This window comes from Candoia aspera, chromosome 11, assembly GCF_035149785.1.
Source record: "Candoia aspera isolate rCanAsp1 chromosome 11, rCanAsp1.hap2, whole genome shotgun sequence".
Lineage (NCBI taxonomy): Eukaryota > Metazoa > Chordata > Lepidosauria > Squamata > Boidae > Candoia > Candoia aspera.
Window position 1 is genome coordinate 4,319,564 of NC_086163.1, and position 224,487 is coordinate 4,544,050.

At 44.9% G+C, this 224,487-nt stretch overlaps 5 protein-coding genes across 6 annotated transcripts; 2 read left to right on the top strand and 3 right to left on the bottom strand.

Annotated features, from left to right (window-relative positions):
- Positions 1–9,067: 9,067 nt before the first annotated feature.
- On the top strand, positions 9,068–26,879 carry PLLP (plasmolipin). Its single transcript, XM_063312955.1, has 4 exons — positions 9,068–9,236; positions 21,668–21,841; positions 25,492–25,614; positions 26,590–26,879. Exons 1-4 carry the CDS (start codon positions 9,108–9,110, stop codon positions 26,707–26,709), a joined length of 546 nt encoding a protein of 181 aa, XP_063169025.1. The 5' UTR covers positions 9,068–9,107; the 3' UTR covers positions 26,710–26,879.
- A 1,695-nt stretch (positions 26,880–28,574) lies between these two features.
- Positions 28,575–43,321, bottom strand: ARL2BP (ADP ribosylation factor like GTPase 2 binding protein). Its single transcript, XM_063312736.1, has 8 exons — positions 43,248–43,321; positions 41,996–42,141; positions 40,412–40,463; positions 39,115–39,176; positions 37,715–37,821; positions 34,684–34,769; positions 33,112–33,208; positions 28,575–30,608 (listed from the first exon to the last, which is right to left on the bottom strand). The coding sequence occupies exons 2-8, from the start codon at positions 42,012–42,014 to the stop codon at positions 30,510–30,512; spliced, it is 522 nt and encodes a 173-aa protein (XP_063168806.1). The 5' UTR covers positions 42,015–42,141; positions 43,248–43,321; the 3' UTR covers positions 28,575–30,509.
- A 4,012-nt stretch (positions 43,322–47,333) lies between these two features.
- On the bottom strand, positions 47,334–86,011 carry RSPRY1 (ring finger and SPRY domain containing 1). The gene is made up of 15 exons (XM_063312763.1): positions 85,901–86,011; positions 77,126–77,620; positions 72,283–72,335; positions 70,313–70,425; positions 68,812–68,938; positions 68,067–68,125; positions 66,519–66,585; positions 64,658–64,789; positions 60,107–60,222; positions 57,319–57,462; positions 53,278–53,389; positions 51,435–51,537; positions 49,775–49,927; positions 49,492–49,596; positions 47,334–48,483 (listed from the first exon to the last, which is right to left on the bottom strand). Exons 2-15 carry the CDS (start codon positions 77,470–77,472, stop codon positions 48,387–48,389), a joined length of 1,728 nt encoding a protein of 575 aa, XP_063168833.1. The 5' UTR covers positions 77,473–77,620; positions 85,901–86,011; the 3' UTR covers positions 47,334–48,386.
- A 422-nt stretch (positions 86,012–86,433) lies between these two features.
- PSME3IP1 (proteasome activator subunit 3 interacting protein 1) lies at positions 86,434–102,596 on the top strand. 2 transcript variants are annotated; one of them, XM_063312756.1, is made up of 7 exons: positions 86,434–86,548; positions 89,810–89,950; positions 90,814–90,912; positions 92,682–92,808; positions 96,770–96,895; positions 98,220–98,287; positions 100,197–102,596. In XM_063312756.1, exons 2-7 carry the CDS (start codon positions 89,821–89,823, stop codon positions 100,415–100,417), a joined length of 771 nt encoding a protein of 256 aa, XP_063168826.1. In that variant the 5' UTR covers positions 86,434–86,548; positions 89,810–89,820; the 3' UTR covers positions 100,418–102,596. The 2 variants fall into 2 exon arrangements, with proteins under 2 accessions (XP_063168826.1, XP_063168827.1); XM_063312757.1 differs by having other exon boundaries at positions 86,502–86,597.
- Positions 102,597–104,761: 2,165 nt separating this feature from the next.
- Positions 104,762–222,522, bottom strand: CPNE2 (copine 2). The gene is made up of 16 exons (XM_063312712.1): positions 222,430–222,522; positions 192,235–192,431; positions 169,175–169,354; positions 163,746–163,820; positions 145,067–145,138; positions 142,761–142,844; positions 137,757–137,846; positions 135,775–135,867; positions 131,198–131,284; positions 128,453–128,512; positions 122,631–122,764; positions 121,413–121,467; positions 112,291–112,342; positions 110,032–110,165; positions 106,664–106,900; positions 104,762–105,340 (listed from the first exon to the last, which is right to left on the bottom strand). The coding sequence occupies exons 2-16, from the start codon at positions 192,400–192,402 to the stop codon at positions 105,233–105,235; spliced, it is 1,629 nt and encodes a 542-aa protein (XP_063168782.1). The 5' UTR covers positions 192,403–192,431; positions 222,430–222,522; the 3' UTR covers positions 104,762–105,232.
- Between the last annotated feature and the right edge of the window lie 1,965 nt (positions 222,523–224,487).

Genomic DNA, 224,487 nt, shown 5'->3' on the forward strand with positions numbered 1-224,487 from the left:
CTTTATAATAAAGGACATTTGGTCACTGTAACATAGATGAGAGAGAGAGAGAGATGACAGAGGCAGGAAGGCAGGAAGGCAGGTTGTTGTTTATTCGTTTAGTCGCTTCCGACTCTTCGTGACTTCATGGACCGGCCCACGCCAGAGCTTCCTGTTGGTCATCAACACCCCCAGCTCCCCCAGGGACGAGTCCGTCACCTCTAGAATATCATCCATCCACCTTGCCCTTGGTCGGCCCCTCTTCCTTTTGCCCTCCACTCTCCCTAGCATCAGCATCTTCTCCAGGGTGTCCTGTCTTCTCATTATCTGCCCAAGTATTTCAGTTTTGCCTTTAATATCATTCCCTCAAGTGAGCAGTCTGGCTTTATTTCCTGGAGGATGGACTGGTTTGATCTTCTTGCAGTCCAAGGAACTCTCAGAATTTTCCTCCAACACCACAGTTCAAAAGCATCGATCTTCCTTCGCTCAGCCTTCCTTATGGTCCAGCTCTCGCAGCCATATGTTACTACGGGGAACACCATTGCTTTAACTATGCAGGCCTTTGTTGTCAGTGTGATGTCTCTGCTCTTAACTATTTTATCGAGATTTGTCATTGCTCTTCTCCCAAGGATGAAGCGTCTTCTGATTTCCTGACTGCAGTCAGCATCTGCAGTAATCTTCGCACCTAGAAATACAAAGTCTTTCACTGCTTCTACATTTTCTCCCTCTATTTGCCAGTTATCAATCAAGCTGGTTGCCATAATCTTGGTTTTTTTGAGGTTTAGCTGCAAGCCAGCTTTTGCACTTTCTTCTTTCACCTTCATCATAAGGCTCCTCAGTTCCTCTTCGCTTTCAGCCATCAAAGTGGTATCATCTGTATATCTGAGACTGTTAATGTTTCTTCCAGAGATTTTAACTCCAGCCTTGGATTCCTCAAGGCCAGCTTGTCGCATGATGTGTTCTGCATACAAGTTGAATAGGTAGGGTGAGAGTATACAGCCCTGCCGTACTCCTTTCCCAATCTTAAACCAGTCCGTTGTTCCGTGGTCTGTTCTTACTGTTGCTACTTGGTCGTTATACAGATTCTTCAGGAGACATACAAGATGACTTGGTATCCCCATACCGCTAAGAACTTGCCACAATTTGTTATGGTCCACACAGTCAAAGGCTTTAGAATAGTCAATAAAACAGAAATAGATGTTTTTCTGAAACTCCCTGGCTTTTTCCATTATCCAGCGGATATTGGCAATTTGGTCCCTAGTTCCTCTGCCTTTTCTAAACCCAGTTTGTGCATCTGGCAATTCTCGCTCCATGAACTGCTGAAGTCTACCTTGCAGGATCTTGAGCATTACCTTAGTGGCATGTGAAATGAGCACCACTGTTTGATAGTTTGAACATTCTTTAGTGTTCCCCTTTTTTGGTATGGGGATATAAGTTGATTTTTTCCAATCTGATGGCCATTCTTGTGTTTTTCAAATTGATGGCATATAGCATGCATTACCCTGACAGCATAATTTTGCAAGATTTTGAACAGTTCAGCTGGGATGCCATCATCTCCTGCTGCCTTCTTATTAGCAATGCTTCTTCAGGCCCATTCAACCTCACTCTTCAGGATGTCTGGCTCTAGTTCACTGACCACACCGTCAAAGCTATCCCCGATATTGTTATCCTTCCTATACAGGTCTTCCGTATATTCTTGCCACCTTTTCTTGATCTCTTCTTCTTCTGTTAGGTCCTTGCCATCTTTGTTTTTGATCGTACCCATTTTTGCCAGGAATTTACCTCCAATGTTTCTAATTTTCTGGAAGAGGTCTCTTGTCCTTCCTATTCTATTGTCTTCTTCCACTTCCGCGCATTGCTTGTTTAAAAATAATTCCTTATCTCTTCTGGCTAACCTCTGGAATTTTGCATTTAATTGGGCATATCTCCCCCTATCACTATTCTCTTTTGCTTTCCTTCTTTCTTGGGCTACTTCTAGTGTCTCAGCAGACAGCCATTTTGCCTTCTTGGTTTTCTCTTTCTTTGGGATGTATTTTGTTGCCGCCTCCTGAACAATGCTGCCAACTTCTGTCCAGAGTTCTTCCGGGACCCTATCTACTAAGTCCAGTCCCTTAAATCTATTCTTCAGCTCCACTGCATATTCCTTAGGAATATTAGTGAGCTCATATCTAGCTGATCTGTGGGTCTTCCCTAATCTCTTTAGTCTGATCCTAAATTGTGCAAGAAGAAGTTCATGATCTGAACTACCGTCAGCTCCAGGCCTTGTTTTTACCGACTGTATAGATGTCCGCCACCTTTGGCTGCAAAGGATGTAATCAATCTGATTTCGGTGTTGTCCATCTGGTGAAGTCCATGTATAAAGCCGTCTCTTAGGTTGTTGGAAGGGAGTGTTTGTTATGCAGAGTGAGTTGTCTTGGCAAAATTCTATCAGCCTATGTCCTGCTTCGTTTTGTTCTCCCAGGCCATACTTACCTGTAATTCGAGGTGTCATTTGACTGCCCACCTTAGCATTCCAGTCTCCCATGATGAAAATAACGTCTCTTTTAGGCGTGTTGTCCAGTAGGTGCTGCAGATCCTCATAGAACTGCTCTACTTCAGCTTCTTCAGCATTTGTGGTTGGGGCGTATATTTGGATCACTGTGATGTTAGATGGCTTGCCCTGAATTCGAATTGAGATCATTCTATTGTTTTTTGAGTTGTATCCAAGCACTGCTTTAGCCACTTTACTATTAATTATGAAGGCTACTCCATTTCTTCTGTGGTCCTCTTGTCCACAGTAGTAGATCTGGTGGTCATTTGATGTGAAGTGGCCCATTCCAGTCCATTTCAGTTCACTGACGCCCAGAATGTCTATCTTTAATCTTGACATCTCACCAATAACCACATCCAATTTGCCCTGGCTCATAGATCTTACATTCCAGGTTCCAATGGTGTGTTGATCCTTAGAACATCAGATTCGCCGTTCACCACCAGCACCGTCGGCCACTAGCCGTCCTTTCGGCTTTGAGCTAGCTGCGTCATCACGTCTGGGGCTAGTTGAACTCATCCTCTGTTCCTCCCCAGTAGCATTTTGACCATCTTCCGACCTGGGGGTCTCATCTTCTGATGGTATACCGATATATCTCTGGTTGTAAGGAAGGTAGGTAGCAGGCTATATTCTGAGAATTAAGGATCTAACTCTTCAGCAAAGGATCGTTACCTTGTCGTGGTGCTGGAGCTTGAGCACTGCAATGATGCCATGAACTAAACCATGAAGGGCCACCCAAGACGGGAAGGTCATGACAGAGAGGTCAGACTAAATGTGATCCCTGGGGAAGGTAATGGCAACCCACCCCAGTATTCTTGCCGTGAAAACTAAATGGATCAGTACAACCAGAGATATGTCGGTATACCATCGGAAGATGAGACCCCCAGGTCAGAAGATGGTCAAAATGCTACTGGGGAGGAACAGAGGATGAGCTCAACTAGCCACAGATGTGATGACGCAGCTAGCTCAAAGCCGAAAGGACGGCTAGCGGCCAACAGTGCTGGTGAACGGCAAATCTGATGTTCTAAGGATCAACACACCATTGGAACCTGGAATGTAAGATCTATGAGCCAGGGCAAATTGGATGTGGTTATTGGTGAGATGTCAAGATTAAAGATAGACATTTTGGGCGTCAGTGAACTCAAATGGACTGGAATGGGCCACTTCACATCAAATGACCACCAGATCTACTACTGTGGACAAGAGGACCACAGAAGAAATGGAGTAGCCTTCATAATTAATAGTAAAGTGGCTAAAGCAGTGCTTGGATACAATCCAAAAAACAACAGAATGATCTGAATTTGAATTCAGGGCAAGCCATCTAACATCACAATGACCCAAATATACACCCCAACCACAGATGCTGAAGAAGCTGAGGTAGAGCAGTTCTATGAGGATCTGCAGCACCTACTGGACAACACGCCTAAAAGAGATGTTATTTTCATCACGGGAGACTGGAATGCTAAGGTGGGCAGTCAAATGACACCTCGAATTACAGGTAAGCATGGCCTGGGAGAAAAAAACAAAGCAGGACATAGGCTGATAGAATTTTGCCAAGACAACTCACTCTGCATAACAAACACTCTCTTCCAACAACCTAAGAGACGGCTTTATACGTGGACTTCACCAGATGGACAACACCAAAATCAGATTGATTACATCCTTTGCAGCCAAAGGTGGCGGTCATCTATACAGTTGGTAAAAACAAGACCTGGAGTTGACTGTAGTTCAGATCACGAACTTCTTATTGCACAATTTAGGACCAGACTAAAGAGATTAGGGAAGACCCACAGCTCAGCTAGATATGAGCTCACTAATATTCCTAAGGAATATGCAGTGGAGGTGAAGAATAGATTTAAGGGACTGGACTTAGTAGATAGGGTCCCGGAAGAACTATGGACAGAAGTTCACAACATTGTTCAGAAGGCAGCAACAAAATACATCCCAAAGAAAGAGAACACCAAGAAGGCAAAATGGCTGTCTGCTGAGACACTAGAAGTAGCCCAAGAAAGAAGGAAAGCAAAAGGCAACAGCGATAGGGGGAGATATGCCCAATTAAATGCAAAATTCCAGAGGTTAGCCAGAAGAGACAAGGAATTATTTTTAAACAAGCAATGCGCGGAAGTGGAAGAAGACAATAGAATAGGAAGGACAAGAGACCTCTTCCAGAAAATTAGAAACATTGGAGGTCAATTCCAGGCAAAAATGCGTATGATCAAAAACAAAGATGGCAAGGACCTAACAGAAGAAGAAGAGATCAAGAAAAGGTGGCAAGAATATACGGAAGACCTGTATAGGAAGGATAACAATATCGGGGATAGCTTTGACGGTGTGGTCAGTGAACTAGAGCCAGACATCCTGAAGAGTGAGGTTGAGTGGGCCTGAAGAAGCATTGCTAATAAGAAGGCAGCAGGAGACGACGGCATCCCAGCTGAACTGTTCAAAATCTTGCAAGATGATGCTGTCAAGGTAATGCACGCTATATGCCAGCAAATTTGAAAAACACCAGAATGGCCATCAGACTGGAAAAAATCAACTTATATCCCCATACCAAAAAAGGGAAACACTAAAGAATGTTCAAACTATTGAACAGTGGCACTCATTTCACATGCCAGTAAGGCAATGCTCAAGATCCTGCAAGGTAGACTTCAGCAATTCATGGAGCAAGAATTGCCAGATGTACAAGCTGGGTTTAGAAAAGGCAGAGTGTAATGGTTGCCTGTCCTAATAGACTCAGACTCACAAGCAGGTACTTAATGATATCTGATTTATTAAAAGAATAGTATGCAAATACAGAGAAAGCTGAGAATGAGTAAAAGCGCGCCAAATACAAACTAAAAACCCTCGCTCAAAACGTAATCCCGGCCCTCGCCCTGCCGTTGCAAACTCCCCCCCCCCCCAGGTGCTGGTAACCGTTTCTGCTGCTGTCCTGGGAAAGGAACCTTGAACACACGAGATAACCCAAACACATTCCAATCCAGCAGCCAACAGATAACAACTCCCCGAGATGGAATCCTCTGCCCTTCCCAGATGAAACACGTATCAGTGAAATGACATGTGAAACCTTACGATGTACCAGCAACATTGGAATGGTGAACATGACAGAGGAACTAGGGACCAAATTGCCAATATCCGCTGGATAATGGAAAAAGCCAGGAGTTTCAGAAAAACATCTATTTGTATTTATTGACTATTCTAAAGCCTTTGACTGTGTGGACCATAACAAATTGTGGCAAGTTCTTAGCGGTATGGGGATACCAAGTCATCTTGTCTGCCTCCTGAGGAATCTGTATAATGACCAAGTAGCAATGGCAAGAACAGACCACGGAACAACGGACTGGTTTAAGATTGGGAAAGGAGTACGGCAGGGCTGTATCCTCTCACCCTACCTATTCAACTTGTATGCAGAACACATCATGTGACATGCTGGGCTTGAGGAATCCAAGGCTGGAGTTAAAATCTCTGGAAGAAACATTAACAGTCTCAGATATGCAGATGATACCACTTTGATGGCTGAAAGTGAAGAGGAACTGAGGAGCCTTATGATGAAGGTGAAAGAAGAAAGTGCAAGAGCTGGCTTGCAGCTAAACCTCAAAAAAAGCAAGATTATGGCAACCAGCTTGATTGATAACTGGCAAATAGAGGGAGAAAATGTAGAAGCAGTGAAAGACTTTGTGTTTCTAGGTGCAAAGATTACTGCAGATGCTGACTGCAGTCAGGAAATCAGATGTTTAATCCTTGGGAGAAGAGCAATGACAAATCTCGATAAAATAGTTAAGAGCAGAGACATCACACTGACAACAAAGGCCTGCATAGTTAAAGCAATGGTGTTCCCTGTAGTAACATATGGCTGCGAGAGCTGGACCATAAGGAAGGCTGAGAGAAGGAAGATCGATGCTTTTGAACTGTGGTGTTGGAGGAAAATTCTGAGAGTGCCTTGGACTGCAGGAAGATCAAACCAGTCCATCCTCCTGAAATAAAGCCAGACTGCTCACTTGAGGGAACGATATTAAAGGCAAAACTGAAATACTTTGGCCACATAATGAGAAGACAGGACACCCTGGAGAAGATGCTGATGCTAGGGAGAGTGGAGGGCAAAAGGAAGAGGGGCCGACCAAGGGCAAGGTGGATGGATGATATTCTAGAGGTGACGGACTCGTCCCTGGGGGAGCTGGGGGTGTTGACGACCGACAGGAAGCTCTGGCGTGGGCTGGTCCATGAAGTCACGAAGAGTTGGAAGCAACTGAACAAATAAACAACAACAAGGATCTAACTGAGCCCCAGAATTTGTTTTCATATAAAAACTGAGCTTAAGGCTCCTTTCAGCACCCAGTTGCTGAAATACAGAAAGGTGACTTTGGGGTCTCTGTTGAACTGGGACATTCCAGGGGGAGGGTGAAGCATTTGAGACTCTCCCCCAACAGAAATTGGGGAGGAGGAGCAGGGAATTGGAGGGTCAGTAGTGTTAGGGTCAGGGTGGGGTGGGGAGACTGGCTCAACCTGGTGCAGGGAAGGGCCCTCAGAGTTTGGTTCAGGTTTGAAAAGGGTCCTGGACCCCAGCTGCTCATTCCAGGGAGTCACCCTCCTGAGGCAGAGGCAAATCCAAGAGATTTTATTTGTTTTATTTGTTTAATTTATTTATTTGTTTAATTTATATCACCACCCATCCCGCCCAATGGGGGACTCTGTGCGGTTTACAATAAAAGATAATAAAAATGTATAAACCTAAAATTACAATCTAGGAATATAAATAGAATAAATTCTCTCCTTATTCCAAGGACCTGCTTCCTGCCTTTGCCTTGGAAGAGGAAAAAAACGGAGCTGCTTTCAGTGCCCGGAAACGCTGCTCTAATCTTAGGAGAAGGTGGACCAGAGTCCCTTTTAATCTTCTCGAGATCGCCCAACTGGGTGGTGTTGAAATCTTTCTTGCCTTTGCCACATCAGTGTAACTTGATCGTCTGAATGAGCTCCATCCATGGAGATCCCCTTGCCTGGGGAAGTCTCGATCGCAAATTCGTGGGCATCGAGACCCTTTCAAAAGTGGACCTCAACAGCTGGGCAATTTTACCCTCCAGGTTTCAGGGTTTTACAATCCCTGCCAGTCTCAGGGCCGGCCCACCCAGGCTGGCTTCGCACGACCTCCTGGACCCAATCGCTTAAAGAGACGTCCGTTTTAATCGTAGATAGGTTTTTCATCTTTGCTTAGCGTGCTGAGCGGCTCCACCCGAATCGTGTGTTGGTTCGACGGGTGGTAACCAAGGTTAGCGCCTCGTACAAACACAACCATTTTGTGCCAAGTCACATCGGTGGCTTACGCTACAGTCGGGGGAGTTCACTATCCCAGGAAGGTTTAAATTGTGGTTTAAGAAACACAATGGTTGGAAACACGCAGGAGGAGATGCCAAAATTGAACCCAAGCACCCATTTCTAGCAAAAGGCGCTGCGTGAACTCGCCTGGGTCTACCCGGGCAGGCTTCGCTCGGACCTGTCGCGTTTGAGCCTGTCTTTCAGAGGGGGGGTGGGGGGGCTGCCTGCCTCACATCTTGGGTTAGTTAAGGGTTTGGTCGGTTGGGAGAACCCGAAAGAGCAGGAAGTTCAGCCCCGGCGCTCACCCAGCCAGCGCCCTTCCTGGACGCGGAAGAGGTCGTGTGATCGCGGCCGGGGAGCGGGCCAGAAGGGGCAAACCGGGGTCGGAGGGCAGGGAAGCGGGGGCCCAGGGTTTTGCGCCTCCCGCCAGTGTCCCCGCCCGGCGCCCGAGCCAGGCGCTGTCATGATCACCGTTGCGAGGCTTGTGACATCACAACGGCTCGCATGACAATACAAGGAAATGGGTCCCTGGCGGATTAGGCAAAGGCAACTAAGCAACACAAAGAACCAGCAACAGGTGCGAGGAAACTAAGTAACGACCGAGACGGCAGACCCGGAAACAAAAGATACAAAGTAGCCAACGGGTAATTGACTAACAACAGGAGAGGCGCGCCCGGCTTTCGAAGAATTAAGAGCCTGATCGCCCGGCAATGGATCATCACCGCACAGGAAGGCGATCGAGGCGATGCCCGGGGCGCAGGGGGCTGGACGACCTCTCACCTGGCAGGGACGAACTGCTGGGACTCGTGGGGCGCACCTGGGATGATGTGGGGTGGAGCGCTGACCGGCGCGGGCTATTTAAATCCCGCTCCGGCGCGCTCCCCTCACTCTCAGCTTGCTAAGGGCATGCATTCTATCCCCAAATAAAACCGGAACCTAAGCCTACTCTAGCGTGTGTTTTTATTGGGTCTCAGGCAGAGCCTGACAGGCGCTGCCTCGCCGCCGGGCGGGGTTAAGCGAAGGGCGGCGCGGCTCTGCGGGGGACGCAGCGCCTCCGCCCGGTGCGGTTCTTGGCCCGCCTCCGCCTCTCGGCGCCGCCAACGAGCAGCCGGAGCACCCCCACCCCGGCCGCGCCCCCAGCCGCAGCCGCAGCCCGGCCCCGGCGGCGGCGCTCCAGCTCGCCCGGCTGCGCTCCGGAGCGGCGGCACCGTGCGCTCCCGCCCGCCTCGCCCGCCCGCCCGCTGCCCGCTCCCGGGTCCCGCGCGTCCCCCTCCGGGCCGGGGGCGCCGGCGGGATGGCGGAATTCCCGGCCAAAGTCAGCACCCGCACCAGCACCTCCGCCGGGGCGCCGGCCTCGTCCGGCCCCGCCTTGGACCTGGCGTTCCTCCGGTCCCCCTTCGGGATCCTGATGATCGTGGAGATCGTGAGTAGCGGACCTCGGGTCTCGGAGCGCGTGCAGAGCGCCCCGCGCCCGGAAAAGCAGCGCCCGTCCGCCCCCCCCCCCCGCTTCTGCTGCTGTCCGGCGTGGCGGGGGTTTGCTGGCCGGGTGGCGGGCTGGTCTTGCTGCGCCCGAGAGCGGTTCCTTCGCGCGTGTCAGCTCCTTCCCAGGTCTAAAGGGCAGAGATCTCCTTCCAACACAGGGCTAACTCTGAATCCCGGACTGTGAACCTCATTCCACCTGTTAACCTAGATCCAAAGAAAGCAGCCGGGGTCTTACGGATTTGATTTCTATCCTAATTGCGTCCAGGAGTAAAGGATGGGGGAGGGGGGGTTACAAGGCGTTTCCTTCTCCTGCAACCACCACCTTGCTAGGTAGGCTGGTCTGAGAGAGGGGGTCCCCCAGGGAACTTCCCTGGTCCGAGGAAGACTTGAATCTGGGTCTCCCTCCAAGCCCTGGTCAAGCCCCTTCCCCTCTGCCCTCCGGGTTGGCCCGAGGAACTTGATACGGGCTTTCTCCTTTCTGATCAGCTAAGAACAGTCCTCCCACGCTGGATCTAGACAAGTTTTCCATAACAGCAATGGATGTGTGCAAACAATTAGCCTCAGGCTTAAATTAGTCATTGTCCTTTTACTGTCTTTTACAGTACTGTAGTCATTCTTTTCAGTCCTTTATGATTAATCCCCCAGATTTTTAAATTTTATGGGATGATTTCTGTTTATATGGTTATCGTATTTCCCTATAAATTTGCTTCCTCTTTAGGAATTTATATAAATTCTCAGACTTTTAGTTCTAATAGCGTGCACCGTTGTATCACTTATTTTATCCTGTTTATTCACATCATATTGGTACACTTGATCTTATGATGCCTTTTCTTTTTCTTCCTTTGCTTTGTTTTAAAGCTGGCCTTTAGTCAAATTAATAAAAATCTAACCTCCTCACTGCACTGGGCTGAGTTGCTGAGATGTGTGAACTCAGCCTGTACTACTCAAAAGGGTAGTTTTTTCCAGCCAGGGGGCCATCGTGCCATAACTGCATTCAGTAGAAAGATTTAGTGGGTTGAAAGAAATCTCCCTCCCCACCCAGGATCCCCAGAGATTGGAATGGGCAACTGGAAACAGACCCCAGGCAGTTGACCCAGAGTAGCCACCTCTGGTTGGGTTGAGTGGTCCAGAGCCAGCAACAGCCCTTGGTCATGCTGAGGATGTGCGTCTTTGATCTCTGGGAAAGGGCAAAAAGATGGGGGTGGTGGGAGCCATCTTGGGCAGAGTTTGGAAGAGACAGGGAGAGAAGAAGAAGCAGTGGCCAAGTCTTCCCAGCGTGGAGAAGACAGCAACCAGGATGGTCCTCAGCTGTTCAGAAGGAACCTCTAGGGGAGAAGAAGTGGGGTTGGTGTGTTGGGAGGGAAAATGAATCCCCTGTCCCAGCAGAATATGCCCAGGAGCCCCACCTTCCCTTTTGTTAAGAAAAGCTGTAAGCTCTGCCTCTCTTCGTGGTCAAATCACAAGATATTGAAACATGGCAGCAGGCGAAGGGTCCGCCACACCTGCAAGGTGCCAAGAGATCTAATGTGGGGGGTTGGGGTTGGGGACTATCTCATGCCTCCCCCAGAACTGGAAGTGGAGCACCATATTTTCCACATCACTTCACTGGAGCGGAAGGATCTAGGACTCCTTGCTTTAAATAACTGGACAGTGTAAAATGGTGAGGCTTCTAGATATGGACGGAGTGGCTTTCAGTGGCACAGGGAGGCAAACACACTTTTGAATGCCTGTGGTAGAAACATATAAACAAGCAGGCCTCCCTGCAAGCAGAATCATAAGGAGTACAGCATTTCCAATAAGATACTAGTTTTCTACTGAGAATGCTGTTTCCGCTCTTTTGTAATGCCAGGGAGTAGGTTAGGGAGTAGGTTATTTTCTAAGGGGCCAGAGATGGCCATATAGAGAGAGGAGGCCAGCTGGGTCACCCTGGAGCATGAGCGTTATCGCCCCACCCACTGGCTTGGGGGAGGCAGAATGAGATCCTTTCTCAAAGGCTGAGAGGTTTGATGCGCAAGGATGCAGGTCTGCAAAGAACAGGAACAGACCACGTTCCCTCCCTGGCGCCTTAGGCTGCAAAGCTCATGGGACACAGGCTTTGTAATGGGGGGTGGGGGGTTGCTTCACCAGTGGCAAGCATCAACTCCTGCCTTTCCCAAAACCCCAGAAGATGATCATCCAGAGCAGAGGTGTATCCATCGTTTCAAAGGGGAAGGGAGTGGATAATGCCAGGAAATTCCATGCTATTTCCCTCCCCGCCAATTCTTGTCTTGACCCCTCCTCTGAAAAGTGTATAGAATTTGGCTCCTGCTTTGAAAGTGCCAAAACGCCCTCCTACGTGTCCCGGAGAGTACAAACAGTGCACCACGAAAAAGGTCAGGGAGGCAGAACCCAGGGGTTGTCTTCAGCAAATGGAGTGCTGATTATGGCCACACAGACTGCCGGTCTTCCCACGAACTTGAGTTGCAATACACCAATTTATTTATTTGCTCAATTTATATAATAATTTATCATTTATAATCCAGTTGAGGAAATGCGTAGTGGTTGCATTCGCTCTGCAGGCTCCCCTCGGTCAGTTTTTGCAGCAGGCGAGCTGTGTTAGGTTATGGCAGCCAAAAATCTCACGAAAGCACATGGCTTTTCGTCAAACGTATTAATTGGAAAATGCACTCCCAGACTCCTTCTGATTTGGAGTTAGTTTCTGGATAGTTTTATGTGTTGTTTCAATCCGTCTCCTTTGGTGAATTGATGGCACAGGCTGCAGACCTAGGAAATGTTTTCATCCTGTTATTTTTAATCCATTCAATTGTGTCCAATTCTGCCTGAACAAGTCCCTGCAGTTTTCTTGGCAAGGTTTTTCAGAAGTGGCTTGCTGTTGCTTCCTTCTAAGGGCTGAGAGAAAGTGGCTGGCCCAAGGTCACCCAGCTGGCTTTGTGCCCAAGGTGGGACTAGAACTCATGGTCTGCCAGTTTCTGGCCTGATGCCTTAACCACTAGACCAAACTGGCTCTCTTTTATCCCATAACCGAGTCTTATATGAACTTAAACTGAGCAGTGATCCACTTTCAGGGAGCAGTTACCTCCCCAGGGTCTTGATCAGAGGGTGGGGGGCTCAAAGATCCCACCTGCCTTGACATCCTATCCTCTGCTAAGCATTTTGAGCAGGTTGCCTTTTGCTGTGTTTCACAATGAGAATTCTTTCAAAGCAATACAGGGCCAAGCATCCTCTGAAATTCTTTTCTGCTCTGAAAAAAAGTTGGGATGCTCCTTCACTTTCATCCAACTGATGGAAGACTGGTAGGAAGAAGCAGGCTGGAAAGTTTTTCAGCACTGCAAAGTCCAAGTGGCAGATTCCATGTCTCACGCTGCAGTGCCACCACAAACCCTTTTCTCGTGTTATAGCTGGCTTGCTGGATTAGGAGATAGGACATGTGAAGTTCCCTTAGCAAGGAAGCCAGCTAGATGCCTTTGAGCCAGTCAGTCTCTCTTAACCCAAGAGCCAAAGTGGAGCAAGGATGAAGGTGCTGGACTAGGAATGGGGAGATTCAGGTTTAGTTCCCATTCAGCCATGGAAGGTCCCTGGGACACTTTGGGCCAACCCCCCAGCCCAAGAGCCAGTGTGGAGAAGAGGTAAAGATGCTGGACCAGGAGTAGAAAGGTCCTAGTCCTTCTCTCAGCCCAAGAGCCAAGATGGTGCAATGGGGAAGGGCCTGGTTGCACTGAGGAGTGGAAGACCCAGGTTCTACTCCCCACACGACCACAGAAAGTCCCTGGGGGACTCCTGGCCCCCTCTCTCAGCCTTAGGAAGAAGGCAATGGCCAAATCACTTCTTAAAATGGTGCCCCCCAAACTGCCATGGACTTGTTTTTGCCGTCCCTAGGAGTCAAGGCTGACTTGACCATAACATCAGCAACAGGGCTCTTCCTCCCTGAAACATTTCTTTATTGGTTACTTATCTCTGCCTTAGTCAGTTCCAAACTACACTGATTAAGGGCGGAGTGATCGTTTTTCTAAGGTCTTAACAGCATCTATACCCCTTTCTTTGAAGCTTCCTCCTGTTTGTGGGGAGGACAAAGGAGACTGGTTTTTGCTTTCTCCTCGCCGCCACCAAAGGAGAAGAATATTGGTCAGTGTTGTGTTCTGAGCTTGGCCAGCAGAACCACTACAAACATGCAGGGAGGGGAGCAATGGCGAAACAGTTTTCAGGTTTGGTGTGAGTGCCCATGGAAAGAGTGGATGTTCAGCAAAGCTGGAAAGTGATGAAAAACAAGTCATCCTTCCTATCTCAGGAGAGGGAAAAAATGCAACTTTGGGGGCTTTTTAACTTAGGCCAGTGTTTCTCAACCTTGGCAACTTTCAGAGGTGTGGACTTCAACTCCCAGAATTCCCCAGCCAGCTATGTGAAGTCCACACCTCTGAAAGTTGCCAAGGTTGAGAAACACTGACTTAGCCTAAGAAAGGCAAGTCTGGAATGTGGTGTGATAGTGACCGTATAACATGATGGCATTGCAGTTTCCAAATCACAGGAAGTGACCATCTCACTCTATCCCGAACAGGCCAAACCACATTCAAAGAGGATTCAGAGATATCGGAACCCCCTTGACAAAGGGGGTGATCAGGGCTTGGAAATGAAGCCATACCAAGAGAGTTGTGGGCAAGATTTGGCTTGAAAACGGAGTGTGTGTGTGTGTGTGTGTACGTACACAGGGCTAGGGTAACCCTCTTCAAACATCTAAAAACACCGGCATAAATCTGCCCAGGGGTGTCCACAAGCTGTGGACTTTTGCAGCCACCATCTTGACTTTTTGGACCACTCCTTGTGAACGTCCCTGGATTTGTTCATTTTCCAGTGGTTGGGGATGGGCTGCAGTCAGGCTGTAGGTGTCCTTCAAAGCTCTTCAAATAGAAGGTGAAAAGACTAAGGTTAGAAGGGGAGTTTGAATACTGGCATGGACATTTGGGAGAGATGGCTTGGGAATGAAGCTGTGGGTGTCCCCACTCAGGGCTGCAACTCGGGTCTGTGTCACCTGGGGCAAACCTGGATTCTGTGCCCATTTTGGCACCCCCCCAGCACTCATTTTGGTGCCCCCCCAGCACGGCGCCCGGGGCACATGCCCTGGTTGCCCCCCCCCCCCAGTTGTGGCCCTGTCTCCACTACACAGATTGTGGTTTTGTTGAATTGCTGCTTGTGGGGGTCTGTGAGTAGCCTGGCAGCCCAGCCCAGGATGTGCCCAGTTTCCCACCACCACCACCACCTACATCCAGGTCTGGTAGGAGGTCACCCAGAAGGAGTCCCAATATATTTTTCATCATCATCAGAGGGTAGGATGTAGAATTGTGGATCTGAGTTTTTGCAAGGCAAATTATGTTTCATGGAGAAACAGCAACATCTACTTGCACACTTAGGAAAGATTCCAGGAAACTGGAACAGGCTCCAAGAAGGGCATGAGGATGGAGAGGAACCTGCACGTGGGATCTATGCAGGAAGCGAGGGTTTACCTGGGAAGAGAGAGGCTGTTCTAGAGGGCGGCGGGTCAGTGCTTCTCAAGTGTCCATGGGGTGGAGGAGGAGGGCAATGGAGGAAAGTCAGGATCTCCCTTATCCCAGAAGACAGGACCCAAAATAGTGGACTTCAGTTATAGGAAGGCAGATGCCACCTGACTTTTATTTTATTTATTTATCAAATTTTATCCCACAAGGAGGGACTCTGGGTGGTTTTAGGAATATAGTTCATGAGAAAGAATTATTAGGAGAAGTTTGAGAATGGAACCAGTGTCCCAGGGAGGGAGGGAGCTCTCCTTCACGGGATGCATTCAAGCAGAGGTTGGACAGCCCATCCTTCTGGGATGGTTTTATGAGGATTCTGGCCCTGAGCAGAGGGTTCGACTTAATGGCCCTCAGGTCCTTTGCTTTCCGGAGAAAGAAAGTAGAGACAGAAATGGCTTTCCCCCCCCTCTCATAATACTAGAAGAACAGGGATCCGATGAAGCTGAGTGGGGAAGGACTCAGGCAGGTGGGGGAAGTCCTCCTATGTCAGCCCTAGGAAGAAGGAGGCAAAGCTGGTTCTGCAAAAGTTGCCAAAAACTGCATGGAAGGGTGACTCAAAGGCGTGCACCATAAATTGCAATCAATATCTTCCAGGACAGTGGACTTGCCATGAACCAGACCAATGGTGATGTGTGCCTTTCACATGATGAGGTGATGCAGATGACATAATCCACATAATGACATGGTTATGTGAGTGACCCAGATGATCAGTTGGTGCCATCTGCATCAGTTGGTGCCATCCGCATGATGACGTCATGACACAACTGGTGCTCTGGTTGTGTAATGACGTCATCATGGAAATGAGTCATTTGCCTCATTTACATTGCGGTGATGACATCCTTTTCCGTTCACCAGACTGTTGGGCATAACTGACACCTCCTTCCCTCTATTAATCCATTACGATGGGGGTTTACTGCACAGCAAAAGTGACCATGAACCCAGATGGCTATAAACGGATATGAGATCGATCAAAAGGGGGTGAAGGCTGTCCTTGTCTACCAGTCCTGACCTTACTTTGGTCATGGAAGAACTGTGCTGCTGAACTTTCTTGGGGCAATTTAATAACCTAAGGTACTGAAATGAGAGCTGCAGTTTTAAAAGACAGAGCGTATAGAGGGTGATGGCCAGGTGGTCTTTCAGTGTCCCTCTCAAAAATTCTTTTCCCATGACAGTCTTAGTCAGTCTCAGAACTGTAGGCTAGATCAGAAGTCAACAACTACTCTGGAAGAAGGTGATGGTAACCCATTTTCAGGCTTCAGCCCAAGAAAATTACCTAGACTTGTCCATGAAGTCCCTAACATGTCCATGGAGTGAGGCTTGAGGAGTCTTTGCTGGGCCCAGCTCAGGGAGTGGCATCTGGCTGATCTTGCCCATCTTGAAAGAGCTGGGGAGACCCCTATTTAAACCCTATTTAGAGCTTAGACTGGAGACTCTCAGGAGATTCCAGGGCTAGAGTGGGAATGACATCATGGAAGAAGGCAATGGGAAATCACTTCTGTATCGTTGCCAGGAATACAACATGGATGTGCATCTAAAATCTTCAAGTGGTAAGCATGACCCAAGGGGACTTACTCTCTATTTCTCTTGTCCCCTGAAGGATGGCCTTCACAATATCCAGTGGCTGCCAAGTGTAGGTAGGAGCAGAATTGTAAAATTATAGAGTTGGAAGGGAACACAAGGATAACTTGAGCTCCTGGAGAGCAAGTGGACATCTTCAGAAGTGCTTGAGAGGGACAGTCTTCTGCTCTTACTTCTGCCAGTTTTCTTTCCATAGGATGAAAGAGATTTCACCTTTGATATTTCTTTCCAAGGAGAAGAGAATTTTGGAGAAATTCCCATGTGCAGAGTGTGATATTCTTGCGTTCATTTAGTGGAAAAGTGGCCAGGCTGGGTGTCAGGCTCTTTGGCAGATGCCTAAATCCCAAAGTGATTCCTTTGCAAGCAAGATTCTCACTGAGTTTTCTTTAGCAAGATTTGTTGAGATGAAAGGGATGGCGTTCCAAGAATTCCAGCAACTGAACTATTTTCCAAGTAGATCCAATACATCCTTGTGTACGTTAGGGGGGAGACTTTCTGATTTTCCTTCTATCTGCTGTCTTCTGATCTCCGGCAAAGAGAGGGATCTTTTCACTGATAGCTGAGAAGCCCCCCCCCGCCCCCCAAGGCAGAACAGTAGGAGAAACTGCTTCTGAGAGGCTGTTGCACTAAAGCTGCCCCAAGGCACCAAGGTCCTGCTCTTGGAAACTATTTGGAGAATGTCTTCCTCTCCTCCTGGAGAAATTTGGAAAAACTGCCCCCCCCCAGTTTCTCCGCTCACAAATGGGATGGAGAACTTCAGAAGGCCAGTTACGCCAGCTCCTAGCACAGTATATTTATTTCCTTATATTCTGAAACTTCTTTCTGTGTGCTACTTGATCCATGCTCGCCCAGTGTGTACACACCTTTATTTCCTGCAGAAGTGCAACTTGGCTCTCATGTCCCATAATGTCTCATAATCCATGGAGGAAACAGCAAGACAAAGGAAGAGGAAAGACAAAGAAGCAAGCATGAATGCAAGCAGACCAGGAGGACAGCTTTCAAGGAAAGGATTACTGATTAGATTAAATGAGGCATGAATGAGAAAGGCAGTTTCTCTCCAGTTGTTCTCTCCAAAACCTGAGGAACTGAAAGTTTGCTAACTTGAGGAAAGTCCCCTAAACATGAATAGCTCTAGCTGTCTTTCTAGACCTCCACCGCTTGTTCTACCCCCAGCCTGGCGTGGGCCCTGCTGAATGCAGAATGTCTTGGGAAACCACCACCTTGTCTTTCAGTGGCCGTTTGAGTGCTGGTGGGCTCAGCTAGCCTGCCTAAGAATAATCAAGGGAGATGGCGTGGCTGGGCATGTCTAGAGAACCTCCCTGCCATGCAGATTTTCCTTCTGCTTTGAGTGGCTGTAATCCTTTCTCAATCCTGAAAAATGGTGGAAATGAAGCAGGAGGAAACGGAAAAGGTGGGATTCAGAAAACCAGGGGTGGGGTGGAAGTGGTCAACTGATTCAGAAGATGCCTTCTGTTCAGGCAACCTTCTCCAGGTGGGCAGCCGGCCTTTCACGTTGGAATTTCTAGCTAGCTTGGCATGAAGCAGGACCCTGCTCTGATTTGTTCTTTTGATGGATCTCAAAAAGGAATGCGTCCTGCTGACTTTGGGAAAATACCATTCAGGTTATATTTGCTGGTGTTTACATATTTTGAGGGTGGACGCCCTGCCCTTTGGGTAGCTTTCCCCAGCCTGCTGTTGGGGGCTACAGGACCAATCATCCCCAGTCAGCTCGTAGCTGCATTTGTGGGCATCAGGTCAAGGGTCTTTCTTTCCAGGAGCAATTACTCCTTCTTGGCCACACTTCAGACCATCTGGAATTATTTTTTGAGTGTCGCCCCTTGTTCTGGTTCTAACAAAAATGGGGGGCTGGGGGGAGGAACTGCTGCAAATGTTCTCAAACAGATTTCCTTTTTTCTTCCCCCTTCTGGGAAGATAAAATGATCCCCAACCGTTTTCCCTGAACGAAATCCCTGATCTGCAGCTACTCCACTGTGGGAATCTTTGCTCAAGCCAAGAGCTGTTCTCCGTGTTGTACTTTTCATCTCCTGAACAAATGATCTTTTTAAGAAAAAAAACATTCTTGTACTTCATCTGTTGTGGGAGCTGCCGGAGGGGGAAAAAAGGATGCCATTGTCCAGGCCGAAGGAATCAGAGGGAGTCAGAGCATTTGTGCTTGAGTCAAACAATGTCCCTTTGGCAGCGCCGCGGCTGGTTCGGGCTGCGAGCGAGCAAGACCTTTGTGGAGACCCAGTGAGTTGGGGCGATTGCTTGAGTGACCCCCATCAGTGAGGCTTAAAGAGTCGTTGCTCCTCAGGCCTTGGAGTTAGACCGAGCCTAGGGCTGGGTCGGGAATGCCACGCCTGGATATAGACCGTTTCTCTCTCAGGAGGGCATCGGGTGATCTTTGGTCACCTGGGGCAGTGACAGATACCTATCCTGGGCTCCCTCCCTGTGTTGGGGTGGCGGGGATAGCAAGCCTCATTTCAATTTCCCACAGTGCCCTGATGTGACCCGGATGAGCATTCAGAGGCATTGTGGGAAATCTAAAGTGGCAGCACTAGCGTATTGCTGCCATTGGTGGGCTAATTTAAGGGACTTTGCTGATGTGAGACGAATGCTCCCAGATTTGGAACTGGATTTTGCAGGCGGTTAACTAGTTACTGGAATCGAGCTCACACAGACTTCCTATCCGTTCTTTAAAAAAATGAAAGATAGTTTACTGTGGATGTGAGAAGGAAGAAACGTATGGCCTTCTTTCCCCTAGAGAAGGGCAGCCTCTTCACGAAAGCATTTGATATTTGCCATTTTTAAATGTACTTATAACGAAAAGAATTAAAAAATATCACCCAATAAGAAAAAAAATCTAGATATGGATTATTTTTGCCCTGCCTTGGGTTTGACTTCGTATGTTACACCAACACACGGCCTGTTTGTTTAGCGTTATGGTTTGGCTTCCTGGTGAAATCAAAAAACAGGTTAATTCCATGACTGTATTGTGCATTGTGAAAGAGGGTTGACTGTCTGGCGCTTTTTTAAAAAAAATCTGTTCAATCATGTCCATTTCTTGGGGACTGCCTGAAGAAGTCTGCAGTTTTCTTGGCAAGGTTTTTCAGAAGTGGTTTGCCCTTGCCTCCTTCCCAGGGCTGAGAGAAAGTGACTGGCCCAAGGTCACCCAGCTGGCTTCATGCCTAAGGCGGGACTAGAACTCACGGCCTCCCAGTTTCTAGCCTGGTGTCTTTAACCACTACACCACACTGGCTCTCGTCTGGTGCTTGGAAGAGTGCAACAGGACTTGCGCATGTGTATGACCAAGGGCCCGAGGCCACCCCCAAGAACTACCCTGGGGGACAGGCTCCTTCAGCCAGGCAACTCAATGGCCTCCACGCCTCGTGGTGGTGGTGGTGGGAGGTGATACTTCTTTGAGTAAGTGATAAGAAGCCAACGCATCCAGCCGAGGGGTAACCAGCAAAAGGTCCTTTGCAGGCTCCTAAAGCAGAACTTCAGCTGCTGGAGTGAAGAGCAGGGACAGATGTTCACCTGTGTCTGGCTGCAATGGAGTTAGTATTGATAGTAAAGGACCGTTCACACTTGGTCTTTTACAAATGCATCTTCCCCTGCATTGCTGGGATGTGCTTTTCCCACCAGGAGGCATACCTTGGGCTGGATTGCACCGAGTAGAAATGCAACAGCTGGAAAAGGTGCTAACAAGGGCTACCTGCGAGTAGCTCTGGGGGAAGGCATTCAGCAGGTCCTGGTTTGTGTGTGTGGAACTTCTGAGTTGAAGGTGTCAGGTGTGCAAATAACCGTCACGTTCACCCAAGTCAATGGTGGTGGGAATGACTACGAGCGTGGGGACAGGAATTGTATCACTCCCTGTTGGGTGGAAATGCATCAAGCGTTGGTTGGTCTTTCAGGTCAACTTTGGGCTGGACTGGGAGGGTTCAGGCCGTCGTGCAACAGATACAGCTTTCCCACTTTATAGAAGGGCATCTGGTGGCATTTCAAATTCTCTTGAGATTCTGCCTGCAGAATTATTTTATGAGATCAAAAGTTCTGGACATACGGGTGCCTCAGAGAGAATATTATGAGGTGCGCCTCTGGCTTTGGCCTCAGGCCTGGGGTTGATGTGTTGGTGGGGCCCCTGTTTTGGTTTGATTTGTTCCTGTGATGGTGATTTTAGTCTGGGCTGCCTGTGGGCTTGTATGTTTTCAACTGCTTTTGTTGAATTGTATTTGCAAGCCACCTAGAATCTATGGGAGCGGGCAGCTGTAATAAATTTATTTATTTATTTAATGGATTTATATGGCCACCCACCTCCCACATGGAACTCTGGGCACCTTGCAGTATTAAAAACATTAAAAACATATACAAAAATATACAAAGATATAAAATCCATAGCAGCGGGGAAAAAAATCACAAAGCCAAACTCCAAATTCAACATAGCCAGGGAGGGAATGGGCTCCATCTCACTCTCAGGGCCCCAGGCTTGGATGATGCTGATAATGATAATGATAATGATAATGATAATGATAATGATAATGATAATGATAATGATAATGATAATGATAATGATAATGATAATGATAATGATAATGATGATAATGATTGCTGCTTAGATGCATCTCTTCCCAGCTCCAAGCTGACTTGCAAGACAAACCCAGATCATGGGTGCAAGAACTTTGACTGATAAACCTATAGCCACCTATGAGTCCCAGCAAGGCCATTATAGCGCATGAAACTGTGCAAGGAATACGTTGCTTATTTTCCAATTTCCTGCTAGTGGAAATTGGGACCATCTTATTTTCTTACCTTAAACCAATGGGGTTTAATAGTTAATTTTATTATTTCTACATGAAAAAATGAGACTTCTGGGTTGCCAACAAATGCTTATCTTGATATTAAATATCATGCACATTTAATATCTTCTAACTCGCCTCCACAAAGGGATTTGATCATTGACATGTGATCTCTGGTACATGAAGGCTGATGTTGCACAGCGGATCATGGCAGGTTTCGCACAAGATAGCTCTTAAGAAGAAGCTCGCCCTTACACAGCTTTCGGTCCAAAGCCATTCTTCATCCAGTGCCCATGGGATGGGTTGGTGTGCAACCTTCATAAATCCCATAAGCACCAGCATGGCCATTTTTGGAGGATTATGGGATCTAGCGTCTAATGGGTATAGATTAAAGAAGATCGTGATCAGATCCCAGGATGAGTGTGACCTTCTTTTTCTTCTTTTGTTTTGCACAGGTGCTGGGTTGCTTGGTGTGGGCCCTTATTGCTGACACGTACTACCAACCCTACCCTTCCTACGGCTGGGTGATGTTTGTAGCTATCTTCTTCTGGATGGTGACCGTCATACTTTTTGGGATGTACCTGTTTCAGCTTCAGTTGAAACTCTACATGATCCCTTGGCCTATTGTGGTGAGTGTGGAAGGTTGGGCAAATACATAATTTTAGCTTCTCCCGGCTGGCTTTGACCAGTTCTGTTAGATCGGAGCGCCATTCACTGCCGACTAATAGCAACATGCTGGGTTGATGTGAGTTAGTTAACTCTGAGGTCCTTGTGTGATGTCAGATCTCCTGGTCCTTCCAAGATTACCTTGACTCCTCAGCTTGACCTGGCTAAAACTTCTCAGATGTGCTTGGTTAGCTTAAAGTCTGTTATTGCAGAGAATAAAGCTATGCTAAAAGTTGATTGCCCACTGCCTGTAAGAAAATGTAAATTACCTGTTTACCCTTGGGGATTTAAACTCAAGGTTTCTTCCAAATTACTGGATATTTGGTGACCTTCAAGTCTAAAGGACAGGTCTATCAGTGGCTTCTAGCTGCTGCCTCCAGGCGTAGGGGCAGCGCACCTCTACATATTGGGTGCACAGAGGAGCCTGAATGGGAGAGGAGGACAGCCTTGATCTCCTCTATGTGGACTTCTTAGATGCTTCTGGTTGGTCATCATGTGAGATGGAATTCTGGCCAGAAGGCTCAGGTCTGTTTTCATGTTCTCAAGCCAAGTAGTTATTTTATGTTTACATAAAAGCCATCTTGGCCTGGGAATCACTGCTCCCACCTGAAACCTTACATGTTCTAACTACAGGTAGCAATAGGCCTGAAGACTATCATTTTTTATAACTATAGCTCTGACTTTTAAATCTACAACAGTTCTTTAGAGTCATAATTTTTTAAAAAAAATGAAGCTAGCAGGGAAAGCGAGTACCGTCTTGCAACATCATCTTTTTTCCCAAAACCGCCTTTTGTAAAATCCCATGGACATTCCTAGAAAATAAAGGCTGGTGGGTGGCCTCACCTGGTCCTTCACTGAACATAGGCTCAGTCCCCCCAAAAGGAGAAAATCAAAGTAGGTGGTAAAGAAGAGGGGGAATATTTCACACCCCTAGTAGTAGAAAGTATCATCCTAGGGCTAAAGAAGGCTAAAGAGAATGGTGAGGAACAAGTCCACTCATTTGCCTTCTCTTAAATTACGTTTTATCACAGGCCATCTTGTGAGAGCATTCACAATAATTGCAAATGTCTCAACCATTCTCAAAATATCTTGTTCTCTTTTGTTGAAGCTCTTCTGAAAACTGAAATGCCCCTTCAGCTTTGAAGAAATGGCACTCCTTTGGCATCTTGAGGGTTTCAGACCAATCCCTTGATTTCTCTAGCTAAGGTGACTCACCCAGAAGGGTGAGATGCCGGTAGTCAAAGCCATTTTGCCCCAGGCAGGCAACTCAGCTACTGCGCTGATTCATCTTTTGCATTTACCTATCTACATATTGTGAACCATGACTTACCTGAATGGGCTTTGCCCAGTGCACTTGGCCAGAATAAAAGCTTCCTATTTGGTGCAAATACAACTGCCACTTAAGTAACTTGATGAAACAAGCTGGGTAAATACAGCCAGTACTGAGCTAGATGGAACCATTTTCTGACTTAATAAATGAATGATACATTCACTTAGGTCCCTCAAGTTCTGCTTTAAGTCATATGACCAAGGAAATGAGTTTTTATTGTGAACTTCTGAGATGGGTTACCCTAGTATTCCAACTAGGCAGAATAATTAATTTACTACCAAACATTCTTCTTGCTGTTATCATCCAAAAGGACAGGATTTACCAGTAGGGTAGAAATCGACAGTTCTTCTGTGGTTAATATTTCAAATGTGTGCGCCCTACACCCATCCAATGAAAGAAGAACTCAAGACTACGTCCACAAATCAAAATGCTTGTGAGAAACTTGGCTTTTAGGTTTTAGTGATAAGCACCCTTACTTGGAAGTTAACCTGCATGGACCAGAGCACATCTTATGTCCAAGTATGTCCATGTATGTATGTCCATGAGTTGTATTTTGGTTTTGATTGTGATTTATCGGGCAGGCTGCTCAAGGTGTCTTTTTTGGCTTGCGCTGAAGAAGCACCGAGCTTTCTCATACTGTAATCACACCACCCGTTCATTTGTTTTCTTCCAGCACAGAGAATTGTTCTAAACGAGTCTAGGAAGAATATTGGTCACACTTAACAGAAATGGGTCTCCATTACATCTCCATCAGGATCTCCCAACTTAGTATCCTCTCCCCCTTCTCATGGTTAAGAGTCCCTTCTCATCTGTCCTAGCACGATGAACAACCGCCTCTCCATTTCTGGTCGGATTGCCCCAGGCTCAGGAAAGGAACAGCGCTGCCTTTGTTATCCTTTCCAAAATCGAAAGGGCAGTGCTGACCGTGGGTTCAGGGCAAGTAGAGCAGCATGCTTGCTTCAGCCAGAGAGCATCCCACACCAGCGCCATTTGGCAGTTAGAAACAGAACTATGACCAGTCATCTCTGCATCGGTCAGTTATCTTGGCTTGTATGGTGTTTCTTTGAGCACTAGTGTGGCCCCAGGAATGACAAGAATTGGTCTTCCTGCTTCAATAACGGGAAGCCAATATGCTGCGAAAGAAGGCACCAGCTGGAGCATTAGGGCTGTGCAAGCTGTCAGATTTGAGCCAGCAAAGCTGACAGCTTGCACAGCCCTAATGCTCCAGGCTGGTGCCTTCTTTCGCAGGAATGCGCAGGAACGCAATGAAGCACCTGCCTGCAACTCATTAAAGCAGCCACACCTTTACAGGTTTGGGTGGCTGCAGAAATTTCCCCTGAACAGCTGGGTGACGGAGCTGTCTAAGTGAGCTGCAGGCAGGCGCTGCCCTTCCATTCTCAGTGCACTCCAAGCAATGCACAGCCCCTTCAGATGTCAATAGGCCCTTTTCAGTGCCTCCCAGTCTCGTGCCTTGGATAACAAAGAGATGGATAGCGGCATCTCAGTCCATCGCTCAGCTTCTGGTATATGGCTATGTTGTGGTCAGCCATACCCACCACAGAAACCGTTTTGTGACCATGCCTATGAAAGGCTTGGTTGTAATGATTCTTTGATGAAGATTCTGCAAGGGATTTCATCAGAATAGAAGCAACTAGGTTAGCTTGATGGCAGGACTGAAGGTTTCCACCTAAGTTCAAAGGGACATCCTGAATGGGGAAAACCTGGCCATTCGCCCAATGCTGCATTTGCTTTCCCTGTCAGTCAACACTAAAATATGACTAGCCTTACACAGCACATCTGAACCAGAAAGTTGACCGAATTGTTCTCTTCATCAGGATGAGCATTCCAGTTTTCTGCAGCCTAGACTCTTAAAAGCCACATTATGTTTTATGTACATACTCTGTAATTAAAATGTGTGGCAGAAGTGACCCAGAAGTGCCTTCTCTAATCTGAAAATCAATGTACCTCTTAATATCTCCCACAATACCTGTTTTTTCTCTCTTGTTGAGAAGGAAGATTTTCTATATGTTAAAGCAGACCCAACTGTGATGGTCTTTTGCCTTTTTCCAAAAGCAGCATGTTGGCTTGTTTAAGAATGTACATAACCTTGTTTGGATGGGAGGGAGATGAAAGACGAAGCCAATCTGTCAGTGCAACATATTTTAATCAAAAAGGAATGGGAGAGCAGGGCTAAGACTCAGGCCAAGTTCCTGCCAAGACACGGTCCAGAATATTAGAGAGGTCCACACATCTGGATCCCACGGGACTCTCTTCTTTTCCCAGCTTGTGGTGTTCAATGTCTCAGCAGCCATCTTGTACGCAACAGCCTTCGTAACCAGCGCTGCATCAGTTGAACCGTACTCCTGGCCGCATTCCCCAGACTACAACAGGAGGGCCTCGGCGTCGGTAGGTAACCGTTAAGCCATGTTATTTCTTTGGGCTGGGCCACAGGGCAGCTGCCAGCCCCATCTGGTTTCCTTTGGCCCCTGCCGGACGGGCTGGAGCACCTGCCCCGTTTCCCAATCGTAGCAATCGTATGAAAGGAAGTGATTTCTCCCATGGTTCTTTTTCTCTTAAGTCTCTCTTGCTTGCTCACTCACGGTCTGTAGCTTTTCTCCTAAAACGGGGCTGGCTTCTTCGGCCCCATGCCTTGTTATGCCAGCAATGAGCTAATCTTCATTCATTCATAAAGCAGCAGCTGAGAGCTATGTCATGCACCCAAGCGTCCTTTGCCTCCTCTCCCCCAGGACACCATTTTGTTCTCAGGGATCAGTCGCCAGCACAGAAGTGGGGGGCCTTCCTCAACCTGGCACCATCCAGGGGTCCTGGATGACACCTGCCACCCCAGGTGGTCCTTTGCCAGCTCATCTGAAGGGAGCCAGCTTGACAGAGCCAGCCCTTGGAGCAGGTGTGCTTCTTTGCCTCGGGTGAAATAAATGGGTATGCTTTCAGGCCCTTAGCATTGTTTGCCTCCTTTGGAGGTCCCCCACCTCCAAAAAGGACAATTTTGCTCAGATGGTGCGGGGCTTTTGAAGGTTTTGCCCAGTGTTTGCATAACAAAGATCAGAACTCAAGAGGGATTTTATTTGTATTTCAAACTGAATAGTGAATTGCGTGATTGTTTACCGTGAGCATCTAAAAGAAACACTGAATCTCTAGCATTGTCTCCTCCTTTAAGTGAAATCTTCCCACTCGGTCTTCAGCCAAACAGGCTGCCAGGGCAGTTCACGCAGTCGGAGGGAAGGATCCAAATCTCGGCCTTGCCGTGTAACCGAGGGTCCGGATTGCCTGGAAATGGACTTGAGATCCACGGGGGTCTACAGCCTCCTTTCCCGGGTGCTCGGATATATGGCTCTGATTTGTTGATCTCTGTCTTCACAGTTCTTCGCCTGCCTGGTGATGATAGGCTACGGGGTCAGTTCCTGCCTCAGCATCCGAGCCTGGAGGGGCTATGGAAGCAACACGGCCACCAGCCAAGTGACCGTCTCCAATCACGCCTAAAAAAACTGTGCGTCCTTCTGAATCAACAGGGGCCAAGCTGGCTGGCTTACAGGCGACGGCAGCGGCCGCTGCGGCTTTCCCCCCTTCCCTTCCAGACGTGGCACGGCCTGGAAGGGGTGCCCGTCCCAGCTTCAGTAGGGCTGATCTGATCGATCCCAGGGCTCCCCTCCCTTTCCCACATTCTAACCAGCATCCTCGACAGACTGGCTCCAGCCTGGATGAGATGGGACACCCTGTCAAGCCAGCAGGGGGCAGCCTCGTGCTGGTTTTCATGATTCCTGGTTTGATCCGCAAGTTCCTAACCCAAGCTAGACATTTCAGAGCACCTAATGCTACTTTCAACCTTATCCCTTTGGCGAAGAAGATGTGACCACTTCAGCTGAGCGTTAGGCTGGAGTGGAAGGGCACAAACCAGCCCCTAACGTCTCTTGGCTGAACAAGGGCAGTTACTAATACTGGTTTGGATAGTGTCAGAGCAATGCTGGAATTGCCACGTGTGCAAATCGTGCTGACCCTGGTTTAACTGGGCACTCCTCAGGCCTGCAATTGGTGTGCCTTGACTGGCATGCTTGGTCGCCTGCACAGAGCAGCTGTCTTAACTGAAGGCGAATTGGACGTCCCCCCCGTAATGTTTGCAGGGGAGGGCTCCCAAGGATGCCTACGGTAACCCAGAGGCTGCGGGCATCTAGGGATGGCCAAGCGTCCCTTGCCAGAACTAAAGCAAACTGAAGCCCTTAGGCTCGCCGCTTGCAGCTAGCGCATGTAAATAATGTTTAATTATTAATTCCATTTTGTTTTATAGTAGCACAGATGCTTCTGGCGTATGCACCCCACAAATATTTTATTTCTAAAAAAATGTTTTAAATACATTTTTAAAAGACCTTTGGCATTGCTCTCATTTGTAAAAGGAGGGTTCTTCAGTATAATCTGACAGGAGAAGATGCACACGGAGTCAGGGGGAAGTCTGTACCTGTACCTTCAGTTTTAAAGATTTAGATAGCACAAGCTACGGTCTAAGCTTTCGTGGTAGGAGTGCGTAAGTTGTACCCTGCACGACTTGCAAGGGGTGTGAAATGTAAGAGTCGAAGTTGTGCTTTCCTTCCATGGCTAGTCAGAAGACAACACCACCTTTTCAGCCCTTCAACCTGCAAAAATGAAAAGGGAGGGCAGCAAGGGCCCAGTAAAATTCCAGAAGGTAGAACAGAAGCTCAGTCACTAAGAGTTAATGAGTTTCAAGCAGACCAGGACATCTGTTAAAGTTATTTACTACGTTTTGTCATTCTCTCCTGATGGAAATCAAGAATCTTAGATCTGGGTGCCAAATGCTTTTTCCTCCAGGCACTGGCTGGACCAGGAGTGGTATCCTTTGGGTGGCTGGAGGGTGCTTTTAAAAAATTGGAGAGGCGAATTAGGATCCTGCACTCTTGCTGGGCTTCCGTTAGTTCCGCCTAATGGTCCGAGGGGAGCATCAGCAGCCGCCTCTACCATCTGCCGTGGAAGAGACAGACAAGATGGGGGTGAACAGGGTTGTGGCGCCTTTCGGAGCCCTGCTTTGCTCTTCCAGCAGCAAGGGAGACTTCTCTTTCTTCACTTGAGACAGTGGAAGCAGCTGGCAGGAGACGAGACTCAGAGCAGCTCCTTCGGAATCAAAGTGGTAGAGCAGAGTGAAAGGACAGACAGACAGACAGACAGATGCCGAATCTGCCAAGTCAGGAGTTTGGGGAAGGGCGAGTCAAATGGCAAAAGCCACTGAATGACTTACTTGGAAAGCTTCTTTAAACACACGCGCGCCATTTTCTATCCGCACATCCAGAGAGGACCATCTTTAACCCGGCGGAATAATTTATTTGCCACGTTCCACGGGATTTCTTTTATCAGGCAAGCAGATTTTATTGTTAGGGTGAAGCAAGCTGAAGCACAAGACAAGAGCTCCCATACCACTACGGGTGCTGCCGCGAGACTCGTGAAGGCAGGCGTTTGCTAGATGCCACATCCGTAACGTTTTCTACGCAGTGCTCCAAGGACTTCTCAAGCTTGTTCAAACACAGGGAGTATTTTCTAAAAACACACTTAGCCTATAGTGACATGAATCCAGCAAACTTAACTTGGCCTTTCTGACCTGGTGCCCCTGGCTATGTTGGCCTACAACTCATCCTTTTCCCAGCCCACAAGATGGTCATTTAACACATTTGAAAGGCACCTGGGTGTTAGGGGAAATAAATCCCCCCCCCCGTTCCACTTCTCAAAGCAGCTCTGCCCCCTCGGATGCTGAAATACAGTGCCTTCACAATTAAATTGGCAATTATGGCAAAATAGAAGAAAAAAAGGGGGGGGGGAGAAATTCTGGATATGATCCTGCACACCAATCCTTGTTATCTAAGTACTGATTGTACTGAAGGAGAGACTGGGCTTTTGAAAAAGCAAACAGTGCCAGGGTAAATACTGTTAATATTTCCAGCATGCTTCACTAGGCCTGTTTGATAATGCATTACTTGCGCAATTCAATCTCAGTAATGCCCAGAACCTTCACATTGTGAGCTTTCACAGGCAGGAACCCATAAGGATGAATACTGTTGGCTGAACAATTAGAATAAATATCCCTCACCAAGTAGAACATGCTTCTGGATAAAGATCTCGAAAATGCCACTGGTGACCAACTTCCGGTCTGAGAACGTTACAGCAAAGAAACTCACAAGAAAAACACTGCAGCAACTATGAATATTGTAACTGCTTATTTAGAAACACCAGGTTGTTCTCTTTACTCTCTCCAGTCTTTTAAAACATGGTCTTGCAAGGGGTTCCTGGTTCTGTACCAAACAAGGGGCACTCCGGAAATGCCTTCCGGGAGAACAGCCCCATCAAGGAGCAGCAGGTGGGTATCTTCACGTTCCTGCCCAGTGAGAGAGTAAAGAACAGCTGCCTATGGATTGTGGCTGGTCCTTCTGCATGGCACGACTCAACTGCTCCGCTCATCCCAGCAGGAGAAGCACAGACACATGCTGGGGTCACAGAGAACTCAGACAAGGAGCTGTGAGTGGGCAATTTGCATCACTGGCACTTGATCAGCCGATTTGGCTGAACAGGGAGGGAAGCAAGAGTTTGTGAATGAGAATTTCACTGAAGAAACTAGGAAGGGACTCCCAAAGACCTTGTGGGAGGTCCTAACAGCTAGATTCATTGTAGGGCAGGGCTGTATCCTTATATTACAAGCTACAGATAACAGTGTGGACACTGCATGGTATGTTTCCCAGAGGAGATGAAATGTAGATTTCAAAAATATCATGGCCTCTTTGATAATTCAGGTGAAAGCCCTCAAGTGAAGAGAAACAGTTAAAGTTTGTTGGCTGGAGAAGGGCCCGAGTTCACAATCAGTAGAGAACACTACCATTTTCATTATACTTGCATCAAACACAGATATAAGCACCCAAATTCGAAGTGTTTCATTCACAGCCACACAAAGACAATTTGCCACAAGTCCTGTGGTTCTGAAACTCGGGGGGGGGGTGTGTCGGTCTGTACAGTTGGACCCATCACACCCAACACTAGTCTTCCGTGACTGTTGTCCCACAGAGGAAAGAGGCCCGGATGTCCTCAAAGAAACAACTGCACTTATTGATCTCCACAATGTAAAATCCAGCGGGGCGGAAAGAGCAACAGTCCCAGTGCTCGGATGGATGGGTGGGTGTGGGAACAATTCATGCCGGAGCTGAAGAGAAGGTCAAGCCTGCCGAGGTGCCTCGTTCCTCTCCTCCATGTCTGGAACGTCCCAAGGGAAGACGGCCCTCTTCGGGAGCCTAAAACTAATGCCACAGGCTGTTCTGGGGGGGCGACCTGGAGGGCTTGCTTAAAGGCGTCACCACCAATCCAGCACTGAGGTCCAGGCCTCGTCCTTCTTTCTCCTAGACGGAGACACAAGAACATTTCAGTTCTGTGGCATTTCTAAAGAAGGGACTGGCAGATCAAAAAGGAAAGCTACTCACAACCCTGGGCTTTTATTTTCTGCAGAGCTCTGGCCAAGGCATTCCACTGCCACCTAACACCTCCTGTGAAACCTCAGAACATTTAACAAAAGAAGGATTTTAGTGGTGGGCCACTGCTGAGGAGAAAACTGAAGGGGATCAGAGAGGATCCTAAGGGATCACTGGGCAAGCCCTGGTCCCTTGCACAGTCACCTGCTCTTTTTCTGAGACAAATGTGTCGTATCTCACTGCTAATCTCTATGACCCATGTCCTTCCCTGCCACTCTAATGGCTGACAAACCCTGGGAAGATACATGGCAGATACATGCTTATGCATACCCCACAATGATGCTTTCCCTGCCTTTGGGACTGATGCCAAATCTTGTGCGTCCCCCAGAAAGAATTACACATTAGAGCTCCCAAGTCTATTTGGAAGTAAATCCCTTGAATTGAAGTCATTGTATTTCCCTGCAAAGACGTACCGAGCACCTGGCTGCCTGTAAACCTGACCCAGGCCAACGTAACTAGATGGAGAGGACAGGCAATCGCAGGTATTTTGAAAAACTTCCATGCTCACCAGCCAGGCTTCCACAGCCAACTGGGGGCATAATATTACCTTCTCGTTTTAAAAATCTCCCACTAGTCTTGGGGAAAGTAGAGTCAGGGCGGGGTGGGGGGGGGACTGTAGTATTGCTAGGCATGATCTTTCCTTGATTATTTCTGGATGCAGCGAATCAGCTTTCTGAAACTGAGGCCTCTTGGCCATTTCAGGTCTTCCTAATCCAGACAAAAAATTATGAAGTCCAGCCTTACAATCCTCATTCATTTTAAATCTGCGTGTGTCCATTTTATCAATGGGACTGTGAAATATATACACACACCGGATTTGCACTGTGCACTAAGTCATAACGAGGTTTTGTTTGTTCTGGCTTATTTGTTGGGTGAAGGCAGGATTTGCAATATGCTGTGCATATTCAGCCAATGGCAATTAATTCTACAAACCACGGTCAAGCCATCTTTATCTTAATTGGAAGCTCCGGCTTCCATTTCTCTGAATAAAAGTTGCCTGAGTAACGGGCCCGGATCTTAAAAGAATGATGCAGGTGCTGAAAATATTATCAGATCAAAAGCATTCACAGTCAACCTGAGTCCTGATGGCCTGAGAACATTTTCATTGTCTAGGGAGCTTTGCCAGACTTTTCATGCTGGACTAGCTAAAATGGGTTGGGGACTCTGAGCTTCAGTACGTTCTCAGAAACTAGCAAGTGCCGCAGCCTGCTGTCTGAGCCAAGCCACCCCATGTTTTATTTGTTGGGGCGTAGTCCAGGTTCTGTGCTGGATGAACCCGAACGCAGCGTTATTTCCATGGAGGAAAAGTATCATGCGTACACCAGCCTGTGTGTGGCAGTCAGTCCTCGTTGAGTGACCACAATTGGGACTGGCAGCTCTGCTGTTAACTGAAGCGTTCGCTAAGTGGAAAATCACATGACCACAACTGTGCTTTCCTTTGCCCCCACTCCCCCACCCTTTGGAATGCTCGCCCTGGGGCTAGGATAATTAGCAAGAGGGGAATTAATGTTTGTGTTTACATTCATTGGAGAGAAGGGATTATAAAAGAAGAAGCAGGCACACCATGGGGAAAACACATCGAAAGCGATGCAGTGGTGCCAGCAGCCCCAAGTGCGCTATACGAACAGCCCGGTGTATTCCCCATGGTGTGCCTGCTTACTCTCTTGCAATCCCTTCCTCTCCAAACTCTCTGTTCCGGGGGGTGGGGTGGGGGACCAAGCGATTTCTGTAGGCAATCTCCCTTGAGTCTGACATGTTTCCCCCCCACCCCCGCCTTGCCAGAGCAAGGCACACAATGAGGGATACGCATCAAAAGCAATGCACTGGCAGCCTCGAGCGTGCTACGCAAACAGCCTGGTGTATTCCCCATGGTGTGCCTGCTTACTCTCTTGCAATCCCTTCCTCTCCAATCTCTCTGCTCTTCAAGTGGGCGGGGGGAGAAAAACAACAGCTCATGCACAGAACAACGCATACAGACTGTAATGGCTATCACGTGACTGAGGAATGCTGCGGAGGTTGTAAACACGGGCACTGGTTGTAAAGTTATTTTTTCGGCACTGTTGTAACTTTCAATGGTCACTGACCTAGGCAGTCGGTAAGCAAAGACTACCTGTACTTCCCTTGACTCAGATTGGGGTCCCACTTCTCCCTCCCCAAATGCAAAACAAGGAAGGAACTCCATAGTACAGCATGTGACGTTCATACGCAGGAGGGTCTGGCTTGATCTCTGACATTTCCAGTAAAAAGGGCTGGCAAAAAGCCTCTTCCCACAATCCTGGAGAACCACAGTTAGTGGGAAAAAATGTCCCCAGCTCAGAGGGACTAGCAAACTGATGTTCAGTGCTCATCCCCAGCCCAGTTTTGAAATACTTACAGCTCTATAATCCAGGAACATCTCTTTAAATGCCAGAAAGTCAGTAAATGTGAGCAGCATATCGAAAATGTCTCCGGCTATTTCATCCTTGTGCTGCCTGCAAGTGAGGGATTCGGATCTGTCATTAACGTGGAAATGTATTTGAGATTTTGAAGGATGTGAAGGAGAGGGATTACAAAATCTGTCACGGAGAAGTGAAGAGAAAAAACTACAGGTAGTCCTTGCTTAACAACTACAATTGGAACTGGCAATTCTGTTGCTAAGTGCCACGGTTGTTAAGCGAGATAACCTTATGGCGACTTGTGATTTCACTGCTAGCTTCTCCACTGACTCTGCTTGTCAGAAAATGGCCGCAAAGCACGCAAATGGTAATCACGTGACCTGGGGACGTGGTGATTGTCGTAAGTACGAGGACTGGTTATAAAGTTACTTTTTCAGCACCACCGTAACTTTGAACAGTTGCTAAACAGGACAGTTGTTAAGCAACGACTACCTGTAATCCTGCACATAAAAGTGATTGTGCAGAAAACGACAGGGTTACTTAGAATATTTCCAACAGTCCCTGAAGAACTAGATAAATCGACACAATAAGAAAAAAGGCCACACCCACAAAAAAGAAAAATTAAGGCAGACAGAAGGAATTTCATAAATCAAAATTAAAATGCTGACATTAGCTTTGGTCTAATCTAAAAAGGAACAACAAACAACCATAAGCAAGAGGAATGGCTGCCAATTTTCTTTACATTTCTCTTTCTCCAAGGGAGGGCAGGAATCTTAATGTAATACCAAGTCCATAGGCAAATTGCCTAATTTGAAATCTCAACACAAAATGGAATTCCTGCTTACGGATTCTGGCACAAATTGTTCTATCGTTGCTGCATTCAGTGCCAAGTAATCCTGAGTTGTGAATAAGAAATTACTGCTTTTGTTGATCCCTTAATGCAGCTCTGCTCATGTGAGACTCTCTGACGCTCTGGCACGGAGATGGACTTACTTGTGCAGGCCAACCCTAAGTCCGTACGGTCACCAACCCCTTACTTAAAGGGAAGGATTGGGCAACTATCCTGCCGCCAGACGCCACCCTTTTAGGGTCTGGAGAGTGTCTTAAGAGATGAATTGCGTGCCTTTAGCCCCTGCAAATTCTCCCCACCCGCAGGCTCGCAGCTTCTTCTCTCCAAAAGCCTCTACCATTATTTTGCTATTAGATCTGGAAGGTAACTACAGTATGAAGTTCTAGGGGAAAAAAAGACAAGAGATTCTAATAATCCATTTGTCTGTCCATGTGTCTGTAATGGATGGCCAGAGCTTGCCCTGCTATTATTTTACTGGGCACCCACATGGGGGAAAAAATGTATACGTGGTGGTGCCCCTCAAAGACACTCCTGAGGCCATGTGCCATTAAGCCCAATGCCAGCAATCCCGCCGGTAGGAGATTCAAAAGGGGAGAGGAAGAGCTACACAGGAAGAAAGCTCTCCCAGCATCACAGCACCCCTCTCATGGTCTCAAGGCAACTTCGAACAGAGAAAAACAACCAGCCAGAAACACCAAGACCGGACAGAAACCCAACTTACTGTAAAGACAAGGTGAAGGCAGACATGCTGAAACCAGGAATCCTGTCCAGGAGTTTTTCTTCAATGTATTTTTCAACTAAGCAGATCTAAAATGAGAAATGCTGCATTTATTTATTTACTTCCTGTGTTTATGTGCTGTTCCAGCTGTGAGGGGCAGGCATACCTGACATCTGTCAACCAGGCTAGAAGAACAACAAGTAAAACAACAGACACTATAGAAACGGTGCCTACATTTGCACTCTGGTGAACATAAATGACGTTAAACAAGCAGCCACCACGAGGGGGGACGTGATGCCATCTCAGCCGCTAAACCCGCTGGGAGAGCTGTGTTTTTGTGGCTTTCCCAGTTCCATTGGGACTGGGGCCATCTGAATCTCGGGGGACGCTGCTCCTCAGAAGGGAGCACTGACCGAGACCGCTCACCTCTGTGATCCCTGTGGGTGGCATTCCCCGGCAGAAAGAACACAGGGATCCTACTGGGTGGGCAGATTCAACTGGGAATAGCTGGCCCCAAAGATACCAGATCCTTAGCCATACAGGACCTTACAATGACTATCAGCACCTTGAATCGCACTCAGAAGACAAACCCAGCTTGGTCTAGTGGTGAAGGCACCAGGCAAGAAACCAGGAGACTGAGTTCTAGTCCCACAAGCCGGCTGGGCGACCTTAGGCCAGCCCCTCTCTCTCAGCCCAGCCCACCTCACAAGGTTGTTGTGGGGAAAATAGGTGGAGAAAGTAGTATTATATTTTATTGTTGTAAGCCGCCCAGAGTCACTGGTTGAGATGGGTGGCTATAGAAATTGAACGAACGAACAAATAAATAAATAAATAAGGTATGTTTGCCGCCGTGAGTTATTTATAAAAATAATAAAGTCGGATGTAATATCTAAAACAAAACAAAATTGGGGGCCAGCAGCGCTCTCGAAGTAGTGATGTCATTTGGGCGACCAAGGTGCACCTGTGACTACCTGAGCTGCAGCGTTGCAACTGTTTCTATCCGAAAAAGACGGAAGGGAAATCCCACCTCTTGGGAGTCCCAGTGCTTGGGGTAAGGTGAGCGTATCTTAGGGTGGAGTGGGGAAGAGAGACATCACGAGCGCCGTGAAGCACAAGCAGCCAATTCTGTAATTTGCGTAATCTGTAGAAAAACAGCAGGACACTGCTGACATCGTCGGAGTTTCTATTGGGTATCTACGTATTATCGGCCTCCTTCAACTGCTGGGCCAGCTGGGAATTCTGAGATGAGTCCCAAATCATTCTGAGGATAACAAGCTGGGCCATCTCTACTGCATGAGGCTGATACACAGCAGGACGTTCCTGGCAATTCCTCAGTTTACCAACCAAAATATTTGCATCTGAGTTTCCACCTGACCCTAAGAAAGTGACCGGCCTGAAAGGTTTGAAACAGACTCTGTAAACACAACGAGGTGAGGAACCAGACTTCAGGACACAACTAAAGAAATGACGGGTTACCGTTCAGCAGCTGAAGATGACCCAGGGATAATTCAGACTGCCTGCTTCTGATTCAGCTGCACCTTTAATGGGTCTGTGGCAAAAACAAACCCTCTGCCTGCTTAATTTGCTATGAAAGGTACAGTTATCTGTGTTACCTGATTAGGCTGCAATGTTGGAGGTGCTTTCATTTTCAAGGACTCAGCAGTTAAGAAACATGCAATTTGTAAAAAGCATGAGTAGATGTACAAAGTGCCAAAGGAATGGAAAGTAGGTTATGCAACACAAAATTAAAGTTAAGTTCCTTCAAGTCCAGCTCAGCTCCTTGATACCTAACCACAATCTATGTTTTATTTTCATTTCATTTCATTTCATTTATTAAATTTACCCACCACCCAATCTCGTGCAATGACGACTCTGGGCAGTTTACAATAAATAAAAGAATAAAAATTCATTATACAATATAAATATGAATACATATAAAATGTAAAATATAAAATATGAAGTCCAAGATGGTCTTAATGGAATTTACCAGGGCCGCATCATGGCTGGTTGGGGAATTCTGGGAGCTGAAGTCCACCCATCTGAAAGCTGCCAAGATTGAGAAACACTGATACAGACTGTCCTCTTGGCAGTAGTCTGAAAGTCTGGTTTGCCACTGACTTTTCCCAGGATGTTGTTTCAATTTCCTGGGCAAGTCCACAGTCCTGGGATCTCCTGGCAGTCTCCCAAACAAGTACCACCCACGTGCAACCTTGCTTAGCTTTTCTGAGATAAGACCAGCTAGATGCTGCTGCCTCACCAGGCGTGTGAAATGAACAGTAAAGCGAATGTGTATCTGGCAGAAGATAAAAAGAATCTTACCTTGCTGTGCAGGGAGAAACATTTCTGCAGGTTAGAAACCCTAAGCATTTGGTCAATAGGATTTGAGATTGGCCACGCGTGACTTTTTCATAAAACGAACTATTCCTCCATATTTAGCATTGTAAATTACTTGTATCTCCTGCCTGGGAAGACGTTGCCAAAGCACCATGAACTGGAGATGAAATAAACGGCAAGACAGGTCGACCCGCCTTATTAGTTCATAGTGCTCTGACAACACTGTGGTGTGTTTTTAAAATTGTACTTGCAAAAGTGCATCTTACAATTCTTGGTGTGAATTTCGGAGCCCTTGAAGAAACGATGGCATATCTGAAATGCACTGGGCTAATTAAACAAGATGCAGAGGAGGTACTCAGAAGGAAGTTCCTTCACGCTGGCTTGCGTTGTTCACCGGCGTTCGGCTGCGCAATCTCTGGCGTTGGCGTTGGCGTTGCAAGCACTGGCCATGCTGGGTGAAGTGACCGGGCAGGTGATGTGGCCGCTCCTGCCTATCCACTGCGGAGCTGCCCGGATGCTCTACAAAGCCGTAAGTTCCTCTGCCTATGAGTGAAGCCAGAAGACCCTGCGCGTTCTTGCCCAGCTCAAACTTTTGGCATCGTTATAAACAAGCTAACTGGTAATTCGGCCTCTGCCTGTGCTAGAAAAGAAAACCTCACCTGCATGGACAAGGAAGACCGTCACCGAGACACACACTTACGTATTCATTAAAGATAGGCGTGTAGACTAGTTTATTCTCCTCCGTGTCATCAAACTCTTGGTAGTATTTATCCATGAAGTTCCTTTGTATTAGCTGGAAGTCATCATCTGAAATCACAAAACAGCTGCATTCAGTGTGGCTATTTAAATGCAAAACAGGAGCCCCATTCATGGGCCCGCTACGCTCAGCTTGAAATCCGGCGCGTTGTGCTCTGGGTCAGCCATGGCAACAGCACAGCTGCAGCTTGCAGGGGCACCATCTATGTAAATGTCACTTGCATTTCTTGCTAGCTAGAAAAGCCTCTTGCAGGGCCAGAAGTTCTTAGAAGCAAGGCTGCGTTTCCTAAAAGGCTTTTGGAAGTTTTATTGGAGAAACGGGATTGGATAAGGAAAGGGCACAACGGCTATTCCCCGGAGGGTAAGACAGGCGTACAACAGTGTTCCCTTCATCATGATGGCGGTTTATGCAGGAAAGGCAAATTTCTAGAGCAAATGGGCATTAAGCAGATTGTCTGATCATTCCAAATGCTCGCCCAAAAATCTATCACAGGACCCCATCAAGTTCTCATGGAACCCCAGAGTTCTATGGCACGTGGTTGGAAACCACTGTTCCAGATAATTTATGCAATTACAAGACAACACAGATCAAATCTGTCTAGCAGACATATTAAAAATAGCAACACTAAAGACATTCGATATAAAATCTTCAATGAACTTTGAAATAATAGGTTTAACTAGCAATAGTCATGGTTCTGCTTCAAGTGTCTTCCTCAGATGAAGATGAGGGCCAGAAGAAGACATCTCTGTGGGCATCCTCTCATCATTCTGGCAAAACTGATGGATTCAGAGGATGCCTCTGATCCCAGGGGCAGAAGTACTGTGGTACTTTTAGACCTTAGGTCCCATACCCCACCCAGCGGGCTATGGCCTAGACCCAGAAGCCTCCCTCCTCCTGTCCTCAAGAACACGCTTAGCTGAGGGTAGAAGATCCCAGAGAGGGGCACAGAAGTGCTCAGTTGCCCTCAGAAACTTGAACTGGACTACTCAAGAGCAAGCTTCTGAGAGAAGCCAGGTCTAATCAGAGCTGGTCATGCTCAGATGAGGGCAGGGTTTCTAAGTATGTAGGAAACAGCCTGGCTTGGCATATCCGCTGCAGCAACATCACTCAAGCATGATAATGCCTTGGTACAAAGAACTCACTGATGTTTGACTTGGCTACCTCCTCCTCCTCCTCCTCCTTGTTGTTCTCCTGGTGAACTGGACTTGGACCACATCCATGACTGTGAGATTAGGTGAATATATTTTTTATGACTATTAGTCAGATACAACCTGTTGCTTGCGAGGCTGGAGTACTGATGAAGGCCTTTTTGGGGCAGTATTAAACATTAAAGCAGAACTCACCCATTACAATATCTTCCAAATATCCTACAATAGCATCAAATTCAGCATCAGAAGGTGATGAGCTGAAATAAGAGATGGGCAATTTAGGTTTAAGTAACCAGGGAAAGTGAAATGCACATTGTGTAAAACTAGCCTAGACTGATTTTATTAAGTATTACATCAATTAATGCAGGGTTCTATTATCAGCAGCAGGATCAGCAAGAGAAAAAAAGGCACTATTCTGGCTTTTAATACTGAAATCAGCATTAATTTGAATCTAGATATTTCTCCCCCAAGGGGAGTATCAAAGTAACATAGGTAGTAAGAAATTAGTATTTATTCACTGATTATAACTGATGGGAACAGTTCCACCAGCAAAACCAGTAATATGGCATAAGCCTTTCAGATGTAGTGCACTTAGGATCTAGCCTACAAATGCCTTTGCCACAATGAATACGGTGGCTGTTAAGCCATCATGACTAACTTGCAGAACCACCACTTCAGATGTTGCTCTTATCTCGATTACACTTAAACTGGGCACAGAAGTATCACAAACCCATTGAATCCATCACATTTCATAGCTTTTGAATCACACTGCAGTTGGGACCCACAGATTCACGTATTCACCCCTGCCAAGGATGTGGAAAAGACGGGCTCTAACAGAAGGGTGCAAATAGTTTCATGAGCAAAACATTCTGACCTTGGAAGGCACCAGGTCGAAGTTGGAACTTTCCGATCATGAAATGCGCCCCTCCAGACTCTAATCCATAAACCCTCCTCCCACATTAAACCTTTCCTCTGCACCATGTTTATTGTTGCAAGAGTTAATGCCTTTCTGCATGCTTAAGGAATTAGAAGGAAGTTGCTTTTCACCAGTTAAGTCAAGGTGGCCAACCCCGAGCACCCCATTTGTGGCCCCTGGCCTCCTGAGTCACTGCCACTGAAATGCAACATGGCCCAGCAGCAGCATTTTTATGTTCTTCCTGAGATTCAGAGTAGGAACGGGAGCAGAGGCCTCTAGGCCCACCATTCTGAGGTCTTTAATTTTTTTTTAATTGGTGGGACCTGTTCCCATCTGTATCCCCAGCCCAGTGGCTTGAGATTGATCCCCCAAAGGGCAGTTTCGGGCTCCCGGAGGTGCCACCTTCCCTTTCACACCCTTAGCTACACAAAGAAAGAAACAGAATTTCCATCCCGCCCCCCTGGGGCTCTACAGAAGGTCACAAGGCCGAGTCACTACTCCCAACCCCTCGAATTTGTTGGCTTCCTTACATCTCCAGTGAAACTGCATGCCCTGTAGAAGTAGAGATAGACTTACATGGATACACCAAGGTTTTCTTCTTCTAAAGTCTCCATTGCTGCTTTGTTACCTGTGTTTATGAAGGAAACTTTTTAGTACGTTGACTGACTCTCACGTCCCGGCCACCCCCAAAATGAATGCCCTCCATACGAGGGGCCTTCAACTGCCAGGGTTTGGGTTTTCTGCAATAGCCGGTCGGGGATGCCCGTTCTGACAGAAAACAGCTTGCCATTCTCTCATCAGGAAGCTTTTCATCTTAACTGTTCATCATGGAGGATTCTTAATAGCCAATAGTGAGGGGAGCACACCATTCAAAGGCATTGATCAAAGAACGGCACGGAACTAAAAGAAATGCCTTTGATGATCCCAAGAAAATGTCTACGGTTGCCCCATCTTAAGTTATTAACTCTGGGCAGCTAACAATCAGTACAGAAGAGGAAAACAATTTGAGAAAACCCCTATAAACCAAACCAAAAAACACAATTAAAATATAGTCCTTCAGAAGAGGGAACAGGATTCAAGATTTATGCAGCAAGTTGCACCAAGCCCGTAGATCAGCCTTTCTCACCCTTTTGACCCTGGTGGAACCCTTGAAATATTTTTCAGGCCTCGGGGAACCCCTGCCCATCCAGGTTATAAAATTATCATATTCGTTTCATGGGTAGGCCTGTAGATATGCATTAACAGTGTTCTTAAACTAAAAATAAAGAATGGAACTTATCTCTTTAATGTGAAGTTGCCTGAATTTGAAATGATTTTTTAAACAAATCGTGATCTCCCAGGGAGCCCCTAGTGGCCTCTCGCGGAACCCGAGGGTGCCACGGGACCCTGGCGGAGAAACCCTGCTGTAGACCCTCAATGATTCCATACATACAAGACTTGGGTGTACATAACGTAGCTGTCATTATCACCTCCCATGAGTTCACAGAGTGAACCCCTGCTTACTGCACTCACTTAATAAAATGGAATCCAAACCTCACTAACTTTATTTAAGAGGGTGCAGCATGCAGGGTAGTAAGACATTTTCCTTCCAAAGAGATCTTCTAGAAACAGAACAGCGTTCAAGATTTAAATAAAACATTAGGAACAAAAAATAGTGCTGCTGCAAATATCCATAAAGCGCATCTATTTAGGACAGTACAAATAGGAGGCCAGTGGATAAAATAGAGGCTGATACAATGGTATGTGATTCTCCCTTACAGCCAACAGTTTAAAAGTGTTTGGCAGGAAATCCATGACAATCAAAACCCATCGTTTGTATAATTCACACTAGCGGTTGGCTGCTGTGTGAACCAAGGATACCGTTGTGCTATAGCAGTGTTTCTTAACCTTGGCAACTTGAAGATGTGTGGACTTCAACTCCCAGAATTCCCCAGCCAGCTTCGCTGATCTTACTTAATATATTTTCCCCCTTGTTATAAATCTTGATACATTATATCAGGGTTTCTTAACCTTAGCAACTTTAAGGCAAGTGGACTTCAACTCCCAGAATTCCCCAACCAGCATGGCTGGCTGGGGAATTCTGGGAGTTAGAAGTCCACACAACTTCAACTTGCCAAGGTTGAGAAACACTGTGCTAGAGAGTTACTTCATTGTACTTACCCGAAGGATCTCTTGCCATTTTCCTTTAAAATAGCTTCCCACAATCTGGAGCCCTCCGGGTGAGTTGGGATAGAACTGCCATGCCTGCCCCAGCCAGCACAGCCAATGGGGGTGGGGGAGCTGTGGGCCAATACATTCAGATGGCACTAGAGGAGGGAGGAAGCTGATATAAAATCAATGAGAAATTCACGGAAATCTAGCCACTGCTAGCCAGCAAAGCGGGACCTTAAGTAGGACGATGGCCAGACCTGGGTGACCAAACCCCAGATGACCCCTGCAAGGAAGTCCCCTGCTGCTGTCCAGCAATCGTCCCTATATACGCAGCTCAGATTGGGTCCTCTCACCTTAATCTTTCAGGATGTTCATTCTGCTCCTTTAGAAACCAGAGGTGAATGAGGGGGTGCCACTAGGCTGAGCGCCCCACAGGGCCGCTTCCCAGGGGAGCATGGGGAATTCTGGGAAATGAAGTCCACCCATTTGGAGGGCACCCAGAGTGACCAACAGGAGTCCTGTATCCCCATTTATGCTATTCGTGGGCCTTCTATCGGCAGAGGAGGAGAGGCATAAAACACATGTCAGAAAAGGCATTCACTGTAAAGCCCAACCCAGAGTCCTTCAGGCTTAGGGCAGTTTTGAAATGCTGCTAAATTAAATTAAGTTAAAGTTAGTTAAATCAGCCAGTCTTTTGGGCCTGGGGAGGCTTTGAAATGCTGCTAAATAAAAAAATAAAAATATACAAATTCAATAAGCAAGTTCTTCGGGCCTCGGGCAGCTTTGAAATGCTGCTAAGTAAATAAATTGAAATAACTCGAATAGGTTAGTGGTCCAGGCCTGGGGCAGCTTCGAAATGCCGCTACGTGATTAAATAAATATAAATTAAGCTAAATTAGTCCTTCGGGGCTGGGGCGGCTTCGAAATGCCGCTAAATAAACTGAAGTCAGCGGAACAAACGGAAGGGCAGCATTCAGGCCGCGCAGACACTTGAAACCGAATTCGCTGAAAAGCCAGGCTGCTCCCGGGGCAAAGGGGGGCGTTGGTGGAACAGGCATGCCGTCAATCGTCGCTGGGGGGCTCCAGCGGTTCTTCCATCGAAGGACGCCCCTCCTGAAGCGGGGGATGGAGCCTCCCGCTTCAAGCACAGTCCACCTTGGCCATGGTGGGCAGGACGGCCAGGGTTCCCCCCCCCTCCAGCCGCGACAGGCGGCCCAGGAGGCCCTCTCCCCGCTTCCCCGCGCCGCGCCGCGCCGCTCACCGGGCTCAAAGCAGAAGCGAAGGCCGCAGCTTCCCCATCGAGTCCGTTAAAAGGGCCGCTGCTTCCCCCTCCCGTTGCCCGGGAAACGGCCACTTCCGGTAACGCAGTCTTCAGCAGAGAGCCAATCGGGAGGATGGGAGGGGGCGGGGCTGCTCTGTTCTCCGCGCATGAACCAATCAGAGACGGGGAGGGCGGGGCTTCTCGCCAGGCAAACACGTGGCGGTTGGAGTGGGCCGGGCGCTGGTTGACTGCAAGGGGAAGGGTGTGTCGTATGTACGTACGTACGTACGTACGTGTGTGTGTACAAGGGGAAAGGCGTGTGCATATGTATATCTGCGACAGTGGTTTTTGTAAGACACGAGTTGGGCCGTTTGGTGCGCCCCAGATGGGTTGTAACTCCCTGAAGCCCCGGGTCAGTGAGAATGTCCTTTGTAAGTCAGCCCAGCCTCTGTAAGGCACAGGACTACAACTCCCCTAATCCCTAGCGGGCATCGCCAATTGTCAGGGATTAGGGAGAGTCCCAAGAGAAGAGCGCACCTGGAGCTCAGGGTTGAGCTGTGGAATGCTGGGCGCTCTCTGAGCTCGGTGGGCTTGCCGAGGCTTCGTTACCCAACTCGGGAACAGCATCCACAGCAGCGCGCTGATGATGTTCCCTACTTGGGTAATGGAACTTCTGCGAGTCACCAAGGCCAGAGAGCACCAAGAGCTATGGATGCTCTCTGAGAAGTATGTCATTTGCTTGGATGGAGGCAATCCCTGGCACTTTTTTATTTCCGTAGCACCAGAACATGAAGCATCTATTTTCAGAAATTTTAACTTTTAAATTCTACCAAGTTTTGGAGTGCCAGGTTCCATCAACACATGCCATGCTAGTAACAGGCAAGAGGCAAAAATCGGCTCTCTCTATAATCTTAAGTGAAATGTTTCCATGACCTTTTAATAAACCTTTAAAAGTATCATTCATACTTAGCATGATGTGTAAATATTTACACATTTACTTTGGGTCCACTGCATGCTAATGAAATGCATCAGCATCTTGGGATAGGCCATCCCATTATTACAGCCTGAATCCAACGTAAAGAAACAAATCAAGTTGTCTCCTGGGCGGCTACTGGCAGCACACTGCCTCCACTTTCGTCTGGTTTCTACCGCCCGTCTTCATGTCTTTAAACCTTGCTCTATTTTATTCAACATTTAAACTATACTGCAAAAGATTTATCATGAGAGCCGGCTTTGAAACTTGTGCTGATCTTTCTTACCTATGGCAAGCAGCTCTGAGTCCTACACTGAGTAGAAAGGCCTGAAACCAAACCAGAGTGAATCAATCAAAGATTCTGAAGGTAGTTGAGAGAAGTGGCACTGTAGCTAATCGTATCATTACTTGTCAAATCTTTACTTGGAGGACAAATGTGACTGCCCAGGGCAGAACTATGCCTGTGCAAATATTCTGTGGTGAGCAATCTTTCCGACAGAAAGCAATTGTTGTGGAGCTATTTTAGTTTGTACATTAACTAGCTTGCACTGTTCATTAACAGCTGGAAGTGATGTGCTGGTTTTTTTTTTTATACAGGTTTGCTCAGATCTTGTTTCAATTTCTGCTATCTGCAAAAGGCACGTTTATTTCTTGCATTCGTGAACTTGCTGCCCCACCTTTTAATCTGCCCATCTAGCACAGCACCCTGTAACACCACAGACCAAGCGGCCTCTGGCCCATCACATGTTTTTAACCCCAACAGAGATTAATCTGTTGCAGCAGACACAGGTCTCGGGCACTTGAAAGTTCATGAAGCGTAATGCGATATATTCCTTAACAATATCAAGGTTTTCTTTTTACCGTACGATCCTGCTGATTTTACAGGAGAACTGAGCATAATTTATTAGCAAACATTATACAACTTTCATGCCTATGCCTGAGACCAAACAGCGAATAAGATGGGCTTTTCTGGCACAGTCACTGTTAGTTTTTGAAGCAGTAAGACCTAAGTATTCCTTCACATTCTTGCCCTCTGTCTGTTTCATGGTGATCTGTCCCTCTTGGCTCTCTCCCCCCCCCGGACTCTTGTCCCTCCAGCCAGTCCTTCAGGGCCCTCTCTTGAACAAGATGAAATGGGCATGAAGTGGCTGGTGAGCAGAAAAAGGCCACATAAAGGTGAAATGTGCATCTGTCTTCCAGCATAGTGCAGTTGTAAATACAGACCAAAGCCACCACGCTGAACTTGAGCTACAGCACATGCTTACAATACCTAGAGCGGAGTTTCTCAACCTTGACCACTTTGAGATGTGTGGACTTCAACTCCCAGAATTCCCCAGCCAGCCATGCTGGGAGTTGAAGCCCACACATCTCAAAGTTGCCGAGGCTGAGAAACTCCGCTCTAGAGGTTCTTCTAAGTTCTTAAGATGACTCAAAAGAAGGAAAACTTAAAATCCAGCCAACGCTAAAAGTATACATAATCTCTAAGGAGAGAGTGGTAAAAAAAGTTTTAACATTAAGAACAGGGTTACCAGGTAGCTGCTAGATACAATCAATTCATCAGCATGCTGGCTTTGGCTTGGCAATTGCTGTTCTTGAATACCAGGGAGGTGCTCATTTTAACCTACACAGCCCTCCAGTAAGAGATTTCCAGTATCTTAGAAACTGTCTCCACGTGGCAAATAAAAATGGCAAAGGCGGGAATGGGACTGCTTCCTAACCATAATTCTCTTTGGGGTATGAAAGCTTAAAACATCTTTTAGTAGCTAGTATGTAATTGAAACTATGTGATGCATTAAAATGCTTTAAGGCAGTAATTATGTGCCATCGAGTTCTTTTCGACTCCTGGCGACCATATAGATAATTTTCTCCATGAAATGGCATTAATACAGCTTTTAAAAAATGCAAATGGATATGGTATGACAAGCTAAACCAGGCAAACCCAACGGACCCCCCCCCCTTCTTGAAGCAAAGAGATTTTCTCTTTTTCCCTTCCACTTCCCATCCTCAATGCCTTGAACACAATCTGCTTTTAACTTTGGATCTGGCACTTGTCAGTCTCAAAGACGACTGCAAGGCTGAAATCCACCTAGAAACACAGAACCACTTGCCAAGTGTTTAATATGCTGCCCAGGTAGCAGAAAACTGAAGACTTTTTTCAGGTCAGTAGATTTAAATTTGAAGCATTGTGTCACTAAAACTGGATGGCGTGGTATTCAAGGATGTGTGCCTTCTGACCCTCAAGGCAAGAACCTTGTGGCACTATAAAGACTAACACCTTTCCAATGTGAAAAATTTCAGCCTTGGTTCGTCTCCGTGACGGCCTTCACATTCTTCCAGTCTGTGCTGCACAGAAGCCTCTCCTCGCTATTAGAAACGGTTGCAGGTAAGCACAGAAGTAACGCGAAGCACCATGTGGCAGCTTCACTCTGAGTTAAAAGCAGGAGGCAACACTGCTTTTTAATGAATTTGGAAGGGTTGCTTCACTCAAAAGACTGAAACACCCCTTAGCGGCTTTGCAGAGCCCTGCTTAATATATTTCTGACCACAAAGGCTTATGGCTGTGTAGAAGGTGCTCCTCAGTCCCAATTCTATTGCCGATCAGCAACCAACTCCCAGATCGCCTCTTCCTCTTTACACGACATACGTGTGTACGCAAGAATTTCTTTCATAAAATGTTCCTGACATACCACTAATTTTAAACCTGGGAATCAATTTTGAGGCAGGGAGCTGCTAACAACTGCGTACGTGTTAAGTATTAACAGTTAAATAATTAAATGTGTGTTCAAATTTCACCCCCTATCCACTTTTGAGATCTGTTTATGGGTCTCAGCCTCTTTGTGGCGCAACTGCAAAGACAGGTGCAACTTCTATTCCAGTAAGAGTTGCATATCCCTGACCTTTGCAAAATAAACGTACCAGCATTAAGTGTGGCCGTGCTGTTTTCATGCCATAAACTAAAACAGGGTTATGCAATTTCTCCTGCTCAGTCTTCCCTGATTCGAACCACTTTTTGTAACGTTTTATTCTGTTCTTGTCTCAGAAGCTTATCTGTATTGTTATGCATCAGAAAGGAATTAATTAATTGTGGAGTCAAGATTTTCTCTCTCTCTCTCAAGGTCCAGCACAGCTTACTTCATCTCGGGATGAATATTTTGATACAGCTTTGCGTTATCTTGCAAGTTCTGCTACTTCAGAAATCCACGGGGAACTAGGAGCAAGACTGATGCAACTGTTCTACAGAAGTAGCGTGCAGCCAAAAACTTACCATAATATAAAAATTAGAGTCTGCTTAAACAGGAGTTGACCAAATCAAGCTATTTGCTATTCAAACATGTATTTCTTCAAACAATATTAACACATTTGCTCCACGTTCTTTCCAGATCTTAAGATCTATAGCTCAGTATTTTCAAAATGTACAGAACTTGCAAGAACAGATTTTTTTTAAAAAAAGCAATGATCAATGGTACCTTAAAAATACCTAGAATATCAAACTATCTCCAGTCTGTTGCTGCATTTATAAGAATTCCTCCTGAAAATTAGTTTTCTTTTCACAAAACTGCAGGTACTGAAACTGAAGGAATTAAGAAATACTATGAATGAAAATAACCAATTTTCATCAGAAATCAGTTTCTTCATGTAGATTTCAAGTCTCTAACATTTTCATGCTAACAGTCCAAAATATATATAGGGGTGTACTCTGACCAGCAGGAAGCTACAGTGACAAAATAATAAAAATAAAAATGCATAATGGCTGCCAAAACAAAGGCTTTGGGAAACGGATACGTCCCCATTTTAGGAGATTATGCATTGCATGTTTCCAGTGCAAAGTCTTCAGTGTGTAAGTGGAAGTGGTTAAGAAGGAAAGGCCAGAGAAATTAACCAGAGAAAGGAATCAAGAAGGCCTTTCCAACAGTCTTGGCTGGAGATAAATTAATGGGTAACTCAGCTTTCACCACCAACTTTCATTACCGCTAAAAGAAAGCATCCCGCAACTATGAGGCTGTGCAGCAATTTAACACGCTCCCCTCTGGGGTCATTATGGTGACAGGATGAGGCTGGGCTTCTGGCTGGGGTGGGGTGGGGTGGAGCTTGGTTTGAGCTGGCTTTCTTCTGGCACTGGATGGAATGGATCAGAGGCAAATCCGCGAGAGACAGTTCTCCCTGTGTCATGAAATGTGAGCAATCTGTCGGACGCGGGTCTGTATTTCTTGCCGACACAAAGGGCAGGTTTCTAATTGCAAGGCACACTCCATGCACAGATCACTGAAAAGGCAAGGACACAAGGTCGGTTACTAAGGCAGCTTCTTCCTGAGGAGCAACAAGCAAACTTTAAGTGTAAAACAGTGCAAAATACACCCATGGCTATTGTGGCTTTGGCACAGGAACATCTATACGGAAATACTTGGAATAGACCAGGGAACATACTGCATTCTGGGGCAAGAATTTACTACGTGGATGTGGGAATGCACAGATTTTAAGCAAGCAAAATCCATTTTCTCTTAGCAGAACTAGTCCAGAGATACTTGAGAATGATGGGATAGAGCAGGGTTTCTCCACAAGGGTTTCGTGGCACCCTAGGGTTCCATGAGAGGCCACTAGAGGTTCCCTGGGAGATCACGATTTATTTAAAAAATTGTTTCAAATTCGGGTAACTTCACGTTAAAGAGGTACATTTCGTCCTTTATTTTTAGTTTAAGAACTCTGTTAATGCATACGTACAGGTCCACACCTGAAACAAATAATTTTGTAAGTTCTGGCCTATATTTGAGCCTGAATGTGCAGGGGTTCCCCGAGGCCTGGAAAATATTTCAAGGGTTCCTCCAGGGTCAAAAGGTGGAGAAAGGCTGGGATAGAGCCCTGAGGGAAGAGAATGAATTGGGTCTCTTCAGACTGCAGGCAGGGAGTCACCCACACAATTTCCTCCAGAAAACCAGAACAGCACCCAAAAGGTCGGTCGACAGCTTCCAAGACTTTAACAGGGAAAGCAGTATACAAAAACCACCTTCCTCTCTTGCACCCTGAAGCGGCACATCAGCAAGATGGCAACTGGAGTGTTGTGATGCAAGACCCTGCCACTGATGCGCAGGAAAGAGGCGGGGTTTGCAACATGATGCTCTGTCTACCCCTTTGTTGGTTTGGACCCACACCGAATGTTGCCAGTGGCTGTGTATCTAGACCAGGCCTGCACTGCGTGTGTTCGCTGTACCAAGGCAATGGATATGGGGGAAATTACTAGAAATATCTACCAAAAGTCACTGTTTCTTGAAGTACCTGTGTCCACATGGCCTGAGTTCTGTGTCAGCTATTTCATCACAGCAAAGTGTACAGCAATTTTCCCGTATGCTCACTTGCTTTAACAAGGCCAGGCGTCTGTGTCTGAAGATTAAATAGGAGGAGGTGAAACATACACACATAACTGACAATATATCAAGGCATCACATTCACACCGATTTAAGCAACACATTAACTCCTCACCCAAGGAAAACAATCATTTAACGTCTGTAAAGATGCAGGGCACAAAAGTATATCCGAGCCTTTCAGATTCACACGTTACCTCGGTAAAATTATCTTCTCTTCTGCTGTCAGGAACGCATAATCATTAAAGGTGTTAAATTTTGCAGATGGGGGATATTTGAAAGGCTTTGCTCCGAAGTTGAACTCACACTGTTGATAGGACATGAAACTAGCTGCAGCAAAGAAGCCAGAGCTGTGCAATAAAGGAAGAAAAAAATCAGTGCAACAATACAAGCTGCCCAGTACCCTTAATTCTTCTGAGACTGGGAAATACCCGTGATTTTTAAAGTCAGCCACCGACTGTGGGTCTTTAGTGGCTCTCCAAAAACTGGACTACCACCTTTATCACCCCCAATACTCTCTTCAACCTGTGGGAAGTCACATCAGAGGAGTGGCATTCACAGCCTTGACCTGACCTTTGCTCCTGAAGGCAGCCGTGACATCTGTGGCTAGGAGTGATTGCTATCAGCGTGGGTCGACAGGCACTCACATGCTCTACATGGAGCTGCCTTTGGAAACTATGAAAATGCTGTGTGGCTTCGAAGCCACATCACTAACTGGGACAGAGCAGTAAGATTGCAGCTCTTCAGACTAAGCTGGTTGCATTTATTCCCAGCCCATTTCTACACAAAGTAAAAGCGGTGCTTTTAGAGTCCTTAGACTTAGAATCTAGGCAGCTAAAGGGCTTTCCCTACATGTTTATCTACTAAAATCTTCTGTAGGCATTCCTATCAGTGGGGGCAGACCAGGCAATGTTTGGGGAACGGGGGCCTTCTCAGTGGTGGCACTCTATTTATTAATCTATCTGGTACCTACGTTGCTTTCCTTTGAATAAGGGCAAAACTGTTTCTATATGCCTAGGCCTTTGACACTTAACTTTAGGTCCTGCTCATTATTTCAGTTTGATTCTTAGACATCTACCTTTCTCATTTTTCCTTCTATTAGTATTAATAGTATTTTGTATCTTTCTCAATGTTTCCTTCTGTATCAAACTGCTGAATTTTCACCTGAAGAACAGCATGCACACCTCTACAACAACGTACAAGACATTAACAGAGTCCCCGCCTTCAGTGAGCCTGGCACATCATTTGTGGGGCTTGGTGAAAATGTGGGTCACTTTGAGCAGCTGCGTCTCCCTTTCTTAGCTGCAGGGACCGGAAATTCAAAATTGCTACATCCTGTTAAGCTAGAAGCCTTGAGATGTGCTTTGAGAAAACTCAAGAGGAGCAGAAAAACAGACCCAGAAAACATAAAACAAGCATCTCTCAGGGAATACAGGCTGGCAGAGGAAGGGAAGGAAGAATATAGGACGTGGGTCAGCTGTACTTGAAAAGGGAGGGAAAGAACTATTTTAAAAGAAAGGGGACCAAGGCAAAGCCGTGCCAGTGCTCACATCTAACCCCATCCCAGGATTTTTAAAACCATGATTTATTGCACAAGCCACAGTGGCTTAACACTGTATTAAATCAAAATGGGTGGATCTACCCATCGTGCTTAGTAAAAACACAAGCCAACAAATCCTCATTATGGCTTAACATTTTGTATGAATCAGACCAATCTGTGTACACAGCTGAGCTCTCTCGGGTACATAAAATCTTCGTGCTTCTCAAGGCTGGTACAAGGTCAAGTCTTATTTCACTAAATATTTATTACTAATTCTGCAAAGACGGACGTCTATTGCAAAAGAAGAATGTACTTACACAGCAGACGAAAACACTTGCTTCTCAGCAGGAAGCTGGTTCCCATTTAAATAAAAAATCATTTTCTTCTCTTGCAGGTCCAGTAAAAATCCTATAGTGTCACCTTAGTTAACACAAGAAAAAAAGTTACTGAAACACAGACATCACCAAGATGTGTCTTGCGAAAGAGGAACTGGGAGCTCAATTTATTTGACAGCCGCTGAAAGGCCCCCAAATCCATTTCAGTTCAGCTATGTTTGCGCTGCCCTTAACACTCGGTCCACACTACACAATTGGTTTACAAAAATCGATGGTCTTGTTTCCATGCTACCCACTTCTGGGTTGTTTCTAACTCTATTTATTGCAAATCTTTTAATAAATATTCATATGCCTGGAGAACAGATAAACTGCTCTCTACATTTAAAAAAAAAATCCGTTCAATCATGTCCGATTCTTGGAGACTACCTGGACAAGTCCCTGCAGTTTTCTTGGCAAGGTTCTTCAGAAGTGGTTTGCCATTGCCTCCTTCCCAGGGCTGAGAGAGAGAGACTGGCCCATGGTCACCCAGCTGGCTTTGGGCCCAAGGCAGGACTAGAACTCACGGTCTCCCAGTTTCTAGCCTGATGCCTTTAACCACGACACCAAACTGGCTCTACAAATTATGCTTTTGCAAATCAAGAGCCAGTTGCAAACAGGGACACTGTCTTGGAATAAATCCTATCTTCTTCCTTTTAGCAGCTTTAACCATATTTATTCCATCTAATCAAAACCAAGCAAGATTACCAATACCAGGTGCTATCTCAACCAAGATCTGTAAGCTTGCTTCAAACCCTGGTTAAGATGCAAAGCCAAATTAGGACCAGAACTGACATCAGTTACTCTAAACTGTTGCTAAAGTGGCACAAGAGGGGGAGGGGTAAAATTCATATATGAGAGAGAAAAAGAAAGAACCCATTTCTGAGGCTGGCCCCTGATTTGCCAACCATGATTTACTAGCAGCATTAAATTGTCATCAGGAGCATTTGAGCACATTAAAAAAGGGATTTAGAAAGTTACAGAGTTTGACTCCAAGAACATTCTTTCTTTTTAAAGCCAAACTATTTGCAACGTGTAATATGGAGTGATGCTGCAAAAATTCCACCCAATATGGAACTTTGATTCAACATATTAATGGAAATATGGTTCTTGTAAATGTGATGTTCGTCAAATGCAGCAGTCATAAATGAATGTCTGAAAAATTCAGGCTTGCTGCAAAACCCACTGCTGTCTTTACCACATGCAGTCTATTGATTTTATTATTTATTTTGCCTACCAAACATTAGCTTACTAATTAGCTACAGCATCTGCAATTTGCTGTTTTCATGGAGGAAGGCTTCCTGAACTCTCAAGATCACTGTGGAAGCATTGAATCAATAATGCACACAGGAAACAAGTGCACAGCCATCCCCATAAAAAATTACCAGGGAGCAAGACTCCTCCAGCTGTAGGTATCTTGCTCCATTGTTCAAAAATCTATTTCAGCAATGACATTTTTCTTCCGTTTTTATGTCTGTCTGTTAGAATCACAAACAGGAAGTGGCTGCTGAGCCCAACTCCTTTGCTCAATGCAGCAATGCAAATTTAAGCATTCCTGAAAAATGGTTGTCCACCTTCTGCTGGAACACCTCGAGCAAAAGGGGGCCAGCTACTTGCAATTTTCTCCCATGGTTGACCTGTTCTCACTGGTAAGGAGGTTTTGCTAGCATTCAACAGGAATTAGATAATTATGCCATGCTCCACATTCTGGGATAACAGAAAATGAGTAATGGACGTCTGGGGTGTGACACAACTCCAGCAAAAGAAAGCAAGTGGGACAATATAATACCTTCCTTCCAGCATGGGTGGGAATGTGGTTTACTTCTGGCATTATACCAGATCAGCTGCCGGCAGCCGTCGTAAGCACAGGAGTATTCATCGTCCCCAATACCATAACCTTCCTTCAGGAAACACAGAATACAGCATTTCATTTTCTTGAAAACTCTGTTCTTTAAAGCAAATGTTAACAACTGTTCTGCATTACCGTAGGCCTCTAAGGAGCTTAATACATTCCTTTCTAGCACATGGGAGCCCCAGTTAGTGTCAAGCAGGGAGTTTCAAACTTTTGCAGGCTAAGGGACCTGTTCATTAAAAAAAAACAAAAAACCCTGGAACTTCTGATCAAGCGGTAAACCTCTAGGGATAGAAAACTGGCTGCATCTCAGTGAACTTTTTTCTCTAATCCTTACTCTCATTAAATTGCATCAAATTTTTGCAGACCCTAGGTTTCTGTGTAGAGGATTGCAGAGGTAACTGACAAAGAAACTGTTAGCAGAAGCATTAAGAGATAATGTATGTATTGGTATGTATGTATGTAATTTTTACCCCGCCTTTATTATTTTTATAAATAACTCAGGGTGGCGAACATACCTAATGCTCCTTCCTCCTCCTATTTTCCCCACAACAACCCTGTGAGGCGGGTTGTGCTGAGAGCACGCGACTGGCCCAAGGGCACCTGGCTGGCTTTCATACCTAAGGCAGGACTAGAACTCTCACACCACGCCTGATTGGCTCTTGGGCTGAGAGTGCGCAACTGGCCCAAGGTCACCCAGCGGGCTTTCGTGCCTAAGGCGGGACTAGAACTCCCCGTCTCCTGGTTCCTAGCCCAGCACCTTCACCACTAGACCAAACTGGCTCCTAATGAAGGAGAAACAAGAGTTCAGTCCTGGGAAAGGAGGAAGTGTGAGAAAGAGACTCAAAATGACCCCACCTTGATTCTCTTTGGTATAAGGTGGGGGGGCAGAGGCAAACTCTGGCAGGCTTTCAAGATTCTGTTACTACACCCAACAGCAGCAGAGTTCCAGCAATTCTCATGCTGTCTGTTTCCTGACCTGGCCTATCTTGAAGTGCTGAGAGTTTGACAAGAATTCGGATCTGAGTACCTGTTTGACCATGCTGGACATAGAGCGTTGAGAGTAACTTTATGAACCCTTTAGAACAGGGTTCCTCAACTGTGGCAACTTTAAGATGTGTGGACTTTAACTCCCAGAATTCCCCAGCCAGCCATGCTGGCTGGGGAATTCTGGGAGTTGAAGTCCACACATCTTAAAGTTGCCACGGTTGAAGAGCCCTGCTTGAGAACTCTGAGCAGTCCTGCATTCCGGTGCCCTACAATGTGATCAGAGCTTCATCTAGTCCTTCCAGTGAAAAGATTCCAGTTAGTCAGACAACATCTCAAACAACGCACTGCGTCATGCCTTTATGGAACACACAGAGCTGACACTCACTGTCTTTGCTAGAAAAAGTGCACCAATCAATAATCAGCTCTCTTGAGTCAGAGGTTCCAATCAATAAGACGACAATCAAAAGTAGTCCGAGAGGGCCCTCTCCTATGAAACACCCCCCCCCCCGGAGTCTGTTGTTTATAATTCAGGTTTGCAGAAGTGAATCATGTCCCAACCAAAAATGATGTTTGCAGACCTCAGGAGGAGGACTCTGGGTGCCCAATGAGGCTGGAAAGGGCTCCAAACGGCTGCCAGGAGATAGTGGATAGTGTACAAATGGAAAGAATGTGGCATCCCTGCCACTTGTTTCAAGAGCGGAACCTGCTGTCCTCCAGAAAGCACGCTGCACACTCAGATGGAATATTACTGGAATAACGCTCTGTAGAGGGATGAGTGGATTTTTCTGGCCCTAGTGGGAGACATGATTATTTGAAGAGGAAGGATCACGGCATTCCAGTATAAGCAGCTTATCCCAAGCGTGAAGCAGGGTGGTGGGAGCACCGCGGCTTGGGCTTCTTTGCCGCCTCAGGACCCAAATGGCTTGCCGTCATTGAAAGAAAAATGGATTCTGGCTTGTGCCACCCAATTCTACAGAAGAACGCCAGGGCATCCGCCTGTGGGCTGAAACGTAAACAAACGTGGCTCATGCAGCTTGAGAACCATCTTCAACGTACAGGTAATTCTACAAGAGAATGGTCGAAGGGGAAGAAACGTCACGTTTTCCAACATCTCCACCCCGGTTTAAATGCTGTGGCATGATTCGAAGCGAGCAGGTCCTGCAGGACAGCCCTAACACATCAGGGAGTCGAACCAGCTCTGTAATGAGGAAGGGGCCAAAGTTCCTCCAAGCCATTACATGGGGTTGATCCACAGGCACAGAAAAGTTTGCTTGACGTCAGTGCTGCTAAAAGAAGCGCCATGGGTTACTACACCTAGAACTTCACCTCCTTTCCCCAGTGAAGGACGGGGAATGGTGGTTCAGGTGCCTCAATAGTGACATGTCACGGCACACTATTTTACGTGTTGTTTATTTAACCCGAAGCTCTGTCTCTTAAGAGGACTAAGATGAAGCTCAGATCATGCTGTAGGTCATAGTCCTGCAGGTTTATGGATAGTTCTGAAAGGTCCACAGATTTTCTCCCCTCCCAGTGGACTTGCAATGACTTCCTGCTTTTACTGCACTGTACCGCAGATTCTCCTGGCTATTAGCCAAATGACTTAATTGTGTAGGCAGAGCATGGCATGCCCTTTACATTCTTAAGAAGAGGTGAAATTAGTTTAAATATTGTTGTTAAACAAAAAAGGATTGGAAAAACCCTTGAAGTGGATAAGCTGCCTGGATCAGATTCAGAGAATGATGGCACTGTAGTTTCTACCATTCTCTCATTGAGCGAGGCTCCCCTGTGGTGTGATCTGAGGCAACTTATGTACAAGGATGGAGTTCCATAACCAAAGATCAGGATTTCCACTTTTTGTTTGGTTCTTTGACCTCTTCCCTGAGTTTTATTTTCATTTCAGCCCAGCCTCTCTTGCTTTTTCATCTCTTAAATGTTTTATATTTTGAATTCCATTTAATTCCCTCAGTATAGATCCAAACAACACAATAAATAGAAGTAATTTCTGACCTGCATTAAAAACAAATATATCAGCAACATTAAGAAGAAAGGATCTCTTTTACTGAATATCATTCCTCTATGGCCTTTCATTGCTATCTATCCTGAATTTCAATACCCTCAGTGTCTATACTGTACAGTAATTCTTGCCATCATTCTCTGAATCTGATCCAGGCAGCTTATCCACTTCAAGGGTTTTTCCAATCCTTTTTTATTTAACAATATTTAAACTAATTGCACCTCTTCTTAAGAATTTAAAGGGCATGCCATGCTCTTTATAATTAAATTATTTGGCTAATAGTCAGGAGAATCTGCAGTACGACACAGACCTCAGTTTTCTGATCTAATTGAGTGAAATTTCCTCAAGGGTTTCCCTACTTATTCTAAGGGTCAAAGCATAAAAGGAGTGGTCTAGAAGTCATTAAGGTATTTGTCAGAAGGAGTTGTAAGAGAAAATATGGCTAAACAAAACCATTTCACTACAAAGCCTTATGTTCCCAGCCTTAACTATTATCACAATTCTGCATAATACAATCAAACTCTGTCCCTTCTCCAGGTTGCTGGGAGGATGCTCTCATGAATCTGTTTTCCAAGAGCAACCCTGTAAAGAAGTGATGGGCAACAAGTCCACTCACTCCACTGCCCATTAGTCACCACCAGCAGAGCTACAATAGGCAATTATTGGAGTACAACTAGAGTGAAAGAATCATGTCTTGATCACCCTTGCTGCAAAGTAAAGATTAAGTTGAGACAAACTGAAAAGGTCAAGGGTTAGGGTTAGGAAGATCACTTGGCTTCTACAAACACCCCAGTACAGCAAAATCCAGGGAAATACTGCTAGGGCAGAAGGCTCAGCAAACATGCCACAGAGAATACAATGTTCTATCCATCTCCCAGTTGCTTCGAAGTCAAACTTTTAGGGGTGGGGTGAAGAAGTGAGAGGGCAGGAAAAATTGTCTGGTGCCCGTTCAGTATGGTGAAACTAGCCCTTACATGATTGAGAAACTTGCTGTCTTTAGTAGCCCATCCTATCTGCATCACTCCAGAAGTAATGACTGTGACTTCATAATACCAAGCTCCAGAATCGACACAGAAGGTACATCGGACACTTTCAAAAGATGAAGCATCGCATCGGGCCTAGCAAACAAAAGAGTGAAAAATAAGCACGTGAGGTCCATGTGCAAACTTGGCACAACAGGGAGTACAGAAGGGTACATTAAAGTGCTCAGCTGCCCAACCTGTTAACCCCATATTTGTTTGGGAGTACAACTCTCATAATCCCCAACCAGCACAGTCAGCAGGCTGGCTAGGAATCCAGGGTGCTATACTTTTATGCACCTTGAGGCCTGGGGCTGGAAAGGGCAGCACTGAATTATGGCAGATCTCTAAACATCTGACACTGAAAACAGGAGGGATGAAGACGTGCAAGGAATATCCAGGAGACTTGTACAGTTAGTCCTCACTTAACGACTGCCCTGTTTAGTGACTGTGTGAAGTTACAATGGCACTGAAAAAGCAACTTTATGACTACTCCTCACATGACCTTCGCAGTGTCACCACTGTCACATGATTTGAGATTTGGGTGCTTCACAACCAGTGGGTGCTTATGACTGTCACAGCATTCCCCTGGCCACGTGATTGCTATTTGTATGTTTCACAGTTGGCTTCCAACAGAGTCAACGGAGAAGCAGGCAGTAAAACTGCGGCCACGTGACGTCTCACTTGACTGCTGCGGAAGGTCGTAAGTCCTTTGCAGCCTCATGTCTCACTTAGAGATGGAGTTGCCAGTCCCAAATGTGGTCGTTAAGTGAGAACTACCTGTATCTGAAAAACTGCCATGTTCAATTTTAACAGAAACAGCTGGCAATTTCTAGAGTGGACACTGGGTTTTAACGTGTCTGTGGGGTGTGTGTGCGCGCGCACGCTATTATCTACTGCTCCCTAGGAATCAGATGTCAGAGTCTACGAAATGCTGCGCAGGAGGGCTTAATTTCTCACATTTATATCCTACATATTTATCTGAAAATAAGAAAAGTGTGAGTACCAGGGGACATTGTGTGGTACAGAGAAAATGGACAGAACTCCTCCCTCTCATACTAGAACTTGGCCATAGGACTGTCAGTGGTTTGGATTGCTGCCACACAATTCCAGAAAAAGACACAGCTGCTTTCAAGAGCAGCAGGCAGGAGCTATGTTAGGGCCCCACATGCTCCAAACTGCTTTTCTGGAATCAAATCCAAAGCTTGGCACAGCCCTGCACGGGGTTGTCAAGTATAGCTGTATGATAGGAAATTCAGGATCCCACAAAAAAGGTTATCATTCATCACGTGCTACTCTAAGATGCGGCGGCCTGCTCAGACAGAATTAAGAGATTTAAATGAAAAAAAAAATCAAATTATGGGGCATAAAACTATCAATGTCAGCGAGGCATGATCTATACTTTGCCACAGTGGAGAACAGATGTAGGACAGAGTTGAATTGCTGGGTTCTTGTTGCTCTGAGATGTCGCGTCTCTTCCTGCAGACCTTTCATTACCAGTGCACTGATGATGTCACCTAGCCTGGCAATGAAAAGTCTGCGAGAAGAGAAGCACGCTGAGAGACAGCCCTGACTGGTCCCCAGGATCAGAGGAAATAAGCCTCTCACTGCTGTTTGCTGCCACACTTGTGGAGTTCACTTATCAGACGTTATTTATTTCCCCTGTTAAGGTGCGTATGCCACCTTTTCTCTAGGAGCTCAACGCAGGATACGTAACTTCCTCCTCCAGTTTTTCCTTATAACCATCACAGGTTGAGACTAGAGTTAGTGCTTGGCTGAGAGTGGATTTGGACTAGGATCAGGGAAACTTGGGTTCAGGACCATCAGCATTACACTACAGGTCATCCTTGAATTATAACCGTTTGTTTAATGTCATACTACACCCATCGTCATGTGACTGCAATCTGGGCGCTTGGCAACTGGCTCACATTTATGACTGGTTGCAGCATCCTGCGGCCATTTGATTGTGATTTGTGACCTTTTTCGCTGGTTTCCGGCAAAAAACGGCAAAAAAAGTCCACTGGGGAAACTGGACTCACTTAATGACCGTGGTGATTCCCTTAACGACTGTCATAAAAATGGTCGTAAAAGTGGGTCCGGTCATGTGGTGACTCAACTTATGACCACAACAATTCGCAACAGAAATTCCTGTCCCAATTGTGGCTGTAAGTCGAGGACTACCTGTATACTCTCTGACTTTTGGGGAAACAAACTCCCGAACAGGAGTTTGGTTTGACCCAGTGATCTATATGTTGTATTCGGAATGCAAGCCTTCAGTCAATTGTTAAACAATGAGAAGAAATCCTGACTTGTCTCATCTAAAACAACATGGTGGGTTTGATGGGACAGGACTTCACCGAAGTCTTTCATCACTATATGCATACTGTACATCTCCAAGCACTTATTAATAAGGAAGGCCCGTCTCTCTCAAGCTAAGATTCATGTGGCGAGACATTCGGGAAAGGATGATGTATTGTTTTGTGCCTCCATAGAGCTACAGATCTTACTACACGTGCCTTTATAGTTCACACTTTCCTCCATTAAAGAAATCTTATTTTTAAAAAAATGCTGTTTGAGTTAGAAGCAAAGTTATTAAAACATACACTATGAAAGCAGTATGTCTTTTAGTTCAAAGAAACTCACTCCCAGATAGATTTACAGCTAGACTTCCTTACTATTCAGGGGAAGAGAGAGTACATAACAGGATTTCATAATTAATACACACACACACACACAAAGCTACCTCCAACCCATGCGGCGAGATCTTCAGATATTCACTGACATCGTTACTATTCAGCATGGCCTTAATATTGGTCAAGTCAACTTTCTCATATGTAAACTGTCTACCTTCTTTCAAAACTGCAGAAAAAAAGAGAAAAGGTTATAAAGGCTGCTACAGCAATGTAGATATTTAGAAACGCTGAGCTAGCAAACCGAATTCAGCTGCCCAAATCTAGCCATTTAAGAATGAGTCAAATAGATATCGGGTTCTTTCTGGTCAGGAGCTGGAGTCAGCTCCTACCCCTCCAAACGACAGGCATTCAGAGACTGAATTCTTTAGAATTTGGGCTTAACAGGAACGAGCGCTTGCCTTCTCCTGCCAGTGAGAGCAATTGAGCAAGGCATAACTGTTCCGTTTGTGGTTGGTTTAGCATTATGTGCAAATGGGAATCCCTGGCTGGCTTTTCTTTTAACGAACTGGAGTCATTAGCTTGCCTTACAATTCTTGCATGTCAAAAGAAGAACCAACCAGGGACTGTGATTTCTGTGCGTCTCTAACCAAGCTGAGGGAGGATCCATTCTCACCCCCACCAGAAGGAGCCTGCAAGCAGCAGACAATAATATACATGCTTATCCCCCCAAATGCAACTATATATTGAATTTAAGAGTGACAGCTCTGGGTATAAACATTGGCCAGGGATGCTGTAGCTGATATTTCTCCAGGAGGCTTAGCATTCCTATTAAACTAGAGACAGGCTATAAAAAACCAGTGGATTTTTGCTCCTAGCAAGAAAGTATACACATTCAATTAATACTAGATACATTTAGGTGGTGGCAAGACATTGCTCTTAATTCACCAATTAAGAAATTCAATGTAAATGGATTCTTGTGAGTGAAGGACTTCATCTTCTGAATGTTGATACAGTATTTGCTTTAGAAATGAATTAGATTATCTAATACCATCTGCATTCTAAGCAGGGCAATTAACATTGATGTCATGTTGTATACTTTCCCCTCTTGAGCTGGGTCTCAAATTAGTTTGCCTTTTTTTGCTGACACCACTCAATCCACCAAAGAAAAGCCTAGAGGATCTAGCTCACAGGCTAAACAAAGAGTTTAGAATCTCCAGTTAAAACATCTCCAGTCGGAAAACTCAACTATTTACCAGTCAAAATGGACAAATCCATGGCTACATTTCATTCACACACTTGATTATCATAGTGTAAATTTTATCTTCCATTTCTCTTCGAATTACCATCAGCAGAGAGCTGAATCTACAGCTAAATGCCAGTACAGGTACTAAAATAAGACATTTGCATAAATGGGAGAAACGTACTAACTTACGTGCCCCCGCATAAGAAATGGATAATCCCGATAGGATATACTGTACAACAAAACAGTCTATCCTTTCCATTCATTCATCTTCCCAATTGATATCATGCCACAATAATCACCACCATCAATAGCATATCAGGTCTCTAACCAAGAGAATATCACACATTAAGTGCAGATGCTAAAAACAATATGGATTTAAAAGAATTTAAATTCACAGTAGCAGTACATCAATGGAACTTTTGGATGAGACAGAGGAAGTGGAAAAATGAAACTGAAGAGAATTAATTTAATTGACAGAAATATTTAATGGTTTGGCTAAATGTGCATGAAGGACCAAGGGCCACTCAATGACTGCAGAGCCAGGAAGGCTGATGAAGGAGGTGATGTACTTCAGGCCTGCACTCAGGCCACACAAGGCTTGAAAAAGGTTAAAGCGATGTTCCTCAACCTTGGCAACTTTTAGCTATGTGAACTTCAACTCCCAGAATCCTCCATGACTGGCTGGGGAATTCTGGGAATTGAAGTCCACACAGCCAAGGTTGAGGAACACTGGGATAAAGACTTCAGAAACATTCTGAAAGTCAATGCAGCTCCTTTTTTTAAGTATAGTGGTAGAAAGTATTATTAGGGGAATAATACGACAAATGTAATAATTTTGGCAGAGAGGGCTATTGATTATAGGGATGAGAGATACTATTTAGTTTAAATTTTTTTCTTGTTGAAAAACTGGGGTTTTTCTTTGTTTTTAATTGGAGGAAAAAAGTGATGTGTTAGTTAGGAATTGTGATTAAGTTGAAATAGACTATGAAAATAATATTTATTATGGTTAAAACTGGAGTAAGATATTGATGTATTTTTTTATGTATATCTTTGCCGTAGAGAGTCGGAAGTCACTCCCTTGGTATCTTTTTCTATTTATTTCTGCACTTTTTAACTTTTTCTTTAGTTTTCTTTCAATCTTTTTCTATCTTTTCATGTTTTTATCTATACTTTGAAAATATAATAAAGTTGTAATAAAAAAAAGAAAGTCAGTGCAGCTCTTTCAGTGCAGGATGTCATATGCCCTCATGACTCAACTTCCACCAGCAAGTGGGGCTACTGCAGCTGATCCAAGTGAGTCTTATCTTTATAGACATGAAGATTAAAAGGTAGCTTATTTTCAGATGTCCGTGAACTCTAGACCACAGAAAGGAACAATGAAAGAAGAAGTCAATGGTAAAAGAAACATACCGCCATAGGCTTGCTTCACAAGTTTGCCAGAACAACATGGTTCTGTGTTTGCCCCCTAACCACTCCTGGTAACATCTCCCACTTCCACTGGATGAGTGGGTTCGCACAACTAGGCATTCACGACAATTTGAGAAAGAGGCCAGCTTCCTGCTAATTTCCTAAAGGGAAGGCTAAATAAAGCCAATCTTTAAAAAATGTTCAAGTATAATGTTTCTACCAGTATGTTTCCTTACTTTTTGTCAACAGCAGCGCAAGGCAGAGGTCTGCTGGGGTCATAGTTTCTCTGTGTATGCCTTACTTATCTCCCTCTGTGAAAAGTGCCTCTGACCGTTTTGGACGGTCTTAAAGCCAACTTGTTTACAAAATAAACCTGAATGTTTCAGAAGAAAAGCCAGATTCAATTTTTTTAAATGAGCTGCTGGTTATACAGAGTTTTGGAAAATATGCCTCTGAGCTGTATCAGGTCCAGGTTCAGTGGTTTACCTTCACGGGCAGCAAGGCTCCTGCTGCTGCTACAGATCCTCATGCAAAAAGTACTGTTTTATCCTGGAAACAGTCACACACCGATTCTAAAAGTTTATTTATTTATCAAGGAAGCAGCCCAAACATGCTTTCTAGGTCCCTACCTGTACAATTTGTTCATGAAATGTTTATTTATTGGATTTGTATTGCACCTTCCGTTCAGAAGTGCAAAGTGTATACACAGCACTTCTTCCTGTTTTCCCACAAGAATCTTATATTTTTTGTATATAATTTTTATTAAAAATTTTTAACAAGATAAAAGCCATATGGATATTGAAAAGAAATTGAGTAAATAAAGAAAAACAGTGCATAGTGAGAAAATAAAATAAAATAATAGAAAAAGAAATAGAAAAAAAAAATTATAGCAGCTTCTGATCTCCTTCAAAGTGGTTACAAATGCGTTTGTATTTTACCGTCTCTCTCTAAGGCAGTGTTTCTCAACCTTAGCAACCTGAAGATGACATCTTCAAGTTGCTAAGGTTGAGAAACACTGCCCTAAGGTTACATCATAATTTCCTTCTTTCCATAAGCTGCCCTTTCTAATCGTCAAACCCATAAATCACAAGTTTTTTTTTCTCTTTTTTCAGCAAAAAGTCCACAAAGGGTCCCATCACAAGAATCCTGTGAGGTGAGTTAAGCCGATTGAAGCCCAGGGAGCTTCTGTGGCTGAAGGGGGATGAGGACCTGGACCTCCCTGCTCCTAATCCAGCACCTGCACCACTATATCACCCGGGCTCTGGACCGGAGAGGGGACGACTGGCCCAAAGTCACTCTGAGAGCTTCCATGGGTGAGGATGGATGAGAACATGGACCTCCCCCTCCCAAGACTAGCACCTTCACCCACTATACCACCCTGGCTCTCATTCCGTGGATTCTTCTCACCTGCCACCCATCCTCTTCCTTGCTTAAGTGTAAAACATGGACAACGTAGCACCTTAACACTGACCCGGTTGTTATGACAGCATTTTATCTGAGTCACAGCCCGGCTGCACCAGAGCTAAACTTCAAGACCGATGACCTTAAATCAGTGGCTGAGTGTTTTGGAAGGTTATTCCATCCAGGAGCGGTGCTCCCAAGCTGGCCCTTAAGGTGGCCATTCTTGCACGGAAGAACTACGAAGGCAGGTTCAACCAGAAACCCCAGAACTACACTTCATCAAAAGATTCAGTGCCATGGTTCTGTCTTCCACAAAGATAGGGCTGTATTACAGCATCTCAACACAGGAATATCTGTGTTTTGTGAATGTTTTGCATCTGCTGTTTTCCTCCCCTCCTGCCCCATCTAATGCACTTAAGTACATGTGCCGGACACATACACCACTCAGTAATTACACTTCAGGCATTCAATGAAATGAATACGAAAGTTTATTTTATAAATATAATGTGTTAGTTTTAAGGGTTATTTTTGCTGCAAACACTAGACATTCTAACAACCATGTTGTTTTTGAACACGGATCACTTTGCAGTAGAAAAATATTGTTACTTACATAGATTGTCTAAACTCCACTGGGCACAGAATCCAACTTGGCGCTTTAAGTAGTCTGGATTATTTGTCCATTTCTCTAACAAAACAAGCTGATCACTGATGCAGGTATCAGAAACTGTCATTTTATTCTCACCTAGAGTTGGAATGAGTTTGCAATTATGAAAAAAACGGGAATGAAAAAGGAAATGCTTAAACATTTCTCAGTAAACAGCTTTTAAACCTTGGATAGTTCTATCAGAGAGGAAACTCAGCAATACTAGAGGACTTAGTTGACCGTGAGATAAAGACCCAGCATCCCCAGGAAGAAAAAGGGGGTTGTGCTTTTCCCTTTTTTTTTCATATTCCCCCTTCTCATACGATACAAATCCCACCATAATCCATTAAAGCCTCAGCAGCAAGTAGCACCTGGCAGACAAACAGGGTCAAGGCATCCCAGAGGCCAAGAAAACCGCCCCAGCTGCAGACACTAGGAGTTGAGTTCAGCTCAGTGGCATCTTGATTTTACTATCCATTTCTCCTTTAGGATCTGCAAATGTCTGAAGGCAGGCAATGAAGGTAACACCAGAAGCACAACAGTTGCCCCTGCAGCTTTGCAATTTGGGGAAGACACCCTTAACTGACAGAAAATATACCATAAAGCTCCCAATGGATGACAGAATTTGTCATGATTCTTTGCCCCCTGAAGGTCACATGTAGCGGTGGCTGAGGAGTCAGAGCTCATACAGGTAGTCCTCCCTTAACAACTGTCCATTTAGAGACCATCTGGAGTTACAACACCACTGCAAAAACCTACTTACGACCATTCCTTGCATCTACAACTGTCACAGTGTCCCCATGGTCACATGAATGTGATTTGGGCACTTAGCAACCATTGCACATTTATGACGGTCACAGCATCCTGCAGTCATGTAATTACCATTTTCAACTTTCCTGGCAGGCATCCAGTAAGCAGAATCAATAGGGAACCGTGTGATTTGCCTAACAACTACATGGTTCGCTTAACAATCATGTGATTTGCTTAACGACCAATGTAAAATGGTCGTAAAATCAGGTCAATTTGCTTAATGACCATGTCACTTAACCTAAATTCTAGTCCCAATTGTGGTCATTAAGTGAGGACTACTTTTACTCTGGTTCAACAAACCTTCCTGCTTTCTCCAGTGGTGTGAAAGCAACAGCAGGAAGGGGATCTTGGCACCCACATAAATTGTAAGCTGCCCATACTTGCTTAGAACACTAATGATATCAACGTCTTAACCACAGCCAGGTAGGCTTTTAGAAAAAAGGGGTAAATCCAATTCCTGAAGAATTTCAGAAAGGCAGTTAAGACCTGGCTCTTTCCCTAGGTCTTTGGGTCAGAGTGAGCAGAGCCCCCAATTGGGTGAGCTTTTTTTTTTTTTTTTTGGTGCCTTCAGGTCAGTGTTGCCTCCTGGTAACTGCCTGGACTAGTCCCTGTAGGTTTTTTTGGAAAGATTTCAGAAGTGGTTTGCCATTGCCTCCTTCCTGGGGCTGAAAAAAAAAATAACTGGCCCAAGGTCACCCAGCTGGCTTCATGCCTAAAGTGGGACTAGAACTCAGTTTCCCATTTTCTAGCCTGATACCTTAATTACTACTCTAAACTGGCTCTCTGGATGAGCTATACTGTAATGTATTTTACTTCTGATTGCCACGTTATTGTTTTAGTTGCTTTTTAATGGTATGTGTTGCTTTCTTTTGTGTCTGTTTGATTATCTGTATGCTGCCCAAAGTCATGCTGTTTGATTTGGGCAGTGGTATAAATGCTCTAAATAATTAAAATATCCCACACAGACTCCTGGGACCTGTTTTGTTTTTAACTCTGCATTTCAAAAGAGCACACTCACTCGTTTGTGCAAACTTCTCCAGGGCTATTAGTGCAAAAAGCATGACGGTCGGATGGGACTGGAACTCCTAAAATAAAGAAGAGAATTATGGATTCAATGTTCCCAAAGCTGTCTTCAAAAACAAGCGCCGGCTGATTTTTCCAGCACAGGGAAAAAAAGCTTGTGTAGGTAAGAAAAACTACTCCTTAACACAGTAAAAATAGCCTGAAGACAAGGCTTGCTTTAGAGATCCAGGCATCAATACAAACTGTTTTCCTACACAGACGGAAAAAGACAACTATTCTGGTTTAGCAAGTAAGAAAGCCTGAAGGTCTAGCTACAGGAAACACCCCCCTCCCCAAACACACAAGGAAGGGGAAGACTGAAAGGGCAAGAATGGAGCTAGTACTGAAGCCAGTTCCTCACCTCCCAAACCATAGTTTCTGCAGAGGTAGGTGACAGGCAGTCCAACACCCCATTTGCAGTCTTCAGCACCTCTTCCAGAATGTCAGCACCCACTCAAACCTCCTTCACCCCAAATCAGATACACTCCTCCCTTTGGGGGAAGGATTAAAGGAGCAAATAGGGGCCTTAAGGTTTCGATTCCGGGCCCACCTGCTCTGGTGAAGTCATTAGCCATCTTCCTGCATCCTCCCGGCAAGGCTGAAGGAGAGGCCTTTACAGTTTTGATAGTCCCTTCTGAAGCTTAGGATGCCTCAGGACAACAATAAGGTTCCCATTCCCCATGTAAATTATACTGCTAAGATGAAGAAAAGTAGCTATGCACTTTTATATAAAATCACGGTGACTTCAGTCCTAATACTGAAAGTAAATTCCTTAATTTTAAGTGCACAATCCATATATTACCTTGCTGCACTTGACTCTGGGTACTTGATCTCATGGTTAAAGTAAAGAACGCAGTAGGTGTGCAAGTATTTTTAGTATTGCTAAAGTAATAATTTTACAGGGTACTTTCCCTTAAGTTTTTAAGCACATGTTGCTTGGCTGCCTTAAAAGATGAAAAAGTTGTTAAATTTAAATGTTGATGGTACTTGTATATTGCTCTGCAGCTGAAGCTAGAGTGGTTCACAAATTTTATTTATAATTACATACAAAAGGCAAATTCACAGAAAGCAAAAGTAAGATGGTGGGTCAAGCGAGCATGACTTCCATGTTTTTCTCAGGAAAATATATTGGTAGTTATGTGATCGTTTCACTTAATGATAACATTCAAAATGGCCTTATATAGCTGGACTGCTAGTCCATCTAGCTAGTGAAAGTATTATTAACTACATCCGCAGCAGCTTTTGAAAACTTTGGCAGTAACTTTTTACAGGCTGGCCTGGAGGGATGTCTGTGCCCAAAGCACACATGCTACTTGTCAGCTGTGGCTCTTCCTTCCTTCTTTATGAAACCTGTCAACCTTCACTGCGCCACTGAAAAATAATTGCAATGGCTGGACACTATGCTGTGGCCTCTTTTTTTTAATGAGACATAACTAAATGAGACGAGGGCATAGAAATCCTTCAGTATGCACACACAAGAATGCTGATTTATTTTGGTACTCACCAAGCTCTGCAGTAAGTACTCCAAGATTCCTTGGCTGAGTAAACCTACACTTGCAGGGCCTGCAAAAACACTAAAAATGAAACACGTGCATCGAAGTTGCTGTTTTACATTGTTTTAGAAGTCTCTTCAGACGAGCTTAGGATCCTGCACTGCCTTTCCAGTCATTTTGTTTTATAGAAGGAAGAAGCATGCAACAAAGGAGATTTAGCTGTGAAAATCTTTTTTTATTAAGTCTCAAATATATATCAAGAGGAAGTTACCACAGGAGAATATAGAGCAAGGCATAAAGTGATTTACACGCTCTCTCTCTAATCTTGTCTGTCAGTCTAAAAATGTTGGCTAAATTCAGTAGTGACATTCTGTTTCTAGACGTCCCACCTTCCTCCCCACAAAATAAATTCTAGACTTCCCTTCTGCACATATTGCCTTGTAAGGGGGATTCAAAGGAAAAACAGTAGAAAGATGACACGTATGTAAATATCTCACTCCTACAACCCCTAAACAGCTGTACTGCTGTCTGGCAAATGGCACCAGAGATTACAGATTAATTTAAAGAGATTAGAACACTGGTGTGCCACCTGAAGGATGCTCTATGAATAGATGTCTAATTACAGACAATACGTTTATTGCAGATTGGGAGAGTATGAAGCTGGAGAACCTAGAAACAACAGTGGCTTGCGGAGGAACCGTACAGAACTGAGTTATTATCCCCCAAAGAGATATAAAGGCATCCCAAATTTCTTACCTGCAAGCTTTTCTGCCAAACAGCCCAGGACTGCAGTGGTATTCCGATGCTTGGCAGGATGACAGGCATCCTGGAGAGCCACTGCTCCATTTAAATTTAATATTTCTGTCAACTTCTGCAATGCATCCTAAGCAGGAAAACGAACATGCTGCTGAATGTCGGAACAACAAAAGAAACATCCCATTCCGCTCATATCTCAACACTATATGAGACAACCTATCTACACTATACAGGGCATAAACTGAATTTGATCCAAGTGGTTAGAAACAGTAAGCACTGACATTACAAAATCAAGTTTTTCTTTTGGAGAGAGTGTGCTTAAGACTTTCCAGTACAGATGATAAGACACTGAACACTGATGGCTCATAACGTTTAACCGGAAGTCACCAAATTTAAGCAAGCTGAGAAATATTGTTAAACACATGAAAACTAGAAGCCATATTTTCCCCATTTATGCTTCAAGGAAACAAATCATCTGCACTGTAAAACAAATATGCTTGTTCTACCTCTGAAATTCACAACTAAGAAAACACCCAAGCCATTCTGGACGATGTCTGTTAATCTTATCACTACACTGAGTATCACTGTGGATTCAGATACCGAAACAAAAGATTAACCATGAGATATCCGCAGAGAACCGATAGACGCAACGTAACGTAATTAGCATTGCGCTATTAGCAACTAGCAAATGTAACTATTTTAAAGCTGCTTCAAACTTCTACTGTTTTTATTTTTATATATATCGACACACATAGACACAGAGTTTGTGAAATTACATGTTCAAGTATTAGGAATCACATACTGAATTCTGATTATCTGAGATTTCCAGTCAGTTTTTAAAATTGGTTTCCTATTTTTTCAGAGGAAGGATAAATTTTTATACCATTTTATAATTCAATTGTCAGCTTTTCAAAGTTAGAGAAACAATACAAATTTGAAAGCAAGATTTTTTAGATTCTTTTTAGATTATTCGACTGAGAACACTTTCTATTATTTAATATTATGAGAAAAAAAAACTGATGGATATAAGGCCTATAGCAAAAGGATACAAAAAGACTGAAAATTAACACCTTACAAAAGGTACAAATTACAGATTTTTTTTTCCTATTTGAACAAGTAACTAATGACTGCAGATGAATAAAAATGAACTAATACAGAACTTGAAATATTATTTTAATTATATAAACAATATTTGTATTTTTAGCATTATTATGACATATTATACTGAAAAGGTACATACTGATTAATTTTATATTGGTTTTGCCAGAATACATGGTTTGACTCACTGATTTTTGGTTTTTTTCTGAACTTTTATCCAAGGCATCCTTTTGATGTGCAACAGACAAACATCTACCATTCAAAAACACTGACTGAGATATTGTTATTCATTTCAGACCTGCATTTTTAAAAAGCAGACTCAGAAGTTGCTTTGGAACTGCTGCTGCTACATGCTATACATTTAATCAGTTATTTATTTGACCAATCTGCACATTTAACTCACTTTGGTTGGCAATGGGCACTCATCCAAGAGTAGAGTTATAACAGCTGGTCCCAAGGGGTCTTCTACTGGAATAACTCTTATTAACGACTGGACAACTTCCAGCCATCCTTCATCTGTCAACCACCAAAGAATAAAGGCAAATATCTCAACATAAAGAATTAAAGAGACATACCACTAATCAAAAGCACAATTTCATCAGCATCTGAGCAATTCAAGGGGACAAATCATCTTGGACATATGTTAAAAATGAAACTATCAGCTGTTGATCCAGACTGGAATGGCAGGACAAAATTAGTGCTTCCTGGAGACAAGACAGATATTCCTAATACCAGAATGAAATGCCAGGGCAAATTCTCACTTGTCCAGAATACAGCTAGGATACAAGCAAGGACACACGATTCTGCAACCCAAGATGCTTTTGGCAAATGGTGCTGGAGGCAGAACCTAACACCTTCCACATGGGAAACACACAATCAGTTGTGGAGCACAACATTCTTCACTGAAGATAATGCATCTTATTATATGCAAGACTCTCTCAGTGAGTTTCCACAACTCTTATAGGGTCAGATTTTGCTCTCTTAACTGTGTCTGGCGTGGAGGTGGGAATGTATATCTCCACCTTTTGAAGCCCACTTATATATTTGTTGTATTTAGAGCCTCCTGTTCGGGAACTCAAGGAGATTAAAATCATGCTCCCTCCTCTTATTTTTTGCCCACGACAATAATCCTGTAAGGTACGTTGGGCTGGGAGAGTGACCGGTCCAAAGTCACCCAGAAAGCTGACTGGACTGAAACCTACGTAAACGCTGCCCCTGGCAAGCAGAGACAAAATTCAAGCACACTGTCTCCCTCAACCTCCTTTTGAAAGCCAAAAATTCAGCATTATGTTTTAGCAGGAGTCAAAGATGAAAAAATGTATTGCTTCACCCTAAGTTGGAGGTAACAGTGGCAGGGGGGAGGGGAGTGTCCCCAATGGTCATGCCCAGACTCCAGCATTCTCTTTCTCCGGCCTGTCCTCAGCAAATCAGAGACAGCCAATCGTGTTTTCCATAATATATACAGGAAACTGAGTCACAATGAATTGCAAATCATAAAAGGGGAAATCTGAATTCTCTTATGTTTCTGTAAGGAATGGTCCAATCAATTTAGACAAGGATATTGTTTTAATTTGCCCCTTTCCCTTAGTTCCTTCCTAAGAAAAAAGGGAAGAAATGAGTGACAGATTTTGCAAAGCACACTGCAGATCAAGACTTAATGAAGACTACCCTGACTTAAGCTGCTCTTTGGTTTTCAACACAGTAAGAACAGCTTAAATTTAGAATGGTTACAGGCAATACAGGAAATCACAAAAGCACTGGGTAAAGAAGGCAGAGTATAAAGGTGTGTGTTTGTGTGTGTATAACGCTACGTCCTGTAAGATACACTACCAAACTGCAAAATTTTATGAGCAGCTTTCAGTTTCTCCCACCGAGCGTTTCCGAGCAGCATCAGAACAGAATAATTCAGACTTTTTGTAACTGCATCCAGCAATCAAATGCATAATATACACAAGAGCTTGGGGAAAATTGAGAGGCATCAGTACACCCCAGAGGTCTTCCCTGCTCCTGTCAGCCTCCTTAGTTTTTAATTACAACTTTCTTTTCCATTTGGATGAAAAGTACATAGCTATTTCTTTGGTGATTCTAAGGTCTAGTTACTAGATCACAGTAGAAGCAAAATAAAGTCAGCTGGCAGGCTGACTTTTGCAACAACATAATTCATAAATCTAGCTAGATTAAACAGGTACACCTATTAAAACAAGTAACAGTTTTACCAAGCTCACTGTCAAATAGAGGTATCATTTAAATAATTGCTATAATTGTCTCAACCTCACATGATAAACACACACTGCAACTTTGTACTTCTTTCCAGAGTGAAAAGTTTCTTTCAGCAGAGAGCAACTGAAGTGCCACCCAATGGCAAGGAAATACCTGTTTCTGCCATTTCATGCAAGGTCATCATCGAATAAGGAGGTTCCTGATCACTAAAAGGAAAAAAAAAAGTAATAAACCTTGTTAATTATTACCAGAGTTGGTACACTTCTATCTGCCCATATTAAATGAAAAAAAAAACAGTAATTCTAACTCATGGCAAAGTTCTGTATCTGATGTATAGCATGGTCATTATCTACTCCAGTGTTTCTCAACCTTGGCCACTTTCAGATGTGTGGACTTCAACTCCCAGAATTCCCCAACAGGTCTACTCTTTTCAACTATCCAATAGATGCTTCTCCCATCCTTTCTTCAAGGAGCTTAAACCAGCATGTGTATCTTCCCTCTTATCCTTATAACAACCCTGAGATGAAGGTTAGGCAGACAGCCAGTGAATTACTCATTATTCCCCAGGAAGCTTTCCAGATGGGCAGGAATTGTTCTCCTAATTTACAGTATGGGTGAAAAAGAACTTGAAGAAGTGACTAAATATAACTTGGAGAGCTAACTACAGTTAAACCTTGGTGAAATCTAGTACAGTGGCTAACGTGGACCAAGGGAGTTTTATACACTGTGAATTAAAGGAGCAACTTTGTGTGGCTCTGCAGGAGTATAAAATAAAAAAAGTACTCAACCTGAGATGAGAAACAATGCAAAAAAAAAAAAAAAAAGCAGCCAATTTGAGATGAGAAATGTCTTACTGCACTAGACAGGGATTCCCCATATGGTATTACTATCTAAACGAATCCTGGGTGAACCATGACCAACAACTTTCATCGTTCATTTAAGAGATGCTTAAGAGGTCTTCTAGATTTCTGACTTACTCATTTGCAAGGATCCTACCCTGCATATTCAGCAACTGAAATATAAAATCCAGTTTACCTCTCTACTCCCAAAACAACACTAATAACACTAATTAAGCAATAACAGTAATTAAGAACCCAGGGATGTGCCATTAGGGCTCACTTCTGAAATAAATACCTGCTGAAAGAAGAAAGCTGTGGCTGGCAGAAGCAATGGAGACAGCGGGTCAGACAGACATCCCAAAGCTGCAAAATTCCTACTCTATATTTAAGCCAATACAGAAAGCTTCTCTCGTCTCCTAGCAAGCTTGCCTGAGCACCTATTTGGTTTAGACAGTGGTCTCTTAGAGAGAAGAACCTGGTTTCGGACAGGATATTTGTTTAGATATCCTGGGCCCAAGCAACTTGGGTTTAAAAGCAAACTAATAACACACTGAACTAAGCTCGGAGAGAGGTAATACGCTCCCACAGATGAGCATCTAATAATTTTCAGCAGCTGAAAAATCATGGCAACAACTCCTGTTGAGGTTTTCCTATTAACGATTAAGACTGCTGTTGTACCTAATCATTTTGGCCAGGTGAAGAGGTTGTATTTGATTGACTCCTTTCACGTGCTTGATGCAAATTGCCTGGGGGGAGGATCCTGCCCGGACTTGTTTCTTACTTCTTTTTTTTTTCTCTGCCGATATGTAGCAAGCCAGGCTTGCTCTCAATGAGAGCTAAGTCCTTTAAATATGTTTTGCTTTTTGTAAATAAATTATTTTTATATAAATGCCTGGTGTGTGACTTTTCTGATCTCTCCTGGGCTAAAGGCCTTCCCAGCATTCTGCCAACAACTCCACTCTTTTAGGAAAATGAAACGATGCAACACCCCAATGAGGCATTTATATTACTTTTGCGCTGCCTAAAAATATACAACCATTTTTACAAAAGGACAGATGTCAAGCAGGCCAGGCTCGTAGCCTCACATTCCCAAAACAAGGAGAAGACCTCAATGGCCTTGCATTAGGGCTTAGGTACATAAACACTGATAGACCATGGCATCCATGGAGATGGATGGTGAGAAGGACTGGATGCTGAAGACCATAGAGGGAAGAAAGGCATAATGCCTGAAACCCTTTGCTTTCTGGAGGGTTGCAGGATAAATCACAGAATTATTTTGCATTTACCTCACATATTTATCACAATTTATCACATTTATCTCACAATTGATCACACGTTTATCTCACAGGTGGCATTTATGTGGCAGGCAATGTAAAGCTGAACATGTTCCATAACAAGTTCTACAAAGCACATGGTGTTTCCCACCAGCTATACGGAGGACTTTTACTACTAGCTTACAAAAGAACTTAAGTGCAGGACCTGAGCAGGGAGATCTGGTTTCAGAACTCTGCTCAGTGAGGAAATCCAGCAGACAACTCAATTCAATTGCCAGTCTCTAACACAGCTGACTTGATAGGATTGTTTGGGGGATAAAAATGGGGCAACCCCCTGGGCATTTGATTCCATGGAAGAAGAATCGGAGCCCAGTGAGATGAATTGTCATTCAAGCTATTGCTGGAGAAACCAGAATAGCTACTTGAGTAGTTTACCCAAGAATGTGCAAAAAGATGGCTCAATACGATTTCGTGAAAAGCAGGAGAGTAAAAAAGCACTTTTTTTCTGAACAAAGGGCTGATGAAAATAGCAGCAGAACTAATTAGCTCAATGAAGGGACTGTATGAAAAGCACCAGAGAAATTCAATGCAAGCAAATGTTCGGTATGACACTGATATTCTGCCTGTCTTTAATTATAGAACTCAAAGGAGAATACACAGGATTGCCTGGCTGTTTTGCATCCTTATTATACTAACGACAGCCAGCGCGATCATCTTAGCTTCAGTGAAGCTACAACATCATATGCCTTCAAAACATGCCCAGGGACCAAAAGGTGCTCTGTTCCTTGTCAGAAAAGGCACAAGAGATCCAGAATGGCTGATAAAGAATGATGCTCAGCAGCAAAGATATTCTAGATAATGAAACTGGAAAGAACTTGTCAACACTCTTGTTGAGATTAAGATACAAGAAAGATAATCAAAACTGGCAAAAGGAGCAATGTTTTTAACAAAAGAAACATTTGGATTTTAAGGAAAAAAGACCGTAAGCAGACATGACTTGCAAGGTAAAATTTCTTTGTTGAGCACAGTACGTAGAAGTAACTCATGCACAGTAATTATGCAGTTTGAAGGGGTGATCACATTGCTCATTCCACAAACATTTTGCTTGTCTGTGATTTGCCTCCCCTCTTCTGCCTGCTGTCCCAACCCCCTATGTGCTCACATTCATCCCTAGAAAGTAAACCATAATGAACTAGTAAGATTTATTTAAAAGGATCTGGGAATTTACAGATACACCTATGTGTTTCCAGACACTAAACATTAAGAAGCTTTAAAGACTCCCAACTGCAAGTGAGCTAACAGGTCAATAATTTAGCAGTGGTGCTGAGTCCAATTAAAACATGCTGAAGAAAACCTGACATAGTCCTACAATAAGGGTATTCTGTCCCAGCATGCATTCAGGATTTTTTTCTTCATATTGTAGTCATTCCATTAATCTAGAATACAATGGGGATCATCCACTCCTCTCCCTACAACAATCTTTCCCAACAGCTATATAAACTCATAACAATTGTTATTTAATGTACAGGTGGTCCTCGGTTAACAATGGTAATTTGGGCTGGGATTTCCATCACTAAGCGATGTGGTTGTAAAGTGTGACATCACATGACCACATTGCTTAGCAATGGCAATCCTGGCAGTCCCCGTTGACATAGTTAAGCAAGGACCACGCAAGTTGTTAAGCGAGGATCTCACATGACATGACATGGGAAGAGGTGGGAATCCAGAAGCACTTGCTTATGCCGCTGAAACCACGTCCCAGGAAAGCAGGCCAGTGAGCAACAGCTTCTTAACAGGCATTTCCCAATGTTATCTAGTGATTCACTCTCAACATCCTGAAAATGTGACTTATGGAAATCCTTCATCAGTCAATGATCCCAGGAGCATTTACAAGTATTAGTACTGTACATTCTTTCCTCTGCCAAAAATTGTGTGCGCTTTCAAAAACAGTGGAACCAGCTTTAGCCTCCTTCACTACATCTTATGTGTGTGGGTAATGCCTGTTAACAACTTTCATGTTATACTAATTCTTCACAGTCTGGTTATGCCACCCTTGACTGATAAAAGACTACACAGCAGAGCCAGGGTGCGTTGGGTTACAAGGCTAAAACAAAAGTTATTATTCAGGAAGTATTCAAAAATAAGGCTGAACCAAAAGAAACTTGCATAGCTTTCCCAAACCATCAGACTACAGTTCCTAAAATTCTCCAACCAGCATGACTGAAAGTGGCTGATCTAGCATCTAATTTGTTGAGGTTTTCCTACTAACGATTAAGACTGCTATTGTACCTAATCATTTTGGCCAGGTGAAGAGGTTGTATTTGATTGACTCCTTTCACATGCTTGATGCAAATCACCTGGGGGGAGGAACCTGCCCAGACTTGTTCTTACTTCTGTTTTTTTCTCTCTGCTGATATGTAGCAAGCCAGGCTTGCTCTCAATGAGAGCTAAGTCCTTTGAATATGTTTTGCTTTTGTTTTGCTTTTTGTAAATAAATTATTTTTATAGATATGCCTGGTGTGTGTGACTTTTCTGATCTCTCCTGGGCTAAAGGCTTTCCCAGCATTCTGCCAACATAATTCATGTAATTTTTCTTGAAAAGTTAGCAGAAACTTTCAAATGTGATAACCTCAAATACCAGAGACAGGGTTCAGATAAGTGTCTCTCCCCAAAACTATCTTCTTAACAGGTGTTTTCCAAAATTACCATCTAGTGATTCACTATCAACATTCTGAAAATGTGGCTTATGGAAGCCACAAATTCACCCATTTTTACCCCGGTTACAGCTGCAGCGCTCTGATGGAAAGTTAGAGTCTTCCCAGATAGCAACTGAGGAACCCGTAGGATTCATTCATTGCCTCACTGCTCTCCAGAGGTACTTACTTGTCTACTAGTGTCCGAATTACTGCCAGTGTGTCAAGTACTAACACATCGACATTATGTTTTTTCCTCCTGGGTTCATGTGGCCCCCGTCCCCGTCGGGGGGGCCGTACTGGGTCCCTCTGATGGCTCCTTGTTTCAGGTACAGGCATTCTGCTGTTCTCTGCCTGGTGATTCCTGGATTCTGTATTCTCTTCTGCACCACTGTCTTCTCGACAAATGCAGGAATTGCCCATGCTGCTAACTCCCAAGGTTTGTAGCAAACAGGGAATATGCCGTTCAAAGGTCAGCCGTAAACCTTGGAAAAGGTTTCTGCTTGCATAGAGCACAACCAAAGCAACAACAATCATCTAGACAGTTTTAAAAGCAATGTTTTTTGGATGTTGAGTTGTAGCCTTTGCATCATACAAGTTTGTAAAAACTGGGATGGGCAGGAAATGGTTGGTTTAATTTCTGACATCATCACTGGTGATACTCATTGGTTATCCAAAAGGAGGCCTGCAAAAGAAAAAGCACACCCCATCAATCTGGATTTAAATTGTAATGAAGCGAACAAGTCCCCCACACCTCCCTATTCAAATAATAGATTTTTAACAGTGGCATATCACTCTGTCTTAAACTCACCAGTTGCCTTTAGCAGAAAATGGAACATTTGCCATCCGCCCCACCTGCAAACCGTGTCTACTTTTCCCAAAATCTGCTAAGGTTACCAACATTCCATTTCTTAACACTGCCTATTCTAGAGTCAGATACTTTGTTATTCAGGGCTACATCAAGGACAATAAGCTATAATATACCACAATTTAATCCTACCCTGAAGCAACTCCCCGTACTAGAAAGCTCTGTGTTCTTTGCGAGAAATAAATTAGTGATCTGTTCTTCGCTGCCCATCAGAATAGATCAATTGGTACCAAGAAAAGACAGAGAGGGCACATGGCAGTTCAGCCGATGGCAGGAAGAACAACTGAGGCCACATAGCTGGAGTTTCTCTACCCATGACTATTTACTGAGGCTGTGCACACATACTGAAAATGATTCAGAAGAAGCGCACACAGCCTTTTATTTATCTATATCCAGAGAAAGTAGTTTGGAAGCCAATAATCTTAAATAATTCTTCAGTTAACTCCCGGACATGTTTTTTCAGACTTCTAGAGAGTAGCGTAACCATCAATTGCCCCAAGTCTTTCCAATATAAGACAACCTGTTAGATGGACTGTCTACCAAATTAGAAGATGCAAATGTAGCAGGCAGCACAACAAAACTTTATTTCAAGCAATTCGCTTATAAATCAAAAATAGCAAAGCAGTAATTTGTGGCAGCTTAAATGCCACACTATTTATTTATTCAATGTATATGTCCACCTGGCTCAAATTCATGACTATGGGTGGCTAATAATAATTAAAAACTATATAAAAGCACAGAATATACAAACAGCACAAATCCAATCAGCAGCTGAAGTAAAAAGAACCACCACATTAACACAACCATTATTATGCTGTAAGCTTTCATACCCATACTCTTACCCACTTGCCTTTCTTCTACAAATCCTTCAATAGCTGCTTTCGCTTCTCTTATGACAGAGTATGTATTTAATGGACCTAAGCAGCTACCTATATTTATATAAAGGTTAAGCCACAAATTGGCATTAGCATCCGATCTGCTGCTAGAAGCTGATGGGCCAGTTTTCTCTTTCCCAACTGTGTTCTTTCATTGCCATTCAGTGGCAGGGACAGACTTAGGATACATCTCAGGGAAACTTCCTATCCTGGAAGTACACGTACAGGAATGAGGACCATTTTCACAGAATTTTATGAGCATGCCAAGAAAACCAGCAGAAGTACCCTGGCCTACCTGGCAGACTTCACAAGATTTCCTAGAGATAATCACCATATATTCAACAGCAGTACTTGGAAGCTCCAATACTTATGAAATGAGACTTGCAAAGAACCACAAGGGCTTTAACTACCAAGTTGCTTTCAGCTGTTATCTCCTACTTGCTGTATGTATTTTTAGTAACATTTGCCAACCAATTGCATCAGACATAAATTCTTGGAGTAAGAGTTCTATTTTTTGAGGGCCCCAGAGACAAATCTGTTTCAGGACCTTTTGATAGTCAGTACTTTTCTTTATCAGAATAAAAGTTGCACACCATACTTCCTGTGAGCTAGCTTAATGAACACAAACGTGCAACTGCCATCCTTTATACTCTAAGTTTGGTTATTTAATTTGTTGGATAATGTACTCACAGAATACATATTTCCCCTTATAAATTGCTTTAAATCCCAAAATATATCTACAAGGCTGATTAGGACTCTTTCATAAGAAGTCAAATGACTGGAAAATGATAGAAATGGTACCAGTCCATTTGTTTCCATAACATGTAATGAAGGAATCACTATTTCAGAGGTTCTAAGATTTTTTACACCATGATAGTGTAGAAAAAAATTTCCTGCTCTAAATTCTTGCCAAGAAACCAAATTTGAATATGATTTCAGCCACCAAGCTTATTTCAGTTTCCTTGTTGTTAGTTGTGGTCGAGTCACTTACAACTCATGGTGACCCCATGTATAACAGAACAAAATGCTGTTCGGTCTTGCGCCATATGCCTGACTGTTCCAAAGTTTGCATCCCTTGTTGCGGTAATTGTGTCAATCCATTGCATTGAAGGCCTTCCTCTTTTCCACTGGCCCTCGACTTTGCCAAACATGATGTCCTTTTCAAGCAATCGGTCTTTCCGGACGATGTGCCCAAAGTATGAGTGTCTGAGCCTAGTTATCTTTCCTTACCGACAGTTTCCTTACCGACTGAAAATAGATTAAAACTCATAGCTTTCAGATAGCTAACCCACAACAGCTATTAGGAATTTTGTTGGCATCCCACAAAATAGAAACATTTTTATTGTCTGCCTCTCTTGGAAAGCATCCATGTGTGAGAACTTTCAATATGATGAATTAAGACATGCCTTATCTCACCCCATCAAGATTTTCCCTTATATTCTAATACTAAGTTTGTTTGAATAAGGAAGTGCTCAGTAAATTCTTATAAAAAATGTTAACGTTTTCTTATCACAAGTTTGCCCTTATTGTTTTTGTTAAATTCACTGGTCCCAAGTTGCAAAACATTCCAGAATCTCTATTTTAATCATGCATTTGCTTTAACTGCAAGAATACTGCAGTCTTTATAATCCAAAGTTTAGACAGTAGGATCAGACAGCAAATCTGCCATTTCTTTAAAACTCTTACGCAAATGATAATTTCTGGTAAGAACGATCTTTCCTTTCCCTTTCGCACGCTACTTGGGGAGGGGGAGATGATCAGAAAAAGACAAAAAAGAGGGGTATCAAAAAAGAAAAGACGTCCTCTCCCACTGCTTGCTCCAACCATTCACACCACATAGCCCTCAAAAATTACTCTTGAAGGAATGCTGCTTAAAATAGCTCAACAAAAGATTTGCTTCTCAAATGGGAAGAAGGCTATTAATAGTGAGCATTAATAAGTACCTATAAGTAATTAGATTTTCATATCTTATTGGCCATCTACAATCAAAGCTTAGGGTCTGGCAAAGTGCGAAATAAAGAAATATATCAACACACCCATTTCTGCTAACGGCCTGGTCATAATCGTACTCAGGAACGTGAGATGTACAAGAACAGGCTTTATCAAGCATTCCAATAGCAAGGGTCACAAGAGAATGAAGCCGTTTAGCACTTTCAAAGAACTATCGAGAAAGAAAACACAACTGACATATTCACATTCACTCCAGTTTCCATCATGACAAGTAAAGGGAAGAATAAGGGGCATACGGCACTCTTCAAGATAAGGTGGGAAAAAGGTTTTATGTGCTACTACTGTACTATTTTTAAGCATCTGCATGACCAGTTTTCTAGGCATGTCCGAACCACAACTAATATCAAAAGTCCAAAGTTTGCTTAACCATAGTTTATTGAACAAGCCACAACTGACTGTGTTCACACTGCAGAGCAAGCCAAACAAATGGCTTATGATTTAGTTAATTTGTAATCTCCTGTAATGCGACACCAGCAAAATGCTGGAAGGACCAGAGACCAGTCTCTTGAACAATAACCCATTCCACATTAGATTATGGATAAATTGCTCCAAACTGCCTATATTCTCCCATAAAAAGTTTTGGTTTTTTCCCCCTCTTGGACCCTTGTTTTTCAAGACACACATTTTGCTTTGCTGAACAGTTACATGCAAGAGCCATGGAGACAATTTTCACCATACTATACTGACTGGGATAAGATGATGCATTCCCACCCTTTTCCTTCTAGTAATTAAAAACAATGCAGCTCCACAGGCTATGAAATTGCATACACTATGAACTTGGTAAGATTATTTACATACTGAACCAAGACCAATGAGCCATCCTGATCCTATGGGAAAATGCGGTAGGTTTGTAACCATTTTACCTCTTTAAACTACTACTGGAAAGTCCTAGCTTTTTTTTCCAGTACAAATCCTAGCAAATATACTAAAAAATAGACACTGACTTTAGTCACATATGTATACATCGAATAGCAGCCCTGCTTTTCACATATAAGTTAAAACAAAGAAAATACCACCTGGAGATCTTAGCTATAAGGTTATTTGAGTCCATACCCCATGCATTTTCCCCACATTATTACTATCTTTTTCTTTTCTATAACTTCAGCTCCTGGTGAGACTATCCATGTATTTTTCTTGGTAGCATTTGGAAATGGGTTGCCCTGATGTTCTCCTGGGATGTTTTTCAATTTACCAATTTAGCTAACAGTCTGGGAATTTCTAGATACTTTTCCAATCCAAATAAAGCAGCTCAATTAATTTTCACTACAAAAGAGCAATCCAGGAAAATTCCACAATTGTTCCATGCTATCATTTAGTAAACTGTTGGGTGTTCTCTGCCCAGTTTCTTACGACAAAACGTGTGGGAAGGATGGCTGGAATGCTGCCAAGATTTCTGAGACAGGGAAATGTGTCTCAGTGCACTGAGCATAAAACGTCACATCACATTCAACTGAAAATAAGGCCCAGAACACTCGGTTTGAAGGGTAGAAGACAGTTTTGGCCCTCTTCACAGCAAGACTACCTATAACATTTCACTTTTCTCAAAGTAGCAAACAGCACCATCTGTAAAACTGGGGAAAAGCAAAGGTCCACACTCAAGAATAAGATTGACTAATTTGCTTCCAGTTGTCAGTCACTCAACTTCATAACCCAGTCTCTTTACTTGCCATTATGGAGGGAAATTCAGCATTTATGAGGTATTTCTGTCCTTGAATCCACAAATGTTCACCCTGATAGGTAAGGGAACCGGGAATCTACTGGACAGATGTGTCTGTTTTATTTACTTACTTAAAGGTATAGGACCAGTAAGTTTGCTGTTAGAATACAGAAAATAGTAATCCACAATAAAATGTTGGGTGACATCTGCAGCCTCAAACTGAAATATTTCCACTTAGAGCTTCATATAGGAGCCTTGTAACACTATTTGGATCTTGTATGTGCATTTTAGAACAGGGGAAGAATCATCACTTTTTCTTTGCCTCCCCATTCTACTGCAATAGTCCCTTGCTGTAGGACATAGTGCTGGCTAACCCCGAACCCAAATCCTTAATCCCAATAACTTAGTTTAAGTCAGACTAAGTCGTAATTTCTTTGGTTTCTGCTTAGCATATTGTGCGATCATAATCATCCGCGCCTTATTAAATCCATAATGGCTAAGCCAACTGTGTGAACCAGTTCCATGTGAGGAAAATACAAAAAGCCAGAAGAAAAAGCAGTCCCACTTAGAGGCGTGCAGCACATTTAATGGTTAAAATATTCTGATTTCAAAACAGCCTATTTCAAGGTACAGGTATTGGAAGTGGCATGACCGCAAAAGAAGTGTTCCAACCTCCATTCTGAGATTAATCTCAGTGTTTACCTTCTCAATTTTAATAGTTTTAACATTTGAAAAAATCCTTTTAATTTCTTAACCATTTTTTCTGCAAACATGGGAAGACCTGTAAATATGCAGAAACAACAATTTTATTTGCAGGTTATTTCATTTTTCTGCCCAGCTGATAAAGACAAAATTGCAAACAAGCTTTGAAGGACACTTCTGCTACCTTTCAGTAAACCAATAAAGCAGCCATCTAGGAATGTACAGCGCTTCATATCTGAAGTCAAAAAGGCGTTCCAAGTACGTGTAGGCAAGCTGTTGGTGTTTCCTTAACTCAAATGCTTATTTTCCTGGGAGCCCAGGGAAACACAGAGCTTCTTTAAGGAGGCACTGACAGATGTGTGCGCCAACATCTGTTCCATCTGGACTTAGGATCCAAAGTGCCTCATTTCCCTATAGTTCCCCCTAAAACAGAGCAACATAGTCAGAAGATAAATGATAAATCATTGTCTAAGAATCACTGTCTGTTCCCCCAGAGATTAGATTGGCCCCAACCTTGATGCTTTTCTGAAAGGCCCTAAGGATGTGGTTCTGTCAGCAGGCCTGTGGACCACAGACTGAGACAGAGCCAATCAAGTGGTTGATTTAATTGTGCTGTAGCCGCTGCGGGGGAGTGGGGGGTTGACGGGTTTTTATATTGTGAATTTTAATTTTGTAAGCTGCCTGGAGTCACTGTGTGTGAGTTGGGCAGCCATATAAATTTGTTCAATAAATAAATAATAAGCAAGTAAAAATAGAGCTTTTAAAAGGATCAGACAGCAAATCTACCATTTCTTTAAAACTCTTATGCAAATGATAATTTCTGGTAAGAACCATCTTTCCTTTCCCTTTAGCATGCTACTGGGGGGAGGGAAGATGATCAGAAAAAGACAAAAAAAAGGGGGTATCAAAAAAGAAAAGATGTCCTCACCCACTGCTTGCTCCAACCATTCACACCACATAGCCCTCAAAAATTACTCTTGAAGGAATGCTGCTTAAAATAGCTCAACAAAAGATTTGGAATATGAAATAACAACTTACATTACGTGGAACCTTCCCCTCCATTTTGAACAGAGGTAAATCCAGGGCAGGGACTCAAGAAAAGAAGCGACAGACCACCTCTTCAAAGAGAGAGAGAGATCATTTTGCTGCTTTGAAAGTGACTCAGTAATGCAAATACGGTCAGAAAGAATTATCTATATCCTGAGGAAACCTACAGTACTAGAAAAACACAAAGCTAACCACTGAAGCACACAGAGGTGGCAAGCAGGCAAGCAAGCAAGCAAGCATGCATTTCTCTGAGTTTGTACTTTGGGCTTTTAATAACCTCCCTTTCCTTATTCATCAGCAGCACATGTGATTTGTGCATTACTGGTCTAAAGGAGGAGGAAGTAGCTGCCAATCTCTGAGAAACTAGAGTTTGTGATAAAATAAAATACTGAGCAAAGTCTGACATCCTCAACCACTTCACTTCTGTCCATTTTTTTGGCATTAACAAAAATTATCTTCCCAACAGCATGTTATCTCCAGTGAAACTTTCTTTCCCTCTGGCCCTCCCTCCTGTACAGCATACCATTCTTCACATTGTTTCAGTCCTTCCTAGTTTCCAAACCTTTTAGTCACAGAAATGCATTTTCCTCCTTCATCCTTCCAAAGACCAGGAAGGGGCTCACGTTCAAGGTTGTACTGGGTACAGGTTCAAAGGCAACTTAGCCATGAGCTTCATGCTGAACAGTTATGCTTGTGTCTGCCAATGAAGCCATACTATGCATTAACTACAGACCAAAGGAATATCATATTGCCTCCTTCATATTTTCTCTTTAGTTCCACTTGTCAAAGGATGGAAGAAAATTAAGGCAAGGTAAGAATATTGTTCTAGAGAAGAATATAATTGAAGTGGGGAGACAATTGCATTCACTGAAGATTTAGTCATGCCTACAGACAGGCACCCACAGTACTGGGAGGGCAAAGCAGAACAAATCAATAGAGGAAAGACTAATGAAAAAAGAAAGATGCCCCGAACTGGTTCCCCAAGATGGAGAAGGAAAGATACATAAAATTTAAGCCAGTACAGTACACTTTAAAATCCCTGCTAGAGGTATTAATTTTGGCAAACCAGAGCACCAGATCCCAGAGTCTTGCATGTGAATGGATGCCTTGTACAAAATGACCATTTTTTCCCTCCCTTCTTTATAATCTGCATTATGTGAGTATGTATTTATTTAGTTAAAGCATTTAACTTAAGCCCACCTTAAAACAACTCAGGGCAGCTTACGACCAATATAAAACACATGTAAAACAGTACAAAACCAACAGCAATAAAGCTGAAAACAGAAAGCAAGAACATTAAGTGTGCATCAACCTTTCCATCGAGTCCGCTGGAGCTGGGCGGCCAACACCTTCAAAGAAACAGGTACATCTGAAGTCCATGCTGACGGCGTGTCTACCCGCGGATATATCCGCGTCTCCAGATGTGGGCACGTGCTCAGACCCACGGATAAAGCGCCCACACACACCCCTCCATACCCCTGCCTGCAAACATGCGGTTCGCCCCGCCTGCATCTGAGTGTCCGTTACGCGTTCTTCCACACACAGCCTGCACGTGTGCGTGGAAATGCCGTATCGGGGGCCCGCGGGAGCGAGCCTGCCGGGAGTCCTGCTCTGCGCAGAGGAGCAGCGCAAACGCGGCACTCCGGGGAGGGCGGCGAGCGCGACCAGGCTGCCGAGCGAGGGCCGGCGGAACAATGAGGCGCGCGCGGACACGGGTGTGCGCGAGCGTGTGAAGCGAAGGCAGCCCTCCTTCCCTCCCTTCCTCCCGGGGGGCGCGCGCTGGGTCGGCCCGGCGCGCCGCCTCACCTCCCCGGTGGCTCCGAGCGGTGCCCAGACGAAGACGCCCCGGGCGGGCTCCTCCCTTCTCTACGCGGCGGCCGTTCCCCCCTCGCTGGCCGCTCGGCCGGGATCCCCGCGGGCACGGCCCGTTGCCCAGGGTTGAAGACAGACACCGACTTCGCCTCAAGCCCGCAGCCCGGCGGCGGCGGCAGCCCTCCCGCCTCTTCGCGCCGTCGCTTCTCCTTAGCAGCGGCCCGGCGGAAAGGCCCCCAGCGCCCGCCTTCAGCGCGCGCCTGCGCACGAACGAGCTAGGGGCGCGCGCGGGGCGGGGAGAGGCGGCCCCGCCCCCTCCTCAGCGCCGCATCTCCGGGCAACCGAACCGCGCCCCTTCCTCCTCTCCGCCGGCCCGCCCCCTAGCCCGGAATGCGGCAGAACCAATCGCCTCTCCCTTTCATTGATTGACGGATTTTCTTTTGGCCCAACCCTTTCCCTGGCTCTTAGGGTTGACGGACCTAACCCCTCCCTCCCCCACCAATCCCTCTTTCTACTGGCCGGCCGGGCGCCAGGCTGGACTGGGATTCGTCGGCCGGCCTGAGAGCGGGCGGAAGAGGCGGAGCGGAAGTGCGGAGAGTCGGGAGGCGTGTCCTTGGGGAGGCCGGGCCTGTGGCCACAAAGGTGGGTTTGCGAGAAGGAGGCGGTCGCTTGAGGGGCCCATGGCGGCGAGGTGGGTGTTGCGGCCGGGCCTTGTGGCTGGGTTTCGGAGGAGAGGAGCGGGGAAGGGTCGCGTGAGGAGAGGCGGAGCAAGATGAACCGGTTCCGTTCATGAGGGACAAAACAGGATTCGAATTAACCTTTGCAAAGCGCTCCCAATTCAGTCTTTATCAGAGTCGTTGAGGGTCGGGCGGCCTACAAATGTAATTAATTATTGTTGTTGTTATTACGTTTACCTGCCAAATTACAAAACCTTGCAAAGGAGTCTTCCCAAGATGGTGCCCTCCGGATTCCCGCTCCCATCATCCCCAGCCGCCTCCAGATGGGCTCCTTGGAGGCGACTGGAGTGGTGTATCTCGAGGACCCAGTCCTCCCCTTGGTGGTTCTTTATAACGACCTTGAGCACGGCCAGGCCGGGTGTCAGTTGGATGGGAGACCACCAGGAAACCCTGAAGCCATCCCAGAAGATTTCACTGGCAAGCCATTGCTGTATTGTGGCTGAGAAAACAACATGGCCTCCTGTAACCTACTGAAGGGGGCAGGCTAAGCCTTCCAATCCCAGGTATTAACTGCTTAGCCTGATCTATTTTCCTCGCTCCACCTGCATTGCAATAGGCAGTACTGTTGGGTGCCATATTTTTGCACCGCGCCTCTGGACTTCTTTACTAGCCTGTTAAGCTGCTGCAGTCTTGTGACCCGCGGCTGTTTACAGAAATAAAATCATCCACAACACTGCATGGTTTGCGAAGTAGTGAAGCCCCTAAAAACATCGGTTTTTATTCATTCAGATCAAACAGTATCCCCATCACAGCTGACACTTTGGTGGTTCTAGGTCACTTAATTAAAAAGCTCCACAGAAGAGTTCAGATTAAAATGAACTCTGCTGATTTTCTGTATTGAGACCTGCTAAGGCTTAGTAGAGGGAAGAATTTGTTCTAGAGCTGAACAAGTAGTGTGTATTGCTCCCTCCCTCTTCGTTTTTAGTGTTAAATCTGTATCATCCCAAAGTTTATGAGTGGTAAGGGCGAAAATAATTGCACTCTTTGTGCTGCTGTCTTTTTCACTCAGATCATCTTGGACATAAAAGGTCTTTGGTTGAAATCATTTATAGTTTGTTGAGGATGCAAATGGATCCAACCTTCCCTTTGCCAGCAGGTCCAGTGCTTATTCCTGAAGGCCTTTATTCATCTTAAAATTTCTTGCTTTTCTAAATGAACGTCTGTTACATTTATCAATGGCAGAGGTGTTGATAAAACTGCGCAGTTGTGTAAGAAAGATGTGCTTTGAAAACCAGTTATATAAACTCTGCTGCTTTCCTCAGTGTGCATATTTTTATACAACTGCCATATTTGGATAAGTCAAAGTAATATTCTGTTCTTCCTCAGGGAAGTGAGCACTTGTCAGAGTTTTGTTTTGCCTCTATGCATAGGTGTCACATACATGTAAATCCACATGTGCATGACCTTGGCTTTGAACTCAGCACAATGGAACATGTGACACCTCAAAAGCTGAGGAACATAAAAGCTACATTCAAGGACCTTGAAGATGATTATTTCATTAAGAATTACTGAAATAAAATTGAATCAAAAAGACTATTCAAAAAATGAGAATGTTAAAAGTTAAGACCTTTCAAATAGGAATACGACAGTATTTGATGAATATTAGGTATGTGATTAAAAACATGGTAAGAAGGAGAAGTGATCACAGATTAAGCATTTTAACATCTCAGCAGGTACCAGCACCTGCTTAGTCTTGGCTTGGGAATTAACAGGGAATTTCAGTGCTATTGACTACACTGGGAAATTGGAAAAAAAAAAGTAGCAAGCTACTTCTGCTTTTTATTAAGAAAACTGCATTCCTGGATGCTATTTTACCTAAATTATAGTTAAACAGGAGGCATGGTGAAAGGGGTAGAAAGGCAGAAGAACTTCTGGCATTCTGAATTTCTAGGAGAGAAGCAAGATGGTAGAATAAGAAATATCTGGAGGTGTAACGATTGCCTATCCTAAAACACCATCAGACTCATGAACAAGTTCATAAAGATATCTGGTTTATTAAAGAATAGTGTGCAGGATCACAAAGAAAGCTGAGAATGGAAAAAGCACGCCAAAAGCAAACTAAAAACCCCTCGGTGCAAACGAGATCCCTCTCCCCGTAGAATCTTCCCAGGCTCACAATCGCAGGTGCTCCTAACGGCTTCTGATGGTCCGCGGGAAAAATCCTCGAGCCTTCACATTCCATTGAAACAAACACAGATACAGAGCTTGGCACAAGGTCTCCCAGCAGCTCCCTCCCAACAGAAACGCACGTCAGCACCATGGCATGTGAAACGTTATGATGTACAGTGCACATCGAAACAGTGAACATGACAGGAGGTGATAATTGTAGGAGGAGAGCCATGTTAGTCTATGGTGGCAAAAAATTGGGAGGAATCTGGTAGCACTTCTTCAACTAACAAGTTTTATTAAAAAGGAGATGGTTTCGTGAGCTGCCAGGACTTCTTCAGATGCAGAGAGTGGCTTGAATGATGTAGTATTTAGATGGGGGGAAGGAGGGGCAAGACACGTTGACTGCGTAGATGCAGGTTCCTTGAAGGACTCTTTTTCAACTACCATCATCTGTCAGAAGTCTTGGAACAGCTTGTGCGGGACTAAGACAAGAGGAGCAAAGTCGGTCCCTGGTAGATTCGTGCCCTTGTTACTACAGGGCATCGAGCTCAGCATAAATGTGTATTCGACGAAAATAGAAGTTAGTGGAAACAATACCTGGCATTGTTCAATGGTAGTCTCTAGTCAATTGAAAGAACCTTAAAAGTCAACCTTAGTCAGTTGAAAATCCCTTCAAATAGAAGAAAGGAGAACATTATTTTTTTCTTTTCTTACTTTGATTCTTTGGCACGGGTATTGGCAACCTTTCTGAGTCTGGCACATTTGGAATTTGAAAAGCATGGTATGGGTATTCCCATAAAATAGCTCCTGTGAGGGCCATAGCCAGCTGCAAAACATCCCTTTTACTTTGCCACCCCCTATAATTCGTCTGACAGATTCTCGGTCACCTCAGCTTCCCTTTGTCTGTTTTGTGGGCAAACGATCACAGTTCCAAATGGAACGCTAGGCCTGCGTGGTTAGGTCAAGGTACAAGGCAAAAACTGCATTATTGGCCATTCTAGGCCAGAAAGAGCAGCTTCTAGGTACTGCGTAGGCCCTAACCCTTTTCTCTGCCTAGGCTGCTCCAGAATGGAAGGTGGAGAAAGCAGTGCGGACCTCGTAATTAACAAAAGGTTTGTCTCGGAAGCTGAGTTGGAAGATCGCCGGAAGCGAAGACAGGAGGAATGGGAGAAGGTTCGGAAACCTGAGGACCCCAAAGGTATTTGAGGGATTATCTAAAGAGGGTTTAGGGGAGCTTTGAACCTAGTCACAATCCCAAGCAGGCTCAGTGTTGATCTAAAGCTCCTTCATCCAAGGTACTGGCCACGGACAAGGCTTGACTGGAAGGATAATTGAGCAAAGTTCTAAGTAATAACCAAGATGTAACTTGTAGACCAGTTCTTATATCATCCTGAAAGTATTCCTAGCTATTTATTTAAATGGAAGAAGAAACCAAGGAGGAAAGTTTATACAGTAATCTTGGGTTAGGAGGAGGGCAAAGGACAATTTACTACTCAGTGACTAGCTTTTAGCACTCATCGCGTTTCTTCGTACTTCTGTGGTTCTTTTTAAAAAAGGGAAATAAGTTATGACATGCCTTATCATGACTGAGTGAGGCTGATGGTTTTCCTGAAGCTCCTAGCAAATTATTGCAGACACAGGACTTGAGCTGGGGACTTTCTGATCTACCGCTCATTCTCTTGGCCACTGTGTCGCACTGTCTCCTCAAGATAATGTGTAATAACTCTGTATTAGCTGTACTTGAAGGTGCGGCAGAGTGTTGAATTACAACTTCCGGCATTTTAGAGCAGTAGCATCATCCGTCTATTTTGTAGGAAGCGTGCATTAACTTCACTGTGTCAGGGTTGTAAACCTGCCCAGTCGTGTGTGATATCAACAGATTGAGGTTTACAGGTACCAATTCTTTCTCTTCCTGTTGTAAAAAAAAATGACCAGAGGGATGTGCTTTGAGGCAGGAGGGCTTGTAATTTCCAGTGATTTATTAACACAGCTGCTGGAGCAACTTTTCTACTAGAGCAGTTTTTGAACGCTGACTGAGACATCTGTTTCTTCATCCCCTAGAATGTCCCGAAGAAGCATACGACCCCCGGTCCCTCTATGAAAGGCTTCAGGAACAAAAGGACAAGAAGCAGCAGGAGTTTGAAGAACAGTTCAAATTCAGTAAGTTCCAGTAAGCGCCTCTGAAATTCTGCCACACGGAGATGTGACCCATTATTTTTCCTCTCTTATCTCCCTGGAATTTTGCTCTTAAGAACAGAACGCTCTCTCCTGGAATGCTTCATAATGGAGAATGCCCCAGCAATCCTCTTGCAGGTGTGCCAAGGTTAGCAGAGCTGGCCTCTTGGCTACTGCTGGGTTCCAGAAACCAGTTTGTCCACTTCTGCAGAGGAAAGGAAAAAGTGTGAGGCTCGGCATAGCTGCCAGCTTTTCTTCTTGGCTTCAAAAGCTGCTGATTTAGTGGTGCAAGGGACGTATTCCACCTCTGTATGTGTGCTGGCAGTGGGGAAGTGGTCTCCAGGGGAAAACGGTGGTGTTTTATCTTTATCTTTCCATCTGCCAGTTCTTGCTGATAACTTCTTGATCTTCTTCGCTATTTCTTGTCTGCATGAAGCTGCTTTTTGTAGCAAGCAAGTTCAGACAGAACTATCTTGACTGTGGTCAGAGGTAGGCGGTTTTTTTGTAGTTGGGTGCAGCAGCATGATCTTGAAGGCTTCTGAGGCTTTAAAGGTGGGCATTACACCTCCACCCTTAAAGCCACGCACCAAATTAAGTGAAAATTACACAATCCGACAATGGCCCCTTGGCCACTGGACTTCAGTGGTGTGATCTTGGGAGTTGTAAGTGGGGTGCCCAACCCTGACTTACGTCCGTGTAATGAAAGTCTTCCAGCTACCAGAGCAGCCACTTGCTCCTCTCTCAGGATGAATCAGGAAGCTTCAGGTCAAGCATTTCTCCCTGGGAGCTTTTCAGCTAAAATTTGATCAAACTGAAAAGGCCTGTGTATTAAGGCCATGCAGTGATTTGAGTGCTGTCTCTGGCAGGTGCTTTAGAGCAGCGATTCCCAACCTTTTTGGCACCAGGGACCGGTTTTGTGGAAGACAATTTTGCCACGGACCGGGGTGTGTGTGTGTGATTCAAGCACTTCCTCTTTTTCCCACCTTTTATTCTTTTTCCTTCACGCCGTTTGGAGATAGCAGCCAATGGGCTTGCTTCCTCTGACAGGAGGTGGAGCTCAGGCGGTGATGCAAGCGATGGGGAGTGGCTGTAAATACTTAGCTGTAAATTTGCTCGCTTGCTCGCCCACCACTCACCTCCTACTGTGCGGCCTGGTTCCTAACAGGCCACGGACGGGTACCAGTCCACAGCCCAGGGGTTGGGGACCCCTGCTTTAGAGCATCATTGTGACACTTGTCTGCAACCCCTTAGTGTTTCTTAAACTTGGGAACTTTAAGATGTGGACTTCAACTCCCAGAAATCCCCAGCCAGTGTGTAAAAGCATAATGGGGCTGTTTTCAGGGCTACAGGTAGTCCTCGACTTACTACCATTCATTTAGCAACTGTTCAAAGTTACAACAGCACTGGAAAAAGTGACTTGTGACTGTCACAACTTCCCTGCAGTCTTGTGATCAAAATTCAGGTGCTTGGCAACCAGCGTGTATTTATGATGGTTGCAGCGTCCCAGGGTCACACGAGGAGTCACACCCATTGTCTGGAGTGCTTCAGAAACAGACCTTGTTCATTTGGGGTGAAGTCCAAACTAAAATTTTGTCCATTGCATCCGAACGGGGATCCATAGAACAGGCGGTGCCATATATTCCTAGCCGATGGAATTAAAAACGTGCTCAGACAAGCGGGGAAGAAATGAGATGGCCGAGATGCTGTAGCCAAGTTTGTGGGTTTATCACCATCTGTTGGCTTGTTGTCTACAGAAAATATGGTCAGGGGCCTGGATGAAGATGAATCCAAGTTCCTCGATGAAGTGTCCCGACAGCAAGCGCTGGTAGAAAAGCAGCGTCACGAAGAAGATCTCAAGGAGCTGAATGAATACCGGATATCCTTGGCCCTAAAATGGTGGTTACTCCTCTTTGGGAGGGTTTGAAAGCAGCCAGACAGCCTTGCTCTTGCTTTTGAACCGTTTGGAGCAGTGTTTCTCAACTGTGGTCCCTTTAAGATGGGTGGACTTCAACTCCCAGAGTTCCCCAGCCAGCAAGGATTCTGGAAGTTGAAGGCCATCCATCTTAAAGGGGCCACAGTTGAGAAACACTGGTTTGGAGTGTTAACGTATCCTAAGATGGGTACTAAGTTTGCATCATTTGTGTGCAAGCAATTCATTTAGCAGTACTTTAGTTAGGGGTGGATCTGTTCTACTGCTGTGCTATAATGTGTCACACTTTTTAATTAATTAATTAATTAATTTATCCCATTTCTGCACCACCCATCTCGCAGGCGACTCCAGGTGGTTTACAATTCAGTTAAAACAAAAATCATAAAAAGGAGTACTTCATGAAAATATAAGCAGAAAATATAGAAAATATTTAAAATTTATATAAAATATGTAATTGCTCTGCTGCTTTAAATCTTGCTTTGGTCTGAGACAGTAAATATAATTTGATTCAATGAGTAGACCATAATGATATCCATACATTTGTATTCTTAGCTATTGCCAATTACATTTTTAGTTTCTGTTGTTATATTTTATCAACTTTTTAAGATAGGACAACATTTTAATTTTTTAATCCAGTCCATGGGCTTTTTAATATATTAACAGCAATATTATGCTATAGTATATTATTAAGACTCTGTGTAATGTAATATTACTGTCAATCATTTATATCCATATTCCAGACTTCTTAGGGGTTTAGTGACTTCACAGCTTTGAGCCCATAATTCTAATCTACCTACTTTTTCCATAGCTTTTAGGTCAGACTGTTCAGTAGTAATTATTTATTAAACTTGTATGCCACCTCACTCTCAATGACTTTGGGTGGCTCACAAGTCAAACAAAGAAATTAAGAACAATAAAAGATAAAGATTAAAGGTGACAAGTGCAATGCAGCGGGGCTCTCAGTCTCCCTCGCCAAAGGCCTGATAGTTTCTCTGGTCGTTCTGGTCAATGGTCGTTCTGGTCAGTGACTGTAATAAAACTTTTGATCTGGACATTAGTGAAGGAGGAGGGTCTTCAGAGAAGTGGCCACAGTTGTGTGGCTTTTCAGGGTGCCGACAATGTTTGGTAGCCAGTCAATATTTGAAGCCACCACTTTGAAGCGCGTTTTCTGCCATTAACCGCATGGGGAATGTGTTGGCTTGCGTGCACGTCAGTGGCCAGATTTGTGAAGTTGGGACAAGTGTTTTCTAGTTCTATGTGCATAGAGCTGGTCAGTTGAGTGAATACGTTTGAATGTGCCTACTTTGCTGGGGAAGTAATCTGCTTCTGTCCTAAACATTTGTATTTGCTATTTCATGCTTTGCCTCTCCCAGAGAAACCAAGTTATCCAGAAACACTCAACTGCGAGAAACCAACAATTTGATGACTCTAGCAGAACTTTTGCCAATAGAATGTCTTGAAATTAGATGCTATGATCTTCTCAGAGGCATTGAATCATCTACTGTGGGAACAAATGCTGGGTTTGGTTGCATGCAGAAGGGATCTTGCAGGCCACTGAGTTGATCACCAGGACGGTTGTTTTTAGTTGTGCTTTGTGGCGTTTCAGTTTTGAAACAGATAATAAGCGCAGGGAAGGAGACTCTATAAACACCCACTGCTATCTTGTAGAAATATGTTTTGTGGATCAATATATTCCCAGATTATGAATAACGATTTTGCTTGACAAGCGCAAGAAAAGGAAATACAAAAGTATTAAAGCTAAAAACATGCCATAGGTTGCCAACCAAGCATTCCATCCAGTGCCTCCCCTTACAGAGAGGCTAGATCTGTCCCCTGTGTGAACAGGTACTTTGCTTGATTTGACTATAACTTGAGGTGCACCTAGTCATGGTGGCTTGCAGAGCAGTCCGCTCTGGCTTAACCAGCTAGCTATGGGTTCATGTAATGTCTGAATCTTGCCATGGGGTATGTTGTAGGAGCAATTGCGTTGATTTGTAGACTGACCTTCCTATTGCTGGCTTAGCAGCGGTGATAACGGGGCCTTCGTGGTTTCTGTTTTGTTGATGCTTCGGGTGTAATATAAGAAAGAGCAGGAGGCAAAGTGGCTGTTCTGCTCGGGGGGTTGACAGAATCCAGCAGCACCTCAAAGTGATCCAGAAGGGGAGTAGCTTGATGCTTGTCTGCCCTGGCTGAGGGAGGTGCCCATGTTGGCCCTTGCTTGGAACAGATTCTTCCTGGTCAGCATTTTTTGGCAAAGCCTGTTAAGAATAGACCTTTCTTTCGGCAGATAAACGTTCTCTAGCAGTGAAGGATGCGGAGAGATGCAACTAGCATTAACTATGAGTGTGGAAGGTGAACCTAAAGCAGATCTCCTATGGATGTGTGGATATTGCATTAGGGTTCCAGGCTGTAGCTGATGAGCACACTAAGTTTCTTTGGGGTACTAAGCTGAGTTGTTTTAAGTATTGGAAACTCCAGGTTGGAGGATATGGATTGGGCAAACAGCAGGCCGAGGTTATTAGTGCAGCCAATGACGTAAGCAAAATGTACTGAGGGGTTGAAAAGCCACTGAATTCCTGGCCCAGCCCCTTCTGCTGGCCTTTGCCAAACTCTGCTTCCAAATGGCTAAGCCCTGCATTGGCTTGTCGGGCCGGTGTTACTGAGGCTCTGCTCTAAATGTTCCGTGATTTCACCCCTTATCTTTTGCTTATTTGTTTTCAGTTTCCACCTGTGGCTTACTAGTTCCTGCTCTGTGGGGTGTGCATGTGTGTGCAGCGTGTATGAAAAAGAAATGTTAACTGTCCTGTTTAGGTTTATCCTTGCCCAGCAGGCATTTTAGGTTGTCTTGGGAATTTGGGTGTCTCTCTCTCTCTCTCTCTTTCTCTCTCTGTATTGTTTGTGAATGTATCTTTTCCCTCCCCAAATATTCATTATTGCACCGGGAGCATTTTCCATTATGGATCTATTGGAGGATCGCTAGGAAGCCTCTCCCATTTTGCGCTACCAAGGCATTCCAACGCGTTTCCTTTCTTTTCCGTGAAGATGGGAAACGTGGTCCGATCATCCTGGTAGTTCAGCTTATCAGGGTCATTTATCTGATCTGGAATGGTGTGAAATTCACCCAGGAAAGCTGAAATGAAATTAAGGTATGTGTGGGCATGTACTAAGAGACCAACCAATTTCTTTATCTGAATATAAGGAGACAATTGAGGTTGGTGAGGCTTCCCGATAATAAATATATTCGGTCTGCAATCAGCATCTTAGTAAAGTGTCATTTTGGTTGGTTTCAGTAAAGATCCTGCCCAATGCTCGTTTTTGAAAATCTTGCCAACGTCAGCTGGTGGCACTAGAGAGCTCAACTAATGGAACTCCAAGCTGGTCGCGATACTTGATGTGGCAGAGATTACATATAGATGTAGATGATAGATACACACATACAGTACATACACACAGAGAGACAGAGCATTAGCTGGGATAAGAACTAGGAAGTGTGGACTGCTGGGTCGAATCCTTATCTGGTTTTAAGAAAAAGCCATTTGTCTGAACTCTTGTCTATTATATGTACCTTGGCAGATGGTTAACTTGAAACGATTTGGTGTCCCACACTCAAGTTCTGATTCCTTGCTTTAGCCGAATAGGTCGTTGTTTCAGTCCCCTGATGCCTCTAATGCTATACTTGCAGGAAAGCAAATCCAGTAAAGTTATTTTCCCCATTTTTGTACACATTCCCTTTCCAAGGTTTGTATATGCCAGTGCCAAAGGTTAAGTGTAGTTGCAAAGATGCTGGGGGGGAAAAAATAAAACTGCTGGTTAACACTTGTGGCACTGCAAACGCTGCCGAGTTCTTTGTTCTGGGTCGCCTTCGCTTCTTGCACTGCATTCTTTTTGTCCTTGACTTTGAGTTCACAGCACTTTGTCAAAGGTCGGGGTTAGTGCTGACTTGAAGAAGGAGGCAGACAAGAAACTGCCAGTAAAATCAGAAAACAGGAGCAAATTCTCTCAGGCAAAGCTGTTGGCAGGAGCTGTGAAACACAGAAGGTATGTTTTGCTCCTCTGTATTTCTGCACCTGAGGCTCAGCGCACAGCAGTAACAAAGAACTCAGGTCTTCTGACTCTTCCATGCAGGAAAATCCAGGGTTTTTGCAAGTGGAACTTGGATGAAATCAGTTTCTTTTCCTTTAGAGCTAGCATTATAACTGTGACATGCACATGAGTCCAGAAATGAGGTTCCACAGATCCAAAAGCATCTGGATATTTTCAGTTGCCACTTGCCCCAATAGTTGAACAGCTGCTAAGCATCAAGTTTTCTTCGTGATCTCATTCAGGAAAATTGGATCATCTCCTGGGCAACTTCCAGGAAAAGCCCGGCTGCACCAAAGGATTGAAAATGATGTAGGGGGAACCTGAATAAAGAGGGAAGGGAGCAATAGAATGAGGGTATATTGAGTTCTCATCTTGAGAGGAACCACAGGTTGGAACCCTAAAGCTAAGCTAAGGTGCCCACAGACTTGACTTGTGCCTGACAGGCTCCTCTCTCGCTAATTTTTAGAGTTTGAAGGTCCATAGATGGAAAACTGGCATGTTGTGAAACACTGATCCTCAGCCTAGTGGGTCTTTCCTCTGGGTCTTTCCCAGAAGCCTCAGAGGCAGGTTTATGGGAGGCTTACCTGACCAGGAGAAACAAGGGATAAGCTTGGATGGTAGTGAACAATGAGGAACCTAGAGTGGGTGGTAGGAAGCCACTCCTAAGTTGGCATTTGTGGTTTCTATCTGGTCATATTAGAGCATTATTTTCTTCTGGAGGAGGAAGGATATCCAGTGTGTGGACAGCCAGACTGTCTTCGCAGCAGCCATTTTGTTAAGGTATATGCCAACATGTTCTCCTAATTGCTAATTTGCCACTGACCTGCAAAGATTGTCTTGTACTGTGACAAACCATAACGGTTGGCTTCCTGCGTTTCTCTTCCTGCTGATGGTTCATTATCAGGCTAGTAACAGCATGAGGTGCACTGATGATGTTCTCTGGTCTGGTAGTGAAACATCTGCAAGAAGGAAGCCAAGCTCAGACAACACCCACTGCTCAAAAATTCAGCTCTGAGCCACATCTCCACTCTTGAAACCAGGATGGGTTTTTGGTCTTTGGTTTACCAGACCAGATGAACACCACCTTGTTGTTTGTAATTCATAGTTTATGGTGGTAGGATGTACAAGTCCAGCCAGTTGTGGCTTCTGAACAAATCATGGTTACAATAAACTATGGGTTAGCATGTGTGCCTCTGATTATGGTCTTTCTGCTTCCCTGTTTTCCATAAACGAACCAATTTAAGTTCTGCTCGCTCTTTGGATTTGTGTCTCTTTGCAGCTCAGAAGGTGCCAATAGTGTAAAAAGATTGAAACTGGACCCGGATCCTGACCATGATAAGGTTCCAGGTGTGTATTTGCATGTGTTGGGAAGGGTCAGCGCGCATGGGGTTGAGTGCTTTGCACGGTTAGCTCTGCCCTGCTTTCGCAAGTTGCCTTCGGGGGGCTGGGATGGAAGGGGATTTTACTCTTGTGATCTTGGATGAAATCGAGCAGCAGACTAGACGGAGCGAGCAGCCTTTGACTGGACCATTCTTGGAAGAAGCTCTCCATTCAAGGGTGTCTGATAGGAGAGGTGGCCCACCTTTTCATTCAGGATTTTTTTAAGGAGGAGGAGCAGCAGCAGAGAGAAGGTATGAGGGATAATCTCAGTTTCCATGGCAGGAATGCGGAAACACTTCGCCATCACCTCCTTCCAAGACGCTTTTCGACTCCCCAGTCCAGCCTGCCATCCCCAGATTTCCTGGGGGTGTCCAATCCAAGAACTAATCAGGTCTGACTCTGCTTTGCTTTTTGAGGTCAGCCGAGTTGGTTGGGTGCCGTGATCTAGTTGAGCAAAGGAAGAGAGAGGAAAGTAACGTGGTCCAGCGTTGCGCTTGGATTGGGGTGACCTGGTGTTTGAGAACTGTAAGGATGCTATTCCAGGCTTGGTTTCCTGGCTTGAGAGCAATGAGCCACGAGTCTCAATACTGATGCATCACTGTTCTTTCTTCTTATGATGAAGCTGCTTGCCAGACACTAACCCCCAATCTCTCTTCACTGATTGTGGCCCTCGAAGTCTTCCCCCAAGGCAGAATAGCTGGAGAAATGAGGGTGAACTGTGGGCAGAAGCTTCACAAAATTGGACGATGTCTGTAATGGTTACTGTGCCTCGCCCCAGTTTTTGCTCTTTGCTTCCAGAGGCAAGGCATGTAGTTAATCGAGAGATGGTGGTGTTGCACACTGACTCTCCATCTGCTCGGTTAGCTCCCCTTCCAAGTGTCTCCAGGCTAATTAGCCACAGAAGGTTGGCTGTCTCTAATCCCTTTCAATTATTAGTCATTCTCCCAAATGCTTGACAGGGATTGTTGATAATTCTGTGTGACAGAACCACAGTTGGCATTCTGAGACACATTTCACTTCACTGGAGACAGAATGGGGCTTAGATCTTTCTCCTGGATGGAGAGTCTTCTGAGCCAAGCTTTCCAGAGTCTTTCCCAGGTCCTTCTGGGGACGCAGGGATGGAACTTGACGTTTCTTGCCTGCAGGACAGATGTTTTGTCCCTCGGCTCTTGCCCTTCCCCTTCAGTTTGGTCCTTTTTGATGTAAAGTTGGCACCTGCAATGACATGGAGGGTCATCAACTGTTAATAATGTAAAGGCCGATTGCAACTTTGGGTGCACTCAGGCGGAAATCAAGAAAAAGGCTCCATCATGCGGCACAACACAACACAACGATGAAGACTCAGATTAAGATGTCTGGTAAGATGGGTGTTTTCACTGAAATGTTGAAAGATGGGATTCAGCTTTCAATTGCCAAATCAGGTTGTCCATTCACTAGTTCGATAGGTCAGCAGCGGCATTTATCCAGACTTCTTGTTCTTTGCAAACTTGAGACAGCTCCAGCAAGTAAAATTAGAGGACTGCAGATCACTAATTTTAAGTCAATTTCAGCAGAGCTAGCAGCTCTTACATTATTATCTGGGCCTTTGCTTTTTTGGTGTTAGTTCCAGGAATCCCTTGTACACATAGCTTCCTGGGCCACCTCAAAGCAACGTGCCCAATAGCGAGGAAGTCAAGGGAGAGCTTTTGACCATAACAGAACACTTCAGAACTGAGTTGGAGGCAACTGAGACAGAGGCTCCCAAAGACTGGAGGGTTAAACGCTTCTTTGGTGCCCACGCGTGCCTGCCCTCGGTGACGTTCCATTCGGAGGAAACGGGAAATGTGGCCTCAAGAGTCAGCCTGGCCTTCCCACACTCTTTCTTCTTCTCTTTCAGAAAAACCGTCTTGCGTCCCCCTCGGCAGCAGCTCCACGGGCGGCTCTGCCATCCACTGCCCCTCAGCCGCTGTGTGCATTGGGATCCTGCCCGGCCTCGGGGCTTACTCAGGGAGCAGCGACTCCGAATCCAGCTCCGACAGCGAGGGCACCATCAATTCGACGGGCAAAATCGTCTCCTCCGTGTTCCGTGGCAGCAACTTCTTTGATGCCCCGCTCTAGGCTTCTTTGCGGCTCGCCCAGAACTGGTTTCCTTTCTCATCCCGGTCGTTCTTTCAAAACTCACTGCTTTTTCCCCGTCTCCCTTTTTCGGATAACACCAAAATAATGCACTGCGGCAGTTTTTGTCGGTGTCTCGGCCTTCCCTTTGCCCCTGCTGCCCCCCAGCCTTCTCTCTAAGACTGTGCTTAGCGTGGGACGGGGGTCTGGCCAGGAAGGAGGTGGTTCAGGCACACCCCTTGAGAAACGCCTCGGCTGGAACAAAACGCTTGACCCCTCGGAGGGTGATGAGAAGAGTCTTAAAAGGGAAAGGGGGTGGGGGCAATGACAAGTGGCTTTTAGAAATATTCTTGGATAAGTGGCAAGCTTGCAGCAAGGAGGAGTGGCCCCTCCTGTAGGTTTTAAGTGTCATTTTATTATATAATCGAAAGGGATGGGAGAGGCAGCAAAATCACACAGTGGTAAGAAATGAGTGTTGAGAAGTGTAACCAAGTTCCCCTGTTGCATTGGATTAAAAATATCCCCAAGCATTTTTTTTTTATCTTGGATTTTGCTGTTCATGATTCTTCACACAGTCCTGCTGTGCTTTGCCATCATCTCTTAGACTCCCTGCTGGCTCTCCTTGGTGGCCAAAATTCCTCACGCAGTGGAATTTTAAAGTTGATGGTCAGTTACTGAAAATCTTGGGCTTCCATTCAAGGTTATCATGATTTTTTTCCCCTGAGAATACAAAGGGGTTCTGAATGAATGGCTGGGCTTAGTTTGGGGGACTACTGCAAAAAGTATCGCTGATAGCAGTTACATAGCAGAGTAGCAGCTTCATAATGCCCAGAAATCTGGGGTGAGGCTGGTCAGCAGCTGCGATGCTTTGGGAGACATGCAGCGTGTGTAGTTCAAGTTTAACGCTTCAATTGATGTACAAATGAAACTTTAATGTTTGCCCAGTTGGTCTTGTGAGCTCTGTTTGTTGAAGAAAAGCAATTAAACCCATGGGTGTTGGACAGGCTTCATTGAGAAACAGCATGCTTGCCATGGCTGATTTGTTAGGGACCTTTTAGGATGCGCATTCCGTTGTGCCGAGTTCCACCAACTTGATGGAAATGTTATCAGCATCGGAACAAAGCTAGAAGTTGTAGTAGTCCCAGGAACAATTCAGTGCAGGTATTCCCATGCTGCTTTACGTCTCTGAGAACCTGGAGGGTGAATGTAAATTTGATCTCCTCTTCAGTCCTCTGTCTGTTGCCTAAGGATTGGATTGATCTTAAAGTCCCAGTTATGGGCCAAGCTCAGCCTCCTTTTCCCAGCCATGGGTAAAGGAGGGTTGAGAAAGCTACAGAAGCTTATAGGAAAGTCAGATACATGTTCATAAGATACGGCATTTAAAAAACAACCTCAAAAATCCAAGAGAAGAATCAGAGGAGTGGGATTGCCTGCCTCTTACATGCTGCGCGTGTCCGGGAGGAGGAAGGTAGCCTTTATTGCATTGTTTCTCAACCCTAGCAACTTTGAGATGTGTGGACTTCAACTCCCAGCATGGCTGGCTGGGAGATTCTGGGAGTTGAAGTCCACACATCTTAAAGTTGCTGAGATAGAGAAACACTGCTTTATAGGATTTGTGTGTGTGAGAGGGAGGGGTTGCAACAGAAATGGGGTAGAGGCACGTTTGGGCAAAAAGTCTTTTGGCACCTGAACAATTGGAAAAGTGCAGAGAGTTGTCAGGCTGCCCTGCTTAGAATGTGGATGGGGGGCCACCAGGAAAGCCTCAAGTAGACTGGACAGTTGAAAAATGATATCCCAGAAGGCCACAGTGGCAAACCACTTCTGTGCTGTTCCAAGACAGCAACACAGATGTGACTGTAGGGTCCCCAGCTGCTGAGCTCAGCTTGAGAGTGTCTCTGTAATAGGATGTAGAGACCAGTGTCCTTTATTGCTCACTGCCTGTCACAGGCCATGCGGCTCCCTCCAGGTGAAACAGGCTTTGAGGAGTCCGTTGCTTGCCGATATCCACCTGGGGAGAGAAGACACGCCCTTTCCTTTGCAGTAACTGTGACAAACCCAGCCGGCCTCGGACTGGGGACTGCAATCTCGGGTACGCTTTTACTACACCGTTGATTGCAGTTGAACTTGGCGATGAGCAGCAGCTTTGTGTACAGGATTGCTAATAAAAATTTTGATGTATCTAGCCTCTTCTAGTCTTTAAAAAGAAAAAAAAAGGCATCTTAAGTACCTTTTATGTTTTTTCCCCCTACGTTTGTTTTACATGAAGTCAGTGATGTCCTTCTGAGTAGACGATAAAACAATCTTTTGGACAGATGGAGCTCTAGGCATGAAGAAACTGCTAACAAAGAAACTGCTAACTGCTGCCATGAAAATGTGGTAGGAAAAAAAAATCTCAGCTTGACTTTGGGCACCAGGCACAAACCTTGGTGGCAACTCTCAAAAAAACATAATTATTCTTTGTTCTTAAGATACCCTCCCCAATATAGTTTAATAGGAATGTGCAATGGATATGTAGTTTGATTTTCCACTATATCGTGCTTGCTGACAAGGAAAGTTCCAAATCACTCAAGTCCTTGCAGCTCAGCGTGTCACCTTGCAAAACAGTCCCTACAGCTACGGTTCTTTTTTTTTAAATCTGCAATAGTTAAGAGGAAATGCTATTTTCTTCCCAGCTATGGAGCTTGGCAAAATGGTAACTAACTCAGGCAGAGTTCTTTTCCTAAATGGTAATTCATAGATTGGATTCCATCCTCTTTGTCCAGGTCGCTGCAAATCTAACGATTACATTTCAATATGCTAAGCATGATTGAGTTCATTTAGGGTTTGTGTGTGTGTGCCTCATACTACATCCATCCATCCATCCCTTTTGATTAGTTATTTGGTCTCTGTGTTACACAGACTCAAGTTAAATGTGTGATGTGAACACAGCCCTAAAGTTGAAACTATGCAACATTCCCTGGTAGAGAAAGATCAGCAAAAAGTAGATAATATCTTTGGGCCAATTTTGGTGCTATCAGCTTCCACAGAACTTATCATGAAAATTAATCTTATAGTTTAAAACAGGATTTCATTTAGAGATGAAAGTAGATGAATTTGGCAAGCCGAGTCACGTATTCATGAACACAGCCAATGCGAAAATCATAGCCAGAAGGGCTCCTTATAGCAGGAGTTTGCTGTGTGATGCCATCTAGCAAAATTAACTCTGCTCTGTTAATTACCTACATGATCTTACTGATACCTAAGATTTAATCCAGTTTAATTTTCCACACCACACTGAATTTCTTGATTTAAACCACTTGGATGAGTTTGCCTAACATTGGGCCACAAGAAAAGGAAGGTTGACGTTAGCCAAGCTGAACGTGTTGGCTGTTTGCAGGTCTGACTTGTAAAAATCACATTTCGCAGAAAAGAAGATGGTCCTAATTTAAGGCAGGTAACCCTTCATCTGCTGAAATGAAACTCGGGGAGGAAAAGCTCATCTGCCCCTAAATTATATTCTCATTTAATCTAAAACCATTTTAAAGCTGTTTGGGGAAAAAAAATAGCCAGTGGGCATCAGGGATAGGTTTTTATCTTTACTTTCAAGATTAGTTTAACTCCTGGTGGTTTCCTAGATATATCCACGTAGCCTTGATTACAGTATGGGAGTGGTTGGCCACTGACTTCCATCAGCCAAGTTGTCGCCATAGGGAAACTCCGCAACGTCTTGTTTCTAAGATGATGTTGAAAATGCTTCAAAGCTGCTCATTTTCTTCAGACTAAAAATTTAAGTATATTTTTCTCTCATTACAAGCTGCTTTTGGAATTTGGCTGAAAAGCAGGACAAATAATTGTAATTAAATAATTACTGGATGGGAAGAAGGAAGTGGTCATTTCAGCACTATATTTTCTCTCCACTTGTGCATGTTTGGGATGAAGCACCACAAATTCTGTAACTTCAGAGAATTCAAGGCTGAGTAGAAACTCTGTCCTGAGATGCTTCAATATTTTCTATTTCTCAGTATCAAAGTAACAGGATTTGGGTTGGATTCACATTGCTAAGTTATAATGGGTTCATTTGGACCTTGGTAGGATGTATGAACCCAACCACTGTGTTCTAGCCCAGCATTTCCTTCACATGGATCCCATCATCCCCAGCCTGCCTCGCAAATTAGACCGAGGTTCTGAGCTGTAACCTGACATTTAGGGAAGGACGTAAGCACCAACCTGGCGCCCTTCACAGGTGTTTGATGCAACTCTGATAGGGAGCTGAGGTGCAACTCACCTGGAGGGATTAGGCTGAGAGAGGCTGCGGGAGACCACTGGACTTAATTGGCTCAAGTCACAGCTCGGTTCCATGGAGATGTGAAGAGTTCAGGGTTGTTTATTAGCCTGAGTATAACAAATACGTGTACATGGTATAAAAATGAACGTAGAGCAGGAGAAGTACAAGTACAACACATCGAAGAATGGTCCACATTTCTTTGGGCAATGAGATTTTGAGAACTTCACACTTGAAGACAGTAAGTTCTGGTTATAAAAATGTCTTCTCATTCCACAAAAATCATACAAAGTACATTCAAATACTTAAAAGTTGATTTGTGGAATCAAGGTGGGGAGAACATCCTGTATTGGCCACAGCGGGTTCCAAGAACCTTGAGCACGGATCCCTACGCTTCTCACGTTGCAGGCTACATTTGGAGGGAATCAGGGTAGGCTTTGTTCCTTTTATTAAATGAAATCAGTTAAATAAAAAGTTATTTGAAACCACAGGAGACATGCAATCTTCTGTCACCAACGGATTTGGGATGCATGCAGGCAAGGAGCAACAGCTTAGTCCTAAGCAGGTTCTGAGTTGAGGGGTGGCAAATTCTGGTGCTTGAAGTACTGGACCACTTGCTGTGGAAGTTCTGCCAACACAGCTTTTGCCAACATTTCTTTGGGTGCCTGAAACAACAAGAAGGCCAGAGTGACAAAGGGCCGGTTCACAAACTGAAGAAACAGTGCCGTGGGTATAAACCAGCAGGTAAGACCAGATGAACCTCTTGCACCAACTCTGCTTTTCAGCCAAATCTTTCTGGTTTTCAGTTGCACAATGCCTGCTGGAGTATCAGAATGACATTTCATTGTGTGCCTACAGCAGGGTCTCTCCACCAGGATCCCACGGCACCCTCGGGTTCCGTGACAGGTCCCTAGGGGTTCCCTGGGAGATTACATTTAAAAAATTATTTCAAACTTGGGCAACTTCACATTCAAGAGGTAAGTTTCATTCTTTATTTTGAGTTTAAGAACACCGTTCATACATCTATAGAGGCCTACCCATGAAACGAATATAATAATTTTGTAACTTCTGGCCCATATTTGAGCCTGAAAGTGCAGGGGTTCCCTGAGGCTTGAAAAATATTTCAAGGGTTCCTCCGGGGTCAAAAAGTTGAGAAAGGCTGGCCTACAGGTTTTGTATCTTGAATGGAGGACTCTTGGAGGCTTTAACTGCCGTGAGCCATGGCTCTTTGATTTAGGAAGTGAATATTGTGCATGACACCGTTCTTGCCGTCTCTGGATCAGAAGAAAGATGTCTGTCTGAAATGCTGGGGAGACAATGGGAATAAACAGCTGCTTCCTTTGTTCTGACCTGGTTGGCCACAGGAGGAGAAGGCCAGGGATGCACCAGACCATTTCTTAGGTTCTGACATGGGAACCACCTTTAAGTGTTCCTATGACAGGGGTCTCTATGGCATATCAACAAGTTTCCTTTTTGATTGTTTGGACTTTCTGATCCAAAGAACCTGTTCAACAGAGGAAGGAAAGATCCCTGCCCATTTCCAGAACCTACAGGACGGTCTTCTCCAACTTGGTGTCCTTCAGATGTTGAATGGGAGTTCTGGGAGTTGTAAACCCCAGTATATCTGGAAAGTGCCAGTTTGGGGGAAGCGTGGATGGTACTTTATGTAACTCTAGAACTGGCATTAGGAAGAAAGGGAATCTTGCTATTTCAGCCAAGATGGCTGCATCTTTGTTGTTCATCGCTTGCCCGTTCACATATGAGGCTTCTGTAGAGTATCCCAGAAATATTGTTATTTTCCTGAAGGAAAACTGACAAATTATATACTGGAGGATTCCCTGAAATGAATTCCCCGTGTAGAATAAAAATCAAGGAGGACACTGCTATAGTTCAGTCTTAAAGATTTTTACAGGTTCAGCTCCTTAGTGATTGAGCATGTTTTCCTTCCAGCCCACACTAATGTAAAGAAGGAATTCTCCTGTACTTACACTGCGGAATTCACGGAATGGCACAAATTGGACGATATCACGCACTGCCTCCTCGCCTGTGTATGACCGAAGCATGCGGTTGTCTCCATCCAGAAACTCCATGGCTGCGAAGTCTGCATTCCCAACCCCAACAATGATAATAGACATGGGCAGCTTGGAGGCCTGTACAACAGCATGCCGTGTCTCATCCATGTCGCTGATGACACCATCCGTGATGATCAGGAGGATGAAGTATTGCTGGAAAGGGAGAGCAGAGAAGAAAACTGGATCATCCAGGAGGAGATGGCAGGTGCATTTGTATTAGAGCACCAAAGTGGGTTTGTGCACATTTCAGATGGACCATCAGAAGATAGAAGAGATCTGTTGATAGTGGAAGCAGTGTGGCTCAGGAGAACAGCCCATCTAGCACATCACTAATTTCACTGTCAAGCCGAACTTAAGACATGGATGCATCGGCTTCATAATACTTGTCCCTAGGAAAATATCATTAGAAGGCCGTCTGCCTCTTGATTATGAAGCTATTACGGCTAGTAACTACTAATTCTCTTCTTCTCCTTGACTGTTGGAAGAGCTATCCCAGAGGAAGGTTTCCTTGGGCACCACTGAAAATGGCAGATTAAGAGCCAGCCTTGATCTATGGGGCTTATCTTCCAGTACCAGACTGACTGAAGGGCCACAGAACAACTGGTGTTGCTACTCAACCCACCAAGGTCTGGGCCGAAGAACAGCCATAGGATTTGCCCCCTGCTAATTAAGGGGAAAGTTACTGTGGCTGGTGCCATTTGGACCCAGTGGGACATCTCTTCTCAGTGCTGTAAGAACTAATTCTCACCCTGTTGACTAATCAGATGGTGCGTTTTACCAGATGTAGCATCTGTAACAGTTCTGCTGCTACTCCGGGCCAACCCACAGGAGCAACCTGAGGTGAACTTAAAGGAGGACCAGAAGACAGGCGTCCCCTAAACCATGTCAATTTTCTGGCATAATAGCCTCAAGATAGATGGGCCACAGCAGCTCTGCAATAGAATAAGATGGGCCGCTGCCTCACCAACAAGTCTGATATTGTCTGCATCGGTTTTCCCCAAACCTATTGGCTTTCAGACAGGCTGGACCGTTGTTGTGAGTGCAGTCCCTTGCAGAGCTCAGAGATAATACATATTCCCTCAGGCAGGTGTGGCTCTTGGCCATGGGCAGATTACTTCATCCCCTCCTCCTGCTAGAAAAAGACTTGCAAAGAATTTATGTTGGGATTTTGGTATTTGTTTTGGGTGTTAGCTTTCTAATTCTGTACAAATTAGGGGATGGTTTTATTCATTCTTCAGACAGTGTTCCAGAAAACATCCTTTCCTTCCCAGCATCGTATCATAATCAGTTATATTAATTAGAGAATTCCCTGGGCCTTCTTGTTACTGGAGCATATAAAACCAGACATACTGCTGGTGGGCAAAATCACAAAGCTCTGCCTTACTTATTTCGGCCATGTCATGAGATCAAACTCGCTGGAAAAGGCAGTTAAGCTCGGAATAGTCAGTGGTAAAAGGAAATGAGGCCGTCAAAAAACACGGTGGCTGGACACCACCAAAGTTGACACCAGCCAGAGCATAAAACTAAAAGAAGCTGTACAAAATCGGAAAATGTGGGGAGAGCTGGTCCATAGAGTCTTCGAGAACTGGACACGATTGAACAGATAGCATCACCATCACCCAATTTTAAAAACCTAAGCTCCGGAAACTGTGTGACATGCCCATGAGATCACCCCAGGTCAGACTCAACTCGATAGAGACTCTTATTTATGCCTACAGTTTTTCAGACATGTGAAAACTAGTATCTTAACGGTTCTCAGTCTTCATTTCACCCTGAACATCTAAATAATAGAAGCGTAAATCTTAAATCTCTTAAAACAAGAACATAAACCCTGCTGGATCAGACCAAAGAGACATTTAGTCTTATCCTTCCGCTCCAACAATGGCCAATGAAGTAAAAGCAAGCAGGAACGGGAACAGAGCCAACAGTGGATGCGGCCTCATCTTTATTTTATACCCACATTTTTTAAAAACTTTTGACCCCCTTTTTATCTCTTCTTCTTTCCACGCAGCAGGCTAAGACGGGTCGCTTTTGCTACAGACCTGAAATGACTTGCTTGCAGAGGGTTTGGGGAATTAAGCAAAGTAAGGCTGCAGGTTGCCCACCCACCCTTCATGGTATCAGAAGTCACCAGGGGGGTCAAGATGATCAGACGTGATCAAAACTCCTTTCTCTGGAGACAAGACCTGGCTCAGGATTGGCGAGGAGAGGTCTATTCCCACATATAGTATTTTAGACACTTCCTTAATTATCATCATCAAAACAAGCACTGTGCAATTTTAACCTGATTAACCCTCTTCTGTTCTTGGTGAGGCTGCAGGATACTCCCCCCCCCCACCAGCCACTTTCAAAGGATGTATGAATTCTGACACGGAGCAGATGCGGGTGGGCGGGATTTCAAACAAGTGGAGTAGCCCAGATGAAATGTGAATTAAATCAGGTTCTGATTAGATCCATCAGGAAGATGAAGACCTGTCTACCCATAGTGCAGGTAATTACAGGGCTTGGTTGATTGTGGAGGAGACTTCTTTTTACAGGCAGTGTGAATCTGAATGAGTCCGTATGAATCTGTAGGAGGACGTGGAGATGGTTGTGCAACATCTGGAGCAGAATTTTGCCAGTCTGCTTCTGTGTCACATTTGCTCAAGACCAAACTAGGCTAGCTTCACAGGACATTGGAGCTCAAGCTTATGAGTATGCACACAGACAAATCAGAGCTATAAACCACCTTTAAACCAGTTATTGGTTTGTAAATCTAGACTTGCTAGATGCATGGCAGCATTAACTCAGGCATGGATGACAAAGCTGTCTGGCTTACTTACCTTCTTTCATGAAGGCAAATGGATTGCATGCAGAAGAAAACGGTTGATTTGCATTATCATTTATAACATCAGGAAGGTATTTGTCAGCACAACTAACATGTCACCACCCAGGTCACAGTGGTCACACGTGAAATGCGAAGCATGCTTTGGGCAGGGTGTATCAAGCTAGAGACCAGGCGTGCCAAAGTCTAGAATGGAAATTTCAGACTGGCTTCAACAGCTCATGTTCACTTGCCTGAAACGGTCGCTCCAAAAAGACTTTCCCACGTGTTCAGAGCAAAATCCGGCCAGCCAGGTGCCGGATAGCTGGAAAGACCCTCCCTGCACCGCAGAACAGCCTTGTCCGAGCGGTGTTGGGCTGCCTGGTCTTCCAGCAGCTGCTGCCCTCCTGCGTGTGCCACGGTGCCAACCGGAACGAGCTTCTGCTCAGTAAGGTGGGGAAGAAACGAAAGGAGAACTTACGCTGGCAGATTCCTGCTGGGTCGCTTGGGCCGCAAACCGAGCCACGTGGTTAATGATGGGGGAGAAGTTGGTTGGTCCGTAGAAGCGAATGTGAGGCAGGCAACTCGAGTAGGCTTGGACAATGCCTTCCACGCCTTCACAGGGGAGGAACAGAAGACAGCATGAAGGCGGCCGTTTCCAGTGGCACCCATGCCAGACGAGCTCCATTCCCATCCCAAAGGGAGCCCCTTTCTGATTTAATAACCCTTATTCTATCTTATTTCCTTGCCTTGTTTTTCTCTTCTACTCTGCCAGGGGCTGAGAGGGTTCATACCCGTGAAATAATTTCATTTGATTGACTGGCCCGGGACATTGCATCAACCCAGCTATTAGTGTTCAAAAGCCCTGGGTTGCTGAACTCACCCAACACTGATTTATTCAACGGGCTACAGTTAAACCATAGTGTGAACCCAGTCACTGTCTCCAATATCGTTGGAGCTTAGATGAAAAGGCCTCACAGACAGACCACGCTCTCTCTCTCTCTCTTTTCCAGTTAGTTTGCAACTTTTTTATTCAAAGAATCTTTGAAGCTGGCGGCCTCTTATTTTTATTCATTTTTATTTTTGTCTTCTTCGCTAGCTGTAGAAGCCAGAATCCATGGTTAACCCATTTTATGTTCACACCTGTTCTGTGAGATTTATTTCAAAGCTTGCCTTGGGCCAGGAAAAGATAAAATATAATCCTGTGTTTTGACGATTACTTAATTTGATTTATCAAGGAAACTTCATTTAATGGACCATGGCATTTGGATTTATTCCTGCTTTGGCAGTTGCCCTGGAAGACTACTCAGAAAATGGACCAGTTATGACCAATTCAGCCCTGTTCCTTACTGTAATACATGAAATAGATTTATTTGTAATGTTTATTTATTCCTTTCTTATATCTATATCCCATGTTCCCTCTTAGAACTCAAAATCATATATAGAACATTCTTTCTTCCAGGTTTTCCCCATGAAAACAATCCTGGGAGGTAGTCTGGACTAAGAGCTAGTGCCTAGCCCAAATCACCCAGGCATCTTCTCCACTTCCAGTCCAGTAGTAACCATTATACACAATCTCACCAGCCTGTTGGGAACCACACGGTGTATCCATTCAAAGAACTCCGGTAGCACCTTTTCAGACTAACACACTTGTTTAAAAAACATAAGCTTTTGTGAGTTGCAGCTCCTAAATGCTTCTGCTTCTAATAAAATTCGTTAATCGGAAAAGGTGTTACGAGACGCCTCCTGATTTTGGGTTACCGTAGACTAACACAGCTCTCCTACAGTGGGCATCCATCGGTTTGACAGCAGAAGTCTGTTGGAATTATCAGGGAGCAACTCAGCATTGTCTCATAAGCATAAGGGGGTCGCTCTAGCAAATCACATCTCTATTGTGCTTGTGGGAAGTCATGTGGGTCACCTGACTTCCTCTTCCTTCTTCATGGGCTTGGGGAGTAACAGTCTCCATTACCTCGTGGGCAGACATGCAAGCAGGGGGGCTGCAGAATGCAGCTCTCCCCCTTCCATCTTGCTTGCACGCAGACTTTCTATTCCACATAGAAAGTGCCTACAAAGAACCAGTGATGATTAAGTGCTTTCTACTATGAATCTACTTGTATCCAGACCTACTGAATAAAAGTAAGCTATCTCTATTTTTCTTCATCTAACTACAGTGTGAAGACTGAATTCTTTTCTGAATACAATTAAGCTTGATGTGCAAGTTCCTTTTTTTTGGTCCACACTTCTACTCTGCAAGATTGCTGTTAGCTGCTTGGAGTTCTTGTATTAACCTTAAAAACTCCATCAAAGTCTACCTGCTGAGTTTTCTTTTCAAAGCCCTCAATGTCATCAGGGGAAGATACCTTGTCCCTAAAGCTGTCCACCCTTTAAGACTGTCCCACAAAGCCTGGCTTGAAGCAGTGACTTGGGTGGTCCAGGGAGATCTTTAAGAGAAAGAGTGCTGAGTCTTTCCCCGGAAGGTGAATCCCACAATGCACCTTCTCAGCACCTGCCCCCAAAAGAAGGAACACCCTCCCTCTTGGTTGTTAAGAAGGTCTTTAAAACATTCTTATCCCACAGAGCCCTTGGGAACAGATGGTACTTGGCTCCAACGATTTGGTTCTTGATGGCCTTTATTTGTTAGCTTTTCACTGGGCAGACTGATCATGGAGCTTTTATGACTTTTCAAATGGTGAAGGGTTTCGAGGACTCACTTTCAAGCCATTGCAGATGCACTTACCAAGGCAAAAAGGGTTGGTAGGATTAAAGTTAATGGCAAATTCATGAGAAACCTGCAAAAAAAAGTAAAAAGGAAAACAGATTAAATTTTGGCTTTTTATAAGCCCAAAGCACCTCTGACATCAAACCTTTAGGACAAGCCTTGGTGTGCACCCAATATCCTAAACCACTGTTTCTCAATCTTGGCAACTTTAAGATGTGCAGACTTCAACTCCCAGGATTCCCCAGCCAGCTGGCTGGGGAATCCTGGGCGTTGAGGTCTGCACATCTTAAAGTTGCCAAGGTTGAGAAACATTGTCCTAAACCGTAGACCACAGATAATAAACCACAGTAGCTGCATTTGTACCACTTCCTAAGCCAAAAGAAACTAAATTATGGCTTACCATGATGCCTCTGTTCACTTAAGACAATGTAATGCAGTTAGATTTTGGCTTAGCTCCTGTGATTTGCAAAGTACATGCTGTGGGTCCAACGTGCACTGCAAACATCACTTTAAAGTGAATTCTGCTGGAATGCCAAATTGGAAATGAGGCTATATTGTCATACAGTTTTGATAATACAGCATTCAGCTCATGCAACCAATGAGGATGTATGCATGCCAAGACAGAATAGTTGTGCAAGACTGCCCAACGACTTCCTTTTTTTATGGCAAAACCTGCACTATCCATTGTATAACCAGCAGAATTTTCTCTCTTTCATCCTGCCTTTTAGCTTGGAAGCAAAATGGGACATTCTAAAATAGACAAGAGATGCAGTCATAGATCAGCTTGTTAATAAGAAAAATATAGGGTGGCATCACCATCATTGTCATCTTCCTATTAATCAACAAATAACACAGTAGAAAGAATAGAAAGAATCACATGTTTGAGTGATGTTCTTGGAAGTCTGAGTTCTAACCAGGAATCTAGAAATTATTCAAGTCACTTCATAAGATGTACACGCCCAGCAAGGTGGAGGTTTGTAAATCATTTGATATAGTTGAAATATGTAGTTCTTGTAAAAATGTTTGTGCTTGTTTTTAATAGTACTTCCTTTTATTGGTTTTATATTGAAAGATTGCAAAAAAATAAACAGAGTACAAAAATACAAAAGATAAAGAATTAAAAAAGATAAATACTAAAGACGATGAATAAACGATGAATAAAATAAACCAAACCAAGAAGAGAGAGAGAAGAACCCCCCAAAGGAAAAAAACCCAGAGAAAAATAAAAATACCAATACTAAATACCTAAGTATATATAACAAACATGTAAAAATCACTCATTTATTTTTAAAAAATCTTATAATTAGTATATTATGATCAACTAAGAAAAGGATTAAAAACCTTTAAAATACTACTGTATTGATATAAAAGACAATGAAGTTTTATCAATCTATTGCTTTAGTTTCTGATGAGTTGAAAATACTGTCTTTCCCAAAATGGATAAATTACACATTTCCAAAAGCCAGTCAATGTCTGGGATTATATCACTTTTCCCATTTCTTAGAATTATTCCAAGTAAAAATGTTTTTAATCTGTTTGTTATTCTGCCTAACGCGCCAAGAACTTTGCAAGTGGTTTCCCATAACCTATCATTTCAATTGTTAGATCTCTATATGTTGTAATGGTTTTTCAATGGTTTTTCCTTGATTCTGCTATCCCTGGGAATGAGCACATCTACAAAAATTACTCTTCATTTTTATTATTGTTCTATCTTAATATCTTACATGTTGTGCTCTAGCTGACAATCAGTTTGCATGCAAAAGTCACATCAAATTTTAGCATCATCCTTTTCAATAACTTTTCCAATTCTGTGATTATACCAAATTTGGGAAATTTGGAAATGATGTAAGAGGCCAATGAATCATAGTGGCTACTGTGATATTGCTTGCACACAGTCATTCTCAGCTGTTGCATCCTCTAATTATATGACCCACGGTTTCACCTTTTTCTTTCAAAAATCTGCACTGACGGCTGCTTGGGACCTATTGAATTGTTGACTCCATCATGTTTATAGTGCTGGTATTATTATATATTATGGTTGATCGCACAGCCAGCCAGATGTTTAGACTGGAATTGGCACTTTTGTCCACCTATTGAGTCCTTCTGAAAGACCTGGGATAGGCAGATGTTGTTGTCTAACAATATTAAAGGTATCATCACGGGATGTCAGCTGTTCCAAGTAAAGATGATGTGATGATTTCCAGGCCTAAGAATATTGGAGGGCAGTTGAGAAGCATGGATCTAATTAATTTTAGCTTCCAAATTCAAAACCAAAGGAAAAGGAAAAAGGGAAGTGAAAGTGAATTTGCTTAAATCAATTACAGGTAGTCCTCACTTAATGACCATTCTTTAGTGACGGTTCAGACTTAACGACAATGCTGACGAAACCGACTTACAGCCGGTGCTTACGCTTACAACCATCGCAGCATCCCCACAGCCACGTGTTCATGATTTGGGCTCTTGGCAACCAGTTAGCATTTATGACTGTGGCAGCATTCTGTGGTCATGTGATCGCCATTTTTGACCTTCCCAGCTGGCTTCTGGCAAGCAAAATCAATGGGGAATCACGGATTCACTTAACGACCATGTGCTTGCATAATGACTGTGATTTGCTTAATGACCACCACAAAAAGGTCGTAAAATCGGGTCAGATTTGCTTAATGACCACTTCGCTTAGCAACCAAAATTCCGATCTCAATTGTGGTTGTTAAGCAAGGACTAGCTGTATAGAAAAGCATTATGCCCAAGCTAGAATGTCCTGTCTACCAAATGGGGAAAAATCAGGAAACTGGTAGCACCTTTTCTGACAAAGAAATCTTATTAAAAAGCATAGGCTTTCGTGAGCCTCACTGTTTTGGCACTGAGAAACTGACAGGGAGGAGTAAACACTGGGCTGACTAAGAACCAGAATGAACTACGAAGTCGCTAACTCACCAAAGAGAAGACGAAGGGAGAAGATGGTTCCATTCTCCTCTTCCCCAAAGGGTTGAGGGATAGGAATAACTATAATTAATATGCTGGTGTATTATCAGCCCAAAAGCTCATCACTGCTTCAACTATAATTAATCTGACAATAATTATACATTTTGAAGTATTAAACATGCAGGAACAAAGGACCGACAGCACAGGTTTGCCAGCAGAAATTTGGAGTGCAAAAGCACCAACACACATTGAACAGTGGTGGCATTTTGAAGAAAAAAAAATGCCATTGTCACCATGGTGCCTCCCACGCTACCAAAACTGTGGCCTGGGCCAATAGCTGTGGCCTCAGCTTCACCGGGTGGCAAAATCTCCACGCTCTATGTTCAACTATATTTATTTTTTAAAATGTTTATTGACAGTTTTTATTCCTGTAGTCAAAGCAAATACAAACTAAACTCAGAGGAAGAAAGAGAAACAGAGAGAAAGAATAAAAAGGGCAAAGAAAGGACAAGAAGAAAGAGAAAAGAAATATATAAAGAAGTGACTTCCCATCTTCATCACAAGACGTATAAACGAATTTGTTAACTCTTCACCCCTCGCAAGGTTATAAACGAGTATCTCTTTTTTTCCATAACCCATCCCTTATCTATTTGCACATCCATAAAGCATCAACTTTTCAGTCCTGGTGTCAGCAAAAAGTCCATAAAGGGTTACCAGAGCTTTATAGAAACATATCTTATCTATGGTAGACTTTATGGGGAGCAAACCCACTTGGCATTTTCTTACCACCCTGCCAGGCGGAGCTTCTGACTCGTCCCTTTCAGGAACAGCTGGAATCTCAAGATGTTCTTTGACATTTGCCGCAGACTCCTGTGTCTGCTGTCCTACTCCTTGGTTCTTTGAAAGTATTGTGCGGCACCATAGCAACAGGAGCACCAGGAGAACAAAGCAGGATCTATCCATCCCTTATCTTGAATGTTTATTTCCTTTTATATTCTGGTCGCTGCTGCACAATATCCCAGTCTGGGTTTTATTGCATGCTGCCTGTAAAACCCAGGAGACGGCTTACCTTGGAAGTTATGGAGGGGTCAAAAATTAAGGGCAACTGTGCTCAAGGTGACGTCAAATCCTAAAAATGTGAAAATGCTATGCCTACAGGTCCACTTCAAGTATGATTTCATTGAGCTTCCAGCTGTCTTCATCCGGCTTAGACCTTCAGCTCAATTATACATTTAAAGGTATGGGAATGCTATAAAACTCTGGGCTGCCTGGCGTCTCAACTACCAGCTGCAGAACAAGCTGCCACAATTCAAAAGAGCCAGTGATGTGGGGAGATGGGGATTATTGCAACATGCTCTGCTGGGGCTGCTCTTGAAGACCACACAGAAGCTACAGCTGGTGCAGAATTTGATGGGCCAAGCAGTGATGGTCATGCCACATTATGCCCATGTAACACCACTGCTTCATGAGTACACTGGTTACCAGTAGGCTTCAAAATGCTGGTTATCACTGGTAAATGCCTTCATGGCACAGGGCCTGGTTGTATGAGTGACCACCTCATAGTTTCTGCCCTCCACAACTGGGCACAGTTGGCATGCTCTGGGTCCCATCCATTAAACAGTGTCCTGTGATGGGACCTAGGAAGCGGGCCTTCTCCGTTGCAGCCCCTGCCCCCTGAAACCCCCCCCCCGAGAACTGATTGCCCCCCCCCGACTTGTTCAAAAGAGTGCTTCAGGAGGCACTTCTGTATAATGAGTAACATGTTGTGTCTGTGCATGTTTCTGCTCTCCCCTTGTGTTGCATTTGTGTGCGTAGGTAAGTGGGCATCAGGATGCACAGGCAGGCTGCACACACGCTGCCCCAGGTCATGTGACCAGGGGAGGAGGGAGGGGCTTGGCATGGAGGAGTTGGCACCGTATGAGCCACTTCCCCACTCCCTGTCCCATAAGGATGTATCTGAGGCCTTTTTCTGGAATGTTTTTCTCCACAACCCCAAACCAGATCTGGCCCGTTTTCGAACTGTATTTTTCTTTTGCTGGTTTCCTCTCTACCACCAAAGTTGGTCTCATTCTGTTGTGTTACTGGAGAGTAAACCTGTGGACAGATGGAGTCCTGAGTCCTTTACGTAACTTCTTTCCAACATTCTGTTGGGTTGGAAAGAAAAAAGAGACTATTAAGAGCTAAGTTAGTAGCCTGCCTGTCATTTGAAGGGGTGTTAATCAGATGGTGCTTTTACGCTTTACTCCTTCAGGTTGCAAAGCAAAAAGTTCAAACTACAAGCAGGGATGGCAGTGAGTAAACACTGGGAAGCAGCTACAAAAGACCTGATAATTATTGCTAATTCAGATTAACAACAATACACCAGAATCGTGATAGCAGGGTGTCTCTTCCACCAGAAGAGTGAGACTACAGGTAGTCCTCGCTTAACAACCATTCATTTAGTGATGGTTTGGACTTACGACAGTGCTGAAAGAACTGACTTATGGCTGGAACTCACACACGACCGTTGCAGTGTCACCACAGTCACATGATCATGTTTTGGGCACATGGCAACCAGTTCACATTTATGACCATCGCAGCATCCCATGGACACGTGATCACCATTTTCAACCTTTCCGGCCAGCTTCTGGGAAGCAAAATCAATGGGGAACTGCATGATTTGCTTAACGACCATGAGGTTTGCTTAATGCCTGCGGTGATTCGCTTAACGACTGCTGCAAAAAGGTTGTAAAATGGGTTGGATTTGCTTAATGACTGCTTTGCTTAGCAACTGAAATGCTGGTCCCAATTGTGGTCATTAAGCAAGGACTACCTGTACATGACTTTCAAGTTTCCCTCTAATTCTTTGACTCTATCTCTGCATTCAGCACAATAGTTGAACTTTTAAATGCTACCTCTCCTGACACATTTTCTTCTTCCCAGTACCAGTTAATCAGATAGCAAATGTCTCTTACAAGCTTTGCCTGATAATTTGGATTTAAGATTGAAATCAGCATGTTAGTAAATCAAGACAGATCCCTTCTTCTGCATATGGCAAGAAAACGAACAACAGATTATCATTTCAACACATTTGGACAGAAAGATTTCCTATCTTAAACCTTCAGAAACAAAATAGCCCATCACCCAGCCTTCTTTCCTCCCACTTCATTTTAAATTCCATTAAAATGTCAGGAGCAACAAAGTGGTCGCCTTCAGAAGCAGGACATTGACTGGACTCATTGCAAAGAGGAAAGGACAGGCCAAATACTGTTTAATGCTCCGGGAGTGGGTGAGTCATTCCTTAGCTGAACATCACATACTTAATCTAACAGTTACCAGTACCATCCCCCCTGGGCAGAGGGTGCATATTATGCCAAACCCCCATCTAAATGGCAAAGAAGCCATCAAAATCAATTGCACATTGATTTCTACCAGAGAGCTCAGCCATTAAGCGAACAGCCAAGACCAAAAACTGCTATTTGCCATTCAACCCCGGCAAGGTTCCCTCCCTGCCTGCCCAATCAGCTCCCCATCTAATCAGGGAGGGGAAATAAATGGGAAAAACCACAGGGGAAAATCTAATCTTTTTCTAAAGATGGAGCTCCCCCTTAACCTTTGGCCTGGAAAAAGGCTGTTCAGGAGGGGAAGCGTGAAAATGAAACTTTCCAGATATTTTCTCAGAAGCTTTAACTAAGTTCTGCCCCTGCAGATTGTTAGCCCCATGAGGTGGTCCAGACAAGAAGCACACCCAGGAGGACTAGATCTGTCCTTATTGTAAAGGTAAAGGTAAAGGTTTCCCTTGACGTAAAATCCAGTCATGTCTGACTCTAGGGGGCGGTGCTCATCTCCGTTTCTAAGCCGTTAGAGCCGGCGTTGTCCGTAGACCCGTCCGTGGTCATGTGGCCGGCATGACGACACGGAACACCGTTACCTTCCCGCCGAAGCGGTACCTATTGATCTACTCACATTTGCATGTTTTCGAACTGCTAGGTGAGCAGGAGCTGGGACTAGCAATGGGAGCTCACCCCATCGCGCGGATTCGAACCGCTGACCTTCTGATCGGCAAGCTCAGCAGCGCAGCGGTTTAACCCGCAGCGCCACCGCGTCCTTATTGTAAAGTTACATTAATAGAATCTTGCAAGACTGAAAGTCGTTTTCCCCTCCTTTCCTTCTACTCTCCGGAAAACTATGGAGGGTCCCATCTGAGGCTCTTTCCATGCCCTCCCTCCTTCTGTGGGCTGAGATACCTTTTCTATGATGGTTGTCCAGTCTGCAGCTCTTCCTCCTGTCTCCCAAGGTCATTCCCACATACAGTTACACAGATAAACCTATGGAACTCAGCCCTATAGGGTAGACCAGACTAAGAAACAGGCACTATGTAGACCTAAAGCTACTTTTATTAGAACAGCTATAGTGACAGAATCTTGCAGGTCCCAGTGTGCTTCCCTCTGTCCTTGAAGGCCAGCCTCTCTCTTCACTAAAGGAACAGACAGAAGAAGCAAGCTGAGGCAGCTACAGGTAGTTCTTGCTTAACAACCATTCCTTTAATGATAGTTCAGACTTACGATGGTGCTGAAAAAACTGACTTATGACCAGAACTCACACTTATGACCGTTGCAGCATCAACGCAGTCATGCAATCACAATTTAGGGGTTTGGCAACCAGTTCACATTTATGACCATCGCAGCATCCCGTGGTCACGTGATCACCATTTTCAACCTTTCTGGCTGGCTTCTGGCAAGCAAAATCAATGAGGAGCCACATGATTTGCTTAACAACCATGTGGTTTGCTTAACACCCGCAGTGATTCGCTTAACGATTGCTGCAAAAAAGATTGTAAAATGGGTCGGATTTGCTTAATGACCACTTTGCTTAGCAACTGAAATTCCAGTCCCATTTGTGGTTGTTAAGTGAGGACTACCTGTACTGCTTTCACCTACAAGATGAATTGCTGATGACTCCCTTGTTTCCTGATCACTTGCACCAACTGCAATGTGCAAACCGGTAGAAGCACGTGATTTCAGAAGTAGGCTAGCAAATTCATGGAAGCTTGGATATCAGTGCCTGCAGGTTACCTACACAAGGATTGCAGGGTTATTTGGGATTCCTTAAGAGGGCTGTGCAAAGCTTTGGGTTCCATCTCCAGTGGGTTCTTCAATGTGCACCAAAGGATTCTTTCCTCCCTGTCTGTGCACCGTAAGCTGCCACCAGCACAACCCATCCCACCAGACAGCTTGCCCTAAATCCCCACCAATGTCCTGGCCTGTACACCTGTTCCTTTCTGCAAGGTCTCAGGAGGAAGGGAGAGCCCCCCAGCATCTCCTCTGCTCTGGAGGTCCAAAGTACACCCAAGCCACTGTTCCCCCAGCCTTCTTCTGCCTCGCCACAAACCTCTTCTGCCTGGAACAGCTGTGGGCTGCTCCGTATCAGGAACAAAACAGCTGCCTTTTGTTCCCCGTGTGAACCAAAACACTAGAAACACACATCTTTTGGTCTGGCTGCAGAGTTTTCCATTCCTAGCTGTGGCAAGGACTTCATACTTATTGAGCCGTTTCTAACTTAAAGTTCTGTATGACACTTCCTTTCTTGCCCTACCTCCAGCACCAAATTTATTTCTTCACTTGTGATGCCCCCTTTCCGACAGGCACAAAATGCAGCATGCATAGCACCCTCTCTTCCAATTTTCCGTACAACCACCCTGTGAGGTAGGCCGGGCAGGACGATAATGGCAGTCAGACAAAGACCAGACAGATGCATTTGCACAATAGGCTGAACTTGGTGAAGGTGGTGTGGTTTGGCACGGTGCGTAAACCCAGCTTATTTAGTTAGGCTTTGATTCCATATATTGTGTAGAACCCTACCACAGTAGGTTGAGTAACCAGGTTAAGAGGGTTGTGTGAACGTAGCCCCTGAGAGGCTCAAAGGTACCCAATGGCCTCCAGGATTTGAACCTCAGTTTCCCTATCAGGTGATGATGATGATGTTGAGTTACTGAGTTTAGGACATTAACTTAGGCACCCTCAACTTTGGTGCCCTTTGCAAAGGTGTGGAATTCAACTCCAGAATTCCCCAGCCCGCCTGGCTGTTGCTAAGGATTCTGGGAGTTGAAGTCAATCTACCTTGGCCAGGACAGCTCTCTGAGTGCTGTGAAGGCCCATCCCCTTGGTTCAGAACCAGACGGAACCACTGAAAGCTTCACCCCACCTAAAGAAACACTCTAAGCCATGGCCTTGATTTACCTTCCAGTCCGGTGGTAGCTGGGCCCCGAATCCCAAGGCAGGAAACATTTTGTCTCTACAAGAGAATGAAGAAGAAACAGAAGAAACATGAGAGGCCCAAGCGAGGAAATGCCCGTTGCCAATTCCAGCTTCTCCCACCCCGAAGAGAGGAGGGCAAAACATCTCAAAGCAACGTGCTTCCTCTTTGGAGCAGGCGTGCAAAACGCCTCGCCTCAGCCACACAAGCGTGCCTGATGGGCTGTTTCGAGCTCCCTTTTCAAACCGCTTCTGAAAATGCTCAAAACAGCCCGTCTGCCGCTCAAAACTGCTGTTCGCGTGGAACCTTTGTATTCGAAACCGGGGGTTCCAAATTCAAAGTGGTCTGAGGGAAACATTTTGCACCTCCCTAATCCCTAACTTGAGCACAAAGATCAAGTGAAGGATGGAAGAAAATGGGAGAATTCTGCGACTTAAGTAAACGCAACAGGCGTAGCAGAACAGTGCACTTGCTTTGGCCTATCATTTCTGTTTCTGCCAGCTGAGGAAAGGATTTGGAGAGTGCTAATTAATATTCCTTCTGCATTAAAAATACACCCTCCCCAAACTGGTTTCTGAGGAGTCACACATTTCTTTCTTTTTTCCTACCATCATAAGGACTAGAAACTTTAAAAGAGCCCCATGCCCAGCCCTAGCTATCTCTGCTGACTGGAGGGGAAGAGGGACTGTGAACAAGTCAGTATGTAATTTAAGAAGACCCTTCTTGGTTCACTTAAGTCCATCCCATTTCTTGGGTCTGACTAAATATTTTTGAAATATCACCAATAGGAGGTGAGGATACAGCTATCCTCATTTAGCGACTGCCTCATTTAGCGACTTTTTATCACTCTGGTGATAAAAAAGTAACTTTGTGATCAATGTCTGTATTTATGACCTTTACAGGTCTGTAAAGCAAAGGAAAGGTGAAGTAAGATTGTAAGCACAGTCACAGTTTCAGTTAGTGACCACTTCACTTCACGGCTGATTTGTTGGTCCCAAGTGTGGTTGCTAAATGAGGACTAACTGTACTTACTTTCTGGTGGTTTTCTCTCCCCCACACCCATCTTTTTTTCCTTTTTGGGCAATCAAACTAGACTGCTCTTGGATATGAAGGCCCCATTCAAGCAATCACGGCTCACAACTCTCGGGAGGCCTAACACATACCTGGTGCACCCTTTGGGTGACCTATTCCATGGCACTTACGTGTCATAGTCTTGGATAATCTGCCCTACTGCCCAGATAGCTGAAAGGTATTCATTTGTCCCCATGGGGTTAATGTAGTGCAAAGACGTTGGATCCCGAGGATTTCCGTTGGATGCCGTGAAGTCAATCCCAACCTGCATGGAAAGATGGAAAATAGCCGTCATATTATTCCTGAAATTGCTCTGTGGCTGAGGCTGAGATACTGGCTGAGATAGAGCACTGCTGATGAAAATGAGAAAGACCCCCTTCTCCTCCTTTGACCAGAAAGACTTCTATGCTGAAACAGGACTCGTTCAATACTGGTTTGGACTGATCTTTTTATCTCAACAGCCGGCACCCAGTTGGCTGACTTTATCTGGGCCTGGAAGCTAAGAAGAATCAGGACTGGTTAACATTTGGATGGGGGATCACCAGGAAGTACCAGAGCTGCAGACCAGACAGGTAAGTGGAAGAACCTCCTGGAAAAAGGTCATGCTACTGAAGCCAAGGAATCCGCACCAACGTGTCCACAAAGAAGTCAAGCTTGCCTTGAAGGAGACTTTAATTGCCCAGTTAGGTGGCTGCAGCTAGGTGACCTTGTTTGATCTCAGAAAGCAAACAGGATTAAACTCCTTGGATAGAAGATTCAGCCCTGCAGGCTATGAAAAGCAGCTCGGAAGAAGGCAGCATCAGCCATTTCTGTATTGTTGGGAAGATGACGCAGATATGCCTGGAAAGCTGTCAGGAGTCGAATCTGATGCAGGGGAACTCAGGAAGAGGGCAGCCCAGAGCGATCCATTCACCCGCTAAGTTGCTGCTCACTCCTGAACTAAACCATTCCTTGATATCCTATCCTAACCCAGCCACCTTTCCAACCTCTGTGCCTCCCTCCCCATTCCTCCTTTTCTTCTCTTTTCCCTTCCTTGGTTCACCTTAGACCAGTGTTTCTCAACCCCAGCAACTTTAAGTTGTGTGTGGACTTCAACTCCCAGAATTCCCCAGCCAGCATGACTGGCTGGGTTCTCTCCTTTTTTATCCCCTAACTTTTGGTAGACCCAGTTTGAGCACAGAAGCTAAGCATGGTCTGGCCTGCTGAGTACTTTGATGAGAGGCTACCAAGGAATATCAGGGCTGTAGATGAGAAGTCGAGAACCGTCGGAGAAAAAAGGAGGACCAAAGAATTTCCATACCACCAATCGCAGAGAATTTCCATTCTATCATGGATGTGTCATAAAGTCATCAAGAGTCAGGCTTGACTTGAAGGAAACATTGCTGTTTATCCTTGTATTACAGCAGGGTTTCTCAACCTGAGCAACTTTAAGATGTGTGGACTTCAACTCCCAGAATTCCACAGCCAGCAAGCTGGCTGGGGAATTCTGGGAGTTGAAGTCCACACATCTTAAAGTTGCTCAGGTTGAGGAACACTGGAACATCGAGGTGGCTGTAGTAAGTGCTACTCTTTGCTTTCTAAAATAAAACCACTGGGGCCAACTTGGACCGGAGGGCATTGCTGCCCACTCTCGGCCCCAGTCCAGCTTGCTGCAGGAGAGGGTGCCAGCCTCTTCAGTGATTCAAGCTTCAGACCGATGCCCCAGGTTTTATCCGTGGTGCTGCCCTGCAACTGTGCCATTATGCGGCCGTTTGTGCTGCACGGAGAACGCATTTCTGCTCGTCCCAGTTTCCATGGCAACCCTCCCTCCCTTTCCATGTGTGCCTCATTAAGCCAACACAACACATTAAAATGGAAGCCCCACATTTGCTTCAAAACTCCTGTGGGCTGCGCCTCGGGAAAGTAGTTTGGCACAAGGGGTCGGAGGGCCAAAATCCACACCTTTCCTGGCAGGCCAAACCAGAATCCAGTCCAGTGGGCACTGAGAGTAAAATCTTCCATTGCACGCACAGGAGAGATTGGCAAACTTTCCAGGGGAAAGAAGGCTGAAGTTTTAATTCCAAGTGTCATTAAAATCAGGGCAGGATCAGGCCAGGGAATTCCCCATGAAGCACCAGAGATTCTCTATATAATGCGGATTTTTTTTTTCTTATCTTCTTGAGCCCGAAAAGCAATCACTGAAAACGAGCGAACAGGAGGCCGGGGGTTTCCACAGGATGAGTCAAGGAAGTCAAGATGGTGGCTGCGACAGTGCAATCAAAGCTCCACCTGGTTTTAGTGCACATTGTCAATGCTAAGAGCACATTTATAAGGTTTTTAAACCCAAATTTTGTTGGATATCTTCTCAGTGATCCAAAGTAATGGAAGTATCTTGTAAAGCAAAGAAACTCATGTTCAGAAATGGAGAGCTTTTTTTCTTTTTTACAAAGTGCCGCAGGGGTCTGCAGGGTGCGGTCAAAAAAGTCAGGATGGCAGCCACAATGGTGTGATGGAAGCTCTGTCCCTTTTTTATCTGCGTGGCATGCTTTGATCACACTGTCACAGCCACCAAGCTGTTCTTGGGCCATGATCAGAAACCCTCCCCATCCTGGAGCGATGCCAGCCGTGTGGTTCTCAGGCCATTTCTGGAGGCAATTCTTGGCAAAATGTTGTGGTGGCGCCAGCAGCAGCTTTGAAACTATACAGGTGAAGGGTCCAAGGGAAGAAATCTAGTTTAAGCCAGTTAGGTGCATTTTAGGGCTGCAGCACTGGAGATAACTCTTCAGGCCCATCTTGAAGCTCCAGGAACTTTTCATAAAATCCAGTGGTGTGGAAATCAGCAGGAAGCATGTGGACACTGTAATGCAGGGTTTCTCAACCTGAGCAACTTTAAGAAGGGTGGACTTCAACTCCCAGAATTCCCCAGCCAGCTTGGGGAATTCTGGGAGTCGAAGTCCACACATCTTAAAGTTGCTCAGGTTGAGAAACCCTGCTGTAATCAAGGATGAACAGCAATGTTTCCTTCAAGTCAAGCCTGACTCTTGATGACTTTATGACACATCCATGATAGAATGGAAATTCTCTTTGATTGGTGGTATGGAAATTCTTTGGTCCTCCTTTTTTCTCAGACAGTTCTCATCTATAGTCCTGATATTCCTTGGTAGACTCCCACCCAAGTACTTACTAGGCCAGACCATGCTTAGCTTCTGTGCTCAAACTAGGTCCACCAAGAATTGGGGGATAAAAACAAGAAAACCCAGCCTCGCACATATACCGTGCCCATTTTCCACCATCATCCACAGCCATGGAAAATGTTTAAGTGTGGTCCACAGCTCCCTCAAGCTGCCAGCCCTGGGTAGAGATAACATCACAGCACCTCTGGCCCCAAATGGTTCAAATAATATCAATCCCAATGTCCCCCGCCCCTCATTGCCTGCTACTTCATAAAGGGGGACACAGGAATAGATTAAATTCAGCTGTAACTTAGCCTTTCTTTGCTTCAATATTTGGGCCTCTGGGTCCACCCAGGAGGTTTTCCCCTCCAAGCTGAACCCCAATTCCTGATTCGGTCAAGGAAGTCTGACCAAACCCCTTCCTGGGACACAGTGTCCCAGGTTAATTAAGAGTGAAAACATCTGAAAGAAAATTTGGATTTTCTGCCTTAGGCACCAGCATGCTTTGTCCTACCCCTACTTGTATGATGTCTAATTGGAAAGTAATTCTTAATTTGCTCAAGTAATGAGGTTACCAAGGAAACATGCATAAGAAATCATAGCAGAAATGGTCGATGTGTTTGGGAGGGAGCAAATCCAGCCTGGTTGTGGGTTTCTAGGCCAAATAAACCAAGTTTGCTGCATTGCTTTCCTTACATCCCAGGAGCTGGATTGATGTCACTTGTTTTGTTGAACTTCTGGCTGCAACTGCAATCTGAATTGAAAGGGATGGATTCCACAGCCTCAAACCCACACCCTTTAGGATTACCTAATCTTGAGATTTGTAATTCCCCTCTATGCAGTGGTGGATCAAAACAACCCCCATGCATCAGCTTTACCCATGTTTCCCAATCTGGTTGACTTAAGCTATAGAGTGAGAAACCTGATGCCGGTTTAACTCAAGGTTACTGTATTTAGAAGCTACAGATAGTCCAGAATGCAGCAGCACAAGCATTTTGGGGAGCCACATGGTGGATTCACATAAAACCTCTACTGCGTGACCTGCACTGGTTCCCAGTAGGGCCCCAGGTGCAATTCAAGGTGCTGGGTGTCACCTTTAAAGCCCTGCATGGCCCAGGGCCAGACTACTTGCAGGATCATCTGTTTTTGGTGGGTTTGGCCCATCCCACTAGACCTGGCAAGGTGACATGCTCCAGGATCCTTCTCTGAAGCAATGTCATCTGGTGGGACCCAGAAGGTGTCCCTTCGGTGCTGCAGTCCCCACCCTTTGGAAAAGACTTCTCCCTCCCAAGATTAGGGTGGCCCCAATTCTGTTGGTTTTCTAGAAGGCCTTGAAGACCTAGCTTTTCCCTTGGCAGTGGGGCCAGGATGTTAGTGGAGCCCAATCTATGTGCCTTCGTTCTGTTGCAAGACAATTCATAAGAAGTGTTGGTTATTTTTAATTATGTGTTGCCTTATGGCATTTACACTGTGTTATTTAATGTACTGGTTTTATTAGCTATTCAGAGTTCTTTAGTTAAGATGGGTGGCCATATAAATTACTGAAATGAATAAATATATACATTCCAGAAAACAATCATCTGGCCTTAATCCAAGCAGAGACCATAAAAAGTTGTATTTAGTATCAAGGTTAAGTTTTAAGTCTCTGGAGGTGGCATCTGGGGGGCAACCTTGTCTGGTCAGGAAAGCTGAACAGGATGCGGCCCAATTAGTACTTGGGTGGGAAACCACCACAGAATCACAGACAAGTCTTCCCTTCCTCCCTCCTTCCTTCCTTGTGCCTCCGAGTCCGATTTGATTCCTGGTGAAGCCCCTGCAGCTTTGTTGGCAACCGTTCTGGAAGTGGTTTGCCACTGCCACCTCCTTCCCAAGGCTGACAGAGAGGGACTGACCCAAAGCCACCCACTTAGCTTTGTGCCTAAGGTGGCATTAGAACTCACAATCTTCCATTTCCTAGCCTGGTGCCTTTAACCACTACACCAAGCTGGCTCTCTTATTTCAGTTAGTCTTGACTCCATGGATGAGTCAGTGCAGAGTTTGGAAGTGGTTGGCCCTGGCCTTCTTCTTCCCAGGGCTGAGGGAGAGGGAGTGGCCCAAGGTCCCCAGCTGGCTTTGTGCCTAAGGTGGGACTAGAACTCACGGCCTCCCGGTTTCTAGCTTGATGCCTTCACCACCACACCAGAATGGCTGGGAAGACTGTGAAGTCAAAAACACATCCCAGCAGACACGTCTAAAAAACATCCCTGCAAGCCACGTCTATATTGCTGCTAAAAAAGAATTATATGGAGGTGTTTGTGGAGTCACCAGGAGCCAGGCTTAACTCAGGACAGGCTTTAAGGCGTTATTGCTGTTTTCATTTTGAAAGCCACAAGGAGTGAGCTGCATCTCACAACACAGACTGTAACCTACATCAGAAACTTTTCTTTGAGTTATGATTCTTTGCATTTCTGTCCTGCCTATTTCCATGCTGGAACTCAGATTGGTGTAGGTGGGGATTCCATCCTGGCCCTCACCAGAAGCGAACATCACCTATTCTCTATTGCTCGTCCTTCCAACGTCTTGCTAAGCCGGTGGGAAAAAACTTGTTGGGGTTTCATCTAAGCAGAGAGCAGCACATACCCTATAATCTTGCGGGACACAGTTCCCATGTGGAGGAGACATATCTGCGCTTAGTGAAGCAAGCCCCTTTCCAACTTCCAGGCATTGCTGATGCTTTAATTAATGCTGAGATTTAACCAAGAGGCCACAACAGTGATTATATCGTTAGCTTTCATGGAAAGAAGTATCATCAAGATCCTTACCGTAAACATTAACTGGCAGCCTCCGAGGATGTAATCCAGGAAGGAGTAATCTCGGGTGATCTTAAAGTTGAGGTTAAGGATTTGAGAGAAGAAGAAAAGGAGAAAGAGGGCAAGTTAATGCAATGCAAGACCGCTTTACTAAGGACTGCTTTATTCCTTTATTCTAGTTTGAATCCTCCTGGCAGGCATCGCATTTCCAAACACTGTGGCTGGATTTACACCACACATCTAACTTTAAACCAAGGAAAATAGAACACAACGGTTCTGCAAACAGAAATGGTACGTCGTGGTTTCAAGCGACAGGTTGGTTCACAGAGGTAGGGGCCTGGCATGCTACAATCCACTGCATCACAAACAACTTAATCCTTTTTTTAGCTCAGCCTAGCATGTTGTGTGGACTCAGCAGTGCGGCATATCAGAAGCAGCAGATTGGAGGTGGGGAGGGGGATAACGTTACTAGCAGTGCTGCTGATTTCTGTCAACAGAGGTCTGTCTTGTGCAAAACTTCTCCTTGACTCTGTTGGACACATTTGCCTGAGGAAATTTCACGATGTTCGAAGCATTACTAAAGCTATCATCCATAGCAGTGCGTCTCAACCTTGGCAACTTTAAGATGGGTGGACTTAAACTCCCAGAATTCCCCAGCCTGCATGGGGTCATAGCAAGCCCAGGAAAATTTGCACCCCAGGTTAGCCTAAGCTAAAATGGGACTGGACGCGGAAACCCTGCCTTGGCATGTTGTGTGAACTGGGCCAATACATGAAACCTTAATGGGCTTTATATATTTTGGGTGAATCATGGTACATACGTACAGCGATTATGCTTTATTAACTGTATTTGGATTTTGCATGTTGCGTGAGCCCAGAACATAGTATAGAATCAGTGTAGAATGGGGGTCAAATCTGGATAATTAGTGTTCTTCTGGACTGTTTTATCTCATTGCTTTTATTGGTCTTGCTTATTCACTCCTCTGGGCTGAATAAGATGGGAAGGGAGAGAGCGAGAGACAGACATGATGCGTGTGACATGATGCGTGTGAAAGTATCGGTGTTTACTCATATTGTAAATGCAAAATGAGAGGCAGAAAGGAATAGCCTTCAAAGCAGGACTCAGGCAGTTGATTTGGAGAGGGAGGGACTAGATCCTTGGCCCATTTTCAAAACACATGGCTGGCCTTGGAGGCTGACAATGGCTCAGCTCCTGGATGGGGTAGCAAAACAACCCCTTTGCAGACCATCTGCTGAAGCTTTATCTCACTTGTCTAATTTGGTTGAATGACCGGTTAATCATGCCTGGGCTGTGTATTCATCCTGGCTTGTCAGAGTTGGCATTTCAGAATTTATTGCATTTGCATAAGAGTTTAGACCCTGATCTTCTGATCATTCAATGCCATCCTAGAAATCTTGGTATTTCCACGTCAGTAATTTTGATTTTAATGCAAATCTGAAAGCAGTTTAGCATTTATAATTCGTCAAACTGAGAAGCAAAGGTCTGGAGCAGTGTTTCTCAACCCTGGCAACTTTAGGAGGTCTGGACTTCAACTCAAAGGTGGCTGGGGAATTCTGGGAGTTGAAGTCCAGAGCTCTTAAAGTTGCCAAGGCTGAGAAACACAGGTCTGGAGAATCTAAAGGAGTGAATGACTAAAGAGGACTTATATTTCAGAACCAGAGGAGATATTAATTTATCATATGCAGTGTTGATTTAAGTAATAAAGTGCTTTGGGCACAATCTACTTGGTGCACATGTGGGTTGTTCATCTGTACTGCTTGATAATGTGCCACCGAGTGTGCAGAAAGATTCTCCACTGCAGCACTGGGGCATTAACAGACTTTGACAAATACCTCATTGTCTCACCAATTTTCCTACCTAACCTTATGCTCAGGATTATTTAAAAAATATCTCCCTTTCCTGAGACAGGCAGTCCTCAACTTACGACCACAACTGGGATTGGAACTTCCATCACGAAGTGAGGCGGTTTTAAGTGAGTCACACCTGATTTTACAACCTTTTTTGCTGTGGTCGTTAAGCGAATCACATGGTCATTAAGCGAATCCAGCTTCCCCCATTGACTCTGCTGGCAATCATGTGACCCTGGGATGCTGCAACCATCGTAAATACATGCCAGTCACCAAGCGCCTGAATTCTGATCACATGACCACAGGGATGTTGCGATGGTTGTAAGCGCAAGTACCGATCACAAGTCACTTTTTCCAGCGCTGTTATAACTTTGAATGGTTGCTAAATGAATGGTTGTAAACTGAGGACTACCTGTAATAGTATTTCAATAGTCATAAATCGAGGACTACCTGTAATAGTATTCCAAATGTTTATTTTTAAGGCAGGGCAAAACTACAAATTACACAGCCTTTCCCCCATCTACCCCATACCCTTCCATATTCTCCATCTAAACATGCCATTCAGGGAAGAATACAAGATTGTCCATTCTTTTACAGCCTATCTGGAGGGAAGGAGTAGGCCAGACTGTTTTAGGATAAAGCCATCAGAGTTTGAGTTTGGGAAGGTGAGAAGAAGAGAATTAAATTCCCTCCACCTGTTTTTCAGCTGCAACATTCCTGTTTTTCCCTTACTTGGAAGCCTATAGGGAACAGCCCCCAACTGCCATCATTTCCAAATTACATATTTGTAAAAAAAAAAGAAAAAACCAAACAAAATGGTTCGTCCTTCTAAGAAGTCGCTGTGATTAGCCTCGGAATTAAATCATAACCGTTTCAGGAAAGAACTTACTTTGCAGGATTTTATAATGATGATGCCTGAATTCTTGTAGCTTCTTTTCTTCTTCTGTTTTTTGGGATTGATGCATTCAAACTCTACCTGCGTATTTTTTTAGAAGAAAAGAAAGATCATAGTAAATGCAATAATCTTGAAATTTTTTTTTGACTACTGAAAATATTTTTTGTTCTGAACTTGCTGGGAAGGCTGGGATTTGCAATTTCAAAACACTTGGGGGGACACCAAGTTGGGGAAGAATGATTTAAACCACAGATACCCAATATGTGGGCTGCAGGATGCCTGTGACCTCCAGTATCCATGTAGTAGTGCCCCCACCACAACCCCAATGTGTATGGGGCAAAATTTCCAGCCTTTTGGGGGGAAACTGGGGCATTAAGAACTGAAAAGGTTGTGTGAAGCCTGGGCTTTGAAGATACAGGTAGTCTTCGCTTACTGACTGCCTTATTTAGTGATTGTTCAAAGTTACAACAGTTGAAAAAAAAATACAGCTTTGTGACCAATCCTCACACTTATGACCATTGCAGCATCCCACAATCATGTGACCGCCATTTGCAAGTTTCATAGCTGGCTTCTGACAAGCAGAAGTCAATGGAGAAGCCAGCAGGAAGTCGCAAGTCATGGTCACGTGATGTCTTGCTTAACAACCATGGTGATTTGCTTAACGACAGAAGCGGAAGTGAGGTCATAAGCCCAATGCAGTCATCTGAGGTTTTGCTTAGTGACCATGGCGTTTAGCAACAGAATTGCTGGTCCAAATTGTGGTTGCTAAATGAGGAGTACCTATATAAGAGGCAAAATGTCTGGAATCCTGGCTCTACCTACTCCAGCGATGTCCCAACCACCAGCCACCCCCCCTGCAACCATTGCACCCAAAAATAAAAAATTCAGCATGGCTCCTGAGCTAAGCAAGAATGAAGAATGGACCTGAGCATGACTTGATTACTCCCAGGTAAGAGCTTAATAAGCAACACTGAACTTATTTTATTAGAGGCTGAACTTTCACAGACAGAAAGATATTAGGGAGACTTATAATCCACTGTATAGTCTGATCCTGCAAAGCCTTTTTTGTTGTCCTAGCCAGGCTTTCACCTTCTGAAAACAGGAAGAAACATCTGTTCAAGAATTGTAAACTTGTCATGATAGAAGATGATAGGCGAGCAAAACCACAAGGTCAAAGAAGACACCAATCCACAACAGCCCATGATGATGTCACGGCCATCACGAGGTTAACATGCACCTGACGTGAATTTTGTAATTTGCTTCAGTGCTCGTGCAAATGATGCAGTTTACAAAATTCACCTCATCTGCATGTGAACATCATGCTGAGCATTTCACCTCGTTTGCACTTTAATGCCATGACAGGTGCTTCATGTCATTTACACCCTAATGTTAAGATGGGCAAGGCCTCACCTGACCCCCTTGACTCCCCTCTGTGGACCTCAAAGGCTCCATTTCTCCTGCTACATCTTCTATCCACGCACATCTGGATGCAACCCTTAAGGTTAGCTCCGGGCAGCCTTATTGGCAATAAAGGTGTGCAGGCTTCAGTCAGAGAATCATGCCAGGCAATGTAGCATCCCTAATGTTGGCCTGAACTTTGGGATGGGATAGAACATCTGCCTGAGCTATTTACAGCCAGCAACTACATTTAGAAGCAGTCAGCTCCGGAGAGAAGCTAACGCAGAAGCAGCAGATGAGCGCAGCGGGGCTTCGAGTTGGAATGCGGAGAGGATGTTGATTACTCACTACGTAAAGAAATGCATGTACCCATTTTATTTTTAAGCTTTTTACGCAGAAGCATAAACTACAACTGAGAAATAGCTAGCTAGCTAGCTAACAGGCTAGGAGACAAAATTAAAATTTCATTCCTAGCCTCCAAGGAGCTTTGAAGTCATAATGGCAAATGGCCATTTAAACAACAGATCTGCTGATGTTGCATGTCCCTCCAAGTGTGCCGAACTTTTCCCACAATTTAGAGACTGGCATTTTTTTTAAGGCTCTGAACACTAAGCAAATGAATAGTTTTTGTTTTTAATGACCCAAATTATGAGATTTTGGAATTCCCCATGAGCTTCCACTTCATGAATTGACACAGTAGGTTAAAAGCTGGCCATTTATCAGCTTATGTAATCTTCCATTTCTTTATTTCATTTAGTTGTTAGAGTTATATACTGTCTCTCCAAGGTGGTAGAGGCAGCACTTCCTCCTCCCATTTTCCCTCCCCACAGCCCTGTGAGGTAGGCTGGGCTAAGAAAGAGTGACTGCCCCAATGTCCCACAAGGAACAACTTCCTTGGTTGAGAGGGGACTAGAACTCTCCTAGTCCAGTACTTTAACCACTACCCCACCCTGTCTCTTGGGCTGAGATGGGAGGCCTGGCCCCAAATCCCCCCAGGAGCTTCCATGGCTGAGGGGGGACTAAAACACCGGGTCTCCCTAGTCCTAGTCCAGCACCTTCACCATGAGCCCACACTGGCTGGCTGATATTCTGGGATACTAGCTTATGCAAACTGACATTGGCTGTCTTGGCCAAGGTCCTCAAAGAACCAAGGATTGATATTCACAGTGAGTGGGGAGTCTGGGCTTTGGCCCAACAAAACATCAGCACCTTGGAGAGCTCATGCAGGAAGAAACAGGTGGATTAGCTCTTTCGAAAGAGCTGTTGTTTCCACACTTATCTGCAGATGGTGGAAGGCTTAAGAAGACAGGCTAAGCCAAGACACCCTTTTAGCTTTGCGCTTGCCTGATGCTGTTTCTATGTTTACCTGTACCCATTTTGAGGCCTCCATCTCCTGCATGGCTAAGACACTGCAGAGCTCCTGAGAGGTTATTTCCTGACTCTGGGCCATCCATGAGTGGAGGACTGCTCCCCTAGGCTGGGATGGCACCAAAGGAGTGTTGATGGCTTTCCTTGAAAGGGAGGGCCTGGGCCTGGAATAATCCCAGACTGTGTTCCTCAAATGGTCAAGCAAGTTAACTTGAAGACCAGGTTGTTGCATTCAAACCACCTGCAAAGCTTGGCTTGTTTCAACTTGGGTTAGCTTTTGTGAGGCTGGTGTGTTTTGGGAACACAGCCTTTTGGAGTGCAGTTTCAGAACCAAATTAAGGGCACCATGTGAATACAACCTTAGCCCTCTTTAGGGTTTTGCTGAAATCCTGGTGCTGGTGATTTATCTCATCACGCTGAGTGACAATGACTCTCTGGAGGTGATAAAAAGGCAACTTTTCCAGACCTATCATAAAATGCTACAGATTGAATGGGGGGCCTTTTGTGATCCAAGCATATACTCTACAATTGAAAAGGGGACTTTTCCATACAGTTTTTACTGTGAGGCTACCGAACATCCACAAACACACCAATTATGAATGAAGATGGCCTATCATCTTATGCTGTTGATAAACTTGCTGTGTGGGAATGGAAATTAGTTTGGCTGGAGGGAAAGAAAAGTTATAATAAAACGTATCACAGAATATTAGGAGCAGGCAAAGCTGTATACTACTGGCCACAACAGCAAAGAACTATGGAGTAAAAATTACAGATGGAAAATAAAGATCTCATGTGGTGCTTAAGGACAAAAACAATATGAAAGGTAGAGAGCAATGTCAAATATTCAAATCATTGCTAAATACAACTCTAACTGAAGTTCTATATCTTAAAACATACAAAGTATTTATAATTCCGTTAATGGCCGTCAACCCTGCCCTATGAAGTTATTCCGTCATTTCTCCTCCACCTCATTAGAACCCCAGCTACAAATAATTTGGAGAAGCAAATTAATGATCAGGTTGGAATCAGTGTTAATATGTTTTCTACTACAGATGAAGGTTACTATGGTAACTAATGATTTTGGCCGGGTGAAGAGGCTGAATTTAATTGTCCTCTTTTCGGATGTTAATTGTTGCACTGAGGGAGAAGAACTTGCCTGGACTTGTTTTAGTTTCAGTTTCCCTTCTGTGTAGGCATGTAGAGAGTTAAGCAGCTCTCACTGAGAGCCTGTAAGAATGCAGAAGCCTGTAAATATGTTTGCTTTCTGTAAATAAAATTATTTTTATAGAAACGCCTGGTGTGTGACTTTTCTGATCTCTCCTGGGCCAAATGCTTTCTAAGCACTCTGCCAACAATCAGAACCCCTAAACCCAACACAATCAGTTGTGGCAGCAAATCACGAAGACAAACTTTATCATAAAACAGTGCGGATCAAAAAGGAGCTTTAATTGGGCAAATATCAGTTTTAACTTGGCAGAAGATGGGATATTTGCTCACGAGGGTTAGCATAAAGACTTGATGATGAGGAAGAGTTGGGGAGAAATGAAAATCACTGCGTAGAAGAATGAAGTTGAAGAAGACCCAGGAAAATGGGATGAGGAGAAATAACCAGGAAGCGCTGGTCCTTCTTAAAGGCACATCAAGACAGACCCACATGGGGCTTTTCAGTAGAGTTCCACTGAGTAGACTGAAAGATACCATGGCAACCATGATCTAAAGCAGGAGCTTCAAACTTTTTCAGACCGTGGTGGTGAATGACTTCATGCTCACATCCTTCAAATCCACAGTTGTTCTTCAAAGCTTACCACAGAGGCATCTTTGCACATCATGATGACAGAGGTCTGGAACTCCCCAATGAAGTCATGTCCTCCATCGTTGTCATAATCGTAACAGACAATCTGGCAGACAAGGGAGAGGAACAGTCAGAATTCTCACCCAGCTTACTGAGGTCCCAAAAATGGCCCACCCAAATTTAAACATTCATTCCCGCTTACGAAAGGGAAAAAATCATGAAGATGCTCATTTCTCCCAGAGGTAGGACAGCATTTACCAGGTATCTAACACCGAGATGATCTCTGCAACAAGCTGATGGAGTAATTGCAGTGAATATCTCATGAAGCACCAAACCTGTGAAACCGTTGATGGCTACGTTAGCATCTCCTTCTTTCAAGCTCAGGACATGGAGAACTCCAGACAGCCGGTGCGTTGTAGTAGCTAAGATGTTGGACTGATATCAGAGAGGCCTGATTCTAGACTATTCTAGTCTATCTTCAGCCACATAAGCTCATGGGGTGACTTTAGACTATCATCCTCTCTCCCAAGGACCACTGTGTTGATGTGATGGTCTGTGGGAATGGCCTTGGGAGACAGGAGGGAGAGCCACAGCCAAGGCAACGGTCAGACGAGAGGTATCTCAGCGCGCAGAAGGAAGAGGGGGTGGGAAGCATCTCAGAAGGGGCCCTCCCTGGTTTTCGGAGGAGATAAATGCTATCAGACATGTAAGACTCTGTTAATGTAACCTGACAATAAAGGTAGTGTTAGTACTCATGGTTTTGGTTTCTTTTCTGGACTACCTCGAAGGGCTGACAGTCACAGCAGTTAAAAGACCTGGACTGGCACTGGGGAAACCCAAGTTCTAATTGCCTCCCTCCCATGGAAGCTCCTGGGGTGCTTTTGAGCCCGTCCTTTTCTCTCAGCCTAGTCTACTTGACAGAGGGACTGGCCCAACGTCACTTCTGTAAGCAGTAGACCAGCATCTGGGTCTCCCCATTCCTAGTCCAGCTTCTTCACTACTACACCACAGGGGCTCGAGTTTTTGCTTTTATTTCACCTGCTACAGGAAACACAACTGGGAGGGATAGGGAGGGAGTGGGGAATAAGAAATGACTTTCCCTCCACTCCCTTTACTTCACAAATATTCGGTAAAGCTAAGACCCAGACTCCAAAGCTGGATCTATGACCAAATATCTGAATATTTGGCCCAACTTCTGTTTCAAGACAGCAGTATGTTGTGATATAATTAAACAAGGGAGATTTTTAAACATTCCAATCACCCTTGAGAATCCTTTAATTCTAAAAATGAGATACAGGTAATCCTCGCTTAACGACCACAATTGAGACCGGAATGTCGGTTGCCAAGCGAAGTGGTCATTAAGAGAATCTGACCCAATTTTACAACCTTTTTTGAAGCGGCCGTTAAGCGAACCATGTGATCTTTAAACGAATCACTTGGTTCTCCACTGATTTTGCTTGCCAGAAGCCAGCTGGGAAGGTCGACAATGGCGATCATGTGACCAAGGGACACTGCAGCGGTCATAAATGCAAACTGGTTGCCAAGCATCTGAATCGTGATCACGTGACTATGGGGATGCAGTGAGGGTCGTAAGTGTGAGGACCAGTCATAAGTCAGTTTTTTCAGCACTGTTGTAAATCCAAACTGTCACTAAATGAATGGTTGTTAAGCGAGGACTACCTGTAAATGTTTTTACATGTAGTGAAAAGCCTGTTGAGTACAACTGGAGAGGAAGAAGCATCAACAGCACTTTGGCTTCTGGGCAACCAGATTCTGGCAGGCAGCACTCAATGCCCGACATTCTTACTACTGGTGTGCTCAACTGCATCTTCCAAATGTGTGGGGACTTCAACTTCCAGAATGCCCCACCCAACACAGACTGGGAATTTGGGAGTTAAAATCCAACAGATTGGGGTAGGATATTAATCAATTGTTATCTTTCAGCCACAGTGGAGAAAATGGAGCTGAAATGGAAGAAGGTGTCAGTGGTGGTACCTTGATTTGCTTTTCTATATCCCCATCACACAGAGATATTAAAGGCACAGTGAATGGCTTCCACACGGGATCCAGCGTGTATTTAATTACCTGCAATTAGAAGAAAAAGCCAGGAAGACAAGAAACGCATTGGATGATATTCTAACAATATCGGGACCAGAGGTGGGGGTAGGCGTATATTTTTTATGTGCTCCGCCGTGCAATTCCAGAGAAAGCAGACGTACGGGCACCATCACTCTGCTTTTTTACTTCAAAGGTTCAAAGGCGCAGACTTTGGATTTCCTGGGCTCTCTCTCTCTCCACAAAATCACTTTGAGCCAGTTTAGCTTTGATGCTCAAAACAAAGCAGGGAAGGGGGGACCAGCTGGGTTATGGGGCACGAGGGAGTGAGTCACAGAATTCCAAAGGGTCACAGAGGCCATCAAGACCAACCTTCTTTTCAATGTTTTATTGCAATTTGCCTTCCTGCAACTTAAAGCCAGTATTTTGCACCCTGCACTCTGGGGTGATAGGCTGTGGCCTTCCTCTGACCCCTGTCCATATACTTACAGATGGGATTCACATAACACACTGAACTCCAGTCTTCGAATAACACATCACCACTGCTGTGTTCACATAACATATTCTGCCCAAACAAATGAGCCTTATTAGGGTGTAGTATGATGATCTGGTTCGTACAGGATCTAAAACAATCACTGGCTTTCCCAGAACACAGTGAACCCCAAATTACACAATCCTGTTTCTGGAGCAGGCTGGGAGAACCACCCTGCAGAGCCCTCTCTTATCATTTCTCCTTCAAATCTGCAAGTCTGGGGCCCAGAGCTGAATTTTGGGGCTCTTGAGGTCAATCAACTGCTAAAGCAGGAACTTTAGCCAAACACTCAGCTACACGATTCTGCATGCACAGAAGACCTTATCACTGGGGGAATTGTCAGGGTTTTTTGTCAGCAGCCTGAACCCCAGAGCGATTCCTTCCAGACAGCAGCATCCAGAAAGGCAAGATGGTAGACACCATATGGCAATGCAAGTCCCGCCCCCTTTGCATGTTGCACGCGTACCAAAGGGGTGGGGCTTGCCTTCTGATACCGTGTCCACAACTTGCCTTTTCTGACCTCGCCCTCTGCAGGCACCACTGCTTCCAAGCAAAATATGGACAGAGTTCTGTTTAACACGATGGAACGAGAAGAAGGGTTACAACAATTCCTGCAACTGGAATTCCCATCTTCAAAACCAGTGTCTCCCCATGTCTTCAATGTTTTTCTAACCGCCTTCCTGTGCCATTTTTGCTGATAATGGGGACATGTAACGGGCAGCAGGAATAATCTTGAAGAAGAGGAGAAAGAGCCGCAGCCAAGGCCACAGTCAGATAAAAGAAATCTGAGTCCGGGGCAGAAATGTAATTTGAGAAAGCGTCTCAGTCTTAACCCTCCCTAGTTCTTGTGAAGATAAAAGAAGAGAGGGGGGAAGCGCATTCAGACTTGCAAGATTCTGTTATGGTAACCTTATAATAAAGTGGTATTAGTATTCGTAATTCTGGCATCCTAGTCTGGTCTACCTTGAAGGGCTGGTGGGAAGCTTGCAGCTAGCTCTGCACATCATGCCCTCCCGAATCTTTATCAGCAGCCATTATCTAATGCAAAGTACATAAAGCTCTGCAGCGTCTCTTCACCCAGATCTTTGACGAAGTGAGGCACCTGTCCCGCTCAGCACACAGTCCTACCAGAACAGAGGAACTGTTCCTTCCCTTGATTTGGAAACCATACCGCTAGTGATGCAGGCTCAAACTGTGTTGGCCTTTTCATCATTCATAATGCTTTCCATCCAATATTTTCTAAATTCTTGAAGGCGGGGGGCGGGGAGATTTTCTTCGAACAAGTATCTGTTGTACCATAATGCAGTAATCAAAAGCGAGATGGAAATTATTTCAGGCTGCTCAGGAAATTGTTGGGAATAATTAGATACTTTGTCCCAGATCATTGCAAAAAAAAGACCTCCCTTCTCCAGGCCCGAGGTCTAGTGCTGGATCCTGCCCCATCCTCCCAACATTATTCAATAGTCCAAAACATAGACACACAACATCCCTAGGGGGCTGCAACAGATACAAAGTTTCAGGCCCCACAGCCCTCTCCCCAGGCATTTTTTAGGCTCTCTTGGCAATTAAATTTAGCACTCCCTGATTTTTTTTTAAAAAACCCGAACTCATTGGATAATGTCTGCTAGGAAACGCTCTCCCAAGATTTGCATAATGTTCAAGTTCTCTAGAATTCATAAAATCATCGGCTTGGAAGGGGCTTTGGAGGTCTTCTAGCCCAACCCCCTGCCTGGTGCCAGTGATGGGCCACCCGTAACATCAGGAGGCAGGCTGTCCCACCGCTCAAGAGCTCTCACAGTCAGGAAATCCCTCATTTTGAATTTGGATCTTCCTCTGTTAAGCTTCCATCTGGTTCTTGTCTTACTCTCAGGTGCAAAGGAGAAGAAATCTACTCCGTCTTCCTTGTGATCTCCCTTCATGTATCGGAAGGCTGCCATCGTGCAGTCCATGCAATGCCTTTTATAGTTTGTGGGTTGCTTCTAATCAAAGTTGCCTCTCAGTTCTGGAGCCCTGCCGAAGGCTTTTGTTTTAATCCTCTGAACCAGGATGGGTGTGCGTGTGCATGTGTGATTCCCTTAGGCTTCTTTAAAAAGAGCCACGCTGAAAACCTCTGAAAGCCATGTGACGATGGGTGCATCAGAGGTTTGGAAACAAAAGGCCCCGGGGATCGAAGGGCTGCTATTTCTGAACAGAAGCACTTTCTTTTCTTCTAGCTTGGTCTCTTTGGAACTCAAGTCCTGACTTCTGAATGGCTGTTAACTTTAGCAGGATGCTCCTGGATGGTTTAGCTGCTGAGGTGGGGGCACTGTCCCTTGCAGTATTGCTGCTTTAATACACCATGAAAACAAGCCTCATCCTTCGGCGAGGCGCCCTGTGAACCAAGCCATGCCTCTCTCTAAATGACACAATCCGGCACCTTGTTCATTCATCATAACAACTGCAAGAAAACAATGTTCCTGTTCCAGCTGTCAAAGTGTGGGCCTCTGCAAGGACATCCCAAAAAGTCGAGGTGGCACCACAGTAGATTCCCCAGGGTATAAAGATGCAAAGGGGTTGGGTCTGTGTCTTTCCTGTGGGTGGTGCCACAGGATATCCTGAATCTGTGGGGTGGGGAGAGGTGCAAATTTTTCTTTGTGCTTTTCAAAACTCTTTTTGGTTTTGTGCTACTGTTTTTCTGTTTTTCCTGCATTATAATGGTGAGCAATGGTGCCACAGATTTGCAGCAGTGGGGCTTCTAGGGGACAAGATTTGTGGCAAAGAGAATAATAACCTGCTGTTAATAGACACACACACACACACACACGTATCCTGGTTCACAGGATTAAAACAAAAGCACAAGGCTTCACGCTAAGTATGCGGAGTGGGGGGGGGAGCCATATTTGATACTTTTCAAGTCTGCTCTCTTTCATGTGTCAACCAGATGCAGGGATTTTGACTCTTACATCAAGAGCTGTGCATAGATTTTTTTTTTAAAAGAGACTTCCCTTGAAAAATATTGAGGAAAAATGAACGAGAAGGACCTTGTCAGATAGGGAAGGGGCACCCCACAGAAAGATTAAGAGAATTCGATGGCATTCTTCACGAAGGTACAGGAGTTTCACACAGAAGGAGACCACAGTCTGTTTTCCCCTGTTCTAAAATGCAGGATAGGGAATCGTGGCCCAAAATTACAGGAAGCAGATGCTGGTGGAACGGCCACCTTCCCCGGATGTGCTCAACGGGAGGCTGGACAGCCGTCTCTCGGGATGCTCGGATTTACATTCTGCACTATGGCAGGAGTTTTCCTTTCCAGCTTCTTTTTTAACTTGATGCCCAAGAGATGGATCGGACTTCAACCCCCAGAATTCCCAGGCAACATGTCCGACAGCCATGCTAGCTGGCAATGCTGGGACTTGTAGTCTCAACAACTGCAGGGCACTGGAGTGGAAAACCAACTATAACTCCTTATTCCTGCAGTGGCCTGATATGGAACTGGTTCCTTTGAGCCTGCTGTATACCATGGGGGAAAAGATCCCCACCATCTTGCTCACATGCCACCCATTTGTTAAAATACAAGTACACAACTTTGAGCTAAGGGCTGATGAAAGCCATACTCCCCAAGATATGCATGGTGTCAACCATAACTAAATACAGGTAGTCCTTGCTTAACGACCATTCATTTAGTGACCATCCGGAGTTACAATAGCGCTGAAAAAAGTTACTTATGACTGTTCCTCACACTTCTGACCATCACAGCATCCCCGCGGTCACATGATTGCAATTCGGGCATTTGGCAACAAGTTTGCATTTACAACCGTTGCAGTGTCCTACGGTCACGTGATCGCCATTCGACCTTCCCAGTTTCTGGCAAGCAAAATCAATGGGGTACCACGTGATTTGCTTAACAACCACATGGTTCGCTTAATGACCATGTGATTCGCTTAAAGACTGCTGCAAAGATGGTCGTATAATCGGGTTGGATTCACTTAACAACTGCATCACTTAGCGTCTGAAATTCTGGTCCCCGTTGTGGTCGTTAAGTGAGGACTACCTGTATAGCTAATATGATTTCTTTCTATGTGCAGGTCTGCAAGGGCCATGTGCAAAACCCTTAACATCAGCCTGGAGAAAGCTGCTCACCTGTTTTTCCAAAGGAAAAGCGGGTGACAAATACAAAATGTAATCTGGCCCTGAGCCACTCTGCTCATGCACACTGTCAACAAGCTGGACTCAGTGGAGTGGCCCCAAATATCTAGAAAACCTAACAACAGCCAGTAATAACTGGAATATTTTGAAGGCATCCATGCAGAAAACTCTCCTGGTTCACTGTGAGACACAGTTGGCTTACCCCTTAGTATCATGCTGAACCCCACCCCGCCCTGAAATTATACAAAGTGATCATCTTCAAAAATCGCCCCCTGCAACTGACTTACCTCTGTTCTGTGGACCAGCATCCATTTCCCATCATCCCCTTGTTTATAAAACTCTAAAAACGGGTCTGATTTTCCAAACAAATCCTGCAACAGGGAGGAGAAGAAAAAACAGGTTAAAGGTGGTGAAATCATTTTGGTCCTTCCAAAGTGAAGCAACAATAAACAGTTCTCGTAATATTCTCCCCACAAAATAACTTCTAGCCAGTAGTATAATAGGGAGAATAGTAATATCCTCCCTACGATGTAAACTGGGGGCAGGGTCTTTTATGACACCCCCTGCCCCCCGTGGGCACCCCTGCTCAGCTCCAAACACCCTGACTACCCAAATGCAATTTGGTCTTTCCTCGATGCAATCCATGGTGTTTCTATGAACCCCATCCCTCCCGCCTATTCATCAAAGAAAACCAATTCAAATATAAATCCCCAACGATTTTAACGAGAGAACAGCTTGAGCAGCAGTCACTTTCTCGACTGGAAGAATTGCCCAACAGCTATGTCTAAGGAATAAATGTGACAGAATGTGAGAGAGGTGTGAATATCCTCCTGATTTCAGAAAGGAACACACACACACACACACACACACACAGAATCAAACAGCCCAAGAGACGGAAGGAAAGTGGAAAAAAGTGGAAACGGATGGGCATTTGCTCTCCATTGGCATTGTGAAGCCTCCCTCTTTCGCTTCTCCTCACCCTGCAGGACAGCATTTCTTAGCCTGTTTGACCCAATTGCCCCCTTTTCCCCCAGTCTTGAATAATATCATTACCCCCATGAAAAAAAATAAAACCACTTTGTTATTTTACACAAATGTCTCAGCAGCAGCAGCAGCAGCAGCAGTCCCGAACGGATCCTCGACTCACAAACCAGCAATTACAAAGTGTTCCATTACGCCCTGGATGTGCCCACATATTACCCTTGGGGGTAATTACCACCACTTTAAGACCCACTGCTGTATGAGAAAACAACTGGGTCTGCTACAACATATTTGCCCCACCCCTTTAAAAGCAACAATAAGCAACTGATGCCAAGAAATGAAAGAATTAATTGGTTCTCCCTACAATAAATTTCAACGTTTCATCAGCTACTTTTGGATTTGCCCTGGAAAAATTTCACACTCTCCTGGGCCTGCTCCAGTCTAGTCTGTAATCCTGATTTCTTGTACTTATTTATGCTAAATTGCATCAACTGGGGACAAAGAGCTAAGCAGTTAATTTTTAGGGTATGACTTTTCTACCCTGAAGGGTCTAACAAAGCGGGAGAGCTGTCAACAGTAGAACAGAGTAATTTTTAATCAAAACTTTTCATAGCAAATAATTAAGCTGCCACGTGAAAATACCACTCTGCTGAATTAAGTAACCAAGTCTAATTTCCCCTGTGGTTGGACACACACACACACACACACACACACACACACACACTAAGGCAGCTGTCTCCAAGCTGGTGAATGCAGATGTGTTGATTGCAACTCACCTCTCATCCTCAGCCAGCAGTGAAGCATCTGGAGGTGTGTTTTTGAAATGATTTAAAAAATAAAGACACCTATGTCCCTCACACTGTTTGCTCATGGAGTAAGCAACATTATGCAGAGCAGAGTAAGAAACAGTAAGTAAAAAAACATATTAGGAATGAGATAAGGAAAAGAAACCGTGGAGAATCACAGAGATGTCCTTGAAGAAAAAACTGTGGCAGTTAACAAAACATGATTTAAGCCAGCAAAGGAAGAAGGCATTAGAAAGAACGGTGACCCTGCCTTGACTCTCTTCGGTTTAAGTGTGTGTGGGGGTCTTGGTCGTTAAGCGAAGCATCACGTGACCAGACCCGATATTATGACCATTTTTACCGTGGTTGTTAAGTGAATTGCAGTTCCCTATTGATTTAATTTGTCAGAAGCTGGCTGGGAAGGTTGCAAGTCGTGATCACGTGACCGCAGGATGCTGCAACCGGTCGTAAATCTAAGCCAGTTGCCAAGCGCCCAAATTGCGATCATGTGACCGCAGGGGTGGTGTGACGGCCATAACTTCGAAGACAGGTCTTAAGTAACTTTTTGAGCCCTGTTGTATCTCCGAACTGTTGTTAAACAAATTGTCGTTAAGCGAGGACTACCTGTAGGTTGCTTTAAACTGAAAGACAACTGAAACTGAAATTTTGTGGAAACAACAGCCTGGAATGCACATCAGGACTTTGCAGGAAGCAAGAGAGGTGTTCATGCAAAGATATACAGTATAGTTACACGTTTTCATAACCCCACAAGGAATATAGGAGCTCTCATTATGTACAGCAAGGGGGCAGGGGACCCAAACACACACCTTTTTATCCAACTTCCTGCCGGCCATGCTGAGCGTGATCACCCGATTGTCCAACAACTCTTGGGCTGCTATCTGAAAAGCAAGAAGAAAAATGGCTCATTCTCAGCAAACCAGGCATGTGATCTACTTGATAAAGAACAAGCTTTTCCTTGGAAGAACAATCAAGCAGCAGAAAAGAAAAAAAAGGACAAATTAAATAGTCTATTGTGAGCTGAGTCATTGACAGTCAGGCCGCATACAAGTTTAAATTATTATTATTATTATTATTCTGACCTTCTTCAAACATTGTCGTTGATTCAGCATGGAGATCACATCCAGCTACAGTCCTGGATGCTGCTGGTGTGACTTTAATACAGTCATTATAGATTAATGCAGTTTTTAAAAAAATCTAAGAAATAAACCAACAAGGACAGGTAAATGGTTTCTTAGCTCAGCCCACCTCACAGGGTCATTGCTCTGGGGATCAAAGGCAAGGAGGAAATCTATTTTTTATTTATTTCATTTATTTTCTATCCTGCCTTTATTATTTTTATAAATAACTCAAGGTGGCGAACATACCTAAGGCTCCTTCCTCCTCCTATTTTCCCCGCAACAACCACCCTGTGAGGTGAGTTGGGCTGAGAGAGAGTAGCTGGCCCAAGGTCACCCAGCCGGCTTTCAGGCCTAAGGCGGGACTAGAACTCTCCTACCACACCTGATTGGCTCTTGGGCTGAGAGAGACGGACTGGCCCAAGGGCACCCAGCTGGCTTTCATGCCCAAGGCGGGACTAGAACTCTCCTACCACACCTGATTGGCTCTTGGGCTGAGAGAGAGGGACTGGCCCAAGGTCACCCAGCCGGCTTTCAGGCCTAAGGTGGGACTAGAACTCCCAGTCTCCTGGTTTCTAGCCCAGCACCTTCACCACTAGACCAAACTGGCTCTAGAAATGCTTTGTTTGCGGCTTTGAGGGATCCTCCTGTGTAAACAAACAAACAAACAAGCAGCTAAAAATGACACTATTTATCCAGCACACTGGCAGGCTTGGAGGAAACCTAACATTTGTATCAGAAATATTTAGGAGGAACAGTCCCAAGATGAAGACTGAATGGCTTAGTGCTTATCAAAAGAGTAATGCATTTTCAGACTTGCAAGATTGATGTCAGCCTTCCGAGGTAGTCCAGAGAGGAAGCACACCCAGATGAACTAATTCTACTTGTGCAAGGTTACATTAACACAATCTTGCAAGTCTGAAAGTACATTTCTCCCCTGTTGCCTTGGCAACCCAAGAAACTAACGAGGGTCCCTTCTAAGATGTTTCCCATGCTCATATTCCTTCTGTGGGCTCAGCTGCCTCTTACCCGACCATTTGCCTGGCTACGGCTCTTCCCCCCGTCTCCCCAGGTCATTCCCACATCCCATTACATCACTTTCATCCCAAAGCCGCTTGACCTCCCTTCTCCAAATGAAAATGTAGGGAGAAGGAGCAGAAACAGTGTGCCCTATATTCTTCTTTCTTAGGAAGTGGCAAGGAATGTGCTTCCGAGGAAGGTGAGTGGACGGCTTTAGTAGCGTGGAATGTACACGCGCGGCATTCAGACAACACTTGGTTCAATACTTCAAACCTCCAATGCATACTCCTGTTCTTATCTCTGAAATTTTGGGGAGGGTGGGGCTCCCAATCCTCCGTGGTGCACCAGAATTCCATCTAAAAGCATTTTTATTTAGTGCACTCTGACTGGAGGTATAAAAGAATGGTTAGGCCCATAAAGTGGAAAGCTGTAGGTCTCAACCCTCCTCTCCCAAAAGCCCTTCATACCTGGTGTTGCCTCTGGCTTTAAGGTAATGGCTTGGCAGCGTCCCACTCCCATCCCCTATCCTCTAGAGCAGTGTTTCTTAACCTTGGCAACTTCAAGATGTGTGGACTTCAACTCCCAGAATTCCCCAGAATGCCACCACACCTGGTGTCAGTGACTGTCCAGTTGAGCTTTCATTCAATCACGACTCCTAAGCGGCTGCCTATAAATCTGTTTAATCAAGCGAAGCGTCCAGTACAAGTTAAAAGTTGCAAATGGCATTTCCCACGCGTTCTACAATTTAAAATCACAAACTTCCAGTCCCCCACCCCACTGCCTGCTTAAGAATGCACCCCTCCTCCCCGTGCCAGCAGATGGCCAGAACGGTTTCTCTCTCTATGACCTTGGGGTGCAGGGCATCTAATCCAAACAACACAATTCACACTCCAGTCCGTCTCCCCCTCCTGGCTGGCGACTCGCAGGTTGACACGGGTTGCACGAAGGTGGATGCGAGTCTGATAAGATGTTCTGGGGACATTTCATCGGGGAGTGTGACACCTGGTATCTTCCCCTAAGCCTGGTATGTGAAAGAGATATGATTCTCATATGCACCGTGCTACCTTTCTTGCAATTAAAAGGCAAAAACTGAAAGAAAGGAAATCATCTCAATAATGCTGCCTCCCAGCCACTTTGCAGAGAGGACAATGTGGCAGGAGGTTCTTCTCTTGTTCTAGTTCAGCTCTTCCTTTTCTCCTTGAGACAGGCCAAGCTCACCAAGGTTAAACAAAACATTTTTTTAAAGAAAGACAAAACGAAAAGCCCTAAATTTATTTCAGAGATGTTCCAGGCAGACCACGAGACCACCTATCCTTTACCGGAGTGTGTCTCCACCTCAGCAACTTCACGCTGGATGGGGAATTCTCAGCATTGAAGTCCACCCCTCTTAAAGTTGCTGAGGTGGAGAAACTCTGCTCTAGGGAGTGCTACACCTGAAGGTTTTCTCCCTGTGAGAAAGAAAAGGATGCAATTTAATGCACAGACCACCGGAAGATTACAAATAGAATTAATTTCCTCCTGCCCAGTCAGAAGAATCTAATGCAAGGCTAAGATTATACACTCAGTTGTCTATTGCGTACCAAGAAATAAGAATATTCAACTTGACAGAGCAGTACACAGAAAAAGAAACACTCAGTGCAAATTTCTGGCACGAATGCATTTACCATTTCTACAGAAATCGCCTTATTTAAAAACCCTCTGCTTCCTTTTACCTGGAGTTCCGTTTTTCATGAAAATTCCAACTTTAACCTGAGACCCTGGGGAACAATAGTGTTCCCCTCTTTTCTCAGCCTGGGTCCACGGCTTCTCCACTTTCCTCTAAAGACTTAATGTGACCAAAAGTGTTTCCCTATATCCTATATGGTGGTGGGGAGGGAATTGGGGGAATCTCTCTTTATGTCACGGAGAAAGTATTCCTCCCTGGGAAGAAGTGGATACCAGATTTGACAGCCTGGAGTCCTGTGGCTGTCGGACCCAAGGGGCGACATTCACAACGGGAGGTAAAAAGGAAAGCCCCCTTGAAGTCAAGCTCAACTCCTAGTGACTTTTTTGGGAGAGATTACAGGGAGACTGGAAGATTTTTTTATCTGTTCAATCATGTCTGATTCTTGGAGACTGCCTGGACAAGTCCCTGCAATTTTCTTGGCAAGTCTTTTCCAAGTGGTTTGCCATTGCCTCCTTCCTAGGAGAAAATGACTGGCCCAGGGTCACCCAGCTGGCTTTGTGCCTAAGGCGGGACTAGAACTCCCAGTTTCCTAGTTTCTAGCCCAGTGTCTTAACCACTACACCAAACTGGCCATCATTGGAAGCAGGGCCGCAACTAGGCTCTGTGTCAAACATGGAATCCGTGCCCATTTTGGCACACACACCCCCAGTGCGGTGCCCGGGGCACAAGCCCTGCTTGCCCCCCCCCCCCCAGTTGCGGCCCTGATTGGAAGATAGAAGCAACCGAAAGAGAGTCCATTGGTAGGTGATCTCATAAACAACAACTCTGGGAAGAAGCATTTCAAATAATTTGGAGAGGCTCTGCCTTAATGAACTCCCTATAAACGAGGCTGGGAAATTCCTCTTGCAGGTTCCAAGATTCTGTCTTCGTCCCAAGACTATATGGAAAGAGACCTGCTTGAAATCTGTAATTCTTGCTCTATGTGGGGCCTGACCATTGCCTTCATACACTGCACTTCCTCTGGCTGATGGCTCTGGGCATTGTTCTAGCTTTCCCAGGGCCACGAAGAAACAAACCTTGCTTAACATTAACCATGGCCAGCATATAGTGCAGATGCAGCCCCAGGTTCTTTCACAGGCCCGGTCAAGCTTATTGTGTGAGCACAGGCATGGGATGACCTTGAGTGAGGCATCATCTTGCGAACACAAGGAAGAGTCTGCCTTCATATGCATGGCATATGTCCTTGAGAAGTTTCTGCACGGACATGAAAACATGGCCCTGGGATTGCGTGTTTAGGAGACTCTTGGTTTGGGGGGCCCTGGTAGACGGTGCCATTATGGTGATATTGTGGGTTGTTTTTTGCTGTTTTTGTTTATGATTTGCTGGTTGGGATGGAACAGCGCAGAAACATTAGTAATAAATAAAAAGAAGCTAACCTACCCTGCAGGTTGGAGTGTGGGTTAAAATTGGGGGTTTGAGCCACATATAGCTTGGATATCTTAGTTTCTTTGGACAAAATTAAGACCTAATTGGACAACTGAATAAAAGATGTTGGCAGGCACAGATTGAGAAGCAGTCTGAGTGCTCTGTTCAATTTGTGCAAATGACTTAAGTTTCCATAATTTATCTTTTCTTGGCATCATTTGGACTATTTTCTTTAAAGACACTGAATTCTCACACTGCTGCTTCCTTTTTATTCCCACACGTTTGCTTCCAAGCAAAGAAAAAAATAGGGGGGAAATGTGAACGTTACGAGCAAAAGAGAGGCTGATGAAATAAATGGGGAGATTTTTCTTGCCTGAAAAATAACAGAGGCTCATGCACTTTGAAGACGAACACATTAGCAGGACACAAAGTATCCTAGACGGCCAACCATTTCATCACGTTCTGGTGACCATCCAATGTGTCCATCTTTCAGAGCACACAAAAGCGACAGTAGTTGTACCAGTCCATTAAAAAAAAAAAATCCAAGGTCCAGCGCTGCATGATACCTTTATCGAGGCCGACGCAACATTGCATAAAAGATGGTGCAAGCTTTCAAGTTCTTTAGAACTTACAATCTTGCAGATTCTTGAGCCGTTTTGGTTAGTCCCGAGGAAGGTGTTCCTCCATACCTTAGTCTTGCAGGCTGCTTCCCCCCAATCAGGACCCCACTTCCCATCACTCCAGTTAATCATGGATGATGGGAACTCTAGCCCAAGACATCTGAAGGCTGCAGTCAGGGCTATTGAAGTGTTGGTTTGCTTGTATACACAGCTGGTCTCTAAGAATTCCCCTCCTCTTCCAGATCTCGCCTGGAAAATGCGAGTGGGTGGGTGGGGACAGAGAGACAGATAAAGAGAATGACATCGGCCAGGGCTGAAAATAACTTTTCCCTATGAGCCAGTATTTGCTTTCAAAACGACCTGCATAAAAGCAGTGAGTCACAGAGCTTTTGCTGGTGGAAATGACCCAAGATCAGCTGGGAATCGACTTTTTCTCTTCTTCCATTGTTCAGTAGAAGAAAAGCTGAAATTAGAAAGCAAACTTGTCTTGGATTGAGTACACAGACTCATACGGAGGGGGTCCAAATATCCTGAGCCCCTTATTTCGCCGGCTCCCAGTTCACCAATTAAAAAAAAAAGGTACTCAGCTTTTACTTCCTTCATGGATTTTCTATCTGCAAAAGGATGAACCGCACCAGGGAAAAACAGGGGAGGGTTACAAATGGAAGACGCCGACATCTTGGTAAAAATCTGTGTTTGAGCTAGTTGCACAGTAGTAGAATCATCTGGACTGCACCCAAAATGTCACTAGTATAATTGACTGAAAAACTCTGTTGATCTATACAGAGATGCAAACGGGAGCTGTGTTCTAAACGCTATACCTAAAATGTTTAAATTACGGAAGACCAGAAATAAACCAGGACAGAAAACCATGATTTGAAGTCTGTTTGCAAGTAGCAGCTTGTGTGCCAATCAGGGTCAAACATGACACTGGCACCAGCAGAGGGAGGCAATCTGAGGTTCTGATCCTTTACAGTCGACACTCCTCCAGATTTTATCTCAGCCCCCTTTTCGCTAAGGAAGGCTTTAAAATCTAAATAAGCATACTTCCGGAATAGTGTTAACAATAAACAAACCTGAGGCGCTGTGGAATAACACCAGAAACAACTGCTAAACTACATTTTGATTCTATAGATGACTATCCACAAAGCAATCAAAATTGTTGCTGAGGTCCTCTCGGTTCCCATCGATTCTCCGCAAATGCAGTTTAGGTCTACATTTGGTTCTACGGTGTGGGTGGCCACAGAGCTGCTGTTCCAGTTTTCCTACCCCTGAAATCAAGGCTCTCATTTAAAAATCAAATGCTAGAAACACCAGCCAGAGAACGCAACCTTTTGCCTGCCTGCAAGCTTTGCCACCCTGCTATTGCAGTCAAAAGCAGAGATACCGTGGGGAACATTTGCAAAAGATTTGGCACCACTTCTTTCCCACCCACTGTGCCTGGAACCAAGTCGCTTCTGTGTTCTGAACAGCACCTGTTCAGGGCAAAGAAACATTCCACCAGCCTTCTCCAACTTGCTTTGTCTAGATGCTGATACTACAATCTCCACTGCAGCCTTTCTCAACCGTTTGACCCCGGAGGAACCCTTGAAATATTTCTCAGGCCTTGGGAAACCCCTGCACATTCAGGCTCAAAGATAGGGCAGAAATTACAAAATTATTATATTCGTTTCATGGGTAGGCCTGTAGATATGCCCTAACGGTGTTCTTAAACTAAAAATATAGAATGAAACTGACCTCTGTCATGTGAAGTTGCCCAGATTTGAAATAGTTTTTAAAATACATCGTGATCTCCCAGGGAACCCCTGGGGACCTCTCGCAGAGCCCTGGTTGAGCAACCCTGCTCCAGAGCATCCAGCCAGCATGCCCAGGTTGAAGACAGCAACACTGAATAAATTCAACCAGCAGGCCCTGGGAAGGTAACAGCAAGCACTGGAAAATGGGAGCCTAGCCTGTCTTGTATCAATGCCAGCATCATTCGAGGCACAGTAGAAGATCGGACTGTAAACTGTTCATGCAGGGTGTTTGCATTACAGAGTAGAGATGTTAGAGAATCATGCCAAGAATTCAATTGGAAGCAATCAGGGCCTTCAGCAAACGCAAGTTTCAGATAAAGGCTGCTCAGTATTCACCTTTCCCCAATCAAACATCCATCGTCCCAGGATCTGGTAACGGAGACTTGCAGACGTGACATTCATCAAGAATGCTTACATTAAAAAGGAGGAGGAAGCAGCTTTCTAAAGACTTTTTTTTTCTAAAAAAAAAATGCACTAGAGACAAAGAATGGAAAGCAGGCTTAGGGTTTAAGGGAAGTGATGGGTTAGCAGTTACAGGAAGGAGGAGAAGTCCCATGAAACGCTGCCAGGTTTTGCCAAACGCTGCAATGTTTATGATCTCTTTGGTAATTAAACCAGTCTGCAGGAAAACAAAGCCGTCAGTCTGGCATGCTGTCCTACTAACCCATAGTGATCATAGTGTAGACAGAGTTCTTAGAAAATCCTGCATCTCTGTCAAAGACCAGATCCTCCCTGGGTGTTGGCATTTGGTGATTTCAGAAAGCTGTTTCCTGGGCCAGGAATTGCTAGAAAGTTAGCCAACTTTATCTTCCCTTGATACTGCTGTCTCTCCATCTTCACAGGCAACATCTTAGCAGCCCTTGGTCTGGAGCACTGGCTAGCCAAAATCTCCAACTTCCTCTGAAAAATAAGCAACTTTGGGGAGAGCAAAACTGGTCCATGGAGCATTGGCTGCAAAAGCCAGCATGCCAGATCCTTCGGCTGCTTTTCTTTGTTTAATTGGTAAAGAAACTGAGCCCAAAGAATCCCAAGGCAACTGAGAATGAATAGAGTTCAGTCACCATTAAGCCTGGAAAGTAAAAATATATTAAAATGTTAGATCATCAATGAATTCAGCTAATGTATTTCAAAAGGCTTGGGATGGGTGCCCAGGACTGCAAGCAAGAAACCCTTGGTTTTGACCTCTGATTTCCACAGCCTTGGTCCAAACATCTCTCTAAGCTGTAATGCAATGTGTTTGTTTTTGGGTCTGACTCCTTGCGGAATTATGATTTGCCAAACATGCTCTCTCAGCACACTAGCAGTTTCTATCCTTGCTTCATTGCCAAACTAATCAATTGATGTTAAACAAACCCAGCTTTTTGTGCTGAGCAGAACCAGACTGCGAACTGATATCAGAAAAACCAGGATTCTTCTCATGCCCCATGGGACAATTTGTCACAAATGAGCAGGCTCTAATTATTATATTCCTGGCACATTCTGGGCAGGATGGAAAGAAAGACAAGACGACGACGACCAGCAGCAAGGTGGACAGACTCAATTACAGCAGTGATGGGTCCTGAGAGACCAGATCATCGTGAAAAAAAAGGGTCTATCCATGTGGTCTCCAGTTGAAAGTACACCATTTATCTGTCTGCCTATCTTGAACACATAATGCAAAGGCCCAGCTCTCTTGAAGTCCACAATGCTGGGGAAGGTGGAAGGAAAGAGAAGAACAGGGTGACCAGCAGCAAGGGCGATGGACTTAGTTAAAGAGGTGATTGGAAGACCAGGTTGGAGATAGATCATCCTGGAAAAGGTCTATCCATGCAATGGTACATCTAATCTCTGTCTGTCTGTCTGTCTGTCTGTCTATCTATCTATCTATCTATCTATCTATCTATCTATCTATCTATCTATCGTCTATCTATCATCTATCTAGTTTAGACATATAATGCAAAGAGCTAGGTTTCTGGAGAAGGCTCTAATGTTGGGAAAGGTGGAAGGAAAGAGAAGAAGAGGGTGACCAGCATCAAAGGGGATGGACTCAATGGGGGTGGGGGCATCACTGGAAGACCTGAAGGACCAGGTTGGGGGACAGATCATCCTGGTCTATCTATGTGCTTGCTGAGAGGCATAACTAACCTGACAGCAAATAATCAATCCATGGGAGCATTCATAAATGGCTTCAGGAAGGATCTCTGAGATTCCACATCCGTGTACTCTGAACTCCCCAAATCAGAGCAGACCCCCAGGCACCACCACGTGCAGCTCCGTGCTTGCCAGAGGCCTTTCGCAAGGCCATCTGATCCAGCATCCAAGCGCTCAGCAGGTCAAACTGAGTTCTTCATGCTGTGGGAGCCACATGGCGACCGAGACCGGATGAAGTGGGTGGTTATGGCAAGATCTGTGGCAGCCCCACAGAAAGCGCAGCCTGAGCCGGAGGAGGTGGGTGCTTTGCCAGCCTCTGCTCGCCTCGCTTGCCCTGGCAGTGCCGGCCTCGCACACAATTCAAGCCACCTACATGCACTGGCAGCTACCCAGCTGCGCTGCCTCATTTGAGCACGGGCAGCCTCTAAGCAGATTGCCACTTAGCTGCCCGCTTCTGTCCAGCCGGCCTGCCAGTGACTCACCTGGCAGCTGACTCGGGCACAGTCACGCCAAAGCCGTCACCTGGCCAGGAAGGAATTTCAAGTGCAAATTCTCTCAAATCCAGCTTCCCCGTCGCCCCTGCCCAGTTCACAACCATTTTCAATGCCAACTCTCCTTCTCCTGGGGGGAGCCACTGGAGCAGGCCTCTGGCTGCAATTAAGCCAAGATCTGTCTAACCGACAGAGCCTCAGCCAGTATCTCAGCTCTGCCCGCAGCCTGTGAAAGACTCAGATGGGGTCCTGGCAGTCTGCCGAATTGTAACCCTCAAGGGACAGAAGTGGGGGGGGGGGAATATTCAATGCGTGCCTGGAGAGTAAAGCTATTAACTGTATTTAAGGCTAATTAAAAAAGAATGAAGTGACCTTTTGGGCCTGGTCTAAAAAAGGCACCCAATTTTTCATTCTTTATGCCATGCTGTTTTATCGTTACACATTATTACTTGATGTTATGTTGCTTTTTTGAGGGGTGGGGGGGAAGCGGGCTCATTATGGAGTCATCTGGAAAGAGAGAGCATAAAGAAATTAAACAGTTCTTGCCTCTGAATCCTTTCATTTTTCCAGAAAAGAAAAGTCTCCATTTGAACTCCTGCTAGCCTGGAGCAGCAAACCACTAAAATAGAAGCTGTTTGGGATGGGGGGGGGGGGGAGTGCTCAGAGGGCAAAACAATTAAAGTGGAAATAAAAAACTGGATGGCACCATTCCATGTTTGCCTTGAACCAGAGCAGATCTTCTGCTGAATTGGTCCCATGTTTTAGAGGAAGAGCTGTCAGAAATCCAAGATCCTCCTGAAGATATTTTTTCTTTGAAGGCTTATCTAGCTCAAGATGAGAGCAGAAGAGGCGTTGAAATTACATGTGCTCAGTGAGCATCTGGACAGCTGCCTTGCGTGCAAGACTCTGCAAATCCTTCTGTTTCAATCTGGAGAGGCGTGGAGCAAAACTTCAAGCCAACACCTTCGGTGGGACGCTGCAACGCCTTCATTCCTACTAACGGTGCAAATTCCCCAAAGTCAGCTGTGCAATGAATCAAGTTGTTATGCATTGCATGCCCACAAAAGCTCTTTTCATTAAACCCAGTTGGCCTGCCCCTCTTCCCTTTCATCAAATGCAGCCAAGGCTCCTCCTCCCCGCCCCCCATTTCTTCCTGGCCCCCAGAGAAGGCCTCCTTCAGCTGGGAGAGAGTGCCCGCGCCCTCCCTAGCCAAGCCATTTGCAATCTGCCCAGCTGGCAACACTTCGTCCCTTCAAGCATTGGCCTGATTCCTCTCCAATCCACGGAGATAATTCCTTTGCAACGTTTGCTGCTTGATTGCTGACCAACTGAGTGCAGAGGGAGGCCAAATGGACATGAGAGAGTGTTCAGTGGCAACAGCAGCACACCTGGTTTACTACTCAGCGGGTGACAGTCAAATCAGAGCAAGCTGTAATCTGCATCATGAGCAGCCACAGACCCCATCTTAGCTTCTTCCACAACCGCTCCTTTCACATACAGCCCCTACACACACACTTTTTACAAAGCACCTCCTTAAATCATCTCAACCCTCCGTGGCTATATAAATTCATCCATCCAGTTTTCTCCGCAACATAGGGAAGAGGTCTTCCATGGCTCCTTCAGGGATGTTTCTTCGGCTTCCCAGGTTAGCCCAGGTCCCTAGGATCTCCTGGGCAATCCCATCCAGCCCTGCTTAGCTTCTGAGATCAGCCAAGGCAGACACCTTACTCACAAAGGCCAAACTGCACAACTGCTAAAGAGGAATTTTGTTAGCCCTGACAGGTAATCCAGACAAGAAGCCCATCCAGGAGTACCAGGAGTACATTCTGCTAATGTAACCTTACAGTCTTTATTGCTACATTAACAGAATCTTGCAGGACTGAAAGCATTTCTCCCTTCCTTTCCTTTTGCTCTCCAGAAAACCGGGGTGTGTGTGTGTCCCGTCTGAAATGTTTCCCATGCCCTTCCTCCTCCTGTGGGCTGAGATACTTTTTACACACTGGTTGTCCAGTCTGTGGCTCTCCCTTCTGTCTCCCAAGGTCATTCCCACAGACCACTACAAATTTATGGGCAGTATAACACAGCCCCCTTTGGATTAAGTGAAAAATGGAAGGCCCGTAAGATCCAGATGGTTGCTAAACAGCAACCTCTTTTTTGGGGTGAATGATCCTGTGAACTCACTGCCACTGCCTGTACTTTCTGCATTTCACTTCCCTCTGCCATCACCGTTTCCCGTTCTCTCCCCTTTCTACCCCCAAATTACTGTTGCACCTGTGCAGCTCTACTCCTTTGAAATCCTGAAGTCCTGCTAACAAGGGGATTGACACAATATTCCCCAACCTGAATCCCCCCAAATGTGTTGGGACACACAGCCAGGACACACAGCCCTCCAACACATCTGGAGAGCAAGATTGGCCCAGATGTCAGCCAGAGACTCCACACCCCTCCCAAGGCTAAAGGTTTCCTCATCAACGGTCCCTTGTAGCAGAAGAAAGCTGATCCCAATAGCAGAAGAGCTGGAAAGCTAAATTCTGTTATGGCCAAACCTGAGATCAGTAATGCACATAAATAAGGCCTCATTAAGACCGTCCACAGAAATAGCAAAGCAACCATCTTCCAGCTCACTGAAATTTAAGCAGCCAGATGGATCTTCCGTATGTTTTTAAAAATGGTTATTTCTTGCATTTTCCACAATCAGTGCTATAAATCGGAATTGGGCCTCCCACTCTTCTTTCTTAGGGACATATTTTTGCGTGGCTCATCAAGCATACTGAGCTATGGGCAAGTCTGTGGGTCAAAAGCTTCTATCTGTTCCATCTCAGGGAATCTACAATCATAGCCCCTGAAACAAGCAGAAACTCCTATTGACATCATCTCCATGGCCTGGATATGTGCAGATATTTCCAATACTTTTATACCCATGTAGAATGCAAAGGGAAATCAATCCATCAATCAAATCTTTATTACAGTCATAGACCAGCATACAGTCAATTAAAAAGCACAGAAGATACATAAAGATTATGAGAAGCTAGAAGATATAAAAATATATTAAAACAGAAAGTATATATAGAAAACTAAAAGAATCTAAAAGGTGGGGTAGGAGCACTAGATGGTTATAAGGGAGCATAAAGGTTAGTATGTCTGTCAGTACAGAGCACTCTAGGGTTATGAATTAGTGGCTAATTTAAGACTAGTTTTTCCCACAATTTAGCTCGGGATATGGAATCAAAGACTGAGGTTGAATGGGCCTTAAGAAGCATTGCTAATAATTCTTCTTTAGGGAATATTGTGTCAATCCCCTTGTTAGCAGCAGAAGACGACGGCATCCCAGCTGAACTGTTCAAAATCTTGCAAGATGATGCTGTCAAGGTAATGCATGCTATATGCCAGCAAATTTGGAAAACACAAGAATGGCCATCAGACTGGAAAAAATCAACTTATATCCCCATACCAAAAAAGGGAAACACTCAAGAATGTTCGAACTATCGAACAGTGGCACTCATTTCCCATGCCAGTAAGGTAATGCTCAAGATCCTGCAAGGTAGACTTCAGCAATTCATGGAGCGAGAATTGCCAGATGTACAAGCTGGGTTTAGAAAAGGCAGAGGAACTAGAGACCAAATTGCCAGTATCCGCTGGATAATGGAAAAAGCCAGGGAGTTTCAGAAAAACATCTATTTCTGTTTGATTGACTATTCTAAAGCCTTTGACTGTGTGGACCATAACAAATTGTGGCAAGTTCTTAGCGGTATGGGGATACCAAGTCATCTTGTATGCCTCCTGAAGAATCTGTATAACGACCAAGTAGCAACAGTAAGGACAGACCACGGAACAACGGACTGGTTTAAGATTGGGAAAGGAGTACGGCAGGGCTGTATACTCTCACCCTACCTATTCAACTTGTACGCAGAACACATCATGCGACATGCTGGGCTTGAGGAATCCAAGGCTGGAGTTAAAATCACTGGAAGAAACATTAACAATCTCAGATATGCAGATGATATCACTTTGATGGCTGAAAGTGAAGAGGAACTGAGGAGTCTTATGATGAAGGTGAAAGAAGGAAGTGCAAAAGCTGGCTTGCAGCTAAACCTCGAAAAAACCAAGATTATGGCAACCAGCTTGGTTGATAACTGGCAAATAGAGGGAGAAAATGTAGAAGCAGTGAAAGACTTTGTATTCCTAGGTGCGAAGATTACTGCAGATGCTGACTGCAGTCAGGAAATCAGAAGACATTTAATCCTTGGGAGAAGAGCAATGACAAATCTCGATAAAATAGTTAAGAGCAGAGACACCACACTGACAACAAAGGTCCGCATAGTTAAAGCAATGGTGTTCCCCGTAGTAACATATGGCTGCGAGAGCTGGACCATAAGGAAGGCTGAGAGAAGGAAGATCGATGCTTTTGAGCTGTGGTGTTGGAGGAAAATTCTGAGCGGGCCTTGGACTGCAAGAAGATCAAACCAGCCCATCCTCCAGGAAATAAAGCCAGACTGCTCACTTGAGGGAATGATATTAAAGGCCAAACTGAAATACTTTGGCCACATAATGAGAAGACAGGACACCCTGGAGAAGATGCTGATGCTAGGGAGAGTGGAGGGCGAAAGGAAGAGGGGCCGACCAAGGGCAAGGTGGATGGATGATATTCTAGAGGTGACGGACTCGTCCCTGGGGGAGCTGGGGTTGTTGACGACCGACAGGAAGCTCTGGCGTGGGCTGGTCCATGAAGTCATGAAGAGTCGGAAACGACTGAACGAATAAACAACAACATGGAATCAAATGCTGCTTTGAAGTCTATGAAAGTGGCATAAAGGGAGGTTGTGTTGCGGGATGAGTATTTTTCAATGAGATGGAGGAGTACTAGGCACTGATCAATGGTGGATCAGCCTTCCCTAAAGCTGGCTTGCTCCTCTGCAAATATGTTTCCTTGTTCCAGCCAGTCCTGGAATTTCCATTGTAGATGTCTTGCGTAGAGTTTGCTGATTAAATTGAAGAGGCTGATTGGTCTATAATTAGCAGGATCATCCTTTTTCCCTTTTTTATATATATAGGGACAACGGTCACAAGCCCCCAGTCCTTGGGGACTTGGCCACAGGTGTTGATGCAGGTAAAGAGTGAGGCCAGAGCAGAGGCCCGGAAGACCAAGATGTTTTTAATGGCCTCTGGAGGGATGAGATCTTCTCCTGGGGCCTTCCCTGGTCTTAGCTGAGCAACAAGATTCTTGATCTCTGTCACTGTCACTGGTGCCCACATTGGCAGATTTTCTATAGTGTGGCTACGGTGTCCACTCCAAACAGAGGTGTCCATGTAGAGTGCCTGAAAGCATGCCTCCCAGGTAGCAGAGGGCAAGATTTGCCTCTTCGGATTTTGCTAAGCTCCAGTCTTCAGCAGCTCTAGCCAACGTGGACAACCGTGAGGGGTGAAGGAAGGATCATATATTTCTCACTCCCACTCTAAGGAATAATCAGAGATGGGAACTTCACCAGAATGGGATGTCTGGAAAGGAAAACCTTAAAAGGAATGGTTGAACGTGTTGGTATGTATAGCCTGGAGAAATTTTCAGGGAGACTTAATAGCTCTCATGCAGAAGACAGAACAGAACTGTTCAAAGTTGCTCCAGAGAAGCAGAGAAGAAACAATGGGGCTTAAGTGACAAGGAAGATTTGAAGCAGACATCACAAAGAACTTCCTAACAGTAAGAGCTGTTCGACAGTGGAACAGGTGGCCTCAGGAAGTGGTGGGCTCTCCTTTGCTGGCAGTATCTAAACAGAGGCTGGGTGGCAGAGATGTAGGGCATTCCTGTCCTGGACAGAGAGTTGGGCGACATCAGTGTTTCTCAAACTTGGCAGCTTTAAGATGGGTGGACTTCAACTCCCAGAATGCTGGCTGGGGAATTCGGGGAGTTGAAGTCCATACATCTTAAAGTTGCTAAGTTTGAGAAACACTAGACTAGGTGATCTCCCAGGATCCTTCCATGATCAATCTAGGATCCAAACAATGCTCTATTTCATACATTTGGAGAGACATACAATGCTGGGTGGATCTGCCATTGGGCAGATCTCCCCACTGACATACAGCAGAAAACACACAGGCTCTGTTTATACACCATGGTTGGCTTACCCTGGCTTTTGTAGAACAAGCCACAAACACATGAAATAGACCATTATGACTGTACAAATCCAGCCAATTGTGGCTTTTCAATTAACCATGGCTTTTCATCTGGGAACCGAATCACTGCAACATTCTCTTTGCAATGTCTCACATGGCTGAGAAGGCAGGCCGCTACCCAGAAAACGAAAAGGAGGCTTGCCTCTTCAGCATTTAGCTGAACCTTCAAAGACACTTCGGGGCTCTTTGTTCTTTTCCACTCTTGGTCTCAATACAGCAAAGGAATTAAGATCATTTAAAACTTGATAGCGCAAGGCTGAGTGCACCTTTCACAAGCACTTTTGCTCATCATATAGATCCGTATCCTTATTAAGCGTGGGACAAGCTGTTCATCCCACTTGAAAGATACAGAGATGAAAAGGAATGAGAAATTGAGAGAAATAACCCTTTTAAAATACAGATAGGAAGATTTTTGGCTTTACTCCACGCGCAGCTGAGAGGGCTTTTTTTCACTAGCACAACTAGCTGATGGAAAAGGCAGGCCTCCATGTAGAATGGGAAGGCCTGTTGCTAGGATACCTGTTGCTAAGTAGTAAGCTTGCGCTTACTCACAAATGTTCCAGATTATCTCTCTATCGAGCCCTTGGTATTGTTTCGGTCTTATGAAGCCACTTAATGGATCTTTTGCACATGCAAAAATTTGCAAAAAAAAAAAGCATCCTTGTTTGGGGGGACCTTGGTACAAGTGGTTTTCCTGCTAATAATGATTTTCGTCCCCCCCCCCCGCTTTCCTTTTATATTATACCTTTTTAGAAGGCAAGCCTGAAAACAAGCATTTGTTGCCTTGTTAGCCATTCCATGAGATTTCTGCCTGAATATAAATAAATAACTCTGAATAAAGTGGTTGGTTATATTAAAAAGATATACTGAAGCCCAACACCATGTTTAGGAGAACAGATTTGGACATACCACCGAAAGGCGTCTTAGAAACTCTAAACTGGATTATAGGAAAAAGAAGGAGTGCTGAAATGTAAGTATCAAACCTGAACTTCAAACACTAAAGCCTCACTTTCCCCAACCTCCAGAAGTATTGGGAATTCAACTCCCAGAATAGGGAATACATCTGGAAGGCACCAGGTTGGGGAAAGACTACTATACCCCAAATATGGTATTGTGAAGACATTTAAGAGACACTGGATGGTGCCAGGAAGCAGCGATAACTGAAAGTGCTTTTTCTTGCATTGATTTTGAATATAAGCCATGTTCGCACAACATACAAGGCTAGGTCTGGCTAGAATGGAGTTAGGTAGTTTACCGTTCAGGGCATGCTTATAATGCAGTTGTTGTTTTAGCAGGTTGTGTGAACCATGATATCACAATAAGCTATGACATAGCTTATGTAGCTGAGCATAGCATGTTTTATGAACACAAGAATGATGGTTTGTGAAGCTGGCTTTAGGTTAAGCGTATTGCGATATGAAAGAAGATGGGCATGGTTTTAAAATTAGAGGAAGGAACGTCAATAACCAATGCTATGATGATAGCTGAAAATGCAAAGGATCCGCAAGCCTTAGTACTAAAAGTCAAAGGGCACAGTGAAAAAATGGGACTAAAATTAAATATAAAGAAGGCCAAACAGATGACAACTGGCAGAACAACCAGCCTTCGAATTGGCAATGAAGATACTGAAGTGGTGGGGAGCTTCGGCCTTTTAGGGCCAACCATCAACAGTAAAGGAACAAGCAGTCAAGAAATATGCCACAAACCAGCACTTGGTGGAGGAGTCAGGAAGGCCCTGGAAAGGATATTCAAATGCCATGATGTGTCTATACTTACAAAGATCAGAATCATGCAAGCCACGGTATTCCCTGTGATACTCTATGGAAGTGAAAATTGGACTTTAAAGAAGCAAGATAAGAAAAATATTTGAGCCCTTTGAACGCTGGGGTTGGAGAAGATACCATGGACAGCCAAGAAAACAAACCGGTGGGTCATTGAACAAATAAACCCAGAATTGTCACTAAGAGACACAAATCACCAGGCTCAAATTATCCAACTTCAGACACATTAGGTGAAGACCCACCTCTCTGGGAAAAAAAGGCTCTGATGCTGGGAAAGGTGGAAGGAAAGAGAAGAAGAGGACGACCAGCATCAAGATGGACAGACTTAGTGACAGTGGCGATGAGTGCACAGTTGCGAGACTTGAAGGACCACGTTAGTGACATATCCTCATGGAGAAAATCTACCCATGCGGTTGCTAAGAGTCAATGCCAACCTGATGGCCCGTAATCAATTTTGTGATAACCCATCCTATGTAACACCTTACTTGATAAAGCAGAATAACCAATTACATAGAGAATTCTGCCCCACTGAAAAGAATGGAAAGACAACTGTAACTCCCAGTCCGGGAAATAGAGGAACACATCAACAGGACTTGGACCAACAGTTGACCAAGTCCCAAAGGATTTGACTCTTGAGGCAAGGGAAGAACACACACTTCCTCTCCCCCATCACATTGATATGCCCCTGCCCATCTCTCTACTGTCAGTTGCTCCGTAAATATGTCTTGGGAGTGTTTCTCAAAAGGATCCCCTCTACTTTATGCCCCACAACATGGCTGTTGCAAGAAGATGTGGCCTCCAATGCTCGTCCTGGTCTAGTGCACAAAGTCGCCGCTTCACTGTGCCCAACGTTAGGGCCGGCCCTGACTGCACACAGAACCCTGTGTGTCTCTCACACATTCACTTTAGCAGTACAGATTCCCCTCTGCCCTTGTGGCTGCAGGATAAAAAAGCTGGGAATTTTTGTAGGGGAATAAAATTACGTAGGTCGAAGCACAACTGCCCGTCTAGGAAGGGCTTCCCCTGAATAAAAACCACTGCATTTTTGCTCAGCCCCCACATATGTCTCAGGTGCATTTCCGACTTAGGAATCAATAGACTTTCCCCTTTCTTACTCATCGTAGCAAAAAATAAACTTGATCACCAAAATAACACAAGCTCTTTCAGTTAAGGCAAAATATTTACACCATGCATTATTCTGGTGGCAGCATTAGAATTCAGGAACCGGATCTGGGGCCGCTTTAAGGCCACGTGTCTGAAAAGATCACCATACCGTTATCATTCCCTTTCCGGCTGGTTTCCCGTTCCCCAGAAGGAGTGCTCTTCTTACCTTCTTGCTTGAGACAATCTGAAGAGGAAAAGAAAGGGAAAAAAACAGGGTGATTTAACACAGCTAGATAGACGAGGCATAGCACGGCTTCACTTGCACACTCAGTGTGTTACAGGTAGTCCTTGCTTAGCGACTGCTTGTTCAGTGACCGTTTGAAATTATGATGGCGCTGAAAAAGATTTATGGCCAGTCCTCAAACTTGCAGCCGTTGCAGTGGCCCACAGTCATGTGATTGCCATTTGCGACCTTCACTTCCGACCTCTGACAAGCAAAGTCGATGGGGAAGTTGGCAGGAGATCGCAAGTGGCGACGTGGGATTTGCTTAACAACAGCAACTGGAAGTACCAGAGCTGCTCTTGTAAGTGGGCTCAGTCATGTGATGTCTCACTTTATGACCGTGTCGCTTAATGACAGAGTTGCCAGTCCCAATTGTGGTCTATAAGTGAGGACTACTTGTGCTGTACATTCATACAACACGCTAACTTTGGTTAGGATTAATCTCAGTTAGGGGTGTGTGGGTGCATGGCTTGGTATGTTCGCTTAGTTCATGAATTATGCAAACTCAGAAAAGGGGTCAATTTCCCAATCACGTGAAGAGTGGTGCACAAACACAGCCCATGTGTATCTCAGTGGGGTTGAAATTAAAGCAAGCAAGTTTCCTCCAAACCAAACTTGACTCCCAGTGACTTCAGATATACCCATGCAGTTTTCTTGATGGCTGTATGGAAGCGGTTTGCCCGTGTCTTCTTCTGGGACCAGTTGTCACCTTCCCAATTTAGCTTGCAGCTCGGGATTTTCTGGTGGTCTCCCATCCAAAGGATAATTAAACCCAATCCTGCTTAGCTTCTGAGCCCAGACAAGGTCAGGTGAGGCAGGTATGACCCTAAGCAGACTTAGCAGCTCTGGATCAATATGTCCCCCTGGACTCAGTGTGTTAGAAAAAGGATGTATTTGCCCACATCCATCTTCCATCTACAGAAAAAGCAAAGCTCGGCCAAGTTTTGAGAAGAGAGAGACGGGGGAAACATCACGAGGGAAGGAAAGATCTGCCTCATGTGACGCAGCCGGGAAATGAATTTCTGTTTCTAATCTCCACCGGCAGGCAGCTCATGCCTGGAATCAAAACAGGGATTTATCCCACCATCCCTCCCCGCCCTGGTCTTCTAGCTTACTTGATTAAGTAAATTAGGTTGTTGGGGAACCTGAAAGAGGTTTTTTTTTTTTAATCCAGCCACAAAATTAAGCAGGTGCATCAAAGGTGTTGGGCTAAGTTGGCCGACCTTCTGACGTAAAAGCGAAATTAAAAAGAAGGAGAAAGGAAGGCTTCTTTGCCAGGGGCCAAACTACATTCCATTGAAAAACTCTTTCCAAGCCTGTTGGTGGGCTGCTTGTAAAAGATGCATCTGAGCGTGCATACACGCATGCGTGTCGCTGGGAGTGCATATCTCCGTGACATACGCAAAGGTGATGTATATCTGGGTAGAGATGGTCAAAGGGCAGCCGAGCCAAAGGGGGTGTAAGAAAGAACTAAGCTGGCAGAACTAAGTTCTGGAGGCTGGCATGCAACTCCCCGTGAAGATGTCCACTTGAAAAGGATGGAGGTTGGAGAAGGAAGCTGTCTACAAACACCAACTAGCAGTCAGGAGACATGAAAATTCAATCTCACAACACATGGACAGACTCAACCACAGTTTCAACTGGGAAATGGTGAGCATCCTAAACCAAGCCAAATCCAAAAACGCCAGAGAATTCCTGGAAGCCTGGCACTCAGACAAAGCAGCCATCAACAGACACAAAGAGGTAAACAACATCTACATACCATTCAAAAGAGACAAGAAAAAAGCTAAGAAGGAAACAAAAAGATGAGGACACATCCTCTCCGGCAGCCATTGCCCAGATAAGCAGGGTTTAACACCAGACAAACAATCAATCAATCAATCAGAAAACAATACCCCAACCAAGGAACTACCAAGGAGACAAGCAATCAGACAAACAATCAGGCAGAAAACAATACCCCGACCAAGGAACTACCAAGGAGACAAACAATCAGACAAACCATCAGGCAGAAACAGGCAGCAAATCCTACCCTCCCTCGCACTGATGACGTTACCTAGTCGGGAAATGAAACGTCTGCAAACCAACCACCAAGCTCAGGGAACACCAAGGACTGCAAGGCTGGAATAATTTTAACAGGCCTTTTGGGATGGGAACTCTCTTCGAAACCTTGACACCCAAAGCCTCCACCACTTTAAGTCATTGCAGAGATTATTCTCAAGTTCCTTTTTCTGAAAAAGGTTAAAGATGGCCTTCCATCAAACTCTGCTCCTGGTGCCTCTGGGGATGCAGCTGTGGAATCTTCTCCACATTGGCACAAACCGGGTTTGCCTTTGCCTGCTCCACACTGCCGTGTTCCACTTCCTAGTCTACCTCCCAGCCCTCAAATTTCCTCCCCAGTAAGGTCAGCCCGGTGGTGCTGGCTGGCCAAAGTCTCTTCTCCGAGTGAGGAACAAAAACCTCATCCGCTGTTTGCAGAGCTGGGCAGGAAGCAGCTTCAATGCAGCCCTTGTCCCTCTCTGTCGCAGAGGTGCTTCAAGCTCAGGAAGAAGTGTCTGTGCAGATTTACATCACATTTGCATTTGTTATGGAGATGTGCACACAGGTGACCCACATGCACGAATGCATGATCACATACAAATTTGGAAATATTGGTTACCATTTGTACAGTAAGATAAGAGACTGGGCCTCTTAGCCTAGGGCAGTGTTTCTCAACCGTGGCAACTTTAAAGATGTGCGGACTTCAACTCCCAGAATTTGCTGCTGGGGAAGCTTTGCTGGCTGGGGAATTCTTGTTCAGTGCTGGAAAGCGTTTGGCCTGAGATCAGAAAAAACACACCAGGCATTTCTATAAAAATAAGTGCGTTTACAAAAAGCATAAAACATAAACAGATTACATATCCAGAGCCGGACAGGCGCAAAAGCTTCTTACATAAACATATTTACAAGCTCATGCATTCACATGGGCAGAGCTGGGAGAGAGGCTGCTGGAACCAGAGGCTGCAAAAAGGAAACTGAAACTGTAACGAGTCCAGGCAAATTCCGCTCAGAGCAATCAGCAGCTTTAGCTTATATGGACATCCTTTTCACACCCAAACCTGAGAACAATTAAGTTTGACCTTCTGACTCTGCCAGAGTGATCTGTTACCACAGTAACTTAATTCCTCTGCAGCCAAAATTTCTGGCAGAAAACATGCCAATAATTCTGGGAGCTGAAGTCCACGCATCCTAAAATTGCCAAGGCTGAGGAACACCGGTCTAGAGGGAAGATGGAGCCTGGACGCCACGGACTGCTCATTCTTCAGAGGAGACATCGCTAAGTCAACAGAGGTGATCTTCAAGTTGCTTTCTGTTTGCCCACTTATTGTGCCCATGGCTACCTGCTAAATGTACCTTCCACCATGCAGGAGAGAGAACCACTTCACACAACCCTAGCAAAGCTGGTTTTATTTAGTCAGACATGGTATAATATCTCCTAAATTCTTAGAGGAATTGGTGGGCAGGAGAGTTGAAGGTGTTGGACTAGGAATAGAGAGACCCAGGTCCTTGTTTCTCCTCAGCTACAGAAGCACCTAGGGTGAATTTAGGCCAATCCCTCCTTCTCAGCCCCAGAGATGGTGGGTTCAGTGGTGAAGGTGGTGGGCCAAGAGTGGGGACACCCCAGTTCCAGTCCCCCCTGAGCCACAGAAGTTCCCGGTCATTCTCTCAGCTCAACCTACCTAAGAGTAACCACTGATGTGGGGAAAAATCGGGGAGGAAATTTATTTTGGGATCATCTCACGGCCACAACTTAAATGATACACAGAGTTCTTCTTTCTTATTAGTGCTCTTCCTGAGAGGTTAGGATCTTGCGCATGGGAAGGACTACTGTACTCAGAGGACCAACGGTTTATAAACAATTAAAATTGTATTTACGATTAAAATTGTATTTAGCAATAACCTTGTAACCTTTAGCAATAACCTGGGTGTGGCAAATCGTTTCCGTTTAAAGGCACATCGACTAAACTCCGCCCTTTGTAAAGAATCATCATTTGCTTTTCCATGAGATCCGCCAGTATTTTTCTTCTCTTTTTCCCATGCTGATCATCAGGGCCGTGCATCCTTTGGAAATTCTTTCTGTTTTGGCCCTTGCAGGAGCGCAGAACCACTCAGCTATGACTTAAAACAGCCCACCTATTCTCCGGCTTCTGGATGAGCTGGAAAAAGAAGATGCTGCTGCTTTAAGGAGTCAAAGTTTGTATGCTTCTGAAAGCAGCAATGTCTTTGCTTTAGGCACGGAAAGCTGGAAAAAATCAGGTTGCCTGAAAAACAGCAGGGAGGTGCTGTGCTTGTAGACACAGACATGGAGTCTGAAGTCGACTTCCCAAATCATTTTCAAAGTGTGCACAACAGCCGTACTGATCATATTTTTCCCTCTCCTCTCCACCCTGTCTACTGCCTCTCACCTCTTTCTCTTATTTTCTTAGCTTATCATTTGTTTATCTTCCTAGCATCTGAGTACTCCACCAGTGTAATCATGAGTTTAGACAATCATTAAAAGGACCGGCAAATTCCTGAATGATTACACCAGCAAGCAAGGACCAGCCACAATGCCTTCACTGAACTGCTACAGACAGAAGCAGTGGATATTTCTAAGTGACTCTGAGAATAAATAACAGGTGCATCGGTGCTTTTATATCGGGGGAGGGTAACCCGCATGCAGCCCCCAACCCAGTTTTGGGGTCTCCTAGAATCCCCTTCCCACTGTAAGGATTATCTTGTTCAAATTCAGCAGCAAACCACCAGCTCCCAGGGGTGGGCCTTCCCATTTTTAAAAGCACCAAATTTTGCTTGGAACCCTTTTCCAAGACTCCAAAATACATAGAAGGAAAGGTCGAATAACATCACTCCACACACAGAGGTGGAAAAAAGAAAATGAAAATGCTAAGCAGGGTTGGCCCTGGTCAGTTCTTGAGTGGGAGACCATTGCAGAAGCCCCTGAGCTTTGGACTTTCTGGAAGACGGCACAGTACTTACGTACCGTTGCCAAGGAAACCATGAAGTCACCAGGAGTTGAGCCTCCCTGAAGAAAACTTAATGTGGGGCTTTGATCTAGGAGGTATCACAGAGAAGTGGTGGGACCCACTTCTCTGGATGTCCTCTCCAGCAGAAGATGGAGAGGTGTGTGTCAGGGACATTTCACCTTGGATTCTTGTCCTGAGCAAAGGGTTGAACTTCCAACCAGCTTGAGGGTTCAACGGTCTTCCCCATTGTTCTCTTTCCCACTCTCTTTCTCTTGCCCAGAGAATTATTAGCCAAAGATCCACAACAACACTCACCGTTCCCAGAGTGCAAGAAAATTCCCCCAGAAAGTCATGTTCATACAGTTGCATGCTTGATTTGTCTTGGTCAAACAAGGCGAATTTCAACTTCTGGACCTCCTCAAAGCGATAGTCTATGATGAACTTTTTGGAGAACGCCGGGTTGAGGTTGTTCACCGCAGTTTCTGTTCTGTCGATCTACAAAGAGAGAAAGAGGAAGAAAGGACCAGTGAGCTGACTAAATCCTTTTGAATGAGGTGATACTTCCTCAACAGTAATTTAACGCTGGGGACGTACGATGGAGCTGCTATGAAAATGCTGAACTGTGAGGTTCAGTTGGCAAAGTTGCAGCTGTGGGCAGCACCAACCCCCCATCTCTTGAATAATTATGCACTTTGTAATATTTATTAATTTATTAATAAATGTGATTCGATATCAAAATAATAAGACTGTGGCATTTTCATGAATGGAGGCTGGCCAAAAGAATGATCATCTAACACTGGAAAGAAACATCTACACCTGATTATTAGCAATGGATAGTTGATGTGTGTTGTTTTGCCAACATTTGAATGAGTCTTTTTTTCAACCAAAGGCCACTTTCAAGCAGTATGGTCAAAGTTTTGGGAGTTGTCCCATCTCCCATAAAATAATTTCCAGCCCTCCCCTCTCCTTTAATGCTACACTTATTAATGTGGTTGTGTCGATCTTTTAATACTACTGTATACACTTGTTCTATTTCTTTTAAGTTTGCATTTTAGTTTACATTTTTAAAAATAAAGGTGATCATAAGAGCGCCTGCTGGATCTGAGCTCAGCTTTCTCCAGTTCAGCTGCTTTTTACACCAGTTACCCGAATACCCGTCAGGCTTTTAAGCAGCTGCCTAAACCCCAAAGGGATTCTTCGCCAAGCATGATCCTCCCCAAGTCCTCCTTAGCAAGATGCCCTGAGATTAAAGGGCAGCAACCTCCAGCAACTGAACTATGTCCAGTCTGAATCCAAGGTATCTCCACGTACATTAAGGCGGAGCCCTATCACTGGTATCAGAGGAGATTGCATCTGACTGTTTTATATAACCGTCTGCTGAATCTTTATCAGTCTGGGAACCAAGCATTACAATACCCCTGGGAAGCCGACAAACACAACAGGAATGTAATTGTGCTTTCCCCACTGAGGTTTCACAGCAACAGAGAGTTCAGAGTAATGCTATTTCTGAAATGGAAGTGTGCTTATAGCTGTCCTAACTTGCAGTCTGAGCTCCAATAACTTCCTATTCTCCTTTCCCCCTCCTCTTACCTAACTCCCTAGCCACCATGTCCTTTCTCCAGCAGCAAGCTGCCTGTTTTAACTATTCTGTACCCAAAGAAGGGCCCTCTCTGTTCTGTCCTGTTCTTTTTGCCAAACATTTTAACTGGATGACGTCAGTAGGAGAAGAATTGATCTCAAGTCACTGCTTCCACTCATAGACCCCCATTCCAAGCCCTAGGGACACCACAGGGTCCACAAACACCCTGTGATCAATATTCACGATTGTGGCACGATGGCACTTCTTCCCTGGGGCGTCTTTGCCTCCACCGCCTGCGTAATTCTGCCACGGATAAATGCACCACAGATGCAGAGAATAAAACGCGGCAAATGAAAACAGGAGCAGGTAGGCGTGGCCTTTGCCGAGTCCCAAAATTAGGCATGATCCTGAAGCACCACTATGGTTAGAACCCACCGAAGAAAAAAATATCTATGTTTATTGCTGACTGGAAACCTCTTAGGGGCTTTTTGCGTAAAAGAGAAAAAAATGAACTTGTGATTTATGGTTTTGATGATTAGATGGGATAGATTATAGAAAGAAGAGAGTCAGGTTGTAACTTTAGAGAAAGAGGGAAATTTATATCTGTACTTGTAATTGCTGTAAAGGATAACGGAAGCCACTCTTGTGTCTTTTTTCTTTTCTATTTTTCTTTTACTTTTCTTTCTTTCTTTCACTTTTAGCTTTCTCTTTGATTTCTCTCTTTTTCTTCCTTACTTTATATTAGTTTGTATTAGTTTTTATCTTTGCTTTTAAAACTTTTTATATACAGATATAGATATATCTATCTATCCCACCTGCTAACTATTTCCATAATCTTTTGTTTGGAAGCTCATATTTGATGTTGACATTTTGGGCCTCTGCTATTTTTTTATGAAACTCCTTTGCTAATAAAGCCAGGAAATGTGGGAGAGATTGATGAACCCAAGCTATGGTTTTTCATTTGTTTTCTAATTCGTTCAATTGTCTCCGATTCTCGGAGACTGCTTGGACAAGTCCCTGCATTTTTCTTGGCAGGTTTTTCAGAAGTGGTTTACCATTGCCTCCTTCCTGGGGCTGAGAGAGAGGGACTGGCCCAAGGTCATCCAGCTGGCTTTGTGGCTAAGGTGGGACGAGAACTCCCAGTCTCCCAGTTTCTTGTCTGGTGCCTTCACCACTGCACCAAACTGGCTCTCAAAGCTACAGATAGCTACAGTTATTATCCAATACCCCAGTCCTGCTTTTTCCTAAGTCCTTAAAAGCAGCTGAATGCAAGCAAACATGGAACCTGGCTAAGCTTCTTAAAACTCCACAAGAGATCTTGCATGGCAAAAAATTTGATTCGGGACAAGCTGGCATCATTATTTCAATGACAATCCATGTACAACTTGAAGCTGGTGATGCAGAAATATCTGATTCTTGAAATAACATACCATTCATATTTGTCATAGCGATACCCAGATATTTTACCTTCTTCTCAATCTTAAAACCTGTTTTTTTAATCAATTCTGTTTGATCTTCTTTTTTCACATTTTATTAACATCTTTGTCTTCTGTTTATTAATCTGCTAATGCACCAAATTCTTTCCATTTGTCTGTTAATATATCAATTGAAGGATCTTTCAGAACTAACATCAAGTCATCTGCAAAAGCCCTTAACTTATAAGTTTCTTTTTTAATCTTTACCCCCACAGGCTTTACCCCCAGGCTTTGTTAGGCCTCCATTAACAATTATTTGTGCTTTCTGTGAAGTGTAAATCAATCTCACCCATTTTCTAAAGTTCTCTCCAAAATTCATATCGCCCAAAACCTTGAACAAGAAAACCCAGTTGAAACTGTGAAAGGATTTATCTGCATCTAAGAAAATCAATTATGTTGCTCCAAATATTCCAAAATGTCCAACACATTTCTAACTGTCTTTTAGGTAAAAACTCACATTGATCCTCATGAATAAATTCTTGCAAAATTATTTTCAGTCTGTCAGCCAGAATCGTTGTAAACAACTTGTAGTCATTATTCATTATTTATATCAAGTTGTATTAGTTTGTATCTTCCTTTTAAAAAAATCTTTAATAAAAAATTGTGTTTTAAAAAAAATCTCTGATTCTCATGCCAGAAAAGGAGGTTTTGTACTCAAGGGACAGATGGCAGACATCTTCAAAGCCAAGAAATCTGGAGACACACAGCTGTTGACTCAACAAGAGGGACCCAGAATTTAAACCTAGGAACTAACGTATCTACAATAACTGATGCACACGGACACCCAGACATGTTTCTTGTGTACTCCCATATGCAGAACATTGCTACACCTATGGCTTCCTAATTCTTTGCAATCATCCTACCTATTCCACTCTGCCTAGGAAAGCAGAGTGGCAGGGGTCCACATGGCACATACAAAAAGGGCAGAACTTTGATTGCATGATCACAGCCACATCTTGACTTTTCTGACCCTTTCCCTCCCAGCACTGCTGCAAAGCAGGGAGAGAGTTTAATCGCTCTATCTGATAGGAAACCCTAGACCAGGATTTCTCAACCTTGTCAACTTTGAGATGTGTGGACTTCAACTCCCAGAATTCCCCAGCCAGCAAGGCTGGCTGGGGAATTCTGGGAGTTGATGACGAGGCTGAGAAACACTGCCCTAGCCTGAACACGCTTTAACACCAGATCTGTTTTCTTGGCTTTAGAGCAAGCAGCATGATATCTTTTGCCTGTTTAAAAAATTCTTGCTTTCTCCCCCTCCCTACCCCTTCGTCACATGCTCATTTTTCAGCAGGTGTTAACGGAAGGAGCTGAAACCCCTTGCACCACCCACTTCTCGCTAGGTTGAAATGGCACTGTTTAGCAAGTCTTGATAGCACTGCCTTTTCCTCCTTGCAAATATAACTCTCACCCATCTGCTTACCTGGCAGCCATTCAGCTATAGGCTGTGGGCTGAAGGAAGCTACAGTCAAGATTTTACTTTGGCATACATGGCTCTGTTTTCTGTTGGAATTCACAACCCCAAGACGGGGGGAAAGAGTCCTCAAGTGTGTAGAATGGCAGGTTCTTGGCTCTGTCTGATAGGCTTCTGCTGTTCACAGATCGCTTTCAGAACAAAAACTTGTCACAGATGAAGCAAAGGTTCAGCAGAAAGTCGGGATCAAATGCCATTTCAGAAATGCCCACTACAGTGTTTTAAAAAAACTCCAGTAAACGGTTGTGTTAGAGGAGTGTTTTTCAACCTTGGCAACTTTAAGATGTGGGGACTTCAACTCCCAGAATTCCCCAGCCAGCTTTCTGGGGAATTCTGGGAGTTGAAGTCCCCACGTCTTAAAGTTGCCAAGGTTGAGAAACACTGTTAGAGCAAAGGATTACTTGGGAAAGAAATTCCTGTCTCAGCTTTTACAAGACATATTAAGACCTATTGTAGTTAGCCAGTAGGGTCATCCCAGTTTGGAAACTTGGTTAATTTGGGGTTGAAAGGCCATTAACTACAGCTTTGATTTATTCTTGGTTAAGCCCCATTGGCTAGTCCACCCTTTGTCTTGCAGAAGGGTAACAGAAGCAGGACCCACAACAATGCAGAAGGCCTCTTGCAGTCGCCTTTCTGCTGCTCCATTTTCTGTTTTTCAGCCTGGCAGGACCTTCTTTTAGGAAAGAGGGAGGGGAGAAAGACTTCACATCCACCAACAGATGTGCAAATTGTCCACTGTTGCCACAGCCCTAGAAGTACAGGAAGTGCCAATCATCCAATCCTGGCAAAGCGAACCAGGACACCAACCCCATACTAAAGAAACTGGCAACATTTCATTGTATCAGTCTGGGCACGTCGGCTGGATGAATGCCGGAAACATGCTGAATGCGAAGGCATGCCGAGCCCGTTGCGCAAACACAGTCTTGCTCGACTGGGATATCAGAAAGGGGTCAAGGCCAAAACACATCACTCTAAATAATTCCAATGCATGCTATGTAGAAATGCAGCCACAAGCACACCCAGAGGGAAAGAGCAGGAGAAACGGAGCCTGGAACGACAAATGCAATTCAGAACAAGTGGTGCTACGCAACCATTCTCCAAGGGACTTCCATTCAGCAGATCTATCAACAACCTTCTGAGATGTTTCAGGGGCTAGTCTGTAGTGCACCAAAAAAAATAAATCAAAGCTGTTTCCCAGTGTCGGTATTGCCCACCTGAATGGTCAAAAGTGAGTGTGTGTGGAGTGGCCCCTGTCCTTAGCAGCTGTTATGAAGAAAAGTATTCCCTACTGCAGGACCCCAGTTGGACGGCATAACTTGAATCCCCTTCCAATCCTAACCATCGAAGGCTTGATCTTTTGGTAGATTAAGCCTCTATCTGTGACTTTTCAAAAGCCACCCAAAGCGCTCTACGACCATGTGCAAAACGCTTCTCCAACCTCAGGTCTTATAAATGCTTTCCAAATGCCCTGGACCCTCTTCCATATATTTACTTAATCTATATACCACTAAAACTCTCAATGTGTTTATCTGTTTGTACCCTCATGTTAGCCTAAAGGGTGAGTAAATACCACAACACTTTTTGAATCAAGTGACCTAAAATCCACTAACTTAAAGAATGCGTAAAAAATCCGGGACCCATTACTCCAGTGGAATTGAACTTTCCATGATGTTCAGACCAGTTTTATTCGCAAAGCTGTGGCCACTGCAGTGTCCCCTCGGTCACGTGATCGTGATTTCCGACGCTCCCTGCCGGTTTCCCACAAGCAAAGTCCATGGGGAAGCCGGCAGGAAGTCAGAAGTTGGTCCTTCTCCCACTGCTACTTTTCCTGCGCGTGGTCATTTTGTTTCTCTGTTTAGGTAAGTAAATATTGACTTTTTATTGAAGTTCGTTTGCTACTGCAATTATTTTTCTATTTAGGATATCTACTCTTAGATGATCACAGGACTGTCCAGCATTGGGGTAAAGAAAATATTTCAGCCTAAAATTCGGTGTTCATTTTGGTCACATCAGACTGCATTACCTGTCTCTCAAAGGATGACCCAACGGGTCACAGGGTTGTCTAGTCAAAGATAAACCTCTTTAAAAATACACAGAACTGCGGGAGCAATTATACTATTAAAAGCAGCATGAACAGAGGCTGGAAGTCCCAAGAGAATTAAAACCTGGCATGGTGCAATTCGCAGATTAACAGCATGACTATGAATACAAGAATGTGCACATATACACCCCTCTCCAGCCCCAGCACGCTTTTCTTGGCAGTGGACCATGGAAAATAGTCTGCTTGGCTCACCGCTAAGCATTTCTGCGAAGTAACTCCTCCCTAAATCCGAAAGAATCCCTGAAACTAAACGGGTGTGAGATGTCTTGCTGATTTGGCAAAGCTGTTCACAGCAGGGCTTTGAAATTAGACTACGGAAGGATCCTGATTTTCCACTGCAGACACCCGCCTACCTTCTTCATGTGAATACCCAGGAAGACGGGCAGGACTGGCGCATTTAGCCATTGGCTTCTCTTAAGTTTTAACCACTTTCTTTCGTCATTTACCCCTCTCCCCATTCATTCCTTTTCAGCAGCATCTTTCCGCGCTGGCATCTTCTTAGCAAATAGGGCCCCCCTTCCAAATTCACAGGTAATCATTTGCTTTTCCTTTCAGCTAAATAAGGTGCTACATATACACTCCCAGTGAGCGTTCAACATTAAATCTTGCTTTCTGCAGCTCTAACGTTGCCTTATCATAAAGGGGCCGTGTTGTGTTAGACCCAAGCTGGTCTGCTTCAGTGTTCTACACACCAGGGAGATTGCGGGTTCCTGGTTTTAAGAAATATACCATCCCTCTAAGACTGGAGGTCATTATAATTATGGATACCATCAGAATGACCCTGCTGGATCTGGATCTAGTGAAGATTTAGGTTACTTGGAAACTTTTGAATCAGAACATTTTCCTGGGCAAACCGGTAACATTTGATTTCACTATCCATAAGCTGCACAAATATTTGGGTTCCGTTACTGGGTGTGAAAAAATTAAACAGACACTCTTGTATGGGTCTTAGACAAGGCATTTAAAGGAAATAAAAGAGTTTTGATACATGAAGAAAAAATATTTTTATTTAAGTCGGGCCGCAGGCAAAGGCAGGAATCAGCCAGTGAGATGTACTCCTCAATTTTTTAGAGCAATCTCCTGTAAAGCATATCACATATACGTCTGAGACTGCCAGAGGCAGTTTTAATCCCCAAAATCCCCATACGGTCCAGCATTGTGCATCATCCAGAGCCCAACTGGATGCACTGGGGAAGTTCAGAAGCATGATTTGTTTGTTTGTTTATTATTCAAATTTATTATTCAAATTTCTATTACTGCCCATCTCCCCTCAAGGAGGGGGACTGCAGAGTCTCACCGCTTTCATCAGAACAATGAACACAGCACCATGCCAGTGGGGTACAAACTCCACCCCTTTGGGGTGTACAGGCATGGTTGCAACTCATGCAGAAAAGGGGTGGGGCTTGCACTGTGACATCACAACAACATTTCATTGGTTTGATCACCCTGAAGACACTGCTGATCAGAAGCCCAGGTTAGCTGGAGAACATTAGCCTCATGCGTTAATTTCCTTGCATTAATCCTGAACCTATCAAGCTCAGCAGGTAGCACCAGCTTCGTCCATCCCCAATTCACCCCCCTTTTCTCTTTAAAGCAGCCCCTCTGACGGCTGTCGTTACATCCGGTGGCAGCAGATTCCACAGCTGACTTACGGTTGGCAACTGCAAATGGTTCTTTCTCTGTTTACTCTGAAATCGATGAGTGCTGGCAAAGGGAAAAGGTTGTAACAAAAACTGCCAATGTTTGAAAGCTAGAAATAAGTCTATCTTGTGGGGAGGGGGGGAGGGAGGGAAAGTTGCCGGAGAGAGCGGGGAGAAGAAGCGACGCTCTGCAGAATTTTCTTTTTCTTTTTTTTAAATGGAGAGAAATGTTTGGCAAAGCAAAACACAATATGGTAATTTTGCTAAAAATACAGGGAGGTTGGTAGGGAAATGGAACAGTGCGTTACTGCAAGGCAGCTGTCAGGGAGGGGAAGGCATAGAAAACTCAGGCTATCTTCTCAAAACAGATTCCTACATGATTGTTTGGGAGGACAGCAATCAAGTAATCAGCTGTGTATTAGTAGTAATTACACAGCAGAAGCTAGAAACCCGGGACTGATTGTTACTTGTGGCTTCTCTGCTCACTGAATGCTGTATGCTGCATCCACAAAACAAGTATTTTTGCTTTATTTGTAGCTGTCCTTTTTATTGGAGCAGCTTTACAGGTAGTCCTCACTTAACAACCATTCGTTTAGTGATGGTTTGGACTTAAGCCAGGGCTGGAAAAACCAACTTGTGACCAGTCCTCACACTTACGACCATCACAGCATTCTGCATGTTCACATCATCATGATTAGGGTGTTTGGCAACTGGTTCGCATTTCCATGGTCACGTGATCGCCACTTTTGACCTTCCTGGCCAGCTTCTGGCAAGCAAAATCAATGGGGAACCACATGATTCACTTAATGCCCACAGTGATTCGCTTAACAACCACTGCAAAAAAGGTTGTAAAGTTGGGTCGGATTCATTTAATGACCGCTTTGCTTAGCTACCGAAATTCCGGTCCCAATTGCAATCGTTAAGTGAGGACTACCTGTCCACTCCTTCACAGCAAGAATAGCCATGTAGATCTGATGTAGTGTATATCCAGCTGTCTTTATATTCACCATTTAGATCATGTTTCTGAACCTTGGTAACTTTAAGATGGGTAAATTTCAACTCCCAGAATCCCCAGCCAGCCAGTTGAAATCCACCCATCTTAAAGTTGCCAAGGTTGAGAAACACTGCTTTAGATTGTATTGCTATTCTGATTTTACTGGCTGGATAAGAAAAATACACCCACCCACCCCCAATTTGCACAGGACTACCCAGGCTGCCCTCTGAATGAAAATGCAGATTTCAGATGCTTTTCAAAGCAGCCATTTAACTGAATCTGGGTGCGCTTCTATGGATGAACGAGGTGAAGAAAACACTTTAACTGCCCAGAGTCTCCTTTTCGGGAGAGATGGGCAGTGATAGAAATTTGAATCAATCAATTAATTAATTGATTGATTAAACGTCTTTCAGACAGATATGAAATTAACGGCTTCTGATGCCAGCTTTCAGCTCCACTTCAGAAGAGAGACTGCAACGCAAAGCTGGTGCCGATATACAGGTCCCAAAATGTCAACTCTGCTCCTTCCCACAAACGTGGCTCACCTCAGTGCCAAGAGGGGAAAGAATCCACAGGGGATGGTCAAAAAAATCAAGATGGCCACCACAGCAGTACAATCAAAGGTCTACCCATTTTTTATGGGCGTTGCAACAGACAAAACTGGATGGTGTTTCAATTGCCCCACCATCGTGGCCGCCACCTTAACTTTTTTGACCATGCGCCACGGATGCCCCCAGCACAAAGACAAATGATATCCCAGCTGTGGGTTTTGTGCTAAATTAAAAACAAAGGCAACTTAAACTACACATATGAAAAGATGCAAATGCTTTCCAATTGCAAATCTTTATTGCTTTGGCACAAGGAAAGGAAGGGAAGGTGTTCTACCTAGAGTTAATTCTGTTGGCCCACTGGTGGAAATCTTGATTGCCCATTGCTTAAAGTGCTTTTTAGCTGGATTCGTATAGCATGCTCAACAACGAGCATGTTTTGGAAACCCTGCCCGAGCCCATTTATTTGGTTATTTATGAAATTAACGTGGATGTCCAATTCAGATGGTCGTGATTCTGGGCAGATAAAGACAATAAGCAAACAACAGCTAATAGGTAATTGGGAACTTATTGGGTGGATGAGCCTCAAATCAGTCAAAATATAGTTCATTACAGGTAGTCCTCGCTTAATGACCACTCATTCAGCGACTGTTTGAAGTTACAATGGCTAGAGCCACCATTATCTTGGGAGTTGAGGACAATCAGCTAGTCCACGTGCGAGGCATGCAGTCTGCAAAGCAACTTTGGGACGCTTTGAGAGACTTATATGTAAAGGCAACAGCAGGGAGTAAAGTTACTCTGACGAAAAAGCTGTACAGAGCCTACCTTGCAGAAGGAGATAGCCTTCCTGAGCACCTGCATTATATTCAGCAGCTGTTTGTTGAGTTGCAGGAGAGAGGAATGGAATTTACACCTCTCACAAAATCCTATATCCTCCTGTCCTCACTAAATGCAACGTGGGACACGCTGATTTGTACCCTGGAGGCTATGCCTGAAGCAGACCACACCCCATCATATGTTACACAGCGCTTACTCGCTGAATGGGAGAAGAGAGAGGAAGGATTCCCCCCATCTCTTCTGGAAAGCTGCAATACCAGAAAATGAGGGAAAAGAAGGGAAAGGAACCTGAGGCCACAGCGCTAGCAAGCCAGCGATGCTTCACTTGTGGTTCAGCTGGACATTTGCAGAAAGACTGTGCCTTGAGACCCAAGAGTAGAAAGACAGAGAAGAAGAACACAAGGGCAACACAGAAGAAGGCTCTTCAGACAAGCCAAATTGCACAGGTTGCTGAGAAGGGTAATTCTGATGTATGGGTGTTAGATTCTGGGGCCAGTTGTCATTTATGTAATTGTAAAAGCTCTTTTGTGTCACTGTCTAAAACTGAAAGACAAAGTGTATCTTTGGCTGATGGGTCTGTAACCAAAATTATGGGGCAAGGTGACTTGTATTTATCCTGCTTAGGAGAAACTGTAAAAGGTGTGTTGTATGTGCCAAATTTACAATCAAACCTTTTATCTGTGGCACAATTGGCTGCAACAGGGTATATCATAACATTTAAGAAAAATGGTTGTGAGATACGAAAAAATGGGAAATTGTGTGCTACTGGTATGTTAAAAGACTCCTTGTACATTGTGCAAAATGCAAGGAAGCAAAGCTGCAAGGCTGCAGTTGGCAACACACCATATCATGACCAATGTGCACAGGAGATTTGGTCATGCTAATTTCAAGTATATAGCACAAATGCCACAGCTGTGTGCTGACCTAAAGATAAAACCCTGTGATAAATACTTAGACTGTGTAGTTTGCAAAGAATGCAAAACACTAAAAGCTCCCGTGAGTAAGCACAGTGACAGAGTTACAACTAGACCTTTGGAAATTGTACACTCTGACATTATTGGTCCTTTTGCTCCAAGTCTTGGACAAGCAAGGTATGCAATGACCATCATTGATGATTTCTCAAGATACACATTTATCTACATCTTAAAACATAAAGATGAGGCATTTGAGAAATTTAAAAGTTTTGTGACATGGGCAAATGGAAAATTCCCTAGGCCTGTATCTGCACTCCAATGTGATAGAGGAGGAGAATACCTTTCTCACAAATTCAGAAGGTTCCTAGTGGAAAAGGGGATAGAACAAATTCTTTCTAACCCGTACACCCCTCAGCAAAATGGTGTTGCTGAAAGAAAGGGCAGAACCTTGCAAAATGCGATGGAATGCATGTTAAAAGATTCACGATTATGTTTTAAGTACTGGGGAGAAGCTTTATCGACTGCTTGTTATGTACAGAACAGGTTGTATAACTGTGATTCAGGACACTCCATTCCATTTGTTTTATGGTGTGAAACCAAAGGTAAACCATCTTAGAGTGTTTGGTAGCACTGCATGGGTTCATATTCCAAAACAACAGAGAAGGAAAGGAGGCCCCACAACAAAGAAAGCCATCTTTGTTGGCTATGAACAAAGCCAGAGGAGCTACAGGCTCATAACGGGAGAGAAATTAATAATTAGCAAAAGCGCTTCTTTTGCTGAACAAAACTGGGGGAGATTAAATTCTAGCTCTCCAGTTGAACTGACCACCACAAGAGAACAGCAAGGACTTGCTGATGGTGATCTTTTGCCTGATGAGGACATTAAACCAGAAAAGCAAACTGAAGATCTGTCTGATGAGACAGATGCTTCTCAGGAAAGTGATAGGAGTCAAAATTTAAGCCCTCTATTACCTCGCAGATCTCAGAGGAGTAATAAAGGCGTTCCTCCATCACGTTTTCAGGCTGAAACAGTAAAGGCTTTTCACATATTCACAGAACCTGAGTCTTTAGAACAAGTGAATGCTTTACCACCTGAGATTGCACAAAATTGGCATTCTGCCATGCAACAGGAATTAGCATCCTTGAAAGAAAATAAAATATGGAAACTGGTAAATCTACCTCCCAATGAACGCTGTCTGGGTTGTAGGTGGGTTTTCAAACTGAAAAGGGATGCTGATGGCAAAATCCAAAAATATAAAGCAAGGTTAGTTGCAAAACGGTTCACTCAAAGGAAAGATTTAGACTTTGACAAGACTTTTGCACCAGTTACTAAAGGTGAATCAATTAGATTACTGTTAAAAGTTGCTGCACTAAAAGGAATGTCAGTTAACCACTATGACATTCAGACTGCATTTCTCTATGGTGATTTAGACCACAAATTATACATGCAGCAACCCCCTGGCTATGAAAAAGGGGAGAATCTAGTCTGTGAACTGCAGAAGTCAATCTATGGTTTAAAACAAGCTGCTAGATCCTGGAACCAAAAAGTAGATGAAAAACTGCAGAATTTTGGTTTTGAAAAAGGAAAAGCAGATCCCTGTGTATATATGAAGAAGGACAAACAAGGCTGTATGTATCTGTGCATTTATGTTGATGATTTGCTGCTGTTCACATCAACAGAAAAACAAAGGCTTGATTTTGAAGCCTGCATGAAAAGCCATTTCATATTAAAAAGCCTTGGAGTTGTGACCAATTACCTAGGTTTGGAAGTACACAGAGACAAGGATGGTAGCTTTCTGTTAAACCAACGTAGTAAAATTCAAAAGCTCCTAGAGGATTTTAATATGCAAGACTGTAAACCAGTCTCTACTCCGATGATAATAAATTTTCAGAAAGATATAGGAGAAACTCAATTAACTGAGGCAGAAAACTATAGATCTGCAATTGGAAGTTTACTGTACATTGCAAATCATTCTCGCCCAGATATCTCAAATTCTGTGGCCATTTTAAGTAGACAGGTAGAAAAGCCTACATCTACTGGAAAAGCAGCATTGAAGAGGTTAATGAGGTATTTGCAAGGAACAAAGAATTATTGCCTGAAGCTAAATGCCTCTGGAACTGAGAAATTGCAGGCTTTTGCCGATTCTGACTGGGGAGCAGATGTCAGTGACAGAAAATCCACTTCTGGGATTTTAATTCAATTTGCTGGATCTAGCTTAGGCTGGCATTCTAGAAAACAAACACTTGTTGCTCTTTCCACTGCAGAAGCAGAGTTTTATTCTCTAACACAAACCTGTAATGAGGTTACATGGTTTAAACATTTGTTAAAAGACATAGGCATGGAAGTGAACCAGCCTATAACTGTTTATGAGGATAATCAAGCTTGCATTGCTATGGCAAAATCTGAAGCCTGCAGAAATAGAACAAAACATATTGATATTAGATATCAATATATCAAAGATATGATAAGCAAAGGAGAAATAATGTTAAAATATTGTGAATCAAAAGACATGATTGCTGATATTTTAACCAAACCTCTTCCTGTACCAAGACACAAAGAGTTGTCAGAGAAGATTGGTTTGCAACTTAATCTGTAGTATAAAAAGGGGAGTGTTGAGGTTTTCCTACTAATAGATTAAGCTGCTATTGTGCCTAGTCATTTTGGCCGGGTGAAAAGGTTGCAAGTGATTGTCTCCTCTCACGTGGTTCATGCAAATCACCTGGGGGGGGAGAAAACCTGCCCGGACTTTTTCTTACTTCCTCTTTTTTCTCTGCCGGCAATGTAGCCAAGCAAGGCTTGCTCCAAAGGGAGCTAAGTCCTTTAAATATGTTTTGTTTTTGTTTTGCTTTCTGTAAATAAATTATTTTTATAGAAATGCTTGGTGTGTGACTTTTTTGACCTCTCCTGGGCTAAAGGCTTTCCCAGCATCTGCCAACAATTGCAGCATCCCCCCAGTCATGTGAACAAAATGTGGGTGTTTGGTGACCGGCTCGCAATTATGATGTTGCAGCGTCCCACAGTCATGTGATCACCATTTGTGAGCTTCACTGCCGGCTTCTGACAAGCAAAGTCAATGGAGAAGCTGGCAGGAAGTCAGAAGTTGTGGTCACATGAGGTCCTCACTTAATGACCCACGGTGATTTGCTTAATGATGGCAACCGAGACTGCTGGAAATGCTGTCACTAAGCAGCATGGTCATGTGAAGTCGTGCTTTATGACCACATTGCTTAGCAACAGAAATTCCAGTCCCAATTAACGTTATTAAGTGAGGACTACCTATAGTTTCAACAGGACTTATTCTGGAATTGCAGCCATTGCTAACCTGGATTTTAGAGATTATGTGACATATGAACCCAATCCAAATCCTGGCTAAAATCTAAGAATTGTCCCTTGGAATTCTTGGATTGCTGTCTCCCAGAACACAGACTTCCATGTGCTTGGAGAGAAGCAAAAAAGGAGGACATGAGTCAGTGGATCAGATCATATAACCAGTGATGAGGATTCGAAGTTGTGAATGGTGCTCATTTGGAGCATACAGGGAAGACCCAGCACCTGCCCAGAGCTTCTAAAAGCAGCTGCATCTTTCCCAGGAAAAGACACAGCTGCTTTCAGAAGTTGCAGACAATCACCCTGTGCTCCGAAGGCTGCTTTGTCTCTGGATCTAAAGGGCCACACTATTTGAAGGATCACTATGGCTGGGTGGGGAATTCTGGGAGTTGAAGTCCACATATCTTAAAGTTGCCAGGGTTGAGAAACACTGCATTAAACCAAAACTGAGACCCGAAATAAAATATTCCAGCTGATCAAGTGCAGACAAGCCGTACGCAACGTCTACAAGGCAGCAATTGCAGATGAAATGTGAATGAAATCAAAACGAGCTCTTTTCTGGCCCCACTTGGCTTTCGTTGGCGTTTCTAATGGGTTGGAAAAAGTTGCACATCCCTGGCATGCAAAGCTAATTGTGGTTTATTGCCCAAACGATGGTTAATTAAAGATTGCCTACTGCGTTGCACTGAATGAGCCCACTGTTATTTTACTTAAAAGGGACAAGATGTGAAAGAGGCATTTAGAATATTTCATTTTTCTTCTTTTTTGGGCAATTCTCCCACGACGGCAGCCTCTGTGCCGAAACCTCCCCCCCGCCTCTTCCCATTACAAATTCTCCCCAACTGCGGCCCGCCCTTCGAAACCGCAGCCACGCTCTCGCGGCATCTCACAGGCCATCCATTCAAACCTTGTTCCTTTGGTTCCTCAAGGTGCGCTTTGTGAAGCGGCTGTCTAAAAATAGCCCAGAATATATCCTTTAAAAAAGGAATTTCAGCCTGCATCAGAAAGTCTCCAGTGCTGAGGCTGGGAGGATGACAGCCCTCATACGGAGGAAGCCTGGAAGGGCCACACAAGGGACAGAGAGACACGCTGAAGAAGTGTTTCTGTTTCCACGGACCAACCCAGCAGACATTTGGAATTTGCACAGCATGGGGAGATGCTTGGGCAAAATAAGCACTAAGGTGGGGGCAGTCGGCCACAAAGGAGCCTTTTAGGCAGGACCCTGTGGCTGTACTCTTACCCCTCCTTCCTTCCTGTTTCTCTCCTTCCTTCCTTCCTTCCTTCCTTCCTTCCTTCCTTCCTTCCTTCCTTCCTTCCTTCCTTCCTTACCTACCTACCTACCTACCTACCTGTTTCTCCTCTCCCTCCCTCCTGTTTCTCCTTCCTTCCTCCCTCCCTGTTTATCTCCTTCTTTCCTCCTTTCCTCCCTTCCTGTTTTTCCTCCCTTCCTTCCCTCCCTCTTTTTTCTCTCCTTCCTTCCTTCCCTCCCTTTCTCTCTTCTTTCTTTCTTTCTTTCCTCCCTCCTTCCCTCCCTCCCTCCCTCCCTCCCGCTTCTCTCCTTCCTCCCTTCCTTCCTGTTTCCTTCCTTCCTTCCCTCCCTCCCGGGCAGGATGACACACTTTGAAAAAAGCCAAAAAGTTGCAGCTATTGCCAATTTTTATTTCCCAAGAAACATTCTGGACTGACGTGCAACCAAAAGACACGCCTGGAAATAGGCCATGCTGAAGACAGGTTGCTTTGCTGCATGCTAAGTTCCCATTCAATCTTTTAAAATCGAAAGTATCTGTAAAACAAGGCAAGGAATCTGGTAGGCACCAAAGAAGGTGTCTGCTGAAGGTATAAAGATACCTGCTTGGAGGTATCTGCTAAACCTTTCACAGCAGGGCACAACCAGGGAAGCAAGAACTGCCCACTTCCACCATGCCAGGATGGGGGTGAGGCACTGAATCTTGGAAAACGAGATGGAAACCTCCAGTTCTCTTTTACCGGTGAGTTCACGAAGGTGGAATCTCTTTGAATATTTTGAATCTCTTGATCCTGAGCTTTCTACATCCAGACTGAGCTGCTGTTGAGGAACGAAGCTACCAACAGATTCCTCCCCCATGTTTGGACTGTTTATAACCAGAGCTGTTTTTCTCAGCCTCCCCACAATCATCTCTCCTGGGTCTCTCCTGGTTTACTCCTATGTCAGCTCTTCAAGGTGATCCAGGCAGGAAACCAAAATCATGAGTACTAATACTACCTTTACTGTAAGGTTAAAGTAACTGAGTCTTGCAAGTCTGAAAGCACTTCCCCCCTCCTCTGTCTTTATTTTCCAGAGAACTTCTGAGACGCTTTCTCCACCTTCCCATTTCTTCTGTGGGCTGAGACATCTCTTATCCAACAGTTGTCTCTTCCTCCTGTCTCCCAAGGTTATTCTCACATCTCATTACATCCTATTTCTTCTTCTGTCATTCCTTTACATCAGTGTTTCTCAACATCAGCCACTTGAAGCCACGTGGACTTCAACTCCCAGAATTCCACAGCCGGCTAGGGAATTCTGGGAGTTGAAGTCCACGCAGCTTCAAGTGGCCGACGTTGAGAAACACTGCCTGGCATTATCTGGGCCTTCGAGAACAAGAGTTGAAATTGCTGGTGCCAACCTTCTGGGCTATGGCATTCAGAGACACCAATTTATTTGAATAATTAAATTGCAATTCAGGTTCTAGGTCACAATCAAGGTCCTTTAGTTTTCCTTCAGGTCAGCATAGCCACCTCACAATTCTCATCGACCCCCTCTTGAACTACATTCGCAGCCTGATTTTGTGAGGTTTTAAAAGACCCTTCAAATACTTCTTTTTTGTTTTAAGGGCTTTTACAAAGCTGTAACTACTATTCTTATCAGCTGTAGTACCGGACACCAGTATAAATTACCATCGTGCTAGGCTTAAAGTCGGTAAAGTGGATAGATTTATAGTATATATATATATATACCACATTGCAGTTTTTATTAGTGTCTGTACTGTGCTTAGATAAAAGCACAGAGCAAATAAAAATACTGCTGAAAAAATTTATACTGCAGGTATAATTTTACACTGCCCTGTTCCTCATCCTTGGCAACTTTAAGACGTGTGAACTTAACTCCCAGAATTCCCCAGCCAGCCTGAGGTTGGGGGACCATTGGTCTAGGGCTTCCTACCAGACAGAGCAATTAAACTCTCCCCGTTTTGCACATGCAAGTCGCCAAGCACAGATCTAATGCTTGTCCCACAAACACAGCTGCAGATACCTTCAGGAAGAGGAAAAGCTGCTCTGGAAGGTGGAGGATCCATGAAAAATGTCCGTTAACTTTTAATTTACAGCCACTGGCCAAAAAAACCCCCAAAACACACCAGAAGAAGCAGGTTGCAGAAGGAAATCAGTGATAATGCTCAAACAGCTGCCTATAAAAATGGAATAAAACAGAATAAAAGATACAGATCAAAGATATAGCCTAGTTATGGTTTTAAGTATGGCAGTTGAGGGCCCTTCGTCAGCATAACCATCAAACCCAGAGCCTTCTGTTTGCAATCGAGCAAAACTTTGCTACATTCCTGGACATTCCAGTGGAGAAAACAGCAAATTAAAAGCAAGAAACTTTAGTTTCAGATCAGCCGACACGGTAAGGAGTGGGGTTATGAGTTCTGCATGCCAAGTACAACATGGGAGAAAACATGGCTTATTCACTGAAGAATCAGAACAGGCACGGAGAAACAGGCAAGCAAATGCTCTCTTCCCCCTTCCATTCCATCAAATGCCATCCTTTTGAAATGGCTTTACTTAAAAAGCTTTAAAAAGGCCCCTGTTCAGCGCATTACAGCAGCTGGCGAAGGAAATGCCCTCGCTGAACACCCTCGGAGGACCCCAGGTGAGCATGGAAGGGCCCTTTCCCAGCCATCTTGAAAGCATCAGGATGAAAAAGCTAAGCCTCAGAAATCCATCATTTATACTGGTTTTCATTCCAGGGCCTGCCTTTTACAAGTATTCTGTGTTCTGGGAAGGAAGGGCAGCAACCAAGTAAAGCGCTGCATCAATTCCTTTGCACCTATAAAAGCTGAAAGGAGAGAGGCTAGAAATCAGGGAAAGTAAGTCACACCAAGACTTCCCAGGGCTGAACTCAAGCAACTGGCCCAGGGTCACCCAGCTGGCTTCGTGCCTAAGGCAGGGCTAGAAATCATGGTCTCCCGTTTTCCAGCCTGGTGCGTTTAACCACTACACCAAACTGGCTCTCCTATTTGAATTACAGGCAGTCGACCACAATTGGGATTGGCAACTCAGTCGTTAAGCAAAGCAGTTGCTAAGCAAAACCACAACTGTGCTTATGATCGCCCTTCAGCTTTCCTTTGCTTGACAGCAGTGTTTCTCAATCTCTGCAACTTTAAGATGTATAGACTTCAACTCCCAGAATTCCCCAGCCAGCTAGCTGGGAGTTGAAGTCCATACATCTTAAAGTTGCTGAGATTGAGAAACACTGTTTTACAGACCTGAGAAGGTCGTAAATGTGAGGATTGGTCACAAAGTTACTTGTTCATCACCGTGGTAACTGCAAACAGTTGCTAAATGAGCCAGTCACTAAACGAGGACTACTGTAGTCTGTACTTCCTGATGAGTACTTGCACTTTTCTTCACCACATTTTTTGGATTTGATTTGCCCTGGCCTCTTCCTTCCTAGGGCTGAGAGTGAGGGACTGGCCCAAGTTCACCCAAATGAGTCAAAAACATTATACCTGTTCATTTATTTATTGAGGGAAGTGATCCAAAGCTACATATATGGTGTGCATTGACTCATTGGTTTAATTGGGTTCTCTTTCTCTAGTTTTAGGATTTGTGTGGAGGACAGATCACGTTTTAGGTCATATTTATGCAGAAATACCAAAAATACTCAAAAGGGCTCACAAACTTTTAAGCACCACTGTATGTCAACAGACTTTGTCCTAAGGATAGCTCCTATAACTTGGGTTTGGAAAGTCACCCCACTTTTTGGAGTCTTCGGGGTGCTTTAAAGTTTGGTTAGAATTTACTGATAAAGTGGTGTTTTGCAGCCTCTATTTCCCACCCAGAATTCGAGAGCTCGGGTGGGTATAACTCACCTCCCCTGCGCAAAACAGTCTGCAGGCCCAGCACCGATGGACACAATGCTGGAAACGTGTTTTAGTTCTCCAGAACTCTTCATCAGGCATGATGTCACAAGAAGCAGGAGAAAGAGAAGGAGCAGAAATGCCAGACCTCAGCCAAGAAAGCTGAATTCAGCCATATGGTCCTAGAATCCATGAGCACTGACTGAATGCAGTCAACGTTTAAGTGTTGTTGCAGTTGAATCACTCCCAATCGTCAGAGACAAAAAACAGCTTGGCAAAGAGTCCCAATCAAGACTACGTTAACAAAATCTAACTTTCCTGACTCCTTCCTTGGATAGACGTATAACTCAGCTACTTCCTACACATTCGTACAGGTAGTCCTCGCTTAACGACCACAACTGGGACTGGAATTTCAGCCACTAAATGATGCAGTCGTTAAGTGGATCCAACCTGATTTTATGACCTTTTTTGCAGTGGCTGTTAAGCAAATCTCTGCAGTCATTAAGCGAACCACATGGTTAAGCAAGCCACATGGTTGTTAAGCAAGCCACATGGTCATTAAGTGAATCATGTGGTTCCCCATTGATTTTGCTTGCCGGAAGCTGGCTAGGAAGGTCAAAAATGATGATCATGTGACCACGGGATGCTGCGACAGTCATAAATGCAAACTGGTTGCCAAGTGCCTGAATTGCTATCACGTGACTGTGGGGATGCTGTGATGGTCGTAAGCGCAAGGACTGGTTGATGGTCGGTTTTTTCAGCACCACTGATAAGTCCAAACTGTCCTTAAACAAATGGTCGTTAATCAAGGACTACCTGTAGGTCCATCTGCCTCCCACCAGAACAAAGTTGCTACCAGATTTCCAAAATTTCTGAAAGTAGCAAAATACACTTGGCTGCAAGAAACTAGGGTCCATTTAAAAAAAAATAAAACTAAAAATTGATATTCACAGAGAAATCCCAACAGCTTGCAAATATCAGCTCTGAGCAGTTGGGCAGTACAGCTTGTCTTCTCTCTGAATATATTAGCATTGAGAAAATGAATTTCTTTCATTCTGAATTATGGGAGAGTGTCCATCCGATTTTGTGCCGTTTTGCCAAAAGAAAGCTATTCGAACATCTGCTTTGAGAACATCCAGATTGTCAAACAAAGCACTTCTTCACATAGCTCGTAATAATTAATCTCCACATTCACCACCACGCAACGTGACAAACAACGCCAAACTTAAAATGACCATTAAGAAGGGAAGCCTTCCAAGCAAATACAACTTGTGGTATCGTAAGACAAACTTATTTATTATCCTAAAAATGACCGGTGTTCCATAAAAGCTTAAGGAATAATCAGTGTGTTAGCCTTAAGCCACTACAGGACTCTGCAACGATTTGTAGCATCTTCACAGAAGATGACTGTTAGTTGCTAAGACTATTTGAAACCTCGGTCGTCAGAAGCAAGGCATCTTTGGGGTCCTAGGGTTGGCGATCATCTAACCACCATCTTTCTTGCAGTCTCTTGGTTCTGTTGGAGAAAGAGGGAAGCTACGCAGCACTTGGATCTCCCAAAACTGCGTGGGCTGCAAACAGAGCATCAGCCTTCCCAGGCAGACCAGACAGGAAACACGACCAGGTGAGCTAATTCTACTTTATTGAAAGGCTACGTTAACAGAATCCTGCGAGTCTGAAAGTACAAATCTCCCGCCGTCTCTTTTACAGCCTGATCAGTTAGGGCAGATCCTTCCTAAGTTTCTTTCCCTGCCTGTTATGCAGCTGTGGGCTACGTCCTCTCTTATCTGACCGTTCCCTAGACAGCAACTCTTCCCCCGTCTCCCAAGGTCATTCCCACACACCATTACACAGAGCACCTGTTTGCAACACCTTAAATCAGTGGTACCTTTTCCCAAGATGGCAACAGGTGCTATATCCGGGCTCCCAAGCACCTTCTGGAGACTGAATCCAAACCACTGCACAACCTCAATGCAGAAATGTTGTACTGTGACCCAGGAGCTTGTTTGGGTCCTCCGTGTTGCTATATTGGTCCTCAGGGTACTTCCCAAACAAACCCATCTTCTTCGTGTCAGAAAGCCCTGGCCTGGGAGGCAGCTTGCTTTAGGGTTCTCCTTCTGATATGCAAGATGTGATTTGTCCACTTGGCTTGATTTTGGCCCTGCCTTACAAAACTCCACCTGCCCATCTCCGGCTGTCCCTGTTGGAAGCCGAATCAAAACAGCTCCTACTTCCAACTTAATGGGCTGCTCTTTCTGATAGGCACCTCTATGCTTCGGTTCCTCTTTGCCTTGGTGGTTTAAGTTCCTTGTTCTCTGCCTTTAGCTCTCCTGCCTGTTAAAGGCTGTTCTTGGGGTTTTTTGTTCCCTTTGGGGTGTAGTAGCTTGTTTTAAGTTTAGGGATCTGTAAAAGGTTCACTTTCTTTGGCCCCTTGTGGACGGCAGCCCAGAGGCCTGATGGTTAAAGGCCTGACAATCGGTATCTACGTGTTATATCCTGAACACACCCTGCTCAAGGAACACTGTGGATCTTCCTCCCTCCCTCCCCTCCCTTCCCTTTTCTCTCCTTCCTTCCTTCCTCCCTTCCTTTTTCTCTTCTTCCCTTCCCTTTTCTCTCCTTCCTTCCTTCCTTCCTTCCTCCCTCCCTCCCTCCCTTCCCTTTTCTCTCCTTCCTCCCTCCCTCCTTTTCTCTCCTTCCTTCCTTCCTTCCTTCCTTCCTTCCTTCCTTCCTTCCTTCCTTCCTTCCTTCCTTCCTTCCTCTTTCTCACTCACCCCCTGCTAAGGAGTGAGATGGTCCTGAATAGCATTTGAATTTAGATTTAGAAAAATGAAAGCTTAGCCATCGTTTGTCCATTCCATCAGTCTTAATGGCCCTCTAGATACAAACCATTTACAGAAGCAGCTAGAACCCGGTGAGAAGGTTCCCCATCTCTAGCTTGTCTATTTTTCCTTCTGCACCCTCCATTGACCCATTTGCTTTCTCTACCCCAGTGTTTCTCAATCTTGGCAACTTGAAGAGGTGTGGACTTCAACTCCCAGAATTCCCAGCCAGCATGGCTCGCTGGGGAAGTCTGGGAGTTGAAGTCCAGACATCTTAAAGTTGCTAAGGTTGAGAAACACTGCTTTAAGTATATGAAGAGGGGGACCCTCCTCAGGGCTGTAGGACACTGCAAGATAAGACGTTTTGTGCTCGCTGGACACAACCCAAAAAAGCAAAATCTGTCTACCCCCCTGGAAAGAGGGAATCACATAAACAGGACTCTGCCTCAGCTCTCCACATCTCTAGAGTCAGCTCCAGTGCTAATCCATTTGGCGACTGCATCACCTTCCTGTAAGAATTCAGACTTTCAGCACAAGTTAGAAAGAGCCGGGCCATTCATTGGGTCTTACCTCTGTCCATTTGCCATTGATTTCCATAAACAAGACACAAAAAGGATCTGACTTAGAGGTCACATCTCTGTCCAGAAGATTTTGGCCACACACGGACAGTTCGACTCTGCAAACGCAATCCTGGGTTCCCACCGGCACGGAAGGGGTGGGGCTGATTGTGTAGGCCATTGGGTCAGGCAGAAGCAGCTCTTGGCAATCTGCAGGGGAGAAAGAGGGATGTTAGCAAAAAGGGAGGGGGGTAAAACAAGTAAAAAAGCTCATTTACTCACTTCTTTGTGATATTTGCCACATACCCCACCCTCCCAAGTACTACCTAACTTGGCCTTTGGACCTTTTTCCTCTGTCATAAATTATCTGAAATGCCCACATCTTTTGAAGAACGTGGAATTCGGCCTTTCTGAGAGATCTTCAGACTAAAGAAAGATGAATGTCTGTCATGCATAGGTGGAATTAGATGTCTGGGGGTTTCTTAGCCTCCAATCATCAAATATTACTACTCAGTTGGTTTTCTACGTTTTACCTAACACTGAATTGGGCAACCCACAGCCACAGTTCTGTGTCCTGACTTTTTTCCCCCCAAACCATTTTACCTCTCACACAGATAGCAGAAGAATTTTTAAGAACTGGAAAGCTTTTTTTTTATGATCTTGAGATATATTGTCACACGATTTCCCTAATGAACAAACAACAGACTTTTTAGTACACACAAGGAGACTCCATGTACTGTTGTATTGCTGGGATCTTATTTTCTGGGATCTTATTTTCTGCTGAGAAGTATGGATGTATCTTCTACCATTTATGGTCCTATTCATTTCTAGTGTCAAACGAAGAGGGTAACAATGAGGGAATTTAGGAAGAAGAGTGACCATCATCCCCTGCCAGCATCTGCTGTCTCATTCTACCCAGTGGCAATTCTGCAAGGAAGGACATGCTCCAAATGGGATCATTGAGCAATCTGGACAGGTTACCAGTCCAAAGGCTGAAGGCAACTTGTTTTCTGGAGTATACTTTATCTCCAGATTGAAGACTTCTGGATGAACCTTCTCAGAACTGCCATGTCCTCCAGCTTAAGATCATAAACAACTTTTTTATATTCAACAGACCAGCCTTGACACCATATGGCTGAACCTTAAAAACCAATATACATTTCTTTTTTATTCACAAGCAGACAGAGATCCATTAAAAGCATGTTCTCACAAAGTGTAGCTGCTGACTGCTACAATCTTCATCCTACTGAAGCTCAACCATTTATTCCAGCTCTCCACTCCCAGGCCTGCTACATCTTCATCATTCTGCCCACTGAGCTGTGATAATCCAATAATGCAGAACCTCCTTGGCTACTCACAGGATAGATTTAAGAGTACTTAAATGTCAAGATTTCTGTTCTCCTTAGCTATATATTCCCAGTGTTTAAAATTATTCCAGTCACTAAGAATTAAGAATCTTTCATATATTAGGATAACCATCATACTACACTGCAAAGAAAAAACTAGCTTTGATGTGCAGATTTTTTTTTTTTTTTGGATAAAGGATCAATGATGAAGGTTTTTGAGCAATTTGGTCAAATTTTCTAGAGTTGCTTTGTTAGTTGCCTAGTTGTTCAGTTTGCAACACTAGGAAGACGTGATCTTAAAGGATGGTGTTATGCAATTAACTTTACCTCCATTGTGATGGTATGTTTTTTTAGTGCCTTGCCATAGGAATTAATCACACAATCCTACACATCTCCATTGTTTCTGCCTGCCCGGTATGTTAGGAGAGAGCAGGTGCGCTTCAGGTCACTTCTATGAAAGGCTGTCATCTTGTGGGACTGAGGAAGGGGCCTTCTCTGTCATGGCCCCCACCCTCTGGAACAGCATCCCCCCAGAGATATGGATGGCACCCACTCTCCTTGGGTTCTTGAAAGCCTTAAGACCTGGCTCTGGTCCCAGGCCTGGGGATCATGTGTTGGTGGGGCTCCCATCATGGTTTACTGTTAGTGGCTGTAGTCTGGACTGTCCATTTCATTTTATTGGTTGTAATTGTTTTTATTTTATTTATTTATTTGTTCGATTTCTATAGCTGCCCATCTCAACAAATGACTCTGGGTGACTAGGTAGTCCTCAACTTACAACTTACGACTGTCAGGTAGCCCTTACAGGTACTCCTCGACTAAACTATTCATTTAACAATGGTCCAAAGTTACAATGGCCTTGGAATGGGTGCTTCATGGCCTGTAAAAATGGTCATAAAATTGGGTCCGGTTGCATGTGATTCAACTTACGACCACAATGGCTTATGATGAAAATTCCAGTCCCAATTGTGGTCATAAGTTGAGGACTACCCATAATGGCTTATTTAGATTTTGTCAGCTGCCCAGAGTCTACTAAAGTGGATGGTGTTGGAGAAAAATCTGCAAGAGGGAACGTCTGAATTTCCATCCCATTTGTGACTTACAAGTTTTCTCTCCCTTCTGAAGATGAGGTTCATTTTGTCTACTCAAGTGGGACCCTAGAGTAATTCAGCCTCCAAACACTTTAGGATGGGTTTGCAAAGCCAGGTCAAGCATGCATGGATGTGTTTAGCGACGCTCCACGGGCAAGACCTCCAACACACAGGAAACAGGGTGTATTTATAATCAAACAACAAGGAAATACACAACTATCAATATGGTTGGTTACAAATTAATTGTTAAAAGACAAAGTTTAAAATAGCCTCGAGTCACTGTGTTGTACCTGCTAAAGGTACCTGCTAAATGTCAAACTGTAGCTTCAGCTATGAATGAATGAATGAATGAATGAATGAATGAATGAATGAATGAAGCAAGCTAGGAGAGCCAGTGTGGTGTAGTGGTTAAGGCACCAGGCTAGCAACCAGGAGACCATGAGTTCTAGCCCCCCCTTGGGCACAAAGCCAGCTGGGTGAGCTTGGCCAGTCTCTCTCTTCCCCTCTCTCTCTTCCACTAGGAAGAAGGCAATGGCAAACCACTTCCAAAATCTTGCCAAGAAAACTGCAGGGACTTGTCCAGGCAGTCACTGAGGATTGGGCACGATTGAATGGGTTAAAAACCCAAAAAAGCTTCAGCTACCTCTAGCTGCTCTGATCAACTTTCTTCTGAAACCTAACCACAAATACAACACAGAATCTATTTTTATGTACCTACTTGCTTCTAGTGCTTGCTAGATATTTGCTGCTCTGGTTTAAACTCTGACTATGCTCAGGAGCTCCACGCTAAAACAATTATTAATATTCAGATTGCTTCATTTCTTCCAAAGTGCCCATCACAAATTTAAATTAATCATCATCATCTTTCTTCAAAAGCATGCCCCATTATATTCTGGGGGTCTTGTTCATCAGTAAGTGTATTTATGACTACAGTCTTAAGATCACGGCATCTGAGTTTGAAAAAAGTCACAGTGTAATATTATTAATAACAAGTAAATTTTACCAAGTTGCCCAGTATACAGAGGGACGCAGTGGCGCTGCGGGTTAAACCGCTGAGCCTGCCGATCGGAAAGTCGGCAGTTTGAATCCGCGTGACGGGGTGAGCTCCCGTCGCTTGTCCCAGCTCCTGCCAACCTAGCAGTTCGAAAACATGCCAATGTGAGTAGATTAATAGGTACCGCTTTGGTGGGCAGGTAACGGCGTTCCGTTTAGTCATGCCGGCCACATGACCACGGAGGAAGTGTCTTCGGACAAACGCCGGCTCTTCGGCTTTGAAACGGAGATGAGCACCGCCCCCTAGAGTCGGACACGACTGGACTTAACGTCAAGGGAAACCTTTACCTTTACTGCCCAGTATACATCATTTTCCAATAAAGCATCATGTCTGGATATGCTAGTAAGACACATTGAATCCTACACTGGCTATCTTCATTTTGTGCTGTGTGATGCATTCAGTGTACCATGTGATACAATGTGTGATAAACTCAGTGCATCACGTAAACCAACTTAGCTGGAGAGAGTATATTGTAATAAATTCGGTTAAGCGCATCACTTGAACCTTGAGGCTTTTCTCCTTATTTAAACCATTTTGTGAGATTCATTACTCATATATGCTGGAAGTGGGGGATTGTGATCAGGAAGTGCAAAGCTTCGTTGCAACAGGAATTTAGCTAACTATGTTGGTCTGCCACGGGCTAATCTGGACCTTCGGAATCCAACTCCACATTTTTCCATGAGGAAGGGCGTCCTGCTTTGGTTAATAAGCAAACACTAACTTGAAAGTTAAAGCTACATGAGGGGGGAAGTGTTGATGTCACCAACCACACACGTAACTCTTACCCACTTCCCCCCAGGGAGATAGACCTAGAAGGCTGTGTTTTCACAGGCTCATTAAAGACTAAAATTCCAGACGGGTATGAAGTTACTTCTATCTAGCCTTAAAAAATAAATAAATTACACTTTCCATGCAACTAACCTTAAAATAAACAGGCTTATTCTATTTATATCACCTTGTTTTTTTCCACACCAAAGACAAATTCAAAAACAGCTGCATTGGCACAACCTCTTATCTTTCAGAGGGGCAAGAAGGGTGGTTTAGGTTTCCAAGCAAATCCATGCACATGCATGTATAGTGTGTACATGTGTGTATGAACTGCTTCCGCCCCAACCATCCACCTTCCAGATGTCCTGGCCTGCAGTGCCCATCACCCCCAGCTTGCAGCCATCTTGCAAGTATGAAGACTTGGCAGCTGCATTTTCACAACACGCTAACCTGCCTCAGTTTTCATCTGAGTTTTCTTTATTCAGTTAGATTAACGTCTTGTGCAAATAGAGCCAACACCAGAAAATGTTCAAAAATTCAATAACCAGGGTTAAACTTGTTGAAAGGACCCAACCGCTCAATCCACAGGGGACTGAATCACCATGCTTGGTGTAGCTTGAGATGGTTACTCTTTGAAACCTAGTTACTCTTTGTAAATCAAGGGGAGTCTTCCCCTGACCACGAATTACGCTTAGAGGAGACAGATGGTTGTGGACTGAGTGAAGCCACATCACGTTGTGGCCTTTTTATTGTGACATTTTAGGGTGCACACAACAACTTTCATCTCTTTCCCATTTCAAATTGGACAGAAACTGAGCCCTCGGTTTTCAACGCTTGCTGTGAAAGCATGTTCAGAGAGACACAAGACCACCTGTGGGACTTCATCCCAAATGACAGCTTAGTGCAGTGTTTCTCAGCCTCAGCAACTTTTAGATGTGTGGACTTCAACTCCCGGAATTCCACACATCTAAAAGCTGCTGAGGTTGAGAAACACTGGCTTACTGTGTTGTGTAAACATGGCCAATCTAGTTTATTCAACCACAATCTAACAAGTCATGCTCCAGGGGTGTCCACAGGGTATGGTCCAAACAAATTAAAATGGCAGCGCAATGGTGCAATCAAAGCCCCACCTGTTCTTTATGTGTGACATACAGTAGTACACTGATATGTATGTGCAATTCACATAAAAAGCAGGCGGAGCTTCGATGCACTGTTGCAGGCACCATCTTGACTTTTTCAGCCATATCTTGTGGACACACCAGAGGTGTTCTTGGAAGGGTGGTCTCCATGTACTGTGTCCACTTCTGGTCACCACGAAGCAAGAAAGATGCTGAGGCCCTAGAAAGAGTGCAGAGAAGAGCAGCAAAGATGATGCGGGGCCTGGAGGCTACATCCTATGAAGAACGGCTAAAGGAACCGGGAATGTTTAGCTTAACGAAGAGAAGACGGAGGAGAGACATGAGAGCAGTCTTCCCATACTGGAAGGGCAGCCACAGGGAAGAGGGTGCCGGTTTATTCTCCACGGCACCCGAGGGCAGGACAAGAGCAACGGGTGGAAGCTCATCAGAGGGAGGTCCACCCTGGAAACAAGGAGGAATTTCCTGGCAGTGAGAACTATTAAGCGCTGGAACAGCTGGCCTCCCAGAGTGGTGGGTGCTCCATCGCTGGAGGTTTTCAAGAAAAGATTGGACAACCATTTGTCTGAGATGGTATGAGGACTCCTGCCTTGGGCAGGGGTTGGACTAGAAGACCTCAGAGGTCCCTTCCAGCCCTAGGATTCTATCATTCTAGAACTCTTTCTGCAGCCCCAGAAGAAAGTGGGAGCAAACTATTCTGGCTTGGGGAACTTTAAGGGGCCAAACAGATGCCATAACCCTTGCAGAGATATAAGATACTTATTTAATTCAGTATGTTAACATATGTAGTTGAAGCGTAACTCCCATTGGTGAGAAAGTCTGGCCCTATGTATGAACCAAGTCTTAGTCTGCTGAGCAAATAACAACATGTAAGAAGTCTTACCTCCTACCACAAGATAATATAGGTGGCAATGGGGCAGGGAACAGAATTCCAAGTATTCCAGGAAATTTGACCTGGTTGGTAGAAGAATGTCTTCCGTCATCTCACCTGTCAGCCCATACTTGTCTAAGATGAGCTACAACATACCTCAAGAGTTCCTGCCAAACATGGATTCAGCTCCCATCATTTCTACCCCATGAATGCTTCTTCAAATGAAGACTGGAGCTCAGTATTTTGAAGGCCCCACGGTACATGACCAAACACCCTCAGAGACATTTTCTTTCCTTGACAGGTTCTTGGAAACCATTTTGCTCATCGCTGGAGCCCAAGAAATGATTATAAAACAGTGGTTTTTCAAGCCCTGAGTCATCAACAATTATGTGTTCCCCGACACAAACAGCTTTTATTCATAAAGCCCCTTCTCTCCACAGGGTGGGGTCCAACCGCCACCTGAATTAACAAGTCAACATTCACAACAGGCCAAATGAATTAGGTTGATCACAGCAACTCAAGCGAACCCCCACATTCCAACTTCGGTGGCCACTCCGGCAGATGGCTAAACATTGGTGGTCGCTCCATGTGCCCACACGTTGGCTCATGTGTCAACTTACTTCTCGTTACTTGATCAGCGTCACATCTAGTTCAAAGTCCAGAAACAGAGTTTTGGTGGCAGCTTAGTCTGTTTGTGTCTTGCAGCAAAAACGGGAAGAAATGATGCCTATTCCCTAGCCAGAGAGTTGGGGTGAGAAATCGAGAAGACAAGCCAAGTTTCTTGGGCTGGCTTACTGCTCCCGTGGCAAGGAGAATATATGGACTATGGTTGGACACTCAGGTTACTGCTGCCCAGGGTGAACTTTGGTCCTGTTGAGCTGGCAAAAGGTGATCAGGGTTGCCCATGTCCAACAGAGATACCCAACCACCACAAAGGAGTCCGAGGGGTAGATTCTGTCTGCCAATTTTTTTCCCCCTGAACTATTTTATTTCCTGAACTACTTGGAAAAACAAAAGCAAGATCCATGTGGATCCAGCTGAGGTTGGTGCCTTGGCAGACAGATTGAAGAAGCCTGACCTACTCCCACCTTTTTCTGTCCTTGTTTCACTCCCTCCCAGGTGGTCAGAGGGGTGAAAAGAGAAGAAGAGAACGATGGAGTGTCCAGCACAGCCTCATTTTCACAAAGCCACCCCAAGAATGTGTCTCTCTGTCGGTATTAGGCGGAAGAAGTTAATTCTATTAAAACCCTCTTCCCAAACAACCTTTGTAGGTGCTCTGCCCCATGCAACCTGGATTAAAGTTAACTCTATCAAATTCTGCTACCTAACTGGGTTAGTGGGATGCACAAGATGCTACCCCTTTGCCCCACTTAATTGCGCATTTATTATCTATCTGATAGTAACTGTTCACACTATTAATTACCAGCAGCTTAAGTCTACTTAAAAAAATCAGAGATTGTGGAATATGCCCCAGGCCTTCTGGACATAACTGGGCCTTTGCAGCTGTTGCTAAAATCTCCACCTGCTGCTGGCTCTCTGCTGTTAAGGCTGACTCGGAGGATGTGCTAAGAAGGAAAGTCGAAAGAGCCAACCTGGCAGCCCTGCGAGGTAGGCCAGACAAGAAGCACAACCAGGAATACCAGCTCTTCCTCTATTGTAAGGTTGCGTTAACAGAACCTTGCAAGATTTTCTTTCTCCCCTCCTCTCTTTTTACTCTACGGAAAACCAGGGAGGGTCCCTTCTGAAACGCTTCCCACGCCCTGCCTCCTTTTGTGGGCTGAGATACCTTTTACACACTGGTTGTCCAGTCTGTGGCTCTCCCTCCTATCTCCCAAAGCCATTCCCACATACCAAGAGGTAGACCTCGTTTAGCGACTGCCTCGTTTAGTGACCATTCACAGTTACGACGGTGATGAAAAAGTAACTTTGCAACCAATTCTCGCATTTATGACCTTTGCAGGTTTGTAAAGCAAAGGAAATCTGAAGTCAGATCATATTGATCATATTGCTTTTAATTGTTTTTAACTGTTTGAATGGATAAATTATATTGATCGCTTAGTTTTAATTGGGTACACCACCAGAGTCACATGCAAGTAAGATGGGCGGCTACATAAATTCAATAAATAAATGAATAAGCAAGCAAGCAAGCAAGCAAGCACCGTCACAGTTTCACTTAGCAACCACTTCGCTTAACGACTGAGTTGCTGGTCCCAATTGAGGTCGCTAAACAAGGACTACCTGTACATCATGCCACCAGGTATGAACAAGTCCAGGGCCATTTTATGGCTAAATTACATGCCACCACTATCTATTCCCAGTTTCCTACATGTATGTGTACATACATACCTGTCGTACAACAGTGTTACTAAAGCTCCACCCCTTTTTATGTACGACTCACATAAAAAATGGGTGGAGCTTCAATCAGACTGTCGTGGTTACCGTCTTCACCTTTTGGACCACCCCCTGCAGACGCTCCTTCGTTCCGGGTAAGGGACATTATACAAAAGGCAGAAAATGAGAGATAGAAAGCTGGAGAAATTAAAGGCATGAGAGAAGAAAAAGGGAAATATAGCTCAATCTCTTTTACACCAGTGTTTTTCAAACTTGACCACTCTAAGATGGGTGGACTTCAACTCCCAGAATTCCCCAGCCAGCCTTGCTGGCTGGGGAATTCTGGGAGTTGAAGTCCACCCATGCTGGCTGGGGGATTCTGGGAGTTGAAGTCCACCCATGCTGGCTGGGGAATTCTGGGAGTTGAAGTCCACCCATGCTGGCTGGGGGATTCTGGGAGTTGAAGTCCACCCATGCTGGCTGGGGAATTCTGGGAGTTGAAGTCCACCCATCTTAGAGTGGTCAAGTTTGAAAAACATTGCTTCACACCAACAACAATCACTTGCCTTGCCATACCATTTTGTCCCTGCAAATCATCCTGGCTTCCACCACATCCATCCACCATCTGTTCTTCAATCTTCTCAACTCTTTCTTTTGGCGGATCTCATCAACTCCTTTCAGTCACCGCCTTCTTGGTCTTCCGCTTCCTCTTAGCCGTCTCCCTTTTTCATTCGTATCTTTGTTTTGCAATTCAGTCCTTACTCTGTCGGTATAACCAAGCCACCTGCAGCATCCACATTCACTCAGCACTCACTCGGTCTTGACTCCACCTCTTCTGGCTTTGTCACAAATCTATCTATCTATCTATCTATCTATCTATCTATCTATCTATCTATCTATCTACCTACCTACCTACCTACCTACCTACCTACCTACCTATATTTCTTCACCGCCCATCTTGTATAGATACTCCTTAGGTTCCCCATTCCTACTGGTTTTCGCGTACTTTAATCCCATACAACACGGTGGCCGGAACTACACTGTTAGACAGAGCTATTTTCACTTTTTAAAAAATCAAAACTCTTTCTTTGCCATTACCAAAATGCTACCCACTACTTTCCTGCCAGCTTTTGCAAAAATTCTCCATTTCCCATCTTTAGACAATGTTTGGCCGAGGCATATACATTCATCTACTTGTTCTAGCCTTTCATAATCTGCAGTTGTTTACGCCATTTTCCCTGTCAAACACAACCACCGTGGTCCTTGGGCTGTTAATTTTCTCATCCCTATTCCTCTTTATATCAACAATACAACCTTTGTTGCAACTCATTCAGGTTTCAAGGCAACACACACCATCAGCTGCATACAGAAGTACAAGGACATTCCCATCCCAATCAACACACTTTTAACATCACCAAATACTCTAATCCTGTGCTTTGCCTTCATTACCTGAAACCGCTCATCAGAAAGTCCTTTTTACCCAATGTAGGTAAAACTCTAAGTTAATTTAATGGGATTGTGTGTCGTTGCCCAAAGAAAAACCACCTTTACCCGATTTTGGGTAATTTACCCAGGTTTGGGAAGCACTGCTCTCCTTTGTTCAGGGTAAGGGACATTATACAAAAGGCAGAAAAGCCTTTTGGGAGCATCACACTTCTTTCTGCTCAGTGTTCTCTTCCACCAAGTGTGCCACTTATTTTCACATACTTGCTTTAATTCCATAATGTACAAGTGAAATCTCATGGATGGATGGAATGACAGAAATGATAATTAGAGTAAGAAAGAACAGCAACATCAAGGAGGCAGTCCTGGAATCAGATGTGCAGCCAGGCTGGCAGATGCTGTGGCACCTATTGTATGCACAGGGACACTAAAATAAAGGTTTTCTTACAGGTTTAGCACATCACACACACACACACACACACACACACACTGCCTTCACTGGAACAGTTCTTAAAAATTCGGGGCAAGATGTATCTACCCTGAAAGAAGCCTATGCTGAACTGTATAGCACAGTCACACCTCAGGAGTTGACCAGGAAATGTTTTAGGACATTTTGAATTATGTCATCAAATGTTTTATACAATTTGCCAAATTTCTATTCCATGGGAGTCATGGGTCCCGGATTTGGATGCATTCTGTAAGTTAGCCCATTTGTGGTACCTTGGTTCAAAAATTGTTGGCCTGTGACGCACCTTAAATGCAGTTAAATGTTGCAAAGTATCAAACGGACATGAGAGTTTTACTAGTATATACAGATTGCTCTTACCACATCCAGCAATCAACTTTTAACTCAATTTTCATGCAAAACATTCCATAATTCAAGCCTATTCTCTTTATCATACATTTTATTTCAATCAATAAAGATACGGTATTTTTTTTCACATTCATATATTTCTCAGTGACCTGCTGAAGAACAAAAATTGGGCTGCACATTGCCTGCCTGGCATGATGAAACTTCCCTTTTCCAAATTTTCCTCAGCCTTTCTTCCTGTCCCCTTTCAGTCAGAATTCTTCCAAACACCTTCCAGGCAGCTTGAATAAGCTAATCCTTGTTTTTGGATTCATTATTGCTCCTTTATAGCATTCTTCTGACCATCAAGCAGAGATGCTGTCTTTACACCTGGCTTAAACAAGTTGCAAACTTGTTTAAGCAAACCATGTGCTCCTTGCAATAAGCAAACCATGTGCTCCCGTAGCTACTCCATCTACACATGCAGCCTTACCATTTTTCAATATTCTCACAGCATGCAAGACTTCAATTTCATTTTAATTCCTGCTGGGAACTCACATTTAGCACTGCTGGAGATCCCAGAAAATCGGCATGCCTCATTAGCATGTGGATGCGTTAGTTCTAGGATGCAAATTCTCTGTGTGCTTCTGGAGGAAGCTGTTTGTTGTCCCTCCCACATTCCTTTGTCCTACCTCCTTCCACCATCTGAGAAGAAGCATGCTGTTGCTGCTCCTGCCATCTCTGGGCCATGCATGGGCCTAGAGTCAGGAGGTTCCCCCTTTCTGCATGCAGCCTTTAGCAGCAATGAGGCTTAAGGGTCAATTCAGTTTAGGGAAAGAAAGAAGAACAAGAATCATTTTTCCTGAATGGATGTAACTGGACCAAATAAATGAGTAAGATATTCTTTTTGCTTACTTTTGAACCTACTTTGTCTAAGTGTGTAATTCTTTATGCTTGGGTGGGCTAAGTGTGTAAGATCAATAACCTATATTTCTCTAACGTGCTCATTAATGCTATTTTAGATAATATTCTCTTCTGTGCGTGTCTTTTTCACTGTATTAAGCTCTGCTCCATTCAGTGGTCCTAGCAGTCCACTAATGGTTTCAAGCACTTGTTTCAGTTCCTCTCTGTTTAGTTATATATGCATGGGTACCAAAAAGTTTAGAAAAACTATTCCATCAGAGATCATCTGCTAGGAGAATCTGCTATAAGTCTGCAAGGCCATCACCTCGGCAAAGAGTGCAAATGATCTGTTCAATCACAGCAGATACAGAAAAAAAAAGGGGCGGGGGCTGAAGGGTTCATTCTGCTTCCATCCTATGCCCAAATGAAGCAGGGAGCAAGCAACAGAGAGTATGGAAGATGACCTTGATGGAGATATGCAAACTCTGTTACCAAAGTGATGAAACATATCTTAAGTCCACAACAGACCAATAATATTTGGAAGTGACTCAGGCAGATGCCTCCCTAATTCACAGGAGTATAAGAAGGGGGAAGAAGTACATCACAATCATTCTTGCAAGATTCTGTTGTTATAGCCAATCCCAATACAAGGAGCTCTAGCCTTCCTGCAGAGTTGATTTCCTGGTCTGGTCTACCTAGTGGGGCTTACATACAGGTAGTCCTCGCTTAACGACCATAATTGGGACCAGAATTTTGGTTGCCAAGCAAAGTGGCCATTAAGTGAATCCGATCCAATTTTATGACCTCTTTGTGGTGGTTGTTAATCAAACCACATGGTTGTGAAGTGAATCACACGGTTCCCCATTGGTTTTGCTTGCCAGGAGCTGGCCGGGAAGGTCAAAAATGGCGATCATGTGACCATGGGACTCTGTGACGGTCATAAATGAGAACCAGTTGCCAAGCCCCAAATCATGGTCACGTGAGCATGGGGATGCTGTGATGGTTGTAAGTGTGAGGACCAGTTGCAAGTTGGTTTTCCCACCAATGCTGTAAGTCCAAACTGTCACTAAATGAATGACCATTAAGCGAGGACTACCTGTAAAGCTAGTAGGACATTTCTGAACTGACCAGAACATTTTTTTTAATGTAGGACAAGTGTGCTAGCTGCATCTTTTTCTGATTATGATTCGCCCCCACTCATGACTGGGAGCTCCCTGTCAAAAGCTCAGAAGCCCAAGTTGGCACCAAGTCCAGTACTTGTACTGGAGCCCCCCCCCCCCCCCCCCGCGAGGAACAGGGCAACAAGTCCAGTGTGCGTATTCCACATTTTGCTTCTGGTCTCAGTTCCAAGTGCTGGCGATGTTTAAATGAGGTGCAGACAGAAGCAGACCGGGATCCATGTTTGATCTGCCAAAGGATGGCAAGGTTGTGTGACTCCCGGTCTCCAAACCCAATAATAATCCAAAATGTAAAAATTAAAAAGAGGTCCAGCTTTGGGTGAATCAACACCCACTTTAGGGTTATTATTTATTTGTTTATGGTGCCAGTCCGATAAAACACAGGCACAAAATTCAAAATACAGAAAAACCAAACTCGAAACAATGAACCATGAAAAGAGGGTATCAACTCCTGCAAGCCGTAGCTGTTCCTGGACACCGGGCAACTTCTTCTGGTGGTCACCCAAGATACACGTAGAAGGAAAACTGATCAGAAAGACAGCTTTGCAAGCCTGAATGCTTTTGATCAGGACTTTACGTAATTCGGCAGGCAAATTTCAGAGCTGCACCAGGATCCCTGATCTACAGTCATTCAGAAGCAGCTTCCCATCTGCTGTTCACTTTAGGCTCTAGCTCAAAAGTTGCAGTAGGATAATTGGCTTCACTCACACTGCCAGACCTTTTTTAATTTTTTTAATTTTTTACATCTAGTTCAATCTTCCGCAATCTAAACCCTCTAGCTATGTTGGAATTTAACACCCATACAGTCTACATGATCGTTTACGCAAATTAAATGCAACACATTTAAAGGGCACCAGTTGGAGAAAGATGATCTAGCTCCATCATCCTTGAAGGTGGCCTTAGGGTTCTAATGAAAATCAGAGCCACCTGCAAAGCTTTAAATCTGCCCTCATCTTAAGCTGCTCCACATTTAGGGCGCCAGTCTGGGTCTTACAATTCCCCAGTCCAGCTTTGGAGTTGAGATGGGTAAGCAAAATGGCACAGACGAAAGAAGTTAATGCAGGACATCAGGACGTTGACATTCAGAAGAACTTAAGAAGAACCACTGTACATCTGTCAGCCCTTCGAGGTAAGCCAGGTCAGGAAATAGACACCACAAGGACTGTAGACACTCAGCTAAAACTCTACTTTATTGTTCTAGGGCAGTGTTTCTTAACCTCAGCAACTTAGAAGATGTGTGGACATCAACTCCCAAAATTCCCCAGCCAGCATGGAATTTTGGGAGTTGAAGTCCATGAATCTTAAAATTACTGAGGTTGAAAAACATTGTTCTAGGGCAGGGTTTCTCAACCAAGGTTCCGTGGCACCTTAGGGTTCCATGAGAGATCCCTAGAGGTTCCCTGGGAGATCACGATTCATTTAAAAAATGATTTCAAATTCGGACAATTTCACATTAAAGAGGTAAATTTCATTCTTTATTTTTAGTTTAAGAGCACTATTAATGCATATCTACATGCCTACCCATGAAACAAATATAATAATCTTGTAACTTCTGGCCTATATTTGAGCCTGAAATTCCCCAAGGCCTGAAAAATATTTCAAGAGTTCCTCCAGGGTCAAAAAATCGAGAAAGGCAGTTCTAGGGTATATATAACAGAATCTTGAAAGTCTGACAGAGTTTTTCCTCCCCTTCTACCAAATCTTGAGGTTCTACCTCATCCCCTCTTGTCTTTACAGGCTAAGCTGCTATTTTCATAACGGCTGTTGCACGCCATCCTCAAACCATCTCCATACTCCTTTACACATTCAGGCCAAAGGTTCATCCAGTCCAACATCCTGACCCTATGAGGACCAAGCAGATAGAGAACTCCTACACTTGTCCATCAAAACCACAGCTCCAGCATCCTTCACCACTGGCCCTGCTGGCTTGATACTGCTAGAAGATGTAAATCAACACTGTGTGGATGGCCAAAGATTCCCACTTCAGGCCAAGAGGAAGCTGACAAGCTGTAAACGCCATCATTGCTTTGGGGATGCAAGGTCATCAGATCCTGAACACAGCCTCTGTCTGCAATACCTTAAAGCAGATGCATCTTTTTCTTTCCAGGATCAGGCAGCATAAGCAGGCACACAACCCCTGCACAGTACTGGCAAAAGGCAGAGCTCTTTCAAGGTGTTATAGGCAGGGGTCCATGAGAGTTCATGCTTGCTCCAAAGCATCTGCATCAAAATGCTGCACAGCCCTATGAGCTATTTCCCCATAATAATCCCATTAGATGGCTGTCTCCAATTTTTATTATTTAGTGCCTTTCGGTTAGTCTTGACCCCTGGCTAACTACATGGACCAATCCCTGCAGTTTTCTTGGCAAGATTTCAGAAGTGGCTTGCCATTGCCTCCTTCCCAGGGCTGAGAGAGAGGGACTGGCCCACGGTCACCCGGCTGGCTTTGTGCCCAAGGCGGGACTAGAACTCCCGGTCTCCCGGTTTCTAGCCAGTGCCTTTCACCACTACACCAACGGGCTCCCTCCCCAGTTATACTCAATGGGAGAGCTCATTGGCTTCTTTGCTCTTGATCTTCCAGAGCTTTCTAAGAGGCTTCTGTTTTGGAAAGACCTGGAGGTAGAGACTGGCTTTTGGCGTGGGGAGGGCTGTATCCTCTTTCATTATTGGTGGGGAAGAAGGAAGAGAATGGACGAGGTGGCCTGTTTTACTCTCCCAGCTTTCTGCTTTTAAATTTTTACTTCCTCTTCCATTTTAGATTCCATAAACTCATCTGCTTTGTGCTTCCTTCACTCGAAAAATGAATCCTTTTAGAACAGAAAGATGTGCTCATCGGCCCAACTTTGAGCCATGCTCTCCCAGCCCACCTCAGTGGAAGGATTCTTACAGCATTTAGCTCGACTACCTGGGAAATCTGCCCGGTCAACTGCTTCTTCAAGAGGATGCCGGGTTAAAAGGGTCTGTGGAGAGAAGGGGCGGGGGTGCCTTAAGAAGATGTGATGAGGACCTGCCCTGCTTTCCCAGCGCAGAAGGTTTTCCCATCGCAGCTTGGTGGGTCTGCCAGCTTGCACCTGGTTTTAATAACAGATTTGCAGCTTGTCTGTTCGTCTCTGTATTAGTCACACAAGTAGCAGGACTCACAAACAGCCTGGCCCTCCCCTTGTTCTGCCAGGATAAGGATATCAAAGGGGGGCATGCATTATTTTTCTTTATGAACAGAACAATCAGCGGGATGTTGCCAGGCTGGCAGGGGCTCCCAACACAAAGGGTTCTCGGAAAACAGTTGGGCACTGTGGCTAGAAGAGGGGGAAGGAGAAGGGTTGAAGACGTTTTCCACCATCCTAGCTTCAGGCAGGTCTGTATCACGAGCCCAAAGTCAAAACATCCTACAGGTAGTCCTCACTTAACGATCACAATTGGGACCAGAAACTTTGCTGTTGAGCGGTGCAGTCGTTAAGTGAGTCACTATGTGACTGGATCTGATTTATGACCATTTTTACGATGGTTGCTAAGCGAATCACCACAGTCATTAAGCGAATCCAGCTTCCCTGACGGAGGTTTTTTGCCAGCAAAAAAGGTCACAAATCACAATCATGTGACCGTAGGACTCTGCAACTGTTTGTGAATGGGAGCCGGCTGCCAAGTGCCCAAATTGCGATCACATGACCGCAGGAGTGGTGCAACGGTTCGCAATGGCTGTAAGTGCGAGTACAGGTCATAAAGCACTTTTTCCGAGGCCATCATAACTTCAGATTGTTGTTAAACGAACTGACGTTAAGCAAGGACTACCTGTACAGATGCTGCCTATTTATTATTTCAGGGAGGGATGTCAAGGGGCATCTGCTGGGGCAGAATGACAAATGCAGGGCTGTGTTGTTGCACGAAAAGCCCAACAGTTTAGTACAATGTTTCTCGACCTTGGCAACTTTAAAATGTGTGGACTTCAGCTCCCAGAATTCCCCAGCCAGCCTTGCTGCCTGGGGAATTCTGGGAGTTGAAGTCCACACATTTTAAAGTTGCCAAGGTTGAGAAACACTGCTTTAGTACGTGCCTTGTAACACAAGCACATCCCAAAGGGGCGAGCTTGTGGCATGATGCAGCTGTCGTCATTTTGATGAAAGTGGCGAGGTCCTGCACATGCCTGGAGCGGGGGCGGTAAGAGATTGGAAGAATCCACATAAGCCGGCTGGGTGACCCTGGGCCAGCCCCTCCCTCTCAGCCCAAGAGCCAATCAGGCGTGGTAGGAGAGTTCTAGTCCCGCCTTAGGCATGAAGGACAGCTGGGTGCCCTTGGGCCAGCCCCTCCCTCTCAGCCCAACCCACCTCGCAGGGTTGCTGTTGTGGGGAAAAGAGGAGGAGGAGGGAGTATCAGGTATGTTCGCTGCCTTGGGTTATTTACAAAAATAATAAAGTTGGGATAAAAATCAAATCAATCAATCAATACATAAATTACTGGGACAGGCCAGCCCCTTGAGGTAGACCAGACTTGAACTCCAAAGTTATGAATACTAAAGCTACTTCTATAAACGGGTTAGTGACAGAACCTGGCAAGTCTGAATGCGCCTCTCCCCTCCCTGCCTTCATCCTACAGAGAACAAGGGAGGGCCAACTCTGAGACGCTTTCTCAGGTGACGTCTCTGCCCTGGACTCAGGCGTCATTTCTCTGACCGGGGTCTTGGTTGTGGCTCTTCCTCCCTCAGTGATTCTCACAGCCCATTACAGAAAGTAACAGGAGGAACGTAAGACATAAATAACAGCAACCGCTGAGAGAGTGGAGCTTGTCAGCAGCTTATCTCAAAAACTGCCATTCAGCCCAGGCTGTTAAAATCCCAGGAAGAAAATATTCAAAATATTCAGAGACACCACCTTTTGAACTCACTAATAAACACAGGGTGGAGATTCCTACCATAGCTTCCAATATTCTGTATTTTATCCCCCAATTCTTTCATTCAAACATCTTATTGAAGCTGGTGAGGTTCTTGCTTCGTGGATTGGGCCTTGCGGGATGGGGTTCAACGAGGACAATTGCAGAAGCCCCTATTTTGGCATGCAGACTGGTTCATTGATACAATATCAGCCGCTGAGGGCTTTCCAAGAGTGCGCCAACCACGAGAGGACTTAAAGAGAGCATTGCAGGCATGCACAGGAAGGCCACACACTCGCCCTTCTGCCCACCAAGCATTTGTCCTCCTATCTCAGGATTAGCCACTTTAACTCACACAGCTCCACAGGATCTGAATCCAGGGCCTCCTTCCTAACAAGTACAGGTAGAACTTGCTTAATGACCAAAATTGGGACCGGAAATTCAGTTGCTAAGCGAAGTGGTCACTAAAATCTGCCAGAAGCCAGCCCTGAAAGATCGAAAATGGCAATCACGTGACCACGGGATGCTGTGATGGTCATAAATGTGAACTGGTTGCCAAGCACCAAAATCATGATCATGTGACTGTGGTGACTCTGCGACGGTTGTAAGTGTGAGTTCCAGACATAAGTCATTTTTTCCAGCACTGTCATAAGTCCGAGCCATCACTAAAAGAATGGTTGTTAAGCAAGGAGTACCTGTAGAGCAATACCACCCTTTCCATTTTGACAAAGAAGTTACACGCAGGCTGTGTTTGCACAACACAGTTTACTGATTTAACCACTTGCAGAATTCACACCAAACGCGAATTATAAACTAACCAACCAGGCTCATTTCACACTCCAGGCTAAGCCACAAAAGCAAACAAAAGCCTAAGATTAAAACTAAGTTTGGCACCCACCAAGAAATGCAGGGAACAATGTTTTTCAATGGTCAGGTGGCGCATGCTGTGCAAACAAGATTTTTGTCCAGTATAAGATTCTGCCTTCACTGTCTGCAGCACTAAGTATGTGCTGGACATTGAATATGTTCCAATTTCAGAATGCTCCAATTCTAATTCATCCTCACAGGGGCTAGTGGAAGTTGTAGCCAGCACATTCAAGAAACTCGATTAGCACAATCTGTGTCAGGATATTACATTTCAAATGGCCGGACGCAGCTGTCCCCAACCGTGCCCTCTTCCAGGGGGTTGCACCGCCACTCCCATCACCGCCAGCTTGGAGAAAGAGTCGTGGTCCAACACATCTGAAGGGGGGCCAGATCAGGGGAAGGCCCCCTAGATGAACACGTCCCTTCCACCAGCGTGGGCTCTGCCCTATAGAAGCAAATCTTGACAGCAGCAGAACCTTAACCAACAAGAGAGAATTTATCGTCCTGAACAGATGCAAGATAAAATTAAATTAAATAAAAATTAAAATGAGCAAGATGATGATTCTTCTCCTGAAATTTATTATGCCATCAGCTCTGGTTAAGAAAGAAAGCCTGAAAGCTTGCAGAGCTTTCACTAGCCAGAGCAAACAGTGTTGAGTCTAATAATTAGGCTCAGCATGAATTAGCCTAAGGTTTAAGGTTTGACCACCCTTCCCCACCCAGCAGCTTGCAAAGGGGTTGAGCCTGCTGCCTGGGATGGGTCAGCAATATCCCAAAAAGGAGTCTCCAGCTTCAAACACCCCCTTTTTTCCAGCAGCAGCACAACCCTCACAAGCACCCAACTCAACAACAAACAGCTCCAGGATTTCTCCTTTTGTGGAAGGGGCTGGTCTTGAAGATTTCGATGGGGATTAGACTCAAATCCGGGGAGCCTGGATTGAAAACAGATTTGCGGAGTCCAAGCCCAGCGCGGTGGCAATGAGGCAGCATCACGGGTCAGACGAGCACCAGCTACTCACCGTCAATCTGAATGGATTTTTGCAAGCTAAAGATGGAACACATTCCGGTTTCTGGTGGGGGTGGTGGTATCCCTGGCAGCAGACGGAGGATTTAGATTCAGATTAGTTACCAAGGACAAAACAACCACCGGGGGTCTGTTTCTCAGCCTGAAACGGAGCAACTTGGTTAGTAAGGAGCTTTGCAAGGCAGATCAGCAACTCTGGAGTGAGGTGTGGAGAGGGCAAAAAATAGAAGGAAGCCTCAGGACAACGTTAAAGATGTAATTAAGGAAAAGTAAACCTTGCTCAGTGGAAACACTGAGTTGCAGAGCAATAGCAGATAATCAGCACTTGCGGCTGAGCAACACCGAGTTTTCGACTTTACTAATAACACACCGTGTGGTTAAGTGCAGAATTCTGTTTTTGTTTTTAGAAATCGTTGCCCCAGCTGGCTTGGGCATCTGCCTGGCAAGGAGGGGAGCTGAAATGGGGGTGTCTCCGCTTTGCCCAGGACTGCCATGGAATGGGGGCCAGATCGCCCCACTAAAAGCCACGCCATCACAGTACCGGAAGGGAGCCCTTGTGCAGCTGAGAAATGACTGGGGGACGAAAGCCGAGCCTGTTCAGAAGGCTCCGGCCAATGGTCACCCTGGTTAATGGTGCAGCGAAAGGTGTGTAAGTTGGGCGGCTTATAAATTTGATAAATGAATGAATGAATGAATGAATGAATGAATGAATGAATGAATGAATGAATGAATGAATGGATGTGCTCTGGAGACAGCCCAGGTTCCAAGGAGCTCAATGGGACTGGATAAATCCATTCCCCTATTTAAAGCCCCAGAGTGAGAGACACAGGCAAAACCCTTGCAGTTAGGGGGAAGACAGGTGTGCTCAACTTGTACCCTTCAGCCATAAACGGGTTCCCAGCAGCCAATTTTCAGCTGCAGAGTCTTCCTGGATAAATAAGCAGGGGCAATTTCCTTGCTTGCTTGCTTCCTTCCTTCCTTCCCCAGTTCCCTTCACTTCTCCTCCCCTCCTTCCTTCCTTCCTTCCTTCCTTCCTTCCTTCCTTCCTTCCTTCCTTCCTTCCTTCCTTCCTTCTCTGTTGGAGTCTGAGGGGTTTTAAGGGGCAGTATAGAATGACTGAAGGCCCCCACTGATTTTTTTTTTAAAGTTTCAAATTTGCAAAATCTAAGGCTGATTTTTCCCAAACTTGCAGCCGTTTAAAAGAGGGGTGTCTATGAGTGGGTCAAAAAAATCAAGATGGTAGCTACAACTATGCAGTCAGACCTACCCAGCCAGAGTCAAGATGGCAGCACAACCATGGGCTTCACTCCCACAGTCATGGCTGCCCTATTTATTTTTTTGACACCCCCTGCGGATGCCTTGGTTTAAAATAAGGCCTAAGCCTCCATTCTGCCCCTGAAGCTTCCACTCAACCTCTCCCAAACAAAAAATCTGAAGTTCAAAATTCTGCCCATACCCCAAGCTCTTGCAAGCCCCGCGTGGAGGGAACACAGGCAGGTCGCAAAAGAGGCCCCACAATTCACTACACCAGTGTTTCTCAACCTTGGCAATTTGAAGATATGAGGACTTCATCTCCCAGAATTCCCCAGCCAGAGTTCACGCATCTTCAAGTTGCCAAGGTTGAAAACATTGCTTTACACAGACATGCAGAGACAAAGCCTCCTTCAAATTAACTGTCTTTTGCCGATTTGGGGGGTCTATCCACCTAGTTTTCCCAGCCACAAGACAGTTGTGGGTTGTCACTGCCTGTTTTCAGAACGGTTTCCCAACCTAGCCCACACCTTGGTCTCCCATCCAAACAGCATCCAACCCCACCTACCCGTTTCAGCTCACTCAAGATCAGCTGGGTGCTGTAACGGTATATCTGTCCTTTAAGGCGAAGTACAACCATCAGACACTACTGGGGAGTGATTGTGCTTTTGGTCATCAATGATCTCCCAAGCAGGGTGAAATACATTAAAAATAAATGGTAGTAAGCTGTTTCAGGCAAATGTAATCATCCACCTTCAGGGAACCCTCTTTTCACATCTAAAAAGGAGCTGTTATCAAATACTCAACTTAGACCAACCTGGATTCACCTTGTCCATTGTTCTATTATCCTGGATCACACAGCTAGTCCAAGACTCATTGTTTATGATTTGGCGTGTTGTATTATGCAAACACAGCCTTTGTTTAGGCACTGGAACCACACCCTTGGGGAAGGATGCTGTTTCTACCGTACCTCCACCTGATTCTCCCCATTGTATGTAAGTCATATAAGACAAGCCATAATTAGAATAAAATACAGATAAGTCATTAACTAAAATATAAAATATAATGAAGCCATATAAGTCGTAAAGTAAAATGTAAAATAAAATATAAAATAAAGATAAGTCATAAAAGTTAACTAAAATCAACTTTCCTTTTTCTCCTGCCAGCATACGAACTCTTTCCTTGTTCTTATACTCATTTACACGCCAGTCTGTTGCAGCAAAAACAGTAAAAGAGTGTGGTGTCTGAAACGGCCAACACGTTTACTATGCCATGGTTAAAGTTATCACCTTTAAGGTAACACCAGGTTCTTCTGTTATTTCTGAGCTGTAGACCTTATTCACTTACTGTATGGAAGAACACTCTCCCCTGGATGCAAGGCTGGCTTTACACAACGCACTAAACTAGGCTGAAATGGGATTGGATAGTTAACTCAGCCCTTGTTTTCTTAGCTAATGTGAATCAGACCATCATATGAAGCTACAATGTGTTTCTAAATCTATGTATGGCAATTAATAATCTGATAAGAACTGTATTTTGTTAACTCAGGTATAGAGTTAAAGCGGCTAAAGAACTGATTTAGTATAGTCTTTCATTTATCATAGAAGCAAAGAACCTATTGGTACTGGGTTTTCAGCCTTTTTAAAAATGTTGGGATACTAGATTTAAAAAAAAATGCAGTGAGGGTGTTGAGTGGCTCAGAGGTTTAAGATACTACTTTTCTTCTTGTTCCATAAAAACCAAGCAGGAAATCACTGCTGAAATTCAGTACAATCTAAGGGGGGGTCAAAGTAGTAAAAGAGGAGTTGTTGGAAGTCTACATCAAGCCTGCAAGCTACATAGTGCTGACCTCAAAAAGGTATTTGTCTTGTTTCTAGAGGCATCAAAGGATGGTCACCAACAATCGTCTTCTCCAGAGGACACACAAGTGACTAACATATGAAGTTCAATGGTGCCCAACTGAGCACCCATGAGGCTATGTGGCCACTATGCAATGACGCCCCTTGTCACTCTAACCACAGTGGTCCTGCCCTCCTCCTCCACATCATAATGCAAATCCTCAAGAAGAGGGAAGTGACAAGGTGAGGACAATGCATGAAGCCAAACATGGATAGGGGGCAAGCAAAAATGGTTTGCAAGGAAGGAAAGGAATGGAGAAACCTAGTGAATGGTGCTGGTGTAAACTGGATTTAGATCTTTTCTTTTCTACCCTGCCTATACTTTCTTCTGCTCTGGACCAGTGTTTCTCAATCTTGTCAACTTTAAGACGCGTGGACTTCAACCCCCAGAATTCCCCACCCAGCCATGCTGGCTGGGGAATTCTGGGAGTTGAAGTCCACGCATCTTAAAGTTGACAAGATTGAGAAACACTGCTCTGGACAATTCTTACCCTGAAAGGGAACAGCATGATGGGTGTCCAAAAATCAGGAGTCCGGTCACATCTTTCCCAACTATCAAATTTTATTACAAAGCATAAGCTTTTGTGAGCTGCGTGAAAGCTTAGGACTTCTCACAAAATCTGTTAATTGGGAAAGGTGTGACCAGACTCCTGCTGATTTTTGGCTACCAAAGATCAACATAGCTCTCTTCCTACAGTGTCCATGGTGGGGATGGATGGACGGATGGATGCATGCAACCCACTGCAGGTCCAGAAATGTGCAAAGGCTCATAGCCAAGGTCCTGAGAAAATGAATGGATCAAAATGGGTGATCATGCAGAACTACTATTTTTAAACCATGGTTTGTTGGCTGGAGGCCGCCCACAAATTGCACCGTCAGCTACAGTTGACAGTTCAGATAACCAGGGTGTAAGAGGTCGTGCTAAGGCTGAAAAAGAAAGTGGGATTTTTAAACCAAATATCAGAAGTAGGGAAAGTTCCTTACAGGTTTATCAGACAAAAGTCATGCAAACTTTTTAAGACAGAGAGACGTGAAAACTTCCAGAGGTCAGCCTTAGGTGACTAGTAAGGGAGGGCTGGATTCCTAAGTCAACTCCTGAGATTCTGTACCTCAACCCCCCCCCCCCAATTCTCGGCATTAAAACACATGAAAGAATAACTGTGTGAATCCCGCTTCCTTGATGCCGGCTGGGGAACTCTGGGAGTTGATGTCCAGCTGTCTTAAAGCTGCCAAGTTTGAGAAACACTGACAGAGGATGACTTCGTTCACCATCATTATTTATTTAATTATTACTTATTTAAATGTGTTATGGCCGCCCACTCCAGGAGACGCTGGGGGTGCTTACCAAATCCAAATAATAATAAAAAGTTAAAAGCAAAACAACACAGGCAGCCTGGACTAAAACAACCACAAGAATAACAAGACACCATGAAGGGCTTTGCAGGTAGTCCTCGCTTAACAATCACAACCGAGACCAGAATTTCCGTTGCTAAGGGAATCCAACCCAATTTTACAACTTTTTGTGGCCACCATTAAGCAAATCACTGAGGCCGCTAAGCAAACTATGTGGTCTTAAACAAATCACACCATTCCCCATTGATTTTGCTTGCCAGAAACCAGCTGGGAAGGTTAAAAATGGCGATCACATGACCACAGGATGCTGTGAAGGTCATAAGTGTGAGCACCTGTTGTAAGTCTGAACCATCAGTAAACGAATGGTCATTAAGTGAGGACTACTTATACAGTATAGGTGACAACCAAAACCTTGAATTGCACCCAGAAGTCAAATGGTGGCCAGTGCAGCTTGTGTAGCAGCAATGACACATGGGCATAATGAGAAGCGCCCGTCACTGCTCATGCTGCTGCATTTTGGACCTTCTGTAGCTTCCGGATAATCTTCAAGGGCAGCTCCAGGTAGAGCACATTGCAACAGTCCAGTCGCGAAGTGACCAGGGCATGAGTGACCATCGGAAGGGCCTCCCTGTCAAGGAATGGGCACAACTGGTGCACAAGATGAACCTGTGCAAAGGCCCTCCCGGCCACAGCTGCCACCTGCTCATCCAGCAGGAGCTGCGAGTCCCGGAGGACCCCACGTTGCGTACGAGTCTCAAAGGGGGAAGTGCAACCCCATCCAAGACCAACAGTGAGAATGACCCCACCCCAGGGCCAAACAGCCACAGCCATCCAGTCTTACTCTTATTCTTTACTCACTGCACTCGTATCATAGAGCAGAAGGGGTCTTAGAGGTCATCCAGTCCAACCCCTGCTCTGAGAACATAAAGGGCATTCTATCCCAGAACAGCAATTCTGGGACATACGCTGGGCCAAGAAAGGAGGAATGGTCCAAAGTCCACTAGCATGTTCTTGGGCTGAATGTGGTCTTGAACCCCGGCTTCCCCATCCCAACTCACCTTTACTTTCCCGACCTCAAGACATCATTTTAAAAAAACAGCCCAGCAGAAACGTTTTCCATTCCTTTCCTAAGGCCTGGGGTTGCCAACCAAACATTTCCAACCTGCCGCTCTCCACGCTTGGAAGTGCAATGCCCAAAATTCCCAGCCAGCCTCGCAAAAGTTGGCAAAGGCCGGGGATTATGGAAGGTGGAGTCCAACCACCCTACTACTGGTAGGGTGACCTTTCATTTCTCCAGATATATCAGCTCCCCAGGTTGTTCTTTTAATCCTTTGCGGTGGAGACAGACCTCTTAGAAGGCAAAGCAGGATTTTATTAGCGATGTTCAGAGACCCCACGCTGATATTGCTTCTGCGCGGCTAATGACAACATTTGGCGCTTACACAACAAAGCACGCTTTTAGGAGTCCCCAGTGCTCAGTCGGGCATTAATGAATTGATGAATTAAACATATAGGCACGCACCTACTTCTCTTCCTTGTGGTGACCAATAGAGAATGCAGTTTCTCTTTCCCAAGAAATCCAATTTCAATTTCATAATATAGTGCCTAATATATCTTGGGCCTGGGGAGAAAAACCGCAAAGAGCCATGACTTCAATCTCATCTTCTCTGTAATGTTTCAAAGCCATTTCACTAGCCAAGGATGTAACATGCCTCTATGGGAGCAGCAGCTGGCTGCAACGTCCCCGCCTGTGATTAAGCCTGCAGCCTTGAGAGCAAGCTGTTAACCTGGCATTAAGACAGAGCAGAAAGCACAACTGCTAGATTTCTGCAGGCAGGCAGAGATGAGAAAAGGCTTCAGCTGCTATATTTCTCCTTCCAGGGCAGCACTTAAACCTCTCAGGAAAAGAGGAGTCAAATATGTATTCAATTCAGTCTTTGTAAGGAGGTAAGCATATGAAAAGCTGAAGAGCCAGGGTCCACCGATTCACAGGCACCAACCTGATGAAAAAGGTGTATGTCTCTAAGTCTTCATACAGGGGCTTTTTCTTTAAAAAAAAAAAAAAAGAGGAAACATCAGGGGAATTGCTGTGGGCCCCCTGATGTATAACTCAGTATTTGGAATGATCGGATGGACCCACATTTTTCACCCAAGGTAGCAAAACTAATTGCTTAATATATGACCAGCAAGGGTTATTGCAATATTCCAGAAATTCCTACCCAACGATCACTACTGACTTCAAGGAAAAAAAGATAGATTGATGATACAGGATGCAGCATGATGAAATGGTGGGGGAGGGGGATATTAAAGATGAAAACTTTCAGAGCCTTAAAAAGACTTCTGTCCTTGCACAACATCTACAGGGATCAGTTAGGATGCACCAGCCTGGTTCCAAGGCAAAAGGTGGCATTTCCTTCCTGGAAGAAGAAACCAACATTGGTGGGAAAACCAAACCATTGTTTGGTTGAGCATTTGAGCTATTCTTGCCCACCTTCTGGGCCCAGAGTCCACGGCCACTCCTGGCATAACCTTTGGAATTTGCCCCTCTAAGGTGGGGGGACATCAGTTACTATAACACCACTGGTCAGTTTCAGACCTCCATCCCATTATGCCCTGATTTCCAAATAAACCACAATTGCTTGAGTTCCTATAGTATCCTACGTGTGTATGGCTTCTAATGCTAATGGTTGGATCACACAGCACACTAAGCCCAGCCAAACAAGCCACAGTATTTCTCTCCTTAAGATCTCTGGACCCCAAAATGAAATCTCCTCCCCACCCCCAAAACCTGTGCAAAACTGAGATAAGCAAATACCAATTTTTGAGTGGCTTTTGAGAGATTCTACTCTCTCCAAAAAGTGAGCACAACCTGGTCAAAAGTTAAACTGATGTAATTACATTTTAAATGCAATTAAAATTCAATTCAATTGAATTAAATACAATTAAAATGCTTACGCAGTGCTTGGAACGATTCCTTCCCTTCCTTCCTTAAGTTCAGGAATCCCCAGCCAGAAGGGGAAGTGCCCAGGAAGATGGCATCCTATTGTCTGGAGGAAAACAGTTTGGGCATCAGAAGAAGAGCAAGGATGCATTCAGAGTCACCCAGAGTGTCCTCCAGCAACAGAAAGGACCTATTTTCTCAATGGGGAGGCCCTGAAGTTTACCGCATTCGGAAGTCACACGTTGTCAAGAAGACGCAACAATCAGCCAGCCAAGGTGAGATCGAACAAGTGCAGAAGAAGTTGCCAACAAAGCCAGCGGCAAGAACAAAAAAACAACAACACACAACTTTGATGGTGTTCACACAGCATGCTTGCTCTGCTTACTCACCCAGGAGCTGAGACTTAAATGTAGTTGGCTAATCTGTGGCTTGGCAGGGAAGACAAACCTATCAAATTCAGGTGCAGAACCGTTTTCCTGACACTGTCTCCAATTTTCATGTTCTCTTTTGACCCTTTCCTTCCCTCTCCTTTTCTAGCGGCCAATTGCAGTCTGCCGGCCTAACCGTGACAAACATCAGGACTAGGCAAAAGCAGATCCAGCCATGGAAGTCGTGGAGTGCAACTGACTGCCCAGGACTTCCGCTTCCCCCCGTTCAAGAACAGGAAGAAGGAAAAATGTGCAGCAGAAATACAAATTCCTGGCAAGAGCTAATCAGGAATTTGCATCCCTCTCTCGGTGGTTTCAGCCTGCTTTGCCTGTGGAGGAAATGCCCCTCCCAGCTCCACTCCCCCATTTCAGAAGGACCTCAAATCCTCAGCAGCTTCAAGGCATCCTTGGAAGTTGCTGGGCATTTCTATTTATGTTTCAGGAGTCAGAAAGTCTCCCCGCAGCCAGGGCCACAACTAGGGTCTGTGTCACCTGGGGCAAACAGGGTTTCCACGCCCATTTTAGCGCCCAATGCTCATTTTGGCGCCCCACCAGCACATGCCCCGCTTGCCCCCCCTAGTTGTGGCCCTGCCCACGGCTGAGTTCTCCACCCGTCTTTGAGACAGCAGAAAAATATTTGGGCATCATAGCTGGTCCCTCTCTGACTTCCCTTCAAGGTCTGGGGGGACGAAACCTAAGATTTGACAGAGCTTCGTTCTTAGCATGAAATCAAGGCGGACTTCAAGGCCATCCCCACCCAGACCTTGCAGAGGACCAATTTACCCTGACAGCCTTCTTTGTCCGCATGCATGCTCCTCCTCTCATCTCAAGGCCACGAGCGAGACGCACTTAAACCATTTTGCTCTATCAGTGTTCATCCTGATCCGCAACACCCATGCCTGATTTCTCTGGCAGGGTTGGCAGAGAAGCCGAAGCCAGATTGCTCTGAACAATGGTTTGTTGAACAAGGGGTAGGAGGGCTACTATCTCGTGGCTGCAAACATCTGGATAAACATCTGGTGAGATAGAAAACTACCTTAAGTGTGTGTGTGTTTGAATTTTGTTCCTGTTCTCTTGTTGTCAGGATTTTTACACAGCCTAGATAGTAAGCCTAAATTTTAGACCTGGTTCATTCCCTGCACTATTGCTTAATCCCTGCTTTTTGACTAAATGGGAATTCTAGATTTTGGTTTAGTATAATTATGTAAGCCCAGTTATAATGGCTTGCCTGGGCCATCATGCTAAGCCATGTGTTGGGACGGGTGGAGTTTTACAGCCTGTTATTGTCCTACTGGAAACGTTAACCAACCTTTAAACATTAATATTACTGCTAATAATTATACAAGCTGAGAATCATTACCAAAAGGACAATAAAACTTCAGCATAACCATTATCCACTGTCATCAGAACTTGGTACGTGCTCCCCTGCCCATTTCCTTTGAGACACAGGAAGAGAAGGCAACGTTGCACTTTCTCAATGGAGCCAAGGCATTTCACTCTCGCTTAACTGGTTAAAAATAAAACCTGCCTTACATAAGGCAGCTTATATATCAGCTCACACTCAGGGCGAGACCAGCTGACATAAGCCAATGCTCAAAAGCAGCAGTTTGAGATGAGACACCTAAGCAGGACCCACCTTTTCCTACCAGACATTTGAATAATCGCTGGCTTTTCTTGAATTATTGCCGGGTGGGTGTCCTGGTGTCCCCATTCTGGAGCGAGGCCCTTTCAGACCCTCAAGGGCTCATAAAGAAATGGCAGCCCCTGACCAGCCAACCCTCATTTGGGTGATGAGGAAAGAGAACCCAGGCTTAGTGAAAGGTTAGCTGAATTCCCACTTGTTAGAGCTAGTACCATGTAGGGCTAAAGAACAGGGACTGCTCCATGATGTGCGCAGTAACAAAGCTTTCCCTGTTTAGGAAGGGTGCCCTGCTCTTCAACAAAACGCAAAGAACTCCGCATGATGTAAGAGCGGCCGGGTAGGATGTGAGCAACTTCTGCCTGAGCTGGTAATGCTACTAGCACTCTGCACTTGCCTAGAGGCACGCTCTTCCTCTTTTCTGGACTGCGGGTCCTTCTTTCAGCCTGTCATTTATAGGCTGCGCCGAAAGAACCCGCCGCCCCACGCTTAACGGGGCCAGCAGTTAACGAATGGACCCAACGGGCTAGATTCGCACAACCCCCGGACTCGTCAAGCAGAGTCGGTAACTCTAGCCGTTCGCCGTTGGCTCGCGGCGAGGAAAGAGAGAGAAACTGAAAGCAAGCCCAGCCTCGGAAGAGAACGACGCGACCACCCGCGTTCCGGAATTCACACATGACCCTTTCCGGGCAGCCAGGAGGCGACTTGAGCGGGAGGCTGGCGAGGCAGGGGACTCAGCCTCGCCTTTCCCAACGCGCGGGTCACGCCCCGGCGAGGAAAGGTTCGGAAGGACAGCGACGATCCGCGCGGGACTCGCGTCACGTGTGAAAGGGCCTCCGGCAAACCAGCCGCCTTTCGCCTCCGGCGCGGCCAAGGCAGCTCTCGAGCGAGGAGCCGAACTCCGCGATCCCGGGCCGGCCCGGGAGCAAAGCAGGGTGGCGCCCAGGGCGCACGCACGGCGCACCCGCGGGGGAGCCAGCCGCCCGCCCGGACCGTCCGGGGCTCTTCCAGCGCTTCCCCCGCCAAGACTCACCGCTCGGGTGCGCCGGACCGGCCAGCCAGCTCTCCGCTCGCCGCCGCTTCAGGGCAGCAGCCCTCCGGGGCAGAGCATCGTCGCCGCCCGCCGCTCCGGCCGGCCCAGGCTCGGGCGCCCTCCGCTGCGCCGCGCTGCGCCGCGGCGGGCAAGGCTGCGGGCTCTCGGCTGGTGCGCCAGGCGCGGCGGCCGGAAAGCGGAGGGCGGGGAGGGAGGAAGGGGGCGGCGGAGAGGCGGGAGCGCCGAGCGGGGCCGCTCCCCTCCGGGCCGGCCCGCCGGGGAGCGGCCGCCTGGCTCGGGGCTTCTCGGAAGCGCCGTCCGACCGTCCGGCGGGGGAAGGACCGAGCCTCGGGCCGCCTCCCCGCCTCTCGGCGCCTTTCCTCGAAGGAGCCCGGCCGGCTCCGCGTGAGTGGCGCCGCTGCCCGCCTGCCGCCGCGGGGACGGGGCTCTCGCAACCCGCCGGGCCGGCTCCCGAAGACTTGCGGCGTCGCGGGTCGTGGGGACCCGGCTGTGGTCTCAGCATGAGAGGGGAAGCAGGTCGCGGGCAGCTCCGGTGTCGCCCTTCACGCGACCGCGGTGGGCGTCGTGCTTTGCTAGCCTGGGTTAGGGCTGTGTGGACGAGCAGGCTTGCGCGCTTCCCGCCGAGTTAGCTCAGAGCGCATCCCCACGCTCCTCTACCCCCCAACCGGGCAGAGGCAGCTTGAAGTCCCGTCGAGCTGTCCTAGTTTCAAACGGGTGTTTCCTCCTCCTGCGAACGGAGTTTTTGCCACCCGCCCGATCCCGGGACGCTTCCTCCATCCGGCGGTGGTCCATGAGAAGTCGGGGGCTGGCAGCTGCCCACCTCCCGGTCGCTCCGGGCTGCTGCGAGTCCAGGGGCTCCCTATAGACCCGCCTTTAAATCTGCATTCAACCAAAAGCAGGACTGACACTCCGTGTGAACCGGGAAACAGCCAGGCTCTGCTAGCTGTGCCTGGCGGTTCTGCGGCAAGCGAATGAGTTTCGGGCCTTCTGCTGTTTTTGCCCACAAGGGGTTTCATGTGGCTTTTCATGGTTTTTATTACGGGGGGGGGGGGGGAGCGCATTTTGCTCAAGCCATGGGCTGCTTCTGGCACTTCCAGTCACTGCCACTTGTTGCCGGGGCGGTTGTTTCGTTGCAGCCCTTACTGATTTTGGATTTGTGTGCTCCATCACTTTCCAGCTTAATTAATCTCTTGGGAGTGGAATCTCAGGTACTCTGAAGTTGCTCTCCTCTCCCATTCTTGGTAAATCCTTCAACTGTCCAGCCACACAAGGAGTCCCAGTGAGCTGAAATTAACAAGAACTCTGGTCTCTTTCTCCTTTAGCAAAAGGAAAAGGGAGTCATAAGAAGGTGCAGAAAAAATGGGGTGGGCCAAAGCAGGCAGGAGTGGCCCCACGGCTTCCCAAAACCCCTTTCCCCTTCCTGGGATCAGCAGGGCTCTTTCTGAACAGAAGCCAGCCCTCTTTCAGAAGATGCATCAGGAGAATTCCCCTGGTCCACCCACAATCCATCATCCAGGCTATCTTTGAACACAGGTTTACAGGTAGTCCTCACTTAACCATTCATTTAGTGACAGTTCGGACTTACGACCGTGCTGAAAAAAACCTACTTACAACTGGTCCTCACACTTATAACCGTCACAGCGTCCCTGCAGTCACATGATCATGATCTGGGCACTTGGCAACCGGTTTGCATTTATGACCGTCGCAGCATCCCGCGGTCATGTGATTGCCACTTTTGATCTTCTTGACCGGCTTCTGGCAAGCAAAATCAATGGGGAACCACCTTTTGCTGAATGACCGCATGGTTTGCTTAACGCCCACTGTGATTCACTTAATGCCTGCTGCACAAAAGACTGTGAAATCGGGTCAGATTTGCTTAATGACTGCTTCGCTTAGCAACCTAAATTCTGGTCCCAGTTGTGATTGCTATGTGAGGACTACCTGTGCTGCTCTTTCAGAAAAGCTTCCTTACCCAGGTTCAAAACTAGCCAGAGGGACAATTTGAGCCTTGTCATTTGTGCAGAGCATCTCTTCTCC

Bases quoted from the DNA above. Each gene is read 5' to 3' on its own strand.
- PLLP (XM_063312955.1), top strand. From the start codon at position 9,108: ATGGCGGAATTCCCGGCCAAAGTCAGCACCCGCACCAGCACCTCCGCC. The intron at 9,237-21,667 runs GTGAGTAGCGGA...TGTTTTGCACAG, and splicing joins TCCTGATGATCGTGGAGATC to GTGCTGGGTTGCTTGGTGTG. The intron at 21,842-25,491 runs GTGAGTGTGGAA...TTCTTTTCCCAG, and splicing joins TGATCCCTTGGCCTATTGTG to CTTGTGGTGTTCAATGTCTC.
- ARL2BP (XM_063312736.1), bottom strand. The intron at 39,177-40,411 runs GTAAGTCTATCT...CTCTTATTTCAG, and splicing joins GAAAACCTTGGTGTATCCAT to CTCATCACCTTCTGATGCTG. The intron at 33,209-34,683 runs GTAAGTTGGGTT...CCTCACTTGCAG, and splicing joins GCCTTCACCTTGTCTTTACA to GCAGCACAAGGATGAAATAG.
- RSPRY1 (XM_063312763.1), bottom strand. From the start codon at position 77,472: ATGATTGTTGTTGCTTTGGTTGTGCTCTATGCAAGCAGAAACCTTTTC. The intron at 57,463-60,106 runs GTAGCTTTGTGT...TTTGTTTGCTAG, and splicing joins TCTCGCCGCATGGGTTGGAG to GCCCGATGCGATGCTTCATC. The intron at 48,484-49,491 runs GTACTTCAAGAA...TTGCCTTTTCAG, and splicing joins CTCAGGCCATGTGGACACAG to TGATCTGTGCATGGAGTGTG.
- PSME3IP1 (XM_063312756.1), top strand. From the start codon at position 89,821: ATGGAAGGTGGAGAAAGCAGTGCGGACCTCGTAATTAACAAAAGGTTT. The intron at 92,809-96,769 runs CTTGGCCCTAAA...AGTTCACAGCAC, and splicing joins CTGAATGAATACCGGATATC to TTTGTCAAAGGTCGGGGTTA. The intron at 98,288-100,196 runs GTGTGTATTTGC...CTTCTCTTTCAG, and splicing joins TGACCATGATAAGGTTCCAG to AAAAACCGTCTTGCGTCCCC.
- CPNE2 (XM_063312712.1), bottom strand. From the start codon at position 192,402: ATGGCCTACACAATCAGCCCCACCCCTTCCGTGCCGGTGGGAACCCAG. The intron at 137,847-142,760 runs GTAAGTCAGTTG...TTCTAATTGCAG, and splicing joins TGCTGGTCCACAGAACAGAG to GTAATTAAATACACGCTGGA. The intron at 112,343-121,412 runs GTAAATCAAGGC...TTTTTTTTGCAG, and splicing joins AGCTACCACCGGACTGGAAG to GTTTCTCATGAATTTGCCAT.